This window comes from Bufo gargarizans, chromosome 4 (assembly GCF_014858855.1).
Source record: "Bufo gargarizans isolate SCDJY-AF-19 chromosome 4, ASM1485885v1, whole genome shotgun sequence".
NCBI lineage: Eukaryota > Metazoa > Chordata > Amphibia > Anura > Bufonidae > Bufo > Bufo gargarizans.
In genome coordinates, this window is record NC_058083.1 from 213359879 (window position 1) to 213648236 (window position 288358).

Here is a 288358-nt window from a genome sequence, read left to right on the forward strand (position 1 = left end):
CGTGGTTCCAGTCACAGTTCACGGAAAACGTTTCACGGACCCATTCAAGTCAATGGGTCCGTGAAAAAGCGCGGAGGCACACAAGATTGTCATCCGCATCCGTTTGTTTTTTTCTATCATTTGCATGGCAAACTTGACTTAGACTTTTTTTTACTTTCCTTCATGTCTGGTGATCCTCCAAAAATAAAGGAAGACACACGGAAACAAAAACGGAAACAGATCACGGAACAACGGAGCCCCTTTTTGTGGACCGCAAAAAAATACTGTCGTGTGCATGAGGCCTTAGGCTACATGCACACGACCGTATGTATTTTGCGGTCCACAAATTGCGGATCCGCAATGTTTTTCTATCCACAGTGACTCCATATGTTCATTTCGCACTTTAAATAAAGACAAACCACTCTTCCCTTCATATCTGTAAAGAATAAATCAAGGCAACTGGACGTACTGTAGATTTCTTGAAAACGTTTCACTCGTTCTTCCAACGAGCTTTCTCAATTCTGAGTGACTGTACAAAAATTCTAGGAATAAATATGTAACTGAATCAACATCTGGTAATTATACCCAGCATTGGGTCAAAGGTATTGATTCATTATCCTAATTGGAGTCAGTAATTGATAAAGACTTCCCACAAAAGGGTGTCAAGACAGCATTGTATGTGGCAGACAATAGATGCCTAACCCCCCCGCCTCTATTCAAGCTTGGCTTCTCCATTTTTACGTAAAACACCGAGGCAACAACTGGTTCCCCCAAAAGACCCAATGCCTAAACACAAGATGGACAACATTGTGTACGCAGTCCAGTGCAATGAGGAGTGCTCTGAACTGTATATCGGCGAAACAAAACAACAACTACATCAGCGTATGGCACAGCATAGAAGAGCCAAAACCTCTGGTTTCAGCTGTGTACTTACATCTAAAAGAAACAGGTCACACCTTTGAAGACAGTCAAGTACGTGTTTTGGATAAGGAGGTCGATTGGTACAAACGAGGCGTGAAAGAGGCCATCTACGTAAAAATGGAGAAGCCAAGCTCTCTCCCTGCCTCAGCCCCTGCCTACCTACGTACTGTATATGGAAACTATACTTAGTATTTTACTAGCTTTATTACGAAGAGTCCCTCCATTTTCAATGAGTCCGTGCCTATTTGATCATGCTGATGGCAGGAGCTCTACTTCTTCATATCTACCTGATATGGTTAGTTAGTAAGTGCTGTGAAGATAGAGGGGAGCTGTCCATGTTCCCCCATTTGAATGGAGTGACAGTCAGGCGTGTGCATTGCTGCTATGTTCAGTTCTGTAGGGCTGCCAAAGGCTAGAGATGTCGCGAACATAAAATTTTCCGTTCGCGAACGGCGAACGCAATTTTTCGCAAATGTTCGCGAACGGGCGAACCGGGCGAACCGCCATTGACTTCAATAGGCAGGCGAATTTTAAAACCCACCGGGACTCTTTCTAGCCACAGTAGTGATGGAAAAGTAGTTTCAAGGGGACTAACACCTGGACTGTGGCATGCCGGAGGGGGATCCATGGCAAAACTCCCATGAAAAATTACATAGTTGACGCAGAGTTGGGTTTTAATCCATAAAGGGCATAAATCACCTAACAATCCTAAATTTTTTTGAACAACGTGGTTTAAAACATCCAGTGTGTATATACGCACAGGTATGATGTTGTATCGATCAGGTAGTGTAAGGGTTACGCCCGCTTCACAGACATTGACAGATCAAACTCCCCTTTTAATGCACCGCAAACAACCGCAAACAGTCCATTTGCCCAACCGCAAACTCCCCATTTGCACAAGGTTGTACAACACCAAGGGTCCTCGAAAGGTGAATTGAATTGATTTTTCGAACGGGGAGATGGTTAAAAAACTCCCTCCCCTTTGTTTGAATCCACGGTCACTGCGTCTCCGCCGTGCAATTTACTGTCACACCCGATATGAGTGGTATTTTCTATAGTTTTCTTCTCATCAGTTTAATCCCTGTTACGTCCCCAATCTGGGGTCCATTTATTGAATTGATTTTTCGAATGGGGAGATGGTTAAAAAAATGCTGGCTCCCTCCCCTTTGTTTTAATCCACGGTCACTGCGTCTGCGCCGTGCAATTTACTGTCACACCCAATATGAGTGGTATTTTCTGTAGTTCTCTTCTCATCAGTTTAATCCCTGTTACGTCCCATATCAGGGATTGCCTTTTGTGAAAAACAATTTAGGCCGTGTACCTTCGACTGCCTTCACAGTGACAGACCAAACTCTGATACACCAAACTGAATTGATTTTAGGAACCGGGAGATGGAAAAAGCAGCTTGGTCGGTCCTCTTACTCCCAAGTTGGGGTACTGCGCGTGCATGGAGCAATGTGCTGTGACACCCTATATGAGTGGTGTCTTAAATAGTACTATTCCTATCAGTTTAATCCCTGTTACGTCCCCTATCTGGGGACGTGTGTCGAATTGATTAACCATTGTCGAATTAACGAACCATTACGACATCCTGAAATAATTTTGTTCTGAGCTCTGTACTTGCTTTGTATTGGAATTGATGGGGATTTTTTAAATTGTCTGCATTATTTTTTAATAAACTAATAAGAGACTTTATTATGATTAAAAACCCTTAATGACCAGACCACTTTTTACAATTCTGAACTACACTACTTTCACGGTTTATTGCTCGGTCATACCACTTACCACCCAAATGAATTTTACCTCCTTTTTTTCTCACTAATAGAGCTTTCATTTGGTGGTATTTCTTTGCTGCTGACATTTTTACTTTTTTTGTTATTAATCGAAATTTACCTAAATTTTTGCCCACAAATGACATTTTTCACTTTCAGTTGTAATTTTTTTTTTTTTTTAAATATACATTTCTATATAAATTTTTCGCCAAATTTATTGTTCTACATGTCTTTGATAAAAAAATCCAATTAGTGTATATTTATTGGTTTGCGCAAAAGTTATAGCGTTTACAAACTACGGTACAAAAATGTGAATTTCCGCATTTTGAAGCAGCTCTGACTTTCTGAGCACCTGTCATGTTTCCTGAGGTTTTACAATGCCCAGAGAGTACAAACACCCCACAAATGACCCCATTTCAGAAAGTAGACACCCTAAGGTATTCACTGATGGGCATAGTAAGTTCATAGAACTTTTTATTTTTTGTCACAAGTTAGCGGAAAATTATGATTTTTTTTTCCCTTACAAAGTCTCATATTCCACTAATACCAAAAATAAAAACTTCCATGAACTCACTATGACCATCACAAAATACCTTGGGATGTCTTCTTTCTAAAATGGGGTCACTTGTGGGGTAGTTATACTGCCCTGGCATTTTAGGGGACCTAATGCGTGAGAAGTAGTTTGAAATCCAAATGTGTTAAAAATGCCCTGTAAAATCCTAAAGGTGCTCTTTAGAATTTGGGCCCCTTTGCCCACCTAGGCTGCAAAAAAGTGTCACACATGTGGTATCGCTGTACTCAGAAGAAGTAGGGCAATGTGTTTTGGGGTGTCTTTTTACATATATCCATGCTGGGTGAGAGAAATATCTCTCTAAAGTCAACTTTTCCCATTTTTTATACAAAGTTGTCATTATAGTACGGCAATACCACATGTGTGACACTTTTTTTGCAGCCTAGGTGCGCAAAGGGGCCCAAATTCCTTTTAGGAGGGCATTTTTAGACATTTGGATTCCAGACTTCTTCTCACGCTTTAGGGCCCCTAAAATGCCAGGGCAGTATAAATACCCCACATGTGACCCCATTTTGGAAAGAAGACACCCCAGGGTATTCTGTGAGGGGCATGGCGAGTTCATAGAAGTTTTTGTTTTTTGGCACAAGTTAGCAGAAATTTTTTTTTTCATTTTTTCTCACAAAGTCTCCCTTTCCGCTAACTTGTGACAAAAAGTTCAATCTTTCATGGACTCAATATGCCCCTCAGCAAATACCTTGGGGTGTCTTCTTTCCGAAATGGGGTCACTTGTTGGGTATTTATACAGCCCTGGCATTTTAGAGGCCCTAAAGCGTGAGAAGAAGTCTGGAATATAAATGTCTAAAAAAAATTATGCATTTGGATTCCGTGTGGGGTATGGTGAGTTCATGTGAGATTTTATTTTTTGTCATAAGTTAGTGGAATATGAGACTGTAAGAAAAAACTAAAACAAAATAAAATAAAAAAAAATTCTGCTAACTTGTGCCAAAAAAATGTCTGAATGGAGCCTTACAGGGGGGTGATCAATGACAGGGGGGTGATCAGGGAGTCTATATGGGGTGATCACCACCCTGTCATTGATCACCCCCCTGTAAGGCTCCATTCAGATGTCCGTATGTGTTTTGCGGATCCGCAGTGTCCGTGTTTTGCGGATCCACGGATCCGCAAAACACATACGGATGTCTGAATGGAGCCTTACAGGGGGGTGATCAATGACAGGGGGGTGATCACACCATAAATACTCCCTGATCACCCCCCTGTCATTGATCACTCCCTGTAAGGCTCTATTCAGAAGTCCGTATGTGTTTTGCGGATCCGATCCATGGATCCGTGGATCCGCAAAACACATATGGACCTCTGAATGGAGCCTTACAGGGGGTGATCAATGACAGGGGGTTGATCAGGGAGTCTATATGGGGTGATCACCCCCCTATAAGGCTCCATTCAGACGTCTGTGTGTAATTTGCGGATCCGATCCATGGATCCGTGGATCCGCAAAACACATACGGACCTCTGAATGGAGCCTTACAGGGTGGTGATCAGGGAGTCTATATGGGGTGATCATATTCAGGGGGGTGATCAGGGAGTCTATATGGGGTGATCACCCCCCTGTAAGGCTCCATTCATACGTCTGTATGTAATTTGCGAATCCGATCCATGGATCTGTAAAACACATACGGACATCTGAATGGAGCCTTTCAGGGGGGTGATCAATGACAGGGGGGTGATCAGTGAGTCTATATGGGGTGATCACCACCCTGTCATTGATCACCCCCCTGTAAGGCTCCATTCAGACGTCCGTATGTGTTTTGCGGATCCGATTCATGGATCCGTGGATCAGTAAAACACATACGGACATCTGAATGGAGCCTTTCAGGGGGGTGATCAATGACAGGGGGGTGATCAATGACAGGGGGGTGATCAGGCAGTCTATATGGGGTGATCAGGGGGTTAATAAGGGGTTAATAAGTGACGGGGGGTGTAGTGTAGTGGTGTTTGGTGCTACTTCACAGAGCTGCCTGTGTCCTCTGGTGGTCGATCAAAGCAAAAGGGACCACCAGAGGACCAGGTAGCAGGTATATTAGACGCTGTTATCAAAACAGCGTCTAATATACCTTTTAGGTGTTAAAAAAATCGCATCTCCAGCCTGCCAGCGAACGATTGCCGCTGGCAGGCTGTAGATCCACTCGCTTACCTGCAGTTCCTGTGAACACGCACCGCGAATAGTTCGGGACATCACTACTGACCAAACACTAACCACCACGGGCATAGCTATAGGGGGTGCAGAGGTAGCAGTCGCTACTGGGCTCAGGAGCCTGAGGGGGACCCAAAGACCCTTGTGCCACATAAGAAGATACCAGTATTATAGAAAGACACCAGTATTATAGAAAGTGCATGCTGGTCAAGTTATAGCTCTGGCTGGAGGGAAGAGGTTAGGTCAAGAATTTGGCATGAGGAGGTCTACTGTTTCAATTTTTTGCCGCAGGCAGCATGAAGGCTATGTGCTTCCCTAGCCACAAAACATTGAGGGAAGGGGGGGCCCAAGCTGAACCCTTGGACCAGGGACCATGGGCCTTTAGCTACGCCCCTGCTAACCACTGACATGATTTAGGTATAAGGCTATCCCTACATGTTTATTTTTTTTTTTCAGATTTTCTAATGCAGTGTTGACACTAAATCCAGGAGTAAATAGATTCATAAAACAGAAGTATTACTGTATGTGCCTATTTTATTTTTAAAGGAAAGGAATCTTAGGTAACTTCTAAGCAACTAGCTAATGTTAATGTTCATGAGCCCACCATCAGGAGGATGCTGAACAACAATGGTGTGCATGTCAGGATTGCAAGGGACTAATCAACAATTACAAGATTTGTTTAAGGAGGTCACATCAGATTCTGAAAGCAGAGGTTCACATACTTTTGAACACACACAGACACATGATTTTGGATTGCACATAACTAAAGCACAATTATATCCTAAACATTTATTGTACTGTTTTCTAGTTCACTTTCCAAAGACCTTTCATGAAGTATCCATCACAATGAAGCACGGAGACATGAAAAACAATTTTTAATTTTCATTTATTGAACATGATTAGTATGTGAACACAACACATCAGGTTTTTATTCACATAAATATAGCTGCAAATTTTATTGGAATTCTTGACTTCTACATCAGGGTAAAATACTGTATGTTTCAAGTAAAGTACACTATAAGTGCACACAATAATCTCACTGCTTGTGTTTATTGTCCACAAAGTCGATTCAAATTCTGTGCAGGATAAGCTCCCCGCACATTTGCTAAATGTATCCATAGGCCTCCGTTCATGTAGCATATGCTAAAAGGGTTTCCTTTTGGCATACGCTCTACCGATATGCATTTGTATCATTGTTTTTGCTGTATAGAATTGAGTAGTAGACTTCACTAATTAAAAAAGAAGGATCCAGTAAAAATATATACCACACAGTATGCACTTGTTGCCACAGAGAAGCTATGCCTATATTGTGGAATATGTATTAGCCTTTCTTTGGAGGTATATGTTGGGAAATCTTCCCTAAGCGTACGTCCAACAGAAGGCTCAAGCATAGTGTGAACCAAGCCTTGCTGATATTCTTCACACACCAAGCATTTTAGTAACTGGTGAAGTTGTCATGTAAGCAGTTGATCCTGTATATAACACCACAAGAATACATATACGTCAAAACATGCACCCCCAAAATGTAGTCTAATAAATCATATAAATTGTATTGGGTCATAAGACACAGAAACATCAAACCAATGAGCTAAAAAAAATAATGTAAATACAGATGTATTTGCGATCACAAAAAAAAATCACAAAAGGGGGTCACAAAAAATCTGAGAGAAGACCCCAAAAAAGCACAGATTTGCAATAAGGTAAAAAAATAAATAAAAAATAGCACAGTCCAATATGTGTTATATATGCTTGTTTTATATGCCCTTGAACCATAAAGCCCAAGTACTGGATATCATGTTAGGGCGTGTTCGCATTACCGTTAGAAATTCCGTTACAGTGTTCCATTATAGCGGAATATAACTGAATTTTAGGACTGAATGGAAAACTGAAAACTTTGTGAAGCATTCCATTTTGCTCCGTCGTAACACATGTCTATGGGCACAAATAACTGTTGTTTTGTTCCATTATACATAACGGAAAAAAAAGTCCTGGCGACAATGCAGCTTGCTGTATGTTATATACTGGTCAACCACATACAAAACATGAGTGAACTACTTGGTGTACGGTGTCAGCATGGGATGTTAGTTACAGTTATGGCATCCAGAATTGTTTTTCAACCTCCTGCATGGATATGGCATTTCAGTAACTGTGATGCATACGTAAAGGTAAGTCGTCATGGGGGTTGACGCGCCAGATAAAATAATGCGGGCACAGAAGCCCAATAAAAAAGACAATTATAAATGCAGCAAGGACATGTCGTGAATCTGATTTTTATTTTGGCTCATTCTTATATTTGCACATTGCATACTTGTTTCTTGCATGTTCTTGCTGCATTGTATTGGATTTCTGTGTAAACGTTATATCTTCAGTGTCATAACTACGATTACCTATAATTCCTTTACTCAGGTGCCACAGTTACTGAGATCTGTCATAGCCGAACAGGCGTCTGTAACAACTTCTGGACACCATAACTAAAATGCTAAAAATCTAAATAGCAGTTACTTATGCAATGAATTTTAAATATCTTATTCGTGAATTAGCAAATTTTCTTTAAGAATTTAGGTTTGTATATGAAACAATCCTGCTCCTATCTAATTTTCTGCTGCACTCGAACAGGAGCATGTACAATGTTTTCCGGATAAATGCTGGAGCTACATAGTGAATTTGGGGTGGCCAAAAATTGCAGCATTGTGATACTTCTATACTGTGAATTGCAGCAGTGATAAAAATGGATGGAGTTGTTTGTGACTTTCAAGTTGCTGTGAAGGTGACTTGACAGTCATAATAAAACCCATACAGCAGCAGAATCAACTTCCTGGTCGCAGCATGACTCCATTCACCTTCACTAGCTGCAGAGCTACACATTGATTGGTATATGTGTGAGATGTGTAATCCACCAGGTTGCTGTGTAACACCATCCAATTTCGTACACACTGACTTATTTGCAGTGTGTGTGACTACATTGTATTCGATGGACATACACGTGTACATGAAAATATATTTTTGTTACTTATCAAATCCTTGTGCACAAAAAATTTGAGGCTGGCTTTCACTTTTTTCCATTTTGCTGTCCATTGTCGAAACCTTCTTCAGTGCTCAAAGCACTGTCATGCTCATAACCTTGATTAATATAGATTCTGGCATCCCCGTCGGTCAAACCGTTCCCATAGATTGTTCTTCCAATAGGTGGCCAATCCTTATCCTCTTCCAGAATTGTATGAAACTTTTTGTATTTACTACCTGGTTTAATCTTTAGGCATGTCTTCATAGCCAACCAAAGAGCTCTGTTATCCAGAATGAATTCCTGAAAAGCAATAATTAATAATAAATGGATCTGAAAAAATTGCCATTAACCAGTTGTTGTGTAGTGTATTATAAAGAAATAGCGAATAAACAACAACCCAATGTGTGACTATATTCTCATACTGAATAAAATAGAAAACAGAAATAAACAATATAAAAACAATTGAAACAAAGCAGTGGTAACATCAGGGGTGTTGCTAGGGTCTCAAAAGATCCGGGGCCCAAGCCCCAACAAATATGGCCCAGTTCTCTAAGTCGCCCCCCCTTCCCCCACATTTTGCTGTCCTTGCTATACAGCAGCACATTCCTCTCACATCCAGGGCCTCCCAGGTGACGTCTCCTCTGATGTAGATCTTCTGTCATCATCGTCTCCATTTGGTCCGTATAACTTATATCAGCCGTCTCATCTCTGCAGACAAACAAACATCTTAGCTTCCTCACATTTCTATCATCATCCCCCTACTTGAGTCCCCACAGTGTTATCCTGCTGCTCACTGTGCTCCCTAATATTCCCAATACTATCCTGAAGAAATATGAGTGCCTCCATAGAAATAGTGCTCCTCATAGTCCCACCAATAGTAATTCTCTTCTAGAATGCCCCTGATTAGTAATAGAGCCCCCTACAGTGCCCCCAACAGTAATAACGCTCCCCAAGAATGCCCCCATTAGTAATACTACCCCCTACAGTGCCCCTAACCATGACAATGCTCCCCAAGAGTGCCCACATTCATAGAGGGGACCTCCAGTATCAATAATGCCCTCACAGAGCCCCTGATAGAAATAAGGCCCCCCCTATTGTCCCTCCAGTGGTAATAAAGCTATCTACAGACCCATCAGTAGTAATAAGGCCCATCATAGTACTCTTAATAGAAATAAGGCGGATCTATAAGTCACTTTTATAGAGCCAACAGTAGTAAAAAGAATGCCTATAAAGTCCCCTGGATTAAAAATACCCCTACAGTGCCCCCAGTAATTATACTGCCCCCTACTGTTATAATGCTCACCCTGAAGTGCCCCCTGTAGTTATATTTCTCCCTTCACCATACAGTCCCATGTAAATAACATCACACCATCTCTTCCGCCCCTCCAAAATACAGTTCTATGTAAATAACATCACTTCCCTCCTTCCAGCCCCTCTAATATATAGTCCCATAACACTATTTACCTCCCTCCACCATAGAGTCCCATGTAAATAACATCACACCATCCCCCTCCAAAATATAGTCCCATGTAAATGACATCACCTCATCGCATCCACCTTCAACATACAGTCCCTAGTAAATAATATCACCCCATTCCCAGCTGACTCCAACATTCAATCCTATGTAAACATAACCCCCTTAACATTCACTCCCATGTAAATAACATCATTCCACCCCATCAGCCACCTTCAACATACAGACCTAAGTAAATAACATCGCCCCTCAACATTCAGTCCCATGTAAATAACATAACCCCCCCCCCCCCCCACAGTCGTCATCAACATACAGGTACATCAATATCTCCCCCAGCTGCCTCCGACATACAGTCCCATGTAAAAAACATCACTCCCTCCCACAGCCTCCTCGAACATACAGTTCCATGTAAGGGCTGGTTCACATCACTGTTATGGATTCCATTTTTGTTTTCCGTTATCACATGGTTATAATGGAAAATAACGGAAACCATAAGACTGAATTCAAAGCTGAAGCCTTTAGGAGGCATTCCGCTTTGATCTGTCATAATAGAAGTCTATGGGCAGCATAATGGATCCGTCCTGGTTTCCCATAGTTTCCCTATTCTTGCCCATAGACTTGTATTATGAAGGATGTAAACAGAATGCCTTTTAAAGGCTAACGTTTTGACTTCCGTCTTATGGATTTCGTTATAACTATATTATAATGGAAAACAAAAACAGAATCCATAACGGTGATGTGAACCTGCCCTACATAACATAATCCCCTCCCACAGCCGCTTTCAACATACAGTCCCATGTAAATAACATCACCCTGCCCCAGCCCCCTCCAACATCCAGTCCCATGTAAATAATATATCTCCCTCCTAGAGCCCCCAGCCCCCTTCAACATACACTCCCATGTAAATAACATCTCTCCCTCCTACAGCCACCATCAACATACAGTCCCATGTAAATAACATGACCCCCTCCCCAGCCACTTCCAACATACAATTCCATGTAAATAACATCCCTCCCTTCAGCTCTAACATACAGTCCCAGTTAAATAACCACAACTGCCAGCATTGTTCTGCCTCTCCCTTCACTTACGTCTCCTCATATAGCAGATATCACCACAGCTTCTTTCCCCAGGTCTTCTCTTCACTGCCATCCACTCCTGCACTGGTCATATGATGGTGACATCATTGCAGGTCCTTCTCAACCACTGCCTGTTTTACTGGTGACATGACCTGTGATGTCATCACAGGTCCTTCAGCTCTTCCAGTGCATTTGATTAAATTGTACTGCCATCCTGAGGACTGCAATACAGTTGTATCTAGCCGGCAGGCAGGACAATCGGACCCTGGGAAAAAACATCAAGGGCCCAGGCCCTGAATGTGATAACCTAGTAACGTCCCTGGGTAACATAAAAGTGAATTAGGCTATGCACATCTCACCGCGTGCTGGAAAAGCCACTATGAATGTTAAGAATATCCATTGGGCTCTACCTGAAGGAAGCCAAAAAAATCTCCCCTGTCTCTCTAGTATACATTAGTATACTTTTTTCAGCAGACTGCACTTTATAGTGAGCCACTATAAAAACTAAAAAATAAATCATGTGGTATATATTTTATTACAGTTGAATCCCTACAACATTATTCCCTAATAGCAGTGGCATCCTTAAGCGGGATAATCTTCCCTGCCACACTGCAAAACTTGTTTAGGAATGGTTAGATGAACATGACAAACAGTTCATGGTGTTTTCTTGTCTTAAAAAATACCCACAATCTCAGCTGATTATCTGTAGAATGTGCTGGAAAAAAAAGTCTAATCCATGGACAATCAACCACTTACAGCACTTAAAAGATCTACTTCATCTTGGTGTTGGACTCCACAGGAGTCCTTTAGAGACTTGTTTGAGCCAGTCCATGCTTTAGAGCAGGGTTTCTCAACTCCGGTCCTCGGGACCCACCAACCAGTCATGTTTTCAGGATTTCCTTAGTATTGAGCAGGTGACATAATTAATGTCCATGCATCAGGACTTACCACAGGTATTCATTCTGTGGGATATTCTCAAATCCTGACCGGTAGGTGGGTCCTGAGGACAGGAGTTGAGCAACCCTGCTTTAGAGGGTCAGAGCTGTTTTCGCAGCACATGGCAAATGCTAGTGCCGTGGATATTATGCAAACAAGGATCTTGTAATAGATTCAATAAAACTATTGTCTTGCAAATGTACCGCCTTTCTCTTGAATCCTAATCAAAACTTTTTGGCAGCCAAAATCAATACACTCCAACAAAAAAATGCCTCTCACACATGAAATTGAATCAACTTAGAACAGAATTGATTTTTTATCAGCTTTTGCATAGATTTGCATTGTTAAACAGACAAGATATTCCTATTGTGCTATCACCAGTACATTGTCAATGGTAGTACTAATTGAGCTGGCTATACATATTAGAGCAGTTCTGGACAACTCTACCTGTATGTCTTCCCCAGGTGACTGGTCACATTGGTAGTCGAGCACATCATCAATACAGCACTGGCCTTTGCTTACTGTGTTGCAGAGATGATATACCTAACTACCCATGTGACCACTGCAGCCAATCACTGGTCTCACACCAAAGTTGCGGCACTAGAACAATGGGGATTATCACATATAGTGAAATATTAACTACATATATAGTGTAATAGTGAGCATGAAGATGATGCAAAGCACAAGCTTATAACACAACTACTACTGACCTCTACCACGAACGTCACCACTAGACATACAACCAATAAAATGAGCATGTGTATTCTCCAGCTCATCGGAGTGCAGACAAGCTAGAAATAAAAAACAAGTCATATGAATATCTATGTTAGAGCATATTGGGTCGGTAAATGTTAAATGAAATGTATCACCTTTTTTTTTTTAACAGTTAAAACCAGATAGCGGCACATATCCTTATTTTTCTAATTAGTTTTTATTTTCTGATTGCAGATATTTTAATTCTATTTCCTGAACATTATTATTATTGATGAACAAATCAAAGTAGACTTAGGTTGAATTTTAGGAAAAATTACATTTGCCACAAAGCTGATTTTCCTCACACTTTATCTTCATGGTAACTAATAATTTTTTCCTAAAATAGTGGCTGAGAAAAAATATATATATACTCCCCTCATCCACTTTATCACAGAGAGGCCATTATCTCCCATTTTGATTGTCATCATGCTCAACGCAGGTCTTTTGGCAGGTTTTATTCAATCAAGACAGGGGCAGACAGTTCTCCGCGAGCAAGTGGATGAGGTGAGTATTGTGTGGACTTAATGCTATCCGCCCCCATCACCTCTGCTAATATTTTGAATGTACCCCAGTTGAAATAAAGGATTATTTTTATTGAACTGCATGGGTAAGTGCCGCCTTCTTTACCTTTTACTACAGTGCTCTCTTGTGTCCTTTTTGCTTGTGCACCACCGCTGTGCAGGGGAGACTGAAGCGGTGCGCCTATCCCGGTTTCAGGTGTTGTTGATACATTGACTGACTGGGCTTATAGTGGTGCCGTCTTTGCAATACCTCTTTGTTTTAGCTTTTTTTTTTTTTTTTTAACCCTGATTAACCCCTGGAAGGCTTATGTGAGTCACAGATGCCATGATCAGAGTTGAACATGGCATCTGAGGGGTTAAAAGACGGGAGAAGGCAGTGCGATGGAAAGTAATTTTTGACAAAGTAATTTGTAAAGTTCACTCATCTCTATTATTATTATAGGGCCGGCCATCTAGCCTGAGATGTTTTTAACAGCACTTAGAAATATGCTTTACAGCAGCCACTATGGGCCATGGACATAATGTAAAGGAGGGGACCTCATTGACTTCTATGGGATAGTTTTATAGACATTCTCTGTGACCTGTGCAGAGATCAGGAGGGAGTAGATAAGTTTTGACAATCACCTGGTCTGTATGGTACAAACCGGATTCCCAAAAAGTTTGGACACGATACAAATAAATACTGAATGCAATGATGTGGAGGTGCCAACTTCTAATATTTTATTCAGAATAGAACATAAATCACGGAACAAAAGTTTAAACTGAGAAAATGTACCATTTTAAGGGAAAAATATGTTGAATCAGAATTTCATGGTGTCAACAAATCCCCAAAAAGTTGGGACAAGGCCATTTTCACCACTGTGTGGCATCTCCCCTTCTTCTTACAACACTCAACAGATGTCTGGGGACCGAGGAGACCAGTTTCTCAAGTTTAGAAATAGGAATGCTCTTCCATTCCTGTCTAATACAGGCCTCTCACTGTTCAATCGTCTTGGGCCTTCTTCGTTGCACCTTCCTCTTTATGATGCGCCAAATGTTCTCTACAGGTGAAAGATCTGGACTGCAGACTGGCCATTTCAGTACCCGAATCCTTCTCCTACGCAGCCATGATGTTGTGATTGATGCAGAATGTGGTCTGGCATTATCTTGTTGAAAAATGCAGGGTCTTCCCTGAAAGAGATGACGTCTGGATGGGAGCATATGTTGTTCTAGAACCTGAATATATTTTTCTGCATTGATGGTGCCTTTCCAGACATGCAAGCTGCCCATGCCACACGCACTCATGCAACCCCATACCATCAGAGATGCAGGCTTCTGAACTGAGCGTTGATAACAACTTGGGTTGTCCTTGTCCTCTTTGGTCCGGATGACATGGCGTCCCAGATTTCCAAAAAGAACTTTGAATCGTGACTCGTCTGACCACAGAACAGTCTTCCATTTTGCCACACTCCATTTTAAATGATCCCTGGCCCAGTAAAAACGCCTGAGCTTGTGGATCTTGCTTAGAAATGGCTTCGTCTTTGCACTGTAGAGTTTCAGCTGGCAACGGCGGATGGCAGGGTGGATTGTGTTCACTGACAATGGTTTCTGGAAGTATTCCTGAGCCCATTCTGTGATTTCCTTTACAGTAGCATTCCTGTTTGTGGTGCAGTGTCGTTTAAGGGCCCGGAGATCACGGGCATCCAGTATGGTTTTACGGCCTTGACCCTTACGCACAGAGATTGTTCCAGATTCTCTGAATCTTCGGATGATGTTATGCACAGTTGATGATGACAGATGCAAAGTCTTTGCAATTTTTCGCTGGGTAACACCTTTCTGATATTGCTCCACTATCTTTCTGCGCAACATTGTGGGAATTGGTGATCCTCTACCCATCTTGGCTTCTGAGAGACACTGCCACTCTGAGAAGCTCTTTTTATACCCAATCATGTTGCCAATTGAGCTAATTAGTGTTAATTGGTCTTCCAGCTCTTCGTTATGCTCAAATTTACTTTTTCCAGCCTCTTATTGCTACTTGTCCCAAGTTTATTGTGATTTGTTGACACAGTGAAATTTTGAATCAACTTATTTTTCCTTTAAAATGATACATTTACTCGGATTAAACGTTTGATCTGTCATCTACGTTCTATTACCAATAAAATATTGACATTTGCCATATCCACATCATTGCATTCAGTTTTTATTCACGATTTGTATAGTGTCCCAATTTTTTTGGAATCCGGTTTGTAGATCCTGTGTTATCTATGCAGTGCCTACGGAAAGTCTTCAGACCCTTTCACTTTTTTACATTTTGCTATGTCACGGACAGATAGCATTTTTTACAGACTAATTGGAAAACCATAAAGAATTCTAAAGCTAAGTATTTCTTGTCTATAACTTAATATACTGAAGCCACCTCTTTACCATAATTTATTGTGAGCTGTAAAATGATGATGACTACAACCAAAATAGTCTAGTCAACTACAAAAAAATAAAAATAAAATCACAGACACGTCTATTTCTTTTAACTTACACATCTATTTTTATGGACTGTCCAGAAATTTCTAGACAGTTGGCAGCCCTGTGTGGGGGTGTTTTTCAGCAGCAGGGACAGGAAGACTTGTCAGGGGTGAGGGAAGGCTGAATGGAGCAAAGTTTAGACATTCTTTATAAAAACCCGATCCAGTGTGCTCTTGACTTTAGACTGGGCAGAACGTTTACCGCCCAACAAGACAATTGGGGTAATTTATCAAACTGGATTAAAGTAGAGGAACTGGATCAGTGGCTACACCAAACTAAAAAATCTCTGGATAGGTGCTCCACCCAGCGACTCACCCCTGTGTTGCGGAAGGAGATAGATTATAATAAATTATAAATGTGGGAGGCACTCATAAATATCCAGGGTTGTGTGTGATAATAACCACTATATGTATAGCACTATACTATTGACAATTTTTTGATACTGTTAATAAAGTTGCTGAAAAAACATTTTAAAAGTATTGTAGTTGATTAACTAATTTTTTTTTTTACAAATATATAGAAAAGATGCTAAATAGAAAATAATAAGAAAGTCACAATATATAAAAATTATGTTATTCACTGTAAATCTTATTAGTGTCCAATAGGAGGAGCAGTTACATTGAAGCAATACAGATTCATTCATGCGGTTTATGGATGGACAGTCTAGTATACAGGCAGCACAATGTTGTGAAAAATTTTCCTGTGCCGTATAAGAGGTTCAGTATGTACTAATATGACAAAGGACTTACTCATTACTGATTTAAAAAAAAAAGTTTCTTTTAACTAGATATTGGTTGTATATGTCTCTCTATGATAGGAGAAAGAATGCTTCAATATATCCCGCTACCAAATAACAGTGATACATTAAATGTGTTCCTCATACTGTAATTTTAGCACTATCTTATGTATATAAAAGTAGTATTTGGTTATGTCCGCTGTGATGGCGATATACCGCTCCAGGGGCAATGGCTTGTACTTAGTTGTCGGAGCACTTTGTAATATTCACTGTGATATCGATATGCCGCTCCTCGGGCAAGGATGATCGGAGCAAGTACCTTATACAAATGACAGTCTGTAAATTACGTTACCCATCCTGATGTCCGTAAGAAGGTTAAGTGCGGGCCGGCCGAACTCTACCTGTTCGTGACGTGGCATCCCACGTGAGCAGGAGCAGTGTTGTGGCGTTTGTCCTTCAGGTGGAATAGTCGGTAATGCTGAATATCGAGCGGTCTTTGTCTTAAAAGGACCAGCGGTGCCTTTTCTGTCTTTTTCCGAGGTTGGCTCTGCAGCAGAGGCCGCTGATACGGCACAGGGAAGATTTTCACAACATTGTGATGCCTTATACTAGACTATCCATCCATAAACCATATGAATGAATCTGGATTGCTAACAACTTCAATGTAACTGCTCCCCCTATTGGACACTAATAAGAATTACAGTGAATAACATGATTTTTATATATTGTGACTTTCTTTTTTCTTTTTTCAAAAAAAGTTTTCTTTTTTTCTCATTTTTTAGCATATTTTCTATATATTTGTAAAAAAAAATGTAGTTCATCAACTACAATACCTTTTAAATGTATTTTCAACATCTTTGTTAACAGCATTAATAAATTGTCAATAGCATGATATATATTATGGTTATGTCACGACCCTTGGTCATGGTCGTGACTCCTGTAACCGCATGCAGTTGCCTGCTGTCTTGGTGTTGTTGTCAATCACAGGTGAGGGCTATAGTATGTTGCCTCACCTGTGGTTGCCGCTGGCAACATTGTGTATGTGTAAGCAGAGCAGCCTGAGCGGTGCTAGGCAGCTTGCTGCAATAGGCATGCGGTTGCACCTGGCAACCTCTCTTTATAGGTGTGCCTTTTATCGGTGTGCACGGGGTGTTATACACTACGTGCAGAATTATTAGGCAAATGAGTATTTTGACCACATCATCCTCTTTATGCATGTTGTCTTACTCCAAGCTGTATAGGCTCGAAAGCCTACTACCAATTAAGCATATTAGGTGATGTGCATCTCTGTAATGAGAAGGGGTGTGGTCTAATGACATCAACACCCTATATCAGGTGTGCATAATTATTAGGCAACTTCCTTTCCTTTGGCAAAATGGGTCAAAAGAAGGACTTGACAGGCTCAGAAAAGTCAAAAATAGTGAGATATCTTGCAGAGGGATGCAGCACTCTTAAAATTGCAAAGCTTCTGAAGCGTGATCATCGAACAATCAAGCGTTTCATTCAAAATAGTCAACAGGGTCGCAAGAAGCGTGTGGAAAAACCAAGGCGCAAAATAACTGCCCATGAACTGAGAAAAGTCAAGCGTGCAGCAGCCAAGATGCCACTTGCCACCAGTTTGGCCATATTTCAGAGCTGCAACATCACTGGAGTGCCCAAAAGCACAAGGTGTGCAATACTCAGAGACATGGCCAAGGTAAGAAAGGCTGAAAGACGACCACCACTGAACAAGACACACAAGCTGAAACGTCAAGACTGGGCCAAGAAATATCTCAAGACTGATTTTTCTAAGGTTTTATGGACTGATGAAATGAGAATGAGTCTTGATGGGCCAGATGGCTGGATTGGTAAAGGGCAGAGAGCTCCAGTCCGACTCAGATGCCAGCAAGGTGGAGGTGGAGTACTGGTTTGGGCTGGTATCATCAAAGATGAGCTTGTGGGGCCTTTTTGGGTTGAGGATGGAGTCAAGCTCAACTCCCAGTCCTACTGCCAGTTTCTGGAAGACACCTTCTTCAAGCAGTGGTACAGGAAGAAGTCTGCAAGGTAAGAAAAACATGATTTTCATGCAGGACAATGCTCCATCACACGCGTCCAAGTACTCCACAACGTGGCTGGCAAGAAAGGGTATAAAAGAAGAAAATATAATGACATGGCCTCCTTGTTCACCTGATCTGAACCCCATTGAGAACCTGTGGTCCATCATCAAATGTGAGATTTACAAGGAGGGAAAACAGTACACCTCTCTGAACAGTGTCTGGGAGGCTGTGGTTGCTGCTGCACGCAATGTTGATGGTGAACAGATCAAAACACTGACAGAATCCATGGATGGCAGGCTTTTGAGTGTCCTTGCAAAGAAAGGTGACTATATTGGTCACTGATTTGTTTTTGTTTTGTTTTTGAATGTCAGAAATGTATATTTGTGAATGTTGAGATGTTATATTGGTTTCACTGGTAAAAATAAATAATTGAAATGGGTATATATTTGTTTTTTGTTAAGTTGCCTAATAATTATGTACAGCATGGATGTCAAACTCATGGCCCTCCAGATGTTGCAAAACTACAACTCCCATCATTCCCTGATAGCTGTAGTATGCCCAGGCATGATGGGAGTTGTAGTTTTGCAACAGCTGGAGGGCCACGAGTTTGACATCCCTGATGTACAGTAATAGTCACCTGCACACACAGATATCCCCCTAAAATAGCTAAAACTAAAAACAAACTAAAAACTACTTCCAAAAATATTCAGCTTTGATATTAATGAGTTTTTTGGGTTCATTGAGAACATGGTTGTTGTTCAATAATAAAATTAATCCTCAAAAATACAACTTGCCTAATAATTCTGCACTCCCTGTATGTGTTGTGTGCACTTCCCCTTTAAGTTGATGTCTTCCCTTCCCTGGTGTTGGACGGGTTAACTTCCTTCCTAGTGTGTGTGTGTGCACTGGGTGTGTCTCACTGTGGGTGTGGCTACTTAGCCCTATAAAGCCTCAGTGAATAGCAGTAGTCAGTGGGGGTTCTTAAGCCATGCTTGCTAGAGACATCCTCCTGGTTACTTACCATCTGCCAGTGAGGGCCACCCTGGTGGTCATAAACGTTATGTCTGGTGTTAGTTTATGGTTTATCTGTTATTGCAGCATATGGGTAACTGGGTTCCCGTGTGATGTCTGTTGTGTGCTGTGTCCTTGGTGTTGGTTGTGGATAGCAGCACTTGCACGTGGGTTCCAGATTGTGTGTCTGTGGCAGGTAAGTGTGGTACTAGTCTCACTTACCTGTCATTGCCATATGTCTGTTTATGTTTCCCCTCTCTATGTAGCTTGGCCAATGAGACTCCTGTTCCTCCGTGTCTAGGAGGAACGGGTCGTCTTACCCTGCTCCTAGTCCAGGGCCACCCTGAGGGCGAGCAGGAATATCAGGTTACGGAGTATGAGCCCTCCTACCTTCAGGGTTGGCTCATACGGATAGGAGACAGGGTCAGAATTAGGGATGTGTAGGAGGTGACCTTCTCCCTTATTCCTGTCCTGGCCATGCTCTGACCACCCATCTGCTGATACCGCACGGCTGAGGGTTTTCCCCATCCTCAGCCGTGACAGGTTATTATCACACACAACCCTAAAGTAGAACTGGCTTAGTTGGCCATAGCAACCAATCAGATTCCACTTTTCATTTTTGACAGCTCCTTTGGAAAATGAAAGGCGGATCACAGCGAAGACAATACAGGAGTGGTTTAAACTGTCCACCGACAGTTCCCATTCAAGCTGACAGAGCTTAAGAGGATCTGCAGAGAAGAATGGCAGAAAAATCCAAAATCCAAAATCTTGTGGCAGCATACCCAAGAAGACTGGAGGCTGTAATCGCTGCCAAAGATGTTTGTAAGTTCTGAGTAAAGGGATTGAATGCTTATGTCAATGCAGCATTTTAGTTTTTCTTTTTCAATAAATTAGTATTTTTAATAAATTAGAAGATTTCTAATATTCTGTTATAATTTTCGCATTATGGGGTATTGAGTGCAGAATGATGGGGGAAATTATATATATATTTTTTTTTATTAGCACAAGCCCGAATAAAATGTGAAAAAAGTGAAATAGTCTGAAAGCTTTCAGAATGCAATGTATATAAAGGTCACATCTGTCATTGTAATCCTGCCTATAATGATAAGTAGATAACTTCAGTAAAGTGATCTGTATGGACCAGTTAGTGGCATCTATTTTTAGGGTAAGTGACCTGTGTGCAAACTGCAGTATTTTTTGTGTTTTTTCTTTTTTTTTTTTTTATAGATATTGACATGGAAATGTAAATTAACCACAAATTTTAACATAAAAACAATAGGTCATTTTTAGTGTTGAGCACAAATATTCTAAATCGCTAATTTTTATTGTAAATATTTTCACTTTGAGAATTTGCAAAGATCTAGAATATAATGCTATATCTTCGTAATTGCAAATTTTCTTTTATCCTTATGCTATCTATCTTCCTTATTTTTTTATAGTTATTATTTTACCTATCATTAATACATTTTTTTTAGAAGTGTTTTTTTACCTAGCATTAATACATTTTTTTATCAAAAATGTTTATCTTATCATTAATACATTTCTATTAAAAGTGTTTCTTAACCTATCATTAATAAAAAAAATGTATAGATGTCATATTATTAAATCATTACATATAACACACAAAGGCTGTATGCCAAAAGCTGGGTTTATACAAGCCAACAATCTATCCATAAGACAGGTACAGTCAGCATGCCTTACAATGGCAGCCTTGTGCACTATGAGACAACTAGCAATAATGACATCTTGGATAAACCTCATAAGCTATGATATTGCCAAGACCAGCTCTCATCTGCATGAGAGCCAATAAGCCTAAAAGTTGCTTGATTTAAGTTGGGTGGCTTGGGGAGACTAGCAAAAATAAAAATAAAATTGCTGACTGTACCTGTCTTATGGATAGGTTACTGGTTAGCAAATACCTGGCTTTTGGTATATAGCCTTTGTGTAATTGTCTGTTTATTATATGTTATAGGTAATGAAGTTGCGCATGCAATATGTGCATATTACATTACTGATTACTGAATTTGTGAATTTATGGTGAATATGTGGCCAAAAATTTGTGAAATATCGCAAATTCGAATATTGCCTATGCCGCTCATCACTAGTCATTTTATGATAGCATCTTCCCTTTAAGATTACTAGCAGAAACCATTAAATAATGAATTTAACTTACTTCCAAATCGAGATAGATGCTTGTAAAGTCAGCAAATATGAAGAAAATGTTGAAGGCAGTTTCTATTATCAGCACAACCACAAACAAATCTGCAACAGAAACACATCACTCTAGCAATGGTTCTAGGTCTCAATCAAGGAATCTCAAATTTTTGATTTATACATTTCTTAAACCAACTATAGTAAATCCATCATAAATAAACAGCAAATGCTACTAACTAGAGATGAGTGAATTAAAAAAAAAATTTTATTGGCAGGTTCACCAAATTTTTAGAAAAAAATTGGTCCGATCTGAATTTATTTGCAGCGAATCACGTTAAATACAGCTATTTCCTGGCTGAAGAGAGCTTTTATAGTGACGAAGAACACTGTGCCTTGTAGTTACACGCATAGGGAGTCTGCTGTGGTAGTGAAATAATACTGTAAGGGTACTTTCACACTAGCATTAAAGTTTTCCGGTATTGAGTTCCGTCACAATAAAATGCTTCAGTTTTATCCTAATACATTCTGAATGGAAAGCATTCCATTAAGTATGCATTAGGATGTCTTCAGTTCAGTCCCTCTTATGGAATTTGGCCGGAGAAAATACCACAGCAAGCTGCAGTATTTTCTTCGGCCAAAATTACTGGAGCACTTGCCGGAATGCCGAATCCGGCATTAATTTCCATTGAAATGCATTAATTCCAGATCCGGTACCAAGTGTTCCAGAAAACAGGATCCGATTTCCTGGTCTGCGCATGCGCAGACCTTTAAATCTGTGAAAAAAATAAATACCAGATCCGTTTTTCCAGATGACACCGGAGAGAGATGGATCCGGTATTTCAATGCATTTGTCAGCCGGATCCGCATCTGGATCCGGAAACAAATGCTATCCGTTTGTATACAGATTTACAGATCCAGCAGGTGGTTCCAGCGACGGAACTGCCTGCCGGAATCCTTTAACGCAAGTGTAAAAGTACCCTGAGTCAGTAAAAAAATGCAGATGATAGGCGTTGTTCTTAGAATCCCTGGCCACCTCACCTATTTGGGCAGTCACAGGGCCAAAACTGGGCAAATAACTCAATTGTGACCTCAGCCTTACAGGGCAATATTAACGTCAAGTAGAAGCGCACTCCTTTTATACTATCGTCAGCTGATTCCACATAGATGTCTACAGAACCTGTTCTATTAAACTCTTATACAAGTAGAGCCCCCTGACAGAGTGGAGAGGGTGTCAGAATTAAGTTTGTGTTGACGTCACTGACTATTTTGCCCTTCCTCTAATTCATCATAACAATAACCCAAAAAAAAATGATCCTGTCTGTTGAGCATCCACCTTCACTCGGTCAGCATTTGGTCAGTAATCCATCAGTATTGCTAATGCCAAAAAAACAGAAGTGGATCCAAAACAGAGATGAAACGTGAATGGAATATTTGCATGTCTTCTGTCTTTTGGCTACCAAATCACAAGCCAATTCTGATGGGACCATACAGGCCTTGCAGCTGCTACACAGACAGTTTCCGTTGTGCGTCTCATTTTTCCTTCCTTCTGACTGATCAGAAGAAGGTTCAAATAAATGATGATGACAGCCAGGCCAAAAAGCAAAATAGTAGCCCAGTCATGAAGTGGGGATGGTAGGAACAGCATGGGAAGTCCACAGAGTGGCCCTATGGCATAGTGGTGAGGTCAAAGCAGCATGAGGAGACCACAGAGTGGCCCAATGACAGAGTCTGGAGGTGGCGGCAGCATCAGGAGGAGGCCACAGAGTGGAAAAATGACAGTGTGGAGGTGACGGCAGCATCAGGAGGCCACAGAGTGGCACAATGACCGAGTGGAGGTGACGGCAGCAGCATCAGGAGGAGGCCACAGAGTGGCAAGGTGACATAGTGTGGAGGTGGCAGCAGAATCAGGAGACCACAGAGTGAACCATTCACAGAGTGGGGAGGTGGCATCAGCATCAGGAGACCAAAGAGTGGCAAGGTGACAGTGTGGAGGTGGCAGCAGCTTCAGAAGACCACAGAGTGACCCTGTGACAGAGTGGGGAGGTTGGTGGCAATATAAGTACCAGCTGAAGATAATGGGTGAAAGAAGGAGCACTTGGCATCAAAAGTGTGCCATCAGGTGGGTGACAGCTAGTGTTGATCACGAATATTCGAATTGCAAATTTTTATTGCGAATATAGGCACTTCAAGAATTCGCGAATATTTAGAATATAGTAATATATATTTGTAATTTTGAATATTCGAGATAAAAAAAATAAAAAATCTGTACACATGATCCCTCCCTGCTTGTAGCTTGTGAGCAAATGAGAAGGCTGCAGTATCTTTGACTTTAGGAATAGTGATGATTGTGAATTTTCAATTGCCGAGTAAAAACATGATTCCTCCCTGCTTCTTGCTTGTGGCCCAATGAGTCATTGGCCCACAAGCAACTTAAGCAGGGAGGAACCATGACTTTAGATGGGAAAAATGACGAATATTCTAAAAAACTAATATATAGCCCTATATCGAATATATAATTTTTTTTAATATTCATAATATTCAAAAACAAGAATATATCACAATATAGCGAATATTCGGACAAAAATATTGGCCTTGTGGGCCAATGATTCTAGCTGCTGCTGCTGGTGAGAAGTCTATTCACTAGGTGGGTGAAGAAAGCTGCTCATCAGCGACTCTAGACTCAAGTTGCTGCTGATGGAGCTAAAACTGCTCCTATCCCTCCACCCTACCACAGCAGCTATGGCAGAGGAATGTGAGCGCAGAGGGCCCACCCCGGTCAGACCTGCGAGAGGATGGGCAATGGCGCAGATAGGCAGCGGCCAACTCACTACAAAGGATGTCTCTATAGTAGTTCAGTTTTTCCTCCCTCTCAGCGGGTGTAAAAAACACCCCAATTTTGGACCAGTAGCGAAGGTGGAACAAGGTGGAAAGCCGGAAGTCATCGGGAGCAAGCATCGGGCCATTTGTGCAAGTGACTAAGAGGGACTCCCTGCCTTCATCTCCACTGCATACTGCCACAGTGTGTCTGGGTCCTCTGCCTCATCTTCCTCATCACCATGTAGCTCCTCTGGCTGCTCCTGCTCCTCCTCTCCTGTCGTGTTTGTGTAAAAACCACCTATTTCGCTTGTGCTTCATGTCCTCCTCCTCCGCCTCCTCCAGTTCAGCCCCTACAGGGCTCATGTGGCTGTGAGATCTAGGCATGACAACGTGGAGGCGGAAGTGGCGTTACCTGGCCAAGTTGCTGGGGTGGCTGTGCAGGAACCACATTCACCCAGTGGGCCGAAAAGGACATGTAGCGTCCCTGACCGTACTTACAGCTCCACGGCTTGGGACTCTCCACCTCAGCTCGACACAAGTCATCAGTTCTCTGAAAGGTGCAGAGTCCACCATTTGGAAAGGGAGGGACTGAAGAACCAGCAACTTGGCAAGGAGCAAATGCAGCTTCTGCACCGTTGGATGAGTGCACACATACTGTTGTCTCTTGGCAATCACCTCGGTGATTGATTGCTGACGGAATAACTGATGAGGAGTAGGAGGAAGAGAGGCAGGAGCATCAGGACCAGCAGATGATGGTAAGGACAGAGAGCTCACTTCGTCTGAGGTGGTGGAGTCTTGACTGCCTGAAACCGGGTGCTTGCCACTGGGTGATGCAGCGGTTGCTGTGGTAGTCTGCACCACCACATCGTAGCCATGGTTCTCCCAGGCCACTTTATGGTGATGCCGCATATGTTGAAGGACTGTAGTGCCAACATTGGCACCTTGGCCTTGCTTCACTTTCTGACCACAGATTCTTCATATGGCCATGTTCACCTCCTCTGGCAGCTTAACAAAAAACTGCCACACCTCCGCTCCGAGAAGGGGATTTTACCCCCAACACTATGCACTGACTCACTGTTATTGATGCTGCTTCCGTGGACCCGTGCACCACTACCTTCTGGGCATGTAGGCTCTTAATAAGCTGGTGGTCTACCCCGGGCATGTTTGGCTACTGACCTCTCACTGTTTCCACCCTGCTGACTCCCGCCACGCTAGCGACTTGCTGTCTTCTCTGCTGCCACCCTCTTCTCCCGATGATGACGAAGCCCCTAATTCACCCGGCTCCCAAGTGCGATCAGCTACATCATCATCATCAAGTACTGCCTGCACATCACTGATGTCCTCCTCAGCGGTGTCGGGGTCAGGAGCCTCAACGCTCGCAACACCAGCTTCCACGCCACTCTCCTCATCACTACTTGCCCGCCTAGCGGAGGAAGCGGCGGGTGTCTCCTCCACATCTTGACAGGCCAGTAGCTGCTGAGTGTCCTCTAGTAGCTTGTCCTCGCTGTATAGTGGGGATGAGCCCAAAATATATAATACTTCTCTGGCTAAGAGAACAGAAAAGGACAAAGGCAGGTTAAGGACAGGTGAGGGCACACTGCCTGCTCCCAGGCTATGACAACTAAGGGTTGTGTCTGACGAACCCACCGACTCTTGGCTGGAGGAGTCTGATGTTACTTGGGACGAAGTGGATGACCAAGTCAACCATTCAAGAACCGCTGGTTTTCTGGTAAAAACACGACCACTAGTTGACACCGGAAGCTCAGGCCTCTCGCTGCAACTCCTGCTGCCATACCCCCTTACTCTGCTGTGACCTGTGCCTGCGCCAGAAACATTTAGGCCTCTGCCACTCCCCTGTGCAGAGCCTGGCACTTCTCTGTCTGACATACTGTTAGATCAAATAAATAAATAAAAAGGAAATTAAAACACCCCAAAAAAGTCTTTAATTTTCTCACTTCAACCCACAAAGGCTAATAAGCCCTTTTTTTTCTCCACTAATAGACGACAAAAAGCGCTATAGTTTTCCAACTTGACCACATAACGGTAAATACTTTTTGTGTGCCACTAATACACGCAAAAAAGGGCTTTAGAACATATAACTGCACAGCTGAACGGCAAATATATTTTTCTTTTGCCACTAATACTCAACAAAAAAGGGCTTTAGAACATATAACTGCACCTCTGAATGGCAAAAAGGGCCCTTTTTTCCACTTATACACTCCACAAAAGGCTTTTGAACATATAACTGCACCGTTAAACAGCAAATATATTTTCTTTTTGCCACTTATACACTCCACAAAAGGGCTTTAGAACATATAACTGCCCTGCTGAACGGCAAATAGACCCTTATTTTTTTCCACTTATACATGTTACAAAAGGCTTTAGAACATATAACTGCACAGCTGAACAGCAAGTACGCTGTCCTTTTTTCCCCACCTATACACTCCACAATAGACTTTAGAACATATAACTGCACCGTTGAACTGCAAATATATTTTTCTTTTTTCCACTTATACACTCCACAAAAGGCTTTAGAACATATAACTGCACTGCTGAACAGCAAATATATTTATCTTTTTTGCACTTATACACTCCATAAAAGATCTTTAGAACATATCGAGACAAATCGCTGAATAAAGTGGCTTAAATGGGAGGAAATGCTCAGAACCCCAAATACTGTAGCGTTTTATAACCGGGGGAGCAAAACCTCCACATTTGATCCTCTGCAAACGGCAATCCCCAGAAAATAATGCATACAATGGAGGATGTCGGCAGCGGACCACATGTGCCCAAAAAAAAAATCCTACACAAATCCTATGGAATAATGTGTGGATTAGATTATGAGAATAAATAAATCACTGCAAAGGTGCACTACAATACATGCAAATTAAAATACAAGGCTAAACCCTCACCCTAGATGTTAAAATGAGACTTATATTCCGTCGTAGAACATATCGGACCCCATAAAGGTATCTCAGGCTGTGTCACACTAGCCTGTTATAGGTGGGGCTCACAGCCTCCACCCTCCTTCCATTGTATTTGTGATCTCACTTTGGAGGTTTGTGGAAGCTTGGCTGTGATTTGGACCTTAGCACCTATCAGCCATTGCTCACACACTATAGGTAGGTTTATAGGTAGGTCCCGCACCAATTGAGATACCTTAATGGGATGCGCGGGCTCCGATATGTTCTTGAACGGAATATATTAGCTAAAGTCTCATTTCAACATCTAGCATGAGGGTTTAGCCTTGTATTTTTATTTGCATATATTGTAGCGCACCTTTGCAGTGATTTCTTTAGAACGTATAACTGCACCGCTGAACGGCAAATAGGCCCTTATTTTTTTCCATTTATACACAACAAAAGAGGCTTTAGAATATATAAATGCACCGCTGAATAGCAAATAGGCCCTTATATTATTCCACTTATACACGACACAAAAGGCTTTAGAACATATAACTTTACTGCTGAATGGCAAATATATTTTTCTTTTGCGCTAATACACGACAAAAAGGGCTTTAGAAGATATAACTGCACCACTGAATAGCAAATAGGCCCTTATTTTTTTCCACTTATACACAACACAAAAGGCTTTAGAACATATAACTGCACTGCTGAACAGCAAATATATTTTTCTTTTGCCACTAATGCACGACAAAAAGAGCTGTCATTTTCGCACTTCTTCACACAACAGCTAATAACTCCTTTTTTCCCACTAATACAAGCCAAAAAATGTTTTAGAACATATAGCTGTACCACATAAGGGCAAATAAGATGTAGAAATAGTTTCTCGTAATAAATCCTGTTAATGGCTGTATCAAGCAGCATTTGTACCCCAATAACAAGAACGGTTTGCTGGAATTACAGAGCAGTAAAATGGCAATTTTGATCCCCAATCAGTTCAGCAAGGTGTAATCGTATTGTTCCTAATACCTAGAATGTATCCTCTCCTACTGAACCCTGTTCTACACAAATGCTATAAAATGATTGCTCCCTATTAGTGTTGTTCAAGCACCAAAGTGCTGGGGTGTTCGGGTCAAACACCTGGGGATACTCGGGTGCTCGGGTGCTCTACTGAGCACCCAAGCACAATGAAAGTCAATGGGAGAACCTGAGCATTAAACCAGGCCCCCCCTGCTTCGAAGATGGGAGGGTGTCTGGTTCATAGAAAACGGTCAGAAACTGATGGAAACACCACCAAAATGGTTTGGGGACAGCATGGGGAGGATGTCTGGATGCATCTTGGACTCCCAGGTCGCTGCTCGGAATGATGTTGTTTGAGTAGTATGCCACTTTTACAGACTGATAATAATATGCACAAAACCGACGATTTTAGAGGAAAAATTGCTTGGAAACATTCTTTCCTGTATATTTACTTGTATATAAAGTTCAAGTGCTGCCAGAAATTACAAGGAAGAGGCACTCCGATACAACCTGTATAATCACATAATGGAGGGCCTCATTCACATTGTGGTACAATTGTTCAGGTAGTGGGACTCCTACACTCATAAAGCCTATGCAATAAGTGAAAGGGCTTCCAAAAATTGCAATACACCCTTTATTACACATAAAGGCGGGAATCATACACCCTTGAAAAATTATGATTGATAGCCTGCTGGTGACCCTCAAAAACATTAGGAGCAAGGGCCTGCTGGTGACCCTCTAAAACATTATGGGCAAGGGCCTGCTGCTGAGCTGACCATCTAAAACATTAGGGGTGAGGGTCTGCTGCAGAGCTGACTCTCTAAAACATTAAGGGCAAGTACCTGCTGCTGATCTAAGCATTGAAAAAATTATGGGCGAGTGCCTACTGCTAAGCTATCCATTGAAAAAATTATGCACGAGGGGCTGCTGGTGAGCTGACCCTGTAAAACATAGTTGAGGGCCTGCTGGTGAGCTCACCCTCAAAAACATTATATGTGAGGGCCTGCTAGTGAGCTCACCCTCTAAAAGATTGTAGGTGAGGGCCTACTGGTGAGCTGACCCTGTAAAAGCATTATGGTTGAGGGCCTGCTGGTGAGCTGACCCTCAAAAAAATTATAAGCAAGGGCCTGCTCTTGAGCTGACCCTGTAAAACATTATGGTTTAGGGTCTGCTGGTGAGCTGACCCTCTAAAACATTATATGTGAGGGCCTGCAGGTGAGGAAGAGGAGGAGGATGAGAAAAGGAAGTTTGAACCATATACCCTTTTCTGTGGTTGAAGGGGTGCATGGGAACACATTGTATTCAGTACATTATAAAAAACACATTTAAAGTCTTTATGTTCAGCCACTTTCCTCTGGTGGAGTAGAGAATTCAGGGGCAATCTAGACCCTTTTAATTTTTATAAGAGTCAACCTGTCAGCATTTTCGGTTGACATGCGAATGCGCTTATGAGCTATTATGCCACCAGCAGCACTAAATACTCGCTCTGACAAAACGCTGGTGGCAGGGCAGGCCAGCACCGACAAAGCGTAGAGTGCCAGTTCGTGCCACGTATCCAGCTTGGACACCCAGTAGTTGTAAGGCACAGAGGGATAATTGAGGACGCTGACACAGTCTGCTACATACTTCTTCGCCATCTTCCAAAAATTTTCCCTCCTTGTGACACTAGGCCGCGCATTTGGGTGAGGGTCATGAAACTGTCCCAGGCTTTGGAGAGTGTTGCCCTGCCTCTATTGTAACTGCTGTGTATTCCCCTCGTCTCCCCTCCTTGGTTGCTCAAGGAACTATGTACTCTGCCACCAGCGTTGTCAGCTGGAAATTTTTGGAGCAATTTTTCCACAAGGACCTTCTGGAATTGCACCATTTTGCTTGTCCTCTCCACCCCAGGAATGAGAGATGACCCTCAATCTCCTCATCCTCTTCTGCTCATCCACGCTGAACAGATGGAATTAAACTTCCATGGGTACTACCCTCTGTAGTGGAGGCAACTGTCTCATGCTCCTCCTCCTCATCACCATCCAATTTGCGCTGAGAAGACGAACTGAGAGTGGTCTGGCTATCACCCTGTGTAATGTCTTCCACCATTTTCACCTCTTCCACTTGCAAAACAACAACCTCAGTTATTGACAACTGTGTATCATCCTCATTATCAACCTCTTGAGACACTAATTGCCATTGACTTATTGGAAACTGTGTCTCATCATCATCATTTGCCTCGTGAAGCACCTTGCCATTCCCCACCGTGATCTTCTTGTGACTGTGGATGCTCAATTGTTCAGGGCACAAGATCTCATGTCCCTCTTCAAGCGGGCTTGTCGAGAGGCCCAAATGAAGGAAAGGCACTGAAAAGAGCTCCTCGGAATATACGAGTGTGGGATCGCTTGTTTGGCAAGACTCTCCATGGTGGGAGGAAGGAGGATCAGGGTGAGGATTGTGTTGACCAGACTCTTGGAGACTGGACTTGGTGGAAGACAGGGTGGTGCTTAACAGACTAGAAGCATTATCCACTGCAATACAACCGACCACCTGGTTGCACTGGTCTGACTTTGAGAGCGTTTTCCTGCGCCGCCCTGCAAACTGGGACATGAAGCTAGGTATCGTGGATGTTTTTTTTTTTTGTGCTCTGGCAGCAGGCACAGTTTCAACACACCCAGGACCACGGCCTCTGCATGCACCATCAGCATCATGGCAACTTCCCTGTCCATTACTGCTCACCTTCTTCATATCAAATGTTATATATGCTTTAAAGTATGTCACATGTACAGTAGTGTATGATTTGTAAGTGTATGTGCAATTTTTTTTTAAGAGGTATGGGATGTGGAAACGTCACACAGATGACCGCAGATAATGTCGCTGATGCCACCAGCGGCTAATAACAAATTACAGGGAATGTCATAGGTATTTGGGATATGGAAACGTTACACAGGAGATGTACCCCAGGCGATGTTACTGTCCGCAGCATACACCGTCTGCGGAAAAAGTACACTGGATGTCACAGATTTTTTTGGGATGTGCACACATTACACAGGAGATGTAGCGCAGCTAATGTCACTGTCCGCAGCGGACACAGTCTACGTAAAAAGTACACTGGATGTCACAGAAATTTTTGGGATGTGCACACGTTACACAGGAGATGTAGCGCAGATAATGTTGCTGTCTGCAGCGGCCTAACTATTGCATGCTATTTAGCACAGGATGCGCTTAAAATAGATATTGCTGCCACACACAATAACAGTCCTTAAAAAAACTTTGGGGTCTCTGACAAGTTTTTCAACAAAAAATAAGTAAATAATCACTCCCTACACTATCTTTCTATTCTTTAGCACAGCTCTCCCTGGCTAACACTGAGCCGAACACGTGTCATCCGGTGCTATATAGCGTTCCAGAGAGCCAATCACTGTAATGCCAGTGTCACGGCGCCGTCTAGGAGACGGGCACGTTTGGAGCGTGTGTGCCAGTGTCGCCCGCGCTCCTGATAATACTAATACTGCATGCCCCTTGCGCATCTATGCGCATTCATGCGAATGGTTTTAGGGCTGAGCACCAAGCTGATCATTCGGCGCTCGGCTGTGTAGTCTGTGTGGAGTCATGTGATGCTGGCCACATCACATGACCCCTCTGTCTCCCCATTTAAACTGGCCACAGATTGCCTGTTATTTAGGTTCCACCTGCGATTTTGTTTTTCCTGGCGTACTTACCTCCTGCTGTTTTCCTGACGATCCTCTGTCTGCTCCTTGTGTACTTTGCTGCTCTCCTGATATTCTGACCCCGTCTTCCTCCTCGCGATCCTCTGCTGACTCCTTTGGAACTTCACGACTCTCCTGGTATTTATGACCCTGGCTTCTCCTGACTATTCTCTGCTTGCTCCATTTGTACTTCGTAGCTTTCCTGGTATTGACTCGGTCCGTTCACGTTCTGTTGTTTGTCTGTCTGTCGTCCCTGCACTTATTCCAAGCTAGGGATTGCCGTCTAGTTGTCCCCTGTCATTAGGACTTGTGAGGCAAGTAGGCAGGACCAGGGGTGAGCGTGGAGCGCGATGGTCACTTCCCTCCCCTCTGTGTGTGTGTGTGTGTACATGACCATTACAGCCAGTAACCAACATGGCTACGGCAGTACAGTGAAGGGCAGTACTTACCTGCACCTCTGTAAAGGTGACCGTGCTGCCGTACTCAACAAATGCATCTGAAAATCATCAGACTATTGCAGCTTTTTTTATGCAGCCAAACATCAGAGTATCCAACCGGTATAGTCTTTCTCAAAACGATCCCTCTGTAGAAATTAGAGGTTTGCGCACATAGTGAAATACCCCTTTATATATGGTGACGAAAAGGTTTATTATACTCACAAAGGAAGTATGTCAACAAGCATTTCGATATAGATCTGCCCAACCTAGGTTTCACCTATTTGCTTCTTCAGAGGAGAGTGTTCTGCCCTTTAAAGGGTGTATATTTTATAGGGGTAGGTCTTAACAACTCCTCCCTTCATCGCTACTCACTGCCATGGCAATCCCACATTTAAAACATCACAGATATATATAAAAAACATAAATACATAAAAATACATAGGGAGCACTCTTTCTCTCCATTTCTATGTATTCCTACAAATCCTACTTGTCTTCGTAATCCCCATGCTTTGAACTAGTGACAATCCTCTTATTCACCCTTTTCCATTCATAAATCCACCACGTGATACAAGTCAACCAATACAGATCTACGCTGGAGAGAAATCCAGCTTTACTCCCTTTCAATTGCTACTCCATTTATAAATTGGACACGTGATCTACCTCGCTCAATTCAAACTCGCTTGTCCACAGGTTGCAGACTAGATTACTCTTTCAATTCCTGCTTGAGATATCTCATTGCAACTTCCATTTCGATGGTTTGCAACCTCAATTCCGCTATCTATTCTATTAAACAGAGTTTTAAATCAAAGTCGATATTCAGCCCTTGTGGCTGCAGGGTCCCTAATTTAAAAATCTATTCTACCTCCCGACAGTTAATGTTTGCTATCGGATCCCCACCACGCCAGTTCCTATCTACTTTCTCGATACCGACAAACTTTAACCCTTTCGGATTTTTATCTAGCACTATTTTGAAGTGTGCAGACACACTGTGACTTTAAAGGCCCCTCTTTATATTTCTGATGTGTTCTTGTATTTGTGTCTTTAATTTGCGCATGGTCCGTTCCACATACTGGAGGCCACATGGACACTCCAATAGGTAGATGACCCCCAACTGTTCGCACATCACTTCACCTTTAATTCTAGAAGTCAAACCCCTTCTATTAGATTGTATGGTTTGTATATTTTTGTTATTATTTGTCTTTAATTTGCGCATGGTCCATTCCACATACTGGAGGCCACATGGACACTCCAATAGGTAGATGACCCCCAACTGTTCGCACATCACTTCACCTTTAATTCTAGAAGTCAAACCCCTTCTATTAGATTGTATGGTTTGTATATTTTTGTTATTATTATCTTGTGTGCGGTTCTTGCAAGGAAGGCAAAACAGTACCAAGTGAATCGTTTTTTTCTTTCTTTTCACAGGAATATAGCTCTAGCACTAACCAATCTTGTATATCCAGGGCTTTTTGTATACCACTTCTGGTCTCCCCGGAATCATCGGTCCCAATATGTGATCATTTTATGACCATATATAAAGGTGATATTTCACTATATGCACAAACCTCTAATTTCCACAGAGGGATTGTTTTGAGAAATATAGAAACATAGAATGTGTTGGCAGATAAGAACCATTTGGCCCATCTAATCTGCCCAATATACTGAATACTATGAATAACCCCTGGCCCTATCTTATATGAAGGATGGCCTTATGCCGATCCCATGAATGCTTAAATTCCCTCACTGTATCTGCAGCTACCACTTCTTCAGGAAGGCTATTCCATGCATCCACTACTCTCTCAGTAAAGTAATACTTCCTGATATTACTTTCAAACCTTTGCCCCTCTAGTTTAAAACTATGTTCTCTTGTAGCAGTTTTTCTTCTTTTAAATATTCTCTCCTCTTTTACTGTGTTGATTCCCTTTAGGTATTTAAAAGTTTCTATCATATCCCCTCTGTCTCGTCTTTCTTCCAAGCTATACATGTTAAGGTCCTTTAACCTTTCCTGGTAAGTTTTATCCTGCAATCCATGTACTAGTTTAGTAGCTCTTCTCTGAAGTCTCTCCAAAGTATAAATATCCTTCTGGAGATATAGTCTCCAGTACTCCGCACAATACTCCAAATGAGTCTCACTAGTGCTCTTTAGAGCAGCAGGAGCCCCTCGTTCTTTCTACTGTTAATGCCTCTCCCTATACACCCAAGCATTCTGCTAGAATTTTCGGCTGCTCTATGACGTTGTCTGCCTACCTTTAAGTCTTCTGAAATAATGACCCCTAAATCCCTTTCCTCAGATACTGAGGTTAGGACTGTATCACTGATTTTATATTCTGCTCTTGGGTTTTTATGCCCCAGGATCATTATCCTGCACTTATCAACATTAAATTTTAGTTGCCAGATTTTTGACCATTCCTCTAGTTTTCCTAAATCCTTTTCCATTTGGTGTCCCTCCAGGAACATCAAACCTGCTACAAATCTTTGTGTCATCAGCAAAAAGACACACCTTACCATCGAGACCTTGTGCAATTTCGCTGATAAAGATATTAAACAATATAGTAACACGACCATGGTCTGAATATACTCCATTGACTACAACCTCTCTTGTCTGTCCCTCAGCCACTGCCTAATCCATTCAACAATATGGGAGTCCAAGCTCAAAGACTGCAATTTATTGATAAGCCTTCTATGTGGAACAGTATCAAAAGCCTTACTAAAGTCTAGATAAGCGATGTCTACTGTACCTCCGCCATCTATTCTTTTACCCAATCAAAAAAATCTATAGGATTAGTTTGACACTATCTCCCTGAAGTAAACCCATGCTGTTTTTCATCTTTCAATCCATGGGATTTTAGATGTTTCACAATCCTCTCCTTAACTATGGTTTTTCATTAATTTCCCCACTATTGATGTCAGGCTTACTGGCCTATAGTTGCCCGATTCCTCCCTACTACCTTTCTTGTGAATGGGCACAACATTTGCTAATTTCCAATGTTCTGGGAAGACTACTGTTACCAGTGATTGGCTAAATAAATCTGTTAATGATTTTTCTAGTACACCACTAAGCTATTTTGATAGCTTTGGGTGTATCCCATCAGGCCCCTGTGACTTATTTGTATTAATTTTAGACAGCTGATTTAGAACCTCTTCCTCTGTAAAGACACATGCATCAAAATATTCATTAGTCTTCCACCCTAACTGAGGTCCTTTTTCTTCATTTTCCTTTGTAAAAACTGTACAGAAGTATTCATTGAGGCAGTCAGCTAGTTCTTTATCTTATTCCATATACCTTCCTTATTTTGTTTTTAATTTGGTAATTCCTTGTTTTAGTTTCCTTTTTTCATTTATGTATCTGAAGAATGTCTTATCACTAGGGATGAGCGAACTCGAACTGTATAGTTCGGGTTCGTACCGAATTTTGGGGTGTCCGTGACACGGACCCGAACCCGGACATTTTCGTAAAAGTCCGGGTTCGGGTTCGGTGTTCGTCGCTTTCTTCGCGCTTTTGTGACGCTTTCTTGGCGCTTTTTGAAAGGCTGCTAAGCAGCCAATCAACAAGCGTCATACTACTTGCCCCAAGAGGCCATCACAGCCATGCCTACTATTGGCATGGCTGTGATTGGCCAGAGCACCATGTGACCCAGCCTCTATTTAAGCTGGAGTCACATAGCGCCGTCCGTCACTCTGCTCTGATTAGCGTAGGGAGAGGTTGCGGCTGCGACAGTAGGGCGAGATTAGGCAGATTAACTCCTCCAAAGGACTTGATTAACTGATCGATCTGCAGCTGTGGATCATTGAGCTGCTGATCCTCAATTGCTCACTGTTTTTAGGCTGCCCAGACCGTTTGTCAGTCACATTTTTCTGGGGTGATCGGCGGCCATTTTGTGTCTTGTGGTGCGCCAGCACAAGCTGCGACCAAGTGCATTTAACCCTCAATGGTGTGGTTGTTTTTTGGCTAAAGCCTACATCAGGGTGAAGCTGTCACACCAAGTGCATTTAACCCTCAGTAGTGTGGTTGGTCAAGCTATCACACCAAGTGCATTTAACCAGCAATAGTCTGTTCATTTTTTGGCCATATACTAAATCAGGGGCAAGCTGCGCCCGTCACCAAGTGCATTTAACCCTCAGTAGTGTGGTTGGTCAAGCTGTGACACCAAGTGCATTTAACCAGCAATAGTCTGTTCATTTTTTGGCCATATACTACATCAGGGGCAAGCTGCGCCCATCACCAAGTGCATTTAACCAGCAATAGTGTGGTTATTTTTTGGCCATATCCCAGTCTAATTCTGTCACTAAATCCATACCGGTCACCCAGCGCCTAAATACTAGGCCTCAAATTTATATCCCGCTAAATCTCTCGTTACCGCTGTCCTGTTGTGGCTGGGAAAGTTATTTAGTGTCCGTCAAAGCACATTTTTTGTTCTGGGTTGAAATACAATTCCCAATTTAGCAATTTAAAAATTTAGTGGTTTCTGCTGTATCAGATCTATTTGAAATCTATCCCTAAAAGGGTATATAATATTCAAGGTGCACATAGGGTCATTCAGAATAACTTCACACACCCGCTACTGTGCATTTCCAAGTCTAATTCTGTCACTAAACCCATACCTGTCACCCAGCGCCTAAATACTAGGCCTCAAATTTATATCCAGCTAAATCTGTCCTTAGTGCTGTAGCTGGGCGAGTTATTTAGTGTCCGTTCAAGCACATTTCTTGTTCTGGGTTGAAATACAATTCCCAATTTAGCAATTTCATAACTTAGTGGTTTCTGCTATATCAGAGCTATTTGAAATCTATCCCTAAAAGGGTATATAATATTCAAGGTGCACATTGGGTCATTCAGAATAACTTCACACACACCCGCTACTGTGTATTTCCAAGTCTAATTCTGTCACTAAACCCATACCTGTCACCCAGCGCCTAAATACTAGGCCTCAAATTTATATCCTGCTAAATCTCTCGTTAGTGCTGTAGCTGGGCGAGTTATTTAGTGTCCGTTCAAGCACATTTCTTGTTCTGGGTTGAAATACAATTCCCAATTTAGCAATTTCATAATTTAGTGGTTTCTGCTATATCAGAGCTATTTGAAATCTATCCCTAAAAGGGTAGATCATATTGAAGGTGCACATAGGGACATTCAGAATAACTTCACACACACCCGCTACTGTGTATTTCCAAGTCTAATTCTGTCACTAAACCCATACCTGTCACCCAGCGCCTAAATACTAGGCCTCAAATTTATATCCAGCTAAATCTGTCCTTAGTGCTGTAGCTGGGCGAGTTATTTAGTGTCCGTTCAAGCACATTTCTTGTTCTGGGTTGAAATACAATTCCCAATTTAGCAATTTCATAATTTAGTGGTTTCTGCTATATCAGAGCTATTTGAAATCTATCCCTAAAAGGGTATATAATATTCAAGGTGCACATTGGGTCATTCAGAATAACTTCACACACACCCGCTACTGTGTATTTCCAAGTCTAATTCTGTCACTAAACCCATACTTGTCACCCAGCGCCTAAATACTAGGCCTCAAATTTATATCCTGCTAAATCTCTCGTTAGTGCTGTAGCTGGGCGAGTTATTTAGTGTCCGTTCAAGCACATTTCTTGTTCTGGGTTGAAATACAATTCCCAATTTAGCAATTTCATAATTTAGTGATTTCTGCTATATCAGAGCTATTTGAAATCTATCCCTAAAAGGGTATATAATATTCAAGGTGCACATTGGGTCATTCAGAATAACTTCACACACACCCGCTACTGTGTATTTCCAAGTCTAATTCTGTCACTAAACCCATACCTGTCACCCAGCGCCTAAATACTAGGCCTCAAATTTATATCCTGCTAAATCTCTCGTTAACGCTGTCCTGTTGTGGCTGGGAAAGTTATTTAGTGTCCGTCAAAGCACATTTTTTGTTCTGGGTTGAAATACAATTCCCAATTTAGCAATTTCATAATTTAGTGGTTTCTGCTATATCAGAGCTATTTGAAATCTATCCCTAAAAGGGTATATAATATTCAAGGTGCACATTGGGTCATTCAGAATAACTTCACACACACCCGCTACTGTGTATTTCTAAGTCTAATTCTGTCACTAAACCCATACCTGTCACCCAGCGCCTAAATACTAGGCCTCAAATTTATATCCTGCTAAATCTCTCGTTAGTGCTGTAGCTGGGCGAGTTATTTAGTGTCCGTTCAAGCACATTTCTTGTTCTGGGTTGAAATACAATTCCCAATTTAGCAATTTCATAATTTAGTGGTTTCTGCTATATCAGAGCTATTTGAAATCTATCCCTAAAAGGGTATATAATATTCAAGGTGCACATTGGGTCATTCAGAATAACTTCACACACACACGCTTCTGTGCATTTCCACGTCTAATTCTGTCACTAAACCCATACCTGTCACCCAGCGCCTAAATACTAGGCCTCAAATTTATATCCTGCTAAATCTCTCGTTAGTGCTGTAGCTGGGCGAGTTATTTAGTGTCCGTTCAAGCACATTTCTTGTTCTGGGTTGAAATACAATTCCCAATTTAGCAATTTCATAATTTAGTGGTTTCTGCTATATCAGAGCTATTTGAAATCTATCCCTAAAAGGGTATATAATATTCAAGGTGCACATTGGGTCATTCAGAATAACTTCACACACACCCGCTACTGTGTATTTCCAAGTCTAATTCTGTCACTAAACCCATACCTGTCACCCAGCGCCTAAATACTAGGCCTCAAATTTATATCCTGCTAAATCTCTCGTTAGTGCTGTAGCTGGGCGAGTTATTTAGTGTCCGTTCAAGCACATTTCTTGTTCTGGGTTGAAATACAATTCCCAATTTAGCAATTTCATAATTTAGTGGTTTCTGCTATATCAGAGCTATTTGAAATCTATCCCTAAAAGGGTATATAATATTCAAGGTGCACATTGGGTCATTCAGAATAACTTCACACACACACGCTTCTGTGCATTTCCAAGTCTAATTCTGTCACTAAATCCATACCGGTCACCCAGCGCCTAAATACTAGGCCTCAAATTTATATCCCGCTGAATTTGAATACAATACATTGGGCCAAATAATATATTTGTTGTTGTGGTGAACCATAACAATGAGAAAAACATCTAGTAAGGGACGCGGACGTGGACATGGTCGTGGTGGTGTTAGTGGACCCTCTGGTGCTGGGAGAGGACGTGGCCGTTCTGCCACATCCACACGTCCTAGTGTACCAACTACCTCAGGTCCCAGTAGCCGCCAGAATTTACAGCGATATATGGTGGGGCCCAATGCCGTTCTAAGGATGGTAAGGCCTGAGCAGGTACAGGCATTAGTCAATTGGGTGGCCGACAGTGGATCCAGCACGTTCACATTATCTCCCACCCAGTCTTCTGCAGAAAGCGCACAGATGGCGCCTGAAAACCAACCCCATCAGTCTGTCACATCACCCCCATGCATACCAGGGAAACTGTCTCAGCCTCAAGTTATGCAGCAGTCTCTTATGCTGTTTGAAGACTCCGCTGGCAGGGTTTCCCAAGGGCATCCACCTAGCCCTTCCCCAGCGGTGAAAGACATAGAATGCACTGACGCACAACCACTTATGTTTCCTGATGATGAGGACATGGGAATACCACCTCAGCATGTCTCTGATGATGACGAAACACAGGTGCCAACTGCTGCGTCTTTCTGCAGTGTGCAGACTGAACAGGAGGTCAGGGATCAAGACTGGGTGGAAGACGATGCAGGGGACGATGAGGTCCTAGACCCCACATGGAATGAAGGTCGTGCCACTGACTTTCACAGTTCGGAGGAAGAGGCAGTGGTGAGACCGAGCCAACAGCGTAGCAAAAGAGGGAGCAGTGGGCAAAAGCAGAACACCCGCCGCCAAGAGACTCCGCCTGCTACTGACCGCCGCCATCTGGGACCGAGCACCCCAAAGGCAGCTTCAAGGAGTTCCCTGGCATGGCACTTCTTCAAACAATGTGCTGACGACAAGACCCTAGTGGTTTGCACGCTGTGCCATCAGAGCCTGAAGCGAGGCATTAACGTTCTGAACCTGAGCACAACCTGCATGACCAGGCACCTGCATGCAAAGCATGAACTGCAGTGGAGTAAACACCTTAAAACCAAGGAAGTCACTCAGGCTCCCCCTTGCTACCTCTTCTGCTGCTGCCGCCTCGGCCTATTCTGCTGCTGCCGCCTCGGCCTCTTCCTCCGCCTCTGGAGGAACGTTGGCACCTGCCGCCCAGCAAACAGGGGATGTACCACCAACACCACCACCTCCGTCACCAAGCGTCTCAACCATGTCACACGCCAGCGTTCAGCTCTCCATCTCACAAACATTTGATAGAAAGCGTAAATTCCCACCTAGCCACCCTCGATCCCTGGCCCTGAATGCCAGCATTTCTAAACTACTGGCCTATGAAATGCTGTCATTTAGGCTGGTGGACACAGACAGCTTCAAACAGCTCATGTCGCTTGCTGTCCCACAGTATGTTGTTCCCAGCCGGCACTACTTCTCCAAGAGAGCCAAGCCTTCCCTGCACAACCAAGTATCCCATAAAATCAAGTGTGCACTGCGCAACGCCATCTGTAGCAAGGTCCACCTAACCACAGATACGTGGACCAGTAAGCACGGCCAGGTACGCTATATCTCCCTAACTGCACACTGGGTAAATGTAGTGGCAGCTGGGCCCCAGGCGGAGAGCTGTTTGGCGCACGTCCTTCCGCCGCCAAGGATCGCAGGGCAACATTCTTTGCCTCCTGTTGCCACCTCCTCCTTCTCGGCTTCCTCCTCCTCTTCTTCCACCTGCTCATCCAGTCAGCCACACACCTTCACCACCAACTTCAGCACAGCCCGGGGTAAACGTCAGCAGGCCATTCTGAAACTCATATGTTTGGGGGACAGGCCCCACACCGCACAGGAGTTGTGGCGGGGTATTGAACAACAGACCGACGAGTGGTTGCTGCCGGTGAGCCTCAAGCCCGGCCTGGTGGTGTGTGATAATGGGCGAAATCTCGTTGCAGCTCTGGGACTAGCCAATTTGACGCACATCCCTTGCTTGGCGCATGTGCTGAATTTGGTGGTGCAGAAGTTCATTCACAACTACCCCGACATGTCAGAGCTGCTGCATAAAGTGCGGGCCGTCTGTTCGCGCTTCCGGCGTTCACATCCTGCTGCTGCTCGCCTGTCTGCGCTACAGCGTAACTTCGGCCTTCCCGCTCACCGCCTCATATGCGACGTGCCCACCAGGTGGAACTCCACCTTGCACATGCTGGACAGACTGTGCGAGCAGCAGCAGGCCATAGTGGAGTTTCAGCTGCAGCACGCACGGGTCAGTCGCACTACAGAACAGCACCACTTCACCACCAATGACTGGGCCTCCATGCGAGACCTGTGTGCCCTGTTGCGCTGTTTCGAGTACTCCACCAACATGGCCAGTGGCGATGACACCGTTATCAGCGTTACAATACCACTTCTATGTCTCCTTGAGAAAACACTTAGGGCGATGATGGAAGAGGAGGTGGCCCAGGAGGAGGAGGAGGAGGAGGAGGAAGAGGGGTCATTTTTAGCACTTTCAGGCCAGTCTCTTCGAAGTGACTCAGAGGGAGGTTTTTGGCAACAGCAGAGGCCAGGTACAAATGTGGCCAGCCAGGGCCCACTACTGGAGGACGAGGAGGACGAGGATGAGGAGGAGGTGGAGGAGGATGAGGATGAAGCATGGTCACAGCGGGGTGGCACCCAACGCAGCTCGGGTCCATCACTGGTGCGTGGCTGGGGGGAAAGGCAGGACGATGACGATACGCCTCCCACAGAGGACAGCTTGTCCTTACCCCTGGGCAGCCTGGCACACATGAGCGACTACATGCTGCAGTGCCTGCGCAACGACAGCAGAGTTGCCCACATTTTAACCTGTGCGGACTACTGGGTTGCCACCCTGCTGGATCCACGCTACAAAGACAATGTGCCCACCTTACTTCCTGCACTGGAGCGTGATAGGAAGATGCGCGAGTACAAGCGCACGTTGGTAGACGCGCTACTGAGAGCATTCCCAAATGTCACAGGGGAACAAGTGGAAGCCCAAGGCCAAGGCAGAGGAGGAGCAAGAGGTCGCCAAGGCAGCTGTGTCACGGCCAGCTCCTCTGAGGGCAGGGTTAGCATGGCAGAGATGTGGAAAACTTTTGTCAACACGCCACAGCTAACTGCACCACCACCTGATACGCAACGTGTTAGCAGGAGGCAACATTTCACTAACATGGTGGAACAGTACGTGTGCACACCAATCCACGTACTGACTGATGGTTCGGCCCCATTCAACTTCTGGGTCTCTAAATTGTCCACGTGGCCAGAGCTAGCCTTTTATGCCTTGGAGGTGCTGGCCTGCCCGGCAGCCAGCGTTTTGTCTGAACGTGTATTCAGCACGGCAGGGGGCGTCATTACAGACAAACGCAGCCGCCTGTCTACAGCCAATGTGGACAAGCTGACGTTCATAAAAATGAACCAGGCATGGATCCCACAGGACCTGTCCGTCCCTTGTCCAGATTAGACATTAACTACCTCCCCATAACCATATATTATTGGACTCCAGGGCACTTCCTCATTCAATCCTATTTTTATTTTCATTTTACCATTATATTGCGAGGCTACCCAAAGTTGAATGAACCTCTCCTCTGCCTGTGTGCTAGGCCTAAATATATGCCAATGGACTGTTGCAGTGGTGGGTGACGTGAAGCCTCATTCTCTGCTATGACATGCAGACTGATTCTCTGCTGTCATGAAGCCAGATTGTCTGTTACGGGACCTCTCTGCTCTGCCTGTGTGCTAGGCCTAAATATATGCCAATGGACTGTTGCAGTGGTGGGTGACGTGAAGCCTCATTCTCTGCTATGACATGCAGACTGATTCTCTGCTGACATGAAGCCAGATTGTCTGTTACGGGACCTCTCTCCTCTGCCTGGGTGCTGGGCCTAAATTTATGACAATGGACTGTTGCAGTGGTGGCTGACGTGAAGCCTGATTCTCTGCTATGACATGCAGACTGATTCTCTGCTGACATGAAGCCAGATCCTCTGTTACGGGACCTCTCTCCTCTGCCTGTGTGTGTGCTGGGCCTAAATATATGCCAATGGACTGTTGCAGTGGTGGCTGACGTGAAGCCTCATTCTCTGCTATGACATGCAGACTGATTCTCTGCTGACATGAAGCCAGATTCTCTGTTACGGGACCTCTCTCCTCTGCCTGTGTGTGTGCTGGGCCTAAATATATGCCAATGGACTGTTGCAGTGGTGGCTGACGTGAAGCCTCATTCTCTGCTATGACATGCAGACTAATTCTCTGCTGACATGAAGACAGATTCTCTGTTACGGGACCTCCCTCCTCTGCCTGGGTGCTGGGCCTAAATATATGCCAATGGACTGTTGCAGTGGTGGCTGACGTGAAGCCTCATTCTCTGCTATGACATGCAGACTAATTCTCTGCTGACATGAAGACAGATTCTCTGTTACGGGACCTCTCTCCTCTGCCTGGGTGCCGGGGCCTAAATATCTGAGAATGGACTGTTCCAGTGGTGGTTTCAAAGGAAAGGACCGGCACTTCGCTGATGTAGATCACAATGTAGATTTATTCAGTCACATATTCAAAATGGCATAGTGACGCGTTTCAGCACAGATGTGCTTTCATCAGACTGCATAAAACATCTTACACTCCAGCTATTTATACATAAATGAAACACAAAGGAACTGACATCATCAAAGAAGCTCCGCCTCCCTCATTAAATAAAATTTGCATATCAAATAATCGCAATGAAAAATTCGCATTGAAAAATTTGCAATTGAAAATTCGCAACTGAAAATTCGCAATTGAAAATTCGCAATTGAAAATTCGCAACTAAAAATTCGCAACTGAAAATTCGCAATTGAAAATTCGCAAAAAACATATCCACTCTATACTGGCGAAGATTTTCAGTCACATAGTCCATTCTTGCAGTGATTAATCACGCTGAAGAAAAAAAGAAATATATTTATCAGATTGCATAAGGCCGAATGCCTTATAGGAAGCAGGACACATTGTACTCACGATTGAGGCCCCTGGGCTCCATTGTCTGAAGACGATGGATCCAGTAAGCCTCCCTTTTCAATAACAATTTATTTCTGTCACCCCCTCGACGGGGTAATGATACACCTTCAATAATCTGATACCTCAACTGCGAGATGTTGTGTTTTTTATCATAAAAATGAAGGGGTATTGGGAGTAATAAATTCTGTTTACGGATAGTAGATTTGTGTTTACTTAGTCTGTCCTTCATTCTCATTGAGGTTTCCCCCACATATAGTAATCCACATGGACATTTAAGAATGTAAACCACAAATCTACTATCACAAGTGAACGTGCCCCTTATTGGAATATTTTCACCTGAGTGAGGGTGGGAGAAACATGAACCCTTTATAACGCTGGAACAATTGACTCAGTTTAAACAAGGAAAAGTGCCCCGTCTAGGTGTAGATAAAGTACTCTGTCCTCTTTCTATTTTATTACTTCCCACATCCGCCCGGACTATTTTATCCCTAATATTTTCTGCCCGTTTATAGCATATCATGGGTGGCCTCTGGAACTCTCCTATCCGTGGATAGGACTTAGATAATATGTGCCAATGTTGATTAACAATAGTCCTAAGGCGCTGGGACCAGGGATGGTATTTAATCACTAAGGGGATCCTTGTTTCTTTCTTAGTTCTATCTGGTGGTGTAATCTCAGCTTTATTACGCTGTATTTTCAATAGATCAGGGGGGTAGCCTCGCTCTCTAAATTTATTGGTCATATCGTCTAATCTTGTTTGACACATATCCCTATCACTAACGATCCGTCTAACCCTCTGGTATTGCCGCCCTGCTTCTTACTAGAATTGTTCCAGTGGTGGGTGACGGGAAGCCAGATTCTCTGCTATGGAACCTCTCTCCAATTGATTTTGGTTAATTTTTATTTATTTAATTTTTATTTTAATTCATTTCCCTATCCACATTTGTTTGCAGGGGATTTACCTACATGTTGCTGCCTTTTGCAGCCCTCTATCTCTTTCCTGGGCTGTTTTACAGCCTTTTTAGTGCCGAAAAGTTCGGGTCCCCATTGACTTCAATGGGGTTCGGGTTCGGGACGAAGTTCGGATCGGGTTCGGATCCCGAACCCGAACATTTCCGGGATGTTCGGCCGAACTTCTCGAACCCGAACATCCAGGTGTTCGCTCAACTCTACTTATCACCTTTTTTTCACTGACTGAGCTAATTTCTCTTCTGTCTGTGCTTCAGAAGCTCTTATAACTTGCTTAGTCTCTCTCTGCCTAATCTTATAAATTTCCCTGTCATCCTGTCATTTTTTTTGTAATTACTAAATGCTATCTTTTTGTTTTTAATGATTTTGACCACTTCTGCCGAGTACCACAGTGGTCTCTTCCTTTTTTTGCTTTTATTGACAAGCCTAATGCAATTATCTGTTGCCTTTAATAGTGCCACTTTTAAGTAGTCCCAATTCTCTTGGACTCCATTGAAACTGTGTGGTGTGACTCAGTCACTGTACTTATAGTAAACCACACTGACTGGTGATCACTAGATCCCAAGCTTTCCCCTACAGTAATATCAGATACCAAATTCCCATTTGTGAATACTAAATCTAAAATGGCCTCCTTCCGGGTTGGCTCCTCAACTACTTGCTGTTGAGATAATCCAAGTAGGGAATTTAGAATATCTGTACTCCTTGCAGAACTAGCCATTATGGTTTCCCAGTTTACATCAGGAAGATTAAAGTCTCCCATAATGATAACTTCCCCTTTCAATGTCATTTTAGCTATTTCCTCAACTAGTAGATGATCAAATACTTTGACTTGGCCAGGTAGTCTATATATCACACCTACACAAGTTACCTTATGATTATCAAGCTGCAACGTAACTCAAACTGAGTCTAAATTGGTTTCGCCAACTTGTATTAGATTAGATTATATGCTATGTTTCACATACAGGGCCACCCCTCCCGTGTATCATTACCAAGTGTGTGAAAAGCTTCCTTAACCTTTGAAACCTCATTGCAAGCCAGATCATTTGTCCCAAGATGGACAATAACATCCACCTCCCTTTCCTGCTTTGCTTGCTTAACAATATTAAGGATAACGCGTCTTAACTTAACTATATAGGGATGAGGCAGTAAAACACGTGAGTGGGTTTTATACCACTGTGATAGTAGACTGCTGGACCCCCGTCTGTTTTCCTTCGGCTTTACGGAAGCCTGCGATTAAAGATCGCTGTGAGCTTGCCCCGCACGGTGTACGTGAGCACCAGATGATTCGCTGATCCTGTCGGTGGTGCTTACTTATGTTTGAGGGAGGCCGTATGGGGTGCGTGTTCGCTGCTTGGCGGGCCACCCGGGCCGCGGGCCTCTGTTCCCTCCCCGTACAGAGATAACAATATTAAATAAGATGTCTTTTTTTATCTGCATTATTAAAGCTTTTGATGCCGGGTGGGCCCTGCTTTCTTCCCAGGTAGTGAGACCTTTATTCGATTTAGTTAATATGTATATAATTATCGGTACTTGCATGAAATTATATTTAACCATGGTTAAAAAACTAGAACTGACGGACTTTTGGATTTTATAGTATTGTAAATGGAATATTGGCATGTATTTTTTGTATGATAATAAAAAAAATAATAAAGGAAAAAAAAAAAAAAAAAAAAAAAAAGGTAATGCGTCTGTCCCTGCTAGCGATAGCACCAAGGAGACATCTCGCAAAACCATTTTCCTCAAACTTAACACCTCTTATGATAGAATCGCCCACCAACAGCTGCTTACTATCTTCTTACTATCAGTCCTCACCTTATCCTTTTTGTTTTTGGCTGCAGTATTGCATACCTTAGGCATGGGGGATGATTGTTCCTCACCCACTGTGCCTGAGCCATCCTCCATGTTGCTCTTGCACTCTGAAAGTGCTGCAAATGAATTATGGAGAGCCACAGAATGTGGGACATGTCTTCTATCAACAACTTTAAGTCTACCAGAACCTACAGTTACCCATCTTCCATGTCTAGGGGGCCTCTGTGGCAGTGGCATTGCAACATTCCCAGCCTGAGTTTAACAGTTAATTTACAAATCTCAGATTTCAAAAATGCAATTTCCTGCTGCATTACGGAGAGCTGTCTAAAGATCAGACAGCATCCAAACCTCCGAAGAGTGGAACATGAAATAAAAGCATAACAATTCCTGCACAGAACCAGGTCTGCCATTTTAAAGAGGGGAAAGATTTTAAACGAACAAATCTTACTATTTTAGATTGTACCCACCTCCAGATGACCTCCTGAGTATCTCTAGTGCACTTCAAAATGCTGCACTTTGAGAATGATGCAAGCTATAATTAGGCAAGCTAATACTATGTTGCTATATATACACACACTCCCACAAAAGCTCCTCCCCAACAACAAATTTAACACCTTAAAGCCCCTATGCTTATTTGCAATGAGACAATAGCAAAAACCTGTCTAACAAATTCCTTCCATGTTTTGAAGCAGGGTGTCTGAGTAGCCACCAAAAACACAGCTAAAGTTCTGCTACAGTGGAAAAGCTCTAAGTTAGTCTCCTGAATATCTCTAGTGCACTTAGAAATACTGCACTTTGAGAATGATCCAAGCTATCAGAAAGACTATCCCGGTTGGATACTCTGATGTTTGGCTGCATCAAAAAAGCTGCAATAGTCTGATGATTTTTGGATGCATTTGTGGAGTACAGCAGCACGATCACCTTTATGATTAATGTGAATAGAACCCACTTAACATGGAGCTCAGCGGCGCCAAGTATAAAATATAGAGTAGAGTTAACACTCCTGTTTTCTGAGATTTCTGAGTTGTGTTATCTAATCTAAACAAACACCTTCAATTGCTTTTCAATGGCTTTTGTCTCAAGAAATTTTGAGTTAAGAGCTGGAGTGCTAACCCTGCTACATCTGTAAGTCAAGAACAATGTAGCATAGAACTTTTATTTCTATTTTATAAAGCATTTAACTGCACATTTATTGGCCAAATACCGCCATGTGCCGAGCTTCGAGATGCTCGAGCTGAACTGGTGTTCGGCCAAGCATGGTCAATCAAAACTACTCCCTATCCTTTTCCTACACCTTGAATAATCTTCCCCTGAACTTGTAAATCATTTTTTTTAGCACAATGAAGTCTTTCCTAGCACTGTCCCTAGAGCCTGCTGACGTCTCTCCCTGCACTAAGTACACTGGAAAATGGGAGAATACAAGATGGCTGAGGCACTTTATAGGGCTGTAGCATCACAGGGCTGGCTGCTGATTGGCTGCATGCATGGGTGATCCCACGTTCCCAGAGTTCCTTGCACCATATCCTCACACGTGCAGCAGCCATTTTAGGAAAAAATTATTTGTTGTTACCACGAAGCATGAGGAAATTCGGATTCGGTGCAAATCTAATTTTTCCCGAAATTCGGATCGAATTCCACTTTGTCAACTTCGATTCGCTTATCTCTACTACTGACGTACAGTACTATATATATATGGTAAATTGAATTATAGCTCTGCGTCCTTAGGAAAATTTTTCACCACAGATAAATTGCCACATAATATATCTACTGTATTATAACCACATCCTCATAAGAGTGCTGCATCCTGATAAAAAGTTTGTAGAACCATACCAAAATCCTGGTTACCGCACAGTATGATCTAGATTAGATAGATACATAGGATAGATATATAGGATAGATAAATAGAACTTGATTTTCACCTAAGTGAACAAAGTAATATCTTCCAACTAAATATAAAGTGTATTAATGAGGGAGTCATTTGAAATAATTTAATAAGACAGCATTTCCGTAAAGTATGCTGCCATCACTTTCCATCTAGCCCTGTGGTGCACTGACATTCAATCCATTATTGTGAACACTCTATTTATTATATTCCTATAGTGAACCAGCTAGGATATACAAACTGTATTAAAGACAATGAGGCAGCAGACTGGGTTTTTAATGGGCAATAGCTATCAATTGGTTTTACAATATCAATAAAAGTGAAGTTTTAAGTAGACGAAGTTGACGAAATGGAGTTTGATCCAAATTTCAGGGAAAAATGTCATCCGTCAATCCTCCGAGACAACAATACGTGTGCACTCATCCAACGGCACAGATGCTGAACATGCTCCTTGCCAAGTTGCTAATACTGCAGTCCCTCTCTTTCCAAGTGCAACTTTAAGAAAACTGATGGCTTGTGCCAAGCCGAAATGGAGAGTCCCAAGCCGTCATTTCTTTTCCAAAAAGACAGTTCAAGGCATGCACACGTATGTTGAACAGAAAGTGGGCCAGCCCTTGAGCCTGTCGGTGTCCTCTAAAGTGCATGGCAGGGACGACGTATGGAGCTATAACTATGGTCAAGGACAATATATGTGCTTTACGGCCCAGTGGGTAAATGTTGTTCCTGCTCAGCAACACCACCAACTTGCCAGATGACGCCGCTACTGCCTCCATGTTTTCATGCCGTTGTTCCTGTGACAATGTCCACCTCTGCCTCCTAATCCTCCACCGTGTCCTCAGCCTCCACTGCAGCGATAATTCAGAGTGCTTCTCCACAACACCACATGTGCAGGGCACGGCATTGCCACGCTGTTCTGCACCTAGTTTGCCTGGGAGGACGGAATCACACAGAGGAGGAACTGCTCTGCGTCCTCCATCAAGAAATTTAATCCTGTCTTTGTCCTCCCCAACTCAAAATCAGAAAGATGGTTACCGCCCACGGGAAGAACATGGTGTCTGCGTTGTGTCACGGAGGGCTGAGCCATGCTTCCTGCATAGCACACATGTTTAAATTGATTGTAAAGAAGTTCCTGAAGTTTTACACCCATCTGCAGGACATCCTGAAAATGGCCAGGAAACACTGCAAAGCACACTCTCCTTGAGCTGCAAAGCCAGAATGGCGTTCCCCAACATCGGCTGATATGCAACGTTTCCACCCATTGGAACTCCACCCTCCATATTTTGGATCGACTATATGAGCAGAGAAAGGCCATAAATGATTTATTGATGATACAGGCGGACATAGGTACTCCCCTGTGTAACTTCGATGTTAGCCACTGGCAGCTCATGCGTGACACCTGCCATTTGCTCAGGCCCTTAGAGGAGGACACTTTATTTGTCAGTCGCTAGGACTATGGAATGGACAATGTCATTCCACTGCTTCATGTCCTGAAACAAATGCTGCTAAATTTGGCTAGCCAGGGTACAGGAGACGTGGCGCCTACATCTCACGGCCACATGAGCCCTGTGGGGGCTGAACTGGAGGAGGAGGAGGACATTTACACACAAGCAATGTCTAAAGAAATTGGTTGATTTTCTGCATAGGTGACAGGAGAGGAGGAGTAGGAGCAGCCGGATGAGCTACAGGGCGATGAGGAAGATGAGGAAGATGAACCAGACACACCATGGCAGTGGAGATGGAGGCAGGAAGTCCCTCCGAGTCACATTCGCAAATGGCCCGATGCATGCTCACTTGCTTGCACAGTGACAGTCGAATTGTCACCATTCGGCAGAGGGATCATTGCTGGCTCTCTAACATGTTAGACCCTCACTATTGGTCCAAAATTGGGCCTTTTTTCCACCCAGTGAGAGGGAGGACAAACTGAACTACAATAGAGACATCCTATGTAGTGAGTTGGCCACTTCCTTTGTGTGTCATTGCCCAGCCTCATGAAGGTCTGATCGGGGGGGCCCTCTGCACTCGCGTTTAACTGCCATGGCTACTGGGGGGCAGGAGCAGTACCAGCTCCATCAGCAGCAACTTAAGTCTAGAGTCTTTGATTCTCAGTTTTCTTCACCCAGGTAGTTAAGAAACTACTCACCAGCAGCAGCAGCTAGACATGGAGCAGAACCTGAACCAGCATGTGGTGGCATACTTGGACTACACCCTGCTACCCCACATCGAAGATCCCCTGGACTACTGGGCAGCCAAACTTGATTTGTGGCCGCAACTTGCCAAGTTTGCCATGTGCAAGTTTTCCTGCCCGGCCAGTAAAGATGGAGAAAAGGTGGAGACCTCACCTTTTCACCCAAAATGTGTATAAACTGATCTTTGTGAAGACGAATCAGGTGTGTATCAGCCAGGATTTCCACACACCAGTGCTTGTTGCATCAGACTAGATCATCCATGGTGACACACCCAAACTTTGTCATAAGAGAACTGTTTATTCTGGCAACCTACTACCACCCAAAATCTTGTGCTGGCATTAGCTAGGTTTTTGCCCCCCCCTCCCCATTCTGTTACTGGACCACTTTGTGGTCTCATACTGCTGCCACCTCACCACTCTGTCACTGGGCCACTCTGTGGTCTCCTCAAGCTGCTTCCACCTCACCACTTTGTGGTCTTTTCACGCTGCTGCCACCTCAACACTCTGTCCCTGGGCCACTTTGTGGTCTCTTCATGCTGCTACCACCTCACCACTCTGTGACTGAGCCACTGTGTTGATGACTCATGCGATTTGCACACTCACCACACTGATTGGGCCAGTCTTGGCGGTGTGAGAATTTTTCATCAAGCCACCAGAGGACAATCAGCATGGCCTATTCTGTGACTTGGCCACTGTGTTGACAACTAATGTGATTCCTCATGTGATTTCCACCCTCACCACTGTGTGACTGAAACACTGCGTTTGCTCCTTATGCTGTTGCCACCTTGCCACTTCATCATGGTGGCACTACTTGTTTCAGCATCTAACAGAACAGATTCTGTGGAAACCAATGTGGAATCAGCTGACGATGGTGTAAAAGGAGTGCGCATCTTCTTAACGCTAACACTGACCTGTAAGGCTGAGTTCACACTTGACTTATTTGGTCAGTTTTGGCTCTGTAACTGACCAAATAAGTGAAGTGATTCTAACAGTAACGCCTATCATCTGCTTGTCATACTGACTCACAATACTGCACTCAGCAGTCAGGAAATAGCTTTTTGCTCACGCGATTCGTCACTAATAAATTCTGATCGTATCAAATCTTTTTAGAAACTTTGATAGACCGAACAAATCGAATTTTTGAGAAATTCGCTCATCTCTAGTTTAAACAGTTGAAATGACAAATGTCAATTTTAGTAATTAGTAGCCAATGTGTTGCACTATAGTTTGCTTTGCATGACACAGGGTATTACAGGGGTTCTTCCTTTCCCTTAAAGAGGACCTTTCGCCACTCCTGACATTCCTGTTTTAATAGCTTCATGCATTCCCCATGTAATAACAATTCTGGAGCATGTATTCTTATGTCTCTATGATGTAGCATTCCTTTATTATTTGCACTAGAAGTTATGAATGGATTGCTATTAACCTTCAGTAGGGGTACCGAGGGGAGGTAACCAGTTGAGGGTATGTACCTGCACAGTCTGAAAATTGTATCACTTATTGGATATAGTCAGTCTGTGCAGGTACAAACTCCCAACTGGTACCACCCATGTGTACCCTTACTGTAGGCTAATAGCAATTCATTCATAACTTCTAGTAGAAATAATAAAGACATGGTACAATATAGAGCCATAAGAATAGATGCTCCAGAATTGTTATTACATGTGGAATGCATAAAGCTATTAAAACAGGAATGTCAAGAGGGGTGAAATGTCCTCTTTAAAGAGTGCAACTTTAATATTTTTGGGGGTTATTTTGTCATTTTACACAATATAATGACATCAATTTCACTGGCTAGCATAGTACAACAAGTCTGCTAATAAAAATAATATGAAAGTGTCTTCAAGGATGTTTAAGGAATGAACTCACAGTTGGTATACAATGGTTTTCGGAAAGGCTTTCCTTTGGAGAAGACAAAAGCGAAGATCACCAAGTGCAGACATGTTATTAGCCATAGTGTTGTACTTTCAAAGCTTTCATAGTTTATTTTTGTCCGTTCATGAATTAATATATAGGTAAGATTCTTGTTTAGGCTTTCATTTCCTGGATAACAAGCACTTGGAGAAGAGAATTTAATCAGTTGAGACAAACATTGACACCATTGTGGATTTTTTTTTTTTTTTATAAATGTAAAAATACAGTAAGAGAGAAAGAAAGCCCTATAAGGCCTCCTTGCCCTATCAACCCCAAGGGCAGAAAACATTTATATCTTCTGATGGAATCATGTTTCAGTTAAATAAACATAAGTAAAATAAAATGCTTTTATTATTAAATCATAACACATAGTAGATTTTGCTGCTTCTGTGTTTACTGTGCCTGATTTTGCAGACGATTGACGGAAGGAAAAGTTCCTTCCATGCAAATGCCTGCTCTCTAGCAGAAGAGAGTGCTGTTATTACATGCAGCAATCTCCTCGGCATGGGAAGGAGCAATTGTTATGCCATCCCTCGTCCCCATGCTGTCTAGTTGTTTGCCGGCAGCAGATCGCGTTTAGACAGCGCAATCTACCACCAGCAAATAATTTTTGTTATGCAAGTGGTGGTGGACTTACTGCGTCACTGACTGGCTATAATCTGGAGGGGTGTGACTAAGCAACTACCTGGTCTCCACTAGAGCCTCTGATGGTGAGGATAGGCTTGGGCTGTTAGGTTAGTTGCCAGGTGCCACTCCAGAGCAGTCCCTGAGTCAGTGGCAGCTGACCAAGAAGTCAGAGATACAGGCAGGTGGCAAACAAGCAAGGTCCGTAAACAAAGTCCGAGGTCAGATCCAGGCAGCAAACAGGCACATTCACACTTGGGACTAGACAAGCTAGTGACCATGAATTGCTCAGACTTCTTCCTGTGGTAGGAAGCACCTTTAAATACCCCCTGCAATCCAGCTATAAGCTGGTGAGACAGAGGGCATGTACATGCTGCTTCACAAGTGAGGAGAGACACACCTATGCAATCCCTAGCAACAGTACAGGTCTGCAGCAGGAAGTAAACTCTGGCATGGAGCACAGATGTAGCAGTTAACGTTCATCAGCGCGGTGCATGGCAGCATGAGGAAAAGAGGGAGCCCGGCGCCCGTCCCCGTGGGTAGGGGCAGCAGTGCCTGCACGGACCTCTGGGCTAACAATTTTTAAGTATGTGCTCTTTCATCTGGAAATTGACAGCAGTATTAGACTGCCCGATCATTGCTAACAAGCGTTCCTGCAAACACTTATTATAGATGAACTGTGAGACTAGACTCTAAGCCAATCAGGTTTCTGACTTGGTGTCCAATCCCCTAGTCATGTGAAGGATTTAAGCCTTGTGCTTTTTCCCATTATTGTCTGTGTTTTTGTTGCTAGTGACTTGGGCTACTCAGTGCTACTGTATCTGAATGCCATGCAATCTGACTGTAGCTTATTTTGGGGATTTACCTCTTTTCTGCTAATTTAGCTTCTTCTGATTCTGGCTAGGTTATGTATTTACCCTTAGTCTACTGGCAATATCCGTCTTTGTCCACTGGCAATATCCGTCTCTTCCTGGTTCTGACCCTGCTCATCTACTATTCTTTGCACCCTGATCATTCTGGTAGGTCTGCTTCTAGTCAGCTTTCACCAGTTTTCTGATACTTTACTCTGTAGATATAGCCGAATTCCTAGCAGCCAAGTACATCTGGAATTTCAGCGAAAAACCTAGTGATAGCCTTAGCTTCCTACCAGCCAGAGTAGTTAAGGAAGCAGTTTCTAAGTTTGCTGCCTGTAATTCTGGGGATAATGACTAAAATATTTCTCAAAAAGTATAGTATGGAATCTGACAGACAAGGAAGGAGATGTGCGGCTGTGTAGGGGTAGTGGCAGTAGGAGGAGTAGCAGCTGCAGCAGTAGCAATACATTATAGCCAGGCAGACAGCAGCAGTGACATCATATAGACTTTGATAAATAGCCACTGTTGGCAATGGCAGATCTATTCATTGGCATCAGCCAGAGATATGTGAAAATCGTCATGGATCCATCCTAAATCATTTTCACAAATGTAATGTTTTCTACACTTGTGGAAGACAATTTTGACCTCTTCAGTTTGACGACACCACATGCCAAGCTGAATACCCTCTCTGACAGTACACTGGAAGCAAAATAGGGTCAGTTCTGCTTACTCAGAAATTCACAGGGTTAGAGAACAGGGTAATTGATAAAGATAGGACACAGTCCAAGTACATGTGAACCTGGTAGTTTGTATACATTTGATGATGTGCGCAAGGTTGGCACGGCACTTTAAAAAAAACTGCTCCATCATGGTCATAAAACAGTACTGGCTGCTGCTTGTACTACTACAGCCACCCGCATGCTCACTTGCAGATGATGTGGCATGGGTCTTTTGTTTTTCATTCCCTTGTCCCTTGCCACTCTGTCATTTGAAGTCTACTTTAAACAATAAAAAGTCACACTGTATTGCTGGAGATCGTGATGCACAACGACAACACATTAGGTCAGGTACACCATGATAGATGGAATTTTTTTTAATAAAATTTGCAGAAATTTTTTAAAATGTGCAATTGGACACAGTCTACAGCTACATGTATATGCTGACTGTCATTGGCATCATAGTATTACAGGTGCTGTGCGACAAGTGACAGATTGATTAAATAGTGTTGTCATAATTCGCTCAATTGCAGCCCACTGTAACCCATACAACTGCATGGTACTCACCGACATGACTGTGCATTATGGTTGCACACTTATCAATAAATAGAGAAACTTTGCAATGGGTTTACTGAAAAAAATCTGCAATTGAACACAATGTAGTGTCACGTATATTTTTGCTGCAAACTGAATGTCCAGCCAGGTTTGAAGCATATATATATGCTAACCATGACACTGCATGATTTGTCAGGTTTGGTACACTTAGAATTGAATAAACTTTGCAGCACATTTTTGTGAAAAAAATGCACTATTAGATACAGTCTGCAGCATAAATATACACTGACCAAGATGCTGCAAAACTGACGAAAAGTTTAGAAAAAATTGTGCAATCGGACAGTGTCTAATGCAACTGTGATGCTAAAAAATAAATTAAAAATCAGCAGCAATTATGTATAATGTTTTTAGAATAAACTGAGCTTTTAGTTGGCTCCTGCACATTAGAAAAAAAGGAGTACTGTAGCTTTAAATAGCAAAGCAAGCACAGTCAATGGCTGGCTGCAGCAAAGTAGCACACAGTACACTAAACGACCCTTGTCCTGTCCCTAGCTAAAACCTCTTTCTATAAATTAATTAAATCAATCAATCTATCTGACCAAATACCAAAAACTGCCTCATCAGTGCATGAGAATGACATAATTCATTGTTTGAGATTAGATCATATTGTCTAAATCATCCCACCTGACTGGCTGAGGCTGACTTCAAGGCATTGTTCATGAGACCTCCAGCCAAGGCCAGGGTCATATGATCCTCCGTCTTCATTTTCTCTGCACTAAGCTCATTACTGTACTGTTATATGTAAAATGGCGGACACCATTTTCAGTGATTCATACAAATTGAATCTCAAAGACTTTGGCTTAGTTTGAAAGATAAACTTTTTGAAACATTCTAAATTATAATTTTTCTTTCATCTCTAATAATAATACATTCATTACATAATAAATAAAATAGACCACCCTTTAACAAAAAGTGTGGATATCATTAACATAAATATAGCTAATACTATGTATATCATATATACCTGTAAATGTCAATGTTACTGTACCATGCTTGCTTCTGAACCATAAGAAACGCATACGTGTGCATGGCTATTGTGAAGAGAACATTGAAGATTAATGAAAACAACATAGAAGGAGAAATCAGCTGTCCTGGTGGTCTGTATGGTGCCAGCTTTGGATAGGCAGGGGTAGAACTCACTGGAAAAAAGTCACAAAATCCATAGTAATGTTTACATTGCAGAGATAGTTTTAAAAATGCATAACTAATGCACAAGGTAAATAATTATTAAGAAGATTCTGATTTACTTACTTGTAAAAAAAATTACAAACACAATAGCAAAGTCGTGTATGAGCCACTGATTATTTCCAAAAATGTTTCGTTGCTGAAATGTAAATTCATTTTTTTATATCAATTTTAATATTCAAATAAATTGGAAGCATAATTACACTCACTATAAAAAATAAAATTAAATAAAAAAATATATGCTGTATATAATATATATATATATATATATTACACCATGAAGGAGTTGTTGGGACTAAATTAAACTTTCTTGTGAATGCATGGGAACCCCTATGTAAGCCCTGAAACTCTCCCTGTCTTCTCAGCCCATGCAAAGATCTCTATGATAGAAAATTGCATGCCCTCGTGCCTCAACTGTATGACACTTGAACAACCTATAATAGTGAGGGGACACGACCACCGGCTCCCTACACTTAATACGGAGGGAGTCAGGGTCACCTAGGATCAAGCAAACAGGAAAACACAAATTAATGAACAGACTTATCTGTAGAAGGATCAGTTGTAGCATTCAGCATGTACACACTCCAGGAAGTTGTATAAACCGCAAAGTGATGCAGTATGGGAGGGGATTTAAAGGGATGCAATCAGTGCAACTACATGACAGCTGAGAGAGGCTAACTAGATGACAAAACGAAAGCAAAACAAAAAAACCTCAAGCAGGAGGTTATGAAGAACGTCTGTCAGAGCTTCTCAGATGTCTGGTGGTGACACAGGGGTGGCCAACCTTACAGACAAAAAGAGCCCTAAAAATAAAAAAAATTACTACCAGGAGCCTCAAGCTATATATTTACACACGAGCCACCGTATTTCTCGACCTACAAAACGCACCTCGGTTTTAACAATGAAAAATAAGAGAACATATTTTTCATCTGATCTGAGGTCTTATAAAAATATTTTTCTTTTTCATTAGCAGAGAAAAAGAGAAAAAAAAAATATTTTTCATCAGACCTCAGATCAGACTACTAAATCAGATCCCCAATCCTCATCTGACCTAAAATAAGATCCCCAAACCTCATCAGACAGCCAAATCAGACCCCCAAAATAAGGCCCCCCAAAGCTCGGATCAGACAACACAAATCAGACTCCCAGTGCTCAGATCTCCCCCCCATGCTCAGACCACCCCCATGCTCAGATCTCCCCCTTCTCATATGTGACCCCCCATGCTCAGACCTGACCAACCCATGCTCAAACAAGACCCCCCATGCTCAGATATGCCCCCCATGCTAAAATCTGAACCCCCATGCTCAGATCTCCCCCCCAAGCTCAAATCTGACCCCCATGCTCAGATCAGGCCCCTATTGCCCAGATCAGCCCCCCCATGCTCAGATCAGACCCCTATTGCCCAGATTAGGTCCCCCCATGCTCAGATCAGAACCTCCCATGCTTAGATTAGACCCCCATGCTCAGTTCTATAATTTAAAAAAATATTTTCCCTCTCCTGATCAGGCACTGGGCTCCTGCTCAAGCACCTGCTACTCTGCAGGTCTGACACGCTCTCCACTGTGACTTTATGAGTACAACGTCAGGTTATAGTGCGTGTCTCCACGTATTACGTTCTCACACTGTGTACATCAGGATGTAGTGGAGGGTGAGCTGGAGATGCAAAGTAGCAACAGTGCCCGGTCAGGAAAAGAGATCTGAGCATGGGGTGGAGAGTGAGCTGGCCTAAATGCTTCCCTGGTCCACAGCTAGAGCCGCACTAGAAGAAGCAAAGAGCTGCATGCGGCTCAAGAGCCACGGGTTGGCCACCCCTGATATACAGTATGTATGTGATTACAATTTTAGAGCAAAAGGATAAGCTCAACTACTTTTAGGCCTCCGCTAGCCTGGATACAGGATGAGATACAGTTAAGCATGGAGGCACACAGATTCCGTATGGTATCTTGTGGCATATTTACCCATAGATTATGCAGCTAGCCTGTAGATGCTGCACATTCATAGGTTGCCAAAGCTGCATCCCATCTGGTCCCATAAATGATTTGATGATAAACATGGCAACCAGGCCAGCCAAGGAAGTGTTGCAATCTGGGAGAGACATTACTGGGAAACCCTTTCTGTGTGGGGGAGAGTATTATTCTTCTGAAAAATGCTGGAAAAAAACTAAAAGCTCTGCCATGAGAGGCAACATATGTGGATGCAGGGTGGCTTGCACATAGCGCAGAGCTCTTAGTGTTCCTTGTGAGGGGGTGACCGAGTGTCATATGTGATGGCTCCCTAGATCATGCCACCAGCAGTTGGGTATTTCAAACAGAACCTGTTGCTAAAAATGACGGTTCCAGTCCAATCCAGCAGTGCAGGTTTATCATTCATGACACCACTGCAGACAAAGGGTAGCTGACTGTCATGTATTGGGTGCTGTTGTAGTTGTGGAGGCATACAGTACCACGAAAGTAATCATACTCCTTGAACTTTTCAAAAAATTTTCACGCTACACGCACAAATGTAAATGTATTTTATTGAGATTTTATGTGACCAACACAAAGTAGTACATATGTGTGAAGTGAAAAGAAAATTGTTTTTTAACATTTTTTATAAATAAAAATCTGAAAAGTGTGGTGTGTATTTGTATCAGCCCCCTGTACTCTGATACCCCTAAATAAAATCCAGTGTGACCAATTGCTTTCAGAAGCCACAAAATTAGTAAATAGAGTCCATCTGTGGAATTTATTGTCAGTATAACTGCAGCTGTTCTGTGAAGGCCTCATAGGTTTGTTAGTGAACATAAGCAATCAAACAGCATCATGAAAACCAAGGAACACACCAGACAGATCAGAGATAAAGTTATGGAGAAGTGTAAAGCAGGATTAGGTTGTGAAAAATGATCCAAGCTCTCAACATCTTGCTGAGCACTGTTCAAACCATCATCTGAAAATGGAAGGAGTATGTCAGAACTGCACACCAAACAAGACATTGCCATCCACCTGAATTGACAGCCCAGGCCAGGAGATCCCTAATTAGAGGAGCAGCCAAGAGGCCCATGGTCACTCTTGAGGAGCTGCAGAGATCCACAGCTTAGGTGGGAGAATCCACCCACAGGACAACTATAAGTTATGTACTCCACAAATTTGGATTTATGGAAGAGTGGCAAGAATAAAGCCATTTTTGAAAGCAAGCCATAACAAGTCCTGTTTGCATTTTTCCACAAGCGATGAATGGGACACAGCAAACATTTGGAAGAAGGTGCTCTGGTTGGATGAGACCAAAACTGAACATTTTGGCCTAAATGCAAAAAGCTATATCTGGCAGAAAACTAATACTGCAAATCACAATGAACGCACCATCCCCACAGAGAAACATGATGGTGGCAGCATCATGCTGTGGGGATGCTTTTATTTAGCAAGGTCAGGGAAGCTGATGGGAAGATGGATGGAGCTAAATACAGTCTAATCCCGGACTAGAACCTGGTAGAGGCTGCAATAAACTTGAGACTGGGTTGGAGGTTCACCTTCTAGTAAGGCAACGACCCTAAACATATAGCCTGAGCTACAATTGAATGGTTTAGATCAAAGCATATTCCTGTGTTAGAATGGCTCAGTCAAAGTCCAGAACTAAATCTCATTGAAAATCTGTGTGAAAATTTTTGTACCCTCCGTCCAATCTGACTGATTTGGCTATTTTGCAAAGAAGAAGTAGCAAAAATGTCAGCCTTTAGATGCAAAGTTTTGATTCTAGGGCTGATTACAAATGCACGTCAAACTTTCCAGATTTTTATTTCTAAAACATTTTGAAAATCATGTATCATTTTCTTTCTCACATCACACATACTTACTACTTTATGTTGGTCTTTCACATAAAATCCCAATAAAATACATTTAAATTTGTGGGTGTAACTTGAAAAAATGTGGAAATGTTCAAGGGGTATGAAAACTTTTTCAAGGCACTGTATCTAGCAGTCAACAAACTCTAACCAAGAGCTACACTATTCGAACGTAGCCTCTGAGAGCCTTTTTTTTTTATAGGGAAGCACTTTTACACCCTCTTGTGGCAAGGCCCAGTGTCTAAGCCGACCATATCTGTAATCAATTATATATCTGCCTGAGACAGATGCATGCTGCATTTGGAAGCAAACATTTCTATATGGGTGCATTTTTTTTTATATCAATGAGTATAAAAATATTACCATAATTATATACAAATATACACTCACCTAAAGAATTATTAGGAACACCATACTAATACGGTGTTGGACCCCCTTTTGCCTTCAGAACTGCCTTAATTCTACGTGGCATTGATTCAACAAGGTGCTGATAGCATTCTTTAGAAATGTTGGCCCATATTGATAGGATAACATCTTGCAGTTGATGGAGATTTGAGGCATGCACATCCAGGGCACGAAGCTCCCGTTCCACCACATCCCGAAAAATGCTCTATTGGGTTGAGATCTGGTGACTGTGGGGACCATTTTAGTACAGTGAACTCATTGTCATGTTCAAGAAACCAATTTGAAATGACTCGAGCTTTGTGACATGGTGCATTATCCTGCTGGAAGTAGCCATCAGAGGATGGGTACATGGTGGTAATTAATAGTGATGAGCGGCAGGGGCAATATTCGAATTCGCGATATTTCGTGAATATTTGGGCGAATATTTGCCATATATTCGAGAATTCGCGAATTCATGATCTCCAGGCATTATTTTCTTGATTGCAAAAATTCACATAAAATTTGCATACAAATTTTCGCATAAAAATTCGCACGAAACTGGTATTTTCACAAAAATCAAATATTCGCAATTACGAATATATTTTGCGAAATTCGAAATATTCGCGAATTCTTAAAGTGCCGATATTCGCGATTAAAATTCGCAATTCGAATATTTGTGATCAACACTAGTCATGAAGGGATGGACATGGTCAGAAACAATGCTCAGGTAGCCCGTGGCATTTAAATGATGGCCAATTGGCACTATGGGATCTAAAGTGTGCCCAGAAAACATAGAATGTGTCGGCAGATAAGAACCATTTGGCCCATCTAGTCTGACCAATATACTGAATACTATGGATAGCCCCTGGCCCTATCTTATATGAAGGATGGCCTTATGCCTATCCCATGCATGCTTAAACTCCTCCACTGTATTTGCAGCTACCACTTCTGCAAGAAGGCTATTCCATGCATCCACTACTCTCTCAGTAAAGTAATACTTCCTGATATTACTTTTAATCTTTTGCCCCTCTAATTTAAAACTATGTCCTCTTGTAGCAGTTTTTCTTCTTTTAAATATTCTCTCCTCTTTTACCTTGTTGATTCCCTTTATGTATTTAAAAGTTTCTATCATATCCCCTCTGTCTCGTTTTTTTTCCAAGCTATACATGTTAAGGTCCTTTAATCTTTCCTGGTAAGTTTTATCCTGCAATCCATGTACTAGTTTAGTAGCTCTTCTCTGAACTCTCTCCAAAGTATCAATATCCTTCTGGAGATATGGTCTCCAGTACTGCGCACAATACTCCAAATGAGGTCTCACTAGTGCTCTGCAGAGCGGCATGAGCACCTCCCTCTTTATACTGGTAATGCCTCTCCCTATACATCCAAGCATTCTGCTAGCATTTGCTCTATGACATTGTCTGCCTACCTTTATGTCTTCTGAAATAATGATCCCTAAATCCCTTTCCTCAGATACTGAGGTTAGGACTGTATCACCGATTTTATATTCTGCTCTTGGGTTTTTTACGCCCCAGGTGCATTATCTTGCACTTATCAACATTAAATTTTAGTTGCCAGATTTTCGACCATTCCTCTAGTTTTCCTAACATCCCCCACACCATTACACCACCACCACCAGCCTGCACAGTGGTAACAAGGCATGATGGATACATGTTCTCATTCTGTTTACGCCAAATTCGTACACTACCATTTGAATGTCTCAACAGAAATCGAGACTCATCAGACCAGGAAACATTTTTCCGGTCTTCAACAGTCCAATTTTGGTGAGCTTGTGCAAATTGTAGCCTCTTTTTCCTATTTGTAGTGGAGATGAGTGGTACCCGGTGGGGTCTTCTGCTGTTGTAGCCCACCTTTCTTTCCCATTCTGACATTCAGTTTGGAGTTCAGGGGATTGTCTTGACCAGGACCACAACCCTACCTGCATTGAAGCAACTGCCATGTGATTGGTTGACTAGATAATCACATTAATGAGAAATAGAACAGGTGTTCCTAATAATTCTTTAGGTGAGTGTACATTCATGTAGAAATTCCTGCCATAGTAAAAAGCATATCCATCCATAGCAATAAAAGAGTTTTCCCAGAATGACAACTTATAACCATTTCACAGGATAGGTGATCAAATCTGGGTGGTCAGACTGCTGCGACTCCCACTAATCACTAGAACAGGGGTCCTGTGCCTGTAATTTGAATTAAACAGTTTTGTATGTGCACACCACCAATCCATTTAAAGTATATAGGACCGCCAAATATACCCAAGTATAGTGCTCGCCTATCTCCAGTAGTCCAATACAGTTTAAATGGAGCTTCGGTGTCTAGGCTTTACTGCCACGCCATTAAAATGGATCCCAATTGTTGTGATTGGAGAGGGTCGCAGTGGTTGTACTCCCCTTCCCCCATCAGACATTTATCGCTTTTTTTAAGAAATCTCATCCACAATTTTGGAAACAAATTTGCATAATAAAATTTACCTGCAATATGGATTCTAAAGCCGCAGCATGTCAATGTATGCTGCAGATTCCTATACTGGATTTTACCCTTTGCAATGCACAGAATGAAATCTACAGCTACTACTGTATGTAGCAAAATCCTCAACAACTCCACATGTGATTTATGTTTTTTTCTGCTACAAATTACATCCTGTGTGGACGGAAACTCAATTGTGCCACTGCTGACATATCACCTACGGCATATAATTATTATACTATATGTAGTATCTGACACATCTTGGTGATGGGACATGACCAATGACCTGGAAGTTGTGAGATGTTATGTTGGACTGCAAGAAAATGTTTCTGGGTCGACAACTAGGGTTAACTAGGGTTATAAATACTAACCTTAGTGAGAATCTGATCTAGGATCTGTCTTGGCATCCTTTGATGTAACTAATCTATATACAGTACATTCTTCATTGATGACATAGGTATTAGGCCCATATTATTGATTCTGGAGAACAAGAGCACAATGGCCCAACAGAGGGCAATTGTTAAATCACTGATAAAGGGGTTGTCCGATTTCTGACATTTATGACCTATGCTCAGGATAGGTCATTAATATCTGATAGGCAACATTCTGACTCCTGACAACCCGGTGATCAGATGTTTGAAGAAACCACAGAGTTCACAGTCGACATTGCACTTGATTGGGACATAGAATAAATACAACTGCTCCTTCCCATTCAAGTCATTGGGACAGAGGAGCTGTAATTACATCTTGTCTTAAACAGCTAATTAGTGGGGTTCCCTGGATTAGGACCCCCCACTCTGATATTGATGACCTATTCTAAGGATAGATAATCAATATTGGAAGCTGGACAACCTTTTTAAAGTGAACCTGTCACCTCTACTATTCTTCCCTAGCTGAAGTCATCATAGGGCTGTCACTTCTGGGCTAGAACTCAGTACTTTTATAGTACTGACAGGCCAAACCTTGTAACTTGCACCAGCTTTGCGAGGAAGATGAGTCTGATGAGACTCACAGCCGCGTCTTCCCTCACCTCTTGGTGAGTTTCTTTCATGTTACGCATAGGAGAGAAACTTGCCAGTCATGGGCAGGAGGCAGGAGATGGTGAAGCTACGAGTGTCATCAGATGTATCTTCCTCACAAAGCCTGCATGCGCTGTGAGATCTGCTCTGTCTGGACTGTAAGTACTGAATACTAGCCCAGAAGTAACAGCCTACTTAAATCAGAGGGTCTGTCACTATATTATGCTGCCTTTGGCGAGGGTTCCCTTTGATTGTCTTGTATAGTAACCACTTTCTTTTCAGAGATTATCTCCAGCAGCAAGGGAAAACAATGGGCTGTAAAGATGGTGCCCAGTTAAGCAAACAGAGTGGTAATGATATTACTATGCATTGTATTACTATACATTTTATCTGAAGTATTGTAAAGCATGGCACAGATAACCTTTCAGTCTGGGTGGATGACATGAGGTTGTTTGGAACCTTTGTATCTGATCTGAATTCCATTTGGCCTACACTGAAGTTCACCACTTGGGCCACTAACAAATTGAGTTTCCTGGATACAATGGACTGGTGGGTGGCTAATTGACACTAGATCTTTACACTAAACCTAGCGACTGCAAATCAGTACTACATAATAGTAGCTTTTACTCCCAGACATTCCAGTCTATTCCTTGCAGTCAGTTCTCCTAAGTTAACAGGATCACATCTGACGCTAACTGCAAGTTCACTATTATACTATATATTGATGTTACTAATAGGTTTAGAAAATCAGATTATCCTAGAGCACTACTTAAGCATGAAAAATCTAAGCCTTAGTGATCAGCCATACATTGGATAACCCTTGTAGGCATCTTGTTTTTGTATTTACATACAGACATCTGAGATTTCATTGGTGCATTGCGCATTGTCCAGCGCTTACTAGTTACACGACAGAAATGCCTGCTCTGCATACTACTCTTAGAGCAGCTGTGGGGTGTAACTATGATTCATAGGGCCTCATAGCAAAATAAGATGGAGCCCCAACCATCTAGTTATGAAAATGAAAACAGCAGCATAAGTAGCAATTATTAAAGGTATGCAATTGTATAATAGCACCATATCTCAGAAAACCCACATTATAGCAAAAAAAAAAAAAAAAACACCATATAGTTCTACACTACAGAAAGGTATAATGTTCTTGCACCTGACTATTTACACCCATGTGCAGATGCTTGTCAGCTATCCTGTAAGGGTTAGTCCTTACAGCACTTTGAGTACTGTACATGATCCCAGGTTCCGCCAACTCCTTATGACTCTGATTAGTGCCACAGCCACGTTACTATCTTATCTTCTATGCTCTCTTTAGGCCTCTTTCAGACGGGCGAGATTTCCGCGCGGGTGCGATGCGTGAGGTGAACGCATTGCACCCGCACTGAATCCGGACCCTTTAATTTCTATGGGGCTGTGCACATGAGCAATGATTTTCACGCATCACTTGTGCGTTGCGTGAAAATTGCAGCATGTTCTATATTCAGCATTTTCCACGCAACACAGGCCCCATAGAAGTTAATAGGGCTGCGTGAAAATCGCAAGCATCCGCGAGCAAGTGCGTATGCGGCGCGATTTTCGCGCACGGTTGCTAGGAGACGATCCTGATGGGGACCTGATCTTTATTATTTTCCCTTATAACATGGTTATAAGGGAAAATAATAGCATTCTTATCACAGAATAGGGCTGGAGGGGTTAAAAAAATAAAATAAAAATTAACTCTGGTAAAAGATCATGTGATGGACCATGTGATGAGCGCAGTGACGTCATCAAAGATCCTATTCCTCAAAGAAGAAGACAGAAGAGAAGTCGGGCTGCGCGAGCAAGTGGATTAAGGTGAGTAAAAAAAATTAAAAAAAAACATTTTTTTTAACCCCTCCAGCCCTATTGTACTATGCATTCTGTACCTAACCCAAACCCAAAATTCTGTGAAGAAGTTCGGGTTTGGGTACCAAACATGCCGATTTTTCTCACGCATTACAATGTTTTGCACTCGCGTGGAAAAATTGTGCATGTTCCCGCAACGCAATCGCATCTTTACCAGCAACGCCCGCGTGAAACCAGCCTTACAGGGATGGTGGTGGTGCTGACTGATCACAGACATGGATTTACAAGCAGATCAGAGCCCAGGACTTCTTCTACAGCATCTTACTGCTGGATCTGTTATCATTACAGTACATTGTTCTTTTTATTATATTTTTTTCGAACAGTTAGTGACCACAGACCCATATGGTACCACATGTAGAAAATACTGTTCTTTTCTATGTATTTTATGAATATTATATGTGTCTGTGATAACTATGTATTACATTACTTAGTGACCTATTATGTCAAAGGTAAAAAGGACAGGGCTGGCACCAACACTGTGGGTCCACTAGGTTTATAGGTGGTGGCATACTGTATACAGCTGGAGGAAGGTCGTGTGCCGAAACATCTCTGTTATGTACCTTTGTGCTCCACAATAAAGCACTCAAAAAACATGTGAGGTGTCATTTATTAAGATAATAAGGTCCAGCACATGTGAATCAAATGTTCATAATGGGTCAATCAAGAAAAATAGTTAAGTCCAGCGTATAGAAATAACCCTTATATAGAAAGATTAAATTTTAATTATTGCTAAATTGACGTATACTACACATAACAATATAGGTAGTGCCATCAGGGTGTTCGGTGGGCCAGTTTTCGAGGGAGGGGAAGGGGGGGGCGGGGAGATGCGTGATGTTGGGGAGAGGGATGATTGTCCCTACACTTGTACCCTAGTCTAGCCCTCTGCCCAGAGACATCCCCTAAGGGTGGGGACTCTCTGTCCTCGATCCTCAGCTACCCATTCCTGCTATACCCTGTCAAGTACAGGTGGGAGGGGGAATGCCCCTGGGTATACTCCTATAAAAGACAAACCTACATTACAAGACCAACAGTGCCCTATGTATACAGCCCTGATGACGCAGAATATCTACAGGTACACGGTGCACTCAAAAACAATTATTATTAAAAACACACTAACGTGATAGTTTCATCAATACATTATAAGATAGTTACAAAGATACAATGACCATAATTGTATGGTTTACCATACAATTATGATCATTGTATCTTTGTAACTATCTTATAATGTATTGATGAAACTATCACGTTAGGGTGTTTTTAATAAAACGGTCGGCCCATCCCCGTCCATGTCATGCCCCTTTTTTTAGACCTGGCACAAGCAGGGAAAAGTCACAGATGTAGCGCAAATAACCTTTGCAAGGCAATCTGCACCAGAAATACACCATATATAGGCAAATTTCTGTTAGTAAATGACCCCCTTATTTGGCAGTGACTTGCATATTGCTATCAGTAATGCAGAACTGGCGTCAGATTAAGAACGGGAGAAAAATATGGATGGAGTCTGTATATTCCTCCTACACTGACATGGGGATCAATTGGCTTTCACTAAACGTTTTCCTAGAGTAAGATAAGGAAATTGAGTTAGCAACTGAGCAGAAGGACTAATGTGAATAAATACAATCTCTGCTAACACAGCAAAAAACATTGGTGCAATATAAGCATCTTCAAATGTAGGTATGCTATGGTATATCTTAGGATGCATATACTATATACCGCTTCTATATATGTCCTGCCTTTTCCTGCACATATTCCCATCTACTATGATTATGAGAATGAAATAGAAAAACTACAGTGTGTTACATCTTACCCAATATAACAGCAATGTGTTAATATATTCAGTCAGTCCAAACATAGCCATATATTTAAACATGCAGAACGATGTGACAATGGCTGCTCGTCCTTCCCTGTTGGGGACAAACAATACATTAAGAGAGTTTTCCAAGATTTTATAACTGATGATCTGTCCTCTGGATAGGTCATCAGTTTCTGATCGGTGGGGGTCTGACACCTGGGACCCCCTCCAATAAGCTGTTTGAGAAGGCACCACTGCGGCCTTCTCCGTGCTTACCAAGCAGAACGTCGTACATTGTATAGTGGCTGTGCTTAGTACTGTGCTCAGCCCCATTCACTTCAAGGAGGCTGAGCTGCTCCTAGGCCATGAGACCGATAAACGTGTTGTCACTGGCCTAGGGAAAGCAGAGAGAAGGCTATGGCACTCACAGGAGCGCTGCTGCATTCTCGAACAGCTGATCTGTGATCCTGGGTGTCAGACTCCCACTGATCAGATACTGATCAGTATGATTTGCTATTACATGGCAAATCACTTCCTTTATTTTAAGGGAAAATGTTAAAGAGGACCTTTCACCTGTAAAAACACTGTAAACTAAGTATGCTGAAATGGAGAGCGGCGCCCGGGGATCTCACTGCACTTACTATTATCCCTGGGCGCCGCTCCGTTCTCCCGTGCTGGCCAATCGCAGCGCAGAGCTCACAGCCTGGGAGGTTTTTTTCTCCCAGGCTGTGAGCTGTGCGCTGCGATTGGCCAGCGCTGCAGCCTAGGAGAAGGAGACGCCCACAGGACAAGGGCAGACACCGCCTACTATAACTTACAGAGGGAAGATACCGGAGGGCATAACGGGAGAACGGAGCGGCGCCCAGGGATAATAGTAAGTGCAGTGAGATCCCCGGGCGCCGCTCTCCATGTCAGCATACTTAGTTCACATTGTTTTTACAGGTGAAAGGTCCTCTTTAAAGGGGTTCTCTGGGAATTTCATATTGACGGCTTATCCTCAAGATGATCAGCTGACGAGCTGTTTGAGGAAGACACAGTGTTTACTGGAGCTCCAAATGAGTGCTGTGGCCGCCTCACGGCTTACCAAGCACAGTGCCGCGCATTAGATTAAGCCAAGCTCATTTGAATGGGACTGACCTGCGTCTAGGCCGTGTGACTAATGAACGTGATTAGAGATGAGCGAATTCATGAAAAGTTTGATTCGGCTAATTCGCTGAATTTTACAACAAAATTTGCTCTGTGGCGAATTACTTTGTTACGAAGCACATTTTTTGTAAGTAGCTGGTGCAATGACAGGGAGCTGCGATAGCGCCCCCCCCCCATCATTGTACCACTCAGATGCAGCATTCATACATGATCGTGGCATCTGAGTGTAAAAACTGCGTAAAATAAAATAAATAAATAAATTCTATCAAACTTAGTCTACATGCACATGATTAAAGTCTATAGGGTTATTCACATGACCGTTCTTTTAACCGCCAGTAAATAGCGTCCGTCCAAAAATAGGACATGTCCTATTTTTTGCCATGTTAACGGTCAGAGGGACACATTGAAATCAATGGGACAGTTTTTAACGGCCGATTGACAGGAGTGCACCCATTTAACGGCCGTTAAAAATGGGTACACTTTACCCAGGAGGGGTTAAAAAAAAACTCACCTCATCCACTTGCGGTGCGGCAGTCTCTTCTCTCATCATTGAGCAGGACCTGCCGAAGGACCTGCGATATGCATGGTGACGTAACTAGGTGAGAGCGCGCAATGACGTCATTCGGGAGGTCACGTTCAGTGAATAGAGAAGAGACAAAAAAAAAACTGTGGTGGGCCATTATGGGACCATTACTTAAACCATGGGGGGAATTATTTAAGATGGGGCCCTACATTGGGGGCATTATTAAAGCTGGGGGCATTAAAAAAATAATACCTACACTATGGGGGACATTATTTTACCAGGGTGCCTACATGGGGGACATTATTAAAGCTGGGGACAGTAACGAAAAAAATATAATTACTACACTGCATGGGGACATTATTTTAGCTTGGGGCCTACCCCATGTATTATTAAAGCTGGGGTCACTATAAAAAAATTATTGCACTATGGGGAAATTATTTTAGCTGGGGGCCTACATGGGGGCATTTTTAAAGCTGGGGCAGCTGTGGGTGTTCTCAGGAGGGTGGGTCTAGAAATAACTGCCAATCAAATTCATCAATTTTTCATGTCCATATTTAACGGATATGAAAAACTGATGCAAAACAGATGCAAAACGGACATGAAAAACGGACACACGGACAGAAAATGGATGCACACACTGATGCAAAATGGCCATGATAAACTGACAATGTGTCCATTTTTAACAGACTTTTTTTTCACTGTCATGTGGATGTTGCCTTACCCCCTCCATTTGCTCACGACGGGCCGGCCGCTGCCATTTTTCTTGAAGATCTGGAGCAAAATCTTGAGATGCGCGAGATTACTTCATCACACGCACAGGATTTAGGCTGAGATCTTCAATCAAGATGGCGGCTGGCGGCCCGTTGCGAGCAAATGGAGGTGGTAAGTAAGAATTTTTAAGTTTTTTTAAACTATTTCAGGTTAAATCAATACGCTAACACGAAGCACGAGGAAATTCAGCTTCAAAAGCAAAACAAATTTATCCTAAAATTCGGATCAAATTCCACTTGGGATTCAATTCGCTCATCTCTAAACGTGATGTCAAATGGCCTAGGAAGAGGCCTAAGCACTCATGGAGACTATGTAGTGTAATTTATAGGTAGCAGCACCTTAAGCTAATTTCCAAATGAGCATTGAAACTCTATAGATTTTAACCAAACCTGAAAATACTAAGAAGATGCAGCACTCCTTCTTAGGTCTGAGCATATTGTGCTCATCCCAAGGGTCCACTATCCAAAACTCAATCTACACAATCTACCTAGTAGACCTGTGAGATGGCGAAACAGCTCTCTTTCTCTGAATACTGGGTTCATTCACACAAACTTATTTAGCATTCTGTGTGCTGTCTGCACCCGTTGCTCCGTTCCATGGCCCCGCATTTTGAGTCCTGTCCTATTCTTGTCCATTTTGCGGACAAGAATAGGCATTTCTATAATAGGCCTCCTGTTCCGTTCCGCAAATTGCGGAAGGCATACGGGCGCCATCCATGTTTTTCGGATCCGCAATTTGCGGACCACAAAATACGGCATGGTCATGTGAACGAGCCCTAAATTAAATGTTCTGGACTGACATTCTGCTGTTTGGCCACAAGATGCTGCTGTTTCCTAACACAGCTACAGACTGCACATATATCTCCTCATTCATGAGAGGGGTGGAGTTACAAGCCTGGAGAGGAAGGCAGCAGCCATCTTAGAGTGAGGCTTTGAGAGACACTGAGGAACTGTGTGTGAGAGCATCCCTCAGTGACCAGAGCAACAAGTAAGTGAAGTTGATCATGTTCAAGACCCTGATCCTGTCCAGAGGAACAAGGATTGCTTCCAAGAACGCTGATAAGACAGAGGAACAAAGCAACATACACTGTGGTACCGCATGCGCATTGGAGAGACATTTGTTCTGTTCAGAGTCACCAGTGGATGCAAAGCAGACCCGGTTGGGTAAGATCAAGCCTGTAGTAGTTAGTTAGTTAGGGTTTCTGTTTGTGTCAGGCCACAAGTGTTAATACTGTTCATTGCAAGGACTCCATAACTTAAAGAGACATTACACATGGGAGAGCTAATAAAATCCCCACAAACTCAAACCAGGCTGGTGTTTTGCGCAGAAGGAATACTCAGGCACGTGCTACAGGACCAGCTATGGGAGGGGGAACACTGTAGATCTGTGTAAGATTGTAAGCTGGTGTGCTGCACCGCAGGCTAGTCCATACCACACACCCATACAGTGATTTTTCTTCTTTTAGGGTAATAACAGGTAAGGTGTGGCAGTTTAGTTGTGCCTGCCAGTAGGCAAATTACTGCTTTTTCCTCCTGCATCCATTGGAGGGCGCCATGCTGAGCAGCACAAGTGTCTCAGCCTTCAGGCTGGGTGTATGTCAATTTATGATATGTTCCCAGCATTTGTGGTTGTGTTTATTGCCACATTTAAGTAAAATTCTGTTTTGGCAAAAGCTGGTGTTGGGGTTGCTTTACTCGTTTGTGATTTCGCTGTATCCTGGGGAGCCCACCCCGGTATACGGTTTACAGACCAGCAACACACTTCCGTTGTGATACAGTGCAAATGCTTTAGTAAAGCTCCAGTGCAAATACTGTATATGTCAGTGTTTTGGGCAACACCCTTTATGAAGCCAAGAAGGAAGAGATGCCTGGCGATGTACATCTCTTCTCCTCACTCAAATTCTGTGATAAAAGGCAATGCCTAAAATTATGCAAAATGTTTGCACTGTTTAATAAAGCATTTGCACTGCATGAAACACAAGTATCTTCTAAAAGGAAGAGACCCCCATACTGTAGATAAATCACTTACTTCAGCAGGTCTGGGACACATGAAATGTTTGTGACCTGTGAGTTAAATGGTGCTGCTACAGACGCCTCTTGTTCAGATAAAGAAATGCCAGCATTAGCTATTTTCAAAGCCTGGAAAAGAAGTTTGTATGTAAATAACATTTTGCCAATATTCGTGTGCATAAAGGCCTGTTCACACATTTTGATAATATAAATCAATTCTCATATTTTTTTAAATAATAAATAGTGATGAGCGAAGTTTTCAAAATTTTTATTTGACTGCGTCGCTGAACTTCAACAAGAAATTTGATTCATTGCAAATTACCTTCCAACGAATCACATTCCATTGTATGGAGTGGACGCAATGACACCCCATGTCATTTAACCCAACAGATGCCACGTTCCACGCTGATTGCAGCATCTCATAGTCACATTTAGGCCTCTTTCACACTGGCAAAATGCGGGCCGCAATACACGAGCACAGTCCGCGGGGCAGCCGCAGCGGATCGCGGACCCATTCACTTGAATGGGTCCGCGATCTGGCCGTTCCGCAAAAAGATAGGACATGTTCCATCTTTTTGCAGAATGGAAGTACGGGACGAAATCCCATGGAAGCACTCCGTAGTGCTTCTGTAGGGTTCCGTTTCGTGGTTTCGTTCCGCACCATTCCGCATCTCCGGATTTGGGGACCCATTCAAGTGAATGAGTCCGCATCTGTGATGCGGAATTCCCATGGAACGGCACCCGTGTATTGCGGTTCCGCAAATGCAGTCCGCAATACGGAAACGGGGCGCACACGCCAGAGTGAAAGAGGCCTTAGCCTATTAGGGGCTTAACAGAGGTTAAAACATAAAAAAAAAAACATACCCACCCCATTAATTTGATCACGTAGAAGCCGTCACCGCCATCTTGATTGAAGAAAATGTGCCAATTCTCTTGCGTGCTAATGTGATCATGCTGGTCAGACGCTGTGACATCACACATCAGTGCGCATAAGAATTGGCACGTTTTCTTCAATGAAGATGTCCGCGATGGCCTCTCCGCAATCAAATGGTTGAGGTAAGTATTAGTGTTGAGCGAATCAAAGTCAACTAAATGGACTTTAATCCAAATTTCAGGATGAATTTCATTTGCCACAAAGCCGAATTTCCTCGTGCTTCATGGTAGCGAAACTATTTAACCTGAAATAGTGCAAGAAACAAAACAAATATATGTACCTGCTCCATTTGTTCGCCATGGGCCGGTCGCTGCCATTTTGCTTGAAGATCTCGGCCGAAATCCCATGTGCTGTGATGTATGATGTCACCATGCCGGCCGGTTAGCTCTTCAAATAGGAAGGTTAGTGGCCAGCCCATTCCAAGCAAATGGAGCAGGTAAGTATAATTTTTTTATTTTTATTATTTTACACCATGTCATGTATATCAGAAGCCGTGATCATGTATGAAAGCGGCATCTGAGGGGTACAATGACTGAGGGCGCCAATCGCCGCTCCCTGTCATTGCACCCACTACTTACAAACACATGCACTTCCTGACTAAGTAATTAGTCACAAAGAAAATTTTGTAATATTTCACTCATTTCTAGTGAGTGTTTATTATATATTTTTTGACTGCCATTTCAGGAAAAATTTACTTGTTACCACAAAACGCCAAGAAATTTAGATTCATGGGGAATTAAATTTTTACTGAAATTCAGATCGAATTTAAAGTTAACTCAAATCTTCGTTAACTTCAACACTAATAATAAATAATGTTTATTTAAATAGCATTTTATTCAAAGTGCTATTCAAATTATTATTTATTTTATTGTTCCATAGTTCTTTACATAACATTGCAAGGATTACAGAGGACACAGTTCCGGCCAAAATCCTGAAACACTACCGCACTTGCCAGATCCGGCATTAATTTCCATAGAGATGTATTAATGCCGGATCCGGTACCAAGTGTTCCAGAAATTGCCACATTGCCAGATCCGTTTTTCAGTTCTGCGCATGCGCCGGGACATAGAAGGAGCTATTTTGGCTTTTGATGTTTGAAAGAAAATTTATACCAGATCCGTTATTTCAGAGATCCGGAAAACTGGCTTTCCGTTTGTACGCGGCTTGCTGGTTCCGGCAGGCAGTTCCTTTGACGGAACTGTCTTCCAGAATCAAAAAAACGCTAGTGTGAAAGTAGCCAAAGAGATACAAAAGTTCAGAGAGGGCTGTAAAAATCTCTAGACATGTCATGACCCTATAATGCTTGGGTCCCTCCTCTAGAGGATACTTAGGGCTCTTTCACACCTGCGTTCTTTTCTTCCGGCATAGAGTTCCGTCGTCGGGGCTCTATGCTGGAAGAATCCTGATCAGTTTTATCCTAATGCATTCTGAATGGAGTTAAATCCGTTCAGGATGCATCAGGATGTCTTCAGTCCCGGAACGGAGCATTTTTTGGCCGGAGAAAATACCGCAGCATGCTGCGCTTTTTGCTCTGGCCAAAAATCCTGAAGACTTGCCGCAAGGCCGGATCCGGAATTAATGCCCATTGAAAGGCATTGATCCGGATCCGGCCTTAAGCTCAACGTCGTTTCGGCGCATTGCCGGATCCGACGTTTAGCTTTTTCTGAATGGTTACCATGGCTGCCGGGACGCTAAAGTCCTGGCAGCCATGGTAAAGTGTAGTGGGGAGCGGGGGAGCAGCATACTTACCGTCCGTGCGGCTCCCAGGGTGCTCCAGAGTGACGTCAGGGCGCCCCGGGCGCATGGATGACGTGATCGCATGGCACGTCATCCATGCGCATGGGGCGCTCTGACGTCACTCTGGAGCGCCCCGGGAGCCGCGCGGAGGGCTGCTCCCCCGCTCCCTGCTCCTACCATGGCAACCAGGACTTTAATAGCGTCCTGGCTGCCATAGTAACACTGAAAGCATTTTGAAGACGGATCCGTTTTCAAATGCTTTCAGTACACTTGCGTTTTTCCGGATCCGGAGTGTAATTCCGGCAAGTGGAGTACACGCTGGATCCGGACAACGCAAGTGTGAAAGAGGCCCTACCTGCTTCCCGGCACCTGCATCCCTCCGGGACCCTACTAATTTTATTTTTTTCTTATACAATTCAATTGAATGTTATCCTCAGCTAAATAAAATGACAAAACACAAATATGTGTGAATATTCCATAGTCAATCAAGAGATCCCAGACTGAAGGAGAAAATTAATTCTATGAAAAAAATAAAGCTCTTGAAATTGCAAATAAGTGAAATCCTTTTCTCTCTGTCATAAGGGTCAAGGTTAAAGGGGTTGGTCATTTCCTATATTGATGACCTGTTCTCAGGATAAGCTATCAGTATCAGATCGGCAAGAGTTCAACTTCCGGCACTCCCACTCATCAGCTGTTAAAAGAGAACGCATCTTTCGTGTAAGCAATATATTTTCACTGTTTGCCTGCTTGCCATCGACATCGCAGTGGTGAGTAAGGGCAATGGCAGCTCCTCCTTCGCTGAGTTTCATTTAAACAGCTGATCAGAGGGAGTCTTGGAAGTTGGACCTGTGAAGATCTGATATTGATAACCTATCCTGAAGATGATGGTGCGCTTCTTCTGGACGCTAACATCGAGTTCATACTTGAGTTATTGGGTCAGTTTTGGCCCCGTGACTGCTTAAATAAGTGTCATACTGACTCACAGTATTATTTCACTACCAGAGCAGACTCCCTATGCGTGCTACTACAAGGCACAGTGTTCTACACCACTATAAAGTCTCTCTGAAGCCAGGAAATAGCTGTTTTTTAATGCGATTCACCGCAAATAAATTCGCTTATCTCTATTTTCATATATAAATTAGACTTGCAACTATTTTGCATATGATTAGTTATGCAGATTCTTGTCATGTTACCTGCATTGTTACTGTTCTACTCCTGGTGGTGGAATAATTATTTTCTTGTTGTATACTACAAATTACAACCTGCTCTCACATTCCCTAATAGCTGACTGTCTTATTAGGTTGATTCCCAAGCGAATGGTCACTGTTTTAAATCTAGGAGCATCCATTTAGAAGATTTACCAAGAAATGAGAAACAGCATCATGCAGCTCATCGATAGCGGTATCTCAGCCAAGAAAATTGGCAAACTGCACCATGTGAGTGCCATGACAGTTGGAAAAATATGCAATGAAGTACATCCATCCATTTTGAAGCCAAGAAGTGGACATCCAGGCAAAATATCGGAGTCAACAATACTTAGGGGCATTGAAAACCCGGAGAGAGGCTTAGACCTCACTGTGCAGGCACTGAGTGGCGTCAGTGAAATGGAGATAGGAGAAGGGCAAGATCTGAATTTAGCAGTAGCGTTAACTTAGGAAGAAAGGGTAGAGTGAAAATTGCCAGGGAGGCTATTCCTGAGCTGGAATCCCCTAGTAAATATGCCTGTTTGTCTGATATCAGGGCTGAAGGCCCAGGGACAGCAACACTGCAGCACAGCATTTCTCCTAGCAACCAGGAAAATGATTGCTACAGGAAGGATGGGAAAAGTAGTGCAGCAAAGGTCAGACAGATGCTGGTGGAAGGGGACTCTATTATTAGGAGGACAGACAGGGTCATCTGTCGCAGAGACCGTGAATGCCGAACAGTGTGTTGTCTTCCGGGTGCTCAGGTTCAGCATATTGAGGATCAGATTTACATATTGCTGGTTGGGGCTGAGGAAGACCCGGTGGTCATGGTACACATTGGCACCAATGAAAAAGTCAGGGAGAGATGGAAGGTACTTAAAAATTATTTTAGGGAACTAGGTGAGAAGCTCAAGTCCAGGACCTCCAAGGTACTGTTTTCAGAAATACTACCAGTGCCACGAGCGTCACCAGAGAGACAACGGGAGCTTAGGGAGTTAAATAAGTAGCTCAGAAGATGGTGCAGGAAGAAATGGTTTGGGTTCATGGAGAACTGGGCTGAGTTCTCTGTCGGCTACAGACTCTACAGTAGGGACGAGCTGCACCTTAATGGGGAGGGTGCAACTGCCCTGGGGGAAAAAATTGTTAGAATGCTGGAGGAGCTTTTAAACTAGGATCTTGGGGGAGGGTGGCGGACATACTAAATAAGGGGGTAGATAGTGTAGATAGAGAATGGGATATAGGAGGGAACAGTAGGGATTTAGTGTGGCTGGGGTTAGTGAGGAAAGTAGGGAGAAGACTGGGCAGAACTGTACACCGGTGAAAAATAGAGCTGCCGGTAACAAGAACCTGTTACATACAAACATCAACCAAGGTAACAAAAAAGTTCCCGGATATGCACTTTACAGTGAATAGTAATTTAAAATGTATTTTCTCAAATGCCAGAAGTCTAGCAAACAAAATAGGGGAGTTTGAGACTATGTTACTAGAAGAACACAGAGATGTAGTTGGTGTGGCTGAGACATGGTTTGACTCTTCCTATGACTGGGCTGTTATATAGAGGATTTTACACTATTTAGGAAAGACAGGGTCAATAGAAAAGGCAGTGGTGTGTGCTTATATGTGAAGAGTGATCTGAAGACAAGTGTGAAAGAGGCAGTTGTGGGTGCGGATGGTGAGGATGTTGGATGTTGAAACCTTATGGGTGGGAGTTCAAAGGGATATAAAAAATGAATACTTGGTGTAATCTATATACCCCCTAACATCACAGAGGAGATAGTAGCTCAACTTTATAACCAGTGGGCTGCACAGGCTGGTACAGTGGTCATAATGGGAGATTTTAACTTCCCAGACATTGACTGGGGTCATAGTTCTGCCTCTACCGCAAATGGAAGAAGATTCCTCAACTTGCTGCAGGACCACTTTATGGGCCAGTTTATAGAAGCTCCCACTAGGGAATATTCTCTGTTGGATCTGGTAATTTCTAATGATGCAGAGCTTGTTGGAAATGTTACTGTTCAAGAAACACTAGGTAATAGTGACCACAATATAATGATATTCCCTCTAAATTCTAAGAAGCAAACTCTGTCAGGCAGAACAAAAACAATGAATTTTAAAAAGGCTAATTTCCCTGGGTTCAGGGCAGCATTTCAGGGCATAGACTGGGAACAGCTACTCTCACATACTGTAATACTGAGGATAAATGGGAGAGCTTTAAAACCACATTGAGTAATTGCACTAAAAAATGTATTCCTTTAACAAGTATAAAGGGCAAATATTAAACCCCCCATGGCTTACAGCTACTGTAAAAAGTACAATACACGTAAATTACAAAAAAGGAATTTAAAAAATACAAATCTGAATAGTCAGCTGTAGCCTTTGAAGTTAACAAAGGGCCTAATAAAACCTGTAAAATGGAGATAAAATTTGCAAAAATACAAAACGAACAGCAGGTAGCAAAAGAGAGCAAAACAAATCCCACAAAATACTTTAACCCCTTAAGGGCCTCTGCCATACATGTACGGAGGAGGTCCAGACCACAAACATGGCGCCTGCTCGCACGTGCAGTGGGCACCTTAGCTGTGGGGTTTCTGCTATTTCAAATAGCAGAGGCCCGTGGCACATGTATGCGATCAGCCATAAGGCTAATCGCATGCATCTTATCATTCAGATGCTGTGGACAAATGTGACTACGGCATCTGATTAGCCCGGAACCGGAAGGCGCGCACTTCCGGTCCGGTAACAGTGTTCCCCGGCTGAGATTGGGGAACCCGTTACATTGCGCTAATTGTTCGAAGCCTCAAGCAGGCTTCATAGTCAATTAGATTACTTTACCAATATAGGCCACTAGGTGGCAGACTTGTATTGGTATAGTGCAAATAAAGTCTTCAATGATGGCTATTAGTGTTGATCAAGCACCAAAATGCTTGGATGCTCTGGCCAAACACATCGGGATGCTTGGGTGCTCTACAATGGAAGCCATAATGGAAGTCAATGGGAGAACCTGAATATTAAACCAGGCACCCCCTGCTCTGAAGAGGGGAGGGTGCCTGGTTCATAGGAAAAGGTCAGAAATTGATGGAAACACCACCAAAATGGTTTGAAAACAGCATTGGGGATGTCTGGATGCATCTTGGACTCCCAGGTCACTGCTGGGAACTACGTTGACGAGTATGAGACTGTAAAAAATATTATAAGTGATAACCAACATGGGTTTACCAAGAACAGAAGTTGTCAGACTAAGCTGATTTGCTTTTATGAGGAGGTGAGTAGAAGCCTGGATAGAGGGGTGGCTGTGGATGTAGTGTTTCTGGATCTTGCAAAGGCTTTTGATACTGTCCCCCATAGACATTTAATAGGTAAAGTAAGGTCTATAGGCTTGGAAAGTATAGTCTTTAAAGGGAACCTGTCATCAACTTTATGCTGACCTCAATGAGGGCAGCATAAAATAGTGACAGAAAAGCTGATTTCAGCGGTGTCACTCATGAGCTAAAATTAAGTGGTTGCCAAGAACCAGTATCATAATCATTACAGCCCAGGCCTTGAAAATAGTCAAATCTACTTGAGAAGAGTCATGGTTATTCATAACCACCTGCACTCCCACTGATCTGCTGATGATTGGCAGTTCTCTCCTAGAGAGAAAGAGAGAAAACTCGATAGGAGACTGTCAGTCATCAGCAGGTGGGCAGGGAGAGCAGAAATTTATGAATAACCATGACTCTTCTCAGGTGGCAATGACTCTTTTCCAGGCTCAGTCTGCAATGATTGTGATGTTTGTTCTCGGCAACCACTTACTATTAACTTTTAAATGACAGACTGGTGAAATCAACTCGCCTGTCTCTACTTTATGCTGCCTTTAGTATGGGCAGCACAAAGTTGATGACAGGTTCCCTTTAATAAGATTGAATCGGCCCGTGTGCAGAGAGTTGTGGTCATTGATTCCTAATCAGAACAGTCCGGGGTTATAAGTGGTGTACCCCAAGGTTCAGGTCCTCTGTTATTTATTTTATTTATTAATGATATTGAGGACAGGATTAATAGCACCATTTCTATTTTTGCAGATGACACTAAGCTATGTAGTACTGTGTTGTCTATGGAAGATGTCCGTAAAATACAAGCTGACTTGAACACTCTGAGTGATTGGGCATCAACATGGCAAATGAGGTTCAATGTGGATTAATGTAAAGTTATGCATCTTGGTAGTATTAATATCTGTGCTTCATATGTCCTAGGGGATGTAACACTGGGAGAGTCACTTATAGAGAAGGATTTGGGTGTCCTTGTAGATGGTATATTAAATAATAGCATACAATGTTAATCAGCTGCTTCTAAGGCTACCAGGATATTGGCATGCATTAAACAAGGCATGAACTCTCAGGGAAGGGATATACTACTACTACTTTACAAAGAGTTGGTGTGGCCTCATCTGGAATATGCAGTTCAGTTCTGGGCACCAGTCCATAGAAAGGACGCTCTGCAGCTGGAAAAAGTACAGAGGAGAGCGACTAAACTGATAAGGGGCATGGAGGGTCTAAGTTATGAAAAAAGATTAAAAGAATGAAATGTATTTGATCTTGAGAAAAGACGTTTAAGGGGGACATGACTAATCTATACAAATATATAAATGGGCCATACAAAAAGTATGGTGAAAAACTGTTCCATGTAAAATGCACTCGAAATACAAGGGGGCACTGCCTCCGACTGGAGAAGAAAAAGTTCAGTCTCCAGAAGCATTAAAGCTTCTTTACTATAAGAACTGTGAATCTGTGGAATAGACTTCCTCAGGACTTGGTCACAGCAGGAACAGTGGACAGTTTTAAAAAGGGTTTAAATGAATTCTTGAAAGTAAATAACATCCATGCAAGTACTGTGTGATGCGCATCACACACGTTTGGAATGGAGGCCTGAAAAAAGTGAAAAAGCCTTGACTTCAATATCATCATAAGAAGCGTTGGCTTGAGTTTGCAAAAAAGTACGACCAGTGGATAATAGAAGATTGGAAATAAGTGATTTGGAGCAATGAGACGAAAGTTAATAGAGTGGGCTCTGATGGGTGCAAATGGGTCTGGAAGAAACAAGGTAAAGGGGGCTAACGGATTTAGAAATTGAAGAAACTGTCAAGTTCGGTGGAGGAAGCCTGATGATATGGAATTGTTTCACAGCCAAAGGCATGGGATTCTTGACCAGGATATAAGGTGGTCTCAATGCAGAGCTATATGTGAGTATCCTACAGGACGAGTATCCTACAGGACTTCGTACACTCAAGTACTATAGGTATGAAAAGGACAGCATAGTCTCAATGACCCGAAGCATACATCAAGATTGACGAAAAAATGGTTTAATGACAACGAAGTAGAGGTGCTGGATTGCCTTCTACCTGACCTCAACCCAATCTAACACTTGTGAGGAGAGTTGAAGAAAAAGGTGTATTTGCACCCAACTGAGTTGACCTGTATGCATCAAAATTAGGAATGTGTAGAAGAGACCTGGGAACAGATTGTAGTCAAGGCATGCTTGATTCAGGCAGTGTTGAAAGCCAAAGGTGGATTTACAAAATAATACAAATTAACATTTTGAATTTTAGGAGCAGAACAGTAACAATGCACTTACATGACAAGAATCTGCATAACTAATCATATGCTAAATAGTTGCAAGTACAATTTATGTATGAGATAGCCAAGATGATTGTCTATAAAATTAAGGTAATCTCACATTTGGAGCTGTAGTGGATGGTGAGATATGTAGCCTGAAAGTCAAAAGTTCAAAACATTGTTACCCTTTTGCTAGTCAGTGTAAGTACACCCATGTGCAATAAATAAGAGCAGGCGCTATTAGATCCACCTCTGCCACTCCTCAGTCCACACCACCCTCAAAAAAAGTACATTATTGGATGTTGTACTTTAAAATCAACTTACTAGAAAACGTGACATGTACAGTACTGTATAATGGGCTCTTGACTTCATATTGTTTTATTTATGTTAAATTATACTTTTTAGTGATAAATAAAAGTAATATTTTATTATCCACTGTCCTTTTAATATTACTATAGTTACATTATTTCAGAAAGAACTTTCTATCTCCCTTATTTATAAATTTACTTACTGCACAGTCATTGGCTCCATCTCCACACATCCCCACGCAATAACTGGAACAAAGAAATTTATATAGCGCTTTAAAATAAAATAATACACTGTATCATCTTAACTCTTGTAGTTGTTTTACAGTGAATTTGTTTTCATAAGAACATGAATAATGAGAAAGTTTCAGAGTTTTTCACATAACAATTCAGATTTGAAGTTGATTTGAAGAAGTGTGTCCAAGCTTACAATGCTCATTGCATATGCAATTCTGTATCTCTGCTATGATAAAGGGGTTAATGCATGATTAATGTAAAAAAGTTAAGTTAGCCATCTTTTATTACTTGACAATTTATTTTCAACAAAGCTAGAACAAGCCTTGTACTTCACATTTATACAGAGGCCTTTCCAGTCATTGCTCCAATTACTCAATTAGATTTCATTTAGGCTGACAGTTAGGAGGAGTTTCCTTGCTGCTGCAGCTCTCTCCCTGTTATTATCACAAAATATGTGGCTCCGGTGGCAGTTGAAGGATGGAACTGAGCATGTGTGACCACCTCAGCAAGGTAGACAGAGAAGTAAGGAGAAGAACAAAGAGCTTGTTGCGCAATACAGATTAAAGATTTCTTGAATTTCATGTTGTTTCCAATTCTGAAAATTTTGGAAAAAAATTTGATTTGGGACCAATTAGATTCTACCCAAATAAAATCTGCTCCAATTGCTCTAAAAATTGGTATATAATAGTCTCTGTTGTCCTAGGACTTACATTTTTTTTCTGAAAAGATTCAATAAATAAGAGACAGAAAGCGAAAGTGGCTAGTATGCTACTGTAGGTTTTTGGGAAAGATATATGGGTTATCTGGTGTGTACTCTGTCTCATTATGGGGAGTGCCTAGTATGCAACACTTGATTTCCACTAAATATATATGCAAATTGGCATGTCTTACTTCTGCTGGCATCAAACAAGCATAGCTTTCTTTTTCTTTGGCAAGGAAAGCTAATTTGAATAAAGTCAAAGGTACACAAATAAGCTTTACTTCTAAAAAGAAAAGAACACTAAGCCTCTCTGATGCCAGATAAAGTAAGAAATACTAATTTACATATTTTTTCTCATAAACCTAGAGCACCTAGAGCAATGGTCTACAATACTTCTCAAGAATACTAGAGATAAGGAGTACCCACCAGACCCTGACAACAGCATCTTGGTTAGTTAAGGCAATTTTATCTGATCTGCTCTGACAAAGGGAAGAGCTATTTGCAGATTAGATGAAGACTTAGCTATTAACCAAGTTATGCTTTACGGACCTGCTTTTGCAAGTCTGACGTGTCAGTTTATGTGGGTAATAACTTTGCAATGCTTTTACTTATCCTAGCGATTCTAAGACTGATTTGTCGTGAAATATCACACTTCATGTTAGTGGTAAATTTGAGTCAATATGTTTTACATTTATTAATTTATTAATACATTTATTAATACAAAAAAAATTAAGAATTTTTCAGAAAATGTGGGAGGAAAATTTCTTTCTTTATTTATCTGCTTTTAAGACATTGATATCTCACAAAATTGTTATTAATTAACATTTATTATAAGTCTACTTTATGTTAGCAATACTTGGTAAATGTAATTTTAGATTTTTAGGATGTTAGAAGTCACTCATTCACCTTTAACCCCTTAAGGACCTCCTCCGTACATGTACGGTGCAGCCAGACGTGAATTAAGGACCAGCGCCGTACATGTATGGCGCAAGGTCTGCGGGGCTCTGGGGGAGGATCGGGGGGGAATCGCGGCACCATGCCGACTCTTACCATTAGGCAGCCATGACGGCTCTTACCGGCAGGCAGCCATGCCAGGTAAGGGCAGCATGGTGCTGCATCGCCCCCCTGCAGCTTTAAGCGATGCGATTGGCTGATCAATGTGTCGGTCACATCGCAGCGCAGGAAGCAATCATCAGCATCGAAGCGGGTCGGGAGGAGGTCAGGGGAAGGTGGCATCACGGGGAGGTGGCAGGTGCTGAACTGGTCAGCACTGGTCACCTTCGAGGTGAGGCAGGGGACACTAGTGTTTTGGGTCCCCTGTCAGCGCTGCAACTGGCAGGAACAATGGTCCAGCCAACGGCAGCGCTATAGTTGCACAGGAAGAGGCAGAACTTCCCTGCATGCAGTCATCCTAGCTGGTGACTGCATGCAGAGAAGTTCTGTGCCTTTCTGTGTTGATTGTGGCTTGTTGGGACTTGTGGTTCACACCACAGTGCTTTTAACCCCTTTCCTGCTGAAAAGAAGAAAGAAGAACATCTGGATTAGTTGCACAGATTATTATTTATTTTTTCATTTGCAGCTGTTCCAGATCCCTAAACCACCCTCCATTCCTGTCCCTCCCCTTTGTTCTTAAGGATGCCATTCAGCCCCTGCACTTTTTTGGGGTCATTTTATTAATTTTTTTGCAAATGTATAGCTCTGCACCACTTTTTCTTCATGCGAGCTGTGACAGCCAAGTGCTGTTCAGTGCATACCTACCTGATCACCACTTGGGGATTATTTGACAGATTTTTTGGCAAATTTTTCATTTTGTTTGGTTAAAAAAGGAAAAAGTAAATAGGGATTTATATAAATATATATATATATATATATATATATATTATAAGCATATATATATATATATATATATATATATATATATATATATAGAGAGAGAGAGAGAGAGAGTTCTATATTTCTATATACAGTGCTACCCATAATTATTCATACCCCTGGCAAATTTTGACTTAAAGTTACTTTTATTCAACCAAGTAATTTTTTGATGGGGAATTACATAGGTGTCTCCCAAAAGATAATAATATGATGTACAAGAGGCATTATTGTGGAGGGGGGGGGGGGGAATTCTCAGCTTTAATTTACATTTGAGCAAAAATTGCCCAGTCCAAAATTATTCATACCCTCCTCAATAATCAATAGAAAAGCCTTTATTGGCTATTACAGCAATCAAACACTTCCTAGAATTGCAGAGCAGCTTTTTGCATGTCTCCACAGGTATTTTTGCCCATTCATCTTTAGCAATGAGCTCCAAATCTTTCAGGTTGGAGGGTCTTCTTGCCATCACCCTGATCTTTAGCTCTCTCCACAGATTCTCAATTGGATTCAAGTCTGGACTCTGGCTGGGCCGCTCCAAAACGTTAATGTTGTTGTCTGCTAACTATTTCTTCACCACTTTTGCTGTGTGTTTTGGGTCATTGTCATGCTGAAATGTCCACTGGTGCTCAAGGCCAAGTTTCTCTGCAGACTGCCTGATGTTGTCGTTGAGAATCCTCATGTATTGCTCTTTTTTCATGGTGCCATTTACTGTGATTAGGTTCCCTGGTCCATTGGCTGAAAAACACCCTCAAAGCATTAGGTTCCCACCACCATGTTTGACAGTGGGGGTGGTGTTCTTTGGGTTAAAGGCTTCTCCTTTTTTACGCCAAATGAAGGAAACATCATTGTGACCAAACAATTCAATTTTTGTTTCATCTGACCATAATACAGAAGACCAAAAGTGTGCAGTGTCCGTTGGATTTTCTGCCTTGAGACATTGCCACCAGCAGAGCCTAGATTCACCAGGGTGGCCTTGGTGGTGATCCTTGGATTCTTTTTCACCTCTCTAACTATCCTCCTGGCCAGCACAGGTGTCACTTTTGGCTTCCGACCACGTCCTCAGAGATTTTCCACAGTGCGGAACATCTTGTATTTTTTAATAATACTTTGCACTGTAGCTACTGGAACTTGAAAACATTTAGAAATGGCCTTGTAGCCCTTTCCTGACTTGTGAGCAGCCACAATGCATAGCGCAGGTCCTCACTGAGCTCCTTTGTCTTAGCCATGACTGTCCACAAACCAACTGCAGAGAGCTGCTGTTTTTCACCCGTTGAGTTGATTAAAACAGTTGTTCCCAATTAATCAGGGTAATTAGGATGCTTTAGAACAGCTTGGACTATTTTTTGAATGGTATAAAACTTTTTATTTTCCCACAGACTGTGACAGTTTGTGAAGGGTATAAATAATTTTGGACTGGACACTTTTTGCTCAAATGTAAATAAAAGCTGAGAAATGTTTTTTTTTTTTTCCACCATAATGCCTCTTGTACATCGTCTTATTATCTTTTGGGAGACACCTATGTCATTTCCCATCAAAAAATTACTTGCTGGTTGAAAAAAAGTAACTTTGCCAGGGGTATGAATAATTATGGGCAGCACTGTATATAGATATAGCTTCCATTTTTAGCCAGTATTCACTTTTTTAATACTGTAGTGAGTTTTTATACTACAGTTTTTGCACGCACGCACGATCTGTGTGCGTGCTGCAGAGCACTGATCAGTAGTGTGCTCAATCTGCACATTTTTGAGGTTTTGTTAATTTTTTTAAATTTTTTTGGTGTGAAAAAAGAGCTGCAGTTATTGGTATTAAGTGTAAAAAGAACTGTAGTTAGTTAGAGATATATATAAATTTCAGCTAGTGTCAGTTTAGGTTTTTGCACGAACGCACCATAGCTGTACGTGCATTTTGCAACCACTGAGCACCGATCAGTAGTGTCTGTTACTGTTAATTTTTTTTTTTTACAAATTCAAAATTTTCGTCTAAATTTAATTTCACATTTATTACAAGCCTCTTCACATGTGAAAGCACTGCATACACACCCCTCATACTAAATAAAAGGTTTACACATTTCACACGTCACACCCCAATAAAATAAATGTCCCATTCATCCCAACAACGAGTATACTCCGCTGAAGAGGCATATGTATGCCATCCTTGCCTCCGATACGAAGTCTGCCAGTGAGGGAGAAGAGGATGCCACTTTTCTCTACTCCTCTACCCCCTCATCATCATCATCATCACCTGCTGATGAGAGACCCTTTAGAAGGCATCCCAGGGTAGCAGAGGAGTCAGCCCCGCAGAGTGAGCCCACATGGACCCCACCCCCTGATGATTATCAGCCCCAAATTCCTAAGTTTGTGGGCAACTCAGGAATTCAGATAGACTGTACGGGCTTCTCTGAAGATTTCGTAAATTTAATGGTTGCCCAAACCAACTTATACGCTCAACAATTTATTTCCCAGAGCCCCACAAAGCCATACGCTGGACCCCAAGGCTGGACCCAAGTAAGTGCAGCAGAGATGATGACATTTGGGGGACTCGTGCTGCATATGGATGTAGTAAAGAAGCCAAACGTTAGACAATATTGGAGTTTGGACATTTTCTTCCAGACTCCAATTTACAGTCAGACCATGCCCTGGAAACGATTTGAGTCAATTCGTAAATTCCTACACTACAATGACAATGCACAGTGTCCACCCCAAAACGACCCAACATTTGGCTGTCTATTCAAAGTTAGGCCTGTTATTGACCACTTCAGCACAAAGTTTGGTAAAACCCTGATAAAAATGTATGTGTACAGGGTGGGCCATTTATATGGATACACCTTAATAAAATGGGAATGGTTGGTGATATTAACTTCCTGTTTGTGGCATATTAGTATATGTGAGGGGGGAAACTTTTCAAGATGGGTGGTGACCATGGCGGACATTTTGAAGTTGGCCATTTTGAATCCAACTTTTGTCTTTTCAATAGGAAGAGGGTCATGTGACAAATCAAGTTTCTGACCACTTATAAAATGTGTTCAATGTGCTGCCCATTGTGTTGGATTGTCAATGCAACCCTCTTCTCCCACTCTTCACACACTGATAGAAACACCGCAGGAGAAATGCTAGCACAGGCTTCCAGTATCCGTAGTTTCGGGTGCTGCACATCTCGTATCTTTACAGCAAATGCTGTGAAGAACTCTGAAGTCTGCTGTGCACCCATACATCATTTTTTAAGCACATATGAGGTATTGGAATATTCGGGGAGAAATGGGGAACAAAATCTGGGGTGAATTTTGTCCTGTTACACCTTGTAAAAGTGAAAAATGTTGGTGTAAATCAACTTTTTCCAGAAAAAATTATATTTTTTTATTTTCACAGCCAAGCGTTTCTTAATTCTGTGAAACGCCTGATGAGTTAAATGTTGGGTGTAAAGCAACTTTTTCAGTTTGGAAACTACACCCCTCAGGGAATTTTTAAGGTGTGTAGTGATCATTCTGACCCCACAGGTGTTTTCCAGAAATGAACGTGTAGTGCATGGTGAAAAGTGAATATGTAAGCTGTGTGGAGTATATCAGAGTGTAAAGTGGTTACAGGATGTATAAAGCATACAAATGTGTGATACACTTTGAAGCAATCCTTTATGATCGGGCCAGGTTTTTCAGGGCAGGTTTCACAGTAATAAATGGTTTCCTTTCTTATCCGCCTTTTGGAATACATTATGCATCTTTCACTTTTGAAGAATTAAGGCCTTGATCCTCATCTCTTAAAACTGAAGGTATGTTTCACTCTGGCCTGCAGATCGCATTAACTGATAAGCATTATACAATGCCATCTGAACATTGTACACAGCCAGCTTTTTGTACCACATCTTTGTTTTCTGCATGGCACTGTATGACTTCAGAACTTGATCTGAAAGATTAACCCTTCTAATGTTTCTATTGAAGTCCAGCATGCAGTCTGGCATGGGGGTAGTGGTACCTCGTACAGGGGCTGGGGTGCTAGTGTTACTGTGAACTGTCAGTACAAGGATATCCCTCTTCTCCTTGTACTTAACTGCCTACATGCTCTCATACTGGAGAGCCCTGCTTTTGCCCTTTGAGTGGTCTCTAGGGGGATCTGGGAGGCCCCTCAGATTTTTGCATGTTGTGCTGCAAGCTACAGTACCTCTGGAACTAAGGGACTTAAACAGGGTTAGGCTGGTGTAATAGTTATCCATATAGAGGTGGTAATCCTGATCCAGCAGTAAGTCCCACACTATTATCCCACTAACTTCTAGGATGGGGGACATGCTGAGGGTTCAGTCCAAGTGTCTTTCCCTTCATAAACCTTGAAATTGTGGGTGTACCCAAAGTATACTCAAACAGCTTATATATTTTAATGCCATACATTGCCCTCTTGCTGGGCAGGTCTTGGTGGAATTTTACCATCCCTTTAACAAGTAAAACAAACTTAACTTTGCAGATTTGGGGAGTTTATATTATAGGGATGCATCAGAGGGTATTTAAATGTCACATAATTTAAAATTATCCCAGTGAAATCTGCCCTCCAAAATCCATAGGGTGCTCCTTTCCTTCTGCGCCCTTCTGTGTGCCCATACAGTAGTTTACGACCACATATAGGGTGTTTCCATAAACTGCAGAATCAGGGAAATATTGAGTTTTCTTTCGCTGTTAACCCTTGATGTGTTACTGGAAAAAAATTATTAAAATGGAAAATCTGCCAAAGTGAAATTTAAAAATGTCATCTCCTTTTTCCTTTAGGCTCCTTTCACACTTGCGGCAGTGTGATCCGGCGGGCAGTTCCGTTGTCGGAACTGGCCGCCGGATCCGCCGATCTGCCGCTGACTGAAAGCATTTGTGAGACGGATTGTCATGCTGACCGACGGATCCATCTTGTAAATTTTTTCACATTTTTACCGATCTGCGCATGCGCATGCCGGAACGAGGGATCCGGCATTCCGGTATTCTGAATGCCGGATCCGGCGCTAATACATTCCTATGGGAAAAAATGCCGGCGTTCAGGCATGTCTTCAGTTTTTTTCGCCGGAGAGAAAACTGTAGCATGCTGCGGTTTTCTCTTTTGCCTGATCAGTCAAAACGACTGAACTGAAGACATCCTGATGCAAACTGAACGGATTACTCTCCATTAAGAATGCATGGGGATAAAACTGAACAGTTCTTTTCCGATATAGAGCCCCTGTGACGGAACTCTATGCCGGAAAAAAAAACGCAAGTGTGAAAGTACCCTTAATTCTTGAGGGACACCTAAAGAGTAAACAAAGTTTGCAAAATAAGTTTTGAAAATCAGTTTGAGGAGTGTAGTTTGTAAAATAGGGTAATTTATGGGTGGTTTCCACTATGTAAGACCCACAAAGTGACTTCATAACTGAACTTGATCCTTAAAAAAGTGGGTTTCAAAACTTTTCTTAAAAATGTAAAAATTTGCTTCTAAATAAGTCCTATAAGCATCCTAAGAAAAGAAAATTACATTTACAAAATGATGGAAACACAAAAGTGGACATACCGTATGGGAAATGTAAAGTAATAACTGTTTTATGATGTATCACTATCTTCCATAAAAGCAGAGAAATTTTAATTTTAAAAATTGCTATTTAAAAAATATATATTATAATAAATAAAGGTGAATTATATTTTACTCAAATTTTCCACTAGCTTGAAGTGCAATGTATTGTGAGAATTCTCAGAATGGTTTGGATGAGTAAAAGCATTCCCAAGTTATTACCACCTACAGTGACACTTGACACGGCATGGTCCTTTAAGGTAAAAAATGGCAAGGTCCTTAAGAGGTTAAATGTTATGTAACTTAAAAATGTTTGCAAATACCAGAAGTTATTTCCATATACCAGGGGCATAGCTATAAGGGAAGCAGGGGAAGCTGCTGCTTTGGGGCCAGAACTTACAAGGGGCCAGTCCAGAAGAAGGACTAAAAGATTTTGTTGTCAGAGCCCCCTCAATAGTATTATACAATGACATTATATACAGTGGGATGCGAAAGTTTGGGCAACCTTGTTAATCGTCATGATTTTCCTGTATAAATCGTTGGTTGTTACGATAAAAAATCTCAGTTAAATATATCATATAGGAGACACACACAGTGATATTTGAGAAGGGAAATTAAGTTTATTGGATTTACAGAAAGTGTGCTATAATTGTTTAAACAACATTAGGCAGGTGCATAAATTTGGGCACTGTTGTCATTTTATTGATTCCAAAACCTTTAGAACTAATTATTGGAACTCAAATTGGCTTGGTAAGCTCAGTGACCCCTGACCTAAATACACAGGTGAATCCAATTATGAGAAAGAGTATTTAAGGGGGTCAATTGTACGTTTCCCTCCTCTTTTAATTTTCTCTGAAGAGTAGCAACATGGGGGTCTCAAAACAACTCTCAACTGACCTGAAGACAAAGATTGTTCACCATCATGGTTTAGGGGAAGGATACAGAAAGCTGTTTCAGAGATTTCAGCTGTCTGTTTCCACAGTTAGGAACATATTGACAAAATGGAAGACCACAGGCTCAGTTCAAGTTAAGGCTCGAACTGGCAGACCAAGAAAAATCTCGAATAGACAGAAGCGACGAATGGTGAGAACAGTCAGAGTCAACCCACAGACCAGCACCAAAGACCTTCAACATCATCTTGCTGCAGATGGAGTCACTGTGCATCGTTCAACCATTCGGCACACTTTACACAAGGAGATGCTGTATGCGAGAGTGATGCAGAGAAAGCCTTTTCTCCACCCACAGCACAAAAATTGCCGCTTGAGGTGGGCTAAAGCACATTTGGACAAGCCAGCTTCATTTTTTGAATAAGGTGCTGTGGACTGATGAAACTAAAATTGAGTTATTTGGCCATAACATGGGGCGTTATGCATGGAGGAAAAAGAACACAGCACTCCAACAAAAACACCTGCTACCAACATTAAAATATGGTGGTGGTTCCATAATGCTGGGGGGCTGTGTGGCCAGTGCAAGGACTGGGAATCTTGTAAAAGTTGAGGGACGCATGGATGCCACTCAGTATCAGCAGATTCTGGAGAACAATGTCAAGGAATCAGTGACAAAGCTGAAGCTGCGCCGGGGCTGGATCTTTCAACAAGACAACGACCCTAAACACTGCTCAAAATCCACTAAGGCATTTATGCAGAGGAACAAGTACAACGTTTTGGAATGGCAATCTCAGTCCCCAGACCTGAATATAATTGAAAATCTGTGCTGTGACTTAAAGAGAGCTGTCCATGCTCGGAAGCTATCAAAATGAACTAAAGATGTTTTGTAAAGAGGAATGGACCAAAATACCTTCAACCAGAATCCAGACTCTCATTGATACCTACAGGAAGCGTTTAGAGGCTGTAATTTCTGCAAAAGGAGGATCTACTAAATATTGATTTCATTTCTTTTTTGTGGTGCCCAAATTTATGCACTTGCCTAATTTTGTTTAAACAATTATAGCACACTTTCTGTAAATCCAATAAACTTTATTTCACTTCTCAAATATCACTGTGTGTGTCTCCTATATGATATATTTAACTGACATTTTTTATCGTAACAACCAACGATTTATACAGGAAAATCATGATGATTAACAAGGTTGCCCAAACTTTCGCATCCCACTGTACAGTGACACTGTAGGAAACGGATAGAGTGGCTGCTGGACATCGTCTGACTTGCCACAGGAGTGGGGGTTATGAAGAAGTTGCCGGGCGGGAAGGTCCCCTTTCAAAAATTTGCTATGAGGCCCAGTCATTTCCAGTTACGCTACTGCCATATACTAATTATAAAACGACAAAAATACTTACTCAAGCTTTTGAAGTTCATCAATGATTGTTGATTTCTGTCCTGGTGACATTCGTGCGAAAACTGTGACATTCATTAATATCTGTTAAGTATGGCAAAAGGGTTAGATGTTATTACAATGGTTTTCCAAACTCTAGATATTCATTACCATCTCCAGGAGAGGACATCAAAATCAGATTGGTGAGATTCCGACACCCCACCAATCGGATGTTTTCAAGGTCTGCCTGGGCCTGAAACAAAACAGTGGATGGAGCCGGAAGCAGAAGCTTCAGTACACTGTCTGTTGACTATGTCGGCATATTGCACCTCCACTCCGTACAAAAAGCTGCTTCATGAAAACATTACTTTCGGTGGTGTAGGAGAGCCTGCAACATGACAAATACAGTTTTGCATATAATACAGTTTTGCATATAAGACTAGATGCAGTTTTTGATGCAAATTTTTGAGCCAAACACTAGAGTGTATCCAAAAGAAATTATAAGTCTACTGTATGCTTCTTTCTCTTGGATCCATACCAGGCTATCGCTAAAAAATAAAAATAAAAAGCACCAATAACTGCGAGTGTGTCACTTCTATCATATTTCTCCAATTTTATTTATTACTTACTTTTGGCAATAAATCACAGAAATATTTCTCTAGGTTTTCATAGGTCTTTCCACTCATTGAAAAATGACAATCACTGTTCTGATCTTTGCGGTCCAAGAAGTCTTCATCTTTGATACAGAGATCCTGGTAATAATCAAGACATATTGTTTAGTATAATTAAAGATTGTGTTTAGTGCATCTACCACATAATCAATATTCATTCAAGCCACGCAACCTGAGCAATTATAATGTCATCATCAGTTTATAGTTAAAGGGGTACTCCTGTTATACAAAGTTATCCCCTATTTTATCAGTGGGGGTCCTACCACTGGGACCCCCACCAACCATGAGAAAGGGGCCCAGCACCTTGTGGAGCCACCCCCCTGTAATGGATGGTGCGGCTGGTCGGAAATGTGGTCCGCTGCTCCATTCAATTCAATGGGAGCACCAGAGATAGCTGAGTATGGATCTAATCGTTATTCTGTGGATAGGGGATAGCTTTTTCGAACTGGAATATGCCTTTAAATTGCATGTGCAAGATGGTAATTGGCATTCACTTTATTAAATTAGATCATGTTGGGCTAGGGTTACAAAGCGACACTAGTCATGCAAAAGCTGATGCGGCCAGGATCGCTGAGTAGCCCCCAGAAATGAATTGGATAGCCTCACCAGCCAAAAGACATTGAGCAGTGTTGCAACTAGCTCAGCAATCTCATTCATTTCTACTGGATTACTGCTAGTCTGCAACAGTGTCACAGTGTAGCCGTACCCATAAGGTCCTTTTACATGGACCAACGATTTAGCACATTATCCAAAATCATTGTCCCTGTGTAACAAATCAATCTGTCTAAACAACGATCTGCTGCCCAGAAACAATGAATTTCTTTGGGGACAAGAGATTATTGCTATTGATCATTTGTCCCCATAATCTCTGCTGATGATTAGTCAATTATTGGGAATGTCTGCCAAGGTGAGGTGATCTTTCTAAAGGTCCTTTTACTCAGGACAACAGAGCAGCAGATTGTGGAGAGGAGGCGTTACTTCTGTTTGCTGGTGGAGGAGACTACTACTTTACATGAAGCAATCTCCTCCCCAGGATGGGATGGAGAGATCGCCCATGCCATGCTCGTCCCCATACTGACTTGTTGTTTGCCGGCAAAAGATAGTGTTTACATAGCACAAATGATAAGATTTCTCCATGAACTAGTATTTTGCTCATTCATCAGGTAATCAGCAATACATTGACACAACCAGATAATCGCTAACGAGTATTCATATGAACACTCGTTAGCGATTATCTTTAAGATTCTTGGCCCGTGTAAAGTGCCCTTAAGGCTTTCCCTGATCTCCTTATGCTATATGGTATGTTGATGAGATAAAATGCAAATGCAGCTAAGTGATGCTGATCATGTCCAAGACCCAGATCCTGACTAGAAAAACAAGGATTGCTTTCAGGAACTCTGATGAGAGCAGAGGAACAAAGCAACATACACTGCGGTACCGCATGCTTGTTGGAGAGACATTTCTTTTGTTCAGAGTCACCAGCGGATGCAAAGCAGACCCGGGTCGGTTATAACGGAAAATGATAGCATTCTTAAAACAGAATGCTAAATAAAATGTCTACTAAGGGGTTAAAAATGAAAAAAAAATAATAATCACCTCATCCACTTGAACACGCAGTCGGCATATTATTTTCTTCAGGACCTCCAAAAGGACCTTGAGTGATATCACCGCAGGTCCTGCAGAATGAAGATAGAAGGAGCTGCGATGATGTCACCACGTGGTGAGCGCGGTAATGTCACCGCAGGTCCTTCTATCTTCATTCAGCCGGACCTGGGGTGACGTTACTGCTTTCACCACAGGTCCTTTTGTAGGTCCTGAAAAAAAAAAGAAGGTACCGGCTGCGCAATCAAGTAGATGAAGTCAGTTTTTTTTTTTTTTTTAAACCCCTCAGTAGACATTTTATTTAGCATTCTATTTTAAGAACGCTATTATTTTCCGTTCTAACCATGTTATAACGGAAAATAATAAAGTGAAGTTCAGGTCCCCATTGACTTAAATGGGGCCTGGGTCCGGGTTCGGGGTGAAGTTCGGGTCAAGTTCAGGTCCCGAACTTTGACCTGAAGTTCGGCCAAACTCGGCGAACCTGAACTTCCATGGGTTCGCTCAACCCTAGTTACTACTGTTCATTTCAAGGACTCCATAACTTAGAGTGACATTTCACATTGGAGAGCTGATAAAATTCCCACAAACTCAAGCCAAGCTGGAGTTTTGCTCAGAAGGAATACTCAAGCACGTGCTACAGGACCAGTTATGGGAGGGGGAACACTGTAGATCTTTGAAAGATTGTAAGCTGTTGCTGTTGTGCTGCACAGTTTAGTTGTGCTCGCCAGTAGGCAAATTACTGCACTGTCCTCCTTCATCCATCAGAGGGCGTGGTGCAGCACAAGTGTCCAGCCTTCGGGCTGGGTGTATGTAAATTTATTGTATGTTCTCAGCATTTGTGGTTGTGTTTATTGCCACATTTAAGTAAAATTCTATTTTGGCAAAAGCTGGTGTTTGGGTTGCATTCCTAATTCATGACTGGGGAGCCTGGGGAGCCCACCCCGGTACACGGTTTACATGTGCAGGTGGTATTAGCTTTCAGCTTAGCCATTATAAGTCTGAAAAGCCAAGAGGACTGCCAGGATAATGCCCTTAGAATTATTCCAAAGATAAATCTGTTGGTTGACACAGTAGCTCCACACCCATTGCTGTAACAATCAGATATCAAATTTTAAATAATCATTCTGAGATTTAAACTCTTATATTTTAAATTATATCTACTTTGTCTTGTTTTGCATCCTCTGGGTATTCTACAAGCTTCCAAGAGAGAAAAGCTGGAGCAGAGCCTTCTGGCCCAGAAGCTTCAACAAGAATAACATCTTTTCCCTCAGGAATCATCCCACAATTCTTTGCAACAGTGGTCGCAGTCTGTATGTTGTCACCTGAAATACAGTAAGTGCAATAATATTATGGATTTTTGACACTTATCAGATATTTTTACATTGGGACTCTAAAAACTATCTGAGGTCTAAATGACCCACATTTGCAATGGTTTCTTGGCATTGTTTGTGGCAAAATTTTGTCGCACTTCATTTGAGATGCATTTATTAATTAGATGAGCAAAAATATAATAACTTTTTCAGCATCTTTAACATTTCCTGGTTTGAAACAAGAATGTTGCCAGATTTTGTGTAATTTTTAGATATATTTGCAGCCAAACTCTGGCCATAGACAGACACAAACCCCTTTAAAGCATTACTATGTCTAAAGTCATTATTTAGGCAAGTGCTTTCTCTTAATTTTATGAATGTACTTCAAAATCTATGTAAAAGATGTCAATAGAAAACGCTGTAGTTCTTTTTATATTTTTTTTGTCTATCATTTTGGTAGTAGTAAGCAATTAGAAATGAAATACAAATATTGTCCTTCTTTAGCAGTGAACACAACTAATAAGACTTTCTACATAGATAAGCAATCTTTTGTCAGTTTTCGCATGCTGTGAGCGGAAGATGTTATCTGCAAGGTAATCCTCATATTAGCAGGTGTAGAATTTAAATAACGGCTCTATGACAGCTCTATTATACTCTTGATGGGCCGAGATACGCAGAAAAGATCATTGTATCGATTAGTGTAATGTGTGCTGCTCAAATTGAGTCCATTAAGAGGGGCTCTCTCTAGTCACAGTGATGGTTTGACTGAAAACTGACTTTGGCCTCATGCACACGACAGTATTTTTTCACTGTCCGCAAAACGGGGTTCCGTTGGTCCGTGATCCGTGACCGTTTTTTCGTCCGTGGGTCTTCCTGGATTTTTGGAGGATCCACGGACATGAAAAAAAAGTCGTTTTGGTGTCCGCCTGGCCGTGCGGAGCCAAACGGATCCGTCCTGAATTACAATGCAAGTCAATGGGGACGGATCCGTTTGACGTTGACACAATATGGTGCCATTTCAAACGGATCCGTCCCCATTGACTTTCAATGTAAAGTCTGGAGTTTTTTTATACCATCGGATTGGAGTTTTCTCCAATCCGATGGTATATTTTAACTTGAAGCGTCCCCATCACCATGGGAACGCCTCTATGTTAGAATATACTGTCGGATATGAGCTACATCGTGAAACTCAGATCCAACAGTATATTCTAACACAGAGGCGTTCCCATGGTGATGGGGACGCTTCAGGTTAGAATATACAAAAAAACTGTGTACATGACTGCCCCCTGCTGCCTGGCAGGTGCTGCCAGGCAGCAGGGGGCAGACCCCCCCCCTGTTTTTAACTCATTGGTGACCAGTGGCCCCCCCCTCCCTCCCCTGTAGTTAACTTGTTGGTGGCCAGTGTGCGCCCCCCCGCCCCCCTCTATTGTAATAATAGCATTGGTGGCAGTGTGCGCCCCCGCCCCCCCCTCCCTCCCTCTATTGTAATAATAGCATTGGTGGCAGTGTGCGTCCCCCCTCCCTCCCTCTATTGTAATAATAGCATTGGTGGCAGTGTGCACCCCCCCTCCCTCCCTCTATTGTAATAATAGCATTGGTGGCAGTGTGCGCCCCCCCTCCCTCCCTCTATTGTAATAATAGCATTGGTGGCAGTGTGCGCCCCCGCCCCCCCCTCCCTCCCTCTATTGTAATAATAGCATTGGTGGCAGTGTGCGCCCCCCCCTCCCTCCCTCTATTGTAATAATAGCATTGGTGGCAGTGTGCGCCCCCCCCCCCCCCCGATCATTGGTGGCAGCGGAGTAGAAGCATCATACTTACCTGGCTGCTGGCTGCTGCGATCTCTGAGTCCGGCCGGGAGCTCCTCCTACTGGTAAGTGACAGGTCTGTCACTTACCAGTAGGAGGAGCTCCCGGCCGGACGCAGACATCGCAGCAGCCAGCAGGTAAGTATGAATCTTCTACTATTGCTAAGGCTAAGTAACCATGGCAACTAGGACTGCAGTAGCGTCCTCGTTGCCATGGTTACCGATCGGAGCCCCAGCGATTAAACTGGGACTCCAATCGGAACTCCGCTGCCACCAATGATCTGGGGGGGGGGGGGTGAGAGGGGAGGCCGCACACTGCCACCAATGTATTAAAAGAATAGAGGGAGAAAGGGGGGCGCACACTGCCACCAATGTATTAAAACAATAGAGGGAGGAGGGGGGGGGGCGCACACTGCTACCAATGTTAATGCAATAGAGGGAGGGAGGGGGGGCCGCACACTGTGCCACCAATGCTATTATTACAATAGAGGGAGGGAGGAGGGGGCCGGGGGGGGGGGGCGGCGCACACTGTGCCACCAATGTTGTCATTACAATAGAGGGAGGGAGGGGGGGCGCACTGGCAACCAATGAAATTTAAACTAGGAAGGGAGGGGGGTCTGCCCCCTGCTGCCTGGCAGCCTCGGATCTCTTACAGGGGGCTATGATAGCACAATTAGCCCCTTCAGGTGCAGCACCTGAGGGGTTAATTGTACAGATCACGGCCCCCTGTAAGAGATCGGGTGCTGCCAGGCAGCAGGGGGCAGTCATGTACACAGTTCGTTGTATATTCTAACTAGAAGCGTCCCCATCACCATGGGAACGCCTCTGTGTTAGAATATACTGTCGGATCTGAGTTTTCACGAAGTGAAAACTCATCTATGAAAAAGCTTTTATGCAGACGGATCTTCGGATCCGTCTGTATGAAAGTAACCTACGGCAACGGATCACGGACACGGATGCCAATCTTGTGTGCATCCGTCTTCTTTCACGGACCCATCGACTTGAATGGGTCCGTGAACCTTTGTCCGTCAAAAAAATAGGACAGGTCATATTTTTTTGACGGACAGGATACACGGATCGCGGTCTCGGCTGCAAAACGGTGCATTTTCCGATTTTTCCACGGACCCATTGAAAGTCAATGGGTCAGCGAAAAAAAACGGAAAACGGCACAACGGCCACGGATGCACACAACGGTCGTGTGCATGAGGCCTTTGTGTGCATTTTGGTTCTGTATGTCCATTCCGCAACATGTTCTATTATTGTCTGCATTATGGACAAGGATAGGACTGCTGGGGACAGCTGTTCCATTCCACAAAATACAGATTTTTTTTTGTGTATCTTTTGCGGATCCATGTTTTGCGGACCGCAAAATACATATGGTTGCGTGCATGAACCCTATGGGAGAGTTCACATCTCCGGTTCATTTTCCATTTTTCTGATCCGTCAGAAGAACAGGAAAAAAAACAGGATCTTGTTAAAAAAAACTGATACTGTTGGATGTTTGGCATTCATTTGAGCCATTTCCGTCTGAGATCCAGTTTTTTAGATGAAAAAAAAGTCTTGCATGTAGTACTTTTCTTTTGTCAAAAAAACGGATCTCAGAAGGAAATGGTTCAAACGGATGCCAAATATGCAGCAGGATCCATAATTTTTTTTACCGGATCCTGTAAAAAACAGATAAAAAACTGATAACTGTGCATAACTAATGGATCAGAAGAATGGAAAATGAAACCAAGATCTGAACTATCCCTAAGGGCTCATGCACCGTATGTATTTTGCGGTTGTCAAAAAACGGATCTGCAAAAAATACGGATGACGTCCATGTGCATTCCGTATTTTGCGGAACGTAACAGCTGGCTTCTAATAGAACAGTACTATCCTTGTCTGTAATGCGGACAATAATAGGACATATTCTATTTTTTTGAGGAACATAAATACAGACATATGGAATGCACACGGAGTAACTTTAGTTTTTTTTTTGCAGACCCCTTGAAATGAATGGTTCTGCATACGGTTCGCCCCAAAAAATTGGAATGGACACGGCAAGAAAGTACTTTCATGTGCATGAGCCCTAAGGGTCAGTTCACACTGAGTTTTTTTTGTGCTGCTTTTGGAGAGTTTCTGCCTCAAAATCTGCTTCAAATCTGCTCCAAAATGCCTCAAAAGAGCATCCCATTCATTTCAATGGGAAGCATCACTTGCTTCTTTTTCACACGTGTTAAAAAGAAGCGTGTAAAAAAGAAGCAGCATGTCCAATGTTGGGGCAGAATCAGGGATGATTTTCCCATTCAAATTAATGGGAAGCAGGAAAAAAATGCACCATTTGAGATGTGCACATTTGCACTTTTTTTAGCATGTAAACGTGCCAAAAAAGAAGCACCACTTACTCCTTGTGGGAAAAGTACTATACAATTTAATATAATAAAAAAATGCGCCTGAAAAATGCTTTACAAAAAACAAGTAAAAAAACGTAATTTTGAGGCGTAAAATACTGCTTGGATTCAGTGCTGATTTTTTTAAACGTCATAGCCATGTTTCATGTTTTAATACAGTGTTCCCCAACTCCAGCCCTCGGGGCCCACCTTCCGGTCATGTTTTCAGGATTTCCTTAGTATTCAGCAGGTGATACAATTAGTGTTGATGCATCAGGATTTACCTCAGGCATTCATTCTGTGGGATATTCTCAAATCATGACCAGTAGGTGGGCCCTGAGGACTGGAGTTGGGGAACACTGTTTTAATAAACATAGCAAGAAATCGTAAAAGGGTTTCTGGAACTATAATCCTTTTCATTTCAGCGATATATTTTTGGTAGTGACTGTGCCTAGCACTAGAGTTTTGTGTCATTCACTTAAATGGGACTGACTAGCAGCAAATGATCAGTGTGGTGGCAGGAGTCAGACTTCTAATGATCTGATATTGATGGACTATCCTAAGGAGTTGCATAATTTACAGTTGGTACTGTGTTTTGCTATTCTTGTATGTGTAGTGTCCCACTAGGTAAAGGTGGGCACTGCACAGGTTAATGTGTTCCATTGCATTAAATGTCATGCGTTTGTTTTCCCTGTATTATCTGGGTGTCAGGCCTGTCAGGGTGTAATTTAGCCTCCCGGACGTTAGAGGGAGCTAGAGAGCCCTAGATACATATAGGAAGACCCAGACAGGAGAGAGTTAGTTCATTCCAGGGGACTAGAGGAGTCACTTCGTCCACCTGAAGCTCCTGAGGCTAGGATTAGCTCAGTAGAGACACCCCAGTTGCAGGACCCAACATCCTGGGAGAAACCCACAGTTATCCACCTTACAGAAGAAGGCGATTCAGGGTAAGCTACGTAACCCTGATGGGCAGATTACACTAGAAAGTGCAGCAAGAATCTAATACCTGAGGAAGAAAGTAACCAAGGATTTAAGCCACCCTTTTAGGCATCCGGGCCTTGGGAGATAAAGCCAGAGCAGGAGTTCTGTAAAGGACAGTGTACATTGATTCTGAGGAAAGGTACAACCTGCTGCTGAGCGCTTGTGAATTTACCCTCTGCGTATCTTGCATAAATATTGCCTGCCATTTTGTGAATAAGCCTCCTTGTGGAACTGTGTTTGAAAGACTGTACTACTACCTGCTGTACAAAGTTGGATTGTTCAGTAAAGTTACGTTTGGTTCACTATATACTTGTGTACCTCCATCATTCCAACCACCAACCGGCGTGCCACCGTCCAAAGGCACTGGCGTCACGAATACCACAGGGACCTTGCCCCAGGCACACAAAATACCGGTAACATCCAGGGCACCTCATCCACCATCAGGCCTGGTCCCTATATACAGAGCGTGCCCCAGAGGAACCGTGTCTACCTCTCCTTCACTGCCACGCGCCTGCCCAGGGTTCTTCAAATATAGTGAGTACCCTCGATTGCCCATAACCATGACCTCACTTCGTCATACCCTGCAAGTCTGGCGTGTTGCATATGTACTACAACTCCAATTTTGCACTACTGTAAAGATAGATGTTTAATTTGTTTAAAGCTGGTCTGGTTTACTGACACCTACATCACCACACGCTGGTCACTTCATGCTATATGCGCCCTGCCTTGCACCCATACGAAAACTTAACATCAAGGGTATCGCAAACTATCATCAGGCAAGAAGGGAAGATAGGGTGTGCCCTCCATTCACTGCACCGGCCCTAGGGAGCAAAGGTCTGAGGGAAACTACTGTGACACATCATATTGTTAGAACCACTCCCACAGGGGCATAGATAAAGGCTCATGGGCCGTGGTGCAAGAATTCAGCTTGGGCTCCCCTTCTCTCAGTGCTTTGTGGGCAGGACTAGGGAAGCATATGGCCTCCATGCTGCCTGAAGCAAAAATTGAAACGGCACTTCACCCAAGCCAAATTCTTGACCTAACCCCTTCCCTCCAGCCAGAGGTGTAATGTGACCAGCATGCACTTTCTATAATACCAGTGTTTTCTTATGCACCACAAGGGTCTTTGGGCCTGCTCAGGCTCTTGGGCCCAGTAGCAACTGCTACTTGCCTGCACTCTAATCCTCTGCTACGCCTCACCAAGGGCTCTCTGCACACTGAGGGTCTAGAGGGAGCAGAACCAGTCTCACTCCTGCTGGGTAGGGGCATAAAAGTAAGCTAGTCTACCCAAATAAAGCTCTTGGGGTCACATACAGGGCATAAGTCAAGGCATTTACTCTTTTATCAATAAATTAGCATTTTAGCAGTTATCCACTGAGTCACTGCAGTTCCAGGTAGATTATTCAGCATTAGTTTTTTTGCTTTGCTCGTTTTCTGTTTACATACAGTACCTGTAATCATAACCATTCTGATGTTTGCTGCATGCAGCTCTTTAACTACCATTGAAGTTTCTGGTTTAAGACGATTTTCCAATATCAGCAAACCAAGGAACTCCAGGTCTCTTTCAACGTCTTCCCTTCAGGGAAACAAACAAGCATATTATTTTTTGGAACTCTACATCGAAATAACGTTAGCTCCCAATCAATTGATTGCTGTGTATAACAAACTCAAATAATCACCCCAAAACAAGAATACACAGCAATATAATGTATAAAATACATATTTTATTATTCAAATATACAAAAATATATAAAACCCAGTACTAGCAGCATACATACACAGGAATAACCGGACCACATATAAAGTGTCATAAGTCAATATAAGAGAAATGGGATTAGGTGGTCACTTGGATCTAAGCGTAACTTAGCAGCCTCTCTGACTAATGTTAAAACTCAATCTTTATTTCACTATATTAAAAAACATATAAACTTCTTGGGAACATTTTAAAACTCTCAGGAAATTATTGGTACAGGGACATGTAACACTTCTGCTTGTCTATATGTATTCACGTGTCGTACTTTGCCAACCTTGAGGGATTAACCACCATCTAAATCTCCAAATTGTCACAATGAGGGTCCCTGCCTTCCATTCCTGCCTAAAAATTAGAATCCTGTGTCCCTACACGTTTCGCCGAGCGATTTGGCGTCTTCAGGGGATACTATACAGGCTCTGAGACCAATGGGAGAGAGGGGCATAAGGTTTACCCCAAATTGCAAAATTCACCCTCCTTATTGGAAAAGTGTAGGTCAGAGGAAAACTTCCCATATCAATGACAAATAAAGTGCTTAGTGCAATAAAAATGAACAATTCATCACAGTATTACTATAATATGATACCGACCAATGTAGTCCTGACCTCGACACGCGTTTCGCAGTCACTTCCTCAGGGGATCAGAACATTTAGAACTCTGTTAGGAATTAGCAAGGATTATATATTTTATAATCCAAAGCACTGTTATTGAAGTAGATTCTGGACGGGAAGGCTTCGGATTACTACATTGAACTTTAAAGGGAATCTGTCACCAGGAAATGCCGTACTGGGAACTTAAAGTGGAGCATGACAAAAAATAAAAGTGGATCCCTGTTGTAGGCAGGTTCAAATTGACCGAAGGCAGGTCAACGCAAGTAGGCAGAGACAACAGAAGTAGATAGCGATGAGCCAATCAAAGGATGACAAAAAAATGGTTTGCTGGTTCCCAGGATAAAAGAACTCTAGATCTAATGGAGGACAGATTGTGGAGCTGAAGGCAGCATGGAAGCATAGGCTTCAATAGTTGTATGCACAGCCCACACAAGGGATAAGCTGGAGCAGTGAAGTGACTCAAGGTGAACAAGATTGCAGTAGACCTGTGGGAAGTTAGTGACTGCTTTCCAATCATCTGGTAGCTATTGCCAGAGTAGTGGCGCCTCTTAAGCATTGGCTGCAGCCCTGGGGCAACAAGGAGATCACAAGGTCGTAGCTGTGGCATGACAGTAGATTGAGCCAAACAGAAAGAGCACCTGGTTTACCAACAACAAGTAAGGAACAGAACAGTTTGAGCAGAGAGCATACAGACTCTATTTTATCACTCAGAGACTGAGCAGTTTTGCATGAGTCAGTACCCATGTGCATCTATCTAGAGGGGCAAACATTAGACCAATGAGACAAAAGAAGCCAGAATCTGGAGAACCATCCAGTATCAGAATTATACAGAGACTGTTTAGTCGTTGTGGATTACAATATACAGAGACTATGCTGCTGAAGGAGTATACTATTACTTTAAGGGAACTTGTCACCTTGATAATGCAGTATGCAGCATGCTACAGAGCAGACAAAACTGAGCAAACTGGTTTGTTTTGTGGAAAAACACTTAATTTTTTTTAGCTAAACGTATAATTTAATGGATTAAAATCTCTGCTCTTTCTGAGCTCAATTGTACATGGAAGCCATGCTATCAGTAACTGACAGCATTTCCTGTATAAGTGTATGTGTATACAAATAGATCTGTCAGTCACTGAAAATATTGCCCTGTGTACAACTGAAGTCAGAAAGAGCAGCTATTTTAAATTACAGGTTTTACAGAATCATTTCTCATAAATCTATATGTCAATTCTTCCCCAGCCTATGGTTGATGGTCAATGGGTATATAATGTCCCCTCGCTTGTGGGATGGTGCCTGAGCTTTAGGTCCTTAGTCTCTAGTTAACCAGTAAACGTACAATATTATGTCTGACTGTCTGTGTACTGGACTTCTGCCTGACAACTGACTCTGATTCCTTGGAGCCTGCCCTAACCTCAGACCTGTTTCTCAGATACATTTGGACTATGCCTGCCCTCACCTTGGCTTGTCTCCTGACTATGAATATTGCCAGTACCCTCAATGCTCTGTACCGGTGTCTCTGACCCCCATGGGTCAGCCACCAACTATACTGGGACTGTCTCAAGAGGTAGCAGCCTGGTGGCTCCCCAGCAGCAATGACCAGACCGCTGTAAATGGTTAAAAGATGAAAGCCTAGGGACTGGCAGGATAACGTGTTTAGAATTAGCCAAGAACCAAATCAGTTAGTTTGTACAGTGGGTCCACATCCACTATCTATTACAGTACGGTATACTAAGAAGCTGAATTATAGCAATATTTTTCCATTTAAATCAGAAAATGCATTACTGAAAGCAGGATCTACAGCCCCATCTCCCCAAAAAATAACCTACCTTAGGCAGATGAATGAACAGTCTCTAGACAATCATCTACCACTTCTTTACTAAATCATGCAATTCAATTTGAATGGACTTCCTATTCTGTCCTCCAGAGAACTAGATTTTGCTCCTTAGATTATTTTTTCATAAGTTACATTTTTATGTTGATTATGTAGCAACTGGCATTTTCTACAGTGCTGTACATATATACCTTTCCATGCTTTGTAAGTCTTCATAATTGCACTTCCCCAGAGTTTTAGCAGCAACACCAATTACTCTCAAGCCTTGAAATGTGTGGCGCTCCAGTTCTTTCAAAAATCCACTGGGAACTTTAAAAGAAAATAATAAATATTATTGTCATCATTAACTGAATAATTTCTTATACATGCTTGATAAATTGTATAAATAATGTATCCAGGTGATATAGAAGATTGTTTTGATGTAACAGAGTTACAATTTGTCTCCAAGTCAGAACAGATTGATAACAGAGACCTAATTATATTCAGTGAAATTAATCTATTTAAATAATTTAGTAAAACGTATCCTCTATCCAGACGAAAGCCAATGTGTTTAGAGGATTTAGAATAACATGTACTCTACCACTCCATTCACAAAGGAGACTCAGGGACCTTTGTTCTTGTGATTGAAGGGGTCTCGGCAATTAGACACTTAGGGAAGAATTTGTGATGGTTTTGGTTTCAGTTTTAAGTCTGTCTTTGCTTTGTGAGGTTAAGACAAATTTATAAAATTTGCACAGTAATAGAATATTTGGTGCAAGTGCAATGTGGTATACACCTGTGTATGTAAAAGTACACCAGGGAGAGGCCCGGGGTGGAGATGTGACATTTTGCAACTTCACATTATAAATGAGTTTTAATTACTGTATGTTTTTATCTGAAATCCTAAGTTACTTTTAAAACTGAGGATCACTAAATGTCATGAATAAATTTGATTTATAGCGAAGTCGAATTTCCTCGTGCCTCATGGTAGTGAAATAGTGTAAAAAACTAAAAAATCATACATCATCCATTTTCTCGTAATGGGATGGCCGCCGCCATCTTACTTGAAGATCTTGCACTAAATCCCATGCACAGTGACATATGACATCACCACACCAACCAATGTGAAGTCATCACAGGCCGTGAGCTTTTGAACCAGATCTTCAATCAAGATGGCAGCGGACAAGCAAATGGATGACATAAGTGTATATATATATATATATATATATATATATATATTTTTTTTTTTATTATTATTTTTTTTTAATTAACACTGTGTGTCAGATATAAACGTGGCATCTGAGGGGTACAATGACAAGAATCGGCACAATTTTTTTTTATTCGATGTAATAAATCAAATTTTTGATAACTTTCCTCATCTCTATTCATAAACTTTGACCAAATGTCGCAAACATATGCACCTAATGTCACACCAAGGCTTCACTTGCAAGATTTTTAAGCCACAAAACTGGCATAGCAGACTTGATAAATGCCCCCTTATTCTCTATGCTGTGGATTGGGAATTAGTGTTGTTCATGGGAGATCCTTATAAGAAGTTCTTAAAATTTATCAAAGATGTTTGGCAGCACAGTTGTCCTTAATGCCTATAGGAAAGATTCAGACGTCAACTATTATATTCTAAACTGGTCTGGAAAAATTAAAGCTGAAATCTGTTACCATGGCCAACAAGGGCCATTTTACAGTTATAAAGTGTTAAGAAATTAGGTCCAAATGTTCTCTGTTGCTTGCAAGAAAGAAAATTATATTTAATAATACCAGATTCTGTTTTGCAAAAACTGGCCACCATCTCCGGAGCTCCCTTCATGTAGACAATCAACTCATCCCCGCCATTAGCTTCAGCGATGACAGACATACGTTGCATGACAGATGAAAAGGGATATTGGAATAAAACTTGTATTCCCTTTACATTATCCTGTTAAAAAGGTAACGTAGTAATGTAGTCAAATTTGTGATGACATCAGTGAAATAACAATATATTGATTTAAGCAGCACAATGTTTTCTTCGTAATTGTAACTATAAGACAGTTGGCTGATTTAAGATTAGTATACCTTAATTTCTGAGTTAGGTCCAGGCCTGACAATAATATTTTGGGAAGAATGTCCATCTTGAATATCTGACATGGACTCATCTATAACCTGGAAATATTAAAGATCACATCACAAGTTGATAGCTGTGTATTCATTTATGTCCAAAACATCTAACTAATTATAAACCTCACCCATCCTGTGGCTTCAAACATTTTCAGATCCAAAGGATCACCTTGTAATTTTCCATCAAGCATGATAATAGAATGACAGCAAGCCATTGCAGCAAATAGGGGTCCACAGGATAGCTCTTTAATGTGTTCCAGAGTAACCATTGCCTGAAAACTAATATAAAAAAATAAAAATAAATTGTAGAGGGAAGGGTGACATTTGAAAATATGTGTATATATGTCTAATATATGCATATATATTGGCCCTGTATGGCCAGTGGGTCCCCTGTATGTGGGCCCAGTATATGGGTCTGTCCAGGTTGTGTGGGTATGTGTGTTTATATATATATATATATATATATATATATATATATATATATATATATATATATATATATATATTGATAGATATATGCCCCTTTGTCAGCATACATGTCTGTATATACAAACCGGATTCCAAAAAAGTTGGGACACTAAACAAATTGTGAATAAAAACTGAATGCAATGATGTGGAGATGGCAAATGTCAATATTTTATTTGTAATAGAACGTAGATGACAGATCAAACGTTTAAGCCGAGTAAATGTATCATTTTAAAGGAAAAATACATTGATTCAAATTATCACAGTGTCAACAAATCCCCCAAAAGTTGGGACAAGTAGCAATAAGAGGCTGGAAAAAGTAAATTTGAGCATAACGAAAAGCTGGAAGACCAATTAACACTAATTAGGTCAATTGGCAACATGATTGGGTATAAAAAGAGCTTCTCAGAGTGGCAGTGTCTCTCAGAAGCCAAGATGGGTAGAGGATTACCAATTCTCACAATGTTGCACCGAAAGATAGTGGAGCAATATCAGAAAGGTGTTACCCAGCGAAAAATTGCAAAGACTTTGCATCTATCATCATCAACTGTGCATAACATCATCCGAAGATTCAGAGAATCTGGAACAATCTCTGTGCGTAAGGGTCAAGGCCATAAAACCATACTGGATGCCCGTGATCTCCGGGCCCTTAAACGACACTGCACCACAAACAGGAATGCTACTGTAAAGGAAATCACAGAATAGGCTCAGGAATACTTCCAGAAACCATTGTCAGTGAACACAATCCACCGTGCCATCCTCCGTTGCCAGCTGAAACTCTACAGTGCAAAGAAGAAGCCATTTCTAAGCAAGATCCACAAGCTCAGGCGTTTTCACTGCGCCAGGGATCATTTAAAATGGAGTTTGACAAAATGGAAGACTGTTCTGTGGTCAGACGAGTCACGATTTGAAGTTCTTTTTGGAAATCTGGGATGCCATCCGGACCAAAGAGAACAAGGACAACCCAAGTTGTTATCAACACTCAGTTCAGAAGCCCGCATCTCTGATGGTATGGGGTTGCATGAGTGTGTGTGGCATGGGCAGCTTGCATGTCTGGAAAGGCACCATCAATGCAGAAAAATATATTCAGGTTAGAACAAAATATGCTCCCATCCAGACGTCATCTCTTTCAGGGAAGACCCTGCATTTTTCAACAAGATAATGCCAGACCACATTCTGCGTCAATCACAACATCATGGCTGCGTAGGAGAAGGATCCGGATACTGAAATGGCCAGTCTGCAGTCCAGATCTTTCACCTATAGAGAACATTTGGCGCATCATAAAGAGGAAGGTGCAACAAAGAAGGCCCAAGACGATTGAACAGTTAGAGGCCTGTATTAGACAAGAATGGGAGAGCATTCCTATTTCTAAACTTGAGAAACTGGTCTCCTCGGTCCCCAGACGTCTGTTGAGTGTTGTAAGAAGAAGGGGAGATACCACACAGTGGTGAAAATGGCCTTGTCCCAACTTTTTGGGGATTTGTTAATACCATGAAATTCTGATTCAACATATTAACTGATTAAACTTTTGTTCCGTGATTTATGTTCTATTCTGAATAAAATATTAGAAGTTGGCACCTCCACATCATTGCATTCAGGGTTTATTTACGATTTGTATAGTGTCCCAACTTTTTTGGAATCCGGTTTGTATATGTATAAACACTTTATGAGCCCCCAGGATGTGGGCTTATAGATGCCCCAGGTATATATATGTATATAGATGTGCCCCAAACATCTATATCAATAGATATATATATATATATATATATATATATATATATATATACACACATACTTAATGCTTGCCAAGATTCCCCCCAGTTCCCAGTTTTGGCTACTTCAAAGGACAGAGAATCAATTTAGATTCTCTGTCCTTTGATAACATCTCCAGCAAAGCTGGAGATGTTCTGCTCTACAAAGGCGGGGGAACAAAGAACTCCCCCGCCCCTGTCGGTCGCATACCTCCGATGCTATAATTACAACAACAGAAGGTATGCAGGCGCGTCACAGGAGGGAGATTCAAATCATCCCACGCCTGGAAGCGTGGCCAGGACACTGTGCCTGCCAACATGGATTTGGCTGCAGGCATGCGTGTGCATACCTGCAGTGCAGTAAGGCGGGAGCGAGCGGGCTGGGTTAAATAACTCAGCAGCACTGCGCTAGGGAGCAGAATGCCGGACATCCCCCATAAGTAGCAGAGGGCAGCCGGCGCTCAGATGAGTGACCCCCGACCTACCCCAGATGCCCACAACCCCCACAGATGGAGGTGCAGGCAGCGCTGTACGGACAGAAGAAGAGATCCGCCTGATTGCATAGGGAAGAAAGCGCAGGAAGAAGAGGGAGAAGCCGAGGAACACTGGAATGAGTTTACCTTGCCCTTATATGCCCTGTCTAACCCCTGATGTATGAGTGTTAACCCTTTCCAACCCTGGGTTAACCCCTTTATGTCCATCATCCCCTGCACTATATTTATCCCTACATTGCAGTGATTGTGTGTTTTTTCCTTGTACAATTATCCCAGCATTCCCTATCTTACCCACAGCTGCCGACAGTCCCTGCTTTAACCCTTGCATTGCTGGTATTGAATAAACCCCTTGAGGGACAGTGTGTAGCCAGGAGGGTGGGCTGCTGTTAATTTACCTGTGTGTAAGTGTAATGTATAGCTAGTTTGTGGGTTGGAATTTGAATTGTATATTATATTGTACTGTGTGTAGTGTAGCTAGGTGTTTATTGTAGTGCTATTACTGTACTGTGGTGTGAATGCGTCTATATTTATATATATTTATAACGATTGATATATAAATATATATAGATATAGTGTATTAGTAGACTGTAGACGTGTTATTGTGTTAATAAATATACTTTATAGTTCATAATACAACATATAGTGTTTTTGGTAGACGCAGTAGTATATCGTAGTAGTAATTTGCACGTAGTTCAAATGTAGAGTGAGGTAATAGAGGTAATTATTATTTATAGCATAAATAGGCAGGGTCATCAATGGACGACTCACGCCTATTTATGAATATTAATTATTGAGATTAACACAAAATATCAATAATTAATATTTCCTTTAATATTGGCGAGCCAAGCCCACTGCTAAGAGTTTGTTTTCTGTGTTTGGTTTTGGTGAGGAAAATCGCTTATGCTATGAACTAGTCAGGCGTGAGGGACGCGGTCAGTGGATTCTGAGCATCCAGAGCCTGATAGCTTGGACAGGTAAAGCGTTTTTTTTTTTTTTCAATCAGAACCAAACACAAGGCATTATCTACAGAAGAGAACCTAAAATCTTTAGATTTTTGGATTTTAACGATTTTCTGATTGCCTTACACGAACCTCGAACACATGCGAGCGTCTGCGGGAGAAGTCGTTGCATATCGTCACTGTGAGAGAACCATTGCCATTGGAGTTGAACAGAAGAAGTCTAGCTGGACAGGAGAAGGCTTTCCTCGTACTAAAGGACCTCCTCCACACAGCTCCAGACAGGAAAAGTCAGCTCCAGAGAAGATGGACTCTCAACAAAATGTAAGTATGGACTTCTCAACACTGCAACACCTAGCTAAACATAGTACATTTAACCCCATCCTCCCCATCACTTTTAAGTCAGCAGAAATGCTGTGGTCTGATTTGTTGGAACAGGCTTGTAGTTATGACAAGCCTTGTGTTAACAAACGGACGGTATTTAATAAGGTGACCAAACGGCTTCAGATGCTAGCCAAACTTGTGCATACATTTGAGGTTAGCATCTGCAAACCAAAGCGTGTTGCACTGGTGTCTCGGTTAACAGAGACAAATCCTCCGACCATTTATTGCCAGTGCTGTGCCAGTAATTCGAACCAGTTTTCGGCATTGCGGGCACAGCTGGCAGAGAATGTACAGTCTACCATTGACTGAGACACGCAGGTGGCTAAAATAGAGTCACAGTTAGTAGAGCTGCAGAGGCAGAAGGAGGAAATAGAGGCTCAGTTGACTCAGTCGTATGCTGAGATCGAGGCCTTCAAAGAATGGGCTGCCTCTACTGATGTGATGGTAGCCAAACTGATTGATGAGATTGTTGTAAGGTCTAAATTAATGACTTGCATGCAACATGTCATCACTAATTTTGCCAAAATAGTGCCGGCTCTTTCTTTTTCCTTAAAGTCAGGGCCAGAAAAGGGCAAAAAGGGGGAGATTAGTCTGTGATAGGCCAAATCTCCCAAAATCCAAGCCTGTCCAGACTAACAGAGATTTTTCCTGACTTTAGGAAAAATAAATATTGCAAAGAATACGGTCCCTGTGAATCGAACAGTTCAGGAGAAGGGAGCATGACTGCAGTGTAGAAGAACCTACGCCATGCGGGGAAACATCAGATATTTTGTATGTGCTGGCTTAGGTCATATAGAACTACCATTAATTCTAAGACATAACTTTAATAAATCATTGTTAAAAAAGCCATTGGACCCTTTAGATACATAAATAAATAATAAATGCCCCAAAAAAGGAGAAAGAAACCTGAGTGGAAAAAATATTCCTTTAGCCTGTCTTTGCAGGAAAGGCAGCCAGATATTGATTGAATAGGCTATTGGGGCAGTAACCCTGATGCTAGCCCTATTGATGTTGCCCTGCCTGTAAACGGCAGGGGCGATAGGGGCGATCCCATGTCTCGTACCTCCTATTAATCCCTAGAAGGCCCTGATACAGGTGTTGGATACAGCACTATAATGCTGTCCCTATAGTGAGACCTAGGCTACTGTAAGCATCAAAAAAAAAACAACATGCATAAATAGCCCTCCCCCCGTGAGGTGGCAATGGACCACCCATAAACAATTAGTGCAAGAACATAAATCAAAGTGATATAGTACATATAAAAGTCATGTGTCACATAGACACTCCTGACCTCCCTGTCCCAACGCGTTTCGCCTTGTTGGTTTCAGGCTCCTCAGGGGACAAAAACATTAATAGACATGACAAAGTGTCCAACACCACAAAAATGCACCGGAGTTTAGCGAGACTACAATGATTAATCTCTCCTCATAAGGTGGTTACTGATGTCAAAAACCACTAATAGACATTTAATTTCAAGCTATATAGCTATAACGACTAGGTGCGGACTAGTTACTTATAACTGGGGATTAAGCAATCACATTCAGAATCATGTCAAATAGGAGTCAGCATACACCTGCCATCATTTAAAGTGCCTCTGATAAACCTCAAATAAAGTTCAACTGCTCTAGTTGGTCTTTTCTGAAATTTTCTTAGTCGCAATCCACAGCAAAAGCTATAGTCCACAGAGAGTTTCCAAAGCATCAGAGGGATCTCATTGTTAAAAGGTATCATCAAGAGGAGAAAATATGGCACAACAGTGACATTAGTACTATTATGAGACGCACAGGAGTGAGCGAGGCCACAGAGGGAGGTGCTCACAGTAAAAAGGATTCGCCCTTCCTTTACAAGTAAAACAATATAAAATAGTATACTGGGCACTCTCACAATAGGTAGAACCGTAAATAGAATGGCAAATATCTTATTGATTAAATTTATAGATTTATTGGTAACTTGCCGTTAATAATAAGATACAATAATAAAATATACAATGTACTGGGCTATTTAAAGGTCAAAAGGATACATTGGTGTAAAATACAATAGGCATTACACTACAAATATCTAAAAGTGAATAGATTATATAATTACACAATAATATAGAATAAATATTCAGGAAATTGATAATATGCGGCTAGAATAGCATCTGATGGTATATCCTAAAAAAAGGGTTTGTTGCTGGCCAAGGAAATGATGATGGGACAAAGTCTCCGAATAGTCCAAAGTCTAATGATAAAATGTGAAGCAATGTTAAGCTACAGTGAGAGTGTATGCGGCGTCCCGCTTCTACTCAATGTTCGGTGGTTACTGGTGTAGATTTCACTGCTGAAGTTCCGGTTCTCTGTTTCACCTAATGCTCCTTCTTAGGTTGTCTCCGCTGCCGGTTTAGGTAGCTCTGGGCATCGCTCCGTATGTTTGTAGAGCCGATGTCCTCCAAGCCTATATTTGCCTGCTTCCACGCTGGATCTAATGTGCAGTCACAAGGTGGAGATATGCTCGTTCTCTAGCTCTGAGAGGCTCGAGCTTCCAATGAATCCAATGAATCAGCGTGACAGGTCCTCCTTGAAGATGTTCCGGCTTCTTAGCGTTAACCTAGGAAAATTTGTTCTCAATGCTAGGTGCAGCAAGAGTTCATGTAGAAATAAGCTGGGGGTCTTGGATCAAACGCGTTTCGGGGCTTCACGTTGCCCCTTCCTCAGTGACATTACCAAGAACTGGACGTCCCTCCAAAATTGATGAAAAGACGAGAAGAAAACTGGTCTGGGAGGCTACCAAGAGGCCTACAGCAACATTAAAGGAGCTGCAAGAATATCTGGCAAGTACTAACTGTGTGGTACATGTGACAACAATCTCCCATATTCTTCGTATGTCTGGGCTATGGGGTAGAGTGGCAAGACGAAAGTATTTTCTTACGAAGAAAAACATCCAAACTAGGCTACATTTTGCAAAAACACATCTGAAATCTCCCAAAAGAATGTGGGAAAAGGTGTTATGGTCTGAATAAACCAAGGTAGAATTTTTTGCCCATAATTCCAAAAGATATGTTTGGCCTAAAAACAACAGTGCACGTCACCAAAAGAACACCATACCCACAGTGAAGCATGGTGGTGGCAGCATCATGCTTTGGGACTGTTTTTCTTCAGCTGGAACTGGGGCCTTAGTTAAGCTAGAGGGAATTATGAACAGTTCCAAATACCAGTCAATATTGTCACAAAACCTTCAGGCTTCTGCTAGAAAGCTGAACATGAAGAGGAACTTCATGTTTCAGCATTACAACGACCCAAAGCATAGATCCAAATCAACAAAGGAATGGCTTCACAAGAAGAAGATTACATTTTTGGAATGGCCCAGCCAGAGCCCAGACCTGAAGCCGATTGAAAATCTGTGGAGTGTTTTTGCAAAGAAGAGTGGGCAAATCTTGCCAAGTGAAAATATATTTTCCATATGAATCAGCAGCAGGTGGGCAGGGGAGTGGCTATTGCTCCGAATTAAAAAAACGCTGGACTCAATGACATCACGCTGGACTCCAATCAGCTCATTAGCATGTGGCATGTGGAATCTTTGTGTGTATATTATGAGGTAACCATCTGTCACACCAGTAAGTGAATACATCTAAGGTACTTTTTAGTAGTTAATGTTTGTATATAATTAGTTAGATTATAATCAAATATCCACATGCCAGGTTCCCTTTAAGTGGCAAGATGATCAAGATCATCTCGCCACCTTCTGTATGTCTATGTAGCTCTGCAGGGGTGCTTGCCAGCAGAAAGCTGGGGCTGCCTGCCACTGCTAATTAGTATGTACACCAGTGGTCGCACTACATTTTTTCCAGAATAGAAAAAATACTCCTCTTAACAATTTTGAGGAGTATTTTTAGCCGAGGAGGAGTACAAATATATAGAATGCATAGGCCAACATAACGTTATGAGGCTGATATTTCTGCAGGGAACCATTGCTAGTCTCCCATGCAAAAATAAATGTAGACAATTTTACATTTATCCAACATACACTAAACAGACCACTGCTGCCATACACAGCGCCCCCCTGACACTGCCATAGACAGCGACATTACTTGCGCTACACCTGTGCGCATCCTAAAAATATTCTGTGCACTTTATTTGCACATACACTTAAAAAACCTGTGCTACTGTATGTGTGACATACTTGCAAGCATATATACCATTTCATATGCGCAAGGCGAACAGTAAGGGCGGTGAAGTGGCCGTGCTGCTGATGGTGCATGCAGAGGCAGTAAAACTGTGCCTGCTGCCAGAGCACAAGAAACACACTCATTCACGATGCCTAGCTTCATGTGCCAGTTTGCAGGGCGGCACAGGATACCACTCTCGAAGTCAGACCAATGCGACCAGGCGGTCAGTTGCATTGCAGCAGATAATGCTTCCAGTCGGTTAAGCACCACCCTGTCTTAAACAAAGTCCAGTCTCAGTAGCCAAGAGTCTGGTCAACAGAATCCTTACCCTGATACTCCTTCCACCCACCATGGAGAGTCTTGGCAAACAAGTGATCCCACACTCGGATATTCCGAGGTGCTGTTTTCATCGCCATTCCTTAATTTGGGCCTCTCGCCAAGCCCGCTTAAAGAGGGACATGAGGAGATATTGTGCCCTAATTCCCAAACTCTGGAGCATCCAGAGTCAGAAGAAGATGACGGTGGGGAATGGAAATTAGTGTTTCACAAGGTGGATGATGATGATGAGACACAGTTGCCAATAAGTCAACCACAATTAGTGTCTCAAGAGGTTGATGATGATGATGATGAGACACAGTTGTCAATAACTGAGGTTGTTGTTAGGTCAACAAGTCAGGAGGATCACCAGAGTGAGGAAGTGGAAGAGGAGGTGCTGGACGATGAAGTCACTGTCCCAACCTGGGAAGGTGGCAAGCCAAGCAAGGACAGCAGTACAGAGGGGAGGTATCCGCAGCACCGCAACAGGCTGGAAGAGGCAGTGGGGTGGAAAAAGGGTGAAGGCGGCCAAACCAAACAGGCCTGCAACTGTTCCATGGAGTACCCCCTTGCGGCAATCTTCCTTGCCAAGGGGTAGGTGTTCCGCAGTCTGGCGCTTTTTTGAGGAAAGTGTGGACGATAAAAGAATTTCCATTTGAAACCTGTGACATAATAAAATGAGCAGGGGCGTGAACACTAGCAACCTCACCACCACCAGCATGATCCGCCACATGGCATCAAAGCACCCTAATAGGTGAGCTGAATGCCTGGGTCCACAACCAGTGTCTGCGGGTCACACCACTGCCTCCTCTTCCCCTGTGTTACAAGCTGTCCAATCCCCTGTCCAAGATGCAGGCCCGGATGCCTACCGCCATGCACCTGGACCTTCGCAAGCACCATCAGCTAGCACATCCTCTTCTGTGTCCCAGCACCCCAGGCCTTTGAACGAAAGTGCAAATACACAGCCACCGACCATAGCACTAAATGCGCAACTTTCCAAATTAATGGCCCTGGAAATGGTGCCATTTAGGCTTGTGGACACTGAAGCTGTCCAGCGGTACTCTGTCCCAAGCCGCCAATATTTTTCAAGGTGTGCAGTCCAAGCCTTACTTTAGCATGTGTCCCATAACATTACCAGTGCCCTGTCCAATGCAGTGTTTGGGAAGGTCCACTTAACGACTGACACATGGACAATTGATTTTGGCCAGGGACGCTACATTTTCCTAATGGGGCACTGGGTGAACGTTGTGGAGCCCGGGAGCGAGTCGTACCCTGGGATGGCAAAGGTGCTACCGACGCCAAGGATTGCTGGCCCTACATCGTTTAGGATTTCCTCCAGCACCTACGTTAGTGGCTCCAACCACCACTTCCCCTCCTCTGCCTCCTCCTCCACTTCCACCTCCGAATTATCCGTGTGCAGCACTAGTCAATCAGTCGGTAGCTGGATGCAGTGTAGCACGGGAAAGTGTCAACCGGCCGAGCTGAAGCTGATATGCTTAGGGGACAAACAGCACACCACTGCAGAGCTTTGGCAGGGGATAAGAGACCAGACTGAGCTGTGGTTCTCGCACTCAACCTAGAACTCAACATGGTTGTGTCTAATAATGGCCGTAACTTGGTGGCTGCTTTAGAGCTCGGCAAGCTCAGACACATCCCATGCCTAGCCCACATGTTCAACCCTGTGGTTCAGCAGTTTCTCAAAACCTACCCCAATTTGCCTGAGCTACTGGTGAAGGTGAGCCACTTGTGTGCACAGAAAGGAGCTGCATCAATCTTCTAACCCAGCACCCCCAGCAACACCTTCTGACCCTTCACAGTGCCATCTGGCATTAAAAGGTATTTAGGGAAAGGCTAGGGAAAGGTTTGGTTAGGCAGGGATATTCAGGGAAAGTTTAGTTGAAAAAATAAAAAGCTTTTGTTTGCATCACACTAAATTGGGTGTTTGGGGTCCACAGCACAGCTGTGTGACCCTAGACCCCCCCAGGGGTGCTGCAGCTGGCCTCCCTGCCCCCCCCACAACTTTTTTTTTTGGGCTCAAGCATATATATTTTTGTTTTCTGTGTACTCTGACTGTGGCCGGCACTCTTAGCGTCCGGCCACTGTTAGCACATCACACACCTCACCGCTGATCAACTTCGGACAGTTGATTAGCGGTTGAATCTTTTTAATTTTTTCTATTTTTTGGCCTTTTTTTATTAATAATTTTTTTCCTGTTAGTTTTAGGGCAAAGTGCGTGAACTCCCGAGCCCCCACACACACGCACACCAAATAAAGATTTCCACGCATGCACACATGCACACACACACTTTCCTATGGCAAGCTGGATGTTCTCGGCATGGGAGGCATACGCCCGACTTGCCTCCAAGTCCGAGAGCCTAGTGAGGATGATCCCACTTTTCTTTTGTCATCCGCGTCCTCCTCATCTAACGATGATGATGAACCCCCAAGGCGGCGGAGACGGCGCCAGGCGGAGGAGGGGGACCGCCATGCTAGGGACCCTGTGGCCCACACTAGTACGAGCAGCACTGGGGCTCTTACTAGTTTCCGGCCCACCAGTTAAGTCCACCAGAGCCCCCTACCGGTGAACTTGCATGGTGTACCCCCAGAGCATTTTGAGCCCGCGATTCCTGATTTTGTAGGCCAACCAGGAATCCAGATTTTTACAGTGGGCTTCACTAAATACAACTACTTTAGTCTTTTTTTCAGTGACCACTTTGTAAATCTGATGGTGGAGCAAACGAACCTGTACACCCAACAGTTCATTGTGCAACACCCGGGCTCCTATTTGGTTAGGGCTGGTGGCTGGACTCCAGTCAGTGCAGCCGAGATGAGGACGTTTTGGGCCTCGTTCTGCACATGGGCCTAGTAAAAAAAAAGATAATGCAGCATGTCCCTCCCAAAAGTGATCCTGCCTATGACAAAATCAGGCCGGTCATCAATCACTTTAGGGCCAAATTTTTGGAGGCCTAAGTACCTGGAAGGGAGGTCACGGTTGATGAGTTTCTCATTGCTTTCAAGGGGAGACTCAATTTCTGCCAGTATGCTCCCTCTAAGCGGGCGAGGTATGGCGTGAAGCTGTACAAACTTTGTGAGTACCTCAGGGTACCCTTAAGGTTCGTGTGCACGAGGGGCGAGATTCCCGTATTCAACACACAGAATGTCCCCCCACTCTGGGTGTTAGCGGGAAACTTGTGTGGGACCTTATGCACCCACTGCTAGATAAGGGTTACTACCCTTACCTGGATAACTTTTATACTAGTATCCCCTTGTTCCAGTCCCTCGCCGCCAGATCGACGTCCGCTTGTGGGACAGTGCGGAAAAATCAATGCGGCCTCCCTACCCACACCCTCTAGGTAGCTATCCCCAGGGGTTAGATCCGTGCCCTTACCAGTGGAAACCTGTTGCTGGTCAGATATAAGGACAAGAGGGATGTCCTTGTACTGTCCACAATTCACGGTAACTGCATCACCCCTGTCCCTGTGCGAGGTATGCGGTAACGGTCATCAAGCACGATTGTATCATCGACTACAATCGGTATATGGGAGGAGTTGATCTCTCTGATCAAGTCCTCAAGCCATATAATGCCATGCGCAAAACCCGAGTATGGTACAAAAAGTTGCGGTCTATTAGGTACAGGTTGTCTTGTACAACTCTTTTGTGCTGTTCCAGAGCGCTGGCAACACAGGGAAATTCCTTCAGTTTTATGAGGCAGTCCTCAAGGACCTGATCTTTTCTGACCGGGAAAGAGCAGGCCAGAGTACCTCGGGAACTGGAGGCGCCCAGATCGTCCCTCGCCAACACTTTCCAGGTGTGGTCCCCTATACTGGAAAGAAGGGACGGACCCAAAAAAGGTGCAGAGTGTGTCACAGGAGGGGGATATGGAAGGACACCACCACTCAGTGGACACGTGCCCCGATCATCCTTTCCCAGTTTAGCCGCTGACAATAGGAAAAAAAATATATGGTTCTCAGACTTGAGGCACTTTTAAAACTAAAATAAATAAAATACATATTAGGTACCGTCGCGTCCATAAGAATCTGCTCTATAACAATATCCTATGACCTAACCCCTCAGATGAACACGGTAAAAAAAAAAAAAAAAAAAACTGTGCAAAAAAGGTATTTGCCCCCCAAAATAGCGCCAATCAAACCGTCCTCTCATTCCACAAAAATTGAGCCCCTACCTAAGATAATCAGCTAAAAACAAAAAAAAAACTGACTATGGAGATACAAAAATGTTTTTTTTGTTTATAAAAGGATAATATAGTGTAAAACCTAAATAAAAAAAAAATTGTAGACATATTAGTTATCTCCGCGTCCATAAGAATATGCTCTATAAAAATACCCCATGACCTAACCCCTCAGAGGAACACGGTAAAAAATAAAAAGGTGCAAAAACAGCAATTTTTTGGCAAATTTTCCATTTTAAACAGTTTCTTTTTCAGTAAAAAAGCAAGGGTTAACAGCCAAACAAAACTTAATATTTATTACCCTGATTCTACAGCTTACAGAAACACCCCATATGTGGTTGTAAACTGCTGTATGACCAAACGGCAGGGTGCAGAAAGAAAGGAACACGGTATGGTTTCTGGAAGGCAGATTTTGATGGCCTTTTTTGGGGGGCACCATGTCCCATTTGAAGAAACTCCATAATAGTAAACCCTATCTAAGAAACTACACCCCTCAAGGTATTCAAAACTGATTTTACAGACTTTATTAACCCTTTAGGTGTTCCTCAACAGTTTATGGCAAATGGAGATAAAATTTCAGAATTTCTATTTTTGGTAACCTTGCCTCATAAAAATGTAATATAGAGCAACCAAAGATCATATGTACCCTAAAAATAGTCCCCAAAAAACTGCCAACTTATCCCGTAGTTTCCAAAATGGGGTCACTTTTATGGAGTTTCTACTCTTGGGGTGCATCAGGGGGGCTTCAAATGGGACATGGTGTGAATAAACCAGTCCAGCAAAATCTGCCTTCCAAAAACCACACTGCGCACCTTTCCCTATACGCCCTACCATGTGCCCATACAGTAGTTTACGGCCACATATGGGGTGTTTCTGAAAACTACAGAATCGGGGCAATAAATATTGAGTTTTGTTTGACTGTTAACCCTTGCTTTGTTACTTGAAAAAATGGATTACAATGGAAAATTAGCCCAAAAAATGTAATTCTTAAATTTCATGTCCATTTGCCAATAACTCTTGTGGAACACCTAAAGAGTTAACGACGTTTGTAAAATCAGTTTTGAATACCGTGAGGGTATTTTTGGGGAATTTCTATTATGTAAACCTCACAAACTGACTTCAGACCTGAACTGGTCCTTAAAAAGTGGGTTTTTGAAAATTTCTGAAAAATTTCAAGATTTGCTTCTAAACTTCTAAGGCCTCTTTCACACGGGCGTTGCAGGAAAATGTACGGGTGCGTTGCGGACACACGTGCAATTTTTCCGCACGAGTACAAAACATCGTAATGCGTTTTGCACTCTCGTGAGAAAAATCGCGCATGTTTGGGATCGGTGTTCTGTAGATTGTATTATTTTCCCTTATAGCATGGTTATAAGGGAAAATAATAGCATTCTGAATACAGAATGCTAAGTAAAATAGCGCTGGAGGGGTTAAAAAATAAATAAATAATAATTTAACTCACCTTAGTCCACTTGCTCGCGTAGCCGGCATCTCCTTCCGTCTTCATCTTCGCGTAGCTCTGTGCAGCCACAGGACCTGTGGTGACGTCACTCCGGTCATCACATGATCCATCACCATGGTAAAAGATCATGTGATGGGTCATGTGATGACCGGAGTGACGTCACCACAGGTCCATGTTGTTACACAGAGCTAAGATGAAGACAGAAGGAGATGCCGGGCTGCACGAGCAAGTGGATTAAGGTGAGTTAAATTATATATTTTTCTTTTTAACCCCTCCAGCGCTATTTTACTATGCATTCTGTATTCAGAATGCTATTATTTTCCCTTATAACCATGTTATAAGGGAAAATAATAAGGATCGGGTCTCCATCCCGATAGTCTCCTAGCAACCGCATCCGCACTTGCTTGCGGATGCTTGCGATTTTCACACAACCCTATTCACTTCTATGGGGCTTGCGTTACGTGAAAAACACAGAATATAGAACATGCTGCGATTTTCACGCAACGCACAAGTGATGCGTGAAAATCACTGCTCATGTGAACAGCCCCATAGAAATTAATGGGTCAGTATTCAGTGCGGGTGCAGTGCGTTCAACTCACACATCCCATCCGCGCGGAATACTCGCCCGAGTGAAAGGGGCCTAAACCTTGTAACATCCCTAAAAAATAAAATGTCATTCCCAAAATGATCCAATGTAAAATAATAACTATTTTTGGAGGTATTACTATCTATTATAGAAGTAGAGAAATTGAAACTTAAAAATTTGCAATTTTTTTTTCAAATTTTTGGTAAATTTAGTATTTTTTTTATAAATAAAATTGTTTCTTTTTTTACTCCATTTTACCAGTGTCATGAAGTACAATATCAAAGCGTTTTAAAATTAGCACCACTTAAAGTGACACTGGTCAGATATGCAAAACAATGGCCTGGTCCTTAAGGTGAAAAAGAGCCCGGTCCCTAAGGGGTTAAAGAGCTCATCCTGAAAAAAAAAAAAAAAAGGCCTCATACAGCTACATTAAAATAAAAATAAATAAATTGATGGCTCTCCGAAGACAGAGATGAAACGCCCAAAAAAATAAAAATAAAAATAAATAAATAAATAACCAATGTCTATGGGGTTAGTGTATCTTATAATTTTCTTTGCCTTAAAAGCCTAAAAACTTTTTTGATCGGAGCTAGGCTCCATAGAAGTATTGGGTCTGCCTCGATTCTATACTCGGCAGCATGGACACAGAGCTATATATCCTCTTGATTGGTAGGGAGCTCAGCACTCAAAACTTTTGATATGTCTCTATGACATTTATTTTACCTACATGGGGCTGACATGTTTCGCATCACTTTACCGACATTGTCAGTTATGTTTCCTATCAGTATGTCTTCAGAGTGTGGGAGGAAATGCAAAAACACTGGGAGAACATACAAACTCCATGCAGATATTGTCATTGGTCAGATTTATGCCTAGGACCACATTGCTAATCAGATTTATGCCTAGGACCACAGTGCTAACCATTAAGCCACTATGCACATATCAAACGGTTAGTGATGTTTAAAAGTAGCTCCCTGGTATTGTAGTATTTAGATAAACAATATCAACACATTTACCCCGACCCTTACCATTATCTTTTATAAACAGTTTTGTGCCAAAACATTTTTGTCTATACACATGGAGCAAATGTTACCTGGCACTGACAGGCTATGGAACCTATGAGGACATTGTTATTGTATTATGCTTATTTTAGGGTAAAAATCAGATTTACAATTGATCTTTATTTAAAAAAAAAAAAATTGTCTTCTACAGCCTTCTGGTTTTAACAGATTCTGCAGTTTTTATTGTTTCTTACTGACATTTGTCAGAGAAGACATCAATCTTTAGCCCTTATCTTCACTGACCGCTCTTAAAGGGGTTGCTCAGGCTATTTATATTGATAACCTATGGTCAGGATAGGTCATCAATATCTGATTGGTGGGGGTCCAACACCCAGCAACCCTGCCTGTCAGCAATTTGAAGAGGGGACAGAGTACCATGCAAGCACAGCTTCCTGTCACAGATGGTGTTGCAGAAAGCTGGAACTTATAAATAAACATCCAACTGGCTTGATCCCAAACTAAGGAGCATATGGGTGAGCCCTATAAAACCCCTAGAGCTCTCCCTGGCTGCTATGCCCATGCAAAGGTCTTAATGGTAGACGATTGCATGCCCTCATACATTTTACTATGTGACACCTGAAAACTCTCTAATAGTGAGGGGACACGACCACCGGCTCCCTGCACTTAATATGGACGGAGTCAGGGTCACCTACAATCAAGCCAGGAAGGAAACACAAATAAGGGAAACAGACTTATCTGAGGAATCAGGAGAAGCAGCTTGCAGCAGTGAACACAATCCAGGAAAAAGTATAAACCTCAAAGTGAGGCAGTATGGGAGGGAATATAAAGGGAGACAATCAGAGCAAATAGGTGACAGCTGTGAGAAGAAAAATACATGAGAAAGTGAAACCAAAACAAAGAACATCATACAACAGGTGGAGAAGAACGTCTTGCCAGATCTTCTCACAGAGCTTGCGATGACACTTCCTCTTCATTACACTATGCGTTGTCTCCTCTGGAGTGGTGGCGTATTGTAATTACAAGTAGTCACTCCATTCAAGTGAATGAAGTGATTACCTGTCACTACACTGCACCGCCGAAACTCCAGAGACAAGGAAGAGGAAGCAGTAAGGAAGAGGAAGCAGCACTTGCATGGAGCGCTGCCTCCTGTTCAAACAGCTGAATGGCAGGTGTTGGACCCCCGCTGGTTAGATATTGATGACCTATTCTGACCATAGGTCATCAATATAAATGGTCTGCACAACTAGTTTGATTATAATTTAGCTGCAATTAGTGTTTATGAGCTGCCAGGAAAGTAGAGCTAAGAGCTACAGACGTGGACAAAATTGTTGGTACCCTTTGGTCAATGAAAGAAAAAGTCACAATGGTCACAGAAATAACTTTAATCTGACAAAAGTAATAATAAATTAAAATTCTATAAATGTTAACCAATGAAAGTCAGACATTGTTTTTCAACCATGCTTCAACAGAATTATGTAAAAAAATAAACTCATGAAACAGGCATGGACAAAAATGATGGTACCCCTAGAAAACACAGAACATAATGTGACCAAAGGGACATGTTAATTCAAGGTGTGTCCACTAATTAGCATCACAGGTGTCTACAACCTTGTAATCAGCCATTGGGCCTATATATATGGCTCCAGGTAATCACTGTGTTGTTTGGTGATATGGTGTGTACCACACTCGACATGGACCAGAGGAAGCAAAGGAAAGAGCTGTCTCAAGAGATCAGAAAGAAAATTATAGACAAGCATGTTAAAGGTAAAGGCTATAAGACCATCTCCAAGCAACTAGATGTTCCTGTGAGTACAGTTGCACATATTATTCATAAGTTTAAGATCCATGGGACTGTAGCCAACCTCCCTGGACGTGGCCGCAGGAGGAAAATTGATGACAAATCTAAGAGACGGATAATCCGAATGGTAACAAAAGAGCCTAGAAAGACTTCTAAAGAGATTCAAGGTGAACTTCATGCTCAAGGAACATCAGTGTCAGATCGCACCATCCGTCGTTGTTTGAGCCAAAGTGGACTACATGGGAGACGACCAAGGAGGACACCATTGTTGAAAACGAATCATAAAAAAGCAAGACTGGAATATGCCAAACTACATGTTGACAAGCCACAAAGCTTCTGGGAGAATGTCCTGTGGACAGATGAGACAAAAATCGAAGTTTTTGCCAAGGCACATCAGCTGTATGTTCACAGACGAAAAAATGAAGCATATCAAGAAAAGAACACTGTCCCTACTGTGAAACATGGAGGAGGCTCTGTTATGTTCTGGGGCTGCTTTGCTGCGTCTGGCACAGGGTGTCTTGAATCTGTGCAGGGTACAATGAAATCTCAAGACTATCAAGGAATTCTAGAGAGAAATGTACTAGCCAGTGTCAGAAAGCTTGGTCTCAGTCGCAGGTCATGGGTCTTGCAACAGGACAATGACCCAAAACACACCGCTAAAAACACCCAAGAATGGCTAAGAGGAAAAAATTGGACTATTCTAAAGTGGCCTTCTATGAGCCCTGACCTCAATCCTATTGAGCATCTTTGGAAGGAGCTGAAACATGCAGTCTGGAAAAGGCACCCTTCAAACCGGACACAACTGGAGCAGTTTGCTCATGAGGAGTGGGCCAAAATACCTGCTGAGAGGTGCAGATGTCTCATTGACAGTTACAGGAAGCGTTTGATTGCAGTGATTGCCTCAAAAGGTTGCGCAACAAAATATTAAGTTAGGGGTACCATCATTTTTGTCCATGCCTGTTTCATGAGTTTATTTTTTTACATAATTCTGTTGAAGCATGGTTGAAAAACAATGTCTGACTTTCATTGGTTAACATTTATAGAATTTTAATTTATTATTACTTTTGTCAGATTAAAGTTATTTCTGTGACCATTGTGACTTTTTCTTTCATTGACCAAAGGGTACCAACAATTTTGTCCACGTCTGTATATGTCATTGCAGCTCTGTGATGGATTTCAGTGAGAAGTACAGTACAAAGAACAGTCTGCAGAATCAGACAACCAAAAGGTAATAGAAAACAACTACCAGTACTTGAAATGTTTTCATAACTATTGAATGGAAAAATGCTTTTTAGGCCAAAATAAGCACAACACAAGGATAGAAAAATTGTCCCATAAGTGTCCATAGCCTTTAAACATGTTACGTATCCAGCAATGCTTAAATTTACACAAGACAAGACCGAAAAAGTTAGTTTTCTGCAACTGTGCATTTATGTCAAGTGTCAAGTTAAAGTTTGTTACGTATGTATAAAGTAAACAAAAAATAAAAAAAATTACAGGATAAGAATATTATACATTAAATGTAAGCTTTACCTTGAACCTCCTGATGGTATCACACCCATTAAATCAAGGCCATCTTCTGTCAATGTTCCAGTCTATGATTTAAATGTTATCAATAAATGATATTTAAAGAAATGTTACAGTATGTTCACCAATAACAATATGCAGCGTTAGAACAAAATGAATTACATTTTGGGTGGTTTGACAATACATATTTTTATAATTTTACAAAAGCATTGCTTTTTATTGTTTTTTTAATTTATTTATTAAGGCATAAAATTAGTTCTCTTTCAAAAAAAAATTTTGAAAACTATGCCTCTAGTTCAACCTGTTGGAAGGCAAATATCCTACAAAACAAAGGTCAACCCTTTAAAAAGGCTTTGAGATGGGGCGTGGTCTGCCACGTTGCTGCCAAGACGCATTTCAGAGAACTCTCTGACTTATCCTGACAATTTTTGGCCATTGATGGATATCGGAGCTGCAGAACAGCCCAGCTGCCCAGTACCAGCGAGTACATACTATTTTCATCGATCTTAGACCGACTGGACCGTCCGCGGTCTGGAGATTTGCCTCCTCTACAACAGAGGTCTACGCGGCCTAGAAGCCTAATGGTCGCCCGCTCTGAAGCTCCAGGCCTCGCGACCCATCATTGCTTCCGGCCCTGAGACCGAAACGCTATCCGAACCAGGAGCTGAGGGTCCCGGTAACAGAAGTGCTCTACCCAAACTTTTATTGCACTGTACCTAGAGCCCAGATCTAAAGCCGAGTTCCACAGAGTTTTGCCAGTCCCCGGTGACCGCCCTGTTTCGCGGCACAGCACGCTAACCTGCTCGGCGACACATTGTGAGTGCCTCCTTGCCCAAGCAATCAGCGATACTGCTAACCACTAACACGGTGGAACAACAGCTAAGGCACACAACTCACCAGAGGACCAGTCTCTCCAGTTATATCTATACCAGAACCTCCCTGGTGGTTCGGGTCCCGCGGCCTGCTTTTTGAACTGCTGTGCGTGTTGTTGGCGCTTCTGTACTTTATTGCAAACATTTCTCTGCATAACATAAAAGGATCTGTCCCCTGCTCCAATTTTCTGGAATTTTCTAATGATTTAAATAACTGCCACTGTGTTTAAGGTGCAACATCACTAACTTCAGGACTCTGTCCTAATTTTTCTGTGGCTTTAATATGCTATAATTTCCACTCTCTGAGTGCTTAATATGGGTCTCTGATGTAAACAGTATTCAAGGTTCCCAGGAGACCCAACTCCTCTAAAGCCTATTTCCAAAATCCGCTGCCTCACGAGGAGAAATGGACATCTAACTCCAACCCCCAATTCAGAGAATGTCTACACCATCCAAAGATGTTCTTCCTCTGGCTCACGCTGACACTCGAGAAGAATCAGATAGTAAGATGGATGTACCTTCCCATCAAGTCTTCTAATCTCTCGCTCCATCTTACAAAAATCTCTCGACAAAGCTATGGCCAAAGCCTTGGACCCCTTTCTAAGGACTTACAAGATATAATGTAAGATGTGAAACATAGAGGATCAAGAGTTGAGCAACTGGAAATGGCAAATGCAGTTATATGCAGTTATAGTTCATCTGTCACGGCTAATTTGTCATCCTGCCAAAATTTCCCCAATGCGGCCTTTGAAGCTATTGAAGACCAAGAGTACAGAAGCCGCAGAAACATCCTGCGAATAAAAGACCTTCCAGAATCTATTCTACCAACAGCTCTTCACTCGACAGTTCTGCAAATCTTCCACTCTATCTTAGGAGACTCCTATGCAAATGATATTATAATAGAAAAAAATCAACAGAGCGCTGCAGAGGAAACCTAAAGAGTCTGAACCAACACGAGATGTCATATGCCGCCTCCTCTATTACAGCGTGAAGGTAGAGATTCTGCGTCTCACTAGATTATCTACATCTATTTTTCAGGACTTATCTCCATAAACAATACAAAAAAGAAGAGCCCTCAAGCCATTAACAGTAGCTCTTAGATCTAAGGGCATCCAATACAGATGGAAATTCCCATTCGGACTCATGTTCGCATCGGGCAATAAAAGATTCCTAGTCTGGTCAGTCATAGACCTTCTAGAAGTATACATGACCTTGGATCTACCAGACCTGCAGATTCCTGATTAGGCAGTGATGAAGGACCTGGCAAATTTACCACATCTCCAACCACCAACCCCATGAGAAAAAGTCACGCACGGGCGCTCTGCGAAATCCAGGAGAAAGGGAGGAAGACTGACACCAAAAGGCATCATTACATATAAACCTGAACTGATATGTTGGTAACAGGGACATCTTTCTCACTATCAGTACCTTGATACTAATTGGCACTGTAACCTATATGAATATCTATAGGGATCAATTCTGCTATCTTGCAAACTGTTTTCCTTCTAAAAGATCTATCTTCTTATTGCTTTTCTAGAATAGGCCTGAGCCTGCCTCCCCTACCTGAACACGTGTTACCGGTGATGTTCTCATACTGGGTCCCAGTAACATGACTTTTTCCCCTATAAATACCAACTTAGTTTGTAAAATATTTTATTAAACATATCAAAAAGATAGTCATGCTTTGCATACAGACATTGCATCACTTTGTACATCCGCACAATGCAGGGTCGTAATGACTATTACACCAACAAGTTTTCTTGAGTTTGTACATTAGAAGAAACCAACCAAAATGACAACTCAGCCATGACAGAGGACCTAAGACATGAGACAGAGAGCATAGTTAAGGTGGACACATTTTGTACCTTCTCATCAGACCATTAGGTATTGAGATCTAATAATTGGTTAAGTGGCCAATCTGCCATAGAGCCATAAGCCTATATCCACACATCAGGACCTATCTGTTCAGGTGAAATTCCTTAATTTCTTCCAACTTCCCCACACTCTATCGAACAAAGCATTATTATTTATCTCCCAGTGGGCTATTTGTTCTAGTCTATACACCTGATCAACTCTAGCCAACCATTGTGGGATACTAGGCACGTGTTTTGACTTCCAGTTTGATGCTACTAAGAGTCTGGCCACTGCCAGGAGGTGTTGTCGTAAGCGATTAATATGGGAAGAACGGCAATTTGGTGGTCTTAGGCCAATCAGACAATATTGTGGTGAAGAGGGGAACAATCCATCTTGTAGTTTGGAAAGTACGTCGCAAACACCTCTCCAGAAGGGTTTTATTAAGTGACAGTCCCACCATATGTGTTTGAACGAGTTGTGGGAAGTAATGTTCACACCCAGGAAGGGAATGCTACTGTTCGACCACTTAAATGGGGTGCTGTGCTCTAGGAGAGCTTGTGATTGCATATCCAGAGATATATTCAAAACCTGCGACTTAGTAAGATTTACTTTGAAGTTGGAAAGGGACCCAAAATATTCCAACAACCTATCAACTGCTGGGAAGGCTTCAGTGGGGTTAGTAATGATGAGGAGGAGGTCATCTGCAAATGCCGCTAATGTATGGGTCTTTCCTTTAATGGTCATGCCTCGGATCTTTTCCTCTCGCCGAAGGGCCTGCAAGAGTGGCTCTACTGACAGGATGAAGAGAAGCGGCGAAAGGGGGCATCCCTGCCTAGTACCATTGCTGATTCTAAAAGTCGGGGAAAGTATGCTATTCACCAGAACTCTGGCACTGGGTTTGTTATACATGGCCATTACTACATCAATGAAGCTTAGGGGAATATCATAGGCTTTCAGTGCTTCGCCCATAAAAGTCCAATCCACCCTATCAAAAGCCTTCTCGGCATCAGTGCCAAGAAGGACTAATGGAGTTGTGGTGGCATGCGCGTGATGGATAATGTTAATCAAGCGGCTGATATTCATCCTACCCTCACGTCCTTTTACAAAACCCACTTGCTCCATATGGATCAAGTTGGGAAGGAGCATTTGGAGGCGGGAAGCTAACATCTTAGCTAATAATTTTAGGTCCGTATTGAGCAGGGATATCGGCCTATAGCTGGCGCAAAACATGGGATCTTTCCCTTCTTTAGGAATTATTGAGATTTGGGCAGCTAACATCTGTGGGTGCAGTGGTTTCCCTTCCCACAGCGAGTTGCAGACAAGTAGGAATTTAGGGAGGAGAGTTTTTTGGAAAGAGTCGTAGTATTTCATTGGCAACCCATCTGGGCCTGGACTCTTATGAAGAGGGGAGTCTTTAAGGGCTTTTTTCAGTTCTGCTAAGTTGAAGGGGCGGGACAATGCGCAAGATTGTTCGCTTGTTAGCTTAGGGAGGCCTAGTGATGATAGCCATCTCTTCATCTCTGTATTTTTAGCTATTTGGTCAAGGGGCGACCTATCTTGATTTAAATTGTACAGCTGATTATAATAATCAGTAAAGCAGGCCGCTATCTGTTCGGTTTGATAGACCACTTGAGCTGAAGGGGATTGTATTTTTTGAATGTAAGACTGGGCCTTTCGTTTTTTAAGTTGGGACAACATGAATTTAGAAGCCTTGTCGCCATGGGCATAATACTTAAACTTGGCAGACAGATATAATTTGGCAGACTTAGTGTTCAATAGGTTCTTCATTTGCGATCTGAGGAGATCTAATCTCATCAGAGCTTCAGGTGTTAGTCTTTTTTTATGCAGAGATTCTGCCTCAGATATTTGTTTTTGCAGTTCGATTACTTCTGCCTCTCTTCGCTTTTTAAGGTGAGAGCCCAAAGATATGAAGTGACCCCTCACTACCGCCTTATGTGCCTCCCATATCGTCCCGGGGGTTATCTCCGGTGACTCGTTAAAAGTAAAATACTCCTCAATCTTTTTTTCCATGCACTCTACATGCTGCTGACTCTGCAGTAAAGTTTCATTGAGTCGCCAAATCATTTCTCTTTTTGGGATACTTGGCATCTGGAAACTCATGAAAACCGGAGCGTGGTCTGACAGCAATATAGATCCAATTGATGTTTTTATACAGTAAGGCAGCAGTGAGGTATTCACAAAAACATAATCCAATCTCTGATAAGACCTGTGGGCCGACGAATAAAAAGTATAATCTTTTTGCCCAGGATGATGTGTTCTCCAACTGTCAACCAAACCACTAACAGTAAAGTTGTTTCTAATAGATCTCAGTGCTCCTTGCGAGACTGACGATCTTCCAAGAGAGGTGTCCACTTCAGGGGACATAGCAACATTAAGATCACCTCCCAATATTGTTGGGCCCTCCGCAAAGCCCTGTAGTAGTGCCAATGTATTTTTCAGCCATAACGCTTGTGCTGTGTTTGGAGCATATATACTACCGATTGTATACATCTGCTGACCTATCAAACCCTTGACGAAAATGCCTTCTTTATCCACTAGGGACGAACGCACCTCCAGGGGGACGTGTCTATGAATTGCTATACTGACCCCTTTAGAGGCCGAGTCTGGTGAGGTACTATGGAACCATTGGTTATATGTCATATGACTTAACTTAGGTACGTGCTGTGTCCTAAAGTGAGTCTCTTGTAAAAGCAAAATATTAACTTTTTGTTTTTTCATTAAAGCGCATATCTGTCCCCTTTTGGCAGGTGCATTCATCCCCCGCACATTAAAGGAACATACATTAGTTACCGCCATTCACAGTATAGGACAGTACCGCTTTTGCGAGCTAAACGAGAAGGTAATCCTGTCTTGTATGTTACTTGGGTCTCTCTGTCAAACTTAACCAAACTGAACAAAGCTGGCATCCGAAGCATCATACGCCTATTGATAGTCACAGCAATTTTCGTAATTTGCGCGTTCCGCAGCATTGCTACTAAAGACAACATATAAAAATACATAAAAGGATGAAAACGAAAATAACACTGAACCTGAACTAAAGCCAACAAAGTCATAGGCTTAGCTCCCTTAAGGAACAGCCGTAGTTCCACAAAAAGTGATGTGGAAATCATGGGCGTAGGCTGCCACCTAGAGGATCTAGGAGGGTGGACGGGCAGCTTATGCAACACAGGATTTGCACATAGTTATTTAGCAAAATAAGGCACATATCTGGGAGAAAAGAAACGTCACATATATATGCACTAAATACTCAGTCCTTTTCAAGCGTCGGACTGCAGGAGCGGTGCTTCTCCAATCTTCTCCTCTGCCGCTGTGGTCTCCCTTGTCCCACTGGGGTCCAGGGGGCTATTAACGGCAGTGCTGGAAGCTGGGTTAATTCTTGGACCGGATTCCAGTCCTCAATCTCTAGATCAGCTATATCCATCTTTTCGTAGACCCTTCTGAGGTCAGCAGGTGATCTAACTGTGATCTTCCTATCCGGAAAACTTATTAACAGGCCAAATGGATATAGCCAGCGATAGATAATTTTGCGCTCCCTCAAAATGTCCAGCAATGGTTTGAGCGCCTTCCTCTTCTTTAAAGTCAGCGGCGAAAGATCTTGGTAGATTAAGATGTTGGAGCCTGCAAACGTGACATGCGGCGTAGCTCTGGCTGCTTTTAGGATACTTTCCTTCGCTTGGAAACTGAGCAGCTTGCACACAATATCTCTTGGGGGCTCAGTTGGACCTGGCGGCGGACGCAGGGCTCTGTGTGCCCTTTCCAAGGTAAAATCTGTGCTGGCCGCCTCCGGAACTAAGCTTTTGAAGAATTCTGTTAGAGTAGGCATTATGGCGTCAGCTTGTATAGCCTCCGGGAACCCTCTCAGCCGCAGGTTGTTTCGCCTGCCCTGATTGTCCTGGTCCTCCAACTGACTGTATATTGAGTTCAAGTGGGCCTGGGCATGGTCCATGTTGTGTGAGACCGCTGTATTAAATTCTACAATAGCAGCCTGTGCGCTCTCCAGCACCTCCACTCTGTCATTCTGTTGCTTAAGGTCTTGCTTAAATTCCTTAAGCTCTGTAATCAGGGGGTCTAAAGCTTCAGACAATAGCTGCCTCATAAAGGTTCTTGAGACCGGAAGATCGTCTCTTACCCCAGGAGCAGCCGTTTCACTGTCTGCGCCGTCCTCTGAATCCGAGGGCTCTGGTGACTCCGCTCTCGGCGCCATTTTGTCCAGGCGCTTCACACTCTGGGGGGCCGTTTTTTTCACAAAACGATCCAAATCCCCTTGACCTGGCAGCGATTTGCCGGTCCCAGGGGTCTCCTTTGCCTTATCCCTTGTGGTTTTGCCCATGTTGGCGCTGATTAAAGAGGTTTAGGTGCCCGTTCACCGACGATCCTCTGCAGAGCTCACACAAGTGTGCGCATCCGGCTCTGCAGCTAGGCTCCGCCCTATAAATACCAACTTAAAACAGGGGTATGAAGTATAGACACTACCAAATGTCCCTCTCCTATTTGCTCATTTTTTTTCACTTTGCTACCTTTCTTTCTCTATTGTGGGGATTTGCTCTGGTAGTTAGGACTAGCGGATGCAGTATAGAGGCAGTACACAGTTCTTGAATCAAACAGCGGTGTTTATTCACACATTGGTGTATAACAAAATGCAGATAAGGTGTATCACAAAACGCAGGTGGCTTGGTGTTTGTTCACACACAAGGAAAGTTTATAAACAATAAAAGTCACCTTTTCTCCTGGGTGTTAATTCACACCCTGTTAGCCGTTCAGCCTCATCAAGTCCATTGGTGGCCTGTTCGCCTTTAGAGGGGCTTGAGTCCTCCAGCCCGGCTAAACCTCAAATCCCAGCACAGCCCTCAGTTCACAGCACACAGACTCCTAGGCTCCACTGTCAGAGGGAGGTAAATCCACACACCTGATTTTTACGCCTGGCAAAACCTGGCCTGGAACCTGGGGAGTAGTCACCCACCCAGCACTTTGACTACTCCCAGTAAGAGCCATCCCGGATCAGCTATAACAGCCATGGTAAATCTTTAGGTGTCAATTAGCAATAGCTGCCATTGACACATAAAATACAGTCTCTTACTTCACCGAGGCCAGGAACTTCAGTGACACATACCTTCCACCCACGATGATTCCAGGTACCTTCTTACATTATACATAATTATTATTATTCCATCAACGAGACCTGTGTCCGTACAGTATTAAAATGTATGTGCTGCGTGTAGGCAAACTTTAAGTCCGAAGTCTCTCAAGACTTTAAGAACTTCTTAAAACAACAATCTTAAGTCGGTGATTTGCTCACAACTAGTGATAATAGTGAAAGTGGAGGTAATAAAAAAACAATGTATGGGCAAGACATCCCAAAAAGTCTTTTAGGGGAAGATCTGCTTCTATTGTGGTCACCTCAGAAGCAGGTGCTGCCTCTTCTGTTGTTGGAATATGATCAAACAAAACTGTCAGACCTAAAGCAAGCTTGTGTGGTAGCAGTTCTGTGTGGGTATCTCCCACGTGGGAATTGTTCACAACATTGGCGGCCAATAAAACCATACATATGTACAAGTTCTGCAGGCACAGATCACAATGTGACCATTTCGGCACCAGTGTAGGAACTTCGACTCTCCTTTAAAGCATAATTCAGCATCATAGACTCAGATAAAAAAATAAAACTGGCCAGCAATGTGAGCGTTCTTCTCCTCCATCATCTTTAAGTGCAGAAAAACAAGTCTGAACCATGGAGGTCTGCAGTACCCCAGAGTAGGATACACATTTTTTTCTTGTTAGTTAAATATTACTTAATGCTCTGATGTATTGTATTATCCCTATACTACCCTTTAGGAGACCATTGCATTATTTATCATTCAGATACGCCACTTTTGTGGCATGAAAAACTCACAAACTGTTCGAAACATTTTCACGGCTCTTGTGCAAACATTTTTGCTGCAAGTTGCTTCGTCGGCCTGCCACTTTCCCGAAAAGGGTGTGTAGCAAGGTGGGAGGTGCCTGCATCCCTGCCACATTTATCAACTACACCAGTTTTTTTGTGTAGAAGACTGAAATCTATGGCAGTTCAGGCCTGACATAGATTTCAGTTTAGGTACCAATCTGCCGGATGCTGTACCTAATTTGTGCTCTGGCATACGCCTCATAATAAATCAGGTGCAGCATCTAGTACCATGTCTGGTTATGATAGCCCAGCGTCTGCCGCTGTGATATAATAACTTTGCCCCTAAGGGTCCATTCACACATCTGTAAGTGTTTTGAGGATTTTCTTGGATACAGGACGCTTCCTTAATAGGGCGGGGTGTTCTGACGCACAGGGAGGTGTGTTAGGTTAGGAATGGTGTGTGCAGTCTCTCATGTGACAGAATTACGTTCACGTGATGAGTCGCGTGATCGGAACTTGTCATATGTCCGTAAGAGGTGGAGAAAGCACTTGGGCATGCGCATTGGCGTCGGGGAAACGCTGAGATATATACATCATGATGTGAAACCTATGACTGTGTCCCACGAGACATGATTTTAATGCACTGTCAGTGGATAGGATAAGATACACTGGCATTGGTCTATGTCTGTTTGGAGGAAGTGATTTTATGTATATTAGCATAATTAATTGGTATAATTAGTTGAGGGGAGGAGTATGAGCACTGTTTAAACCCCTGTATTTCACTTCATGTTATGCTTGAGAAAGGCTGCCATGTAGCCTAAACGTTGCATTTTTTTATTGGTGCAATTGTACACCCACTGTGAATAAAGAAGCTTTTTTGTATGGAGATTCTGCCGTCAATTTGGATTTTGTATGCTATTCTAATGACCGCATGGATCTGAGGTCAAGGACGAGCTGATGCATTCCTGAATACATCTTCAAGGTCATTGGTGCTGCTCTCAAACACAATTTTACACTAGGCAAATAAAGTAATCCCTGGTAATGGTGGGCTATTACATGAGGTTTGTTCATCACTTTGCTACTCTAGCCATGCCCTTCACAGGACTCTTGAAGGGACACAAGTCAATGATGGTTCACTGGGATGATCGGGCGGAAGAGGCTTTCTCCGCTTTTAAGTCAGCCCTGTGCGGGTCCCCGGTTTTGATGACACCCGACTTCAAAAGGGAGTTTATAGTACAGACTGATGCCTCTGAAGTAGGCCTCGGTGCTGTACTGTCTCAGAAAGTCAATGATGAGCCTCCCGTTGTCTTCCTCAGCCGTAAGCTCACCCCAGCCGAGACCCGGTATAATATAGTGGAGAGAGACTGCCTGGCTATCAAGTGGGCACTAAAATCTCTCAGCTATTATTTATTGGGGAGAAAATATCGCATGGTGACTGACCACTCCCCTGAGCTAGGCCAAGGACAGAAATACCCAGGTCACCTGATGGTTTCTCTCCCTGCAAAATGTTAAGTTTTTGGTGGAACACAGGGCAGGCTGATTACAGGGAAACGCAGATGCCCTGTCCCGGGTACACTATCTGGCGTGTGTTCACCCCCTCAGGGTTGAACAAAGGGGGGGGGGGGGTAAATGTGACACAGTGAGAGGTTTTGTCTGGTAAAACAGCTAGGTGGGGTCAAATACTGGACCGGATTTTAAATGCCGGTCTGGGTTTTGGCAGCACCTGGCTGTCCTTAAATAGGCAGCTAGGATCAGAAGTCAGGTCTCTGTGTTGGGATCTGGGAGCCTTGTGTTTGGATGAAGGTTTGCTACCTGTTTTGCGTGAAAACAGGTTGCTGCTGCTATGGTCAAGGACTCTGAGGCAGAATTGTTTTGTCACTTGCCTAAAGTGTGAATGAAACACTGAACTGTTTGATCCAAATAACATGTTGTTGCCTCTATACTGTGTCCGCTTATCCTGTCTACCAGAGCGAAACCCCACAATATACTGTATATTGGATCAGGAAAGATTTGCACTGTGAATTGTTTGTAACGGTTTATTTTTTATTTTTATTACTGCTAGATATAATACAACTCCCATTCTGCATTTTAATAAAGAGAAACTTTTCTGTTTTTCGATAACTGGCCTGGTAACACCATTCGCCGGATACAGCACCTACATCTCTTGCCTTGCACTTGTATCAGACCCATAACACCAAGGGCACCCTAACTGCCATCTATCAGGAGTACCAACATTACGGTGTGCCCTGAGGGAAGAAAGTGTGTGCCCTCCTGCCATTGCCACAGCTCTAGGAAGCATCAGTGTGAGGACTGCCACTCTACTTCTCCTGAGACATGGCATATCTAATCTGACAATTTACAGGATCCCAAAGAAAAATCCACTGCTAACATATTGCTACCAAATACTACAGGGTATCTTTAGAGGTCTTTGTGGGGGTCACTTACATTTTGTGTCATTTTAAATAGAAAGTTGATGAGATTTTAAGAATACATTTAACATTCTGACAGCTGATCCCTATGACCAGACATCATATCTGCTTTCTCAGCAAATGCTGATTGTTCCAGGGTGAGAATTTAATGTCAGTTGCTGAGTTTCAACTGCTTTACATCTGTCGGTATCAGTAACTGTTCTGTACAGCTGGACTTTCAGTTATGCTGAAAGGGTCCAGAGGTCCAGTTTAGTGAGGTGAAGAGAACAGTGGGCAGTCTCCAGGGCTCGAGTCCTGCAGGAAGGCGTGGGAACGGCGTTCCTGCACTTTTTTCTTAGCAGGAACGCCGTTCCCTTTCAGCAGGGCAGCGCATTGTGCCCCTCAACACTGTCGGCGCCCCGCTCTGGCGCAGCATGAAGAGAGGGACTGACAGGAGGGAAGCGCCTCAAGTGTATCGTGGCCGAGCTCTGTCCGGTCCGTGGTACAGGAGCTTTTGTTTCCTGTACCTGGCCGGACTGACAGGAAGTGCTCACTTAGTGTGCACTTCCTGTCAGTCCGGCCGGGTACAGCAAATGCTCCTGTATCACGGACCGGACAGAGCTCGGCCACGCTACACCCGAGGTGGGTGGGGAGAAAGAGAGAGTGACAAGGGAGGGAGGGAATGAAAGAGAGAGTGACAAGGAAGGGAGGGGGGAGAAAGAGAGTGACAAGTGAGGGAGGGGGGAGAAAGAGAGTGACAAGTGAGGGAGGGGGGAGAAAGAGAGTGACAAGTGAGGGAGGGGGGAGAAAGAGAGTGACAAGGGAGGGAGGGGGGAGAAAGAGAGTGACAAGGAAGGGAAGGAGGGGGGAGAAAGAGAGTGACAAGGGAGGGAGGGGGAGAAAGAGAGTGACAAGGGAGGGAGGGAGGGGGGAGAAAGAGAGTGACAAGGGAGGGAGGGAGGGGGGAGAAAGAGAGTGACAAGGGAGGGGGGGAGGGGGGAGAAAGAGAGTGACAAGGGAGGGGGGGAGGGGGGAGAAAGAGAGTGACAAGGGAGGGAGGGAGGCGGGAGAAAGAGAGTGACAAGGGAGGGAGGGAGGGGGGAGAAAGAGAGTGACCTTCCCTGCCCTTTGCGTACGCCGCGTGACTTCACGCGGAGGCACTGGATCTTGGGTGAGTTCCCACACTTTTTTTCCCAGAACTTGACCCCTGGCAGTCTCAAAGCATGATGTAAATATGAATTTCAGTTTGCAAAAGAACAATTTGATATACAATATTTTGTACATGCTGCTCTGATTTTTAATAAGCACAAAATTGTCAAGGGAGGTGTTCAATGTCCCTGCAACCAGAGGGTCCCTTGATACTCATTACCAAGACTGATGGTATAAAGGGACAGCTTTGGGCCCAAAAGAGACCCCAAGAAGTCTTCTGTGTTCTTCCGTGTTAGAAAATATCTAAGGTGTTTAGTTAGAAATAGAGATTCTGATGGTCCATACATGACATTGCTAGTGAAGGCAGGCAAACCACTTGTAGCACACATTAAGGATGGCTGCACACTATGCACATTGCCTGCAGTTTTTCCATGTGGATTTTCATGTGGAAAAAAACCCCACAGTGTAATACAGTACTAACAAAATGAATGACATTAGACAAATGTTTTAGGTGTGGAAATTGACTAGATATTCTGCCTTCCTCCGCTCACTGATCTGCCAGTGCAGTTACAGCAGCTGGGGCTTCCTAACACTACAGTGCACAGTACAGTACATTACAGTACAGTAAATTGATCTGGGCACTAGTTATGCCAGCATGAGCAGAAGAAGGGAGTGGGGATTTTGCTTAGAGGCTCTGCCTTCTGCTCACCCTTTCGTCATCTCTACTTTTGGCATATGACAGCTCTAATGGAGAGTTAAAGGGGTTGTCCAGCTGTTAATATTGACAACATCCTCAGGATAGGTCATCACTATCTGATCTGCAGGAGTCCGACACAGTAGCTAGGCAGAAGTGCCTAGCTACAGCTCTGGGTCCATAGACATTAGACATAGACTGACCTGTGGCCTGATTTAGATTAGATCAAATAGAAAATAAATATCCTTACTTTATCAAAGCAGAAGAGGTTAACCTGACCACACATGTTGATTCTGTCTGGACTGATACAATGTATATGCTTCTTTCTCAGTCTTCGTTTTGCATACATGATCCCAACCATTAGAGCAGCAGGTATGACCGGGGAGATTGCACAGATTATAAGAACTGCAGCCTCAACGATAATTCTCCCAGCAGGAACCTTCCAATATAAATAGTTTGGAAATTAAAATAACGTTAATGCACTCTAAAAAACATTAGTGTTCACCATTGTGATTCTTTGCATGACTAGTGGTAACAGTTTATTTGCTTCACTGGGTAGATTAATATATATAATACAGAAAAATGCTCTAAATAGATATATTTGCATTATAGAAATATATTGTACACACTGGCAGCATTGACTGAAGTCCCCTGTACTCACTAGTAGTGTTAAGCGAACTTGTGTTTTAAGTTCAGCGTACAAAGTTCGGGTTATCAAAGAATCGCGTTATAGATTCCGCTACCACGGACCATAACAGAATTTAGAATCCATAACACGATTCTTTGATAATCCAAACCCGAACTTTAGAGGCCGAACTTAAAACACAAGTTCGCTCAACACTACCCGCTAGAGAAAACGATTCTGAGGGCCCACCCTCTCTGTATACAGGACCTTAAAGGGGTTGTCCGCTTTTTACTATTGATGACCTATCCTCAGGATAGGTCTTCAATATCACATCGTCGGAGATCTGACTTCCGGCACCCCCGCTGATCAGCTGTTTGAAGAGAAGGCAGCTCTCATACGAGCGCTACCTTTTGTGCTCTGTTTACCTGCTCTGCAATTGCAGGGTAAACAGGCATAATTAAAAGTATATCATCCCCATTCACTTCTATGGGAAGACTCCCTCTGTTCAAGTTAATACTACAGAGCCGTCTCATAGAAGTGAATGGGGACACCATACTTGTAATTACACTACTCACCACTGCAATTGCTGCAGCGAGCAGGTAAACAGCACAGAAGGCAGCGTTCATATGAAAGCTGCCTTCACTTCAAACAGCTGATCTGCGAGTGTGTCGGGAGTTGGACCCCTGCCGATCTAATATTGATCATCTATCCTGAATCAATAATAAAAAAGCAGACAACCCCTTTAAAGGGCCTGTTTTATTAGGGTTTAATTATTGTCAGAGCATGGGCCCACCAGAGGATCCTCTGGCACTCTGGTGGGCCACTCCAACCTTGCACACTGGATCTCCACCGTCAACCAGCTCACCAAGCCATAGCCTCTTATATCCTCTGGACTCACAAAGGGTAACAAAATAACTACTGACCATGTTAAAACAAATGTATAAAAAAAAGTGTGAACAAACACATAAGATACAGTATGTCATCAATTAGTGGGACCCACCCTGAGGAATTAATCCTTTATATAATTAAAGGAGAGGGTTGACACATACCAAATGAGTCATTCTAATCCATGCTTCAAAGTTGTCCTTGATCATACAGATTAATATCATTTACATAAATACAATATAGCATTAATACAATGATGATATACCTTCCTATATCGGGAACAATTGCTAGTAAAATATTTTCAATACATAATTCAGGAATAAACACTCATACAAAGTGTGAAGGGTAGCTAAGCATTACTGGTGGTCAATCCTGCATGGTGTTAAACTTAAAGGGGTTGTGCAGGCTTTATATATTGATGACCTATCCATGGAGTGCCGCCTCCTCTTCAAACAGCTGATCGGAGGAGGAGGGGTGCCCACCGATCAGATATTGATGATGACCTATCCTGAGGATAGGTCATCAATATAAAAAGGCTGCACAATTCATTTAACCCATATTAGATTAGGCTCCAATTGAGATACATCTATTTAGCATTGGGTGGCCATGAAGCTACACCATCACAATGCATGAACTTTGATCAAATGTTAATAAATCATGTTGCAGTCTGAATAGTAATCAAGTATTACTGATGTTAAAATATGTATATTTTAAATAATAATTAAACTTAACCGATGTTAAATTAGGTTCCATTTCAAACACACCCCTTAAAACATTAAGGGGGATTTAACAAAACTAATGTAAAGGAAAACTAGCATAGTTGCCAATAGAAACCCATCAGATTCCACCTCTCATTTTTTTTAGAGATTCTTTGGAAAATGAAAGGCAGAATCTGATTCTTGCTATGGGCAACTAAGCCAGTTTTCCTTATTACCAGTTCTGATAACTCTCCCCATAATTCACCATGAAACTGCACCATCAAAATGTGACTGTGGTCAAATATTAATAAATTCTGTATCATCTGATGTTTATACACTCTAATATTCATATAGAGCATAACATTATTGATATTAAATTAGGTTCTTGTATAAAAAATACACCATTACTGGTGGTGAATCATACACAGTGTGCATAATAATTAAAATTAACCAATTTTATATTAATTTCCATTTCAAACATGTCTATTAGACATTGAGGTTCTGCTGTAGTTTTTATTTTTGCTATTTTGGGGCATGTATGACTTTTCAATGACTTTTTATTCAACTTTTTTAATTTCAACGTCAAATTGGCAATTTAGATTTTTTTTCTGTTATGCCATTCACCTTACGGGATAAATAGTTTTATTTTTTAATAGTACAGGCTTTTAGGATATGGCAATAGCGATTATCCTCATTCTTTAATGTTTATTTTTTATATGTAGAATACTCACATATAGTTCAGCATTGAGACCACCATCAATCCTGGTCAAGTATCCAACACCTTTGGCTTTGAAATAACTCCATATCACCAGGCTTTCTCCACCGAACTTGACAGTTCCTTCAATTTCTCGATCCATTAGCCCCCTTTTTTGCTTGCTTCTTCCAGACCCGTTTGCACCCATAAGAGCCCAGTCTATTGACTTTCGTCTCATTGCTCCAAATCACTCATTTATAATCTTTTACTGTCTACGCTTCTTATGACAATATGGAAGTCGAGGCTTCTTCACCTTTTTTCAGGCCACCAATCCAGACTTATGTACAGTAATGCACTTTACACAGTGATTGCATGGACGTCTGTGATCTCACTATTACAAAGCATACGAGCTAGTGTTGATCGAGAACCAAAGTTCTTGGGTGCTCTTATGCTCGAGTAGAACACTTTGGGATGCTCGGGTGCACTACAGAGCACCAGAGCACAATAGAAGTCAATGGGAGAACCAGAGCATTAAGCCAGGCACCCCATGCTCTGAAGAGGGGAGGGTGTCTGGTTCACAGGAAAAGGTCAGAAATTGATGGAAACAGCACTGAAATGGTTCAGGAACAGCATGGGGAGGATGTCTAGATGCATCTTGGACTCCCGCCAGCGTTGTCAGCTAGAAGTTTTTGGAGCAATTTTTGCACAAGGACCTTCTGATATTGCACCATTTTTCTAGTCCTCTCCACCACAGGAATGAGAGATGAGAAGTTCTCTTTGTAGCTGGGGTCGGCAGGGTGAACAACCATTAATCGGTGTTCGACAAAATGCGTACAACGTGAGGGTCATGGGAAAGTCAGCCTAACAAAGTCAGCCATGTGTGCTAGAGTCCACAGGAATGGGAGATGAGAAGTTCTCTTCATAGTGGGGGTCGAGGAGGGTGAACCACCAGTAATTGGCGTGGCCAAATTGCATATAACGCGAGCGTCAAGGGGAAGGCAGCATAACAGAAAGTCAGCCATGTGTGCCAGAGTCCCAACAGACAAGACTTTGCTGTGTCTTCATCAGGAGGATGAATCTCAATCTCCTCATCCTCCTCTTCGGCCAATCCACGCTGAACACATGAAATTAACCTGGCATGGGTAAAAACCTCTGTAGCGGAGTCAACCGTCTCCTGCTCCTCCTCCTCCTTCTCATCATCCAATTTGCGCTGAGAAGATGAACTGAGGGTGGTCTGGCTATCACCCTGTATACTGTCTTCCCCCTTTTCCCACCTCTACCACATGCAAAGCATCCGCCATCATTGTGAGCAGCGAGCGTTTCAGTAGACACAGAAGTGGGATGGTTACGCTGATAATAGCGGCATCGCCGCTCACCATCTGTGTTGATTCCTCAAAGTTGTGTTAGACTTCCATGCCCACTCATCGCTTGTGAAGAGAGTAGAACCTGACTGGAAAGGCGACGACCATGTTGCAGCTGGTATTCCACTACTGCCCTCTGCTGCTCTCAAAGTCTGGCCAACATTTGGAACTTGGAGTTCCAGCGCGTGCTCACATCGCACAACAGTCAGTGAGCTGGCAATTGAAAACGCTGCTGCAGTGTTATCAGACCTGTGACAGCTGTAGATGACTTTTGGAAATGGCCACACGCATGGCGCACCTTCACCAGTAGCTCAGGCCAATTGGGGGTAGGTTTTGAGAAACCGCTGAACCACTAAGTTTAACACGTGGGCTAGGCATGGGATGTGTGTGAGCTTGCCAAGCTCCAAAACTGCCACCAAGTTATGGCCATAATCAGACACAACTATGCCTGGTTGCAGGTTGAGTGGCAAGAGTCACAGCTCAGTCTGTTCCCTTACACTCTGTCACAGCTCTGTGGCGGTGTACTGTTTGTCACCTAAGCAAATTGGTTTCAGCACGGCATGTTGCCGCTTCCCCACTGCAGTGCTACACTGCTTCCAGCTACGGACTGATGGCTGACTGGTGCTGCAAGATTAGATGTCAGAGGTGGAGGTGGAAGAGAAGAAGGCAGGGTTGCAGCCACTAAAGTAGGTGGTGGCAGAAATCCTGATGGAAGTAGGGCCCGCAATCCCGGGCATCGGTAGCACCTGTGCTATTCCAGGGTATGACTCGCTCCTGGCCTCCACAACATTCACCCAGTGTGCCGTCAGGGAAATGTAGTGTCCCTAGCCAAAAGCACTTGTCCATGTGTCAGTAGATAAGTGGACCTTCCCATTAACTGCGTTGGTCAGGGCACGGGTGATGTTACGGGACATATGATGGTGTAAGGCAGGGATGGCAGACCGGGAAAAATAGTGGCGGGTGAGGACTGAGTAACAAGGGACAGCCACCGCCATCAGGCTGCGGAAAGTCTCAGTGTCCACAAGCCTTAATGGCAACATTTCCAGGGCTAGCAATTTGGAAAGGTGCACATTTAGTGCTATGGCCTGAGGGTGGGTGGCTGGGTATTTGCGATTTTGTTCAAAGGCCTGGGTATGGATATCTGTATGCTGCACTGGGACACAGAAGTGGATGTGTTAGCTGATGGTGCGGGCATCCTGGCCTGCGTCTTCGACAGGGGATTGGCCTGCACGTAACACAGGGGAACAGGAGGCAGTGATGTGACCTGCAGACACTGATTGTGGACCCAGGTGTTTGGCCCACCAATTAGGGTGATTTGATGCCATGTGGCGGATCATGCTGGTGGTGGGGAGGTTGCTAGTGTTCACGCCCCTGCTCATTTTGGTATGGCACAGGTTGCAAATGACAATTCTTTTATCGTCTGCACTTTCCTCAAAAAAGCACCAGACTGCGGAACACCTACCCCTTGGCAAGGGAGATTGCCACAAGGGGGTACTCTGGGGAACAGTTGTGGGCCTGTTTGCTGTGGCAAGCCTTCTCCCTTTTGCCATCCCACTGCCTCTTCCAGCCTGTTGCGGTGCTGCGGATACCTCCCCTCTGTACTGCTGTCCTCACTCGGCTTGCCGAGTTCCCAGGATGGGTCAGTGATTTCATTGTCCACCACCTCCTCTTCCACTTCCTCACTCTGGTTATCCTCCTGAATTGTTGACCTAACAACAACCTCAGTTATTGACGACTGTGTCTCATCCTCATCATCAACCTTTTGAGACACTAATTGCCGTTGACTTATTGGCAACTGTGTCTCATCATCATCATCATTCACCTTGTGAAACACTAATTGCCGTTCCCCACCGTAATCTTCTTCTGACTGTGAATACTCAAGAGTTTGGGAATCAGGGCCCAAGATCTGTCCCTCTTCAAGCGTTCTTGGCGTGATGCCCAAATCAAGGAATGGCGATGAAAAGAGCACCTCAGAATATCCGAGTGTGGATTCACTTGTTTGCCAAGACTCTCCATGGTGGGAGGATCAGGGTGGGGAGTCTGTTGACCAGATTTCTGGTTACTGAGACTGGACTTTGTGGAAGACAGGCTGGTGCTTAACCGACTGGAAGCATTATCTGCTGCAATCCAACCAACCACCTGGTTGCACTGGTGTGACTTCGAGAGTGGTGTCCTGCGTTGACCTGAAAACTGGGACATGAAGCTAGGTATCGTGGATGAGTGTGTTTCTTGTGCTCTGGCAGCAGGCTCAGTTTCACCGCGCCCAGGTCCACGGCCTCTGCGTGCACCATCAGCAGCATGGCCACTTCTCTGTCCTTTACTGCTTGCCTTAAGCATATTAAATAGTATATATGCTTGCAAGTATGTCACACGTACAGTAGCTCAGGTTTAGTAAGTGTATGCACAAATAAATTACACTAAATGTCAGATATTTAGGATGCACAAACGTTATACAGGAGATGTAGCGCAGGTAATGTCGCTGTCACCAGTGGCTAAGACAAAATTGCACTGAATGTCACAGATATTTAGGATTCGCAAACGTTATACAGGAGATGTAGCCCAGATAATTTTGCTGTCAGCAGCGTCCAAACAATTGTGCGCAATTTAGCGCAGGTTGCACTAATAATATATATTGTAGCCAGATAAAACAATAGTCTTTTAAAGGTTAGTCTTTTAGGTCTCTAACACCTTTCAACACTTAACCCTGCCTAAAAAAGAGTTCCTGTCCCTAGACTATCTGTCCCTTCTGCTGCAGCTCTCCCTGACTAAGACTGAGCCGAACCACGTGTCATTGAGTGCTATATAGCACCCGATGACGCGTACCAGCCAGCCAATCATTGTAATGCCAGTAACCAACATGCCAGCCAAAAAACGTGCGGTGAGGAGACTCGAGCATCGCACTCGAGCACACTTGGTGTTGCCAAGCATTGCGATGCTCAAGTCAAAATGGTGTTTGGCTGAGCATGCTCACCCAACTCTAATACGAGCCACTTCCACTGCCGTGTTTGTCGTGCCAGAACTGATAGACCTTGTAATGAGCTGACTTGTTGTCTCTGATATTTAGCCTGGACTTTTGCCAACTTTCATGGCACTCACATAATGCAGTTTGGCAATTTTCTTGGATGAGATACCGCAATCAATGAGCTGGATGATGCTCTATTTTCTTGGGAAATCTTCTTCATGGCTGCTCCTGAATTCGAACTACTATCTTTCACTTGGGAATCAACCTAATAACACACTGAGCTATTAGGACATGTGAGAACAGGTTATGATTTATAGTATATAAGAAAGAGAGATTGTTACACCACCAGGAGCAAAACAGTAACAATGCAGTTACATGACAAGAATATGCATAACTAATCATATGCTGATAGTTGTAAGTCCAATTTACATATGAGATAGTCAAGATGATTGTCTATAAAATGATGGTAGTTGTAGTGGATTGTGAGATATACAGCCTGAAAGGCAAAAGTTCAAAACATTGTTACCTTTTTGCTTGTCAGTAGGGATGAGCGCACCCGTGGATGTTCTGGTTCGCCGGGTTCAGATGAACTTTGGGTCAAAGTTCGGGTTCGGGACCCAAAACTTGACCCAATCTTGAACCCGAACCCCATTGAAGTCAATGGGAACTCAAACTTTTTTGCACTAAAATGGCTGTAAAGTAGTCATAGTAAAGGCTAGAGGGCTGCAAAAGGTAGCACAATGGGGGTAAGAGCAGGACAATTGCCCTGCAAACAAATGTGGATAGGGAAATGACTTAAAAAAAACATAAAATGCAAAAAAAATGAAAATATAATAATCTTGACCTAGGAGGCAGAGGTCAAAGTAGAGTAGAGGGTTGAGGAGGCAGTGGAAGTGGTAGTGTAGGTGGAAGAAGCGGTGAAAGAGGAGAAGGTAGCCAGACTATTTTAGTTGTTTTTTTGTTTATTTATTTTTTTCCTATATTATTTTTATTTTTTTAATAAGTTTGGGAAGGCCCCAAAAATTGGAAAATGGAAAATAGAACGCAAAGAGAGTGTGCTGGAGTATAACAATGGCTGGGTGCAGCCGGTATACTTGTCTACTCAGCACAAGATACGGACAAGTCCTGTGGGATCCATGCCTGGTTCATTTTAATGAACGTGAGCTTGTCCACGTTAGCTGTGGATAGGCGAATGTGCTTGTCTGTGATCACCCCACCGCCATGCTAAACACACTTTCGGACAATACACTGGCTGCAGGGCAGGCTAGCACCTCCAAGGTGTAAAGGTCAAGCTCAGGCCATGTTCCCAATTTGGAGACCCAGAAGTTGAATGGGGCAGACCCATCAGACAGTACTTGTAGGCATGTGCACACGCACTGTTCCACCATGTTGCTGAAATGCTGTCTCCTGCTAAGAAGTTCTTTATCAGCTGGCGGTTCTGGTTGTTGTGGCTTGATACCAAAGCTTTTCCACATTTCGGCCATGCAGACCCTCCCTTCTGAGGTGCTGCCACAGCTGCGTTGGTGACTTTTTCCACTTCTTCCTCTCCCATTACCTTGTGCTTCCGCTGAGCCCCGCTGTCAGGTGGGAATGCCATCAGCAGTGCGTCTACCAGCGTGCTCTTGTACTCGCACATCTTCCGATTATGCTTCAGTGACGGAATTAAGGACTGCATGTTGTCCTTGTAGCGGGGATCCAGTAGGGTGGCCACACAGTAATCAGCACTGGTTAGAATGTGGACAACTCAGCGGTCGTTGCAGCATGTAGTTGGTCATGTGTGCTAGGCTGCCCAGAGCCAACGAAAAGCTGTCCTCTGTGGGACATGCATTGTCTGTGTCCTCTGTATTCCGCCACCCACGCTCCAGTGATGCCCATGAGCTGCGTTGGGTGCCACTTTGCTGTGAACACGGTTCTGTCACAGTCCCCCCATGACAGAAGTGAGAAGATCTGAGAGACTAGCGGCACATGAGGTTATCTGACAGTCTCTCTGTTCTCACCTTGCAGTGTTGTTTTTCAACCACACCTCTTGTAAGGTGCAGCTTGTGGTTATCACTGAGACTCTATTTAGTTCTGACTCACACTGCTTATCATGTGGTTGATATTTCCTGCTTGGTGTTGGTTGAGCTGGTGTATTGTTCCTTTGGATCTCCTGCTCCTCCAATCTTCTTTAATATAAGTGCATTTTGTTGTTTGCTTATGTGTGTTGTTTTCTAGGCCTCAGTGAGGTGGAGTTCCACCTTGCCGGTACATCGCTTATGAGGCGGTGAGCGGGAAGGCCGAAGTTATACTGCAGCACAGACAGGCGCGCAGCAGCAGGGTGAGAAACTTTCTACATCAGCTCTGACATATTGGGGTACTTTTTCAGAAACCTCTACACCAAATTCAGCACATGTGCCAGGCAAGGGATGTGCAAAGATGGTGCATTGCACCCACAAAAAATTACTATAAGTCACCCACAGAATTAATAGATTAATTATTAGCCATGTTAACCCCTTTAAGACACAGCCTTATTTCACCTTAAGGACCAGGTCATTTTTTGCAAATCTGACCAGTGTCACTTTAAGTGCTGATAACTTCAAAACGCTTTGACTTATCCAGGCCGTTCTGAGATTGTTTTTTCATCACATATTGTACTTCATGACACTGGAAAAATTAAGTCCCAAAATTAAAAAAATACCAAATTTACCCCAAATTTGGAAAAATTTGCAAATTTCAAAGTTTCAGTTTCTCTACTTCTGTAATACATAGTAATACCCCCAAAAATTGTGATGACTTTACATTCCCCATATGTGCACTTCATGTTTGAATTATTTTGGGAATGATATTTTATTTTTTGGGGATGTTACAAGGCTTAGAAGTTTAGAAGCAAATCTTGAAATTTTTCAGAAATCCAATTTTTAGGGACCACTACAGGTCTGAAGTCACTTTGCGAGGCTTACATAATAGAAACCACCCAAAAATGACCCTATTCTATAAACTACACCCCTCAAGGTATTCAAAACTGATTTTACAAACTTTGCTAACCCTTTAGGTGTTGCACAAGAGTTATTGGCAAATGGGGATGAAATTTGAGAATTTAATTTTTTTGCCTAATTTTCCATTTTAACCAATTTTTTACACTAACAAAGCAAGGGTTAACATCCAAACAAGACTGTATCTTTATTGCCCTGACTCTGCCATTTACAGAAACACCCCATATGTGGCCGTAACCTACTGTACGGCCACACAGCGGGGCGTAGAGTGAAAGGTGCGCCGTATGGTTTTTGGAAGGCAGGTTTTGCTGGACTGGTTTATTTACACCATGTGCCATTTGAAGCCCCCTGATGCACCCCTAGAGTAGAAACTCCCTAAAAGTGACCCCATCTAAGAAAGTACACCCCTCAAGGTATTCAAAACTGATTTTACAAACTTCGTTAACCCTTTAGGTGTTGCACAAGAGTTATTGGCAAATGGGGATGAAATTTGAGAATTTCATTTTTTTGCCTAATTTTCAATTTTAACCCATTTTTTCCACTAACAAAGCAAGGGTTAACATCCAAACAAGACTGTATCTTTATTGCCCTGACTCTGCCGTTTACAGAAACACCCCATGTGTGGCCGTAAACTACTGTACGGCCACACAGCGGGGCGTAGAGTGAAAGGTGCGCCGTATGGTTTTTGGAAGCCAGATTTTGCTGGACATTTTTTTTGACACCATGTCCCATTTGAAGCCCCCTGATGCACCCCTAGAGTAGAAACTCCCTAAAAGTGACCCCATCTAAGAAACTACACCCCTCAAGGTATTCAAAACTGATTTTACAAACTTTGTTAACCCTTTAGGTGTTGCACAAGAGTTATTGGCAAATGGGGATGAAATTTGAGAATTTCATTTTTTTGCCTAATTTTCAATTTTAACCCATTTTTTCCACTAACAAAGCAAGGGTTAACAGCCAAACAAGACTGTATCTTTATTGCCCTGACTCTGCTGTTTACAGAAACGCCCCATATGTGGCCGTAAACTACTGTACGGCCACACAGCGGGGCGTAGAGTGAAAGGTGTGCCGTATGGTTTTTGGAAGCCAGATTTTGCTGGACAGTTTTTTTGACACCATGTCCCATTTGAAGCCCCCCTGATGCACTCCTAGAGTAGAAACTCCAAAAAAGTGACCCCATTTTAGAAACTACGGGATAGGGTGGCAGTTTTGTTGGTACTAGTTTAGGGTACATATGATTTTTGGTTGCTCTATATTACACTTTTTGTGCGGCAAGGTAACAAGAAATAGCTTTTTTGGCATTGTTTTTTTAATTGTTATTTACAACATTCATCTGACAGGTTAGATCATGTGGTAATTTTATAGAGCAGGTTGTCACGGACGCGGTGATACCTAATATGTATACATTTTTTTTTATTTATGTAAGTTTTACACAATGATTTCATTTTTAAAACAAATTTTTTTTGGAGTTTCTCCATAGACTAAGAGCCATAGTTTTTACAGTTTTGGGGCGATTATCTTAAGTAGGGTCTCATTTTTTGCGAGATGAAATGACGGTTTGATTGGCACTATGTTGGGGTGCATATGACTTTTTGATCGCTTGCTATTACACTTTTTGTGACGTATGATGACAAAAAATTGCTTTTTCTACACCGTTTTTATTTTTTTACGGTGGTCACCTGAGGGGTTAGGTCATGTGATATTTTTTTAGAGCCGGTCGATACGGACGCGGCAATACCTAATATGTATACTTTTTTTTATTTATATAAGTTTTACACAATGATTTCATTTTTGAAACAAAAAAAATGATGTTTTAGTGTTTCCATAGTCTAAGAGCCATAGTTTTTTCAGTTTTTGGGCGATTATCTTAAGTAGGGTCTCATTTTTTGCGGGATGAGATGACGGTTTGATTGTTACAATTTTGGAGTACATGCGACTTTTTTGATCACTTTTATTATCTTTTAGGGGGAAGTAAGGTGGGCAAAATTTCAATTTCATCATAGTTTTTTATTTTTTATTTTTATGGCATTCTCCGTTCGGGAAAAGTAACATGACCGTTTTATAGATCAGATCGTTACGGATGCGGCGATACCAAACATGTGTAGGGAATTTTATTTTTCTCATGTTTAATCAGTGATAAATGTGTTTTTTTATTTTTACTTTTTTTTTACTTTTTTCACTTTTTTTTTTGACCCAGACCCACTTGGTTCTTGAAGATCCAGTGGGTCTGATGTCTGTATAATACAGTACAGTACAATATATATTGCACTGTACTATATTTTACTTACACTGAACAGATCTATGCTTTCAGCATAGATCTGTTCAGCACCATGGACAGCAGGACGCCTGAGAGGCATCCTGTTGCCATGGGAACCTTCCCCGTCTGCTCAGTTATGTTCAGAACTGCGCAGATGGGGAAGGGTAAGGACAGGGCTCTGGGGGGGCTGTCTGGGGGCTCTCTCCCTCTCCATCGGGGGGCTGCAAAGGTACAGCAGCCCTCCGATGGGAGAGGGAGGGAGCTCCCTGAGCTGTTAACCTTTTCCATACCGCTGTCCGTACGGACCGCGGTATGGAAAGGGTTAAACGGCTGACATCGCATCACCGATGTCAGCCGTTTATACCAGGGTGCCAGCAATGTGCTGGCACCCTGGTATAACCCACTAGACGCCAACGATGATTATAATGGGAGGCGGGCAGGGATCGCGATCCCGCCTGCCGCACCGCCCGCCTCCCGCAACTGCCACACCGCACCGCCCCACACCGCCCACAAACCGCCCCCTGCACCCCGCCACATAAATGGAATTCAGGGGTGCAGGGGGGGATCAGAAACTACATTGAGCGATCGCCCATAGGGGGGGGTGCCTAACTACCCGATCGCCGATACGGGGGTCACAGGACCCCCCTCGGCATTGGCATTGAGCCTCAGCGCTGTCACCATGTCTGCAGACATGGTGACAGTTTTATGCCATGACGAGTATACTAGTCATGGAGCGCTAAGTAGCAGTGCTCCATGACTAGTATACATGTGATAGGTACAGTATATTGTCACACTCTCCTTCTCTGATCGCTTCCCTGACAGGAATGGGGACGATCAGAGAAGGAGAGGCACACAGTCCCTCCCTAACCCCCCCTTACCTGCCCCGATGCGCTGCGATTGGTCCCTTTGCAGTATTGGACCAATCACAGTGATCGTGGGCGGGTCAGGGGTCTAATACAACTCCTTCCGGCTTCTTTGGTTGCCTAGCAACCCCAGCACGCCGGCTTCACTGAATCTTCAGCGCTTAGGTCCCTGCGCTGACAGTGAAGCCGATCACGTACATGCACGTGGGGATGCGGTGAGGCACCACATTCCCCCACGTACATGTACGTGATGTTGCGTGAAGGGGTTAATTGACTGTTATGAGAAACAAAGTTTTTCTTTTAGACAGTTTCATCAATCTAATCAATGATTTTTAACTGTTACTATACATATTTATGATATTGCCTTAAATAAAACCTGTCAGGCCTATTAATATTTTGTGTTAGTAAATAGTTGTATTCCTCATGATTAAAATAAAAATCTACAGCACCTAGAGATTTTTGCCATTCTTAGGTTATTTTTCCTGGAAATTGCTGAATAAACTAACACCTGGGCATTATCATTCCACCTCTTTCAATCCTGTGTACCTGCTTTAGAAAAGCACAGTAATTCAGAGGGTAAAACATGAAAAGCCAAAGAATACCTTACCTTTCTTTGTGCAAATATAGTTACTGCATAGATCAGGCCAATCAAGGCTAGGCATGCCAAAAATATAAAGAACCACCGTACATCTCTATTCAGCTTGAAGTTTATAGGTTTAGGATACAATATAGATCTCACCATGTCACCTTTAGTGGTATTGAAACCTATGATAAAAGCAGAAATTTTCATATTACTTGTATATGTCCTTGAAGGTTTTGCATTCTATTTCCAACTACAATTTGTGTAATTTTTAAAATGCATTATTATTAGGGATGAGCGAATCGACTTCGGATTAAACATCCAAAGTCTATATGCATAAAACTTCATTAGAATACTGTAGGGAGTGGGAGCTCCGTACAGTATTATAATGTAATGGCTCCGATGAGTCGGAGTTATTACTTATAACTTCAAAACTTAAATTCTACTGGATCAGTTCCAAGGTACCACTTGGACCAAACCTGAGTTCGGTAAAAGTTTTTTTACAGTAGAAATTAATTTTTGAAGTTATTACCCAAAGTTTCCCAAGACTTTGCGAAGTAATAACTTCAACTAAACGGAGCCAATACATTCAAATACTGTACGGAGCTCCTGCTCCGTACAGTATTAAAACAAAGTTTTATGTTAATCGACTTTGGATGTTCGATTCGCTCTTCCCTTCGATTCGCTCATCCCTAATTATTATATATAATGAAAGCACTACAAAGCTTACCAGTCCTTAAGACTACAGCTCTTGCTGGACCTTGTGCAGTGGATTCAGTCCTTATCACTTCAGTACCACAGAACATGACATGGCGCTTATAATCTTCTCCACTGTACTGCTTCCATGGCATTGAGTCATCTCCATGAGGTAGCTGTGTTTTTGTCACAGGGATTGATTCTCCTAAAAACAGTGATATAATAGAAGATCAGTATTTCTAATGTATAGTGTTTGAGGAACCATCCAGTTCTCCAATATTCTAATTACGTGGACTGAAAATTGCAATCTACTCTACTGTATTACATACATAGTTATAGAGTCAGTAAGGGAAACAAGAAACAATATGATGTATTTTAAATCTGGTATCACTCTGTATTGGTTGTCAATTGTCTTCATTATAAGTGGGAAAAAATTATTTTAACCTGAGCAAGTGCCCATGGCAACATAACAACTCCCTAAGACCTTCAAGTATCCATAGAGCTCCTAATGTTCTTCCCTAAGACTCCTATTTCATACTGCATATAGGCACACAGTTTTTTTTGTGAGTTGAAAAAAACAAAACATTTTTAATGTTTATCTTTTAAATTGGGAAAGTGGGTGTTTGAATGTTTATATTTTGGTGATTCTTTTATATGCTTAAAAACTTTTTACCCTTATTTTTAGTCCTCCTAGGGCATGGTAGTTGAGGAGTTAAAAGTCCATAATGAGCGATACATCGGAGCATGGACTCCCGAATGTGCCCCAGCATTAAAGCCTGATATCTGGCGTACAAATACAGCAGATGTCGGGGAGAGGTTAATATAATTATATTGTAACAGGGACAATACACTGTAGGACACAGACACAAGTTCTACCTATCAATTATACAACATTTTTATATTAACTCTAACCCTGAATGCCATGATGCCATTCACTATGAAACCAGTCTCTAGCCCTTTTTTAAATACTGTGATAATACCTGCCATTGCTACATCTTGGGGTAGGGCGCCCCACCCTCTAATTGTATTGAATCCTTTCCTGTACTGATATCTAAATTGCCTTTTCTCCACATAATTAAAACCTTTGTAAAGTCCCTGGAAAGAATAAATCCTGTGACAATTATTTGTATCGACCATATATGTAAAAAGCTGTATCCTATGTTGTACAACATATAAAAAGGTATTCACCCAATGAAGATTGTATGGCAGCTAAATGAAGACCCTATACTAAGGAGCAGTATAATTCATCTGCTGGATCGGTAACTCTCCAGAAATAACCAACAACTTTGTATTGCTTTAAAGGAAAACGTGGATTGTGATATATTCCAAGTTCATATTCTTTAGGATTTCTTCAATGGAAATGGCTTCATTTATTTCACAGCTCAAAAAGATCCCAGACAATATAATAGATGTGTTACAGTAAATACTAAAAAAAGGATAGAATGTTATTGCCCAGTAAAGTTTTTTTCTTAGGGTAAGTCTCACCTGTTAACATGCCTTCATTCACAACACATGTCCCGTTGACTAAAATGGCATCGCAAGACATAAAAAACTCTTTGCCAGATAAAACAATAATGTCTCCTGGAACTAAGTAGCGAGACTCAACCTGGCTGCAGTCTGCAAAGAAATGTGCACAAGACAGTTATAAGAATAAGCTTTTTATTTGTTACTGGATTAACAAGTTTAACAATGTACTGTAAGACACTGATCCTTTGTCAAAATGATCTTTTCTAGGATATTTGGAGCATCGGAAATAGTATTTTTACCATCATGGATTTCCTATAATTAGGCAAATAACTATTATCTATGCAGTCTAATTGACACCCGGCTCAGTCGCCGGGACCGCGCTTGTACAGGCGGCGCATGCGCCGTCGCCCTCAGTAGCAGTGCGATCCCGTCTATTGCGCGGACTCAAGCGCGGTCCCGGCGACTGAGTCGGGTGTCAATTAGACTGCATAGAGGCGGGGTTAGGGCAGGGGAGTTACAGCCTGGAGTGAGGGAAGGGCTACCCCCTTGACTTCTATCGTGACTTGTGGAGCTGGAGAAGAGTACTTTATAAGGCGATTTTTACATGCATATACATGGCAGAAAAGCGGGACAAGACTGTATGATAACACAATGAGGATGATCTATAAGGTACTTTTGATAGTTTATTAAGTGAAATGCAGGTGAAAGGTTCGCTATAAAACACAAGTTCGCTCAACACTACTCAGGATGTGGGTATTAGGGTACGGCCACACAGTCAGATTTCTTGATGCAGTTTTGGAAGCCAAAATCAGGAGTGGATCATAAAGTGAGAGAAAGCAGAAATGAGGAGATATGACTTCTCTTAGATAAATTGGCTCCATGTTTTGGCTTCCAAAACTGTGTCAGAAAATCTGACTGTGCGGCCATACCCTCCTGCAACACCTTTTAGCACCTTCACATAGCAGTATTCTGCATTCAACGTTTTACATCATTATTAGCCAAAGCCAGGAGTGGAACATAAGCAGAGAAAAAGTTTAAACCCATAATGGCCGCCTCTGTCTTGACGGCAGATGGTGCAGAGCTTCATTCTGCAGCAATCTATTTTGGCATCACTGCAGCTGAGTGAGAGGGACGGGAGTTTAATGGCTCCTGTGCTACGAACCGGCTGTTACTAACAGCCTCAGTTCTTAGCACAGGCTCCTGCTTCATAGCTGTGATTGAAGTATGCTCCGATTCTGGCTCTTAACCTTTTGATTGATACAGTCCATACCGTGACATCAGGGGCAGACTGGGCATAGACCCTACAGAAATGTCCCAGTACGGTGATAAAGCAGTATTTTATGCTGGCTGCAATGTGGTATTTGGTATTGCTGGGGCGGTATATTATGATGCACTATGGTATTGCTGGCCCACCTACTTCTGTTGTCCCTGCCTACTTGTGGCTTTTCTGTCTCTGCTGTTTTTCTCCACTTTCTATCAATTTGGACTCGCCTACAACATGGAGCCACTTTTAGTTTTTTTTCTATGACCACTTTAAGTTCCCATTCCATCCTTGCATGACATGATCAAAAGGGACTCTCCCTTATAATCAGGTCACTGATTTCCCAATGACATAAACAGAGACTGAGGAAGTCATCTGCAGTCATCTCTGAGGATCTATGAAGGACACCAGAGGTCTCTGTTCTGAAAGCCTGCTGCTAGGGCAAACCAGTGTCCTAATAGCACATAGTTTTTAAGTAAACCAGGAAAAAAATGTATTAAGTATATCCAAAATATTAATGATTACTTATACATTTTGTGTCTGGCAAAATACCGATGCCGTTCATGTGGCATTTACAGTGGGTTCAAGGTCCACATTTTGTGGCAAAGTATAGGACATGTTCAATCTTTTGTGGAATGAACATACAGATGCGGACAGCACATGGATGCTGTCCATGTGCTTTCTGCACTATCCGTGGCTGCTGAAATGAGTGGCAATAATGAAAAAATGTCGCTGGTCATTAAAGGTGGGTTCACATCAAGTTTTATGCCTCCGTTTGATTTATACATTACAAAAAAGAATTATAAAAAGATACAAAAACACAGCACACCACATTCTTGTATCCTGCAGATCTGCGCTTTCCCTTTCCGCTATTGAGATCCGCCTTAGGATCTCAATAGCGGAGGAAAACGCATACGTTTTGTCCCCATTTGTTGTCAATGGGGCCGAAACTGAACTGAAGGGAATGGAGATCACCAGGATGCATTTCGTTCCATTATATTGCGTTCCCATGACGCACACAGAAGTGCTGCAAGCAGCGTTTTTGAGTGTGTACTTGTGTTGCCCGTCCACAGCTCCTGCGCGGTGTGGGGTGAGTTTGTTTTTAAACTGCCTGCTGTTGTTTACCCCTGGCTGTGCTGAAGTTGGTGGTGAAGGTGTCACGCTGACCGGATGAGGAGGAAGCGGAGTAGGAAGAGGAGGCAACAGGAGGCAATGAGAAATGTTCTGCAATCCTCTGTGATGGTAGGACATGCGCCAAACTGCTATCCGCATCAGGCACAGCCGCCACTGCATTTACCCAGTGTGAAGTTAGGGAGATATAACATCCCTGCCTGTGCTTACTGGCTCATGTATCAGTAGTTATGTGGACCTTGTCACAGATGGTGTTGCGCAGTGCACACCTGATTTTGTCCGCCACTTGGTTGTGCAGGGCAGGGATCGCTCACCTGGAAAAGTAGTGGCGGCTTGGAACCACATACTGAGGGACAGCCACCGCCGTAAGGTTTTTAAAAGTCTCTGTCTCCACCAAACGGAATGACAGCATTTCAAAGGCCAGGAATTTTGAAATGCTGGCATTCAGGGCCAGGGATCACAGGTGGGTAGGGGGGTATGTCCTCTTTCTCTCTAGTGTTTGGGGGATAGACAGCTGAACTCTTCCATGGGATAGTGTGGACATGCTAGGTGACAGTTGTGGTGTTGCTGCTACATCCTCTGTTTGCGGGCTGGAAGATGCCACCGTCAATCCAGAGGGGGAGGAAGGGGCCAAGACCACAGCAGAAGAGGGAGCAGGAGGAGCCTGAGATCTTTTGTGTTTTTTCAGGTGTATACTCCACTGCAGCTCATGCTTTGCATTTAGATGCCTGGTCATGCAGGTGGTGCTCAGCTTTAGAACATTTATGCCTCACGTCAGGCTCTCATTGCACAGCGTGCACACCACTCGCATTTTGTCATCAGCACATTGTCTGAAGAACTCCCACGCCAGGGAACTTCCTTGGAGCTAGCTTTGGTGTGCTCAGTCTCTGGGTGCGGTGGACAGTAGCAGCATACTGGCTAGGGGACAGCCACTCTGCTTTTGCACCCTGCTCCCTCTTTTGCTGTGTGGCTGGCGCATTGCCTAGATTCCATGTGGTGTCTAGGATCTCATCATTCTCCACCCGCTCTTCACCCCTGCCCTCCTTGCCTGTCTGCACACAGCAGAATGCCGCAGCCGTTGCCACCTATTTTTCGTCATCATCATCAGAGACGTGCATCAGTGGTTCTCTCATGTCCACATCCTGAAACATAAGTGGTTGGGCACTGATCACTGAGCACTTAATCTCTTCCACTTCTGGAGCAGGGATAGGTGGATGGCCCAAGGAAACCCCGCCAGCAGAGTCATCAAAAAGCATAAAAGACTGCTGCACGACTTGGGGCGCAGACTGCTTGGATGATTTGCAAGGAGGTGAGGTAAAAGACAGATGCCTATGGGCTGCAGGTGCCAACTCTGCGGTTTCAGCAGGGGACCGGGTGGGAGACAATCTGAACGAACTGGAGGCAGTGTCAGACATTTAATCTACTACCGCCTCTACTTGCTCCTAGAGGGTAATTAGCATATTATAAAAGTTAGATTTCTGGCATAACAGGGGCATAGATAAAAGTAGGAATAGGCTAGTTAGGTTTAGCTGACATTAGCACATTGTCAGCTAGCTTAATAGGGTTAAATCTGGTGACAGAAACCCCTTAATTTCCCTGTCACGTATAAAGTGCACGTGTATCTCACACCAAAAATGGGCATCTGTCACCCACTGAACTAAAAGACGGATTAACTATATTCATTTCCCTGTCACGTATGCAGTGCACGTGTATCTCACACCAAAAATAGGAAACAGATGGATTAACTATTATATTTTTGTGTCAGGGGTACAAAAATGGTGCATTGCACCTACAAAAAAAAAATCACTATAGGTCACCCACAGAATTAACAGCCAAATTAATTATTATACAATTAAGAAGTAAAAGTCTCAGAGTCTCTGCCTTGATCGTTTGCGGCTGCAGGTCCCAAAAGTGAAGTGGGCTTAATTCACAGTCAATCCAATGCGTTTTGTATGACCGCGCGATTCTTATCGATTCAGGAGATAACCACTCTTTGATCAGAACCATCCACCTGTATACACATAGGCAAAGTGTCGGATTCCACAGATAACCTCCTCTCCACTGGGTCCTGTGGAAAATAAAAAATCACACCGATAGTGAAGTACTTCCTTCATGTTGATATTCCACAGGACCAATTGGGGGAGGAGGATATCTGTGGAATTCAACTCTTTGCCTATATGTATACAGGTCGATGGTTCCAAATTAATTATTATATTTCTGTGTCAGGATAAAAAGATGGTTCATTAGAGCTTCTAAGTCAGCTGTCTAAAATTAATACAAATAAGTCACAGGGGCCTGATGGGATACACCCAAAGCTATTAAAAAAGCTCAGTGGCGAACTAGCAAAACCATTAACAGATTTATTTAACCATTCACTGGTAACAGGAGTCGCCCCAGAGGATTGGAAATTAGCAAATGTTGTGCCCATTCACAAGAAAGGTAATAGGGAGGAATTGGGCAACTATAGGCCAGTAAGCCTGACATCAATAGTGGGGAAATTAATGGAAACCATACTTAAGGAAAGGATTGTGGAACAACTAAAATCCCATGGATTGAAAGATGAAAAACAGCATGCGTTAACTTCAGGGAGATCATGCCAAATTAATCTTATTGATTTTTTTGATTGGGTGCCTCAATTAAAGATGGCGGAGGTGCAGTAGACATCGCTTATCTGGACTTTAGTAAGGCTTTTTATACTGTCCCACATAGAAGGCTTATCAATAAATTGCAGTCTTTGTGCGTGGACTCCCATATTGTTGAATGGATTAGGCAGTGGCTGAGGGACAGACAACAGAGGGTTGTAGTCAATGGAGTATATTCAGACCATAGTCTTGTTACCAGTGGGGTACCTCAGGGATATGTTCTGGGACCCATATTGTTTTTTTTTTTTTTTTTTTTTTTTTATTTGTATTTTTATTTTACAGACAATATAAAAGCAAATTTCCAATCAGATATACTATAATAGCGCACATTAGACAGTGTATCGTCTCCATGCCATATATCGGACACATACAACAAAACAATCTGTGACCAGAGGAGTCAGCTCTAATACCAGTACATAGGCATGGGATCCACAACCCAAAAAAAAAACACACAAGAATAAAAAAAAAAAAAACCATAAACCCAACCCCCCTCCGCCCCGCCCCCTCACCCCCCACCCGTTTCCACCCGGCTTGGTGCGGCCGCCGCGAGGGGCGGCGGAGTATTCCTGCCCCCCTCATAAGGATTTTCATTAGAGCCTTTACAATTTCACACGTATTCTGGTGTGGGCTGTGTTGATAGAGTTTATCTAGGAATATATAATGGTTTGTTGGGGTATATCAGTGGTCTCCCCAGTTACTAGCCATCAATTCTGCTCTGGGGTATTACGGTTGGCTATTTCCCTTCTCTATGGGCCCATTCCGGTAGCGTCGTTTAATCCACGTCGTTTCATGCCCTCAAAATGTGTTATTCGCGTCATTAAACTTTGCCAATCATTGATTGTTGGGGGTCTATCTTTCACCCACTGTCTCAAGATTATCACTTTGGCCAAAAGAAACCCCTTTAACCAGTATACCTGTTCATTTTTAGTGGTTTTGTTTTTATACTCAGGAGGAAGCAATCCAAGAACTGCTACTTGAATAGTCATGGGAGGACTGTTCCTGCTGTTTGCCACCATTGTCTGAAATATGCAGCCCCAGAAAGTCCTAATAGCTGGACAGTCCCACAGCATATGTACAAGCCCTGCGGCTACACAAGAACATTTAAGGCAGCTAAATTCTTGACCCTTGTTAGTGTACATTTTAGTCAACAGGCTCGGAGTAACATATAAGCGATGTATTATTTTGAATTGTATCAATCGGTGTTGTCGTGAAAGAGAGGCCTTCTTTATATTTTGATATATTTCCTGCCATTGTGAGGGGTTACATTCCCCAATATCTGTCTTCCATTTATCCACACTTTTAAATTTAGTGATAGTGCTTATTTCCTCGATGAATCTCCTATATATTAGTGAAATCTTAACTTTATTCCCTACTATGTTATAACAAAAGGATAAGAACCCCGGAGTAACTTTTATCAAGGGTGTTTTTTTGAGAGTGTATGATAGTGCATGTTGTAGTTGACAATATCTATAGTGCTCTAGTGCAGTTATTGGTGCTTGTTTTATCAATTCCCGTATTGATTTACTATTCCCTTTTGTGTATATATGTGAAAATAATGAAATACCTTTTCGAGTCCAGAATTCGTTTTCGTTAAGTGTCAAAAATTCAGTTAGGGCAGGGTTGTCCCATAAGGGGGAGAAATCCAGAATTTGAGGGGCATGGATCAATATCTTAATTTTATTCCAAACTTTCTGTAGCGCGGCTCCGATGGGGCAAAAGTAATCTGTACGTTGAAACATTCCGGATTCCAATATACTAAAAATGTTATTGGAGTGTAGTGGGCGTTGACCTAGGATATGTGATATTAATACACCATCCCCGACATTGACGCACCATTGTAATTGTGCACAGAGATAATAGATTTGAAAATGGGGCAGGCCTAGGCCCCCGTTACTTACGGCCATTCGCAGGTATTGTAGTTTGATGCGGACCCTTTTTCTGCCCCATATCAGATCATTTATCAAGCGGTCAATCAGATTGAAGACGCTATCCTCAATCCAAGTGGGGCAGGAGCTGACCGTATACAATATCCAGGGTAACAAAACCATTTTAATCAACGCAATCCTATTGATCTGCGAAAGTGGGAGTTTCTGCCACACTCTTATTTTGTCTTTTATTCTCCCCACTAAAGGGGAAATATTTAACTGATTATATTCCCTGATATTATTGCTGATTTTTATCCCGAGATAATCTAAATGATCTGTCGGGGGAATAATTCTGATCCTAAGATCGTTAGGGGGGGGCATCCGGTTCAGGGGGAAGAGTACAGACTTAGACCAGTTTATCTCATACCCAGCAATTCTGCCGAATTCCTCTGTTATCCGCATAACATTGGGGACGCTTCTCCAACCGTCATTCAGGTAGAGTAAGACGTCATCTGCATATAAGCAAATCTTATCGTCTGTCCCTCTCCCCCCGAAGCCGGATATGCCAGGTTCAGTCCGTATCCTGCAGGCAAGGGGTTCCATAAAGATTGCGAAGAGGAGAGGAGAAAGGGGGCAGCCCTGACGTGTTCCCCGCTTTAGGGAAACAGCAAGGGTAAGCACCTCATTGACTTTAATTCTAGCAGTTGTTTCACTATATAGCAGTTTAACCCATCCAATAAATTCCTGGCCCAGATTCATCCTATACATAACACGCCAGAGGAAGGGCCACTCGACACGATCGAACGCTTTAGCGGCGTCCAATGATAGTATCGAGCGGTCCTCCCCTCCGCCAATCTGGATATTAAGAAAGGTCCGCCGTATATTGGTCTGTATCTGTCGCCCAGGAATGAACCCTGTCTGGTCCACATGTATCAGGCGCGCTATTACTTTTTTTAAGCGATTGGAAAGGACTTTTGCAATTATTTTATAATCTGCATTGAGCAGTGATATTGGGCGATAGTCCTCAACTTTATTTCCCAGTTTCCCCTTTTTAAGGATCAATGTAACCGTTGCTTCGGCCAGAGACGGGGGCAGCTTTCCGCGTTTACTAGACTCATTTAGAACAAGCAACAGTCCGGGCAAGAGTATCTCCGCATGGCGCTTATAGATGCCAAATGGAAGTCCATCCGGACCCGGCGCAGAAGAACCCCGAGTCCCCTGCAGGGCCGTTTGTAATTCCTCCAATAAGATGGGGGCACACAAAGAGGCGGAATCGGAGACCGAGAGCGCCGGGATCCTGACTTGTTCCAAAAAGGCATCTATTTCGGTCACTATATCTACCGCCTCAGATCGATATAAATTATCAAAGTGATTAAAAAACTCTGCTACCATCTCCATTCCTCTTTCCAATCTACGCCCATCCCCCGTCAGTATCTGTCTAATTCTTTGGGGGGGTTTTTGATTTGCTATAATAGAAACCAATAGCTTACTCGGGGTACCCGCCTCGCAGAAATCTTTATAGCCCATGAAAAATAGTTGATTCTGTGCTTTTTCCTTCATAAAGGTAATGTAATGATCTTTGGCAGATTTTAGCTTAGTACGCGTATTCATATCATTTCGTACTCGGATACAGCCCTCCAGATATGCAATATTTGCCTCCAGCTTTTTTTGTTCGGCAGAGAAATCATTTTTTTTCGTTTTTATTCTAGAAAAATACAGCCCACGCATAAATGCCTTCATGGCATCCCAAACAAAATTAATGTGAGCTGTACCGATATTCTCTTGCCAAAATTGTGAGAGTTCTTTATCTATCCCAGCGGAATCATTTAATATAGTTAGCCAGTGTTCGTTCAATCTGAACGATCTGCTGATCCCGGTTTTTTGTCCGGTCTTCATCACCAGTAAGATCGGTGAATGGTCGGATATGCCATGGGTCTCGTATGTCATTTTTGAGATAGATTCAAGCATCTGCTCATTGGCCAAGGCCATATCGATCCTAGACATAGCGCTATACGCTTTGCTAAAGCAGGAGAACACCTGTTTGTTGCCGTAAAGCCATCGCCAGACGTCGGTTAAACCCATCTCCTCACAGAACCCGCGAAGTAGAACATGTTTATCCTGCGCACTTTTCCGGGCGGTTGAAAATCTATCCAGCGCCGGGTCGAGCACGCAGTTAAAGTCACCACATATTAATATCGGAGAGCGCTCTCTATTATGTATAAAGAGTGCCAGCTGCTTTAAAACTGTCATTGTGAACGGTGGGGGAATATACAAGAAAGCAAGGACGCACCTACTACCATTCCATTGGGCGAAGAGGAAGATATATCTCCCATCTCTATCAATCGACTGGTCTAGCAGGATAAAGTCGATGCTATGGTGTATATACACACTGATCCCTCGGGAATATGCCGAGAGACCAGAGTGAAATTGATGTCCAGCCCATCTCTTTATTAAATACTCAGGGATATTCGGTGTGGCATGCGTTTCTAATAAAGCAACTATTGCGGGGAGGTGTCGAGTAATTAAATCAAAGACCACTACCCTTTTCATTCTATCAGCCAGTCCACGCACATTCCATATCATGACTCTATTACTAGTCATCATGAATTATGGAGGAGGCGTCCGTCACCCCCCAAAGGCAGCCGCAACCAAGCCGGGGTCCCCCCCCACCCATTATCCACCCACACCCATTGATACCCACCCCCCATCAACCCCCTTACTGGTTCACTGATGCGAAGCATCGTTGTCAACCTCTTACATTTCGCCCATCCGTCCATGGGCCGCCCACCGCTATTACCCCACCCCTAGGTTGAGGGGCGTTGCTGCCACATCAACCGAGGTCCGGCGTCTAAACCCTGACAGAGTCAAGCCATTCAACGGTATCTCTGGGGGAGTGAAAAAACATTACGGTGTCTCTATACACCACTCTTAACTTAGCGGGGTAAAGCATTGAATATTTAATATTCCCCTCACGTAATCTTTTCTTAATGTCAAAATATTCCCTACGCTTGCTTTGGGTGTCCCTAGAAAAGTCGGGGTATATCTGTATCGAATGTCCGTCAAGTGTAGTGTCAGCTAGATCTCTCTTCCGTCGGAGCACCCAGTCTCTATCACTAGAGGAGAGTATCCTAATTAGGATGGCTCGGGGGGGGCTACCCGGCGGCATCTTTTTTACAGGGATTCTATGGGCTCTCTCCACACATAGTGCGGGAGTATCTCCACCAGAACCAAGCATTTCAATTAACCATTTTTGAATAAACGCCACGGGGTTGCCCCCCTCTACCCCCTCAGGGAGGCCGACTATTCTCAGATTGTTACGTCGTGCCCTGTCCTCCATATCAGTTAGTCTTGCATTAATACGTTTATTTTCCTTATCCAATTCTACAATTTTTTTTCCCATCTGTAACTGTTCTGTTTGAACCTTAGTTAACCCGGTTTCAACAAGTGCGATGCTGGCCCTAATTTGGTTCATATCTTCTCTAATAAGAGTAAGATCCGTCTGCAGTGTCTGTACGGTGATGGAGACATCTAAAACTGATTGATTGGTGGTCTGTACCACCGATAATATATCCGTTAATTTGTTCTCGATATTATCAAATCTCGTGTGTTGCTCAGTCTGAATAGATGGATCTATCTGTGTTTCAGCCAGTTCAGGTGTTTTCTTTCCCCCCCTCTGTCTCGGTGGGGGCGATTTCAAGTATTTATCCATTCTCATCTGTGGACTACTACTGCCACCTGCCCTGGGAGATCCCGTACCCCCGGATCTCCTGTTATATTTAGCAGGCATGTTTTCGAAGTCTATCAAACGAAAGTACAATATACAAGGTTCCAAACCCAGATGCTGTCACAACGCCACCCAATGGTGAAGATATCCCAGCGCTACCACAGCATCTGGCGCTACAACACGACAATATTGACAAAATGAAGTTTGTATACAAACTTGACGTTATAGCTATATGGGGAGAAGTGTAACTACATGAACATATACGTACATAATGGAACGTCAGTTGTTTACGTAGCAAGGAAAAAAGGAAAAAGAAAATCAACAAAATATCAAGACCTTAAACGATATCAAGCTATAATGGCGAATATCAAACATAAGTCAAAAGCACTATTAAGATTGGTGGTGCAGACAAATTCAATAGTGATCAATAATAATGTGGAGGTAGTCCATCCAATCCGACCAAACTCGACACAATCACCTCTATTGATTTTTTTTTTTTTCCCCTTCCTTTTCCTTTCTTTTATTTTTTATTTTTTTTTATGTGTGTTTTCTCCTTCCCCCGCTTCTTATATATTGTTTAATATCTTTATCAGCGAAATTGCAGAAGGCCTCGATGGTAAGGTGTGTCTTTTTTGCTGATGACCAAAGATTTATAACAGGGTTGATGTTCTTGGAGGGATACACCAAATGGAAAAGGATTTAGAAAAACTAAAGGAATGGTCAAAAATCTGGCAACTAAAATTAAATTTTGATAAGTGCAAGATAATGCACCTGAGGTGTAAAATCCCAGAAGCAGAATATAAAATCAGTGATACAGTCCTAACTTCAGTATCTGAGGAAAGGGATTTAGGGGTCATTATTTCAGAAGACTTAAAGGTAGGCAGACAATGTCACAGAGCAGCAGGAAATGCTAGCAGAATGTTCGGGTGTATAAGGAGAGGCATTACCAGTAGAAAGAGGGAGGTGCTCATGCCGCTCTACAGAACACTGGTGAGACCTCACTTGGAGTATTGTGCGCAGTACTGGAGTCCATATCTCCAGAAGGATATTGATACTTTGGAGAGCGTTCAGAGAAGAGCTACTAAACTAGTACATGGATTGCAGGATAAAACTTAGCAGGAAAGATTAAAGGACCTTAACATGTATAGCTTGGAAGAAAGATGATACAGAGGGGATATGATATAAACTTTTAAATACATAAAGGGAATCAACAAGGTAAAAGAGGAGAAAATATTTAAAAGAAGAAAAACTGCTACAAGAGGACATAGTTTTAAATTAGAGGGGCAAAGGTTTAAAAGTAATATCAGGAAGTATTACCTTACTGGGAGAGTAGTAGATGCATGGAATAGCCTTCCTGCAGAAGTGGTAGCTGCAAATACAGTGAAGGAGTTTAAGCATGCATTGGATTGGCATAAAGCCATCCTTCATATAAGATAGGGCCAAGGGCTATTCATAATATTCAGTATATTGGGCAGACTAGATGGGCCAAATGGTTCTTATCTGCTGACACATTCTATGTTTCTATTGCACCCACAAAAAAATCACTATAGGTCACCCACAGAATTCACAGCCAGATTTATTGTTATATTTCTGTGTCAGGGGTGCAAAGCAGGTGTATTGCACCCACAAAAAATCATTGTAAGTCACTGTGGGGATTTGCTCTGGTAGACAGATTAGAGGATGCAGTATAGAGGCAAGGAACCAGGTTGTAAATAAAACGTCAGTGTTTTATTCACTCTCAGCAACACATAACAGTCTTGGTACTTGTTCACACACAGCAGAAACAAAACAGTGTTCACCTGGAATCCTAGGTGTCGGTTCACAACTGGCTTAATGCTCAGCCACAGAATAGTTCACTGGCATGCTTCCAGGGGGAAGTTTGCAGTCTTCAGCCTAGAGGACTCCACAGCTGGAGGAAAATCCCCACCACCTGATAGCGCTGACTGTTTTTATAAGCCTGAACGTGGGGAGACTCGACCTGGAACGTGGGGAGTAGCCACCCACCCAACACTTCGGCTACTCCCAGTAAGAGCCGTCCTGGATCAGCTTTACAGCCATACTAAACAGCTGAAGTGTCAGACTGCAATCTGCAATAATGACAATTCAGGGAAAAAAATGGCTCTTACCTTACTGAGGCCAGGAACCTCTGTGACACGTACCATCCATCAATGATGGCCCCTTGTTCCTTCCTACATACCTCCCGCCTTTGTTCAACCCTGAGGGGGTGGATACACATTAAACAGTGTACCCAGGACAGGGCATCTGCATTTACTAGTAACCAGCCTGCCCTGTGTTCCACTGAAAATTAGAAATATTCCCAAGACACAAACCACCGGGTGACCCGGGCATTTCTGTCCTTGGTCTTGCTCATCCATTTGAGAGGGGAGTGGTCAGTCACCAGACAAAACTTTCTCCCCAACAAATAAAAACGGAGAGACTTGAGTGCCCACTTGATAGCCAGGCGCTCTCTCTCCACTATACTATACTGGGTCTTGGCTGGGGTAAGCTTTCGACTGAGGAAGACAACGGGATGCTCCTCCCAGTTGACCTTCTGAGACAGTACAGCACCGAGACCCACTTCGGACACGTACCGTCCATCAATGATGGCCCCTTGTTCCTTCCTACATTACCCACAAAACAAATAGCCAGATTCCTAACACTCTCCCTCACTTCAGCTGCCTGCTTCCTGTCCCTGCACTACTCAGAGCTGATGGGCGGTGCTACACGTGATCCAGCTTGTATAGAGGCTGGGTCACATGATGCACCGGCCAATCATAGCCATGCCATAACTAGACATGGCTGTGATGGCTTCTAAGTGCCCACAGGTTAAATTGGCTTGTTGATTGGCTGCCCTTGCAGTCTTTTGAAAGCTTTATTAAATGCCCGAGCAACGAACTCAAACCCAAATTTTTCCTGCAAAGTTCTAGTTCGGGTCCAGGTACCGCTAAACACTACTTACAATGGTTTTAGAGACTGATACGTCTTGGCTTTTTTTAGACATAATACATCCGTATCAGTTCATAACAGATGCAGGCGATTGTATTATCACGACGGAAGTGTTTTTGATGATTCATTATGGATCCAGCAAAAACGCAAATGTAAAAGTAGCCTTATATGTTTCTTGCATATGTTAACACCATGAAACTCATAATTCCTTACTGGCATTTATTATACATAAACTCACATATTTATTAATTAGTATTTAGCAAAATATACATACCACCATTTTTTTTGTACACAGTCACTTTCATGTTATTGTGAGCTTTGACCAAATTGTGAAGCTTTGAAGATTGCTTAAAAAAGAATGTAAAAAAAGTCAACAAAAAATACATAACGTTTGCAGCAGGTACTTTATGCATAAAATACATTGAAAGCTAATCTCATTGGATAATGACATATAGATATCTTACATTCAAACATTCAAAAAACAGTAACAAACACTTTTACATAATAGTTGTATGTACTGTATATTACACAATGCTGCTCCATTCTGTCTCTATGAGACTGCAGGAAATAACCAAGCACTGTACTCAGCTACCTCCAGCAGTCCCACAGAGAATGAAAGGAGAGGCAGGGAACGTTTGAGACTCAAGTTCTCAGGATCAATGGGGATACGTTTCATACTTGGCACAACTCCTTTAAGGCTACTTTCACACTCGCGTTTTGTGCGGATCCGTCATGGACGGATCCGTTCAGATAGTATAACCGTCTGCATCCGTTCACAATGGAGGACGGATCCGTTTTCTATTGTGCCAGATTGTGTCAGTGAATACAGATCCGTCCCCATTCACTTACATGGTGTGCCAGGACCGATCCGTTTGGCTCAGTTTCATCAGCAGCATTTTGGTGTCCATCTCTAAAGCGGATTGGAGACTGAACTGATGCAAACTGATGAATTATGAGCGGATCCTTTTACATTCAGAATGCATTAGAATGCAAACTGATCCGTTTTCGACCGCTTGTGAGAGCCCTGAACGGATCTCACAAACGGAAAGCCAAAACGTGTGTGTGAAAGTAGACTAAGTAATATGGAAAGCATTGTTGTGAAAAAAAAAGATATTTTTACATACAGTACAGTATTGCGGAATTACAAAAAACTTGCACTAAGCTTGCAATCTTTATTCCTTAATTCAGTTCCAGAATTTTCTCATGTGGATGTGTCTCTCCCAGTAATACATGATGGATGCCAGGTCTATGTATCTAGAATACTGCTGTTTTTACTAGCTCTCATCATCTAGCACAGCTTCACCCCTGTAATGCTTTTCCCTTCTACGGCCCATGTGGATATCTTCACCTTGCACTAATAGACACCGATACTGAAGAGTAGGATTGAATGAAGCAAAGTATTTGAAGTGGATTTCTTTCTGAATTTAAAGGAAAATTCTATTTGCAGCAAAGCCGAATCACCTCGTGCTTCATGGTAACCATCAATTTTCAAAAAACCTCATCCATTTGAGCGTGAAGAGGCCTCTGCAGCAATCTTGACTGAAGATCCCGTGCAAAATCTCATCATCACACCGTGCAAGATCTTCAATCAAGATGGCCGTGGCAGCCTCTTTGCACTCAAATGGATAAGGTGAGTATTATATTTTTTAACTGAATAACCCCTGAAAACTGCTAATTTTAATAATTATCTTCAATTCACAACTTCACAACTTCTTCTAGTGTATGTGGGAGCTTTCTTAGCTGAATCAAAAAATGAGGTCCATGGGTGGACAGATAAAGATATGGACTACATTTTTTGATTCAGCTAAGAAAGCTCCCACATACTCTAGCTTTCAGACAACACCTTATCTTCTCCAGAGCACAAAGGTTCCATCCTACCAAAGAGAACACCCCTCCTTGCTATGTCATATATGCTTTTTTGTTGTTAGTGAAAACTCCATTGCAAGATGGCTAGATGGCTAGATATTTACATAGTTCACATACCACAGTTAGTTAAACAATGCACAATGGGCAGATGCCAAGTGATATCTCTTTTCATATTTTCATATTTTAGCGAATGTAACAATGCCACATGCCTCAGGGGGCATGCCCCTCTGATGACTTTATAAACTGCTGTACTTCCTGTAATAAATGAGAACTTGCTTTGACCCCAGTGTGTGTGTCACAGTTATCTTCTTCCATGCACATAAAACCCTTTCAGTTACTATTAATTTGGAGCAGTAGAGCAAACGTGATCGGCCCTGATTTAGGGGCATCTTCCACATCCTACCCTGCTGCCATCTGTAATACTGAGAGGAGAGGACTGTAGTGCACACAATTGCATACAAATCAATTTACTGCAGCTATAGCTCAATAGTTAAATTTAATCAAAAGTACTACAAAAAGTCTGGGAGTAGACCAACCTTTAGAGTTATACAGACTAGAATTAACAGAAAATTGGCAATAAAAACTTTAGAAAGTTGCATTTAGGAAGTAAATGAACAATAAAAAAATAATAATAAGTGCACTATTGTTCATAGCTAGAGATGAGCAAATTTCTCCAAAATTTGATTCGTCCGGTTCACAGAATTTTCCGAAAAGATTTGATTTGATCCGAATTTATTCATGGTGAATCGCATTAAAAAAAAAATTTCCTGGCTGCAGAAAAACCTGTGTAGTGGTGTAGAACACTGTGCCTTGGAGTAATACCCATAGGGAGTCTGCTTTGGTAGTGAAACAATACTGTCAGGATTTAGTCAGCAATCCATCAGTGTTGCTAAAAAAACAAACAAACAGGAGTGGATCCAAAGCAGAGATGAATGTGAATGGAATATTTGCATGTCTTCTGTGTTTTGTACCCACTCCTGCTTTTGGCTACCAAATCATAAGCCAATTCTCATAGGACCATACAGGCCTTAAAGCTGCTACACAGACAGGATCCGTTGTGCGTCTCATTTTTCATTCCTTCTGACAGATCAGAAGAAGGGTCAAATAAATGATGATATTTCAACCAGGCCAAAAATGCTAAATAGTGTCCCAGTCATGGAGTGTGAGGGTGGGAGAACAACTTGAGAAGTCCACAGAGTGGCCCAATGAAATAATGTTGAGGAAGCAGCAGCATGAGGAGACCATAGAATGGCCCAGTGACATAGTGGGGAGGTGGCAGCAGCATGAGGAGAGTTCATGTGGCAGCAGCATGAGGAAGCCACAGAGTGGCCCAGTGACATACTGTTGAGTTAGCAGCAGCATGAGAAGGCCATAGACTGGCAAGGTGACATAGTGTGGAGGTGGCAGCAGCATGAGGAGTCCACAGAGTGGCCCAGTGACATAGTGTTGATTTAGCAGCAGCACGAGGAGACCACAAACTGGCAAGGTGACAGTGTGGAGGTGGCAGAAGCATGAGGAGACCACAGAATGGCGCAATGACATAGTGTGGAGATAACAGCAGCAGCAACATGAGGAAGCCACAGACTGGCAAGGTGACATAGTGTGGAGGTGGCAGCAGCAGCAACATGAGGAGGCCACAAAGTGGCACAATGACAGAGTGTGGGGGTGGCAGCAGAAGCATAAATAGACCTGAGTGGTGAGGTGGTAGCAGCATTAGGAGACCACAGAGTGACCCGGTGACAGAGTGGGGATGTAGGTGGCAATAACAGTACCCGCTGACAATGGTGGGTGTAAGAAGGAGCACTTGGCATCATATGCGTGACATCTGGCGGGTGGCAGCATCAGAATAGTAGCTGAGGCAGGTAGCAAGAAGAAACTGATCTCTTTTGTCAAGGTTTGGGTGAGGCACCATGGATGATCTAATCTGATACATCAGGCATTGGTGGGTGGAAATCCTAGCTGATCCATACCTGATTCATCTTTACAAAAGGTCAGTCTCTCCACATTTTGGGTGGACAGACGAGTTCATCTAGGGGTAACTATGGTCCCCGCCACACTAAACACCTGCTCTTATACCACACTACTGGCTGGGTAGGACAGCTTATCCAAGGCAAACTTGGCCAGTTGCAGCCAAAAATCCAGTTTGGCTGCCCAGTAGTCCAGCCAATCTTCAAAGTGGGGTGGCAGGGTGCTGTCCAAGTATGCCACCACCTGCTGGTTCAGGTTCTACTCCAGGTCTAACTGCGGATGCTGGTGAGTATTTTTTCACTAGGCGGGTTAAGAAAGCTGCTCATCATCGAATCTAGACTCAAGCTGCTGATGGAGCCGATACTGCTCCTACCCCACCACCCTGCCACAGCAGCCATGGCAGTGGAACAAGAGTGCAGAGGGCCCCATAGTCAGACCTGCGAGAGGATGGACGATGGCGCAGATAGGTAGCGGCCAACTGACTAAATAGGATGTCTTTATAGTAGTTCAGTATGTACTCTCTCTCTCAGCGGATGTAAAAAAGCCCCCATTTTCGACTGGTAGCGAGGGTCCAACAAGGTGGAGAGCCAGACGTCATCCCTCTGTCGAATGGTAACAATTCAGCTGTCACTATACAAGCAAATGAGCATGCAGCGGGCCATTTGCGCAAGTGACTCGAAGGGACTCCCTGCCTCCATCTCCACTTCATACTGCCACGGTGTGCCTGGGTCCTCTGCCTCGTCTTCCTCATCTCCCTCTTGCTCCTCCGGCTGCTATTGCTCCTCCTCTCCTGTCACCTGTGTAGAAAAACCATCCATTTCGCTACACATTGCTTGTGCTCCAATGTCCTCCTCCTCCAGTTCAGCCCCCACAGGGCTCATGTGGCCATGAGATGTAGGCACAAAATCTCCAGTCCCCTGACCAGACAGATTTCCAAAATCTGTTCCAGGATATGAAGCAGTGGAATGAAATTGTTTATCCCGTACAAATAACGCAGCATTCTCAAAGGGCCTTAGCAGACAGCAGGTGTCACGCATGAGCTGCCACTGGCTGACATCAAAGTAACACAGGGGAGTACTTCTGTCCGCTTGGATCATCAAGACATTGTTTATGGCCTTTCTCTGTTCGTATAGTAGGTCCAACATATGGAGGGTGGAATTCGAACAGGTGGAAACGTCGCATATCAGCCTATGTTGGGGGATGCAGTTTTGCCACTGCAGCTCAAGGAGGGTGTAATTGGCAGTGTAAGAGTGGCTGAAGTGCATGCAAAGTTTCCTTGCCATTTTAGGATGTCTTGCAGATGGGTGGAAGACTTCAGAAACCGCTTGACAAACAAATTGAACACGTGCACCATGCAGAGAGCATGGCTTAGTCCTCCTTGACGAAGCCCCGACACCATGTTCTTCCCATTGTCAGTCACCATGGTTCATTTTTAGTTGTTGTGGAGAAAACCAGGATTCGAGTTCTTGATGAAGGACACGGAGCAGTTTCTCCCTTGTGCCACAGCGTGACCGCATGACACCACCGTGCCCTGCACATGTGGTATGCTGGAGGAGCACTGTGAATTGTCCCTGCAATGGAGGCTGAGGACACGGTGGTGGATGAGGAGGCAGAGGCGGACATTGTGGCAGGACCAATGGCGTGAGAATGTGCAGGCGGAAGCGGCGTAATCTGTCCAAGTTGCTGGTTTGGCTGGGCAGGAACCACATTTTCCCAGTGGGCCATAAAGGATATATAATATCCTTGACTATAGTTACAGCTCCACACGTCAGCACTGCCGTGCACTTTAGCAGACACCGACTGGCCCACCTTCTGTTCTACATATTTGTGCAGGGCTGGTACTGCCTTTTTGGCAAAGAAATGACAGCTTGGGACTCTCCACCTCGGCTTGGCACAAGCCATTAGTTCTCTGAAAGGTGCAGAATCCACCACTTAGAAAGGGAGGAACTGCAGCATCAGCAATTTTGGCCAGGAGCACGTTCAGGTTCTGCGCCGTTGGATGAGTGCATGCATACTGTTGTCTTTTGGCAATCTCTTCGGTGATCGATTGCTGATGGAATAACTGACGAGGAGTAGGAGGGCGAGGAGCAGAAGCATCAGGACTGGTAGATGATGGGAAGGACAGACAGCTCCCTTCGGCTGAGGTGATGGAACCTTGACTGCCTGAAATCGGGTGAGTGCAACTGGGTGATGCAGTGGTTGCTGCGGCAGGCTGGACCACCACATTGGAGCCACGGTTCTCCCAGAACACTTTATGGTGATGCTGCATATATTGACACAGGGTCGTGGTTCCAACATTGGCACCCTGGCCACGCTTCAACTTCTGCCCAAAGATTATAGAAATGGCCATGTTGACCTCCTCCGGTGGCTTAACAAAAAACTGCCACACCGCCACAGTAGTTGATTTTACCCCCAACACTCCTCACTGACTGACTGCTACCGCCGCTACCTCTGAACCGCTGCACCACTACTTTCTTGGCTGGTAGGCTTGGGATGAAGTGGATGACTGAGTCAAGACACGATGGCTGGGTTGCTGGTCAAGACACGACCGCTAGATGACACCGAGAGCTCAGGCCTCTCGAAGTGACCTCTGCTGCCACGCCCCCTTACTCTGCTGTGACCTGTGCCAGAAACATTTAGGCCTCTGCCCCTCCCCTGTCGGTCAAATAAATAAATAAAAAGGAAATTAATACAACCCAAAAAAGGCTGTAATTTTCTCACTTCACCACACAACGGCTAATAAGCCCCCTTTTTTATTAATACACCCCAAAAAAGGCTTTAGAACATATAAGTGAACCACTGAATGGCAAATAATACATTGGGATGCTGCCTGGTTCATAGGAAAAGGTCAGAAATTGATGGAAACACCACTGAAATGGTTCGGGAACAGCATGAGGAGGATGTCTGGATGCATTTTGGACTCCCAGGTCGCTGCTGTGAACGATGTTGTTTGAGTAGTACGGCACTTTTACAGACTGACACTAATACGCACCAAACCAAAGATAAAATCAATTTTTGAGGAAAAACTGTTAGGAAACATTCTTTCCTGTATATTTACTTGTATATAAAGTGCAAGTGCAAAATTACAAGGAAGACGCATTACGATACAACCTGTATATCACATAATGGAGGGCCTCATTCACATTGTGGTACAATTGTTCAGGTAGTGGGACTCCTACACTCATAAAGCCTATGAACTAAGTGAAAGGGCTTCCAAAAATTACAAGGAACCTGCACCCCCAATACACCCTTTATTACACATAAAGAAGGGCATCATACACCCTTGATAAATTATGATTGATGCCCTGCTGGTGACCCTCAAAAACATTAGGAGCAAGGGCCTGCTGCTGACCCTCTAAAATATTATGGGGGAGGGCCTGCTGCTGAGCTGACCATCTAAAACATTAGGGGTGAGGGTCTGCTGCTGATCTGAGGATCGAAAAAATAATGGGCGAGTGTCTGCTGCTGAGCTGACCATTGAAAAAATTATGGGCGAGGGCCTGCTGGTGAGCTTGGTGGAAGACAGGGTGTTGCTTAACCGACTGGAAGCATTATCTGCTGCAATCCAACCGACCACCTGGTCGCACTGGTCTGACTTCGAGAGCGTTGTCCTGTGCCGCCCTGCAAACTGGGACATGAAGCTAGGTATCGTGGATAATTTTTTTTCTTGTGCTCTGGCAGCAGGCACAGTTTCAACGCGCCCAGGGCCACGGCCTCTGCGTGCAGCATCAGCATCACGGCCACTTCTCTGTCCTTTACTTCTTGCCTTCTTCATATTAAATGTTATATATGCTTGAAAGTATGTCACACTTACAGTAGCGTAGGATTTGTATGTGCAAAAAAATAAAAAAAGGTATTTGGGATGTGGAAACATCACACAGGAGATATACCACAGATAATGTTGCTGATGTCACCAGTGGCTAATATAATATTACAGGGAATGTCAGAGGTATTTGGGATGTGGAAACGTTACACAGGAGAAATACCCCAGGTAATGCCACTGTCCGCAGCGGACACTGTCTACGGAAAAAGTACACTGGATGTCACTGATATTTTTGGGATGTGCACACATTACACAGGAGATGTAGCGCAGATAATGTCGCTGTCTGCAGTGGCTTAACTATTGCACGCTAATTAGTGCAGGATGCGCTAAAAATAGATATTGCTGCCACACACACAATAGTCCTTAAATGGACTTTTGGGTCTGTAAAGTTTTAGCAATTTAGCGCAGGTTGCGCTAAAAATATATATTGCTGCTGTCACACATAACAATAGTCCTTAATAGGACAATTTCACTCCCTCTTCAGCACAGCTCTCCCTGACTAACACTGAGCCGAACACGTGTCATCGGGTGCTATATAGCACCCGATGATGCGTTCAGGCCAGCCAATCACTGTAATGCCAGTAACCAACATGGCTACGGCATTGCAGTGAAGGGCAGTACTTACCTGCACGTTTAGTTTATTGGCTGCATAGCAGCCAACAGACGTGCGGGGAGGAGACTCGAGCATTGAGCTCGAGCACATGCAGTGTTCGACTCACATTAGCCCATATTTTTTTCCTCTAATATACCACAAAAAAAGGCTTTAGAACATATAACAGCTGTACGGCAAATAATACATTTTTTGTCACTAATACACCCAAAAAAGGCCCTAATGTTCTTACTTCACCACACAATGGCTAATGAGCCCTTTTTTCCCACTAATATACGCCAAAAAAGGCTTTAGAACATATAACTGCACTGCTGTACAGCAAATAAGCTGTCACGGGACGCCAGCTTCGCGCTCCTCCTCTTCAGGGCCGCCGACGTCCTGCAGTGAGATCGGAGTGAGGATGCGTGCTGCGTTCTCGTCTCCAGAGCAATGGGGGGCGGGGAGGACCCGGCCGTGCACACCTTCTTAGCGTGGACGGCATCCTCCGCTCCCATGTTAATGATGAGGAGTCTGAGCGCCGAGCTGGGCACTCGCTCGCAGCTGGATGCAGGGGAACGAGTCATGTGACGCTGGCCACGTCACATGATTCCTTCTCCCCACTATTTAACAGGCAGCCTGCTGGCCACAGGTTGCCTATGATTAAGGTCCTACATTTGGTGTATCCTCCTCTGTGATATTCCCTCGTTTTGGTATTTGAATCTCGGCTCGTTACCGTCCTCGTCTTCGCCTGCTCCTTGTGTCCAGTTGCATCTCCTGGTATTGACTCCTGCTTGGGTTTTGACTTGTCCTCACCTTCTCCCTGTGTCTAGTTGCATCTCCTGGTATTGACTCCTGGCTATTTTTTTTTACTTGTCTTTGCTTGCTCCTTTGGTCTTGTTGTTTCTCCTGGTATTAACTCCTTGCTCGTGTTGTTATTGGTTTCCGCTTGCTCCCTGGTACCGTTGTGACCTTCTTGCTTAGACTTTGCTAGTTTGACTGCCTTGAGTTTGTCTGTCTTGTTTGTCTCTCCCACACTTACTCAGGTTAGGGACCGCTGCCCAGTTGCGCTCCGATACTTAGGACGGGTAAGTGCAAGTAGACAGGGACAGATGTGTGGGTGGAGTCAGTAGTGCACCCTTCCCCACCGTTTCTTTGTGACATAAGCCCTTATTTTTTCCACTAATACACCCCAAATAAGGCTTTAGAACATATAACTCCACAGCTGAACGGCAAATAATACTTTTTGTTTTTCACTAATACACGCAATACACAAAAAAGGCTGTAAGTTTCTAACTTCACCACACAACAGCATATAAGCCCCTTTTTCCCACTAATACATGCCAAAAAAGGTTTTAGAACATATAACTGCACCGCTGAACAGCAAATAATCGTTTTTTGTTTTCCACTAAGACATGCCAAAAAAGGCTGTAATTTTCTCACTTCACCACAAAACGGCTAAAAGGCCCCTTTATTTTCCACTAATACACCCCGAAAAAAGCTTTAAAACATATAACTGCACCACTTAACAGAAAAAAAGCCCTTATTTTTTTCCACTTATACAAGCCAAAAAAAGCTTTAGAACATATAACTGCCCCACACAAGGGCTAATAAGATGTAGAATTATTTCCTAGTAATACACCCTGTTAATGGTTGTATCACACAGCACTTTCACCCCAATAAAAAGAACGGTTTGCTGGAATTACAGAGGTAGCAGCAGTATAATGGTAATTTGGATCCCCAGTCAGTGCAGCAAGGTGTAATAGGATTGTTCCTATTACCCAGACTGTACACTCCCCTATTGGACCCTGTTCTCCTTTTTCAATGTGGATTACTTCCTCCCTATCCTTTCCCTATACTTCTAATGCTCTTTCCCTGAACTTCTATTCAGCAAAATAAAAGTTTTCAAGTTTTTCCTAGCACTGTCCCTAGCACCTGCTGACTTCACTCGCTGCACTAAGTACACTGGAAAATGGCTGAATCCAAGATGGCTGAGGCTATTTCTAGGGCTGTGACATCACAGGGCTGGCTAGCTGCTGATTGGCTGCATGCATGACATTGTGGGTGATCCCTCGTTCCCAAAGTTCTGTGCTCCATGTCCTAACATGTGCAGCAGCCATTTTAGGAAAAAAATGAGATTCGTTACCACTAAGCGTCAGGAAATTAGGATTCGGTGTGAATCGAATTTTTCCTGAAATTCGGATTGAATTCCACTTTGTCAACTTCGATTCACTCATCTCTATTCATAGCTTTGAAATATGATAAAAGAACACACTTTCATTGATTACTTTACCTTTCTATGTTCAATCATTGCTAATGTTATGTCACAGATACACAGCACAAGAATGGCCAAGCCATATCCCAGGTAGTTTTCTACCAGCATAAGGATAATAGCAGCAATCTGGTAGATATATAATGCGTTTAACACCTGCGAACAGAGATAATATTTGAAATGATGAATAAATAGTGAAAAATCCTTTTATATTTTATAGGCTACAGTAGATGTGCACAGTACATGACCTTGCCGTTTTTCTATCATTTTACTGACTACTCATTTTTCAATTGCAGCCATTGCAAAAATCAACTGATTGCTTTGGGTCTGGCCTCTCACACCATTTTGCAGGGACAATTTGCCTCTACTATATGAATTCATTGTAGTGAACACTGCAAAAAAATGTGTTATTACATGACAGCCATTTATATAAATGACAATCACATAAAATATTGCCAGCTTGGGTCTGCCAGATCTAGAACAGCCGTTTGTTAGTGGCTCTGTTCTCTGGCTCATAGAGAGGTTTTCAGTTTGGAATCCTATATATGACATCCATATTACCTAACAATGCATATCGAAGGGGGTCTTTGTGAGATAACCCCCTTAAATTGCATGTTACTCTATAATGTAAATCTATGTAAAAAGTAACTTTGTACGTGTATTGCTTTACATAACTTGTACTAATACTAATAGGTCCGTTGAAAACCCGGATAATGCACCGTTTGTCATCCGCGTCCGTGATCCGTGTTTCCAGTCCGTCAAAAAAATATGACCTGTCCTATTTTTTTCACGGACAGCGGTTCGCGGACCCATTCAAGTCAATGGGTCGGTGAAAAAACACGGATCACTTTCTTTCATGTCTGGTGATCCTCCAAAAATCAAGGAAGACACACGGAAACAAAAACGGAAACGGATCACGGAACAACGGAACCCCGTTTTGCGGACCGTGAAAAAATACTGTTGTGTGCATGAGGCCATATAGTCACAAAACTGGTCAACAAATGTATACTGTATTATCAGCTTTTATAACTGTTTTTCCTCCATGAATTTATATAATATTGGTTGAATATCCCTGAACTGAAATTACCAGAACAAGTCCACTCTGATGTCTGCAGAACTGTGAATGCAGCTCTGGATTTTAACATGGACTGTATGTTTTCCTGGTTATTAAAGCAATACAAAGCTAACCAACATTTAGATACATTTTATTTGCAAACTGCAGAATAGTCTTCAACAGTGAACATACTGTACAATTTTAATTATGGTTATCGAAAAGAATACATCGTACCTTAAAAATTAAGATTTTCCAAAGTGGTGCAACTTCAACTTCAATGGTATTATGTCCACATATTAAATTCCTAAAATGGTTGGAAAGAAATAAAAATTATGCCATTTAAAAAAGGCAATCATAGTTACTAGTTGCCACAAGGCTTGTATATTAAAAGTGTAGTTTAAGGGAGTTACTCAGTATGACCGCCAGAAATGCATCCTATGAATAGAATGCATTGATTTGCATGTTGAGGGAAGGGGGGGAGTACCTTCACTCTGGGTCTTTATGCGACAATTCTCCTCGTTCAATACTCATCTCATTGGTATATTGGACACAGAGACAGGAAATTGAAGAGGTACGTACTGGATTTTTTTCATTTATTTGTAACATTTGCTATTGTTTGTTTTTCAGAAAATGAATAACCCATTTAACACTAATTTTCTCTATTATGTTGTGGCCATATCAGGATGTTTAGTTCCCTTTCTATACAAGCCACAGTATAATCTTACTTTATTCAAAATCCTAGATAAAATACAAGAAATAAAGGGATTCTGTCACCTCGTTTTCGGTTATAGAGCTGCGGACATGCACGGCTAGATCGCCGCTAGCATGTCCGCAATATACCGGTCCTATAGGGCTGTGTCCTTTTATTTTGTTTAAAAAATGATTTTAGAGATATGTAAATGAGCCTTGTAAGGTGCCCAAGGGGATGTACAAACCTTCCTGGTACCCAGCACTGCCTATGTCCTCCGAATCTCCTCCTTTCGTCACAGTTAGATTGCCATAATCTTGCGATGTGCGAGCTCGCCCATGTGCAGTTCTTTCCCTGAGGCTGATGCCAGCACAGGGAAAGAACACTATACCGGCACTGCGCATGCGCGAGCTCGCGCATCGCGAGATTATGGCAATCTAACTGTGACAAAAGGAGGAGATTCGGAGGACGCAGGCGGTGCGGGGCTCCTTCACAGGGGGGCGTGGCTGGGCACCAAGAAGGTTCGTACAGCCCCTTGGGCACCTTACAAGGCTCATTTACATATCTCTAAAATCATTTTTTAAACAAAATAAAAGGACACAGCCCTACAGGACAGGTATATTGCGGACATGCTAGCGGCGATCTAGCCGTGCATGTCCGTATCTCTATAACCGAGAACGAGGTGACAGAATCCCTTTAAGGGTGATTTCTAATGATTACCTTATAGCTTGCTCCTCTTCTGTTAAGCCAGATGCATAGTAGGAGTGTATGCTAAAACAAGAGAGCTCATCCTCCAAGGTCCTGCAATAGGAGAAATTGCAGAATACATAACACATAACTACAGTTTTCTAGTCCAAAATATTAAACGTGCCCTCCTTTCCAAAGCTTGTTTGGCTTCGGGTCTTTTGAATTACCAAGGGAATTGATGGATTTATTTTCAATGGGTTCAATATTTTAAAGATGAGGCTAGTACTAGTTTAATATAGGACTAGGTGACCACTGATTATTTTAATAAACTACTATAGGTGATATTTAAGATTAACTATTAAAGGTTAAGTTTTTGAATTTAGGAGGTGTAGGATAAGGCTACTTTCACACTAGCGTTCTGCTGTCCGCTCGTGAGCTCTGTTTGAAGGAGCTCACGAGCGGAGCAGAACGCTTCCGTCCAGCCCTGATGCAGTCTGAATGGAGCGGATCCGCTCAGACTACATCAGTCTGGCGGCGTTCAGCCTCCGCTCGCCTCCGCTCGGCCAGGCGGACAGCTGAACGCTGCTTGCAGCGTTCAGCTGTCCGCCTGGCCGTGCGGAGGCGTGCGGATCCGTCCAGACTTACAATGTAAGTCAATGGGAACGGATCCGCTTGAAGATGACACCATATGGCTCAATCTTCAAGCGGATCCGTCCCCCATTGACTTTACATTGAAAGTCTGAACGGATCCGCTCAGGCTACTTTCGCACTTAGAAATTTTTCTAAGTTATTAATGCAGACGGATCCGTACTGAACGGAGCCTCCGTCTGCATTAATATGATCGGATCCGTTTAGAACGGATCCGATCAAACGCAAGTGTGAAAGTAGCCTAATAGGTGTAAGTTAGTCCTAAAGGACATCTGTTTGATTTATTGAATAAAACACCACATCCTAACACCATAAGGGAAATATAGTGATTTGCAAAATATTGATTGTTATCTCTTATCCACAGAACAGGAAATAAGTAACTGTTCAGAGTGATTTGCGAACCAATCCCGAGAACGAGGGTCCCAAGTATAGTGCTCGGCGATCTCCATCAGTCCATGGAGAAAGAATAGAGTGGCAGGGCACATGCTAGATCCTTCAGGACAGGGGAATAGTGGGGATCCCAAAAATAAGACCTCACCGATCGGTTATTTATCCCCTTATTGTGTGGACAAGGGAGGATGTTAATGCTTTCCATAACCTCTATATTACCACAATTTTAACAGATATGTTCCTGTAGTTTTCCTCAAGTACATCTTCCTCATGCTTTTTTATTTATTTATTTTTATTTGTACTCTCCCAACCTATTTTCACCATGTAAACTGATAACTCTGGTTGTTACATTCTATATGTAGCGCTTCCTGTATCCAACCAAACCCATGATGCACTTCTCCTTTCTCTGCCACAGATCCAGCACCGCCCCTAACAATGCCCAGCTAGTTAATAGCTCCTCCCACCCAGCTAGTTACATAGACACTCCCCTATCACTACCCCTAACACCTAACTAGTTTATAGCTCCTCCCACTCAGCTAGTTATATAGACACTCCCTTATCCCTGAACCTAACACCTAACTTGTTTATAGCTCCTCCCACCCAGCTAGCTACATAGATACTCCCCTATCAACACCCCTAACAATGCCCAGCTAGATTTTATCTCCTCCCACCCAGCTAGTTACATAGACACTCCCCTATCACTGCCCCTAACAGTGTCCAGCTGGTTTATAGCTCCTCCCACCAGCTAGTTACATAGACACTCCCCTACCACTGCCCCTAACAATGTCCAGCTGGTTTATAACTCCTCCCACCCAGCTACTTAAATAGACACTCTCTTTTCGCTGTTGCCATGGAGATAACATTACAGCTAAAAATTACATCTTCATAAATTATTATAGCATTATAAAGGATATTGATGCAATCTGGAAAACACATTTAACTCCCTCCCAACCAGTGCTATACATGTATGGTGCTGGGTGGGACTTTAAAGATGTTTTAAACAGAAGAGCCTAATGTCCCTGACTGATGGTAAGGATAGGATTTTAACCCCTCAGATGCCATGTTCAAACATGACCACAGCATCGGGAGCGCGCAAAAACACGGGAGTATGTGTTTCTGGGGGTGTTCCAGCTCCCTCCTGCAAGAATTGGGGACCCGGTCTGTGTGTGCAGCAGCCTTTGTACTCTTCGATTTTACCAGGCTGCCACACATTAGTTCCTATGGAGCCCCCTTCATAGAAACATAGTAAAATCCTCATAGACTCAATGCTAATGCATTGATTGCTTTTCATAGTATCCTATGGGAACTATAAAAAAAAAGTTTAAAAAAGGGTTTAAAAAATAAAAAAAAATTGTAATCACCCCCCTTTCCTTAAAACGAAAATAAAAACACATAAACAATAAATCTCCACATGCGAAAAAGTACTATTAAAATATAAAAATATTTATCACATATGGCAAATAGTGAAACAGAAAAAAAAAATGTCAAAATGGACGATTTGCCATCGCCCCACAAAAAATGAGCCCTCACACAGCTCCGTATACATAACTACAAAAAAGTTATAGGGATTAGAATATGGTGATTTATAGAAAAACTAATATTTTTAAAGGTTTTTATTTTTCAGTATTAAAACAAAAGAAAAACGATACATATGTGGTAATATACTAACCTGGAGAATGACAGTAGCAGGTCAGTTTAATCACACAGGGAACACCATAAAAAGAAAACCCATAAAACTATTGTGGAATTATTTCCAATTTCACCCCATTTTGATTTTTTTTCCAGCTCCCCACTACGTTGTATGCAATATTAAATGTGAGGTGAAATTAGAAAATGCAAATAAGCCTCATATGTCTATGTGAACAAAAAAATTTAAAAGTTAGGGCCCCAGAAAGGCAGAGAGTGAAAAAAGAAAATGCAAAAACAAAAAAACTCCAGAGCTGAAAGGGTTAAAAGGGTTGTCTCATCTTATCAAGACTTCTTTATTTTGTGTATAACTGTATGTTAAGTGATTTACTAATGTATGACTATTTTTCATTAGGCCTTTGTGACCCATTAGTTGACATTTTTAAACATTTAAGACCCTGCTCAAGGGGTTATTGCCACCATTGCAATACAGTGAGTGAAACAGTTAGCTTTTCTAGTGGCCGGGAATTGCAGGAGCAAGCTCGTATAGAGTCTGGGCCCCCATAGAGTCCAGCACCAGCCACCTCGTATCTCTAATTGCCTAAGCTCCCGTACCTGGCTGCACCTTGTTCCTCCTATAGAACAGCTTCAGGGCATGCTCCACGGCCTTGGAGTTGTTCCATACAACTATTACAAGAGAGAAAAAAAAACTATCTTCTGAAGTTCCACTGTGCCAAGGCTGCTAATGATTCTAATACACTAGCAGCCTCGGGATTTTGGAGGACACACACCCTGCTTCCCTATACCAGCACTCAAAGTAAGCAGTCTCGTCTGCACCAGCTAGAAAATGGTGCACATAAACCTGCTGAGCAAAGTACAACCCCTCAAAAGTTTTTGTTGGACTGTCTCAGATGTTCATTGTAGCAATATTGTGGTCTATAAAATGCACGGCTATATACAGTATTAACACTAAGAGCTAACTCTGCTTTTAAAAAAGACAGCACAAGAACTCAACTCAAGTCAATGGGATTTTTACACATCCGTTCTCTTAATGAATCCTTGTGTCTGATATGAGAATCTCTCTGCTGGTCCTTTACTGATCCATTCTTTGAGTTCTGAATAGCCATTTCTTTTGGTGGGAGGGAGAAAAAAATGGAATAATCCCTTTTCCGCAGGCAGAAAATTGGACAAAGTTGTGTGAATAAACTGTAAAGGCACTCACCCGATGTTTTCAAACTTCTTTTGACTGAAATTCCACACATATCGAATTTTCTGCACTCTAATGAATTTAACCTGTAACAAGAAATAGCATGTCCTTTTTTGAATAGTTCAACATGAAAACATGGGTACGTGCAGTGCCAGCCCTGCATCCTTACTACTACCTTGCACCCAGCCAAACTGCTTACCATCAAGGGCACCCCAACTACCACCAGGCAGGAGTGCCAGCACAATGGTGTGCCCAAGGAAAGAAAGGTTGCATCTTCCAGCTCTCCAGTCACAGCACGCCACAGTGGAGCTAGCCACTTTCTACTATGAGTACTACTACCACCATCATCATTATAAGCAATCCTCCCACCCTTGCCTCCCCTCCATGTGGCCCGCCGCATACATTACAGACCAAAAGTTTGGACACACCTTCTCATTCAAAGAGTTTTCTTTATTTTCATGACTATGAAAATTGTAGATTCACACTGAAGGCATCAAAACTATGAATTAACACATGTGACACCAATAACACCAAACACACCTCCAGGCTGTGTAAGGGCTATTTGACCATGAAGGAGAGTGATGGGGTGCTGCGCCAGATGACCTGGCCTCCACAGTCACCGGACCTGAACCCAATCGAGATGGTTTGGGGTGAGCTGGACAGCAGAGTGAAGGCAAAAGGGCCAACAAGTGCTAAGCATCTCTGGGAACTCCTTCAAGACTGTTGGAAGACCAACAGTCTGTTGACTACCTCTTGAAGCTCATCGAGAGAATGCCAAGAGTGTGCAAAGCAGTAATCAAAGCAAAAGGTGGCTACTTTAAAGAACCTAGAATATGACATATTTTCAGTTGTTTCACACTTTTTTGTTATGTATATAATTCCACATGTGTTAATTCATAGTTTTGATGCCTTCAGTGTGAATCTACAATTTTCATAGTCATGAAAATAAAGAAAACTCTTTTAATGAGAAGGTGTGTCCAAACTTTTGGTCTGTACTGTATGTACAGCCAATTTTTTGGGAGTTGACACAAAGGTATAGATATATGAAAACTGCCTATAGCAGCCCATCACAGATAAGCTTTTATTTCTCAAGAACATGGAACATAAGGAATGAAAGCTGTGCTGCGATTAGTTGTTTTTGGTAACAAAACTTTTTCATTTAGACAGTTTCAGAAATCTTTCCCTTTAAATATTGGTATACATTTAATCAAAATCATCTGCTACTTTAAAGTGAACCTGTGACCTGGATTTTGGGTATAGAGCTGAGGACATGGGTTGCTAGATGGCTGCTAGCACATCCGCAATACCCAGTCCCTATAGCTCTGGGTGCCTTTATTGTGTAAAAAAACCTGATTTGATACATATGCAAATTACCCTGAGATGAGTCCTGTCCCTGACTCATCTCACAAACAGGACTCATCTTAGGGTAATTTGCATATGTATCAAATCAGGTATTTTTACACAATAAAAGCACACAGAGCTATGGGGACTGGGTATTGCGGATGTGCTAGCGGCCATCTAGCAACCCATGTCCTCAGCAACCCACCTATGCATGCAAGGTTGAGCATCACTGGATTAAAGCAATAAATAAACTTCTATTATTAAATTTAGGCTGGCCCAAAGATTAGCTGAGCACTGAGGCTCGGGCTTTTCTAACCCATAGTAATCAGTATTATACTGTATGATGGACATGTAAATGACAGGCTAGGTCCACTAGAAATACATGTGTACGCCAATTTTTGGGCTTGCAAACTTTTGTGAAAACAGAGCAACACATATATTATGAGGCCTGCACCATTACCCATAGTGTGTAAAACACCATTCTTTAGTAAATGATCCCCAAAGGCTGCTTGATTCCATGGTTCACATAGGTGTTCCTGAGCATATACAGCTAATACAGCATTTAAACTGCCTTAAAAGCAACAAATATATTTTTCTTGTTGTACTGAAAAACGCCCCTATACTTTCACTAAAAAATAATTGCAGAAGTGAACTGAAAATATATTTTTTTGTAGTACTGAAATAAGCCACTATAGGCTTTCACCGGAAAAAAATGAAGCAGTGAAGTGTGTATAGATTTTTCTTTTTGCTACAGAAAAATGCCCTTATACGCTTTCACCAGGAAAAAATTAAGCAGAGAAGCGGGTATAGATTTTTTTTTTCTGTTACTGAAATAAGCCAGTAAACGCTATCAACCAGTAAAAATTAAGCAGGGAGGTGCGTATATATTTTTCTTTTGGTTAAAGAAAAATGCCCCTATAAGATTTTGCCAGGAAAAATTAAGCTCCTATACGATTTCACCATATAAAAATGAAGCTGTGAAGTGCATATAGATTTTTCTTGTTGTTAATGAAATGTGCTCCTATGCGATTTCCCCAGAAATCACTGCAACAGTGCAATGCGTACATATTATTCTAATTTTAATGAAATACACCCCTATACACTTTAACTGGAAAAAACGTAAACAGTGAAGTGCGTATATATTTTTCCTGTAGGACTGAAATATGCCCCTATGCGCTCTCACCAGAAAGACCTGCAACAGTGCAGTGCGTATGTATATATATATATATATTTTTTTTTTTTTTTTTTTTTCCGGAAATACGCCCCTATTCGCTTTCACCAGAAATAACGTAAACAGTGAACTGCATATATATTTTTCTTGTAGGACTGAAAGACCCCCCTATACACGTTCAACGGAAATCACTGCAACAATGCAGTGCTTATATATTTTTATTTTTTTAATGAAATACGCCCCTATATGCTTTCACAAGAAAAACCTGCAGCAGTGAAGTGTGTATATATTTTGTTTTTTCCACAGATATAAGCCACTAAAGGCTTTTCAACATAGCACTTGCACCCCAAGAACAAATAGCTGGACTGACAGAGCTGTATAATGGCTATTTGGATCCCCAAACAATCTTTCTCTGCACTTGCAAATCGCCTTCCTATCACTGTCCCTAGCGTCTTCTGACGTCTCTGCCTGCACTCAGATGCTGTGAAATGATTCCTTCCCTATCCTTTCCCTGCACTTATAAATAGTTTATTCTGTCTTTTTTTTCCACAATAAGGATTTTCCAATCGCTGTCCCTAGCGCCTTCTCACATCTGTCCCTGACTCTGAACGCTGGAAAATGTCTGAATCCAAGGTGGCTGCGGTATTTATAGAGCTGTGACATCACAGGGCTGGCTGGCTGCTGATTGGCGGCATGCAGGCATGTCAATCTGGGTGATCCCACCTTCCCAGAGTTCCTTGCCCCGTGTCCTCAGTCCTCACACGTGTAGCCACAATTTTAGGAAAAATGGGATTCGTTACCAAGAAGCGTGATGAAATTCGCAAAAAAATAAGACCTCATACAAGTACATTGATTAAAAAACAAAAAAGTTATAGCCCTTGGAATGCGATTTAAAAAAATAAATGTGTGTGGTCACTAAGGGGTTAATAAATAAAATTGTATGAAATTCCAAAGTACAAACTTTGCTAAAAATCCATTTTAGCACTTACCTTGAGATCAGGCCTTCTTATAGCATTATTTAAAGTGGAATTTTTGTCACAGATAACAGAACATTGCAATCCACTCTGAAATAAATGTGCAAAGGCATCCAAGCTTAGCCAACGAACCTTCTTCCTGGTGTATTTCTTTCTTTCATCCTATATAAAACAATATAATAATATCACTATAAACCTTAAAATGCATATACAGTAACTGATATTGTTTGTTAAAAACGATAACACTACTTACAGTTGTTCTTAATAAAACCACATTGGCTTTCTCCAGTGATGAGGGGACACAGTTTGCCCAGACGCTCCATTCAGGCTTCCAATAAAAGAGGAGTAAGAGAATCCCACCTGATATAAAGTAGCCGACCACACACAGAATAATCCATGGTACACTCATCCTATAGCCAAAAAGTTCCTGAAAACAAAATAGTCAAAACTGTAACCAATAAAATAGGAATATTATCAGCAGCCCTTACTGTACGGCATCATGCCAGCACACTGCAGTATTATGGACATTATTTAAATATATATATAAATATATAGTTTTATGTAGCTGGCTAGCTCTAATATGGCTCCCATAAAAGTATTTGGGGCCATACTGTACCTCCAAGTGTTTTGCATCTCATATGGAGGCATACAGTGGGTTTTCTCTAGGATTCATGCAAGTTCCTTCAGGAACTTAATAGTGATATGCCTGTTGGAAGCCATATTGTGGAGACGGAGTATCTTTCTAAAACATTGGTGCACAGAGGCACCGTATGGCAACCCATAGAATGCTGACAGCATCATGCAGTAGTCCAGAGCTGTAGGACCCGGTTTACCATTGTACAGTCTGACTGACCATACAAGGATGTTTACTTAGCTGTGGGACCATGTGAAGAGCACTAGCGGTTGCTGCAATATTACATTTATATATTCTTTTATATAGAAAATTAATAATATACTGCTTATTGTATTTGAGTGGGTGCTTTTTACATGCTGATCTTAAATTACAGGTTGAATTGTAGAACTGGTACAAGAGTGGTTTCACACACAGAATTTTTGGGAATAATGTATTTTTTTAGCAGCATGTTCCAGCATGGTTACAGTGAAGAGGTGCTTCAGGATGACGGGTGCAGTCCTTCACTGGGGCGTCCCCAGGTTGTGGCCTTCTGTCAGGTGGAAAATAGGTTGCACTTGGTGTCAGAGTGCGGTTTATAGACAGGAGACAGACAAGGATGGTGGTAGTGCAAGTTAACATTAAAGGATTAAAGGGATACTGTCACCATGACAATGCAGTGTTATCAGCAAGCAGCATTTTATAGGGCAGGCGGAGCTGAGCAGATTGATATAGTATAGTATTGTTTTGAGGGAAAAGATTCAGTATTGGGCCCTGTAGGGATTTGCTCTGGTAAGTGGACACAATACAGAAGGAAAACCATGGTTGAAAAGCAAAATTCAGTGTTTATTCAGACAAAAAGGCAGAAAATAAACACAATACTTGGCAGGGTCCTGGTGTTAATTCACAGAGCAAAAGTCCACAGAACAAAAAAAACACATCACTTGGCAGTCCACAGCAGGCTTTAGGGCATCTGGCTACCAGCTGGCAGCTCTCAGCCGTGCAGTATGGCAGAACTCCTCAGCTCCCAAATAGAGATATCGCAAACACAAAATTTTCCGTTCACGAACGGCGAGCGCAAATTTTTGTAAATGTTCCCGAACGGGTGAACCGGGCGAACCGCCATTGACTTCAATAGGCAGGCGAATTTTAAAACCCACAGGGACTCTTTCTAGCCACAGTAGTGATGGAAAAGTTGTTTCAAGGGGACTAACACCTGGACTGTGGCATGCCGGAGGGGGATCTATGGCAAAACTCCCATGGAAAATTACATAGTTGACCCAGAGTTCGGTTTTAATCCATAAAGGGCATAAATCATCTAACAATCCAACATTTTTTTGAACAACGTGGTTTAAAACATCCAGTGTGTGTATACGATCAGGTATGATGTTGTATCGATCAGGTAGTGTAAGGGTTACGCCCGCTTCACAGACATTGACAGACCAAACTCCCCTTTTGATGCACAGCAAACAACTGCAAACAGTCCATTTGCCCAACCGCAAACTCCCCATTTGCACAAGGTTGGATACCAAGCTAGCCATGTCCAGTTGATGTCATTGAAGGTTTCTTCCTCCACCCAGCCACGTACAACACCAAGGGTCCCCGAAAGGTGAATTGAATAGGTTAAAAAAACGCTGGCTCCCTCCCCTTTGTTTGAATCTACGGTCACTGCGTCTGCGTCGTGCAATTTACTGTCAAACCCGATATGAGTGGTATTTTCTGTAGTTCTATTCTCATCAGTTTAATCCCTGTTACGTCCCCAATCTGGGGTCCATTTATTGAATACATTTTTCGAACGGGGAGATAGTTAAAGAAAACGCTGGCTCCCTCCCCTTTGTTTGAATCTACGGTCACTGCGTCTGCGTTGTGCAATTTACTGTCAAACCCGATATGAGTGGTATTTTCTGTAGTTCTATTCTCATCAGTTTAATCCCTGTTACGTCCCCAATCTGGGGTCCATTTATTGAATACATTTTTCGAACGGGGAGATAGTTAAAGAAAACGCTGGCTCCCTCCCCTTTGTTTGAATCCACGGTCACTGCGTCTGCGCCGTGCAATTTACTGTCACACCCGATATGAGTGGTATTTTCTGTAGTTCTCTTCTCATCAGTTTAATCCCTGTTACGTCCCATATCAGGGATTGCCTTTTGTGAAAAAAAATTTAGGCCGGGTACCTTCGACTGCCTGCACAGTGACAGACCAAACTCTAATACTCCAAACTGAATTGATTTTCGGAACTGGGAGATGGAAAAAGCAGCTTGGTCGGTCCTCTTACTCCCAAGTTGGGGCACTGCGCGTGCTCGGAGCAATGTGCTGTGACACCCTATATGAGTGGTGTCTTAACTAGTACTATTCCTATAAGTTAAATCCCTGTTACGTGTGTCGAATTGATTAACCATTGTCGAATTAACGAACAATTACGATATCCTGAAATAATTTAGTTCTGAGCTCTGTACTTGCTTTGTATTGGAATTGATGGGGATTTTTTAAATTGTCTGCATTATTTCTAATAAACTATTAAGAGACTTTATTATGATTTTTTTATTTTATGTATTAAAAACCCATACAACTTAAAAAAAAAAAAAATAAGAAAATGAATGTTTTTTTCTATGAAAAATTATCCAGCCGATCGCTTTTAGTCTGATCATAATGAAGCAACGGCCTTATCATCTGGGGTGTGGCAACATTGCCAACACACTCATAGAGGTTATGATCGCTTCATTGTGATACGCAAGCCCCTTCACCACAACAAGGTACCGATCACGAAGGGGAATTGACACATGTATGTGCCTTTTGTTTTGTTTTGTTTTTGCAGCCACAGTGCAGCACCAGAGGCCAGAAAAATTAGGCATGTACACATGCCTGAAAAACTAGGTATTGTTGCAGCCGCTGCTGTAGCGGCTTGAACCCTAGTTGGTGGCGGAGAATTCACGAAAGTCATCCGGTATGCAGATATTAAATACAGCAGCGTGGGGACCATTTTGAGGCCAAGACATGTCATCAGCCCTTTTGTTAGTCAAACGTGTCCCCCACTGTCAGTCCCTTCGGGATTCATGCCTCATTCATCTTAATAAAGGTGAGGTAATCAACACTTTTTTGACTGAGGCGACTTCTTTTGTCAGTGACAATGCCTCCTGCTGCACTGAAGGTCCTTTCTGACAGGACACTTGAAGCGGGGCAGGCCAGAAGTTCTATCGCAAACTGGGATAGCTCAGGCCACAGGTCAAGCCTGCACACCCAGTAGTCAAGGGGTTCATCGCTCCTCAGAGTGTCGATATCTGCAGTTAAGGCGAGGTAGTCTGCTACCTGTCGGTCGAGTCGTTCTCTGAGGGTGGACCCTGAAGGGCTGTGGCGATGCGTAGGACTTAAAAAGCTCTGCATGTCCTCCATCAACAACACATCTGTAAAGCGTCCTGTCCTTGCCGCCGTGGTCGTGGTAGGAGGAGGATTACTTTCACCTCTTCCCCAGTTAGATTCCTGTTGTGCTGTGACATCCCCCTTATAAGCTGTGTAAAGCATATTTTTTTGTTTGGTTTTGAACTGCTGCATCCTTTCTGACTTTCAGTAATTTGGTAACATTTCCGTCACTTTCTGCTTATACTGGGGGTCTAGTAGCGTGGCCACCCATATTAGGTTGTTCTCCTTCATCCTTTTTATATAAGGGTCCCTCAACAGACATGACAGCATGAAAGACCCCATTTGCACAAGGTTGGATGCCGAGCTACTCATTTCCCGTTCCTCGTCCTCACTGATGTCAGTGACGGTCTTTTCTTCCCCCCAGCCACGTACAACACCACGGGTCCCAGATAGGTGACAACAATGAGCACCCTGGGATGCCTGCTGTGGTTGGTCTTCCTCCTCCTCAAAGCCACATTCCTCCTCTGACTCCTCTTCCTCATACTCCTCTTCCAGCGTTGCCGCAGGTTCCGGCAAGCGATGATGACAAGGCTGTTTCTGGTGGTGATGGTGACCACAACTCTTCCTCTTCCTCTTCACGCTCATCTATAGCCTGATCCAGCACTCTTCGCAGGGCATGCTCCAGGAAGAAAACAAATGGGATGAGGTCTCTGATGGTGCCTTTGGTGCGACTGACTAGGTTTGTCACCTCCTCAAATGGTCGCATGAGCCTACAGGCATTGCGCATGAGCATCCAGTAATGTGGCAAAAAAATTCACAGCTCCACAGAGACTGTCCTAGCACCCCGGTCATACAAATACTCGTTGACAGTTTTTTCTTGTTGGAGCAGGCGATCAAAACATTAGGAGTGTTGAATTCCAACGTGTCGGGCTGTCGCAAATCAAGCGCCTCACTGGCATGTTGTTTTGGCGCTGAATGTCTGAAAAGTGCGCTATGGCTGTGTAGGAATGCCTGAAATGGTCACACACCTTCCTGGCCTGCTTGAAGACGTCCTGTAAGCCTGGGTACTTAGACACAAAGCGTTGTACGATGAGATTCAACACATGTGCCATGCATGGCACATGTGACAACTTGCCCAAATTCAATGCCACCAACAAATTGCTTCCATTGTCACACACCACTTTCCCGGTCTCCAGTTGGTGCGGGATCAGCCACAGATCCACCTGTGCATTCAGGGCGGACAGGAGTGCTGGTCCGGTGTGGCTCTCTGCTTTCAGGCAAGTCAACCCCAAGACAGCGTGACACTGTCGTATCAGGCATGTGGAATAACCCCTGGGGAGCTGGGGGGATTCAGTTGATGTGCAGCCAGACGCCGCAGCAGAAGAGGACTCAGCCGAGGAGGTTATCGAAGAGGATGCAGTAGGAGAAGTAGAGGAGGTGGCAGTAGGCCTGCCTGCAAGTCGTGGCGGTGTCACCAACTCCGCTGCAGAGCCACGCATTTCCATGCTTGGCACACTGTAGGTGATATACCTGCCCTGACCGTGCTTTGCAGACCAGGTATCAGTGGTCAGATGGATCCTTGCCCCAACACTGTATGCCAGTGATGCCGTGACTTCCTATTCAATCACTGAGTAGAGATTTGGGATTGCCTTTTTTGAAAAATAAATTCATCCGGGTACCATCCAGTGTGGTGTTCCAATAGCGACAAATTTTTGGAAGGCCTCAGACTCCACCAGCTGGTATGGTAAAAGCTGGCGGGCTAAGAGTTCCGTCAAGCCAGCTGTCAGACGCCGGGCAAGGGGGTGACTCTGTGACATTGGCTTCTTATGCTCAAACATTTCCTTTACAGACACCTGACTGTGGGCAGATGAGATGGAACTGCTGAAGGTGAGAGGCGGAGTGGTGGGTGGTTGAGAGGGGCCAAGGAGGACAGCAGTGGTTGACGTGGCTGAAGATTTTGGACCAGGAGGAGGATAGTGGCTTTGAGTTTGTGTGCTGCTTGAACTCATGTGTTAATCCAATTGGCGTTTGTGATGTGAGATCATGTGCATTCGCAAAGCAGTTGTACCGAGGTGGGTGTTGGACTTCCCACGACTCAGTTTCTTCTGGCACAGGTTGCAAATGGCATTGCTGTTATCAGAGGCAGACACACAAAAAAAATGGCACACTGCTGAGCTTTGCAATGACGGCATTCTGGTGGTGGCAACAGCATGCGTTGATTGGCGTGCTGTCTGGCTGACCACGGGTGCCGATACATGCTGTCTGACTGTGCCACTAGCTCCTTGCGACGACCTCCCCCTGCTTCCAACTCGTCTCCTCCTTCTCTCTGTCTCCCCTTCAGAACTTTCCCCCTCTTCTTCTTTTCTTCGAGCAGGCACCCACGTGGCATCCACGGACACATTATCATCATCAACCACTTCACTTGTATCTGACACCTCAGCAAAGGAAGCAGCAGCGGGTACAACATCATCATCATCATCATCATCACACCCTACGTCCATGTGTGTAATGCTGCCTGACTGAGACATATCCCTGTTATCTACATCCTCTGGCAATAATGGTTGCGCATCACAAATTTCATCCAACTGATGTGTAAATAACTCCTCTGAGGGATCAAGTGAAGCGGCTGTGGTGGCTGTGGTGGTAGTGGTAATGGTGGTGGCAGGCGGGAGAGCGGTAACTTGAGAGCAGGTGACCAAAGCTGAGCTGGAGGAGGATGGTGCGTCAAGGTTCTTAGCGGAAGCTGTTGAAGATTGGGTGTCCTGTGTAAGCCAGTCAACTATTTTCTCCAAATTTTTGGGTTTCATGGTACAGGGCCTCTGAACACTGGGCATTTTTCCAGGGCCAGTGGAAATCACAGCACCACGACCACGACGGCCCCTGCGGGGTGGCCTGCCTTTGCCTGTCACTTTTTTTTTAGATAAGTGGTACTATGCATGAAAGGTACTGGGCTACCCTATATAAGCGGTGGGCAGTGGGCACAGTACAGTCTGTGTGGGCCTGACACACACTGGCTTGCAACTGGGATTATATCACAGAGAAATAATATTATTATTTTTTCTGCAAGGTATTTGTGATTGACACCCTGTAACGGTATGAGTGGTGGCCTAGCCAGTGGCCTCAGTACAGTCTGTGGGCCAGACACACACTGGCTTGCAACTGGGATTATATCAAGGAAAAATAATACATAGATTTTTTTTATCTGCAAGTTATTTGTGCGTGACACCCTGTAACGGTATGAGTGGTGGCCTAGCCAGTGGCCACAGTAAAGTCTGTGGGCCAGACACACACTGGCTTGCAACTGGGATTATATCACAGATACAAAATAAATATAATTTTTTTTTATCTGCAAGGTATTTGTGAGTGACACCCTGTAACGGTATGAGTGGTGGCCTAGCCAGTGGCCACAGTACAGTCTGTGGGCCAGACACACACTGGCTTGCAACTGCGATTATATCACAGAAAAATAATTTTTTATTTTTTTTATCTGCAAGGTATTTGTGAGTGACACCCTGTAATGGTATGAGTGGTGGCCTAGCCAGTGGCCACAGTACAGTCTGTGGGCCAGACACACACTGGCTTGCAACTGGGATTATATCACAGAAAAATAATAAATATAATTTTTTTTTATCTGCAAGGTATTTGTGAGTGACACCCTGTAACGGTATAAGTGGTGGCCTAGCCAGTGGCCACAGTACAGTCTGTGGGCCAGACACACACTGGCTTGCAACTGCGATTATATCACAGAAAAATAAGAAATTGATTTTTTTTTATCTGCAAGGTATTTGTGAGTGACACCCTGTAACGGTATGAGTGGTGGCTTAGCCAGTGGCCACAGTACAGTCTGTGGGCCAGACACACACTGGCTTGCAACTGCGATTACATCACAGAAAAATAATCAATTGATTTCTTTTTAATCTGCAAGGTATTTGTGAGTGACACACTGTAACGGTATGAGTGGTGGCTTAGCAAGTGGCCACAGTACAGTCTGTGGGCCAGACACACACTGGCTTGCAACTGCGATTACATCACAGAAAAATAATCAATTGATTTTTTTTTTTAATCTGCAAGGTATTTGTGAGTGACACACTGTAACGGTATGAGTGGTGGCTTAGCAAGTGGCCACAGTACAGTCTGTGAGCCAGACACACACTGGCTTGCAACTGGGATTATATCACAGAAAAATAATAAATTGAATTTTTTTATCTGCAAGGTATTGGTGAGTGACACCCTGTAACGGTATGAGTGGTGGCCTAGCCAGTGGCCACCGTACAGTCTGTGGGCCAGACACACACTGGCTTGCAACTGGGATTATATCACAGAAAAATAATAAAAAAATTTTTTTATCTGTAAGGTATTTGTGAGTGACACCCTGTAACAATATGAGTGGTGGCCTAGCCAGTGGTCACAGTACAGTCTGTGGGCCAGACACACACTGGCTTGCAACTGCGATTATATCACAGAAAAATAATAAATAGAATTTCTTTTATCTGCAAGCTATTTGTGAGTGACACCCTGTAACGGTATCAGTGGTGGCCTAGCCAGTGGCCACAGTGCATTCTGTAAGCCAGACACACACTGGATTGCAACTGCGATTATATCACAGAAAAATAATAAATTGATATTTTTTTTTATCTGCAAGGTATTTGTAAATGACACCCTGTAACGGTATGAGTGGTGGCCTAGCCAGTGGCCACAGTACAGTCTGTGGGCCAGACACACACTGGCTTGCAACTGCGATTATATCACAGAAAAATAATAAATTGATTTTTTTTTTATCTGCAGGGTATTTGTGAGTGACCTCCTGTAACGGTATGAGTGGTGGCCTAGCCAGTGACCACAGTACAGTCTGTGGGTCAGACAAACACTGGCTTGCAACTGCGATTATATCACAGAAAAATAATAAATTGATTTTTTTTTTTATCTGCAAGGTATTTGTGAGTGACACCCTGTAACGGTATGAGTGGTGGCCTAGCCAGAGGCCACAGTACAGTCTGTGGGCCAGACACACACTGGCTTGCAACTGTGATTACATCACAGAAAAATAATAAATATAATTTTTTTCACCTGCAAGGTATTTGTGAGTGACACCCTGTAACGGTATGAGTGGTGGCCTAGCCAGTGGCCACAGTAAAGTCTGTGGGCCAGACACACACTGGCTTGCAACTGGGATTATATCACAGAAAAATAATAAATAGAATATTTTTTTATCTGCAAGGTATTTGTGAGTGACACCCTGTAACGGTATGAGTGGTGGCCTAGCCAGTGGCTACAGTACAGTCTGTGGGTGTCACGAGGGTATCGAGAACCACGCCTGACTCCGTTATACCCGTGGTCAGGAAGTCGCAGCGGTTAGCTGCACGCTCTATTTAAGATAGGGCTGTTTTCCTTATGGCAGCTTTCTGGGTTTGCTTTGCAAACCCTTTTGGCTCACTCAGGGATCCGTAGCTCCTTCTACTCAGCTGTTCCTTGTCCAGCACTCCCAAACCTCCTTATATTCCTCTCTCACACTTCTCTGGTTGCCAGAGATAGAGCTTCCTGCCTGGACATCTATCCTGACCCACTGGAGCTGTGTTGCTGCGTTCTCTGACTGTTGATTCAGAACGCTACCCTCCGGATCCCTGTTGGACCTTTGTGGACTGCTGTGGTCGCCCACCTGGGTGTATGTGTTTGTCTGTATTTGTCTGTCCTCTCCCTGGTGTTTCCCTCTCAGTGCAGTGGTGTGGACTAGCGATCCCACCGGCCCGTTCACTATCTAGGGCTCATTTCAGGGAAAGCCAGGGTTTAGGCACGTGATCGCCGCACGGGTGAGGAACCCGTCTAGGGACGTCAGGGCAGTCAGGTGCCAGCCGCAAGGTGAGTTAGGGGTCACCACCTTTCCCTCTCCCTTGGGCAGGGCTTTCCCTGTTTTCCTCCCTGTGCGTGACACCGGTCATTACAGTGGGCCAGACACACACTGGCTTGCAACTGGGATTATATCACAGAAAAATAATAAATAGATTTTTTTTTTTATCTGCAAGGTATTGTCTGCGACACCCTGTATGAATGGTGTGCACACAGTACTGTCTCTGAGCCACACAGTCACTCACTGGCTTGAAACTGCAATTATATAACAGATAAATAATATAAATTGACTTTTTTTTATCTGCAAGGTATTGTCTGTGACTCCCTGTATGAATGGTGTGCACACATTTCTGTTTGTGACTGAGCCTGCCGCCTCTCACACACGGGCAGGCAACTGCAATATATATATATATATATATATATATATATAAAACAAAAAAAAACAGACTGATGTACCAGCCCTAAAAAGGGCTTTTGGGGGTGCTGTCAGGACGCTGTCCTTACATCAGATTAGTCTGTGGACACAGAACACTGCCCTAGCTAACGCTTTCCCTATTAGATCAGCAGCAGCAGCAGCACTGTCCCTCCTCTCACTAAGAATGCAGCTTCCGAATGAATCTAAAATGGATGCTGTCCAGGAGGTGGGAGGGTCTGGGAGGGAGGATCTGCTGCGGATTGTCTGACTGTGAGGTACAGGGTCAAAGTTTGCTCAATGATGATGTATAGGGGGCGGACCGAACATCGCATTTGTTCTCCTGCCGCGGCGAACGCGAACAAGCCATGTTCGCCATGATCTGTTCGCCGGCGAATAGTTCGGGACATCACTAGCCACTAGGTGGAGCTGTGTACCTCTCTCCAGAGTGAGCAGGAGATTAGCTTTATAGACACACAAGGGAGTGTAGAGACAGTGGATACCTAGACATTAACCACTTCCAGACAAGGTAATTTAGCTATTTTCTGACCAAGCTTAATTTTGCAAATCTGACATGTGTCACTGTATGTGGTAATAATGAAAAAAATCAATGATACTGCGCTCTAACTAGTATGATCCAAAAAAGGATCATATTGAATGTTTCATACCGTGTGCCGGCACTCTTATTTTAATCTTAATATGCCCCCGCCTTCTAGATTTCTCTTTCTCTAACTAGTATGAATCGCAAGACCTAATATCCCCACCTCCTAGTTTAAAGGCACTCCACAAACTCAGTAGACTATGCGTTACCTGGTCGGTGGCGTGGCTCTTGAAACCCTACAGTGGTTTGCGCTCACACAGAGCAAGAGTGACGTCACTACTATGACTACAGAGAGTCACAGGTACCACAAGACCTCTCTACGCGTTTCGGATACATTCGCTATCCTTCGTCAGGAAAGATGGGTGGCTAATCCTGCATATTCCCCCTTCCTTTTATGTGCCTATATGTGTGGTAATAACTTTGGAATGCTTTTACCTATCCAGGCCATTTTGAGATTTTTTTCTGTAACACCATGTATGTATGTCACTATGTTTTACATTTATTTATAAAAATAAAATAAAAAAATACCAAAGATTTGTAAAATTCACAATTTTCTGCTTTTTAAAACAGTGATACATCATAAAATGGTTATTAATTAGTATTACCCATATGACTACTTTATGTTGGCATCATTTTGATAATGTTATTTTATTTTGTAGGACGTTGCAAGGTTTAGAATTTTAGAGCAGTCAGTTTTTATAGACCTATTCAGTTCTGAAGTCATGATGTGCCATGCTTTTTTCTTTTTTTTAGAGTTTTAGTTCTGAATCAGTTCAAGGAACTGAAATGGAAACCACCCATAAATTGCCACATTTAAGAAACTATATCAGTCAATCTATTCAAAAATGTTTTTTTGAAATGTTGTTAACCCTTTAGGTATTCTTTAAAGCAAAATGGAGGTGAAATTTCAAAATTTGCTGTAAAAGTGGGGGGGGGGGGGGGAAATGGCAGTGCGTCTAATGGGGCGAATGCTGCCAATTTTACATCGCTAACACTGATACATTGCCGGCTGTGATGCTGCACAGTGCGGCGATGTATCAGGAGGAGGGGCTGGAGGCCGGCAACTGCTGGAATCGTGGCGGGCCTCTTACACCAGGTCCCGCCGCTCACAGCAGTATACATATGTAAACTGTAATCCTTAACCTCTTCTTAACTTTAGTTAAAGTAGCGCTATCCTGTGTACTACTACTTACTATCAATCTCCCGTAGCAGGCAGAGCGGCTGGCAGCTGTAACGTCACTCACGTCACGCGCCTGCTCCGCCTGCTTCATTAATGAAGCGGGCGGAGAAGGCATGTGACGTGAGTGACGTTACAGCTGCCTGACGTTCTGCCTGCTACGGTACGGGAGCTTGATAGTAAGTAGTAGTACACGGGAAAGCGCTACTTTAACTAAAGTTAAGAAGAGGTTAAGGGTTACAGGTTACATATGAATACTGCTGTGAGAGGAGTGGTCCGGTGTATTGAGGGACACTGTTATGGGGGGATCTGTGGATGACACATATATAGCATAAGATGCTATATATGTGTCATCCACAGATGCTCCCCATAACAGTGCCATCCACAGATCCCCCTCCCATAACAGTGCCATCCACAGGTTCCCCTCCCTATAACAGTGCCATCCACAGATCCCCTCCCCATAACAGTGCCATCCACAGATCCCCCATAACAGTGCCATTCACAGATCCCCATAACAGTGTCATCCACAGATCCCCCATATGTGTATGTGTCATCCACAGATCCCCTACATAACAGTGTCATCAACAGATCCCCCCATAATAGTGTCATCCACAGACCACCATTAGTTCAAAACCCACTAAAAGCACACCTTTGGTTCAAATAACTTTTCTTATTTTCCTCCTCAAAAACCTAGGTGCGTCTTATACAGTAACTTTTTTCTGCAGATTTTCCACTTTAACCTATTTTTTCCTGTAACACATCAGGGTTTAAGAAAACAAACCTCAATATGTATTACCCTTATTCTGCAGTTTACATAAATACCCCACATATAGACGTAAACTGCTGCTATGGGCATATAGCAGGCCTCAGAAGGCAAGGAGTGCCTTATAATTTTTGGAGGGCAGATTTTTCTGGAATGGTTTTTGGGCACCATTATATTTTGGAAACTACACACCCCATGTAATTTTAAGGGAGTAGTGATCACTTTGACCCAACTGGCGCTGCATAGAATTTATAACACTTGTCTGTGAAAATGAAAAATAATATTTATTTATTTTTTTACAAGAAAATAGGGCTTTAGACCCAAACTTTCTTTTTCACATGGAATAACAGGAGAATATTAGCTCACAATTTCCTATCCATTTTCTCCTGAATACACTACCATCCCAAGTTTGGTTGTAAATTGTTTCTGGATATGCCAGGGCTCAGAAAGGAAGGAGCAGTATCTGGATTTTCTAACATGGAATTTCCTGAAATGGTTTTCAAGAGTCATTTTTTGCTGACTTTGCTGTATGAGGGCTTATTTTTTGTGAGACAAGCTATAGTTTTTATTGGCACCATTTTGGGGTACATTTGGGTTTTTGTGGGCTTTTATCTAATTTTCAGGAGGTGAGGTGGGCAAAAATTGGCATTCATCATGTGGTACTGTATATATTATATGATAACTTTGATATGATTATGGCAGTACTAAATTTATATAGGTTTTTCATGTTTTACTGTTGCATAATAAAATCCCTTTTTATTAAAAGTCTGTAATATTTAGCATCGCCATATACTAGCATCCATAACATTTTTATTTTTCTGCCAACATAAATGTCCGAGTGCTTGCCTTTTGCAGGACAGACTGTACTTTTCAACAGTACCATTTTCATGTACAGTACATAAGACTTTTTGATGACTTGATATTATTTTTTTTAAGAGGCGAAGTGACAAAAAAAGCTGTTTGCCATAATTTTTATTTTATTTTTTACGCTGTTCACCTAATGGGATAGATCATGTGATAATTTTAAAGAGCCAGTTGTTATGGATGAGGCGATACCAAATATTTATATATATATATATATATATATATATATTGTGTAAAGTATTACACAATAAGAGCATTGACACCACAATTCACACCAGTTTTAGCTCATGTACACAAACATATTTTCTTGGCATGAGTTTGGACAGTAATACTGGAGTATAATATAATCGGTGCACAATGTTTTTTTCTCTTCTTCTCTCTCCTCCCTGACTTTGCAACTAGAGCTGAGCGAATTTTAAAAAAAATCGATTTTGGGAAAAATTAGGTTTGATCAGAATAAATTTGTGTTAAATTACACTAAAAAAATTATTTCCTGTCTGCAGTTCCTTTATAGTGGTGTAGAACACTGAGCCTTGCAGTAACACGCATAGGGAGTCTGCTGTGGTAGTGAAATAATACTGTGAGTCCATATGACATGCAGATGACAGGCGTTGCTCTTAGAATCACTGCACACTTCACTTTTTTGGGCAGTTACAGGGCCAAAACTGACCAAATAACTCACGTATAAACTCAGCCTTACAGGTCAATGTTAGCTCCAAGAAGAAGCGCACTCCTTTTTGCACCGTCATCAGCTGATTTCACATAGATGTCTACAGAACCTGTTCTATTAAACGCTTATAAAAGTAGAGCCCCCCCCGACAGAGTGGAGAGGGTGTCAGCAGTAAGTTTGTGTTGACGTCAGTGATTATTTTTCCCTTCCTAATGCTGTATGCCAGACCTTGCAGGGGAATTATACGTGAGGTCACGGCGTGAGCAATAGGTAGGCCGAGGTCAATACAGTTCTGGTTACTCACGGTTACGTCGTCCCTGGGCAGGCTCGCATAAGTGAAGTGGAGAACAGCACAAGAATTCTCTGGGGCACACTCTGGTGTAAGGGACACAGGTCAGATGGTGGTTTAAGGTGCCCTTGATGGTCTGCATTAATGTGCCTATGGCAAGGTCCCTTGTAGTCGTGACACCATTTACTGTAGTGTTAATTGAGGAACTGAAGACTGAGACCAGGATGGTGCAATCCAAATTATAACTTTTACTGAACGTTGCTCCTAGTAACAATTCCATCTAGTTTATAAAACAGTCATTTGTACATCCCAGCATAAAATACAGTCTCATGCATACAAGGGTAGGGAAATGTAAGTCCTCAGAAGAAAACAGGCTCTTGTCCTAAGTATATATGCAAGAAAGCTACTGCTTCAGACTAGGCTTTGAAGGAATAAAAGTCTTTGGCTGTTAAAAACTCTCACCTGATCCTAACCTGACTTGAAGGTGGTTTGCTGAGTCCTTGAACCTCTATTTTCCAGTGTATTCTGACAGATGGCCTATCTGTCCTCAGGGTTTTAACTGGAGGTGTGGATGCCGGAAGCTGTGTCCTACACCTGCTTGCAAAGGTGCCTGGGAAGCCCTTAAGTATGGCCGTGTGCTATCCTTTGACTTGAAATATATGTAAGAATCCCTTTGAATACTTGCTTTTGTAGCTGGACACTGGTCACCCCGGAAGAGTATGATGTAGAAGTGGACTTCTCACCTCTGGGTGGAATCTTGCAGCTTTTAACCCTGGGCTGTGGAGCCAACAGGGAGTGAGCAGAGAGGCAGGAGGCCTCCCTCCAGCAGGCAGCTGCATCATGACTGCATACTGACTAAACTTGTCCAGACTGGAACTGAACTGGAACTAGACTGAACAGCCTACCTTGGGCCTGAGCTAAGCTATTTATACACTGTGACACTGCCCCATCCTGTGGAGAAACTAATGTAGTGCACCCTAACTAGGCCTGTGTAAAGGATCTTACATGTGGAATCACATTGTGACATAGGAGAATAAAACATGAGATGAAATACAGCATACAGGCATAATACAAGACATTAAGACACAATAAAAACAAGTTTGCGGTGCCCACAATCACGTAGTGGGACACTGCACTAACCCCCAAAAAAACAGATGCTCTCTGTGGAGAATCCTTCACTCGGTCAGCATTTGGTCAGTAATCCATCAGTATTGCTAATCTCAACAAAACAGGAGTGGATACAAAACAGAGATCAAATCACAAGCCAATTATTATTATTATTATTTTTGAAAGGGGGAGAAAAAACGTTTATTTAACAAACAGGATAATAACACATAAAAATACAACACAGAAGGGGCAAAACCACAAGATTTAAAAGACAAAATGAAAAAACAAAGTGCTTCGTCAACAAGAATGGATTGACTACCAGTGTCGGGGTGACCATGATAGTAATGCATATGAATCAAGAAATGTATGGGGGTTATGGCTGATAACTTGAGGACAGTCCAGCAAACAAGCCGACTCCAGGTCATTCTGTGACAAGCTAAGTTGCTGATAAGTGAATTCTAAAGTGTCTAAAGAAATGCGAGTAAAGACATTGAAATAAATTGTCCACTTCCTCCAATGTGACCACGTCCTTTGATTTATGAATATCATTACATGAAGTCTTGAAGTCCTCTGCGTGGATGGCATAAGAAATGTCCATGCAAGGTTCGACGGGCACAGAGAAAACAAGCTCTGTGGCCGACACTGATCCAGACACGTCATACCCGGTCCACATCGCTGCTAGCCAAGTAAGGTCCTGAGAACTGATCACCAGCTTACCCAAACAACACGCAAAGTTTCTTTGGAACCAAGTCCCTACAATAGCCGTGAGCGCCTCGGAGCCGTTATACAGGCAGTGTGGGAGGCAAGTAAATGTCTTTGGTTACACCTCCAATAGATCGTCCTCTGTTTACGTCCTGCAGAACCAACTTGTCCACACAATCTTGGTGAGTGAAGGCTTTGATGAAATCTGAATGAGCACAACTACTGGATCTCTGTCCTTTCCTTTGAGTCCAGGTAAACAGGAAAATTTGGCTTTTAGGTTCAGCTCTGAGCCCACTTCAATGGCAAGCCCCTTCTGCTTCTCGGCAGCTATGTGTGCAGAGCAGTAGTGTCGCCGGGGGGGCCAGAGGGGGCCACGGCCCCCCCTACATCACGCTGTGCCCCGCCATGTGCTCCCCCAACTATAATGCCCCCCCAAGTGAGCGGCCGCAGTCGGACAGATGCGGTGCAGGGGAGGGAGAGGCGTGTCCCTTCCCCTTCCTCTGATAGGCTGCTGGCCTAGTGCCTGCAGCCTATCAGAGGCCGGCGCAGGCGGCGCGATGACGTCATCGTGCCGCCTGAGCCATACAGTGCGGGACACAGGCCGGAAGAGGCCTGCTGTCACGACTATGCTGATGGTCGTGACTCTTAGACTTCGCATGCAGTTGCCAGCGATCAGTTGGTTGTTCACCGCAGCTGAAGGCTGTAAGTTGTTAGCCTCACTTGCGGTTGCCGCTGGCAACATGGTGTTGTTGGCACTGTAGCAGCCTGAGCTTGTTGCTGGGCTGCTCACTGTCTATGCATGCTGGCAACTTGTGTTATATGTATGCACTTTCCCTGTTTGGTGTGCACAGGGTTTATTTGTGTGTGCACTTTCCCTTTAAGTGGCTTCACTACCCTGTCTGGTGTTGGAAGGGTTAATTCCCTTTCCAGTGTGTGTCTGTGTGGGTGTGGCTACTTGGGCTATTTAGCCTCAGTTGAGACCTGAAGCTGAGGGGTACTCCAGCCTTGTGGTAAGCTGGAGTCATCCTCCTGGTCTTATACCATCTACCAGTGAGGGCCACCCTTGTGGTCATAAAAGTTATGCGCGATCTTTATTTTATGTTTGTGTGGTGTTTATTATCACTGCAGCTATGGATCTGGTGTCCTGTGTGTTTATGTGTGTGTGTGCTGTGTCCTTTTTATGTTTGGTGTGGACACTAGCATTTGAGCACAGAATCAAGTCAGTGTGTCTGTGGCAGGTAGGTGTGGATTGGAAGTGCGTTCACTCACCTGCCATATCCATAAGCTGTTTATGTTTTCATTTCCTTGCAGTTTGGCCAGTTTAGACTCCTGTTCCTCCGTGTCTAGGAGGAACAGGTTATCTTACCCAGCTCCTAGCTCAGGGATCTGCTGAGGGCTAGTAGGGACCCGAGGTTCCTGAGTATGAGCCCTCCTACCATCTGGGTTGGCTCATACAGCTAGGAGTCAGGGTCAGAGTTATGGACGCTGTAGGAGGTGACCTGCTCCCTAATTCTGTTGTCCTGGCCAAACAGCTTCCACATACGTGTAACATCGCACGGCTGAGGGTTTCCCCCATCCTCATCCGTGACACCTCCATCGCATCGCTGACTTGGAGGTAAGTATAAGTGCTTTTTTTTTTTTTTTTTTTTTTTACAATATTTTTACAGGCACAATAAGGGGGTCTCTTGTTACTGGCACATTGGGGGGCTTATTACTGGCACATTGGGGGGCTTATTACTGGCACATTGGGGGGCTTATTACTGGCACATTGGGGGGCTTATTACTGGCACATTAAGGGGCTTATTACTGGCACATTGGGGGGATTATTACTGACACATTGGGGGGCTTATTACTGGCACATTGGGGGGCTTATTACTGGCACATTGGGGGGGCTTATTACTGGCACATTTGGGGGCTTATTACTAGCACATTTGGGGGCTTATTACTGACACATTGGGGGGGCTTATTACTGACACATTGGGGGGCTTATTACTGGCACATTGGGGGGGCTTATTACTGGAACATTATTGGGGGCACTTATTGCTGGCACATTATTGGTGGGCACTATAGGGGCATCTACTGAGGCCACAAAGAAGGGGTATTTTATATGGGGGCTCTGTACAGTAGAATTTTATACTGGGACACATATTGGGTACTATGGGGGATGGGGGAGAGGAGTACTATGAAGTCATCTACGGGGGACACTAAGAAGGGGTATTTTATAATTGCAAATTATGGGGGACACTGAGGGCATCTACTGGGGCACGATATATGGGGCATTTTATACTGGTACATTATGGGGGCACTAGGAGGAAGGGGGAGAGGAGCACTATGGGGGCATTTACTGGGGGCAATATATAGGGGTATTTTATACTGGCACATTATGGGGGCACTATGGGGACATTAGCTCAACTGGGGGCATTACAAGGGGGTAGTTTTTGCATTGTCACATTATAAGGAGAATTATTTCTACTGGGGGGGGGGGGCATTATGGTGGGCTTTATTACTCCCCCATGGTATGACCCCCTAGTAGCAGCACCAGCCTCTCCCTGCTCTGCTATCCAGCTGTCCCTTCTCCAAATCCTTATTATGAAATCTTTCTCATTAGGATAAAGCACAACATCAGCTCCGCCAAGCCCCCCGAGCCAAAGTGTTGAAGTGGGTCCGAGATCCCCAAGGGCCAAGCCAAGTAATTGTAAGTTTTCATGTGAAATATGTTTATGTTATACACATATAGCCTACACTGTGCCACACAATGTACAGTATACCTCTACACTGTGCCACACAATGTACAGTATACCTCTACACTGTGCCACGCAATGTACAGTATACCTCTACACTGTGTAGTCTGTTCTATAAGCACCCTTGTTCTGTGGCGGCGGACAGAAAATAATCTGGAAGTGCCCCTCCAGAAACCAGGCCCTGGATCGACCACAGTTTAGAAATGTCAAATGTATACTCCTGTGAGAGGCGGGGAGGGAGATCTGTGGATGACACTGTTATGGAGGGGGAAATGGGGATGACACTGTCAAGGGGTGGATCTGTGGATGACACATATAGCATAAGATGCTATATATGGTATGTGGCATCCACAGATCCCCCCCATAGCAGTGTCATCCACAGATCCCCCTCCCTATAAAAGTGTCATCCACAGGCAGCTAGGACATGTTGAAATCTGAGTGATTTTTTTTTTTTAACTTTTTTAAACCACAGACAGCAGGACTTTTCTTCCCTGTTGCGGTTTTAGGTATTGGGTAAAGTATCGCAGCATTTCTAAGTGTACTTGTGTAAATGTATTGTTGTTATAGCTGCCCCCCCCTACTTTTGTCCTGGCCCCCAGTGTGCCCCCCCAAAGTTTGAAAGCTAGAGACGCCACTGGGGCAGAGAGGTGCTTGGAATACTCTTTCAGACTGGTGTATGAGAAATTATACATCGGTGTCACACTGTATAGAGTCTATTGTATTTGAAAGAGCAAAGCAGGCTGTGCCAGGATTTGATTTCTTGATGAAGGACATGGAGCAGTTCCTCCCCTGTGTGACTCCGTTCGCACAGGCAAACCATGTGCAGAACAGCGTGAGAATGATGAAAGGTGTCGCACAAGGCTTTCATATGTAACACCCCAGAGTTGTGTTACTACATGCCTCTATTCCGCTACTATCTTGTAAGAGCCTTTGTATTGTCATCTGATCTGATTTTGATTATGTTCCCCACAAATGTGCATTTAAAACCATGTTAGGTTGCAGGTGGCAAAATCATTGGTAGAGATAGCGTTAATGTTATGGCAGTTCAGAGTGGAACAATCCTGTTCTATTCTGCCCCCCTCCTGAAGAGAAGTGGACCATTCCGTCTTCCTGCAGCAAGGGAGGGAAAAAACTGTTAGAATCAGATTTTAGTTACTCCCTGCATAGGGGAGACAGCAAGGACCAAGTCGTGGTCTGAGACTTAGTCATATTCCCAGTCTGAGCTCCTTCAGCCTCAGCCTAAGGAAGAAGCAACCTCCAGAGTTCCAGGAAGAAAGCATCCCCTGAGAAATCATCTGTGAGTAAAGATGAGAGACCTACAGTAGGAGAAGCCATTCCTCCTCAGCTAGTCTGCCCCATACAGCAGAGGTACAGAAAAGTGCAGAAGAATAATTCCTGATTCCTGAGTTATAGAGCTACCAAGCAGACGTCTTATCCTGCAAGCTCCCCACATATCAAGCAGAAGCATTTATTCCTGCCAATGATTGCCAAAACCTGCTGGGACCAGAGACCAAAGTTGTATACTGCTTGGATACAAGTTAACTTCATCTAAAGGTCTGGACATCATTTCTGCTTCAAAATCCCTCTATTACCCCTACTATAACTACACTCAAATTTATTGCAAGTGAGCCAGGAGTTCAGCCGCACCCAGGTGGGAGACACCGTTGACACAATTATCACCACCCTATAGAGACATAATAGGCCATTACACCACTCTGGCATTCCTAATCTGGGACATGCGTTATAACACTTTGGAAGGGCCCTGGGGTAGTACCCTGCGCACGCTGCAATTGGCGTCACGACAAATACAGAACTTTAACAACCCATATCCTGGCCATTGCACATACACTACATGCCTCCAACAAAATTCTTGGATCTCTACATGAAAATGATGTAAATCACGAGAGGGGCATATTTGGAGACATTGACTTCACAAGAGATACAGAGCAGCTAAGTTCACTTTGAAAAAAAAAAATTCAACACTGCGTAATTTAGCCCATACAGCAAAAGGAGGTGTACAGTCACCCATCAATTTTCCTAAAAAAAAAGCCAGTTTCAAATAACACATTTCACTACTACATAATTGGCCAATACTGCAAAAGGAGGTGTGTAATAACCCATAAAAAAAAATTTAAAAAAATTTGTCACATAAAGAATTTCCCCACTAAGTAAGTCGGTCCATACTGCAAAAGGAGCTGTACATTCTCCCATATATTTTCCGAAAAAAAGCCAGCATCACAAAAAGAATTTCACCACTAAGTACGTCGGTCCATATCCCAAAAGAGGTCCATATTCACCCATACATTTTCCAAACTAAACCAGTATCACATAAAGAATTTCACCACTAAATAAGTCCATACCGCAAAAGGAGTTGTATAATCACCGATAAATTTTCTCAAAGAAAGCATATATCACAAAAATAATTTTGCCACTAAGTATTTAAGTCCATACCGCAAAAAGAGGTGTACAATCACCTACACATTTTCCAAATAAAAGCCAGTATCACATAATGAATTTCACCACTAAGTACATCGGTCCATACTGCCTTACTTAGCAAAAGGAGGTGTACATTCACCCATACATTTTCCGAAAAAAAGCCAGTGTCACATAAAGAATTTCACCACTAAGTCGTTTCATGCCGCAAAAGGAGGTGTACACTCACCCATACATTTTCCGTAAAAATAGCGAGGGTCACATAAAGAATTTCAGCACTAAGTCAGTCCATACCACAAAAGGAGGTGTGCATTGACCCAAACATTTTCTGTAAAAATAGCCAGTGTCACATAAAGAATTTCAGCACTAAGTAAGTCAGTCCATACCACAAAAGGAAGTGTGCATTCACCCATACATTTTCCGAAAAAAAGCCAGTGTCACAAAGAATTTCACCACTAATAAGTTGGTCCATACCGCAAAAGGAGTTGTACAATCACCCATAAATTTTCCCAAAGAAAGCCTGTATCACAAAAAGAATTTCACCACTAAGTACTTCAGTCCATACAGCAAAAGGAGGTGTACATTCACCCATAGATTTTCTAAAAAAAAAGCCAGTGTCACATAAAGAATTTCACCACTAAGTACTTCAGTCCATACCGCAAAAGGAGGTGTACATTCACCTATACATTTTCAGAAAAAAAGCCAGTGGCAAATAAAGAGTTTCACTACTAAGTAAGTTGGTTTGTACCGCAAAAGGAGGTGTACTTTCACCCATACATTTTCCGAAAAAATGCCAACATCACATAAAAAATGTATATGGAAAAAAAGGGCTATTGTGGCTCACCTATCAGTCAACACGTGTTATGTGTCCAGTATCAATCTGACTCACCCAGTCAGTAAAATATATTTATGATGGCTAGTATGTCAACAGGCACACTATATTTGGGATCATACAGAGAGAGTTGAGTATATTTCTAATTAAATAACAACACAATCCCTCCCAAACAATCAAATTAAAATACCTCATAAAAGCATACGAACGATACCATCAAAGCACATAGGTTAGCAGATTGTAAAAATAGACTCTGGTGATGAGCGGCAGGGGCAATATTCGAATTAGCAATATTTCGCGAATATTTGGGCAAATATTCGCCATATATTCGAAAATTCGCGAATTTGTGATCTCCAGGCATTATTTTCTTGATTGCGAAAATCGCATAAAATTCGCATAAAAATTTTCGCATAAAAATGTGCATGAACTGGTATTTAAAAAAAAATTTGAATATTCGCGATTACAAATATATTTGGCGATATTCTAAATATTCACGAATTCTCAAAGTGCCAATATTCACAATTAAAGTTCGCAATTTGAATATTCGTGATCAACACTAGTAGACTCATGTGTAGACTAGTAAGTAATAGAATCTTGGTAACTCATAGGATCCAGCCACAACAGTTGTTTGTGCATATAAATTATATTTTTTAGGATTAAAAATAGTTCTGTCCTCATATGGTTCCACTGTCTGTATGTGGTTTCAAGCATCAATTATTTCAATTAAAGGACTTGTACTGTCTGGAGCTTTGCTGTCTCTCAGTTCAATATTAAGCGTTGCCACATAGGTGGTATGTTGCTATAATATACTGCTCTCATACAATATCCCAGTGTGGTTTTGAATATAGGGAAATTAAATCAGATACTTGTAGTGTGCTGTGTACCACGAATGACTATTTAAAGGGAACCTGTCACCAGGATTTTGCGCATAGAGCTGGGGACATGGGCTGCTAGATGGCCACTAGCACATCTGCAGTACCCAGGTCCCATAGCTCGCTGCGCTTTTATTGTGTTAAAAAACAGTTTGTATCCATATCCAAATGACCTGATATGAGTCCTGTATCCGGAGATGAGTCAAGCGGAAAGGAGCCCAGCACCGCCCCGCGTCCTCCGAATCTACTCCTTGCTGGCTGACGTCACAGAGCTGGAGCGACGAAATCTCACGATGCGCGAGCTAGCGCATGCACAGTGTCGGCATCATGTTCATTCCCTGTACTGGCATCAGCACAGGGAATGAACTACACATGCGCTAGCTTGCGCATCTCGAGATTTCGGCGCTCCAGCTCTGTGACGTCAGCCAGCAAGGAGTAGATTCGGAGGACGCGGGGCGGTGCTGGGCTCCTTTCCGCTTGACTCATCTCCGGATACAGGACTCATATCAGGTCATTTGCATATGGAGCAAAACTGTTTTTTAACACAATAAAAGCACACAGAGCTATGGGGACTGGGTATTGCAGATGTGCTAGTGGCCATCTAGCAGCCCATGTCCCCAGCTCTATGCGCAAAATCCTGGTGACAGGATCTAAGATGGCTGCTGCTATTTATAGGGCTGTGACCTCACAGGGCTAGCTGGCTGCTGATTGGTTGCATGCATGGCATTATAGGTGATCCCACCTTCCCAGAGTTCCTTTCTCCATGTCCTCACACGTAAAGCAGCCATTTGAGGAAAAAATTTGATTCGTTACCATGAAGTGTAAGGTAATTAGCATTCAGTGTGAATCAAATTTTTCCTGAAATTCGAAACGAATTCCACTTCCTCATCTTCGATTCACTTATCTCTATTTGTAACAAAAAAATTGATGGGTGGGATATTGGCTTCTTTTCTTTCTTATATAGGTGTTTTTTGCGAATTTATTAAATGCCTTGACTTGAAATAAAGATATTTAAGATATTTTTAAGAATAAACATAAATAAATAAATATCTGTCATAATAAGCTGCTGCTATTAATTCCAATGCCCACTGGTAAATTAAATGAAAAACTATTTCTGTAAAACCCATACCTTCTGACAGACTACTTATAGTATCCAAGCCTCTGTACATCGTACTTGACGTATTTGTATTTAGTTATTTTTTTAAACATGACATGGAACATAATGTCACCATGATAATATCCTAATTCCTTAGGATAAAATGCATCATTATATTTCAACTAATACTTTAAACACCATGGACTCCTTTGGGGGCACATTTTTCTCTAACAGCTCATAAACACTCATTTAAAAGAGTTCTCTGGGCTGCTGATAATATATCATATAAATATAAAATTGGTAGAGTCCGACACTCGACGCCTTCACTGATCTTTGGGGGTATAGCAGAAGGTTCCAAACACTGTGTAGTTTCTGGTGGAATTATATTGAAGCTTGGCTCTAATTCACTTGAATGGGAGTTGAGCTGCAGTAAACTGGCTCAGCCACTTCATAAGCTACAGAGCTGTCTGTCTCCAGCTCCATGCACTATAGGATAAATTAGCTGATTGTCATGTGCCTTACCACCACAATCTGATATTGATGACCTATTTGGAGGTTAGCTTATCAATATCTCCAGCCTGGAGATCCCTTTAAGCTAAATATGTTTATTAACTGTCAGGAAAGTATAAATAAGGGCTCCAGATAGAGCCATCAGGTCAGCCCTCTGATAGGCTCCCTGTTCGGTAGAAAGCAACAGTCTGCAAAGGCAAGGAAAAGGAAAGCTGTAGAGGAAAAACTTAGATTTTTACTAAAAGAATAACAGCACAAAAAGAATAGGAAATCTATGGTAAGAAAAATGCTAAATGCTATGTCTATAGCCTTTAAAATATAAGTCTTTATGTCAATTAGGTATTTATAAAGTTAATGTTCATAGCATATGCCAATTTTCGGTATACGGACAAGTGCAGCAGGAAATACTCACCATCTCATTTTCTTGGCCTTCGTTAATTTTTGCGCGATGATCTTTGTGTTCTTTTGATTTCATGTTTCACGGTACAAATGACCAACTTAATTGTTCCCTTTCACAGAATGCAGGAAGAAGAGATGCGTTCAGTTTAATGTCACCAAGCAGCACAGATTGTATGAAATAAAGTAACCAACCTTCTTCAACATTTATATAATACGCACACCTCTTTAACTACCTCTGCTTTGTGCTTCTGATGAATCAGCATTAGCAGTACTAATTTCCATCTTTTCAATTGTGATGAAAATAAATTGCCTTCCAAGTAAGCTACACCCAGATTCCTCTAATCTATCATCAGTGTAATTGTATCTGTGGCAGATTACCAAATACTCAAGATTCAAAGACAGTGGCAAAAAACTAACCAGTATGCATAAAGAATCTTAAAAAAAAAATTGCCCCAAAGCTGCTACTAAAAGTATTTAATCATATGAATTTGTCATTTTTATGCAATTTCTACTTTAGGAATGTGAAATTCCATGTTCACCTGCCACAAGATTTGTATATAACAGATTCACAAAATACCCTTATATTGCAGGACCATGGGGGAAACAAGAGCTGGATTCTGTTTGTTTTGGGATTTTGTAGTCAAAGATTTAAAGAAGTTGCCCTATTACACAAAAATTTATCCATACCACCTATTAAAGGGGTTGTCTCACTTCATTAAGTTGTATTTATCATGTAGAGAAAGTTAATACAAGGCACTTACAAATGTATCGTGATCATCCATATTGCTTCCTTTGCTGTCTGGATTCATTTTACTATCACATCATACACTGCTCGTTTCCATGGGGCAGGGCAGCCAGCCAATCAGCAGCTAGCCAGTCCCTGTGATGTCACAGCCCTATAAAAATCCTGCCCGATCTCAGCCATTTTATAGTAAACTGAGCAAAGGGAGAGACAAGCACTAGGTCCAGTCTTTAACAAAGCTTTAATTGTAGAATCTTGGATAGGGAGATGGCAGGGACAGTGTAGGAACAGTTTAGGGAGATCATAGGGAGAGTTTTTACACACTGTAGCGAGAGCATAGGGAGATCACAGGGACAGTGCAAGCTGTGTGATCAGAAGCTGAAAGGATCCATAGGAGACAGAACAGTTTGCATCAATCCCTGCACAGAGCTATCTAATTAAACAGTGTCTACCTTGTTTAAGCAATTCTATTACATCCTGATTCTCAAATTGGAGTAAATAAGCAGTGTCATTTAACTGTTATTGGGGTGCCTACTTTCTTAAATGGAATTCCATTAGGCCTTGATTCTCAGATTGGGATGAATAAGCTGTGTAATTAAACTGTTATTGGGGTACCCACCCTGTTAAATAATTAAGCAATACAATTAGGCCTTGATTCTCAAAAAGGGGGGAATAAGCTATTTTTGCTGTTATTGGGGTGCCGACTTTGTTTCTTAGATGAGCAGTACCATTAGGTCTTGATTCTGTACTGTTATTGGGGTGTCCACATTGACTTATTTTACATATACAGGTGACTGTTACTGTACAGTATGTCCAACAGGCAGTTGCCAGGGCCTTCTGCGGGAATAGACAGTGGGAAAAATGTTGCAGAAGTAGCAGCAGAAGAAGGGGTTGGTGGCAGTAGCCGCAGCAACGGGCTAGAGCTGCAACTGCCATCCAGCAGTCGTGTTTTGACCAGCAATCTAGCTATCCTTTGACTTGGTCATTAACATTATCTCAACTGACATCAGACACCCACAGACAGGATTTGGTGGGTTCTTCTGGCACCACACTTAGTTGGCATGGTCCAGGAACAAGCTCCCATCCCTTACCTGTACTGAACCTTCCTCTTTCTTTTTCTGCTACTTCCGCTCTGGAATTATTGTATGTTGCCAGCTTTGGGGCACTGCGCGTGTGCCGTGCAATGTCCTGTGCAATCCCAATATGAGTGGTATGTTAAGCAGTACAATTCGTATCAGTTTAATCCCTGTTACGTCCCCTATCAGGGGATGTGTATGGAATAGATTTTAGGAACCGGGAGATGGAAAAAGATGCTTGGTCGGTCCTCTTACTTCCAATTTGGGGCACTGCGCGTACGCCTTGAAATGTACTGTGCTACCAGATATGAGTGGTATGTTAAGTAGTACTATTCCTATCAGTTTAATCCCTGTTACGTCCCCTATCAGGGGACGTGTATGGAATAGATTTTAGGAACCATGAGATGGAAAGAGATGCTTGGTCGGTCCTCTTACTTCCAATTTGGGGCACTGCGCGTGCGCCGTGCAATGTACTGTGCAATCCCAATATGAGTGGTATGTTAAGTAGTACTATTCCTATCAGTTTAATCCCTGTTACGTTCCCTATCAGGGGCCAGTGTATGGAATCGATTTTAGGAACCAGGGGAGATGGAAAAAGATGCTTGGTCGGTCCTCTTACTTCCAATTTGGGGCACTGCGCGTGCAATGTACTGTGCTACCCGATATGAGTGGTATGTTAAGTGGTACTATTCCTATCAGTTTAATACCTGTTACGTCCCCTATCAGGGGACATGTATGGAATAGAGTTTAGACAACCGCAAAGAGTTGTCAATAGTTGACACACTCATGACATAAATTTTATTCCTCTATGTGTCAATCTTGGTGTAGTGATGACTGTGCTCGTGTGCACGTTTGGCAGATTGCAGGCGATGGTGGTTTTTCAAAGCCTATGGTCGTGCTGAGGTATTTCAGTGACAGTTAAGTGACCAAGAAAACAATGATTCTGCAGTGTGGGCCCATTGTTGGCCTAGTAGGCTTTAATGATCATCTTAGATGATCACAAAGAAAACTAATGTTTTTTCTATGCAAAACTATCCAGCCGATCGTTTTTGGTCTGTTCACAATGAAGCAACGACCTTATCATCTGGGGTGTGCCAACATTGCCATTGCCAACACACTCATAGAGGTGATCGCTTCATTGTGATACGCAAGCCCCTTCACCACAACAAAGTAACGATCACGAAGGGGAATAGACACATGTACAGTACAGACCAAAAGTTTGGACACACCTTCTCATTCAAAGAGTTTTCTTTATTTTCATGACTATGAAAATTGTAGATTCACACTGAAGGCATCCAAACTATGAATTAACACATGTGGAATTATATACATAACAAAAAAGTGTGAAACAACTGAAAATATGTCATATTCTAGGTTCTTCAAAGTAGCCACCTTTTGCTTTGATTACTGCCTTGCACACTCTTGGCATTCTCTTAATGAGCTTCAAGAGGTAGTCACCTGAAATGGTTTTCACTTCACAGGTGTGCCCTGTCAGGTTTAATAAGTGGGATTTCTTGCCTTATAAATGGGGTTGGGACCATCAGTTGCGTTGTGGAGAAGTCAGATGGATACACAGCTGATAGCCCTACTGAATAGGCTGTTAGAATTTGTATCATGGCAAGAAAAAAGCAGCTAAGTGAAGAAAAACGAGTGGCCATCATTACTTTAAGAAATGAAGGTCAGTCAGTCCGAAAAATTGGGAAAACTTTGAAAGTGTCCCCAAGTGCAGTCACAAAAACCATCAAGCACTACAAAGAAACTGTCTCACATGCGGAACGCCCCAGGAAAGGAAGACCAAGAGTCACCTCTGCTGCGGAGGATAAGTTCATCCGAGTTACTAGCCTCAGAAATCGCAAGTTAACAGCGGCTCAGATTTGAGACCAGGTCAATGCCACACAGAGTTCTAGCAGCAGACACATCTCTAGAACAACTGTTAAGAGGAGACTGGGTGAATAGGGATGAGCGAACTCGAACTGTATAGTTCGGGTTCGTACCGAATTTTGGGGTGTCCGTGACACGAACCCGAACCCGGACATTTTCGTAAAAGTTCGGGTTCGGTGTTCGTCGCTTTCTTGGCGCTTTTTGAAAGGCTGCAAAGCAGCCAATCAACAAGCGTCATACTACTTGCCCCAAGAGGCCGTCACAGCCATGCCTACTATTGGCATGGCTGTGATTGGACAGAGCACCATGTGACCCAGCCTCTATTTAAGCTGGAGTCACATAGCGCCGCCCGTCACTCTGCTCTGATCAGCATAGGGAGAGGTTGCGGCTGTGACAGTAGGGCGAGATTAGGCAGATTAACTCCTCCAAATACTTGATTAATTGATCGATCTGCAGCTGTGCATCATTGAGCTGCTGAAATTCAATTGCTCACTGTTTTTAGGCTGCCCAGACCGTTTGTAAGTCACTTTTTTCTGGGGTGATCGGCGGCCATTTTGTGTCTTGTGGTGCGCCAGCACAAGCTGCGACCAAGTGCATTTAACCCTCAATGGTGTGGTTGTTTTTTGGCTAAAGCCTACATCAGGGCGAAGCTGTCACACCAGGTGCATTTAACCAGCAATAGTCTGTTCATTTTTTGGCCATATACTACATCAGGGGCAAGCTGCGCCTGTCACCAAGTGCATTTAACCCTCAATGGTGTAGTTGTTTTTTGGCTAAAGCCTACATCAGGGTGAAGCTGTCACACCAAGTGCATTTAACCAGCAATAGTCTGTTTATTTTTTGGCTATATACTACATCAGGGGCAAGCTGCGCCCGTCACCAAGTGCATTTAACCCTCAATGGTGTGGTTGTTTTTTGGCTAAAGCCTACATCAGGGTGAAGCTGTCACACCAAGTGCATTTAACCAGCAATAGTCTGTTTATTTTTTGGCCATATACTACATCAGGGGCAAGCTGCACCTGTCACCAAGTGCATTTAACCCTCAATGGTGTGGTTGCTTTTTTGGCTAAAGCCTACATCAGGGTGAAGCTGTCACACCAAGTGCATTTAACCAGCAATAGTCTTTTTATTTTTTGGCTATATACTACATCAGGGGCAAGCTGCGCCCGTCACCAAGTGCATTTAACCCTCAATGGTGTGGTTGTTTTTTGGCTAAAGCCTACATCAGGGTGAAGCTGTCACACCAAGTGCATTTAACCAGCAATAGTCTGTTTATTTTTTGGCCATATACTACATCAGGGGCAAGCTGCACCTGTCACCAAGTGCATTTAACCCTCAATGGTGTGGTTGCTTTTTTGGCTAAAGCCTACATCAGGGTGAAGCTGTCACACCAAGTGCATTTAACCAGCAATAGTCTGTTTATTTTTTGGCCATATACTACATCAGGGGCAAGCTGCGCCTGTCACCAAGTGCATTTAACCCTCAATGGTGTGGTTGTTTTTTGGCTAAAGCCTACATCAGGGTGAAGCTGTCACACCAAGTGCATTTAACCAGCAATAGTCTGTTTATTTTTTGGCCATATACTACATCAGGGGCAAGCTGCGCCTGTCACCAAGTGCATTTAACCCTCAGTAGTGTGGTTGGTCAAGCTGTCACACCAAGTGCATTTAACCAGCAATAGTCTGTTCATTTTTTGGCCATATACTACATCAGGGGCAAGCTGCGCCCGTCACCAAGTGCATTTAACCCTCAGTAGTGTGGTTGGTCAAGCTGTCACACCAAGTGCATTTAACCAGCAATAGTCTGTTCATTTTTTGGCCATATACTACATCAGGGGCAAGCTGCGCCCGTCACCAAGTGCATTTAACCCTCAGTAGTGTGGTTGGTCAAGCTGTCACACCAAGTGCATTTAACCAGCAATAGTCTGTTCATTTTTTGGCCATATACTACATCAGGGGCAAGCTGCGCCCGTCACCAAGTGCATTTAACCCTCAGTAGTGTGGTTGGTCAAGCTGTCACACCAAGTGCATTTAACCAGCAATAGTCTGTTCATTTTTTGGCCATATACTACATCAGGGGCAAGCTGCGCCTGTCACCAAGTGCATTTAACCCTCAGTAGTGTGGTTGGTCAAGCTGTCACACCAAGTGCATTTAACCAGCAATAGTGTGGTTATTTTTTGGCCATATCCCAGTCTAATTCTGTCAGTAAATCCATACCGGTCACCCAGCGCCTAAATACTAGGCCTCAAATTTATATCCCGCTAAATCTGTCGTTACCGCTGTACTGTTCTGGCTGGGCAAGTTATTTAGTGTCCGTCAAAGCATATTTTTTGTTCTGGGTTGAAATACAATTCCCAATTTAGCAATTTCCTAATTTAGTGGTTTCTGCTGTATCAGAGCTATTTGAAATCTATCCCTAAAAGGGTATATAATATTCAAGGTGCACATAGGGTCATTCAGAATAACTTCACACACACGCTACTGTGCATTTCCAAGTCTAATTCTGTCAGTAAATCCATACCGGTCACCCAGCGCCTAAATACTATGCCTCAAATTTATATCCCGCTAAATCTGTCGTTACCGCTGTACTGTTCTGGCTGGGCAAGTTATTTAGTGTCCGTCAAAGCACATTTTTTGTTCTGGGTTGAAATACAATTCCCAATTTAGCAATTTCATAATTTAGTGGTTTCTGCTATATCAGAGCTATTTGAAATCTATCCCTAAAAGGGTATATAATATTCAAGGTGCACATAGGGTCATTCAGAATAACTTCACACACACGCTACTGTGCATTTCCAAGTCTAATTCTGTCAGTAAATCCATACCGGTCACCCAGCGCCTAAATACTATGCCTCAAATTTATATCCAGCTGAATTTGAATACAATACATTGGGCCAAATAATATTTTTGTTGTTGTGGTGAACGATAACAATGAGGAAAACATCTAGTAAGGGACGCGGACGTGGACATGGTCGTGGTGGTGTTAGTGGACCCTCTGGTGCTGGGAGAGGACGTGGCCGTTCTGCCACATCCACACGTCCTAGTGTACCAACTACCTCAGGTCCCAGTAGCCGCCAGAATTTACAGCGATATATGGTGGGGCCCAATGCCGTTCTAAGGATGGTAAGGCCTGAGCAGGTACAGGCATTAGTCAATTGGGTGGCCGACAGTGGATCCAGCACGTTCACATTATCTCCCACCCAGTCTTCTGCAGAAAGCGCACAGATGGCGCCTGAAAACCAACCCCATCAGTCTGTCACATCACCCCCATGCATACCAGGGAAACTGTCTGAGCCTCAAGTTATGCAGCAGTCTCTTATGCTGTTTGAAGACTCCGCTGGCAGGGTTTCCCAAGGGCATCCACCTAGCCCTTCCCCAGCGGTGAAAGACATAGAATGCACTGACGCACAACCACTAATGTTTCCTGATGATGAGGACATGGGAATACCACCTCAGCATGTCTCTGATGATGACGAAACACAGGTGCCAACTGCTGCGTCTTTCTGCAGTGTGCAGACTGAACAGGAGGTCAGGGATCAAGACTGGGTGGAAGACGATGCAGGGGACGATGAGGTCCTAGACCCCACATGGAATGAAGGTCGTGCCACTGACTTTCACAGTTCGGAGGAAGAGGCAGTGGTGAGACCGAGCCAACAGCGTAGCAAAAGAGGGAGCAGTGGGCAAAAGCAGAACACCCGCCGCCAAGAGACTCCGCCTGCTACTGACCGCCGCCATCTGGGACCGAGCACCCCAAAGGCAGCTTCAAGGAGTTCCCTGGCATGGCACTTCTTCAAACAATGTGCTGACGACAAGACCTGAGTGGTTTGCACGCTTTGCCATCAGAGCCTGAAGCGAGGCATTAACGTTCTGAACCTTAGCACAACCTGCATGACCAGGCACCTGCATGCAAAGCATGAACTGCAGTGGAGCAAACACCTTAAAAACAAGGAAGTCGCTCAGGCTCCCCTGCTACCTCTTCTGCTGCTGCCGCCTCTGCCTCTTCTGCTGCTGCCGCCTCGGCCTCTTCTGCTGCTGCCGCCTCGGCCTCTTCCTCCGCCTCTGGAGGAACGTTGGCACCTGCCGCCCAGCAAACAGGGGATGTACCACCAACACCACCACCACCTCTGTCACCAAGCGTCTCAACCATGTCACACGGCAGCGTTCAGCTCTCCATCTCACAAACATTTGAGAGAAAGCGTAAATTCCCACCTAGCCACCCTCGATCCCTGGCCCTGAATGCCAGCATTTCTAAATTACTGGCCTATGAAATGCTGTCATTTAGGCTGGTGGACACAGACAGCTTCAAACAGCTCATGTCGCTTGCTGTCCCACAGTATGTTGTTCCCAGCCGGCACAACATCTCCAAGAGAGCCGTGCCTTCCCTGCACAACCAAGTATCCGATAAAATCAAGTGTGCACTGCGCAACGCCATCTGTGGCAAGGTCCACCGAACCACAGATACGTGGACCAGTAAGCACGGCCAGGGACGCTATATCTCCCTAACTGCACACTGGGTAAATGTAGTGGCAGCTGGGCCCCAGGCGGAGAGCTGTTTGGCGCACGTCCTTCCGCCGCCAAGGATCGCAGGGCAACATTCTTTGCCTCCTGTTGCCACCTCCTCCTACTCGACTTCCTCCTCCTCTTCTTCCACCTGCTCATCTAGTCAGCCACACACCTTCACCACCAACTTCAGCACAGCCTGGGGTAAACGTCAGCAGGCCATTCTGAAACTCATATGTTTGGGGGACAGGCCCCACACCGCACAGGAGTTGTGGCAGGGTATAGAACAACAGACCGACGAGTGGTTGCTGCCGGTGAGCCTCAAGCCCGGCCTGGTGGTGTGTGATAATGGGCGAAATCTCATTGCAGCTCTTGGACTAGCCAGTTTGACGCACATCCCTTGCTTGGCGCATGTGCTGAATTTGGTGGTGCAGAAGTTCATTCACAACTAAACCGACATGTCAGAGCTGCTGCATAAAGTGCGGGCCGTCTGTTCGCGCTTCCGGCGTTCACATCCTGCTGCTGCTCGCCAGTCTGCGCTACAGCGTAACTTCGGCCTTCCCGCTCACCGCCTAATATGCGACGTGCCCACCAGGTGGAACTCCACCTTGCACATGCTGGACAGACTGTGCGAGCAGCAGCAGGCCATAGTGGAGTTTCAGCTGCAGCACGCACGGGTCAGTCGCACTGCGGAACAGCACCACTTCACCACCAATGACTGGGCCTCCATGCGAGACCTGTGTGCCCTGTTGCGCTGTTTCGAGTACTCCACCAACATGGCCAGTGGCGATGACGCCGTTATCAGCGTTACAATACCACTTCTATGTCTCCTTGAGAAAACACTTAGGGCGATGATGGAAGAGGAGGTGGCCCAGGAGGAGGAGGAGGAGGAGGAGGAGGAAGAGGGGTCATTTTTAGCACTTTCAGGCCAGTCTCTTCGAAGTGACTCAGAGGGAGGTTTTTGGCAACAGCAGAGGCCAGGTACAAATGTGGCCAGCCAGGGCCCACTACTGGAGGACGAGGAGGACGAGGATGAGGAGGAGGTGGAGGAGGATGAGGATGAAGCATGGTCACAGCGGGGTGGCACCCAACGCAGCTCGGGTCCATCACTGGTGCGTGGCTGGGGGGAAAGGCAGGACGATGACGATACGCCTCCCACAGAGGACAGCTTGTCCTTACCCCTGGGCAGCCTGGCACACATGAGCGACTACATGCTGCAGTGCCTGCGCAACGACAGCAGAGTTGCCCACATTTTAACCTGTGCGGACTACTGGGTTGCCACCCTGCTGGATCCACGCTACAAAGACAATGTGCCCACCTTACTTCCTGCACTGGAGCGTGATAGGAAGATGCGCGAGTACAAGCGCACGTTGGTAGACGCGCTACTGAGAGAATTCCCAAATGTCGCAGGGGAACAAGTGGAAGCCCAAGGCCAAGGCAGAGGAGGAGCAAGAGGTCGCCAAGGCAGCTGTGTCACGGCCAGCTCCTCTGAGGGCAGGGTTAGCATGGCAGAGATGTGGAAAAGTTTTGTCAACACGCCACAGCTAACTGCACCACAACCTGATACGCAACGTGTTAGCAGGAGGCAACATTTCACTAACATGGTGGAACAGTACGTGTGCACACCCCTCCACGTACTGACTGATGGTTCGGCCCCATTCAACTACTGGGTCTCTATATTGTCCACGTGGCCAGAGCTAGCCTTTTATGCCTTGGAGGTGCTGGCCTTCCCGGCGGCCAGCGTTTTGTCTGAACGTGTATTCAGCACGGCAGGGGGTGTCATTACAGACAAACGCAGCCGCCTGTCTACAGCCAATGTGGACAAGCTGACGTTCATAAAAATGAACCAGGCATGGATCCCACAGGACCTGTCCGTCCCTTGTCCAGATTAGACATTAACTACCTCCCCTTAACCATATATTATTGTACTCCAGGGCACTTCCTCATTCAATCCTATTTTTATTTTCATTTTACCATTATATTGCGAAGCTACCCAAATTTGAATGAACCTCTCCTCTGTCTGGGTGCCGGGGCCTAAATATATGCCAATGGACTGTTCCAATGTTGGGTGACGTGAAGCCTGATTCTCTGCTATGACATGCAGACTGATTCTCTGCTGACATGAAGCCAGATTCTCTGTTACGGGACCTCTCTCCTCTGCCTGGGTGCTGGGCCTAAATATCTGACAATGGACTGTTGCATTGGTGGCTGACGTGAAGCCTGATTCTCTGCTATGATATGAAGACTGATTCTCTGCTGACATGAAGCCAGATTGTCTGTTACGGGACCTCTCTCCTCTGCCTGGGTGCTGGGCCTAAATTTATGACAATGGACTGTTGCAGTGGTGGCTGACGTGAAGCCTGATTCTCTGCTATGATATGAAGACTGATTCTCTGCTGACATGAAGCCAGATTGTCTGTTACGGGACCTCTCTCCTCTGCCTGGGTGCTGGGCCTAAATTTATGACAATGGACTGTTGCAGTGGTGGCTGACGTGAAGCCTGATTCTCTGCTATGACATGAAGACTGATTCTCTGCTGACATGAAGCCAGATTCTCTGTTAAGGGACCTCTCTCCTCTGCCTGGGTGCTGGGCCTAAATATATGCCAATGGACTGTTGCACTGGTGGCTGACGTGAAGCCTGATTGTCTGTTACGGGACCTCTCTCCTCTGCCTGGGTGCTGGGCCTAAATATCTGACAATGGACTGTTGCATTGGTGGCTGACGTGAAGCCTGATTCTCTGCTATGATATGAAGACTGATTCTCTGCTGACATGAAGCCAGATTGTCTGTTACGGGACCTCTCTCCTCTGCCTGGGTGCTGGGCCTAAATTTATGACAATGGACTGTTGCAGTGGTGGCTGACGTGAAGCCTGATTCTCTGCTATGACATGCAGACTGATTCTCTGCTGACATGAAGACAGATTCTCTGTTACGGGACCTCTCTCCTCTGCCTGGGTGCCGGGGCCTAAATATCTGAGAATGGACTGTTCCAGTGGTGGGTGACGTGAAGCCAGATTCTCTGCTATGGGACCTCTCTCCAATTGATTTTGGTTAATTTTTATTTATTTAATTTTTATTTTAATTCATTTCCCTATCCACATTTGTTTGCAGGGGATTTACCTACATGTTGCTGCCTTTTGCAGCCCTCTAGCCCTTTCCTGGGCTGTTTTACAGCCTTTTTAGTACCGAAAAGTTCGGGTCCCCATTGACTTCAATGGGGTTCGGGACGAAGTTCGGATCGGGTTCGGATCCCGAACCCGAACATTTCCGGGAAGTTCGGCCGAACTTCTCGAACCCGAACATCCAGGTGTTCGCTCAACTCTATGTGTGAATTAAGCCTTCATGGTAGAATATCTGCTAGGAAACCACTGCTAAGGACAGGCAACAAGCATAAGAGACTTGTTAGGGCTAAAGAACACAAGGAATGGACATTAGACCAGTGGAAATCTGTGCTTTGGTCTGATAAGTCCAAATTTGAGATCTTTGGTTTCAACCACCGTGTCTTTGTGCGATGCAGAAAAGGTGAACGGATGGACTCTACATGCCTGGTTCCCACCGTGAAGCATGGAGGAGGAGGTGTGATGGTGTGGGGGTGCTTTGCTGGTGACACTGTTGGGGATTTATTCAAAATTGAAGGCATACTGAACCAGCATGGCTACCACAGCATCTTGCAGCGGCATGCTATTCCATCCAGTTTGCGGTTAGTTGGACCATCATTTATTTTTCAACAGGACAATGACCCCAAACACACCTCCAGGCTGTGTAAGGGCTATTTGTCCATGAAGGAGAGTGATGGGGTGCTGCGCCAGATGAGCTGGCCTCCACAGTCACCGGACCTGAACCCAATCGAGATGGTTTGGGGTGAGCTGGACCGCAGAGTGAAGGCAAAAAGGGCCAACAAGTGCTAAGCATCTCTGGGAACTCCTTCAAGACTGTTGGAAGACCATTTCAGGTGACTACCTCTTGAAGCTCATCAAGAGAATGCCAAGAGTGTGCAAAGCAGTAATCAAAGCAAAAGGTGGCTACTTTGAAAAAACTAGAATATGACATATTTTCTGTTGTTTCACACTTTTTTGTTATGTATGTAATTCCACATGTGTTAATTCATAGTTTTGATGCCTTCAGTGTGAATCTACAATTTTCATAGTCAAGAAAATAAAGAAAACTCTTTGAATGAGAAGGTGTGTCCAAACTTTTGCTCTGTACTGTATGTGCCTTTTTCTTTTTTGGTTTTTGCAGCCACAGTGCAGCACCAGAGGCCAGAAAAATTAGGCATGTACACATGCCCGAAAAACTAGGTATTGTTGCAGCCACAGAAAAATTTATGTTTTCCAGGCAGAAAGTGCACTAAAACATTGCGGCTTGAACCCTAGTTGGTGGCGGAGAAGTCAGGCAAGTTCTACGGCATGCAGAGATAAAATACAGCAGCGTGTGGACCATTTTTAGCCCAAGGCAGCTCATCTCATCAGGCCTTTTTTTGTCAAATGTATCGCCCACTGTCAGTCTCTTTGGGATCCATGCCTCATTCATCTTAATAAAGGTGAGGTAATCTAGACTTTTTTGACCTAGGCAACTTCTCTTCTCAGTGACAATACCTCCTGCTGCACTGAAGGTCCTTTCTGACAGGACACTTGAAGCGGGGCAGGCCAGAAGTTCTATTGCAAATTGGGATAGCTCAGGCCACAGGTCAAGCCTGCACACCCAGTAGTCAAGGGGTTCAACGCTCCTCAGAGTGTCGATATCTGCAGTTAAGGCGAGGTAGTCTGCTACCTGTCAGTCGAGTCGTTCTCTGAGGGTGGACCCCGAAGGGCTGTGGCGATGCGTAGGACTTAAAAAGCTCTGCATTTCCTCAATCAACAACACATCTGTAAAGCGTCCTGTCCTTGCCGTCGTGGTCGTGGTAGGAGGATTACTTTCACCTCTTCCCCTGTTAGATTCCCGTTGGGCTGTGACATCACCCTTATACGCTGTGTAAAGCATACTTTTTAACTTGTTTTGGAACTGCTGCATCCTTTCCGACTTCCGGTAATTCAGTAAAATTTCAGCCACTTTCTGCTTATACCGGGTGTCTAGTAGCATGGCCACCCAGTACAGGTCATTCTCCTTCAGCCTTTTTATACGAGGGTACCTCAACAGGCACGACAGCATGAAAGACGCCATTTGCACAAGGTTGGATGCCGAGCTACTCATGTCCCGTTCCTCATCCTCACTGATCTCACTGAAGGTCTGTAGATCAGTGAGGATGACAACGAGCACCCTGGGATGCCTGCTGTGGTTGGTCTTCTTCCTCCTCCTCTAAGCCACATTCCTCCTCTGACTCCTCTTCCTCAGACTCCTCTTCCAGCGTTGCAGCAGGTCCAGCAAGCGATGCTGATAAGGCTGTTTCTGGTGGTGATGGTGACCACAACTCCTCCTCTTCCTCTTCACGCTCATCTATGACCTGATCCAGCACTCTTCGCAGGGCACGCTCCAGGAAGAAAACAAATGGCATGATGTCGCTGATGGTTCCTTCGGTGCAACTGACTAGGTTTGTCATCTCCTCAAAAGGACGCATGAGCCTACAGGCATTGCACATGAGCGTCCAGTAACGTGGCAAAAAAATACCCAGCTCCGCAGAGGCTATCCTAGCACCCCAGTCATACAAATACTCATTGACAGCTTTTTCTTGTTGGAGCAGGCGGTCGAACATTAGGAGTGTTGAATTCCAACGTGTCGGGCTGTCGCAAATCAAGCACCTCACTGGCATGTTGTTTCGCCGCTGAATATCTGAAAAGTGTGCCATGGCCGTGTAGGAACGCACAAAGCGTTGTACAATCAGATTCAACACATGTGCCATGCACGGCACATGTGTCAACTTGCCTAAATTCAATGCTGCCAACAAATTGCTTCCATTGTCACACACCACTTTGCCGATCTCCAGTTGGTGAGGAGTCAGCCACTGATCCACCTGTGCGTTCAGGGTGAACAGGAATGCTGGTCCGGTGTGACTCTCTGCTTTCAGGCAAGTCAATCCCAAGATGACGTATCCGGGATGTGAAATAGCCCCTGGGAAGCTGGGGGGGGGTGCAGTTGATGTGGAGCAAGACGCAGCAGCAGAAGAGGACTCAGCTGAGGAGGTTAACGAAGAGGATGGAGTAGGAGGAGTAGAGGAGGTGTCACCAACTCCTCTGCAGAGCCACGCATTCCATGCTTCATGCCCCTTGAGAAAGCGGAGCGAAACGTACTTCGGGGTGTGCTGACAGCTGACCGGAGGTTGGATCCTTGTTTGTCACCATAGCCCAGGTATTGTCTGTTACTCCCTTCAGTTTATTGCTGCCTGTATGCCCACTTTAGGTCACCTGCAGGGACCTCATGTGAGGGCTTGTTTATACAGGGCTCTTTTGGTATATCAGACACCTTTTAGGGCAAAATCGGTACATGAATATTTTCTTTGTAGGCACTGCTGGTATTTACTTGGTGCCTAGTTTATTTCTTACTTTTTGGGATCTTACACCATGCCGGTCAGCATGTGAGCTACCATTTGCTACATCACCTGTATTGCTGCTTTATATTTTTTAGATTCATTGTCTTACATGGTCTTGTTATTACTTGTATGTAATTATTTAATAACATTTCATATTTTGTGTATGTATGGGTTTTATGTTTGGATTACTTTATGGGTTTCTATGTAATGACATACATCTTACCAACTGGTTGTTGGTTTAATAGGTTGTACGCATTCCATGCTTGGCAGCCGTCAGCAGGTTTGCCCAGTGCGCAGTGTACATGATAAACCTGCCCTGACCGTGCTTTGCAGACCAGGTATCGGTGGTCAGATGGACCCTTGCCCCAACACTGTGTGCCAGACATGCCATGACTTCCTTTTCCACAATAGAGTACAGGTTGGGGATTGCCTTTTGTGAAAAGAAATTCCGGCCGGGTACCTTCCACTGCCTTGTCCCAATAGCTACACATTTCTTGAAGGCCTCAGACTCCACCAGCTTGTATGGTAAAAGCTGGCGGGCTAAGAGTTCCGACAAGCCAGATGTCAGACGCAAGGGGGTGACTCTGTGACATTGGCTTCTTACGCTCAAACATTTCCTTGGGTAGGTAGGTGTTGGACTTCCCACGACTCAGTTTCTTTTGGCACAGGTTGCAAATGGCATTGTTGTTATCAGAGGCAGACACACAAAAAAATTCCACACTGCTGAGCTTTGCAATGACGGCATTCTGGTGGTGGCAACAGCATGCATTGATTGGCGTGCTGTCTGGGTGACCCCGGGTGCCGATACATGCTGTCTGACTGTGCCACTAGCTCCTTGCGATGACCTCCCCCTGCTTCCAACTCGTCTCCTCCTCCTCTCTGTCTCCCCATCTGAACTTTCCCCCTGTTCTTCTTCTCTTTGAGCGGGCACCCACGTGACATCCACGGACACATCGTCACCGTCAACCGCTTCACTTGTATCTGACAACTCAGCAAAGGAAGCAGCAGCGGGTACAACATCATCATCATCATCACACCCTACGTCCATGGGTGTAATGCTGCCTGACTGAGACATATCCCTGTTATCTACATCCTCTGGCAATAATGGTTGTGCATCACTCATTTCTTCTTTTTATTTTTTTATTGACAATTTTTATTGTTTTTCATTTTCATGAGATAAACATAGTCAAGTACATAACACGTACAAAACACGTACAAATTACATGCCATGAAGTACGAGATCTTAAATACAAAAGGCCTCTAAATAGAATTGGAGAGTGAGAAAGAGGCTTGCTGGGCCACATAGATCATGGATAAATGAACATAAACAATCAAGTAAGGTAACAACGTGACAGGTATACTGTGGTCAGATTGATGTGACGTGAGGTGGAGGGAAACCAGCCTGGGGAAGCCCAGACTATTAAAGACTAATCCACGGGTGCAGGGGGATGGAAGATTAGGAAAAGCCCCTATAGGACCTCCAGGGGGACCAGATCTGGAGAAAAATGTGTCTAGTACGTGACTCCCAATGCGAGATTTCCTCCATTCTGTAAATTTGGTCCACCTTATTAACCCAATGTTCGGTACTAGCCAGTGGACAGGTAGAAGTAATCTAGCTGCTGCTACTAAAAGCGAAAAGAGTGAAGACCTAAAGGGGCCCGCTCCATTTATACCTAGTGATAGCAAAGTGAGATCTGGCATGCAGATAAGGGAAGTCTGGCAGATCTGATTGCACATGGAAATTATATTGTGCCACCATGGGTTGATAAGTTCACATGACCACCAGATGTGTAAGAAGGAGCCTCTGGCCTTATTACACCTCCAGCAGGTATCAAGGGCATTGGGATTATAAAGACACGTCTTATCTGGGGTTCTATACCATCTCATGAGGACCTTGTAACTGTTCTCCTGAATGCGCACACATCTAGATAATCTGTGAGGAGAGATCAAGGTTTTGGTTATCTCGAGCGGTGTTAAGGTACGGTAAAAATCTTTTTCCCACAGACTGATTATAGCAGGTTTAAGTGTTGGAGAGGGAGATATCAAGTGTTTGTATATTGTAGAAATGGTTTTGTGTGGATAATTCTTGCTGCTTAGCAGTACCTCAAATCAGCTAGCAACGCTGGGAGGGGAGGTTTTCTTTGCAAGAAGGAGGGATTCAGATTTAAGGAAACGCAAAAGGATAGGGTTGAGAGTCTGCACGTCCAGTGCTCTAAAGAGTTCAGAGTCAGGGAGTACACATCCATCTTGACCTAAAATCTGTGTAATAGCTAACTCCGAGGACCTCAGAGCAAGAGGGCAGCTGTCTCTCAGATCTCTGGGGGCCAAGCTAATAACATCTTTTATCCGTAGCATAAGGGAAGGTAGGGTCAGAGCCCCAGAGCAGGACAAGAAACATCTCCAGATTTTTAAGGTGTTGCGAATGAGGGGGTTGGGGACAGAGCTTGGCGTAGGAGGTGGTCTGTCAGCCAGCAGAAGGGCCCTGATGGGGTTGGGTAAAAAGGCATTCTCCACTATAAGCCAGGGTATATGTATCGGCGTTCTAATCCATTCTACGACTCTAGAAAGTTGTACTGCCTTCAGATATGTCTCTGGGTCAGGAAGCCCAATTCCCCCTTTAGTTTTAGGTCTAGTCAGGGTGTTAAAAGAAATGCGGGGGTGTTTACTTTGCCAAATAAATTTGCGTATTAGCTTATTTAGGGAGACGAAATAGGATTTAGGGATTTAAATGGGGAGTACCTGCATCAAGTAAGTGAGTCTGGGTAAGATTAGAGACATAAGTAAATTTTTTCTCCCAAACCAGGAGAGGTATGGGAAATCTAATGAATCCAACTGGGCCTGAATAGATGCTAGGAGAGGTTTATAAACAAAAAAATCTGGTATGTGAGGGGAGATCTTTACTCCTAGGTACGCTAGTTGTTGGGTTTGCCAATTGAATGGGGAGTCTTTAGGGGTCGATTTAATGGCAGTTTCCAGTTCTAAGGGGGTAAATGGCTTTGACAAAAGTTCCTGCTGTGATGGTGTTAGAGACGGAAGGGCAAGGGTGTCGAAAAAGTATTTGATGTTGGCCTCTCTTCCCAGTGAAGGGTTAGGTAGGTCAGAGGGTGGAAGGTTATATAGAGATTCGTAGAACAACCTAAATTGCTCCGCAATCTCCTCTGCTTTGAACAGATGAGTGCCCTGGGGGGATTTGATGCATTGTACGTATCGGGAGTCTCTTCTCTGCTTTATTCTTCGCATCATGTATTTCGAGGCTTTGTTGCCATGAGCGAAGGTTTTTTGTTGAGCGGACAGAAAAAACTTGGCTGAACGTTCGTTCAACAAATTCTTTAGTTGAGTTCTGAGAGAGGAGAGTTCCGATAATTGACTAGCAAGTAGGGATTGTTTATGGGCCTTTTCTGCCGAATGAATTTTTGCTAATAATGTAGAGAGCTTTTTTTCCGACTCTTTCTTCAAGAAAGAACATAGGCTAATCAGTCTGCCTCTAATGTATGGTTTATGGGCATCCCACAGAGTCTGGGGGGATATCTCAGGGGTATTGTTAATTAAAAAATACTCCTCTAGGTAGGAAGCTATTTGCGATTTATGTTTGGTATTGCCCAGAAGAGACTCATTGAACCTCCAGTTGAAGTGTCTATTAGATTTTAAGTCTGGGCGTATGGTACAATAAACCGGGGAGTGATCGGATAGGGTGATGTCACCTATAAGGGCGGATGAGCAGAATTGAAGCTTTTCCTTGGGTATAAGGAAGCAATCTATCCTGCTATAAGAGGTGTTTGCTGGGGAGTAGAAGGAATAATCTATTGTCTCAGGGTTAAGACAGCGCCATATATCTACCATCCCTAGGTTATAGAGTTTAGTGTGGAACAATTTGAGAGCTCTCATTGATATGGGAGATTTCCCTGATGAAGTATCCACAAGGGAGTTAAAAGCCATATTAAAATCTCCAGCTATGACTAAAAAACCCTCCCTATGGGCCTCCACCAAGGAAAGAGTATCACTGAGCCATTTAACCTGGTCTGTGTTGGGGGCATATAAGTTCACAAATGTGAATAAGGATTGTCCCACCTGACCTTTGAGAATTAGGTATCTACCTTCTGGATCCTGCAAATGGGATTTGTATTGGAAGGGAAGATTCCTATGAAAGCCGATACTTAAGCCCCTCTAGGCAGCACCCCCCGCTCCACAGTGGTACCAATTAGAGAATTTAGAGTGGGTGAGGTTAGGATATTTATCATGCTTAAAGTGGGTTTCTTGAAGGAAAACCACCGAGCATGTTTCCTTATTCAGCATAGAAAAGATCTGGCATCGTTTAGAGGGGGATCTCAACCCCTTGACATTATAAGAAACCAATTTATGATCAGCCATAGGTAGGCATGCGGGGGGTTAAGTCATGGTCTCTAAATAACATTCTAAAGAAACGCTGACTAGCCTGTGTGAGGAGGAAAAGGAGGGTGCTACCTCGAGGAGAGCATTCCCACGGCCATTTCCCCTGGACGTTCCAGAAACTCCTCCCACTCCGCACCTGCCCCAAGTCACACACTGGAGAAGCCGCCAATAGAGTTTTTGAGTACCTGTCAAAACAGTAAAGGTAAGATACATAGAACATAACAAATAACAATAAGGAAGCGCGGGGGGCGGAGCCAACGGCTGAGCTGTGAGGACATGCTTTGCTGAGCTCTGTTAACTCTCCTGCTGAAGGGACCTGATTACGATCGCCTTTGTACTCCAAGATGGTGAAAATAGGAGGACAGAAGACTACAGACCAGGCTGTGATCCCGAAATGCCCTAATCCGGGCACAGGAATGGTGAAATACCTAAAGAAACAGGCCGCTTCTCCTGCTCCTAAAGAATCCAAGATGGCGCCGGCAGACGAGCGCTCTGAAGCAGGAGCTGAAGGAGGCACGTCTGAGGGGGAAAGCGATGGTGGTGAGTCAGTATCCTCCCGCTCCCGACCTGTGTCCAGGCGATTTATCAAGCAGGCTCTTGCTGAAGCCCTTTCACCCCTGATGCAAGAAATCTCCATACTCACACAGGAGGTGCAGCACGTCGGTCACAGGGTAGAGTCTCTGGAGTCTATCACTCAGGCCACCCTGGAACATAGCACCGCTGTCTCTCACTCCCTTTCCTCCTGTCAGCAACACATAAATAATCTGCATGCTGCAATGGAGGACCAGGAAAACAGGGGCAGGAGGAATAACCTCCGATTCAGGGGCATACCAGAGACTGTGCCTAGTGAGGAGCTAAAGTCCACCATTAAACAGATAGCTGCAAAACTTCTGGGGAATGAGGATTTGTCTGATATGATCATTGAAAGAGCTCACAGAGCCCTCAGACAGAAACCAAAAGACACAGAACCTCCCAGAGACATTATCTGCCGTTTTTTAAACTATGCAGACAAAGAGAAGATCTTTAATGCAGCCAGAGCTTCTAACTCCATTTCTTTTGGGGACTTTATCATCAAGATTTTTCAAGATCTCTCCCCTGTCACATTGAATAAGAGGAAAATCCTGAAACCCCTTACAGACCATTTGCGCAGCAAGAATATCTTATACAGATGGACCTTCCCTTTTGGTCTGGCGTTTAAATACGCGGGAAAACAGATGAAGATTTCCTCATATCCGGATCTTCAAGAAGCATTTTCTTCTGTGGACTTTCCACCAATGGACATAGCAAGCTGGGATGCTGTGACCGAGATCTCTAATCTGCCTGATCTTCCACGAATGACCCCCTGGGAGAGGGCTTCTACTCCAAAAAGACAGCGGATGAAGAATCGCAGTGGCAACCTGACTCCAAGGAGGATAACTGGGACTGTGTCTTAGATCCTTTTCTCTCTACTCCTGTGGGCATGTTGTAAGCTATACACATATCTCCAGCTCCCACTGGATCTACCTTCCTAGCTTTCTCTTAATCTCATCCCCTACCATGTCTTTACTCATCTGTACCCCTATATCTCTCCTCATCCCTCCTTTACTTTTCTCTTTCTTTTGTCTGGAGTACATGATTAAAAGCTTAAAATGTTCCCATCATTAGCAGGGCCATATACTTGGGTTAACCCCAATAATTCCCCCCCCTCTCTGTAGAAGCCGTCACGCTTCATGTTACTCTTAAAGCGGCAATTTGATTTTCCTATGCCGCATTACTGTTTTACCATTGTTTATGGTTATGTTTTTCTTTTATGTTTTTTCAGTTACGGAATACCCGGATACCGGTTGTGCCTATATATGTCAAGTGGAGGGAATGTGCTCGCTTCTCTAGGGGCCGCTAGTACGGTCCAATCATTCAGCCATGACTGACCTTAAATTAGCGTCCTTTAATGTGAAGGGCCTCAGATCTCCATCTAAGAGATCCCAAATTTTTTCTCTTCTTTGGAAGGAAAGATGCTCAATTTTATTTTTACAGGAAACCCACTATAAGCATGGCAAATACCCTGACCTCTCATTCTCCAAGTATCCTACTTGGTATCACTGCGGTGCGGGAGGTGCGGCCTCTAGAGGAGTGAGTATAGGTTTCAAAGGTAATGTTCCTTTCACTTATTCTGCACATACACAGGACCCAGAAGGCAGATATATCATCCTTAAGGGCACTATTGGTCGCAAAATGTACACATTTGTCAATGTCTACGCCCCAAACACTGACCAGATAAACTGGTTTTTGACCCTTTTAACTCTTGTGGAGGACTTGCAGGAGGGTACCTTAGTCTTGGCAGGTGACTTCAATGTCGCCTTACAGCCCCTTGTTGATACATCCACTAAGAAATCCTCTTTTTCTGCTAAATCTCTTAAAAAACTGAACTCCAGAATATACGATTTGGGACTTATAGACATATGGCGTTGCCTCAACCCAAGCTACACTGACTATTCCTTTTACTCTGCTCCAGGTCACTCCTATAGCAGGATAGATTATATACTCGTACCAAAGGATCAGATACCTACTTTTTTAGATGCAAAAATTGGCAACATCACCATATCTGACCATGCCCCTATTTTCTGCACTATCCGGCCACCCTCAGAATCAGGTAGAACTCCTGTTTGGAGATTAAACGAATCCGTGCTGAGCAACGATGGCCTTAGAAAACATTTCAAGTCCCTCTTGGAAGAGTACTTCTCTCTGAATAATACCCCAGAGATTTCCCCCCAAACCCTTTGGGATGCCCATAAAGTCTTTATGAGAGGCCATTTCATCAGTAAATGCTCCTATTTGAAAAAACAAGCGGATAAACAGCTTTCTTCTCTTCTGGACCAGATTCATGTGTTGGAGTCTCTCCACAAGAGATCCCTAGCAGCCCAACATCTATCGGATCTCACAGCTCTTAGAACAGAGCTCAAAAATCTCTTGAATGCTAGAGCCGCTAAATACTACTTATCTTCCCAGCATAAGTTTTTTGCACATGGCAACAAAGCCTCAAAGTTCATGATGCAGCGTATTAAACGTAGGAAATTAGCTAGGCATGTTTCTTCCATTAAAACGCCCCAGGGCCAGCAGCTCTTCTCCTCGGAGACTATAGCCGAACAATTTAAGCTTTTCTATGAAGCCCTGTACAACCTACCTCCCCCCTCAGGGAACCCCCATGCTCATAATAGAGACTCGTCAATTAAGGCCTTTTTGGCAACCCTTAACCTACCTAAACTATCCCCAGACCAGCAAGAAACCCTACAAAAGCCTTTCACGGCATCCGAATTGGCTGCAGCTCTCAAATCCTCCCCAAAAGATAAATGCACGGGCCCGGACGGCTTTCCTACCGCTTATTACACCTCCTTCCAGGAATCTCTAATCCCATATTTTCTCCCAGTCTGTAATTCTTCCCTCGGTAATAAACCTTTATCAGCCGATATGACTACTGCCCTTATTACTATCATACCTAAAGATGGCAAAGACCCCTCCTCCTGTGCTAATTACCGTCCTATTTCCCTTTTGAACATAGACTTGAAAATCTTAGCAAAAATGTTGGCCACTAGACTCCAAACTTTCCTTCCTGACTTAATCCACTCTGATCAAGTGGGATTTGTGAAGGGTCGTGAGGGGAAGGACAATACTACGAAAGTTCTTGATGCCCTCTTCTATGCTTCCCACAAGAAGAAACCCTTGGTTCTGCTAGGCACCGATGCTGAAAAAGCATTTGATCGAATAGACTGGTCTTACATAAAACATACCCTATACGAATTCCAATTTCCTGCCCCATATGTTAATGCGATTTTCGCAATGTACACAAATTCCTCTGCTTCAGTCTTGGTCAACAGTCTCATTTCTGCCAGATTTTTGATCAAGAACGGAACCCGTCAAGGATGTCCCTTATCTCCCCTTATATTTGTTCTAGTGATGGAAACCCTTTTGCAGGCCTTGAGGCAGGAGGAGGGCATCAATGGACTAAAATTAGGCCCAAAAGATTTTAAACTAGCAGCTTTTGCAGACGATCTGCTTATTCTTACAACGAATCCTATGAGGTCCATTCCTCTTATATTGTCCCTTTTAAATAGATTCGGTCTTCTTTCAAATTTCAAAATCAATCCCCAAAAATCCCAAATTCTTCACTTAGGTTTATCCCCTGTTGAAATTTCAGCCCTCCAATTGAACTCGCCTTTTAACTGGTCCAATAGACATTTAACCTACTTGGGCGTCAAATTAACTTCTAATCTCTCTGAATTGTTTCAGCTCAACTATACCCCCCTATTGAGGGCCATCGTTGCTCAGCTGGATTCTCTAGACCTTCCTTACCTGTCTTGGTTTGGAAGAAAAAATCTAGTAATGTCCCTGGTAATTCCAAGACTCACTTACCTCCTGCAGGTCCTTCCTATTGCTATCCCTAGGTCCTTTTTTAGGTTGTTAAATGCCCAGATCCAAAAATTTATATGGCAGGGTAAAAAACCCAGAATCTCCTTCTCTACTTTGACAAAACCCAAACACCGTGGGGGGATAGGTTTGCCTGACCCGGAACTTTACATGAAGGCTATACACTTAAATAGAGTGATTGACTGGCTTCGACCCTCTGGCCACAAGCAATGGCTACCGCTGGAAAATATTTTATTTCCCTCTACCATTAGGGCCCTGTTGTTGTCGGACAGTCCACTTCCTGCCCTTTCCTCTATCCCAAACCCTATAGTGCGCACTTCCTTGAAGGTTTGGAAGTGGTTCTCCTCCAATTGCTCTGCCCTGCCCCTACCCTCCCCTCTCCTCCAGGTGGGGGATATTATCTCGTTAGCTCCAAAAGAGCTGAGAGACACATGCCCTATAGGGATTAGATCTTCCAATAAGTTAATAACTGACCTACTGGACGGAGATGGATGTGCCCTCTCTGGAGAATCCCTCTTAAACAAATTGGGAATCGATTCCGCACATGCCCTACTCCTCTCTTATATCAGTAAGGAAATTAGCGTCAGAGCCAAATCCTTAAACCTGCAAAAACCCCTGGACTGGTTCGAAAATATGTTGAAGTCCAATACCTATCCTTCTAAATTGATCTCGGCCCTTTATAAGAAGCTGAATTTACCTACCCTAAGTGTTAAACCTGCAGTAATTGCACTGTGGGAAAGGGACCTGGGAAGGCAACTCTCCCAACCCGAAATAACCAAACTCTTCATCACTCCACACAAACTTTCAAGATGTGTCCGAGTCCAGGAAAACGGCTACAAAGTCCTAGTTAGATGGTATAGAACCCCAGACAAGATCTCCTCATTCTATCCCAACATCCCAGATAATTGTTGGAGATGCGAAAAGAATAAGGGGTCTTACTTCCATATTTGGTGGGAATGCCCTTTGTTAAAACCCTGGTGGGGGGAAATCTTCAAATTGAGCAACACCATATGCGACACTGACTTTCCCATCTCCCCTGAGATAGCGTTGCTCTCTTTGGGTATACAAGGGGTAGACAAGCACAAAAAAATCCTCTTTTCATTTCTGATATCAGCGGCACGTCTACTTGTCCCCGTGAACTGGCGTAGCTCGGACATTCCCACCATAGATCAATGGATAGCTAAGGTCGATCAATTTTATCGTCTTGAGGAACTCTCACATTGGGAATTGAAAACCAGAAATACATTTCTCAATATATGGTCTTTCTGGAAAAAATACAGGAACTTCACTTGACTGGGTACGGTTATGTTCTCAACCTAAGTATTCCGTCGTTCTTAGGTTTTGTTTCTATGCACATTACATTATATGTGAATGAGAAAAACACTGTATCTACATACGTATGTAATGTTTGTTACTACAGACTGTGCATTATGGCTATTTTTATTGCTCCATGATATACCTTTTCTGTAATGTACAATCTATTAATTTTTAAAAAAAAACAAAAACAATAAAAATTGTTTATACAAAAAAAAAAAAAAAAAAAAAAAAAAAAACAATAAGGAAGCGCGATTGATTAGTCCCATTGCATTGAACATCCTCTTTTATTGAGGTAAGATCCAGGCTAAGGGGACCCAGGGCATCTGCCAGGGCTTCCTTGAGAAAAGCCCTAGAGATAGGTAGACAGTCTGTGTCGCTGGGATCATCCCCTACCTTATCGGAGCCTGAAGCTGCAGCTTGCTTGTGGCTGGAGCGAGGTGTCCCGGGCGCCATCTTGGATTCCCTGTTCACGGCAAGCACCGCCGCCTTTTTGATAAATTTCTCCATTTCTCCAGACTGGATGAGGCAACGGACGTGACTAGTCTGGTCAGCGGGTTTTTGGCCACCGATTTTGACCATTCTGAGGTCCAGCTAGCTTAAAATAAGGAGCTATGAGGGATATGCTTGTGGAGAGCTGCACTTCACACAGCCATCCGGCTCCGGTGCTAGCTCCGCCCCCTCATCACTCATTTCTTCAAACTGATGTGTAAATAACTCCTCTGACTGATCAAGTGAAGCAGCTGTGGTCCTAGTGTTGGTGGTGGCGGCAGGCGGGCGAGTGGTGGCTTGAGAGGTGCCCAAAGCTGAGCTGGAGGAGGATGGTGCGTCAAGGTTCTGAGCGGAAGCTGTAGAAGATTAGGTGTCCTGTGTTAGCCAGTCAACTATGTCCTCAAAACTTTTCGAGTTCAGGGTATGTGGACTCTGAACACTGGGCATTTTTCTAGGGCCAAAGGAAATCACAGCACCAGGACCACGACGGCCCCTGCGGGGTGGCATCTCTCTGCCTGTAATTTTTTATTTTTTTCGATTAGTTGTACTATGCGTGCAAGCTACTGTGACACCAAATATGAGAGGTGGCACGGGGCACTGGCAGTAGTGGGCACAGTACACGCTGTAGGCCTGACACACATGCTTTCAAGGAACTGCAATTATATTACAGTGAAAATATATATTATTTTTTTTATGTAATCTACTGCGACACCAGATATGAGTGGTGGTACTGGGCACTGGCAGTAGTGGGCACAGTACACGGTGTAGGCCTGACACACACGCTTGCAGGCAACTGCAATTATATTACAGTCAAAGAATATATATTTTGTTTTTTATGCAATCTACTGTGACACCAGATATGAGTGGTGCAACTGGGCACTGGCAGTAGTGGGCACAGTACACGCTGTAGGCCTGACACACATGGTTGCAGGCAACTGCAATTATATTACTGTTAAAAAAGTTTTTTTTTTATTAAATGCAAGCTACTGTGACACCAGATATGAGTGGTGGCACTGGGTACTGGCAGTAGTGGGCACAGTACACGCTGTAGGCCTGACACACACGCTTGCAGGCAACTGCAATTATATTACAGTGAAAAAAGTTTTTTTTTAAATTAAATGCAAGCTACTGTGACACCAGATATGAGTGGTGCAACTGGGCACTTGCAGTAGTGAGCACAGTACACGCTGTAGGCCTGACACACACGCTTGCAGGCAACTGCAATTATATCACAGTCAAAAAATTTTTTTGTTTTTTTAAATGTAATCTACTGTGACACCAGATATGAGTGGTGGTACTGGGCACTGGCAGTAGTGGGCACAGTATACGGTGTAGGCCTGACACACACGCTTGCAGGCAACTGCAATTATATTACAGTCCCCAAAATTATTTTTTTATTAAATGCAAGCTACTGTGACACCAGATATGAGTGGTGGCACTGGGCACTGGCAGTAGTGGGCACAGTACACGCTGTAGGCCTGACACACACGGTTGCAGGCAACTGCAATTATATTACTGTTAACATTTTTTTTTTTTTATTAGATGCAAGCTACTGTGACACCAGATATGAGGGGTGGCACTGGGCACTGGCAGTAGTGGGCACAGTACACGATGTAGGCCTGACACACACGCTTGCAGACAACTGCAACTATATTACAGTCCCTAAAATAATTTTTTTTATTAAATGCAAGCTACTGTGACACCAGATATGAGTGGTGGCACTGGGCACTGGCAGTAGTGGGCACAGTACACGGTGTAGGCCTGACACACACGCTTGCAGGCAACTGCAATTATATTACAGTCAAAGAATATATATTTTTTTTTAAATGCAATCTACTATGACACCAGATATGAGTGGTGGCACTGGGCACTGGCAGTAGTGGGCACAGTACACGCTGTAGGCCTGACACACACGGTTGCAGGCAACTGCAATTATATTACTGTTAAAAAAGTTATTTTTTTTATTAAACGCAAGCTACTGTGACACCAGATATGAGTGGTGGCACTGGGTACTGGCAGTAGTGGGCACAGTACACGCTGTAGGCCTGACACACACGCTTGCAGGCAACTGCAATTATATTACAGTGAAAAAAGTTTTTTTTTAAATTAAATGCAAGCTACTGTGACACCAGATATGAGTGGTGCAACTGGGCACTTGCAGTAGTGAGCACAGTACACGCTGTAGGCCTGACACACACGCTTGCAGGCAACTGCAATTATATCACAGTCAAAAAATTGTTTTGTTTTTTTAAATGTAATCTACTGTGACACCAGATATGAGTGGTGGTACTGGGCACTGGCAGTAGTGGGCACAGTATACGGTGTAGGCCTGACACACACGCTTGCAGGCAACTGCAATTATATTACAGTCCCCAAAATTATTTTTTTATTAAATGCAAGCTACTGTGACACCAGATATGAGTGGTGGCACTGGGCACTGGCAGTAGTGGGCACAGTACACGCTGTAGGCCTGACACACACGGTTGCAGGCAACTGCAATTATATTACTGTTAAAAAATTATTTTTTTTATTAAATGCAAGCTACTGTGACACCAGATATGAGTGGTGGCACTGGGCACTGGCAGTAGTGGGCACAGTACACGGTGTAGGCCTGACACACACGCTTGCAGGCAACTGCAATTATATTACAGTCAAAGAATATATATTTTTTTTTAAATGCAATCTACTATGACACCAGATATGAGTGGTGGCACTGGGCACTGGCAGTAGTGGGCACAGTACACGCTGTAGGCCTGACACACACGGTTGCAGGCAACTGCAATTATATTACTGTTAAAAAAGTTATTTTTTTTATTAAACGCAAGCTACTGTGACACCAGATATGAGTGGTGGCACTGGGTACTGGCAGTAGTGGGCACAGTACACGCTGTAGGCCTGACACACACGCTTGCAGGCAACTGCAATTATATTACAGTGAAAAAAGTTTTTTTTTAAATTAAATGCAAGCTACTGTGACACCAGATATGAGTGGTGCAACTGGGCACTTGCAGTAGTGAGCACAGTACACGCTGTAGGCCTGACACACACGCTTGCAGGCAACTGCAATTATATCACAGTCAAAAAATTGTTTTGTTTTTTTAAATGTAATCTACTGTGACACCAGATATGAGTGGTGGTACTGGGCACTGGCAGTAGTGGGCACAGTATACGGTGTAGGCCTGACACACACGCTTGCAGGCAACTGCAATTATATTACAGTCCCCAAAATTATTTTTTTATTAAATGCAAGCTACTGTGACACCAGATATGAGTGGTGGCACTGGGCACTGGCAGTAGTGGGCACAGTACACGCTGTAGGCCTGACACACACGGTTGCAGGCAACTGCAATTATATTACTGTTAAAAAATTTTTTTTTTTATTAGATGCAAGCTACTGTGACACCAGATATGAGGGGTGGCACTGGGCACTGGCAGTAGTGGGCACAGTACACGATGTAGGCCTGACACACACGCTTGCAGACAACTGCAACTATATTACAGTCCCTAAAATTATTTTTTTTATTAAATGCAAGCTACTGTGACACCAGATATGAGTGGTGGCACTGGGCACTGGCAGTAGTGGGCACAGTACACGGTGTAGGCCTGACACACACGCTTGCAGGCAACTGCAATTATATTACAGTCAAAGAATATATATTTTTTTTTAAATGCAATCTACTATGACACCAGATATGAGTGGTGGCACTGGGCACTGGCAGTAGTGGGCACAGTACACGCTGTAGGCCTGACACACACGGTTGCAGGCAACTGCAATTATATTACTGTTAAAAAAGTTATTTTTTTTATTAAACGCAAGCTACTGTGACACCAGATATGAGTGGTGGCACTGGGTACTGGCAGTAGTGGGCACAGTACACGCTGTAGGCCTGACACACACGCTTGCAGGCAACTGCAATTATATTACAGTGAAAAAAGTTTTTTTTTTAATTAAATGCAAGCTACTGTGACACCAGATATGAGTGGTGCAACTGGGCACTTGCAGTAGTGAGCACAGTACACGCTGTAGGCCTGACACACACGCTTGCAGGCAACTGCAATTATATCACAGTCAAAAAATTGTTTTGTTTTTTTAAATGTAATCTACTGTGACACCAGATATGAGTGGTGGTACTGGGCACTGGCAGTAGTGGGCACAGTACACGGTGTAGGCCTGACACACATGCTTGCAGGCAACTGCAATTATATTACAGTCCCCAAATTTTTTTTTTTTATTAAATGCAAGCTACTGTGACACCAGATATGAGTGGTGGCACTGGGCACTGGCAGTAGCTGGCACAGTACACGCTGTAGGCCTGACACACACGGTTGCAGGCAACTGCAATTATGTTACAGTGAAAAAGTGTTTTTTTTATTAAATGCAAGCTACTGTGACACCAGATATGAGTGGTGGCACTGGGCACTGGCAGTAGCTGGCACAGTACACGCTGTAGGCCTGACACACACGGTTGCAGGCAACTGCAATTATATTACAGTGAAAAAGTGTTTTTTTTATTAAATGCAAGCTACTGTGACACCAGATATGAGTGGTGGCACTGGGCACTGGCAGTAGTGGGCACAGTACACGCTGTAGGCCTGACACACACGGTTGCAGGCAACTGCAATTATATTACTGTTAAAAAAAAAAATTTTTTATTAGATGCAAGCTACTGTGACACCAGATATGAGGGGTGGCACTGGGCACTGGCAGTAGTGGGCACAGTACACGATGTAGGCCTGACACACACGCTTGCAGACAGCTGCAATTATATTACAGTCCTAAAATTATTATTTTTTATTAAATGCAAGCTACCTAAAACTAAACTCTCTGCTAACGTAAAGAAAAATGCTAAAACATCCCAGTTTGAGGAACCCTCTGAGGATGGATCAATGGAGGCAGATCAGGAGGCGGCAGAGGAGGGTCTCTCTGTACAAACGCGAACAGAATATGATCCATCTGTTTTGGATAAGATCCTTTGTGCCGTGGAAAACAACGGCTCTTTGGTGCAGGGGATGTCCACTCAATTGGGCTCAGTGCAGAGCGACATCTCTTTAATTAGAGAAGACTTAGTAAAGATCCGTGACTGAGTCCTCAATGTGGAAAAATCAGTTGTTTCCCTGCAAACCGATATTGCCACCCTAAAATCTAAAACTCTGCTTCTCGCCTCAGAAAATCAAGTGCTACAACATAAACTAGAGGATCTTGAGAATAAGTCAAGGCGGAACAATGTCCGTATAATTGGGTTCCCAGAAGGGGCTGAAGGCCGGCAGCTAGAGGAGCAACTCAAAGATGTGGTCATGCACAATCTAGGCAGCGATAATTTTTCTTCTATGTTCTTAATAGAAAGAGTCCACCGAATACCAGGAGGAAAATCTACTCCAGGGAGGCCGCCGCGTACAATTTTAATGAAACTATTACTGTCCGCTGATAGAGATATGATATTAAGAGGAGCCAGAGAATGCACACCCATTGAATATCAGGGCTCTAGGTTGCTCTTTTTTCCTGACTTTGCGCGGCAGACTCAGGAAAAGAGACGCAATTTCATAGAGATAAAGAAGCGCCTGGAGCTAAAAGATATCAAATATTCTCTACAGTATCCAGCAAAATTAAGAGTGATCTATAATGGGACTTCCCTGTTTTTTGAGACACCACAACAAGCGTCAGACTGGATTGACCAAACGGGCATTTGAAATTGTGTATTATCATGTTTGAAGGGATGGCTGGGAGGCGGGGTTAGGCTGGGGGAGAACGGCCGGAGGTTAGAGGTTCGCTGACTAGATCGGGAGGATCAACGGAGAGGGGGGATGGGAGGGTGCGGGGGGGCTGGGAACCCACCTTGCAGGTCGGGGTTTTTATTTTTTTTTTTTTTTTTTTTTTTTTTTTGTACCCATTGACTCAGCTATTGCTCTTTGCTGAAAATAGATCAGAATGTCGGTTAATCCTGATGGGGGACTTTAATGCGGTTATGGACCCCAACAAGGATAGATTCACTTTAGATGCAGATCGGGGGAGGAACCCTTGTAACTCCTTGTTGCCCCAGTTTTGTTTAGAGGTAGGAGTGGTAGATATATGGGAACACCTCGGCGGAGGAAAGAGAGTATACTCCTGCGTCAGTAGGGGGGGGAGAGCAATGTCTCGGATTGATCTCGCACTTACCAATGAGAGCAACTTGAGTAACATCAGTAAGATTCGATACGGAGTAAGAACCGTTTCGGACCACTCACCCGTACTGGTTGAGGTTCGCACTGGGGAGAATAAGGACAGAAAGGGGCTAGGATTCAAGTTGAACCCATATTGGCTTACCATTATGGAGAATCCTCAGTCTATTAACCTACTGATATCCTCCTTTTGGGAGGTGAATTTTCCCTCTGCTAACATCAACATAGTATGGGATGCCCTGAAAGCATATATAAGAGGGGTCTTTGTAAGTGAGATCGCTGCAGCAAAAAGAACATCTAGGGGAAGAGAGGAGGAACTGGTTAAGATCGCTGTATCTACAACTGAGCGTTTTACCAGCCAACCCACGGAACACAATAGGGAAGAGATGCAGAAGGCTAGCTGCTGCTTGGAGAAGTATTTAGCAGAGAAAGCAAATCATAGAGTATTCTTTAAGGGGCTTAAATATTTCTCGGAGTCCGGACGCCCTGGTAAGCTCTTAGCAAGAATAATCACACAACAAGATAGGAAAAATCAATCTATCACTTCAATCCGTAACTTAGAGGGGGAAACTATAACAAATCCAGAGGGGATCAGGGATACCTTTCTACAATATTTTGCTCAGATATACAGACCCCCTCTCGGTATGACATCCGAACTGGCGATGCGGTTCTTGGAGAGGATTCCACTTTCTACTTTGAATGAAGCTCAAATATAATTTTTGGAAGAGGAGTTGTCTCTCTCGGAGCTGAAGGAGGCTCTGGGGTCTATCTCGGGGAGCTCATCGCCAGGATTGGATGGCCTTCCATATGAAGTTTATCGTAAGTATGGTGAGACGCTCATCCCCCAGCTGCTTGAGGTGTTTTCCCAAACTATACAGGGAGGGGGTTTACCATGCTCTATGATGGAGGCTCTTATTGTTTTAATTCCGAAAAAGGATAAAGACCCGGTAGAATTGAGCTCCTATAGACCAATTTCTTTATTAAATACTGACGTTAAGTTACTATCAAAAATTTTGGCTAGGAGGCTCTCGCGGGTTATATCCACTATTATCCACTCAGATAAAAATGGTTTTATGCCAAGAAGGGGCACCCATCATAACCTACATAGGCTATTCATGAATATTCAGTCCCCGGGGAGCGGCGCCCGCTCCATCCTGTCGATGGATGCTACCAAAGCCTTCGACAGGGTGGAGTGGACCTTTCTCTGGGAGGTGATGAAAAAAATGGGCTTCGGCCCAAGATTCTTGGCGATGGTACAGCTCCTATATAACTCCCCAGTTGCTAGGATAAGGGTTAATGATATGACTACAGAGAGCTTTATATTAGGAAGAGGTACCCGTCGGGGCTGTCCTCTTTCCCCCCTGCTATTCAATATTTATATTGAACTCTTAGCGGCTAGTATTAGGCAGGACCCGAGGGTGGCTGGGTTTGGTACAATGGGGAATTATGATCGAGTATCACTTTATGCAGGCGACATTTTGATTTTTATGCATCAAACAGACACTACTCTTCCTCGTATAATGGACCTGGTTGGTCTCTTTTCCGGTCCCTCCGGTCTGGAGATCAACTGGGAGAAGACCGTTCTTCTCCCTATAGACGAACTGCGGGGCGAACGGTATAACCAGCTAACGATCTCAGATTCAATAAAGTACCTGGGGATAACAGTTTCTGCCAAACCACAGGAATATCTACAACTCAATCTGCTTCCTCTGTTGATAAAGCTGAGGGCTAAAATTAAGATATGGCAAAAAATCCTGTCAGCGAGAGCCGACAGAATCTCATTAATAAAAATGGTAGTGCTGCCCCAGGTTCTTTATATCTTGCGCAACTCGCCTGTATGGATTGTGGATAAGTATTTTAGATTGATAGAGCGGATGCTTAATGATCTAATATGGGGGAGGAAGCGTGTGAGATTGAAGGTACTCTATTTTTCTATGCCCTATAATCGGGGAGGTCTTAACCTCCCCTATTTTAGGGGCTATTTTGTGGCCTCTCAACTCTGCTTGTTTAATGAGTGGGAAAATAGCCAGTTCTGCAGTAGGGTGGTGAAAGATTCAGGCTTTGCAGATTTTTTTACAGTACTTGAGTCTGACTATTTATCAAATGCATTAAATGGGTATACACTTTTCTGCAGAATGGCTATAAAGTCTTGGCGAAATATAAGGAACTGGTGTGGAGCTGGGGCGTCACTTATTTGCACTCCACTATGGCATAATCCAAAGCTTTTGAACTTAAACGACCTGAGTTGCAGCCAGTATTGGAGGACCAAGAATGTTCAGTACCTGCATCAAGTGGTCAGTGGTGGACACATTTTGCCCCTTGCGGAATTAAAGCAAGGGGCAAATTTAGGTGAGGTGGCTTGGTATGCATATTTTCAACTAAGGTCAGCACTTTCTAGCACTGCGAATCGCTATCTTCTTACTATAGATACTCCTGAATTTTTACATGATTTAATTTGCAAGAAAATTGTCACGAGAATTAAAGTATCTCACTGTTATAGACACTTAATGAAAAAGTTTTTTTCGGATGTTTTTTCACCAGGACAGAGAGCCTGGTCATCTTCGCTTTCAGAGACGGGCTCTCCAAACTGGGAGAATATAGGGGAAAGTTTAAAATTGGTTTCGCATAATTTTAACCACACTGTTGTACAATTTAATATTTTGCACAAAATATATGTGACACCTATATGGTTATACAGGAGAGGACTTAGAACCTCCTCTGACTGCCCACGCTGTGGTGAATCCGAGGCAGATCATTTACATCTGTTTTGGGACTGCCCAATGGTGAGCAGGTACTGGAGATCGGTTCAAACCAATCTGGCTTGTAAACTCAACATTGTTGTTCCTTTTACTCCCAGGATATGGGTCCTGGGAGACCTATCGGAGGTCAATTACCAACCTACAAACGGTCGATTGTTGATTAAGGTGATGTTTCTGGCTAGGCTTCTCATCTCTAGAGCATGGTTTTGCTCCTCCGCTCCAGACTGTAATAATTGGCTGGGTTTGGTTGAGAAGGTGAAAAGTTACGAGAAGATCTTGTACAAACAACGGGGATCCTACTTAAAGTGGAATAAACTGTGGAAAGATTGGGACACGATTAACTAATTAGTTTTTTTTTGTCTGCAAGGTGGGGGGGGGAGGGGGGATGGTGGGGGGCCTTTGGGGAAGATCCAATTAGTCCGGCTTTTTTTTTTTTATGCAATGTATTAGTGCAGAACGTGAGGTTATAGTGGAGCATTGGAGTGTCTCTAGAAGGGTTGGGGGTTGGCGGGACTCACCGGCATCAGATATCGGTTAATTTTTGATCTACCTAAAATATTGAGTAATACTTGGGTGAGGGTTCAGGGCTCGGGATCTTGGGGGGTCCGGGCATCGGGTGCGACCCGGGATGCGGCTTTTCCTATTGGACATGAGTTTCAACTACGGGCAGTCATCTGACACAGGGGTGGTTTGGGTTCTAACATCTGTCTTTTCTTAATGAACCGGAGTCGGTGTTGGGCTCTGTTCTCTTAATGAGACAGTGCCGGTTGGCTCTGTTTCTCTCTTCAATTGCTGGAGATTGTTGAGCGACATTTGACTCGAGTTCTCTTTTCACGAGACATCGTGGTAAACCCATGCAAATTATGCTTAAACAGGGCATCAACACTCAATCTAACTATACGGGGATGAGGCAGTAAAATCCGTGAGTGGGTTTTATACCACTGCGATAGAAGACTGCTGGACCCCCCTCTGTTTTCCTTTGGTTCTACGGAAGTGTGCGATTAAAGATCACTGTGAGTCTGCCCCGCACGGTGTATGTGAGCACCAGATGATTCGTCACACGAGTGTTGATCCTGTCGGTGGTGCCTACTTATGTCTGAGGGAGGCCGTATGAGGTGCGTGGTCGCTGCTTGGCGGGCCGCCCGGGCCGCGGGCCTCTGTTCCCTCCCCGTACAGAGATAATAATATTAAATAAGATGTCTTTCTCTATCTGCATTGTTAAAGTTCTTGATGCCGGGTGGGCTCTGCTTTCTTCCCAGGTAGTGAGACCTCTATTTGATTTAGTTAATATGCATATAATTATGGGTACCTGCATGAAATTATATTTAACCTTGGTTAAAAAACTAGAACTGACGGACTTTTGGATTTTATAGTATTGTAAATGGAATATTGGTATGTATTTTTGTATGATAATAAAAAAAAAAAAAATATATATATATATATATATATATATATATCTCAGAGTGTGCAAAAGGCATATATACGACAAGTATATACCATACATAAACAAAAGCTTGTGCTCTTAGAAACACTGGAACAGAAGCCATGTAATATATGTACACATGTATTAAACGTGTAAAAATAAAATAAAAAAATTAAAATAGAACTTACCGTAATATACACAATCACATTCATGCAACGTTGCAGGAAACAGCTATTCTAAGCAAAAGTTGCACGAAAATTCAAATTTGATACTAAAATACATAGTCAAGCATAGCCCTTATGCCAATAAAATATAGTCTGCAAAAAAAGAGTTAATAAATGCCATGTATGTCTATATTGCATGCAGATATTGGGGATTACAGAGGTATATCATTTTCCATGCCCCTATACAAACTGTCACTAATAATCAATTACTATATTACTCCAAGCTTAATATAATTCATTAACTAACGCCAATTCTGGATGGTTGTACTGCAGGAGCTTTATTGCCCCTGTATTGTGGACAAAGATCTCTGCTTCAGAAAAAAAGATTTCTGACCCCTATAAACTCAGCATGATGGACCTAAAGACCACATGATGATAAAAAGTAGAGATTCCCCTTTAATTCTTTATTCCTAATAGGGATTTTAATTCATATATTGGCTAACCTATTTATGACACGAATGGCTGAACTGAAAATTTAATGTAATTAAAAAAATTTATTAAATATTTTAACATCATATCTATATTTTGTACATCATTTCATTTGGTTGTTGTACTATATATACACAATATACATTGTGTCCAGCCGCCAGTAATCGTAACATTACAGTGCAAAGTGTACAGCAGAGCTCACAATACAATGCCATATGTTCACAAAGTTGTTGACCATCCTCTGTTCTCACTAGGTTAACAAAGAAATGTTTGCCCTTGTCTTGAGCCCTAGCACCTTGCGTGTTTCTATTCTATAAATGGATTAACCTTCAGGACTATGGTGACAGTCGGGGTAGAATTTAGAATGGAAAGGGATACAAGGATTTGCTGAGTACGTTAAAAGATAGAATATTGATTAAGAGCAATGTCCTTAGCTCTTGCCGGGACTGGGAAAGAATATCTTATCTGTCTGACACTTAATATGTAAATGCAGCAATTGAGTCTTGTTGATCTTTTTGGATCAATACATTACTTCTACCATACAGCGTAATTATCTTAGGCATAAGAAGCAGTTCAACTAAACTAGCCCCCATTGAATCCTCTTATTTTCATGTAAATTACATTCCTGGTTAAAATAAATAAAATATATATATAGCCATTGGCTATACATGTGTTTGTCTGGCATAAAAATAAATAAAAATAAAAATAAAAAAATGCAAGCTACTGTGACACCAGATATGAGTGGCGGCACTGGGCACTGGCAGTAGTGGGCGCAGTACACGCTGTAGACCTGACACACACAGTTGCAGGCAACTGCAATTATATTACAGGGAAAAAGTGTTATTTCTTATTAAATGCCAGCTACTGTGACACCAGATATGAGTGGTGGCACTGGGCACTGGCAATAGTGGGCACAGTACACGCTGTAGGCCTGACACACACGCTTGCAGGCAACTGCAATTATATTACAGTCCAAATTTTTTTTTTTATGTAATCTACTGTGACAACAGATATGAATGGTGGTACTGGGCACTGGCAGTAGTGGGCACAGTACACGCTGTAGGCCTGACACACACGCTTGCAGGCAACTGCAATAAATCACAGTCAAAAAATTGTTTTGCTTTTTTAAATGTAATCTACTGTGACACCAGATATGAGTGGTGGTACTGGGTACTGGCAGTAGTGGGCACAGTACACGGTGTAGGCCTGACACACATGCTTGCAGGCAACTACAATTATATTACAGTCAAAGAATATATATTTTTTTTTAAATGCAATCTACTGTGACACCAGATATAAGTGGTGGCACTGGGCACTGGCAGTAGTGGGCACAGTACACACTGTAGGCCTGACACACACGCTTGCAGGCAACTGCAATTATATTACAGTCCAAAATATATTACAGTGAGAAAAGTTTTTACTTTTTTTTAAATGCAATCTACTGTGACACCAGATATGAGTGGTGGCACTGGCAGTAGTGGGCACAGTGCACGCTGTAGGCCTGACACACACGCTGGCAGGCAACTGCAATTTGATTACAGAGAATCAAAAAAAAAAAAGCAGCCTGATGTACTTGCCCTAAAAATGCCTTTTTGGGGTGCTGTCAGGATGCTGTCCTTACAGCAGATCAGATGAGTCTTTCAGGACTGGAGTGGACACTGAATACACTTGCTAAGCTATCGATTTCCCTATTAAATCAGCAGCAGCTGCAATGTCTCTCCTCTCACTAACACTGCAGCTTCAGAATTAATCTAAGATGGATGCTGTCCTTGCTTTTTGCTAGGAGGTGGGAGGGTCTGGGAGGGATGGTCTGCTGCTGATTGGCTGGAATGTGTCTGCTGACTGTGAGGTACAGGGTCAAAGTTTGCTCAATGATGACAAATAGGGGGCGGACCGAACATCGCATATGTTCGCCTTCCGCGGCGAACCCGAACAAGCGATGTTCGCCGGGAACTGTTCTCCGGCGAATAGTTCGGGACATCTCTACTGGTGAGGGTGACATAAGTGAGGAGCAGATACTAGTGGATGATGATGTAACCATTTGCACGTGGGAGCCGGATGGGGGCTTCATCATCAGGGGGTGAGGGTGGCAGCTTGTGCATGAGGTGGCATATTCAACGTTTCCACCCACTGGAACTCAACCCTCCACATGTTGGATTAACTATATGAGAAGATGAAGGCTGTGAATGATTTCTTGGTGACGCAGACAGGCAGGGTTACTCCCCTGTGTAATTTTGACATAAGCAGCTCATGTATGACACCTGCCGTTTGCTTAGGTTTTTTGAGTAGGCCACTTTATTTGTCACCAGGACCTACACGGCCACCTCAGTCTTGTGGGGGCCGAACTGGCAGAGGACGAGGAGGACATTAACGCCTAGGAAATGTATACTGAAATAGGTGCTGCACAAGAGATAGGAGAGGAGGAGAAGGAGCTAGAAGGTGATGAGGAAGACCAGGCAGATGACCCCGACAGACCATGGCAGTATGCAGTAATTATCTAGACAGGGAATCCCTCCGAGTCCCTTGCATAAATGACCAGATGCGTGCCGAGTTGCTCCCATAGTGACAGCCTCATTATCACCATTTGACAGAGGGATGACTACTGGCTGACTATGATGTTAGACCCTCACTACAGAGCCAAAATAGAGGCCTTTTTTACACCTGCTGAGAGAGATGATAAACTTAACTACTATAGAGACATCTTATGCAGTCAGTTGATCACTGCCTATTCTGCCCTCATCATCCATTTCTACTGCCATGACTGCTAGGGGGGGGGGGGGGGGCAGGAGCAGCACCAGCTCTGTTGAGAACATTTCTTCCCCTGGACTACTGGGTAGCCAAACTTGAATTGTGGCTGCAACTTGCCGAGTTTGCCCTGGACAAGCTTTCCTGTGCAGCCAGTAGTGTGGCATCAGATTGGGTGTTTAGTGTGGTAGGGGGCATAGTTATCCCAAAGAGAACTCATCTTTCAACATAAAAATGCTGAGAGATTAACCTTTATAAAGATGAATCAGGTGTGGATCAGCCAGAATTTCCAGACTACGGTGCCCGATGCATCAGACTAGATAATTCTGGTAGTAATACACTGCCTGTCCCAAAAAAAAAGTCGCCACCTGGATTTAACTAAGCAAATAGTTATGAGCCTCCTATTGGATAATTATTGCATGGGTGGTTTTCTTTCAGCTGGCAATAAGTTATTTAACCCCAACTGGTGCAATGAGTTGCTTCTCATTTCTTAAACAACCATGTTGAAAGACACATCTGGTAGTCGTGGAAAAGATGTTAGTCTGTTTGAGAAGGGTGAACTCATTGGCATGCATCAAGCAGAGAAAACCTCTAAGGAGATTGCAGAAACTACTAAAATTGGGTTAAGAACTGTCCAACGCATTATTGCTGGAAAGATAGTGGGGATCCATTGTATTCGAGGAAGAAATCTGGCAGAAAAAAAATCCTGAATGATCGTGATCAGCGATCACTTAAATGTTTGGTAAAATCAAATCGAAGAAAAACAACAGTAGAACTCAGGGCTATGTTTAATAGTGAAAGTAAGAGCATTTCCACACGTACAATGCGAAGGGAACTCAAGGGATTTGGATTGAACAACTGTGTAGCCGTAAGAAAACCACTAATCAGTGAGGCAAACCATAAAAAACGGCTTCAATTTGCTAGGGAGCATAAAGATTGGACTCTGGAGCAATGAAAGAAGGTCATGTGGTCTGATGAGTCCAGATTTACCCTGTTCCAGTGATGGGCGCATCAGGGTAAGAAGAAAGGCAGATGTAGTGATGCACCCATCATGCCTAGTGCCTACTGCACAAGTGTCACGGCCTTTGGTGTGCGCTGTGACACTTTTGCCATGTTTGCTGTTGCCTGTGGCAACGTGTTGCTGTTTCAGCATGCAGGGGCAGTGTCACGGCCTTTGTGGTGTGTGCCGTGACATTGTCGCTTTGCATGTTGTTGCCTGCTGCAAAGTGTAGCTTTTTATGCTGGTGTGTGCACTTCCCCTTTAAGTTGTTTCCTCCTCTGTCTGGTGCTTGAGGGGTTAACCACCTTGTTGGGTGTGGTCACTAGGTGCTTTAACTTACTTGTGGCTAGAGGCCAGGAGTCAGTGGTACTCCAGCCATGGTGTGTGCTGGAGTTGTGCTCCTGGTCTTCATGTTTCATCTCCCAGAGTGAGGGCCTCCTAGTGGAACATTGAGGTCTCCAGCGATGTCTTGCCTCCCTTACATGTGTTGTATGTTTGGTGTGGGGTTATGATTTGGTGTGTAGTAATTAGGGATGAGCGAACCCGAACTGTATAGTTCGGTTTCGTACCGAATTTTGGGGTGTCCGTGACACGGACCCGAATCCAGACATTCGGTTCGGGTTCGGTGTTCGTCGCTTTCTTGGCGCTTTTTGAAAGGCTGCAAAGCAGCCAATCAACAAGCGTCATACTACTTGCCCCAAGAGGCCATCACAGCCATGCCTACTATTGGCCTGGCTGTGATTGGCCAGTGCAGCATGTGACCCAGTGTCATGGTCTTACCTCCTTGCTGTTCCCTTCGTTTGACATGTGCTGGCGGCCATCTTGGTTTCTGGGTTTTCTTGTAGCCTCCCACCCTGCGGCTCCTCCTTCCCACTGGGAGGAGCTGGATGCCTAGCTCATATATATAGGAGGTCTGTGGCTTCAGTTCCTTGCTTGGTCCTCCTGTGTTCACATGCTTCCAAGACTGCTGCTGCTTCTGGTTCCTGATCCTGGCCTCGTCTGACTACCCCGTTGGTTCCTGATTCCGGCTTCGTCTGACTACCCCGTTGGTTCCTGATTCCGGCTTCGTCTGACTACCCCGTTGGTTCCTGTTCCTGGCTTCGTCTGACTACCCTTCTGGTTCCTGACCTCTGTCTCCGCAAGACCCTGCTTCGGTTTAGCCATCCGTTCGGACTTTGCTACGGCTTGCTCTTCAATAAAACCTTCTTATTTTCCACTTATCTCTTGTTGTACGTCTGGTTCATGGTTCCATGACATTAGGACCAAGCCATGAATTCTGACGGTACAGGGCCACCCTCGCTACCTACGCTGGTTGCCAGACTTGATCAGCAGGATCACCTGTTGGGTCGGTTCGCTGTGGCGTTGCAAACCCTGCTTGAACGCACGGCTCATTTAGCTTCCGTTGCCGATGGGTCGGTTGTCGCTCCTGGGCCCGCTCCTACTGCCAGCTCCGGTTGTTGCGCCAGAGTCTACCCTGACACCTGTTGCTGCGCCTGTGGTGTTTCAGGGTATGACCGGTTCTGCCCCCCTTCCACAGCGCTTTGGGGGAGAGCCAACTCAGTGCCGAGGTTTCCTTAACCAGGTGGGCATTTACTTCGAGTTGCTGCCACATGCCTTTCCTACTGAGAGATCAAGGGTGGGCTTCTTGATCTCGCTGCTCTCGGACAAGGCCTTGGCCTGGGCCAGCCCTTTATGGGAGAACAACAATCCGGTGGTTGCTGAGTTTTCCGGTTTTGTTGCTTCTCTTCGGAAGGTATTCGATGTGCCGGCTCGTGCTGCCTCTGCTGCGAAGCTCCTTATGTCCATCAGACAGGGTTCACGATCCGTAGCTGAATACGCTATTGAGTTTCGTACCCTGGCAGCAGAGGTGGGCTGGAATAATGAGGCTCTGGTCGCTGCTTTCTCTCATGGTCTCTCGGATGCCTTGAAGGATGAGGTTGCAGCTAAGGACCTACCAGTGGAGCTCGAGTCTCTTATTTCTTTCCTGATTTTGATTGACACCAGACTCAGTGAGAGACCTTCCTTTAAGGAGAGCCTGCGGAGGTCTCCTAACAGATTGGCGCCTACGTTTGCTGTCCCACCCGTGCCTCCCTCTCCTCCCACGCCTCCTGGGGATGACTTGTCTGGGGGTGAACCCATGCAGCGGGGGTTTGCTCGCCTGTCTGAGGGGGAGAGGGTACTCCGGAGACGCGAGGGCCGATGCATGTACTGTGGTCTCGGTGGGCATTTTCGGTTGGCATGTCCGAACCGTCCGGGAGAACGCTCGCACCTGAGGTCCTGTCGGGGGCAGATCTTGGGTGGAGTCTCCTCGTCCCCGGTTTCCCGTGTTGACAAACCACTGATCACGGTTGTCCTCTCCTGGGTCGGGGGCTCGGTGACGACCCAGGCGTTGGTGGACTCTGGTGCTGGTGGTTTGTTCATTGATAGAGTGTTCGTTGCCGCCAATTCCATTCCTCTGCAGCCTCGAGGTTCCCCACTGGCTCTTGAGGCGATAGACGGCAGACCCCTTCTGCCGCCACACGTGACTCATGAGACCCTTCCAGTGGGGATGGCCATTGGTGCCGTTCACAGAGAGTCGGTCTGTCTCCAGGTTATTTCGTCTCCACACTACTCGGTGGTCTTGGGGTACCCCTGGCTCCAGAAGCATAATCCGACTTTCGATTGGAGATCGGTCGAGATCCTCTCGTGGTCACCGCAGTGTGGGGCTAGTTGCATCCATGGGCCTGTCAAGTTGCTGTGTACTTCCTCGGACTCTCTGTTGCCTCCTGAATACGAAGAGTACCGGGATGTATTCGATAAGGTGCGCGCGGTTGCCCTACCTCCGCACCGCCCATACGATTGTGCCATAGAGTTACAATCCGGTGCCGTTCCTCCTCGTGGCCAAGTCTATCCACTGTCGGTAGCGGAGAATGAGGCCATGGAGGAGTACGTGAGGGAGGCGCTTTCACGCGGACACATTCGCAAATCCTCGTCCCCGGCAGGGGCTGGATTTTTCTTTGTGAAAAAGAAGGGCGGCGAGTTGAGGCCTTGCATCGATTACAGGGGTCTCAATCGCATCACGATCAAGAACGCTTACCCGATACCCTTGATTTCCGAGCTGTTCGATCGCCTCAAAGGGGCCACGGTCTTTACCAAACTCGACCTGAGGGCGGCATATAACCTGGTAAGGATCAAGGCGGGCGATGAGTGGAAGACCGCGTTTAACACCAGGACCGGTCATTATGAATCCTTGGTTATGCCCTTTGGGTTGTGCAATGCGCCCGCAGTCTTCCAGGAATTCATCAACGATGTTTTCCGTGACCTGTTGCAGCAGTGTGTGGTGGTCTATTTGGATGACATCTTGGTATATTCTGCATCCATGGAGGCCCACATTCTGGATGTCAGACGAGTGTTGCAACGCTTACGAGAGAACAAGCTGTTCGGTAAGCTTGAGAAATGCGAATTTCACCGATCCCAGGTAACCTTCTTAGGTTACATCATTTCCGCTGAGGGGTTCTCCATGGATCCTGAGAAGGTTTCGGCTGTCTTACAGTGGCCCCAGCCCAGTGGGCTTCGTGCCCTGCAGCGCTTTTTGGGCTTCGCCAATTATTATCGGAAGTTCATCAGGGACTTTTCCATGCTAGCCAAGCCTCTCACGGATCTGACCAGGAAGGGCAGTAATCCTCAGGTCTGGCCGCTCGAGGCCATCCGAGCTTTTGAGGCTCTAAAGCCCGCCTTTGTGTCGGCTCCGATTCTGTCGCATCCCAACCCTGGGTTGCCTTTTGTCCTCGAGGTGGACGTGTCTGAGACGGGAGTAGGCGCCCTCCTGTCTCAGCGTAGAACACCAGAGGGTCCTCTGCTTCCTTGTGGGTTTTACTCCCGGAAACTGTCTTCCGCGGAGTGCAACTATCAGATTGGTGACAGGGAGTTATTGGCCATCGTGCAGGCCCTTAAAGAATGGAGGCACTTGCTCGAGGGCTCGGTGGTTCCGGTTCTCATCCTGACGGACCACAAGAATCTGACCTACCTCTCTGAGGCCAAGAGATTGACACCACGTCAGGCCAGATGGGCTCTGTTCTTGTCACGTTTTAATTACGTGGTCTCCTACCTACCCGGCTCCAAGAACATCAGAGCGGATGCCTTATCACGGCAGTACTCCGAGCTGTCCGGGGAGGAGTCGATTCCGACTACGGTCATACCCCCGAATCAGATCCTGGCCGCTATTCGCACCAGCCTGACTTCTCCTCTGGGTGAGCAGATTTTGGCGGCTCAATCTGGTGCTCCCTCTGGGAGACCCAACGGCAGATGTTTTGTGCCTGAGGAGTTGCGCACTCGGTTGTTGCGAACCTACCATAACTCCAAGGCCGCGGGGCACCCTGGAAAGAATCAGCTGTCCTGGGCGGTTTCACGTCTGTTCTGGTGGCCATCTCTACGTTCCGACATCGCCGCATATGTAGCGGCATGCTCCGTTTGTGCCCAGAGTAAGTCCCCTCGGCACCTTCCGTTGGGCCTTTTGCAACCCATAGCCACCGGGGAGCGTCCATGGTCACACCTGGGGATGGATTTCATTGTGGACCTCCCTGCATCCCGAGGCCATACGGTCATTCTCATGATTGTGGATCGGTTTTCCAAAATGTGCCACTGTGTTCCTCTCAAGAAGTTACCCTCTGCACAAGAGTTGGCCTCGATTTTTGCCAGGGAGGTCTTCCGGTTGCACGGTTTGCCCAAGGAGATTGTGTCGGATCGGGGGAGTCAGTTTGTGTCCAGGTTCTGGCGCGCCTTTTGCTCCCAGTTGGGGATTCATCTCTCTTTCTCCTCGGCCTACCACCCTCAGTCCAATGGGGCCGCAGAACGATCCAATCAGGCCTTGGAGCAATTCCTTCGTTGCTATGTCTCCGATCACCAAGACAATTGGGTTGACCTCCTGCCTTGGGCTGAGTTTGCCAGGAACACGGCGGTGAACTCTTCCTCTGGGACGTCTCCCTTCATGGCCAATTATGGGTTCCAACCTGCCGTGTTACCGGAGGTATTCTCTCCCCAGGATATTCCGGCTGTGGAGGATCACCTTTCCGTCCTACGTGCTTCTTGGGTACAGATCCAGAGGTCCTTTGAGGTCTCTGCGCAGCGCCAGAAACTCCAGGCTGATCGCAGACGAGCGCCCGCTCCTTCCTACCAGGTCGGAGACCGCGTATGGTTGTCCACCCGCAACCTCAACCTTCGAGTGCCCACTCCCAAGCTGGCGCCTCGCTTTGTTGGTCCCTTCCGAGTGCTTCGCAGGGTAAACCCGGTAGCCTATGCCCTTGCGCTTCCTCCTGGCATGCGGATCTCCAACGTGTTTCATGTCTCCCTGTTGAAGCCACTGGTGTGTAATCGTTTCACTTCCTCGATTCCTCGGCCTCGTCCGGTCCAAGTGGGCAATCGTGAGGAGTATGAGGTGAGCAATATCCTGGACTCACGCCTGGTCCGCGGCCGGGTGCAGTTTTTGGTCCATTGGCGTGGTTATGGTCCAGAGGAGCGTTCCTGGGTTCCCTCCGCAGATGTCCATGCTCCTGTCTTGCTCCGAGCCTTCCACGCACGCTTCCCTCAGAAACCGTTCCTTACTCCGCGGAGGAGGGGCCCTTGAGGGGGAGGTACTGTCATGGTCTTACCTCCTTGCTGTTCCCTTCGTTTGACATGTGCTGGCGGCCATCTTGGTTTCTGGGTTTTCTTGTAGCCTCCCACCCTGCGGCTCCTCCTTCCCACTGGGAGGAGCTGGATGCCTAGCTCATATATATAGGAGGTCTGTGGCTTCAGTTCCTTGCTTGGTCCTCCTGTGTTCACATGCTTCCAAGACTGCTGCTGCTTCTGGTTCCTGATCCTGGCCTCGTCTGACTACCCCGTTGGTTCCTGATTCCGGCTTCGTCTGACTACCCCGTTGGTTCCTGATTCCGGCTTCGTCTGACTACCCCGTTGGTTCCTGTTCCTGGCTTCGTCTGACTACCCTTCTGGTTCCTGACCTCTGTCTCCGCAAGACCCTGCTTCGGTTTAGCCATCCGTTCGGACTTTGCTACGGCTTGCTCTTCAATAAAACCTTCTTATTTTCCACTTATCTCTTGTTGTACGTCTGGTTCATGGTTCCATGACACCCAGCCTCTATTTAAGCTGGAGTCACGTAGCGCTGCACGTCACTCTGCTCTGATCAGTGTAGGGAGAGGATGCAGCTGCTGTTAGGGCGAGATTAGGCAGTGATTGACTCAGCAAAAACACTTAATTCAGTGATCGACCTACAGCTGTGGATCATTTTACTGCTGCTATTTAACTGCTCACAGTTTTTAGGCTGCCCAGAGGGGTTTTTATGTCACTTTTTTCTGGGGTGATCGGCGGCCATTTTGTGTCTTGTGGTGCGCCCGCACAAGCTGCCACCAAGACCATTTAACCATCAATAGTGTGGTTATTTTTTTGCTATATCCTTCATCAGGGGCTTGGCTGTGCTTGCTATTTTATTGAGGGGTGAAATACAATTGCCAAAATAGCAGTACCCTAAATCTGGTGTTTCAGCTGTGGCTAGCCAATTGTAATACTGTCTGCTGTCTGGCAAAGGATATATTTTAGTTCTGGGTTGAAATACAATTCCCAACTTAGCAATTCCCTAAATCAGTGGTTTCTGCTGTATCAGGCCAAGTTTAAATCGATCCATAAAAGGCTAGATTAGATTGAAGGTGCGGATGGAGTCATCCTCAATAACTTCACACGCTACCGTGCATTTCCAAGTTTAATTCTGTCCGTAAACGTATACCTGTCACCCAGCGCCTAAATAATAGGCCTAAAATTTATATTCAGCTAAATCTGTGGTTATTGCTGTGGCTGGTCAATTTATTTAGTGTCCACCAAAGCACAGTTATTGTTCTGGGTTGAAATACAATTCCCAACTTAGCAATTCCCTAAATCAGTGGTTTCTGCTGTATCAGGCCAAGTTTAAATCGATCCATAAAAGGTTATATTAGATTGAAGGTGCGGATAGTGTCATCCTCAATAACTTCACACGCTACCGTGCATTTCCAAGTCTAATTCTGTCCGTAAACGTATACCTGTCACCCAGCGCCTAAATAATAGGCCTAAAATTTATATTCAGCTAAATCTGTGGTTATTGCTGTGGCTGGTCAATTTATTTAGTGTCCACCAAAGCACAGTTATTGTTCTGGGTTGAAATACAATTCCCAACTTAGCAATTCCCTAAATCAGTGGTTTCTGCTGTATCAGGCTTACTTTAAATCTATCCATAAAAGGTTATATTAGATTGAAGGTGCGGATAGTGTCATCCTCAATAACTTCACACGCTACCGTGCATTTCCAAGTCTAATTCTGTCTGTAAACGCATACCTGTCATCCAGCGCCTAAATACTAGGCCTACAATTTATATTCAGCTAAATCTGTCATTATTGCTGTGGCTGGTCAAGTTATTTGGTGTCCGTCAAAGCACAGTTTTGTTCTGGGTTGAAATACAATTCCCAACTTAGCAATTCCCTAAATCAGTGGTTTCTGCTGTATCAGGCCAAGTTTAAATCGATCCATAAAAGGGTATATTAGATTGAAGGTGCGGATAGTGTCATCCTCAATAACTTCACACGCTACCATGCATTCCTAAGTCTAATTATGTCCGTAAACGTATACCTGTCATCCAGGGCCTATAATACTAGGCCTACAATTTATATTCAGCTAAATCTGTCATTATTGCTTTGGCTGGTCAAGTTATTTGGTGTCCGTCAAAACACAGTTTTGTTCTGGGTTGAAGTACAATTCCCAACTTAGCAATTCCCTAAATCAGTGGTTTCTGCTGTATCAGGCCAAGTTTAAATCGATCCATAAAAGGGTATATTAGATTGAAGGTGCGGATAGTGTCATCCTCAATAACTTCACACGCTACCATGCATTCCTAAGTCTAATTCTGTCCGTAAACGTATGCCTGTCATCCAGGGCCTAAATACTAGGCCTACAATTTATATTCAGCTAAATCTGTCATTATTGCTGTGGCTGGTCAAGTTATTTGGTGTCCGTCAAAGCACAGTTTTTGTTCTGGGTTGAAATACAATTCCCAACTTAGCAATTCCCTAAATTAGTGGTTTCTGCTGTATCAGGCTTACTTTAAATCTATCCATAAAAGGGTATATTAGATTGAAGGTGCGGATAGTGTCATCCTCAATAACTTCACACGCTACCGTGCATTTCCAAGTCTAATTCTGTCTGTAAACGTATACCTGTCATCCAGCGCCTAAATACTAGGCCGACAATTTATATTCAGCTAAATCTGGTGTTACTGCTGTGCCTGTATTAGTGTAATACGGTACCTAAATAGATAGCCATATAGTGTTAGGTGTCTGTAAAAAAAGGCCTGGATTGAATTCAATACATTGGGCCAAATCATTTTTTTCTTATTGTGGTGAACAGTAACAATGAGAAAAACATCTAGCAAGGGACACGGACGCGGACATGGTCGTGGTGGTGTTAGTGGACCCTCTGGTGCTGGGAGAGGACGTGGCCGTTCTGCCACAGCCACATGTCGTAGTGAACCAACTACCTCAGGTCCCAGTAGCCGCCAGAATTTACAGCAATACTGTATTTGGTGGTGCCCAATGCCGTTCTAAGGATGGTAAGGCCTGAGCAGGTACAGGCATTACTCAATTGGGTGGCCGACAGTGGATCCAGCATGTTCACATTATCTCCCACCCATTCTTCTGCAGAAAGCGCACAGATGGTGCCTGAAAACCAAGCCCATCAGTCTGTCACATCACCCCCATGCATATCAGGGAAACTGTCTGAGCCTCAAGTTATGCAGCAGTCTCTTATGCTGTTTGAAGACTCTGCTGGCAGGGTTTCCCAAGGGCATCCACCTAGCCCTTCCCCAGCGGTGGAAGACATAGAATGCACTGACGCACAACCACTTATTTTTCCTGATAATGAGGACATGGGAATACCACCTCAGCACGTGATGATGATGAAACACAGGTGCCAACTGCTGCATCTTTCTGCAGCGTGCAGACTGAACAGGAGGTCAGGGAGGAAGACTGGGTGGAAGACGATGCAGGGGACGATGAGGTCCTAGACCCCACATGGAATGAAGGTCATGCCACTGACTTTCACAGTTCGGAGGAAGAGGCAGTGGTGAGACCGAGACAACATTGTAGCAAAAGAGGAAGCAGGGGGCAAAAGCAGAACACCCGCCTGCTACTGACCGCCGCCATCTGGGACTGAGCACCCCAAAGGCAGCTTCAAGGAGTTCCCTGGCATGGCACTTCTTCAAACAATGTGCTGACGACAAGACCCGAGTGGTTTGCACGTTGTGCCATCAGAGCCTGAAGCGAGGCATTAATGTTCTGAACCTTAGCACAACCTGCATGACCAGGCACCTGCATGCAGTGGAGTAAACACCTTAAAAACAAGGAACTCACTCAGGCTCCCCCTGCTACCTCTTCTGCTGCTGTCGTCTCGGCCTCTTCTGCTGCTGCCGCCTCGGCCTCTTCCTCCGCCGCTGGAGGAACGTTGGCACCTGCCTCCCAGCAAACAGGGGATGTACCACCAACACCACCACCTCCGTCACCAAGCATCTCAACCATGTCACACACATTTGAGAGAAAGCGTAAATTCCCACCTAGCCACCCTCGATCCCTGGACCTGAAAGCCAGCATTTCTAAACGACTGGCCTATGAAATGCTGTCATTCAGGCTGGTGGACACAGACAGCTTCAAACAGCTCATGTCGCTTGCTGTCCCACAGTATGTTGTTCCCAGCCGCCACTACTTCTCCAAGAGAGCCGTGCCTTCCCTGCACAACCAAGTATCTGATACAATCAAGTGTGCACTGCGCAATGCCATCTGTGCAAGGTCCACCTAACCACAGATACGTGGACCAGTAAGCATGGCCAGGGACGCTATATCTCCCTAACTGCACACTGGGTAAATGTAGTGGCAGCTGGGCCCCAGGCGGAGAGCTGTTTGTCGCACGTGCTTCCGCCGCCAAGGATCGCAGGGCAACATTCTTTGCCTCCTGTTGCCTCCTTCTCCTACTCGGCTTCCTCCTCCTCTTCTTCCACCTGCTCATCCAGTCAGCCACACACCTTTACCACCAACTTCAGCACAGCCCGGGGTAAACGTCAGCAGGCCATTCTGAAATTCATATGTTTGGGGGACAGGGCCCACACCGCACAGGAGTTGTGGCGGGGTATAGAACAACAGACCGACGAGTGGTTGCTGCCGGTGAGCCTCAAGCCCGGCCTGGTGGTGTGTAATAATGGGCGAAATCTCATTGCAGCTCTGGGACTAGCCGGTTTGACGCACATCCCTTGCCTGGCGTATGTGCTGAATTTGGTGGTGCAGAAGTTCATTCACAACTACCCCGACATGTCAGAGCTGCTGCATAAAGTGCGTGCCGCCTGTTCACGCTTCCAGCGTTCACATCCTGCCGCTGCTCGCCTGTCTGCGCTACAGCATAACTTCAGCCTTCCCGCTCACCGCCTCATATGCGACGTGCCCACCAGGTGGAACTCCACCTTGCACATGCTGGACAGACTGTGCGAGCAGCAGCAGGTCATAGTGGAGTTTCAGCTGCAGCACGCACGGTTCAGTCGCACTGCGGAACAGCACCACTTCACCACCAATGACTGGGCCTCCATGCGAGACCTGTGTGCCCTGTTGCGCTGTTTCGAGTACTCCACCAACATGGCCAGTGGCGATGACGCTGTTGTCAGAGTTACAATACCACTTCTATGTCTCCTTGAGAAAACACTTAGGGCGATGATGGAAGAGGAGGTGGCCCAGGAGGAGGAGGAAGAGGAGGAAGAGGGGTCATTTTTGGCACTTTCAGGCCAGTCTCTTCGAAGTGACTCAGAGGGAGGTTTTTTGCAACAGCAGAGGCCAGGTACAAATGTGGCCAGCCAGGGCCCACTACTGGAGGAGGACGAGGATGAGGAGGAGGTGGAGGAGGATGAAGATGAAGCATGTTCACAGCGGGGTGGCACCCAACGCAGCTCGGGCCCATCACTGGTGCGTGGCTGGGGGAAAACGCAGGACGATGATGATACGCCTCCCACAGAGGACAGCTTGTCCTTACCCCTGGGCAGCCTGGCACACATGAGCGACTACATGCTGCAGTGCCTGCGCAACGACAGCAGAGTTGCCCACATTTTAACGTGTGTGGACTACTGGGTTGCCACCCTGCTGGATCCAGGGTACAAAGACAATGTGCCCACCTTACTTCCTGCACTGGAGCGTGATAGGAAGATGCGCGAGTACAAGCGCACATTGGTAGACGCGCTACTGAGAGCATTCCCAAATGTCACAGGGGAACAAGTGGAAGCCCAAAGCGAAGGCAGAGGAGGAGCAAGAGGTCGCCAACGCAGCTGTGTCACGGCCTGCTCCTCTGAGGGCAGGGTTAGCATGGCAGAGATGTGGAAAAGTTTTGTCAACACGCCACAGCTAACTGCACCACCACCTGATACGCAACGTGTTAGCAGGAGGCAACATTTTACTAACATGGTGGAACAGTACGTGTGCACACCCCTCCACGTACTGACTGATGGTTCGGCCCCATTCAACTTCTGGGTCTCCAAATTGTCCACATGGCCAGAGCTAGCCTTTTATGCCTTGGAGGTGCTGGCCTGCCCGGCGGCCAGCGTTTTGTCTGAACGTGTATTCGGCACGGCAGGGGGCATCATTACAGACAAACGCAGCCACCTGTCTACAGCGAATGTGGACAAGCTGACGTTCATAAAAATAAACCAGGCATGGACCCACAGGACCTGTCCATCCCTTGTGCAGATTAGACATTAACTACCTTCCCTTAACCATATATTATTGTACTCCAGGGCACTTCCTCATTCAATCCTATTTTTATTTTCATTTTATCATTATATAGCGGGGCAACCCAAAGTTGAATGAACCTCTCCTCTGTCTGGGTGCCGGGGCCTAAAAATATCTGACAGTGGCCTGTTCCAGTGTTGAGTGACGTGAAGCATGATTCTCTGCTATGACATAAAGCCTGATTCTCTGCTATGACATGAAGCCTGATTCTCTGATGACATGAAGCCTGAATCTCTGCTATGGGACCTCTCTCCTCTGTCTGGGTGCTGGGGCCTAAATATCTGACAATGGAATGTTCCAGTTTTGGCTGACGTGAAGCCTGATTCTCTGCTATGACATGAAGCCTCCAGGGCACTTCCTCATTCAATCCTCTTTTTATTTTCATTTTACCATTATATTGCGGGGCAACCCAAAGTTGAATGAACCTCTCCTCTGTCTGGGTGTCGGGGCCTAAAAATATCTGACAGTGGCCTGTTCCAGTGTTGGGTGACATGAAGCATGATTCTCTGCTATGACATGAAGCCTGAATCTCTGCTATGGGACCTCTCTCCTCTGTCTGGGTGCCGGGGCCTAAATATCTGACAATGGCCTGTTCCAGTGGTGGGTGACATGAAGCCTGATTCTCTGCTATGACATGAAGCTTGAATCTTTGCTATGGGACCTCTCTCCTCTGTCTGGGTGCCGGGGCCTAAATTTCTGACAATGGACATTTTGGGTGACGTGAAGCCTGATTCAGTTATGACATGAATTGGGTGACGTGACGTGACAGTTTTGGATGACGTGAAGCCTGATTCTCTGCTATGACATGAAGCCTGAATCTCTGCTATGGGACCTCTCTCCTCTGTCTGGGTGCCGGGGCCTAAATATCTGACAATGGCCTGTTCCAGTGGTGGGTGACATGAAGCATGATTCTCTGCTATGACATGAAGCCTGATTCTCTGCTATGGGACCTCTCTCCTCTGTCTGGGTGCCAATGCCAAAATATCTGACAATGGCCTGTTCCAGTGGTGGGTGACGTGAAGCCTGATTCTCAGCTATGACATGAAGCCTGAATCTCTGCTATGGGACCTCTCTCCTCTGTCTGGGTGCCAGGGCCAAAATTTCTGACAATGGCCTGTTCCAGTGGTGGGTGACGTGAAGCCTGATTCTCTTCTATGACATGAAGCCTGAATCTCTGCTATGGGACCTCTCTCCTCTGTCTGGGTGCCGGGGCCTAAAAATATCTGACAATGGCCTGTTCCAGTGGTGGGTGACATGAAGCATGATTCTCTGCTATGACATGAAGCCTGAATCTCTGCTATGGGACCTCTCTCCTCTGTCTTGGTGCTGGGGCCTAAAATTATCTGACAATGGCCTGTTCCAGTGGTTGGTGACATGAAGCATGATTCTCTGCTATGACATGAAGCCTGATTCTCTGCTATGGGACCTCTCTCCTCTGTCTGGGTGCCAGGGCCAAAATATCTGACAATGGCCTGTTCCAGTGGTGGGTGACGTGAAGCCTGATTCTCAGCTATGACATGAAGCCTGAATCTCTGCTACGGGACCTCTCTCCTCTGTCTGGGTGCCAGGGCCTAAAAATACCTGACAATGGCCTGTTCCAGTGGTGGGTGACATGAAGCATGATTCTCTGCTATGACATGAAGCCTGATTCTCTGCTATAGGACCTCTCTCCTCTGTCTGGGTGCCGGGGCCTAAATATCTGACAATGGCCTGTTCCAGTGGTGGGTGACATGAAGCCTGATTCTCTGCTATGACTTGAAGCCTGATTCTCTGCTATGACTTGAAGCCTGATTCTCTGCTATGGGACCTCTCTCCTTTGTCTGCGTGCCGGGGCCTAAAAATATCTGACAATGGCCTGTTCCAGTGGTGGGTGACATGAAGCATGATTCTCTGCTATGACATGAAGCCTGAATCTCTGCTATGGGATCTCTCTCCTCTGTCTGGGTGCCGGGGCCTAAAAATTTCTGACAATGGCCTGTTCCAGTGGTGGGTGACATGAAGCCTGATTCTCTGCTATGACATGAAGCCTGATTCTCTGCTATGGGACCTCTCTCCTCTGTCTGGGTGCCGGGGCCTAAAAATATCTGACAGTGGCCTGTTCCAGTGTTGGGTGACATGAAGCCTGATTCTCTGCTATGACATGAAGCCTGATTCTCTGCTATGGGACCTCTCTCCTCTGTCTGGGTGCCGGGGCCTAAAAATATCTGACAATGGCCTGTTCCAGTGGTGGGTGACATGAAGCATGATTCTCTGCTATGACATGAAGCCTGAATCTCTGCTATGGGACCTCTCTCCTCTGTCTTGGTGCTGGGGCCTAAAATTATCTGACAATGGCCTGTTCCAGTGGTTGGTGACATGAAGCATGATTCTCTGCTATGACATGAAGCCTGATTCTCTGCTATGGGACCTCTCTCCTCTGTCTGGGTGCCAGGGCCAAAATATCTGACAATGGCCTGTTCCAGTGGTGGGTGACGTGAAGCCTGATTCTCAGCTATGACATGAAGCCTGAATCTCTGCTACGGGACCTCTCTCCTCTGTCTGGGTGCCAGGGCCTAAAAATACCTGACAATGGCCTGTTCCAGTGGTGGGTGACATGAAGCATGATTCTCTGCTATGACATGAAGCCTGATTCTCTGCTATAGGACCTCTCTCCTCTGTCTGGGTGCCGGGGCCTAAATATCTGACAATGGCCTGTTCCAGTGGTGGGTGACATGAAGCATGATTCTCTGCTATGGGACCTCTCTCCTCTGTCTGGGTGCCGGGGCCTAAAAATATCTGACAGTGGCCTGTTCCAGTGTTGGGTGACATGAAGCCTGATTCTCTGCTATGACTTGAAGCCTGATTCTCTGCTATGACTTGAAGCCTGATTCTCTGCTATGGGACCTCTCTCCTTTGTCTGCGTGCCGGGGCCTAAAAATATCTGACAATGGCCTGTTCCAGTGGTGGGTGACATGAAGCATGATTCTCTGCTATGACATGAAGCCTGATTCTCTGCTATGGGACCTCTCTCCTCTGTCTGGGTGCCAGGGCCAAAATATCTGACAATGGCCTGTTCCAGTGGTGGGTGACGTGAAGCCTGATTCTCTGCTATGACATGAAGCCTGAATCTCTGCTATGGGACCTCTCTCCTCTGTCTGGGTGCCGGGGCCTAAAAATATCTGACAGTGGCCTGTTCCAGTGTTGGTTGACATGAAGCATGATTCTCTGCTATGACATGAAGCCTGAATCTCTGCTATGGGACCTCTCTCCTCTGTCTGGGTGCCGGGGCCTAAAAATATCTGACAGTGGCCTGTTCCAGTGTTGGGTGACATGAAGCCTGATTCTCTGCTATGACATGAAGCCTGATTCTCTACAATGGGACCTCTCTTCTCTGTCTGGGTGCCGGGGTCAAAATATCTGACAGTGGCCTGTTCCAGTGGTGGGTGATATGAATCCTGATTCTCTGCTATGACATGAAGCCTGAATCTCTACTATGGGACCTCTCTCCTCTGTCTGGGTGCCGGGGCCTAAAAATATCTGACAGTGGCCTGTTCCAGTGTTGGTTGACATGAAGCATGATTCTCTGCTATGACATGAAGCCTGATTCTCTACAATGGGACCTCTCTTCTCTGTCTGGGTGCCGGGGTCAAAATATCTGACAGTGGCCTGTTCCAGTGGTGGGTGACATGAATCCTGATTCTCTGCTATGGGACCTCTCTCCAATTGATATTGGTTAATTTTTATTTTATTGTTATTCATTTCCCTATCCACATTTGTTTGCAGGGGATTTAACTACATTTCCTGGGCTGTTTTACAGCCTTTTTAGCGCCGAAAAGTTTGGGTCGCCATTGACTTCAATGGGGTTCGGGTTCGGGACGAAGTTCGGGTCGGGTTCGGATCCCGAACCCGAACATTTCCGGGAAGTTCGGCCGAACTTCTCGAACCCGAACATCCAGGTGTTCGCTCAACTCTATTATTTGGGGCTTCTGTTATTTATATTCTTAATATTTTTTATTTATTTAAAGATTGTTTTATAAAACTTTATTGTTCTATAAAATTGTTGTGTTTTGTTTTATTGTAACCAATGGGGTTACAGTACGGACAATTTAGTCTTGGCCAAAGTAATAATTCATTATCATTGCATACAGCAGCCGCAGTTACATGGAAACAGAGTAATAGACATGGCGCAGCTTATGGTCGGAGCCCCGAACGCTAGTGTGAAAGTAGCCTTACCGTGTACCTAATGCTGTCTGTTCTGCTGTCTGTCCTCCTGACCCTGGAATAAAGGGGCCTTACAACAAATGTCTAAAATTAAACCGTAACATTACATAAAAATAAAAAACAACACACGTTATCAAACTGTAAAAAATGTATTTATTAAAACAAAAATAATAAAGCAAGCCTCTTTGGCAACTTTTTCAGCTCCGATACTATTTTGTCCAGTTTTCGTAGCTGGTGGAGGTTTATTTCCTCCATTTGCCGCAACTTCCGATTAAAGCGGTGTTGAATTTTTTTTAGCTCCGCTACATTTTTTCTAAATTCTTGTTTGGTGGCCTCCAATTCTCGTATGGCCATATTCACTACTGAAAAAAAAAATTATAATTAAAATTAGGGTTACTTATAAGACAAATAGTGCATTTTTTATATTTTTTTTATATAACACTAGTTTCTGTTGTCCCCTCATTGTTGCCACTTTTAACCACTTCACGACTGGCCATTAAGCGTAGGCCTCAGCGGAACGTGACTTGATGCAGAGGGACAATCTATCATGGATACGGACCAACAAACACCCTGCCCCCAGGCATAATCGTTTGTGAACCGGGGTGCAAATGCAACTCAGCTAAACAGGCAGCCATGTTAACTAAGGGCTGCTATTTGTCAGATTCATTACACATGTGCATTACAGTACCGGAGATGCAGGGTGTTGTGGGGATCGTGGGATGCTTGTGAATATGTTATGTATATCAAATTATAGTAATGTGTGCACATATTTACCCTCCCGGTGGGGAATGTAGACCACCTCTTCCTCCTCTTCTGGACCTAGGGGGTCGGAATCAGGTGGCTGGGAAGGTCCGGCCTCCTCCTCAGTGGCCTCTGTCTCGGCAACATCTTGGGGGGAAGTGGCCTCTACATTTTCCCCCTCCTCCTCTATGGCCGCCTCAACATTTTCCCTCTCCTCCTCCATTAGCGCCTCCACATTTTCTCCCTGCTCCTCGTTCACCTTTTTTTCTTTTTTTTTTGTGGTGGCGGATCGAGGGAAGGGGTTGACCTGTAATAATGACACAATGTTAAGAATTTACACAAACAACTCATAAACCATAACCAAGGTAAAGATCAAGAAATTCCTAAATTTTTTGGGAATCTCATGTACGTCGTAGAGAGCCGAGACCCTGTAAGATTTATTTCCAGGTAGCAAGGGATGTGTATACCAAGTTTCGTTTAAATCGATGGTTGCGTTTTATAGTTTTTGTGGAAAATATATATATGTGTATATATATATATATATATATATATATATATAAAATCTTGAATACCATGCAAATTAAGTGGGGGATGTATGTAATGGTCGGGGACGTTGACCGGAATGCTGAATGATGTTTGCAGTTTATGTAGATATAAACGTGTGAAACGTATGAAATCATCCGGTGACATCATATATCAGTACCACGCTGGTATAACAATATATATACAATTTCAGCGAGGTAGAGATGTATGATGTAACCGGAAGATTTTGTACATGTCACAACAGGTATTAAGTAATCATTTGAAAAGGGATGAAACACGGATGTAGTAGAGTTAACACACATGCTTTATGAGACGTGTTATGTAAACTTAATGCATTTAAATGTGTTAAGATATTTTAAAAATACCTTGTGTTCAAGATTACGTGATAAGTTAAGATATTTGAGTTAAGAGGTTGTGTGTTAACCATACTACATCTGTACAGATTAGCAGCATAACTGAATATATACATTACTGAGTGTTGTAGAGATAGATACAAAAATCATGTAAGCATTGTACCTGGGCATAATCGCCGACTGTACTCATTGACCATTTTTTGTGTAGGCGCTTCAGGTCACAAAACTTTTTTTGTATGGCCTTGTGGTCGTGCCATATCTCGCTTTTACATCTAGCAGTACTCGAGCGCTCGAACCTCCTCGTGAAGTCCTTCCAGAGGCTGGAGTACCAGAGGCGGTCCACGAAGAGCCGCCCACTGCGGGTCCCTCTTGTCCCACTCCAACAGCTGGTCGGGACCTCAATGTTCCCCTACCTGTGCCCTCTGGCGACTCAACAATGGCACCACTTTTTGAGGCATTGATGCGTCGCCAGAGGACCAGTAGGAGCTGTCAGGCGGACTACGAGGATCTCACAAGGCTCGTTTACGAGTCCTTGATGGGATTCACCAATAGAGTTGCCGCTTTGGAGGACACAGTGTGACGTCTGCAGGAGGGGGCGGTGCTGACGTTGCAGTTGGGTCCGGTGCATCACTATTGGTTATCGTTGCTCCCCTGATGGAACAATTTACGCCCGACCAGCAGTTTGAGGCCCGAAGACAGGTGGACAGTGTCTTGTGGCAAGTACAGCACCTCCCCACATCCTATCCCCCATCCATGCCCTATCCCCCATCCATGCCCTATCCCCCATCACAACCTCAACAACCCCCTTCCTAAACTACCTGCCCCCCTTTCCAACCTCCTCAGCCCCCATCCCAGCCTCCCCACCCCCATTCCCAATCCACTGAGCACTTTACGCAACACTTTTCTCCTTCTCCTTCTCATTACTTTCCTGCAACCAGTTTCAACACTCCCTCTAGTCTTGCTTGGTCAATTCCTTCCCCTGCTCCCACCTCCAGATTGCATACTCCATCTGTTGTGCTTGCCCCAACACACACTTATATGTCCACAGGGGCACAGGAACAGGATCGAGGAGGACCAACCAGTGTTTGGCCCTCCACCACCCAACCTTCTACTCCCACAGGTGTTACTTACAGGCATTTGTAGCCTTTTTTTTTTCTAAAACATTTCCATTTATATTATTTAAAAATATTTATTCTTTACAATAAAATATTTTTGGTTTGAAAAATGTTATTTGTTTTGTATTTATTTTTTTAAGTGTTTAATAAAATTTAAGATCTCACATCGCTTTTGAAGTGACCTATACTCTGTTCGCTCCAACAGCGATGGAAGATAACTTTAGTGTATGTAGAACAGACCTTTACAAATGTCCAATCGCCAGTGGAGTAACACAAGTATTTGTCGCTCCTCTAGCGTGGGGAGATTGAACCTGAGTCTCCATAACAGGCCTGATAAAATCTACCAGCGCCTGTGGAGCGACACAAGTATGTGTTGCTCCTCTAGCATGGGGAGATTGAACCTGAGTCTCCATAACAGGCCTGATAAAAATCTACCAGCATCTGTGGAGTGATTCAAAAGATCCGGGGCACAAACTCCAATAAATATGTTGCCCCATTCCCCCCCGCACTTTGCTGTACTTGCTATACAGCAGCACTTACCTGTCACATCCAGGGCCTCTAGGTGACGTCTCCTCTCTGTCATCATCTTCTCTGTAAATCTTCTCCACTCGGTCTGGACAACTTCTCTCAGCCGCCTCGTCTCTGCAGAGTGTGACACACAGACATCTTAGCTTCCTCACATTCTATCATTATCCCCCAACTGGAGTCCCCACAGTGTTATCCTGCTGGTCTTTGGGCCCCCCCGAGCCGGAGGGGGCCCAAAGACACTTGTGCCGCATAAGAAGACACACAAAACACTGAGGGAAGGGGGGCCCAAGCTGAACTCTTACCCCCCTGCCTCCCCAATACCTCCAAAAACTATCCTGAAGAAACATTACTGCCCCCTTAGTAATAGTGCTACTCATAGTCCCACCAATAGTAATTCCCTTCTAGAATGCCCTCATTAGTAACACTGTCCCAACCGTGATAATGCTCCTCAACAATGCCCCCATTATTAGAAGAGCCCTCCCATATTAATAATACCCTCACAGAGTCCCCAGTAGAAATAAGGCCCCCTATTGTTCCCCCAGTGGTAATAAAGCTCCCTACAGACCCCTCAGTAGTAATAAGGCCCCCATAGTGTGCTTATTAGAAATAAGGCAAATCTATAAGACCCTCCTATAGAGCCCCCAGTAGTAATAAGACCGCCTATAATGTCCCCTGGATCTGCAGTGATCCCTGCAGTTATAATCCTCCCTCCACCATACAGTCCCATGTAAATAACATCACCTCCTCCCCAGCCACCTCCAACGCACAATCCCATGTAAACATCACCCCGTAAGTCTACTTTCACACTTCCGTTGGTGTGGATCTGTCCTGTACTTGCACAGGACGGATCCGATCCGATAATACAAACAAATGCATCCATTCAGGACCGATTCGTTTGTATTAGATTTGAATTTCTAAGTCTCAATACGGATCCGTCCTGACTTACATTGAAAGTCAATGGGGGACAGATCCGTTTACAATTGCACCATTTTATGTCAATGCAAAGGAATCCGTCCCCATTTACTTACATTGTAAGTCAGGATGGATCCATTTGGCTCCGCAAGGCCATGCGGACACAAAAACACTGCTTGCAGCATTTTGGGGTCCGCCTCCAAAACGGAACGGGGGCCGTACGGAGCCGAATGAATGCATTCTGAATGGATCTGCATCCATTCAGAAGGCATTGGGGTTAAACTGATGCATTTGGGGCTGCTTCTGAGAGCCTTGAAACAGATCTCACAAGCGGATCCCCAAACGCGTGAACGTAGCCTAAACATTAAGTCCCATGTACATAAACATCATTCCCCTCACTATCCACTTTCAACATACAGTCCCATGTACATAACATCACTCCCTCCCCCAGCCACCTCAAGCACACAGTTCCATGTCAATAACATCCCTCCCTTCAGCCCTAACATACATCCCAGTTAAATAACTACAACTCCCAGCATCTGCCTCTCCCTTCACTTACCTCTCCTCATGTACAGACATCACCATTAGGCTCCTTCTCCTCTTCACTCCGGTCCAATCCTGCACAAGTCGCATGATGGTGACATCATCCAAGTCATCCTATCACAGCCTGTTTTGATGATCACATGACCTGTGTTGTCACCACAGGTCCTTCACCTCTTCCCAGTTTATTAGATTCAATTGTATTGCCGTTCTGTGTACAACAATACACTTGTATCTAGCAGGCAGGCAGGACATTTGGGGCATGGGACAAAGCATCTGGGGCCCAGGCCCCGAATGTTTTAACCTAACAATGCCCCTGATGTGTCGCCCCTCTAGGGTGGGAAGATTGAACCTAAGTCTCCATAATAGGCCTGATAAAATCTCCCAGCGCCTGTGGAGCAACACAAGTATGTGTCGCTCCTCTAGCGTGGTGAGATTTAACAAGAGTCTCCATAACAGGCCTGAGAGAATCTACCAGCGCCAGTGGAGTGACAAAAGTATGTGTCACTTCTCTAGCGTGGGGATATTGAAAAGGAGTCTCTATAAACATGACTCACATAATATACCATCGCCAGTTGAGCGACGCAAGAATGTGTTGCTCCTCTATCGTGGACACATAAATATATAAAAAAAAAATTACAAGTACGTTGAAAAACAATATTTATTGAGCCAAAAATCCAATCAAAAACAAATATAACACTGTAACCACCAACAAACAGGCAAACAAACAGATATTGGAAAATTAATCACAAAATGTTTATACAAATCGGTCCTGCCAGTCCACTCTTCCTGCTTCAGAGCAGAAATAATCCGCAAAACAGTTTCTCATCCGTGAAACCGCTACATTTGACCAATGTCCAAAACTTTGAATGCTTGCCATCTCGCTGTCCTCCGGTATCTGTTCCAAATTGAGTGGTTCTTTTTTAAGGAGGTAGTTGTGTAACACCACAGCAGACTTTACAACCTCGTCGACCGATTCAACCTTCATATGAGTTGGCTTAGTGAAAATCCTCCATTTTGCTACCAAAATTCCAAATGTGCATTCAACCATTCTTCGAGCCCTGGTGAAGCGGTAGTTGCATGTGCTTTTTTTAAAATCTAATCTGCGGCATGAATACGGTTTCAGAAGATTTCCACACATTTGGAAGGCCTTATCACCAACCAATACAAACGGCATGGGTGGGGCATCTGTATCTGGCAGTGGTTGAGGCAGAGCAAAATCAAATTGTCTGTTACATAGACTACAGCCCATATAAGAATTTTTAAATACCATTGAATCGTTGGTGCGTCCATAGGCCCCTACGTCTACGGCAACAAAACGATATTGTGCATTTGCGATGGCCATTAGGATTATCAAAAAATATTTCTTGTAGTTGTAAAACTCTGATCCGGTTCCTTGGGGCTTGATTATCCGAATATGTTTCCCGTCTACCGCACCGATGCAGTTGGGAAACTGACAAACGTCCCAAAATTTTTCAGCTATTTCTGTCCACTGCTGTCTAGTTGGATGTGGAATAAATTTATCATGCTGTTGTTCCAACAAAACACGGCATGTCTCCTTCACAATTATGGAGACAGTTGATGCCAAGGCAAAATTGAAAATGGAGTGAGCTGAAAATTTATCCTCTTGCCAGAAACCTAAAAAACAAAACAAATTTGTGTAATCATATAAAAAAGATTTTCGAAAAACATAATATACAAGGTACATCAATCGGACGCAATTCTATGGGACCTTATTTCCATTCTTTTTGGTCAAGAATTTTTATGCGGCCAATATAATTTTTTTGAAAAAGCAACGATAACTGTTTGTACTCCATGGTGACCAATATTGATCACAGTTCATTCTACATCGTTAATGACCATTATATGGATTAAAACTTTAGCATGCAAGATGTAGAAGTCAAAATAATAATGCTGAGCATCATTTGTGGCCAAAATTATGCACTTTGTACAGTGATGCCAGAATAACAGAGCAAATTTGGGTTCAAAAAGATTTATGGTGTCACACTAAAACCTAAAATTTCATCTGTAAAAAATGTATACTCAAAATAAATTTTACTATATATAATAAGTATGTTCTTTAAATTATGGTCAGCAATAGGCCTTCTGCTGGGGAAACACAGTGACGGAAAGTGGTATCTTGTCTTTGAATGTGAGGTGACACACGTTGTAACAGATCATCAAAACTTTCTACGGTCATCCGTAAGTAATAAAAAAAAAAATCAGGATAACTCCTCAATTCAGGAAACAGAGTTTCAAAAACTCCCTGTGACAGGACCAGAGGGAAAGTGGTAGAAGGAGTCTACATTTCACCTAGGTTCCTGTCCTATACGTTCTAAAAAAACAGCCAGGGAATTGACAGCAAGGAAAACTAGGTTTTCTCTTTGCAAGGGTTTTCTTAAAAAACATGTTTGGAAGGGCCTGGCTGCTTGGAACAGGGAGAGTTGGGTGGGTCCCTGCTCCAATTAGCCACTCCAGGTGTTCAGGGTAACTGTGGCTAATAACCTTGGAACCTGGGTGTGCTATAAAAGGGCAAACAGCTCACTAGCTGAGTTCTCTCTGCTCCTGGGAAGAACCCTGCTGTGTGAGTAAAAAAAACGGTGTGTTTTGTTGATCAAGCTGGGCACAAGGCTCAGTTTTATGTAGTTAGTGACTATGGCCACAACATCTAAACAGGCAGGAGGGCCAGGTATTTCATTTGTTTTGAACTGTTTTTGTTTTGCAAAAATCAATAAAACTGGCTGAGGCCAGTTGCACCATACTTGCTTGGACTAGACTGTGTTTTATGTGCCTAAAGCACCCATCTATCCCAGGAGACGGCTGTCCCATGAGCTAATCCCGTTACAAAAATTCAGCAAGTTTTATGTCCTAGGTTTAGTCTGCTGTTCTAAAAAAAAAAGTGCATATATGGAGGACAGATGGGGGTCATCTGCATACATGGGGATACAAAAGAGTTCCCCACTGCTATAGTCTCTCTTGAAACCCCGTGTGGGAAAGTAACCCATGAAGTGGGGGTTGTAAACAGTCTGTTGCATACTGTGATTGTGGGGTGTGATATATATAAAAACCAAAAGTTAAATCAGCAACACTCTACAGGGTGCCGGGTGCAACGCCACAAATGCCCCTGGACGGGAACAGAACAATGGAAATGACGAAAAAATGGGCAGCACTCCAGTCTTGTGAAATATTCAGTGACGCTTTATTCACACTCACTCGCAATGCAGCATTTCAGCCCTCTCAATGGAGCCTTTGTCAAGCTAATGAACATAGTGCTCTCAACATATTTATGTTGGTGAATCTCATTAAAGTAACATGATTGCTTCTTAAAATATATCTTACAAATATCAGTGTAGAACATGATTATACAATTCATTACAGTGTATCCATATACATATACCTTCATAGTGTAAACATAGTGTACATAACAATGTGAACAGAACCTAGAATCGCATATCACATCAGCATAATAACATAAGTATTGCTGATTATTATACAAAGTGCAGATGTGCTAAGGTATGTGTAAATTGAAAAATTAGGAAAAAATTAAAATAGGGGCAAACCCACGTCACGAAAGTTCATTAGCGATCCGATATTGGCGTGTACTGCGCAGGCGCCAGCCTATGCCGATAAAACGCAAGATCCTGTCAAGTCCTGCGCATGCGCACAAAACGCCTGGTATTGGTGCTCGTACGCAATGTATTGGGACTCAGCAGGACTCGCGAGAGTTCTCAATTTCTCGCGCATGTGCCCTGCGCGGTCATAATCAGCACAATGGTATTACGCCATTGCGCATGTCTGCAGGAACGATATATACAGTACAGACCAAAAGTTTGGACACACCTTCTCATTCAAAGAGTTTTCTTTGTAGATTCACACTGAAGGCATCAAGACTATGAATTAACACATGTGGAATTATGTACATAACAAAAATGTGTGAAGCAACTGAAAATATGTCATATTCTAGGTTCTTCAAAGTAGCCACCTTTTGCTTTGATTACTGCTTTGCACACTCTTGGCATTCTCTTGATGAGCTTCAAGAGGTAGTCACCTGAAATGGTCTTCCAACAGTCTTGAAGGAGTTCCCAGAGATGCTTAGCACTTGTTGGCCCTTTTGCCTTCACTCTGCGGTCCAGCTCACCCCAAACCACCTTGATTGGGTTCAGGTCCGGTGACTGTGGAGGTGAGGTCATCTGGTGCAGCACCCCATCACTCTCCTTCATGGTCAATAGCCCTTACACAGCCTGGAGGTGTGTTTGGGGTCATTGTCCTGTTGAAAAATAAATGATGGTCCAACTAAACGCAAACCGGATGGAATAGCATGCCGCTGCAAGATGTTGTGGTAGCCATGCTGGTTCAGTATGCCTTCAATTTTGAATAAATCCCCAACAGTGTAACCAGCAAAGCACCCCCACGCCATCACACCTCCTCCTCCATGCTTCACGGTGGGAACCAGGCATGTAGAGTTCATCCGTTCACCTTTTCTGCGTTGCACAAAGACACGGTGGTTGGAACCAAAGATCTCAAATTTTGACTCCTCAGACCAAAGCACAGATTTCCACTGGTCTAATGTCCATTCCTTGTGTTCTTTAGCCCAAACAAGTCTCTTCTGTTTGTTGCCTGTCCTTAGCAGTGGTTTCCTAGCAGATATTCTACCATGAAGGCCTGATTTACACAGTCTCCTCTTAACAGTTGTTCTAGAGATGTGTCTGCTGCTAGAACTCTGTGTAGCATTGACCTGGTCTCTAATCTGAACTGCTGTTAACCTGCGATTTCTGAGGCTGGATTCTCGGATGAACTTATACTCCACAGCAGAGGTGACTCTTGGTCTTCCTTTCCTGGGGCGGTCTGCATGTGAGCCAGTTTCTTTGTAGCGCTTGATGGTTTTTGTGACTGCACTTGGGGACACCTTTAAAGTTTTCCCAATTTTTCGGACTGACTGACCTTCATTTCTTAAAGTAATGATGGCCACTCGTTTTTATTTACTTGGCTGCTTTTTTCTTTCCATAATACAAATTCTAACAGTCTATTCAGTAGTACTATCAGCTGTGTATCCACCTGACCTCTCCACAAGGCAACTGATGGTCCCAATCCCATTTATAAGGCAAGAAATCCCACTTAATAAACCTGACAAGGCACACCTGTGAAGTGAAAACCATTTCAGGTGACTACCTCTTGAAGCTCAAAAAGAGAATGCCAAGAGTGTGCAAAGCAGTAATCAAAGCAAGAGATGGCTACTTTGAAGAACCTAGAATTTGACATAATTTCAGTTGTTTCACACTTTTTTGTTATGTATATAATTCCACATGTGTTAATTCATAGTTTTGATGCCTTCAGTGTGAATCTACAATTTTCATAGTCATGAAAATAAAGAAAACTATTTGAATGAGAAGGTGTGTCCAAACTTTTGGTCTGTACTGTATGTGTACATATATATATTTGTGGTCAAGGCTCCGGGGGAGCGCTGGCCAAAGGTGGAGAACTGGAGATGTGGAACCTAACTTGGCTAGTGGTGTGCCTTTAGCCATGTAACGCGGGTGAGCCAGAAAAGGGGGCAAAACATGGATTTAGGCAGTTTATTGGTTGAGAATTTACAGAACCAGACTGGAGAAGGCCCTGGCGATCTCGGCCCATGGATGGGGGACGTAACGGGAAAAGCACGAAGACTGCCACCGTCCCATCTTCCGTATGACGTGAGCGGGCACGCCGTGTTTGGAAGCAGCGGATGCGGCTCAGATTCGGAAAGAGTGCCCGGATATTGAGGCAGCATGAAAACCTAGCCCCGAGGCTAAGGAGCGGATGTGTTTGATGAACTGCGCAGAAGTCAGTGAGAGCACGGGAAAAGGCAGTAAGGGGCTGTCGGGAGTTCTGTCACGTAGAGCGGAGAGCAGCTGGTTAAAAACTGTCACGGGACACCAAGGGTTGAATGAATTGAAATACTCGATCTGCACTGGCGGACCGACTTGGGAGGTCTTGGAGGAAGGAAAGAAGAAAATGAAATGGTCGAGCTGACCGATTGCTGGCCCTAAGTTCCGTGCCGAGGTGCAGCAGAACTCCCCAGGCCTGAGGAACCCGTAGAAGCTGAGATAGAGGGCAGCTTTGAGGACCAGGCTTTTGAAAGGGGCAAAGGGACTACCATCTAGGGCGGCCGAAATTTTGGGGAAAATGTCCCCTGTGACCGGTTGCCTGGTGGGAGCAGATGAAGGAGAGAGCTTCTGGATGCCCCTCAGGACCGCCTTGACCGCCTGAGAGGAAAAAAAGGAGGAGTGACTGGGGTGACTGACCATGTGGTGATGCTGGATCCCTGCTAGATAGAGTCTGATGGTATTGTGGGATAGTCGTAGCTCCTTGTGACAGTAAGCCAGGAAGGCCAGGACGAAGGAGACTTTGTCCCTGTCCCCCCTGGGGTGAAGAAGTGAAAACCGTCTGAAGGTGTTCCACCCCGTTAAATAGTTCCGGGCAGTGTTGGCTGAGAGTGACTTGCGGATGAGACCATGGGCAGCGGAGATGTACTTATCTAGTCCATTATCAAGTCTTCGAACCCTGGGGGGGTGATCCCGACTCTCCGTGCTCCCGGCATGATCTGAAAAAACAAATTAAAGTTTAAGCGGGACAGGGCATCAGCTGCGGTGTTTTTCTTGCCTTCAATGTGCCTGCAGATGATACAGAAATTGTGTTGTAAGGACAGCCAGGTGAGCTTGCGAACTAGACGCATGACCTTGGGGGAGCTGGATCTGCCCCTGGCGAGGATGTCGACAACTGCTTGGTTGTCTGTCATGCAGCACACCGGCTTGTCCCTCCATGACTGCCCCCAGACGTGAGCAGCCGCTACGATGGGGTATACCTCGAGTAAGGGGGAGGACTTGGCAGCCTCCTGGTCAGAAGAGACCTGCGTGGGCCAAGGACCCGCAAACCATTGGTCCCCGCAGATGGCCCCGAAACCGAGGGAAGCAGCAGCGTCAGAGAACACCAAGGGGGAGGCATCGTTCCACTGAGGAACAAAGAGGGAGATGCCATTCCAGCTGGACAAAAAAACTGACCACATGGCCAGGTCTGCCAATGCATCGCGTCCGAGGTGGACGAGGGCATGCTGATCCGAGGCTGTTGGGAGGAGTCTGAGCAGGCCAGAGGTGAAGGATCCTGGCGGCAAAATTGAAGGACCCCAATAAAGATTGGAGTTCCAATTTTGACACCGTGCGGGTACCCACGAGCCTGGCCACAGAGTCCCTGAGTCTGACTAATTTGTCCAGGGGAAGGCTGGCCTCCATCTTGACGGTGTCCAGGGTGATGCCTAGGAAGGTGATCACCCTGGACGGTCCCTCGACCTTTGCCGAAGCCACGGGAACATTCAGGCGGCTGAACAGGTTGAGTAGGCTGTCCAGCCTGTCCGGGGGCGTGCACCGCCTGCTCGATGAGCAAGAAGTCATCCAAGTAATGGATCACCCTCAGACAGTGGACATGATTCACCAGGATCCAGTGGAGAGCTTGGGCGAACTGGTCAAAGAGCCAGGGGCTGCTCTTTGACCCAAACGTCAAGCGGGTGGCGAAATAATACTTAGCCCTCCATTTGATGCCATAGAACCTCCACAGGTGAGGCAGGATTGGCAGCAGCTTAAAGGCATCAGAAATGTCAGCCTTTGACAACCAGGCTCCTGCCCCGACCTGTAAGATGAGCTCTATGGCCTCATCCAAAGAGGAGTATTGCATTGAAAATTCGTCTGAAGGGACCAGGGAATTTAAGCTGGGGGTGCTGGATGCATGAGGAGCAGACAGGTCGTATATTAATCTCTTTTTATTTGAGTTTTTTTTGGTGACCAGACCTATGGGGCTGACCCGATACACCAGGAAAGGAGACTGAGCGAACGGACCGATCATGAAGCCCTTCTGCAATTCGGCCTTCAACAACTCGTCCACTGCCACGGGGTCCGCGAGAGAAGACAGAAGGTTGGGGCATTCATGGGTGACCTGTGGGAGGGTGACTAACCCTGTGTGGAAGCCTTCGGAGAAACCCTGCTTGAGGAACAGGACGAAACTGGGATCATGATGCTGTTGGAGGAGGGAGAGTAATAGGTCAATGCTGACCCCGCCTAGTCATGAGCGCTTGGCCGTGCGCTCGGAACAGGAGGACTGCGGATGGGCCCTAAAGCAAATGGAGCAGATGTGTAAGGCTTTACACTTGTCATAACTGCAGAAACCCAGATTAAAATTATTGCAAACTTGGTTCTTCCCTAAAAAGGTGATAGGTCGCCCGAGTTTGTCCGTAAGGGGGTTGGACCTTGGCGCGCAGAAGTTGGATTGGAGATATGGGGGCACCAGTCGGAAGCATGGAGGACAGACTGGCAGCTGGCACAAGCCGGGGCTTTCTGGCCGGCAAAATGCCTGAAAAAGAGTTCCATATCCAGGACGGCCCAGTTGGTGACATGCTGGTACTGGAGGAACGCCGCTGCAGCTTTTGCGGAAAACGACCGGTGATACTCGTAGAAAGCAGAGCCGCCGTACTTGTAACCTAGCTCGGTGATCCGGTATAGGTAGGTATCTAGTTCTTCCCTGCGGTGGGGATGAACAGAGCACACGATGTCACGGTACAGGCTGAAGGTCAGCATGAACTCGGGAATGGTGAGTTTTCTGTTAAGTCGGACGTCTTTAGATCTCAGCACCACCGATACGTCACCGCAGGCAATTGTCCGATTTTCGACTGTGTCGTGGGTAGAGATCAGGATAGCGGCCAAGTTGATGTATTTTCCTGCTAGGATATCCCACCTGATGTTCTCTGGTACAAAGAAAGCGGGGGCGATGTCGGGAGTGCCAAGACTTGTACCTGGTGGGTTGGTCCGGGAAGTAGAAGGAACGGCTTCGGCTCCGCCGGGGGAGGAGACGCGGAATCCTTGTTCTCGATGACCTGGAGTCGTGAGTCGATGTCCGAAATCGAGGATGCCAGATTGTTTATGGGTGCGTGGAGCTGGGTCAATGATAGCTGGATGGTCGACATGGAGACCAGGTCTTCGGAAGCTCTGGGTGGTTCAGGGGCCCTGGGCGTTTCAGGAAAGAGCAGACGATATAGCTCTGCCTTTCGAGCCGATGCAGAGTAACGGATCCCCTTTTTGAGTTCGGTGATCAACCTGGGGATGGTCCAGTGCCTGTATGAAGCACGGCTGGCTGCCTCGGAGATTGCTGACTCCGGGATAGACATCGAGTCTTCAATGTCAGACACGTGTGACATGGTATCGGGAAGGATGGCCCTCGTTTGAGCTGGACCCTGTTGGGAGGATCTGGAGTCAAGAGGATTTGGGGTGGAGAAAAGGGGGGACCTGGGAGTAAGCGAAAGCCTGGGAAAAATCACGAAGAGGGTGAGACCTCGCAACCGCAACCTGGGATTTGTAAGCGAGGCAGAATTTAACAGGTACCTGCGTGAAGAGATACACTGAACAATATTTCTGAAAACGGAACTTACGCGGATGATGATCAGGAAGAACGAGACCTGAATGAGGGAAGAAAAAATGACAACCTGAGCGGGCCAGGAATTAACGAGAGTGAATAATTGTGCAGGAAGATCGGACTGAAGACCCCGGGGTATGCCGGGAGATGGTTGCTGGAGAAAAGGAAAATGGTACCATGGCCGAGAGGCCCCCACAAAGCCGGAAAACGAAATGGCCTGAGCGTGTCGGTTAATGAAAGGAGCATGAGCTGCTCGACAGGTGACTTGGAAAGGTTGGGTCCCGTACACGAGACCGAAAGCCGAAATGCCTCTGGTGACGAGGCCTCAGCTGGGTGTCAACGTGGAATTTACCAGAGTGGCCGCCAGCGAGGCGACATGACCCGCGCATGACGGCGACGGAGAGCCAACGGGACCCGAATGAGAGAGGTGAAGAGCCTGAACTGACCGTGATGGCATGTTGAAGCCGAAAAAAGCGTGACAGGACAGTGGGGAGGGAGTTGACATGGGTGGACAAGGACAGGTGAAGGACCTTGACGGGACGACTGGAAAACATTGAGTGATTGTGGGAGAGTCAGGCAACCGGCCCTGAAAATCCATGCGGATCGTGAAGGAGACAAACTGAGCCTGACAAGCAAGGGGACATGACGAAACCTGACCGTATCGGGCGCCCGGACATGAAGGGTAACAGAACATGAAGAGAAAACTGAAAAAACAGGTGACAGGACACGAGAAAACCTGAACCTAAAAGGTGACAGGACATGAAATGAACCTGAAAGTGTCAGGTGAGAAGACACGAACGAACCTGAACGTATCAAGTGGCAGGACATGAAACGAACCTGAACGTGTCAGGTGGCAGTACACGAAACGAACCTGAAAAGTATCAGGTGGCAGGACATGAAACGAACCTGAAACGTATCAGGTGGCAGGACACGAAACGAACCTGAAACGTATCAGGTGGCAGGACACGAAACGAACCTGAACGTATCAGGTGACAGGACACGAAACGAACCTGAACGCATCAGGTGGCAGGACATTAAGAGTAACAGGACCCGAACAGAACCTGAGAAGACATGGAGACAGGACACGAGAGAGAACATGAACGTATCTGGAGGCGGGACACGAGGCGAACCTGACGTATCCGGTGGTGAGACACGAAGCAAACCTGAACGGATCAGGTGACAGGACATGAAGAGAACCTGAACGGATCAGGTGACAGGACACGAAGAGAACCTGAACGGATCAGGGTGACAGAACACGGAGAGTTTTTTTTTTTTTTTTGCCAGGAGCAATGGACGGACGAGGGGGGGCTGGTGAAGGGTGGAAGACATGCCTGTGCCGTGCAGCGTGCCAGGAGCCAGGAAAGGGGACCTGACTTGCCCTGCTGATCCGTCCTGGGCAAGCTCCCCCCACCACAGCTCCGGCACCGGAAACCGGGGTGCACGAACCCTGGGGGAGCTGTAGCGGGGCGAACCCGCCCCGAGCAGAAGATCCCGGCACTCTGCTGCGTGTGCGCGTCTGGGTGCAGCCCCTCTGGGGTGGGTGAGGGCTGCTCCTCTGAGGAGTGATGGCATGCTCCGGTGGTCACTGACCCTGCCGGAGACTGCCTGGCCCGTCAGGAGAGTTGTTCCTGGCAAAATGGTGTGTGAACGTGAATTGAAAAACGTGCAGGGTGGAAGCAATGGATGCACGTTTTCACAGTCCCTGTGCAGTATTGGACCGCACAGCGCCCCCTGTAGGCCGCCTCGGGCTAGGAGGAGGAGCTTGTGTGGCCGGCGCGCGTCTCCGCAGCACGCTGCCGCTTGGTCAGATCATGTCATGTGCAGAAAAACAGCTCATAATGGGAGAATATGCAATATAATACAAGTTTCTTATGATTACTTGGGCAGGCCCTGCTGCGGGGACGGCGAAAAAAAACCCCGCTGCTGCCCGCGGCCCCCCCGGCGCCCAGCTGCGGTGGCCACTTGAAACGAGGATGGCGCACTCGAGCCTGACGAGGGTGCCGGACGTGGGAGGGACCGGGCGGGAATCAGCAGGGGCTGCCAGGATGGGCGTGCGGAGGGAGCTTGGTGAGCGAGGTGAAATGGGGGGGGGGGGTCATGAGGCTGGGGCCGGCCGGCCAGACGTACCGACGGGCGGCAGTACGAAACCGGGCCCGAGTCGCTTACCACGGAGATGAAAGACGCCGCCGCCGCTGCTCGTCTACACAGGGAAGGCCGGAACCGGAAGTCGCACCCGGATGACGTCACCGAAACACGAGATGCGCACCAAGCGATGCCGACGTCTGTGTGATGCAGCGAGGGAAGGTTAAGTACCCTATGCCCCTCCCACAAATGCAGGCTGGAAAACCAGCCTGCTGTACATATATATATAATTATTATAATTATATAATATATCTTTTTTATTTATTTTTATTTTTTTTTATTTTTTTTTCCCTGTTTTGGCAAATGTGGAATAAGCTTGATAAGTGTTTAAGTGGGTCTGCTGTAGAGCCTATTCCCCTGGCTGAACCTGAAAATGTGCAAACAGTAGGGGTGACCCAGAG

At 44.0% G+C, this 288358-nt stretch overlaps 1 protein-coding gene across 2 annotated transcripts; it reads right to left on the bottom strand.

Annotated features, from left to right (window-relative positions):
* Nucleotides 1–6295: 6295 nt before the first annotated feature.
* Nucleotides 6296–215841, bottom strand: LOC122934136 (probable cation-transporting ATPase 13A4). Of its 2 annotated transcripts, none has more exons than XM_044289352.1 (30): nt 215659–215841; nt 190620–190793; nt 190382–190528; nt 186896–186966; nt 183043–183123; nt 181869–181938; nt 180602–180736; nt 170340–170412; nt 156515–156646; nt 155064–155234; nt 154361–154518; nt 140687–140875; nt 127567–127628; nt 108596–108746; nt 108426–108512; nt 108132–108288; nt 106568–106685; nt 103636–103760; nt 96879–97039; nt 94074–94196; nt 93470–93549; nt 83063–83105; nt 73128–73237; nt 68675–68771; nt 57340–57412; nt 57053–57119; nt 53235–53422; nt 21615–21703; nt 12596–12676; nt 6296–8699 (listed from the first exon to the last, which is right to left on the bottom strand). In XM_044289352.1, the coding sequence occupies exons 1-30, from the start codon at nt 215719–215721 to the stop codon at nt 8445–8447; spliced, it is 3531 nt and encodes a 1176-aa protein (XP_044145287.1). In that variant the 5' UTR covers nt 215722–215841; the 3' UTR covers nt 6296–8444. The 2 variants fall into 2 exon arrangements, with proteins under 2 accessions (XP_044145287.1, XP_044145286.1); XM_044289351.1 differs by having other exon boundaries at nt 57053–57227; nt 215659–215840.
* Nucleotides 215842–288358: the final 72517 nt, after the last annotated feature.

Bases quoted from the DNA above. Each gene is read 5' to 3' on its own strand.
- LOC122934136 (XM_044289351.1), bottom strand. From the start codon at position 215,721: ATGAAATCAAAAGAACACAAAGATCATCGCGCAAAAATTAACGAAGGC. The intron at 190,794-215,658 runs GTGAGTATTTCC...TTTTGTTTTCAG, and splicing joins AAGGCCAAGAAAATGAGATG to GAACTTTTTGGCTATAGGAT. The intron at 140,876-154,360 runs GTAAGGTATTCT...TTATATTGGAAG, and splicing joins CTATATTTGCACAAAGAAAG to GTTCCTGCTGGGAGAATTAT.